This window comes from Melospiza melodia, chromosome W, assembly GCF_035770615.1.
Source record: "Melospiza melodia melodia isolate bMelMel2 chromosome W, bMelMel2.pri, whole genome shotgun sequence".
Classification (NCBI taxonomy): domain Eukaryota; kingdom Metazoa; phylum Chordata; class Aves; order Passeriformes; family Passerellidae; genus Melospiza; species Melospiza melodia.
This window is the reverse complement of record NC_086225.1, coordinates 57,818,405-58,106,762: the sequence shown is the minus strand read 5'-3', so window position 1 is coordinate 58,106,762 and position 288,358 is coordinate 57,818,405. Positions and strand designations below refer to the sequence as shown.

The window sequence follows — 288,358 nt, the reverse complement described above, 5'->3', positions numbered from 1 at the left end:
TGACACAAAACTCGGATAAGTTTTGTGGGTGCTTTATTAAGGGCCCAGGGAACTGGGGGACTCACGTCCCTGAAGTCCGAGCCCCCAAATTCACGTATGGGTGCTTCCCTCTTATACATGAGATTCACAACAAAGTCTCCAAGAAACAGTTCCCCGTTCCCCTTGCCCGGTCACAGACCCCTTGTGATACATTCCTTGGTTCACAAACAAGATCATTAATCCTCTGCTTATCTTATTCTAAGAGCATTGTATGCTGCCTCCAGACAGGTTAGCATTCTTACTTTCCGGCACTAGTTTAATTATTTATTAAATCCCTAAGACTACCTGCTAGGTAACACACAAAACCCAACAGACACTTTCAACGGCTACAAAACTACTTTTTAACAAACCAGTTCACACACAACTCACTATAATTAAATATTTTGCTAAATTTCATTTCTTTTCCAACAGGAGAACCTAAAGATTTTCAAAAAGGATGTATGGGAGAAGGTAGTTTTTCTCAGTGTGTGTATACTTGGAGGATTGCTCTTTTTACTATGCTTGTTTATCTGTTTTAGTAAAATAGTACTGGCCGTGCAGACCAACCTGAAGAAACCAAGGAAAGTAACAAGGTTAAGTAACCATGATTACCAAAGTGCACAAGAAATTTATAGTCGATTCAAAACAAAAAATTCTAAGTTGATGTGAGCTTAAAATTTAAGCTCGATCAAAGAAAAAGAGGGGGGACTGTTATGAACAAAAATTCAGTTGATTTTTTTCTGTGAGAAAAAAGTTACCACTACTGCTGGGCTGCTGCCTGTATTATGGTAATTACGGGTCGCTGTCGTTAATGGTTGTTTTTATATTAGTAAAAGCCCTGGCTGGGGCGAGGTAATGGCCCTTCTCCGAGACAGTAACGGGTGGGGACCTTCCCAAACAGTGAGGAGAAGAGACCTGGAGGGTGGGGTTATGCAAAGTGACTCCAGGACCAGCATGCTGTGGGGGACTACGGTTCCAAACGTGCAGGAAGAACCCCAAAAATGAGCCAAATAAGATTTGAGAGACTGGAGTGATGTCTGGACGTGAGGAGCCGAGTGCTGAGCCTGCAGAGATGCGGAACACCTTCAGAGTTCCTCTCACCCTGAGCACGGGAGTCGTCCCCAGCGCCGAGACTGAGGGAGACGGCGCTGGGAAAAGTAACATCGGATGGGATCACCACGCGCTAAAGGCTCCCAAGAGGATCTGATCCCCAGCTCTGCCCCTGGTGGACAGAGCTGTGCTTATCCTCCTCCTCTGAGTCGCCCTGGGAGAGACGACGGGAGACTGCAGCCCCGCCGAGCTGCCCAATCCTGAGCTGATCACTTTTAATCAAGGCATTAAAAAGGAGAAGAAGTCTCCTGGCCCTGTTTATTTCACAAGTGATTGGCGTTTTTCACAATTTGGTAGCAGAGGATGGTTACTAACTCCTCGCTGCCGGTGCTTTGGGAGAGTCAGAGTGGGGAAGGCGCTCCCTGACCTCTTTGGCAGCCTCGCTCTGCTTCCCCTGAAGTGACCGACAGACGCAGGTTACGATCTGTGGACAAAAGGAGACAATAAAACAAAGAGAAGGGGAAAAGGCTGCCTACAACCGGGGTAATTGCCCCCTAAGACTAGTAGTGTGCATGAAGAACCCAGGAAGGAAAAAGGATTGGTAAGTACTTCTGGGGGGGCAGGTACGGGGGGATGAATGTGTGTGAATGAGAGGCGGGCTGGTGGTCCCAGACCTGTCAAGTGACTGCTGGAGTCTCCCATGCTGCGTTTCCGACTTTCCACAAGGAAACTGGCCAGTAAAGAGACGAAGTGAGTGATAAGAGAGTGAAAGAATCCCCTGGGGTAACTGGGACTGGGTCTCAGGGAGGGGTTGGACCCCTCGAAGGTAGGGAGCAAGGTTTCCTAGCACAATCCACTAGGAAATGGGACAAGAGGGGTCCCTAAAACCTGCTGGGTTGAGGGATTTATATTCCAAGAGCATCCAAGAGCAGGGTTGAGCAGAATTCTGTCGGACTGAGGATATGCCCAAGAGCACTCAGGGTGGGACAACACAGCTAGATTGAGGGATGAAAATTTTGCCCAACAGCATCCAGGGTTGGACAACACAGCTAGACTGAGGGATGAAAATTTTGCCTAACAGGATCCAGGGTTGAACAACACAGCAGGATTGAGGGATGAAAAATGCCCAAGAACATTCAGGGTTGGACAACACAGCAAAACAAATTAAATGCCCAAGAGCATCTGTAGTTGTACCACACCGCTGGGTTGAGGGACAGAAAATGCCCAAGAGAATCTGGGGTTGAACAACACGGCAGGACTGAGGGAAAAATTGCCCAAGAGCATTTGGAGTTGAATAACACAGCTGGGTTGAGGGATATCCAATAGCACTGGGACTGGCCAGTAACACCTAAACTTGTAATAGGTGATGTGAAAGTAAAAGGTACCTTACTGTTGTTTTGTGGTGTGTGAGAGTGAGACCCACACAAAGTCAGCCTCAACTTCCCGGGCAGGTGGGAAGGGGGAGGCAATGGAAAGAGGAGTGAGTGACCTGCACACCAGGCTGTAGTTCCCGGGTAGGTGGGGACTTTTGGGCCAAAGAGGAGTGAGTAACCTGCAAACCAAGCTAGTGCTCCCCGGGCATGTGAGGGGGCCGTAGCTGAAGAGTGTAAAAGACACGCAGACAGCCTCACAGGCGAGCGGGCATAGGAGGCAGCCAGAGTCAGGGCCCTTCTAGGGGGCCTGGTGACACTGAGACCTGGAGGTCAACCCCAAGGTGACGGGGGGCCACAAGGACCTGTGATTTTCTAACAATAAGGATCCACTTTGTGTCTTGAGGGTGTGAAGGAATGTGTGAAAGAGAATGAGAAATAAAGGTTTGTGAATGCAGACGAATGAAAGTATAAGTATTGTGGATTGTGCATTTTAAGCCTTACCATATATACTTGGAGGGAGTTGGATTGTATTGAAAAGCAACTTGAGAAAAAGGGGTTTTTTTGGGTGTAAGTAGTTGAAAGAAAAGTGGTATTTAAGTTGTTAGCAAAAATTGAAAACCAAAGCAGGGGACGAATAGATAGAATATTGAAAAATGAGACAGAAATTCAGTAAGGTAGACACAGGAAAGAAAAGAAAAGTGGGAAAAATTACCAACAGAAATACCCCCAAGATAGCCCTTTGGGAGTTATGTTAGCTAACAGAAATACAACTCCTTGCAAAATATAGGGTATGAAGAAGTTGATGAGAAAAAACATGCAAACTTGTGAATTACATACTTTAAAAAGAGCATTGGAATATTTAACACAAAAGAAAGGAGTTATACATTGATTTAAGGTATGCCTTTAGAGTAGCACATACCTTAAGAAAAATTTAAAAAGGGAGATTAGTTAATCCAAGAGGAAAAGGATTAGTACATGAGAAACTTATTTTCAAGGTTTTAGAGGCATTACAATTACCTAAGAGAGATAGCTATAGTGCATATTAAGGGATACCAAAAGGTAAAGACCCCAGAAATAAGAGGAAATAATTTGGCAGATCAGGAAGCTAAAGATGCAGCAGAAAATGGAGCTGAAAGAGTTAATATTAACTCCAAATGAGAAAAAATTGGAAATTCCAAAGTTTAGGGAAGCAGAGAAAAAAGGAATTAAACAAGATAGGTGGTGAACAAGATAAATCAGGGAAATAGAAACATCTTGATGGAAGACAATTAGATAATAAAATGCTTACTAGGGAATAGCAGAGGACATGTATCAAAAAGCCCAGTGGGATACTCAGGCTTTGTGTGATCATTTTTTAAAGGAAATATAGGTGCATTGGGATTTTTGGAGTAGAAAAACAAGTAACTGAAAGATGTATGATTTGCCAAACGATAAATAAAAGGGTGATGAGAAAAACAACATGAGAAGGTCGTGAGTTATCTCCTTGACCATTTCAAAGTATCCAAGCAGAAGTTTAGATTTGTTAAGCTCTAGATTTATTTGTAAAAAAAAAAAAAGCTTAATCCAGAAGAAAAATAATATACCATATCGGGGGGGGGGAGATTGTAAGAAAACAACATCTTAAAATATCAAAAATCCCTATGAAAAAGCAATAAAAGAAAAATGGTGAAAGAAAAAAAGCTAGGAACAAAAGATTACCTCCTCCATTCCATTTGTTCCCCCACCCATTCGCGGCTGCACCCCCCAGCCCCTGTGCTGGCTCTGGCACAGTCTGTCTGCCCCAGTCCCGGCTGCCTGGCCCGCGGCCGCTCCGCTGGTCGTGCTGGCGGGGATGGGGGTCTGTCCTGCTGTGTGGACCGTGGTCACCGCGCCGACCGCACTGAGAGGGGATCTCGTCTGCCCAATTCCCGGCTGCCCTGACTCTGGTCCGCTACTGTTACACATGATCAAATCGATAGCCAAATTATTTAAAATTTAACAATGATTTATTAGGTCAATTACAAAAAAAAAGAATTTCGAGCAACTGTTATGAACAAAAATTCAGTTGATTTTTTTCTGTGAGAAAAAAGTTACCACTACTGCTGGGCTGCTGCCTGTATTATGGTAATTACGGGTCGCTGTCGTTAATGGTTGTTTTTGTATTAGTAAAAGCCCTGGCTGGGGCGAGGTAATGGCCCTTCTCCGAGACAGTAACGGGTGGGGACCTTCCCAAACAGTGAGGAGAAGAGACCTGGAGGGGGGGGTTATGCAAAGTGACTCCAGGACCAGCATGCTGTGGGGGACTACGGCTCCAAACGCACGGAGAAAACCCCAAAAACAACGAGCCACCTAAGAGTTGAGAGACTGGAGTGATGTCTGGACGTGAGGAGCTGAGTGCTGAGCCTGCAGAGATGCGGAACACCTTCAGAGTTCCTCTCGCCCTGAGCACGCGAGTCGTCCTGAAACCAGGAGTGGGCAGGAAGGAACAGAGATAAACGGACATCGGACGGGATCACCACGCCCTAAAGGCTCCCACGAGGACTGGATTTCCCCCAGCTCTGCCCCTAGTGGACAGAGCTGTGCATATCCTCCTCCTCTGAGTCGCCTTGGGAGAGACGACGGACGCTGCAGACCGTCGAGCTGCCCAATCCTGAGCTGATCACTTTTAATAAAGGCATTAAAAAGGAGAAGAAGTCTCCTGGCCCTGTTTATTTCACAACCACCACAATCAAGACAGTGTCATTCCCGGGTAAGGGCACTGGGTGAGACCAGAGGTTCGTCCGACAGAGTGACGGTGTCCTCTCTAAGGTTCACCGTGAGTGTTTCCAGCGTCCAGCTTATATACAGTTTATTCTGCCTGAGGCAAAGATGACCACATCTTTCCATTCACTTCTTCAAATGTAAATCCATTTCCATACATATGTTGAAGTAGACAAAGATGGGTCCCAGTTTGCAGACAGAAGTCTAGGTACACAGGGGGAGTTTGCTTTCACATGTAATAAGTTGGTATCAGTCTCTGAGTAACCAGATACAATCAGGACAGGTCTGAATCTTGTGAGATTCCTGGGACACAGCAAGTAATCATGGGCCAGGGAGGCTCCTGATGTTATCTCCCAGATGCAGGAGACAAGGAAATCATCACTGATGGTCCAGGAAGGCTCCATTCAGATGTTAAACAGGTCTGGATGCTATCTTGACATTGCCAGGAATTAGTTATAATTTGAATAGAGCTTTATTCCTGGCTCGGAGGTTAAAACATTATTTCTACTATATTTTATACCTACATGTATCTGTTTATACAGCATGAATTAACTACATTACATATAACAGCTACCACCACTGCAGCCGGGGTCTGTGGCCTGTTTTGTCTTTGCCGGATCAGCTGCCATTAGCCATGTGGGGGCTATCCACGCTCCAGTTCGGTCTGCACCGGAAGATCCCCCTCAGGCGATTCTGCCTGCAGACCCCACCTTCAGGAGGACTGAGACTCAGTCATGCCGAGTCCCACCCTCCTGCCCCGAGCTCCATTCCCTTGGTAACCACAGCTCCGGCTGGTCAGGGGAACTCTGTGAAGGAATCACCTTATCGAAACACTGAAAGTTCAGGTAAAAGAGACCCCTCTCCTGATTCTTCCTAAAAACACAGGACAAAGGCTATAGAAGATAAAAATCCTAAAAGAATGGGATAAAGGGGTTGGTCTATTTCCATTAAGAGAGGTTCCCATAGGAGGGAGCGGACGGGGGTTTGTAAATGCTCCTTTGACTTTGTCTGAGGTCAGAAATTTAAAGAAATAAATAAATGGTATATTTGGAGAATCCCATAGGCATAGCTGAACAATTAGACCAATTTTTAGGTCCAAACATTTATACTTGAGAAGAGATATGGTCTATAATGAAAATAATATTTTTCTCAGGAAGAAAGGCAATTAATCAGAGCAGCTGGAATATAAGCTTGGGAAAAAAAGATAATTCGCAGGGACCCCCAGAGAAGACAAAATACTAACTTTACCTCCAGAATGGGGTCAAAATAATGAGGGGAGGAAACACATGAATAATTGTCGTAATTACATAATCAAGGAAATAAATGGGACAGCATGTCAAAGGTGAAATGCAAAAAAAAAAAAAAAAAAAGGTTTTTAAGGGACAGCTTTTTAGAGGGAAAAGAAGAAACTCCAACTAAATAGATAAACTTAAGAGAAATAGGAAAATGGTCCTAAGCAAGTGGAAGATCTGAAAATCTTCGAAGAGATGGGCACAGAGGAGGAATAGGGAGGTCATAGGCATTATTTTTTAATGGACAAATACCATCTGGAGCCTGTGATAACATTAAAAGTGGGTCCCCAAGAAGAAGAATTGGAATTTGTAGTAGACACAGGGGCAGAGAGAACCTGCCTGTTAAATATTCCAAAAGGCTATAGTGTGAGTAAACATACAGTGAAAGTAACAGGGGCAAAAGGAGAAAGTTTTACAGTTCTGGTCATTAAACATGTGGTAACTGAGGAGGAAACTAAAATTTGGATGGAGGATGTCTAATTGGTCCTAGGGGCAGGTAGCAACTTATCAGGGAGAGACTTACAAGTGCAATTAGGAATAGGAGTTCTACCAGAAGATGAGAAAATGACAGCTTGAGTTTTAATATTCGGCTAAGAGGATGAAGAAAAAAATCAACAAGGAAATTTGGGCTGAGGAAGGAAATAGGGGAGGAATAAATATTGACCCCATAAGGGTTACAACTGAGAGAGAAGATTGTCCCATACGTGTACGTCAGTATTCTATATCTTTAGAAGGAAGGGAAGGTTTGAAGCCAGTAATGGAAGGACTAATAAAGGATGGGACTATTTGAACCTTGTATGCCTCCTCATAATATCCCTGTTCTCCCAGTAAAGTCTGATGGGAGTTATAGACTAGTACAACATTTAAGGGGGGTTAATAACAGAACTCAGACTTGATACCCAGTGGTACCAAATCCTTATACTCTTCTAAGTCTCACCCCAGCATGAGTGGTTTAATGCGGTGGATCTTAAAGCTGCTTTTTGGTCTTGCCCACTAGCCAAGGAGAGCCGAGATATTTTTGCCTTCGAATGGGAGGATCCAAAAACTGGGAGAAAGCAGCAATTAAGATGGACAAAGTTACCACAGGGGTTTACGTAATCCCCAAACTTATTTGGGCAAGCTTTAGAAATAATACTACAAGATTTCCCTACTCCTCCTGGAATACAAATTATCCAATATGTGGATGATCTTTTACTATCTAGGGAAGCGGAAGTTGAAGTGAGAGAGGCTACTATACAACTTTTATATTTTCTAGGGGGAAAAGGATTAAGGGTATCAAAAGGGAAACTGTAATTTGTAGAACCAGAGGTAAAATATCTTAGGCACTTAATAAATAAAGGTAACTGGAAACCCAACCATGAGAGAATTGCAGGAATTTTATCCCTTCTCCCTCCCTCTTCAAAGAGGGAGATCAGAAAATTACCTAGATTATTGAAATATTATAGATTATGGATTGAGGGGTACACACAGGCAGTAAAATTTGTGCATGAAAAATTGACAGAGGGAGATTATATAAAACGGACCAAGGAAGATATTGTTAAATTAAAAGAGTTGAAGTGAAAACTAGCCTAAGTACCAGATTTAAGCTTACCTTTGTTAGAAAAGTCCTTTATAATTTATACATAAATACAGAAAATGGAGTAGCTCATAAAATTTTAATTCAGGAGTGAGGAAGAGTAAAAAGATATCTAGTGGCTTATATATCAAAGATATTAGACCCAGTAAGCCACAGCTAGCCAGTATGTAAGTTATAACAGCTACTGCAATCCTAGTAAAAGGAAGTTGTAAGCTTACTTTTGGAAGTAATTTAGTTGGGTATACCTTGTCCCTTCTGAGGTGTGTTGAATCAAAGAAAAAAAAAAGAGTAAGAAGAGAAGAAAGAGAGAAGTTGAAGTAGGAGGGTGGTTAGCAGACTCTAGGATGTTGGAATGTGGAGTGATGACATCTTGGTGCTAGAAGAGAGCAGAAGTGTGAATGCAGGTTTTTTTTTTTTTTTTTTTTTGCATGAAAGACAGGGAAGTGTCTTAACATATGGTTGTTAAGAGCCGAACTGGGGTCCGGAAAAGGTTTAGCAGAACGGGCCCTGCTTGAAGGGAAAAGAGGATAAGTTGACTAGAGAAAGAAAAAGAACGTCAGGAGCACCTGAGAACGCCAATTTTGGGGTTGTCAAAGTTGGGAGGTGTCTGACTGCTCCCGTACGAGCAGCGAGTTCTCGGGGCCTGCAGCAGGGACCAATTCATGGAGGTGACCTGGCGGCGGTGCTGGGAGCAGATTACACAGGTTTGCTGGCCAGGAGCGGGCTGGCTCCGTGGCAGAAGTGCCAGGATCAAATACACCTGCTGTGGTTTGCAACCTCACAGGCATGGGAGGTGGGAGTATAAGCCATACTGGACCTCTGTTATTCCTGTTTCTGGCACTCACTTGTTGTCTTTTCCCTTTTGGGATAACAGCAAGATGGTGTCACAAATGCTACGGAAAGCATCACATAGAAAGAAACCAAAGTTCATTTTTATTACACACACCTATGTCAACAGCCACTGTTATAACCCATCCAAATAAAGTACCTGTAGGCAAAATGGAGTAAGTTATTGGATTACAAGAAACTTAGGAAAAAGTGGTAATAGATTTGGAATTGAATGTCCAAAAGGAGAGAGATGGATTTGTTTTGCATTTAATCTTAAAGATACAGTTCAAGATTTGGTAAAAAAACAAATAGTAAATGAAAAGTCAAAACTAGCACAGCAATTTAACTCTGTATTGACCCCAAATTATCTGTTTAGTTATATTACAAGAGTCCAAGCAGTTATAGAAATGATAACAAATAAAGCTGCTCAGACATTAGAGTTAATATCAAGTCAGCTAAGCCAAACAAAAACTGTCGTGTATCGGAATAGGTTGGCTTTAGACTATTTATTGGCCAAAGAAGGGGGTGTTTATGTAAAGTTTAATTTATCAGATTGTTGAAAATTGATGACCACAGAAAAGTCATTCTAGAAAAGGCAAAAGAAATCAAAGAAAGAAAATATATACATATAATAACCCAGATATCAGTCCAAAAATTAGAAAACAATGCTAAAACCTAGCTGGTGGGGTAATGTATTAGGAGAAATTAAGATTTTTCCTTTTATGTGTTACAGCTGTTGTGATAGTTCTTCCTTGTGTAATCCCCTGTTTTATTTTGCCAGCATAGTCCAGAAGATGCAAGTAGATAAGAAATATTGCTCAAACCAAATAATTTACAAAGAATAAGAGTGGGGATTGTGAAAAATGCGTATTTTATGATTGGCTTTTCACAAATATTAAAATGAATATTATATGTGTTAGAAAGTAATGCTGTATTAATTCTTTTATGTAGTGTGTTAAATATAGTTTTAGGTCATAAGAAATGTTAAAATAGAAACTATGCTATGTAGGATACATTTTTTAAAGAAAGGATTTGCACCGAGATAGCAGCCACAGGACACCTAAATCTTTCCGAGAAAAAGAATTGATTGCCCTCTTATCAGAAGAAACTAACTTCTTCCTGCCTTGCTCAGCCCTGAAGATGCCATTAGGATTAAGAGAAAGAAGTTGACACTGACCAGACAGAATCCTTTATTTGAATGGAAGTTATGCATCATGTATGAGAATATGTATGAATATGCAACAGGCTATTGCTTTTAAAGCTTAATGCTCTATTAATGTTTTCGGGCTAGTAATATATGTTATGAAGTAATTCATGCTATAGAGAGACAGTATTTTATAAAAATTGTGAAATCCAAATGAGTCTCTGACCACAAGCAGCCCAAAGACAGACACCTACTTGAATTCCAAGATTCCTGGAGCCGGCAGGAGAACAATTCGCAGTTCACCTATGAATAGATGTGCCCAGCACGGTAATCGCTGCTATCCTGAGTCATCGGAAGATGCCTAAGAACGATCATCGCCCTCTTGATAACATCAATCAAGATAGCAAGAGTTGCCAGAAAGATACATGTGAATATACGACTTCCCTGGACGCAATTAACACCGGCTATAGACTAGGAAACAGCGATTGTCCAGCTCTGCACAGTGAAAAGAATAGTCTTGAATATGCAGAGTCACAAAAGAAATTGGGAATCCTCTGCCTCAGGCATAATAAACTGTATAAAACAACCCCGCAAGAAGTGGCTCTCGTGAACGGGGAAGGGTCCGATGCGACAGAGGTCGGATCCAGGTTCACCCTGCGCTGATCCCGGGCTCGATGCTGTCTCTTTGACTGTGGTGGTTTTGAGGACCGTATTTTGGTCACGGAAAAAGATAAATAAAATCTTTTTGCATTTTTGATAATTTGGCTTCTGGATTGATCATTTATAACAATTCTGGTGACCCCGACGTGATTTGAATTTGGGATTTTGGGACCCCTCTCTGGTCAGGAGGCGCCCCACTGATTTCAGCAGCCTTACAGGATTGGGAGTCAGCGAAAGCAATCAAACACCTAACCAAAGCCAGAACCACAGCCAAAGAGGGATAAAACAGGCCCAGAGCTCTTGGAAAACTTGGAGCGATCCGAAAGGGGATCTCCGAGGACGTGGTGCTTTTTTTTCACTCGGAAAATCGACATACACGAAGAATTCACGCAGGAAAAGGAACTGTAACATGTGGTTGAGTGGGATGTGATCGAGCGTGTGTGTGAGACGTGATTCTATCACGAAGCGAGAGTGGGCCCCAAGATCGCAGTTCTACTCTTCCACAAGGGAAGTGGTTGGTCAAGGGGGAAGCGAGCGCTTTTTCTTATCACATGTGGGACCTGGGACTCGCAGGGAGTTCAGGGGGTCGATCACAGTTGGGGTCAGGAGGGGAAAGAATGTTCCCAAAAGGTTTTGGGAACTGGTCAACCTTCTGATCCGGAGAAGCAGGTAAGAGAGTTCGGTACCAGTTGAAAAACCCATGAAACGGTTCTCTGTGCGGCCGAGTAGACTGGTGGCTTTTCACAGACTCAGGAAATCAGTACCGGACAAGACTTGGGACTCATGTTGAGAATCCCAGCCTAAGGACTTGAGGTGAGAAAAATAGTGAGCGGGGTTTTTTGGAAAATGGGACTGAAAAAGAGCAAGTGCCAGAAAAAGCCCCAGGGAAACCCTCCCCAGGATCCCGAAAATGTTTTGCCTGAAATCCCGAGGGGAAGCATGTTTAGATGGATGTTGCAACATTGGGATGGCAGCCCCAGGAGGGTGGGGAAATCCAAGGAAAAGATCAAATATTTTTGTATGGAAAAATGGATGGGAAAAGACATTGCAAAATATGTTGTCTGCCGGTTTTTTGGCCCCTTTGAAGTGTGGACGTGCGAGACCCTATACGACCATGTAGTCAATCACCACCTGCAGGATTTTGAGGAAATTGAGTATACTGACATATGGAAATACGCTTGTTTGGGGTTATACCCGATCAGAACTCTCAGACGCTCAGCAAAGCGGAGCAAGGAATGGGAACCACTGGAAAACCTTCCACCTCCCTACCTTGTCCCTCCGCCCCAGCCCATGCAAGCCCAGGTACCTCAGGGGCCTGCGCTGCCTCCAGTGGCATTGCTCCCGCTGGGACAGGCTTTGGCGCCACCGCTCGATGTGAGCAGCCCCAGTCCCGACACTTCCCAAAACTGAGGAGAAACAGATATTTCCCTCAAAGAAAGCTGGCTCTCCTCCCGCCCATCGAACAAGGCGGAGAACGAGAAAGGCAACCACTCATGATAGTGAGGACAAGGAGAAGTCCAGTCTTTTCCCTTTACGGGAGGTACCAACGGCTCCGGGAGTTATTGGCTTTGTAGATGTGCCGATCAACACCAGAGACGTGAGAGCTTTCAAGAAGGAGATGGGGATATTGATGGACGATCCATTGGGGGTGGCAGAAAGATTAGATGAATTCCTAAGAACCAGCACCTACACCTATGAGGATCTCAATGCGATCCTGAGGTCGCTGTTCAACAACGAGGAGAGGGAAATGATCAGACAAGCCGCTATCAGGGATTGGGAACACAGGAATCCACAGGGGGAGTGGGAAGATCAGAGGTGGCCAGACCAGAAGCTGTCTTGGAATGCCCAGATGGAGAAAGTGAGACAGAAAATGATAAATCTGAGAAATATGATAATACAAGGTAGCCGGAAGGGACAAAATATGAGCATGGTACTCAGGGAATGTCAGGGAAAAGACGAGTCACCCATGGAATGGCTGGAAAGTCTCCGGAAAAGCCTAAGAATGTATTTTGGGACGGACTCCGAATCCCCGATTGGGGCGGTCTTGTTGAAGACCCAATTTGTGGCGAAATCATGGGAAGATATAAGGAAGAAATTGGAAAAGATAGATGGATGGCGGGACAGGGAACTGCAGGAATTGCTCTGAGAAGCCCAGAAGATCTACATGAGAGGAGACAAAGAAAAGCAGAAAATTCAGGCGAAAGTGCTAGTGGTTGCAGTAAGGGAGGCACAGAAACAGGAGCAGGTCAGACACTCAGCAAAAACTGCGTTGGCGAAGAAACAGAACCCTTCCCAAGGGAGGGGCTCAAACAACCGTATAATAAAGCCTCTTATCTTGACCTTATTATCATGCAGAGCAAGACAGCTCGAGAACTCAGTCCCCAGGGGGACCCGGTGCCCGATGCTAGCTCAGGCCAATGCCACAGGGCTACCCTCCAGCAAGCATGGTGATATTCAGTTCTTATAGTGATTGCAAGCTCTTAGGATTTCAGCTGTGCTTGCTAGGTAGGGGTGCCCAGGGGTGAGGCTGCAGCAGACAGAGAGAGAGGAGAAGAAGAGGCACTGGCTGTTTCTGATAGTGGAACCCTGGAAAAAGTTAAAGATAGAATCTAAAATGTTAGGCTTTGTGCTTTCCCAGATCAACTGCACCTGCGTAAGCAGTATGATAAATTATATAATTGTTAGATGTGATGATTGTTTAGTAATTAAATGTAATTATTATATAACCATAAGAAGAATAATGAGAAACTATGTTGGAAATTCAGAGAGGGGCTAAATTTATGTATACAATAGAACAATATAAGTTTAATAATTAACATGAAAGTTATGTAACGATAGAGTATAAAACATGATCATTTCGGATGTATGGTCGGAGTCAGATTTGGGTTGAATATACCCCTGGCACCCAGAGCTCTTAATAAAAAGCACCACATATAGTGCCTGTGATTATGTGTTTTTGAACGCTAACATTTCCACAGAGATGGCTTTATTGGGGATGTCTGTGAAGGGTCCCAGCGACAGCTCTTCTTCTCCTTATGGGTTACAGTATGCTTCTTTTATAGGGTTGGCTGGGATGCAAACTTAACCAATGGTAAGGGTTTAGGGATATCCATGATTGACCAATAGTAAGGGTTAAAGTAACATTGCCTTATAGCGTTACAGAGATAGGTTATGGGGCAGAGGTAAGGAAGACAGGATCTCTTTGCTGCCTCAGCATTCCTATTCTTCAATTCTCCAAGGGGCCTTGCCTAGGCCCATGGGGTTTACTACACAACCAGAAGAAGGATTTCAAGTGCTACTACTGCAAGCAAAAGGGGCATATTCAGAGGAATTGTCCCAACAAGATCAAAGATGAAACAATGTTTCAGGAAGATTATAAGCATCAGGGCCTTTCAGTCTGGGGTCTGAAACACCGAAGGAGCCCTTGATAAAATTGAGAGTGGGACCCCACAGGCAGGAGATATGCTTTTTAGTAGATTCTGGGGCATAATGGACCACTGTGCAGCAGTTACCATGAGGATGCTCTCTGAGCGATGATGCAATGATGGTAATAAGAGTGAAGGGGGAACCGTTTAAGGTTCCGATCATAAAGAATGTCGAAATTGAGAAAGAAACTAAAAAGTGTGTAGGAAACGTTATTAATAAGAGGCAGATTTCAATGTGCTGGGAAGGGATTTGATGGTGGCATTCAAAATTGGTTTAGCAGTGCAAGATTCCCAGCTCAAGGTGAGATTGTATCAACTCACCACTCAGGAAGAGGAGAAAATTGACCCAAAGGTTTGGTATGTCCAAGGGGAGGCCGGGAGATTGGACACAGAGCCAATTCACATTGAAATTGAAAGGTCAGAGGACCCCATTTGGGTCAAACAATACCCCATCCCCATGGAAAGGAGGTGGGGGTTGAAACCCATGATGGACAAACTAATGAAGAAAGGAACATTGGAGCCGTGCATGTCCTGGCACAACACCCTGATTTTGGCAGTGCAGAAAACGGACGGTGGCTACAGGCTAGTGCAAGACTTAAGGGCTGTGACTCAGAGGACTAAGACACTGTTCCCCATGGTCTTGAATCCTTACACCCTGCTGAACAACATCTCTCCCGAGGACACGTGGTACGGTGTGATTGACTTGAGGGATGCTTTCTGGACCTGTCCTTTAGCGAAGGACAGCAGAGATTACTTTGCGTCTCAATGGGAAGACCCAGAAACAAACAGAAAGCAACAACTAAGATGGACATCGTTGCTTCAGGGCTTCGTAGATTCTCCAAACCTGTTCAGGCAAGCACTCGAAGAAGTCCTGAGTCACTTTGTACCAACGGAGGGAACGAAATTGCTACATTACTTAGACGATTTGTTGATTGCAGGTCCGAGAGAGGAGGATGTAAGGATGAGTACCATTGAGCTTTTAAACTTTCTTGGGGAAAAAGGACTAAAAGTGGCTAAGTCAAAGCTGCAGTTCACAGAGCCCGAGGTCAGATATTTGGGACATTGGTTAACCAAAGGGAAAAAGAAGTTAGATCCAGAAAGGGTGGCAGGAATTATTGCCCTGCCACCCCCACGGACAAAAAGAGAAGTAAGGCAGTTGCTGGGGTTGTTGGGATATTGCCAGCAATGGATCGAAGGGTACAGTGAGAAGGTGAAGTTTTTGTATGGAAAACTCACCATGAACATGATCAAATGGACAGAAAAGGATGAGGATGAATATAGGGGAGTCAAGGAAGCACTCATGGCAGCACCAGTGCTGAGCCTCCCCGATGTGAAACAACCATTTCAACTGTTTGTGGATGTGAGCAGTCACACAGCCCATGGCATGCTGACACAGGACTGGGTTGGGGTCAGGAAACCGGTCGGTTACTTGTCTAGGCTTTTGGACCCTGTAAGCAGGGGTTGGCCCACGTGCTTGCAAGCTATCAGAGCTGCGGCATTGTTGGTGGAAGAAGCAAAGAAAGTAACTTTTGGAACACCATTGGTAGTATTTGCACCGCATAACAGGTGGGGTATACTGCAACAAAAGGCAGATAAATGGCTCACGGATGCTAGGTTGTTAAAATATGAAGCCATTTTGATTCACTCGCTGGATTTGGAATTGCGGACAACAACTGCGCAAAACCCAGCTCAGTTTTTGTTCTGGGAAGCCTCGGAAAAGCTCGTCCATGACTGTGTGGAAGCGGTCGAATTGCAGACCAAGATAAGACCAGATTTGGAAGAAGAGGAATTGGATGAAGGGGAGAAATGGTTTGTAGATGCCTCAAGCAGGGTAATCGAAGGGAAAAAGAAATCAGGATACGCAGTTGTGGACAGGAGAACAAGAGAAGTAATAGAAGCAGGTCCTTTGAATGCAGGATGGTCAGCACAGGCTTGCTAATTGTATGCAGTTCTGAGAGCCTTGAAAGGACTGAAGGGAAGAAAGGAAATGATTTTCACAGATTCCAGGTATGCCTTCAGGGTAGTTCACACATTTGGGAAAATTTGGGAAGAAAGGGGGTCAATCAACACACAAGGACGGGGACTGATGCACGGGGAATTGATCCGGCAAATTCTGGAAGCAATAAAGGAGCCAGAAGAAATTTTGATTGTCCATGTGAAAGGGCATCAGGCAGGGATGCAGTTTTGAACACAAGGAAACAATTTGGCAGACCAGGAGGCCAAAAGCGCAGCATTGATGACGGTAAGTACCCGTTAGTACCCCGGAGATCAAAGGAATCGAGATCCAAGACCACCTTCCTCAATCCTCCCTAAAGGAGATTGAAAGTTATGAGAAAATAGGGGGAAAATTGGAGGAAGGAAAGTGGAAATTACCGGACGGGAGAGAACTAGTCTCTAAAAGCTTTACCAGGAGAATTTTGAGGAGACTGAACCAGCGAACACATTGGGGGTCTTATGCCCTAGCAGAAAAATTTCTGAAATTTTTCGGGTGCAGAGGAATCTATGAATTGGCCAAACAGGAGGTACAGGGATGCCTGATCTGCCAGAAAATTAATAAGACTAAAGCAAGACAGACAATCCTGGGAAGTCATCCCATTGCGTACCGACCTTTTGAAAGAACCCAAGTTGATTTTACTGAATTGCCCAAGGTGGGAAGATTCAAATTTGTGCTTGTGATAGTGGACAAATTGACTCACTGGGTGGAAGCTTTTCCGAGCCCAAGGGCAACGGCTCAGTGTCCAGAAAATTCTTAGAAGAGATTGTGCCCCGATATGGGGTGGTAAATTACATAGATTCAGACCAGGGGACTCATTTTCAGATTATTAAGCAGTTGGCAGAGGCATAGGCATTCGATGGGAATACCACACCCCGTGGCATCCTCAGAGCTCAGGACAAGTTGAAAGGATGTATCATAGCTTGAAAGCGCAGTTATCTAAATTAATATTGGAAAACCGGATGTCCTGGCTGAAGTGCCTCCCTCTTGCCTTGCTTAATATCAGGACTCAGAAACTGGGCTCTCACCTTTTGAGATTCTGTATGGAATGCCATATAAGGACGGGATGCCAGTGGGACACCCTGGATTGGAGGATAGCCAAATTCAACTGTATTTAGTAGCGATAAATAAAAACCTACAGGAACTGAGAAAGCAGGGGATAGTATCTCAGAGCGCCCCTCTGGGATGCACTATCCACAAAATTCAACCAGGTGACAGAGTGCTTGTGAAAGTATGGAAAGATGTACCCCTCTCCCCTCACTGGGAAGGCCCCTTTCTTGTCCTTCTGACAACAGACATGGCCACTCGGACAGCGGAAAAAGGTTGGGCACACACATCCAGAATGAAAAAGATTGAGCATCAGGAGGAGGCTTCTGAGTGCAGGATCACCTTTTCTCCAGGCGACCTAAAGATCAAGCTTCGTCGTCCTCATAAATGACTGACGATGATCGGATAGGTTGTATACTGTCAGATAGTGTATGCTATCTGTTTGTACACTTCAAGTGTGAATATTGTCAAGGAGTTTTTGTTGTGCATTGTAGAAGGGGGCAAAGACTAAAGGGCTTGTGCACCCAGTGTTTGGAAGAGGAGCTTGAACTGACTGACCGTATTCTGAATCTAGCCACAAGTTTAGGTACTATTGAATTGGATTCGCAGGAGTGGTTCCACATTTTCCAGAACGGGGCACGTGGAAAACTCAAATCAAAGGCAGAGATATTGGATGTTGTGTGCCAAAAATCAATCAAGGTACCATGTAGCTCAGATGCTGTCAAGATATTGAGGTGGGGCACCTTTAAAAGGAGGTATGTGGCATGGTCTGAGAATGTATTCCCTGAAAATACTCCTGCTGCCATGAAGATGGTCTTCCTCTCCGCTGGTGGCACCCCAGGGGGCAGAGGCAAAAGCAGAGAAGTATGCCCAGAGGGAATCCTGATTGGCCTGAGCCTAGCCATGTGTGGGACGCTGAGTCTGCACATTGAGACCCCAATCCATGATGGAAATCAGAGCTTTGTGGATGAGTGCAGTGAGTGCAGTCAGATGCTCCCAATTGAACAAAGGGACAGGGGGATCTCAGCATACCAAGCCCCAGAGAAATGCATCAGGCAGCCTGGCAGGTACTGTTTGATAAACTGCACTCAGGTAAAATTGTGCAGATTGGGCAAAGAGGTGTTGTGTTTAGATCCAAAGGCTAGGACACAGAATGGGCGGTCAGACAAGCTCAACCACCAAATATTGAAAAGGAATGCGGAACCAGTGTCAATCCCTGTTTGTAGTCAATGTAATCAGACCATGTGGGTCGGGGGAAAGACGGAATCAATTTTTGTAGCATATCATCAAGTGAATCCATTGTGTTACGATAATTCAAAGTTGGGAATGTGTGTGATGAATGGCAAAACATACTGGGTGGGAAGGAATGGGAAGCTTGATAGTAGGTTCACCTTAAATGGAGAGCCTATCATGTTGGATTTAGTACAGGCAAATGATGATAGAGCTTGCCTGCAATATGATAGGGCTGTCTGTTTTGCAAAGAACAAAGATGGGATAGATCCTGAGGGGAAAATGAAACAGATTACTCAGGAACTGAAGAAAAGGGAGTCAGTGTTAAGAAAGAAAAGGGTGGAGCAAGAAAGGATGAAAACGCTGAGTGAACAGTACGAGCAGGTCGAGAAACAATATGCTGATGGGGGATTTCCTTCCCCAGACCGAAATCTATTAATTGACTTGGTTCAGGAAATTGCAACTGAATTGGGACTGTCAAACTGTTGGATTTGTAGGGGGCTGAAATCAGCAGAGAAATGGCCCTGGAAGAGTGAGAGTTTGGTTCCAGAACAACTTTTGAAGTGGGACAATCCAAGGGTCTCGAAGTTAGCACAGAGACCTGAGGGGTGGGTGTTGGATTAGTGAGTGATTGGAATGATTTGCATCAGTTGAGAGGGCAAGGAATATACCGAAATAGTGGGATATACTCCATGTATATCCACCCTGACCGTAAATTCAAATAGTAGGAGCAAAATCTGGCAACCAGAACCTCCTACTGGATACCGGAGTCAGAAAAACGAGAAAAATTGTGAATGGGATGGTCAGATGGGACTTTGCTGGGTCAAGAGTCCCGGAGCTAATCCTTACCAATCCTAGGGAGGGCTGAAAGAATATTGGGGAGACCCAGGGAAAACTAATATCAGATGGAAAGCCCCAGATGGAATTTATTGTATTTGTGGGAAGAAGGCGTACAGCCAGTTACCTCCCAGATGGAAGGGATCATGCACTTTGGGCATGATCCGACCTGTATTCACTCTTCCCCGGACAAAGAGTAACCTACTAGGGGCCCCATTATATGAGACCCTGAACAGGGAGAGGAGAAGCTTGAAGAAAATGATACCTGTAATAAGCGGCAGGCAAACTTGGGAGGAGGAAGAATGGCCAGCGGCAAGGATAATTTATTATGAGCCGGCCACATGGGCTCAAGATGGAAGCTATGGATATAGGACCCCAATCTATCTGCTGAACTGATTGATCAGGCTGCAGGCAGTGGTGGAAATTGCGTTGAACCACACCTCGGAGGCCCTGGACTTGTTATGCCAGCAGCACACTCAGGTGTGGGCTTTTGTGTACCAAAATCGAATAGCTTTAGACTATTTGCTTGCTGAGGAAGGGGGAGTGTGTGGGAAATTCAACGAATCGGAATGCTGCATTGAAATTGATGATTATGGGGAGACCATAACGGGTTTAGCAGCTGAAATAAAAAAGATGGCCCATGTCCCAGTTTAGAAGTGGAATTCTATTTTGCAGTCGTCTTGGTGGGACAGATTATTTGACGGGGTATGGTGGAACAAAATAATGTTTTTTGTACTGTGTTCAGTAACTGGGGTCATATTCCTCCCGTGTCTAATACCTTGCTTTATTAGACTGATACACTCCGTTGTACAGGATACACACATAGCAGTAGTACCCGTGGACCTGGAGCTGGCTTCCAGAAACAGCGTGTCCAAAATCATGAGCTTGGGAGAAGAAAAGTGTACGAGCAGTGCTGCCAAAGTCCTGGCAAAATTTGAGAAACAGGTCAAACACAATGAGAAAAATTATAATGGCTATCAAGGAATCCCACAAGGAGAACAGGGGCATGATGAGAATTTAAATAAAGTCTTCCCTTTGTAGGAAATCCTTAGAGGTGGAGGGTAGATGTAGAAATTAAATAGATGATAGTTATTTGGGTTGTAATGGGAGCATGAATTAATGTGTTTATATTGAAGGGGAGTGATTGTAATATGTGTTGGGAAATAATTCATGCTATAAAAGAATGTATTTTATAAAAATTGTGAAATCCAAATGAGTCTCTGACCACAAGCAGCCCGAGAGGCAGACTTCTATTTGAATTCCGAAAGAAGGAGTATCTTTACTGGACACAAACCCACAAAATACAGAGAATTAGTCCCATTTCCTCATATTCCAGAAGTCATCTCAAATAATAATACAAAAGATCCTTCAAGAGACTCATCAAATTCTACCAAGTGGGCAGAGATTAAAAGAAAAGCATTAAAGGAAGGAGATTTCGACATGACATCAACACAATTAATGGCCATGCTAATTAAATATGACAGACAAAATGCAAATCCCAAATGGATACCACTGGCACACAACATAATTTAAGGCTTTAGAAGGGAATTAAAAGAGAGTGGTTTAGAGTCTCCTTACTTCAAGCAATTATTAAAAGGCACCTTCTGTAATTAGGCTCTGGTTCCTTATGACTGCAAATACATTGCCACCAAAATTTTAACAGATTCACAATGCATGCTATGGGAAGTCAAATGGAGAAGAGCTCTCACTGCATTAATAGAGTCTTAGGCTGGAAGCCCAAATAGAAACCTCACAATAGCCCAATTGGCAGGAGACTCTCCTCATAATAAACCTTAGGACCAAGGTGCAGACCTGCTTAGAGATGTGATTGCAGATATCAAGGGAGCAGATCAGAAAGTCATTCTGCAAATCCAATCTACGGGGATCCCAGAGGGAATTTATACAGAAGTAAAGCAAGGAATATCTGAGCTGTTCACCTCCTTCATAGATCGCCTTACTCAAGCAGTGGAAAGGCAATGCAGTGATGAAGTGGTACATGGCACATCCTCATCTACTTTGAAGCTCAGCTTTCGCGAATGCCAATTGTCCTAAATTGCAAGGTAATGTATGTATTCTATTTGCCATCTGTTAGAGGTGTGGCAGTTATCTTTGGTTAATTGGGCAGTTTTCTTTATCTCTTCCACAAACCAATTCTCCCTCCAGAAGATATCCTCTGCTAATGGGCCATTGAGTGTCACTGCATGACTGATAAAAATTACAGCATCCCATTGTGAGATGCTCCACCCAGAGGGAGGAGCCAAGCATTCATAACTGGATATGATCTGAGATTTTGGGACACCGGGACAGTCTTTCCACTGGATTCCCAGAGGAGGAGCTGCCTTTTCCACTGGATTCCCAAAGGAAGACCAGGCCCATCCACACCATTAGTGGATCTGCAGAGGTAGATTACAGCAACACCCAACAGGGTGTCTGTTGAAAGCGAAGGGAGACGACCCATCTTTGTTGATCAGCATCGAACTCCCAATTTATTGATCCAAAAGGCATGTTTTTATAACCGTGTTAATTAAGATCATACATATTGCAAAATTCGAGCTCACAATAGGCTACAGAGCAAACACTAACCCCTCCCTTTGTTTTCAATACCTGTGGTTTGTTATTGAATCCAAGATTTATTTTCTCACCCTGTTATGAAAGCTCTCAAGGCCTCCATGTTTGTCAACTTTTGCTTTCCCAAAACTTATCCAAGGACAAGATATTTACTTGTTATTAAAAACAACCTGAGAACCTCTGCTGTTTACATAAACGTGCCTGAGAACTTTTGTTGTTTACAGAAACAGGCTGTGAGAATTTGCTCCTCACAGTTGCCTTTTACTTTTCCATCAGCTGTATATTATTATGGCATGTCTGAACAAAACTCTATAAGCCATTTTTGAGCAAAATTCTCCAACAGGTGTCAGGTGGTATTCTGATTCTGTCAGTGTTGTTTTGTATTACTGCATTGTTTATTTAATTTTTATTTTCTTCCCTAATAAAGAACTGTTATTCCTGGTCCCATATCTTTGCCTGAGAGGCCCCTTTAATTTCAAAATTATAACAATTCGGAGAGATGGGGTTTACATTTTCCAGTTCAGGGGAGGCTCCTGCCTTCCTTAGCAGACATGTCTTTTCAAACCAAGACAGATTTGTGGCATTCACATTCTCTGAAAAAATTCCTTTGCACAGGGTTTTTCTCCTGGGAAGCTGAAAGGCAGCGAGAAAGGCCTCAGAGAAAAGGAAAACAATTCTTATCTCCTTTGCTTCTACTGTGTTGTGCTGAGGCAGAGTGGAAATTTTCCAGAGTAGAAATCCATTTTGATTTAGGTGAAATGTACATCTTTGATTTAAGTCTGTAGCTTGCTGTTTAGTCTGACTGCCTGCCTGTTCTCTCAAAGGGCCTGTGCTTGGAAGGACTGCTTCAGCTGAAGGACAACAGATGGAGGGGGGGGGGGAAGGGCAGACAGAGCAGGGCAACCTGACCCAGGAGTTCTTTCTGATAAAGAAGAATTAGCAGCAAGTGTCACCCAAAATCAGTGGAATGCATATGTATGAACCTATTGTGAAATTGCATGCATATGTATTTGAGAGGGAGATAAAAGGGGATCTGGAGTTCCCAGAGGTACGCATGTCATTTTAGGGGAATGATTCCCACATGTGTCCAGAGCTGTAATAAACATACCTGTCTCAGTCCCTCTGTGAGCCTCTCAGGAACCCCGGCCAGTCCCAAGTCAGCAAACACCCGGGGGGGCAACCCCGACATGGCCGACTACGGGGAGACACTCTCCTGTGCCCCGAGGGTACTGAGGGCACCTAGGCTCGTCGCCTTTGCAGCAGAGGAGACACCAGAGACATTGGTAGAAGATAAAAGGGCCGACTTAGCAGGGGTTAATCCAAGGTTTTATTCTAGGAGCTCTGGGGAGCCCCTACACCTCAGGGGCCTCCTGCCGAGAGCACCGGGAGATGAGCCGAGGTTACATTTAAAGTGAGGTGGAAACCAAAAGTAGATAACATTTTACCAACCAATAAGTGACCCTAAGAGAAATATACTGGGGGATAGACATATAGGACAGCGTATGGGGCAAGGCTTGGGGGGCTGATCCCTGGCCTCTGGCTAATCACTCGACGACCTGGACCGAAACTTCTAGATGGAGGGATGGGATGCTGAGTGATTGACAGAGAGCCAGGGTGGGGGTTTGGGGATGATCTCATCCTGGGAGAGGGATAACACAGGTAAAGGGAGGGAGGTACGGTTTGGGATCAACCATTTGGGAAAAATATGGGGATACAAAACAAAACTACTTCAAACCATTACAAATTATAAAAACGCACTACAACACATACCGGCTTTACAACTTTCACCAAAGTTGTGGAGTTTGTTTGCTTCCGCAAATCAGTGCTCATGTGGAATGTGTTTGGAGATTGTTTACTCACAGGTGATTGCTTGATTGGACTGTGGTGTGAGTTGTTTTGACTCATTGGCTAATTAGGGCCTAGCTGTGTCGGGACTCTGGAAAGAGTCACAAGTTTTCATTATTATCTTTTTAGCATTTAGTAATTATCTTTTTTGTATAGTATAGTATTCTTTGATATAATATAGTATAATAAAGTAATAAATTCGCCTTCTGATAAGATGGAGTCAGATGCATCATTCTCTCCCCTTGTCGGGGCTGCCTGCATTTACAATAAAGGTTTTGGTGCCCAACGTGAGGCATGAGGGCATAGAAACAAACAGGGAATAACAGTTCCTTAGTAATCTAATTTTTGTGTGCTGATATAGAAACCTCATTAAATGACACCATGTGGTCTAGCTTACCCTGGTTTGGGCGGCACGTGATCGTGGCTGTATTTCTCCCATTTGCAGGCCCTTGTCTAAACATGGGTCCTATAACTAAAGCTACTGTGTCTGTTATCCGGTTTGTTTTATGGGTGAATAAGGTGAGGAATTTCTGGATCTTTAACTTCCTCTGGAAAGCAGGCACATAGATTCAGAACTATCAAAAACTAACTGTATGTTTTTGGGGTTACTTAAATAATGGCACCTACTGTGAGGAGATGACACGAGGGGAAATTTTCTCCCAACCCTTTAACCATCTCTTTGGGTCTGCCCCACCAATTCTTGAAGGGTTCAGATCCACTCTAAATACTAATGATATCATACAGTGGCTGATTGTTCCGGAAAATACTGCAATAGCCAAGGCCATCACTCTACCATCCAATGCAATAGAGCAATGAGTCATGCCAACAGTGAATCAGCAAGCATCCTCTGAAAGTGAAGGCATTGAAACTTATGTCTTCTGGATAAAACAAATAGGCCATGATCAACCACAAATAGCCTGCAACTAGACACATAATAGCAAAACAGTCACAATCACAGGCATGTTGGATACTGGTACAGATGTCACGGTCATAATGAGACAGAGTAAAAATCCATTCTGAATTAGGTGAAGTGTCTAAGAGAGGTGAAAAGTCTGTGAGGCCAAAGCTGAAAGAAAAACTCGCATACCGAGACAGCAAAGAGACAGAGAAAAAAAACCAGAAAAGACCACAAAGTCGATTTGCTCCCAACTTAGAAATTCCTTTGATAAAGAAGAACTAGTGCTAAATGTCACACAGAATGAATATGTATGAACTTATTGTGAAACTGTATGCATATGCATTTAGAAAGAAGATAAAAGAAGACCCGAGGTCTTCAGAGGTACGTATGCCTTGTTGAGAGACTTGCGTCCAGCGCGCGTCGTAATAAAAGCATACCGAGCTTTACAACTTCTACAAAGTTGTGAAGTTTCTTCTTTTCTCCGCAAAACATTATGGCGAGCCAGCCAGGGGTCGAACCTAGAATCTTCTGATTCTAGGGGCTCACTGAGAGAAGGCTGCCAGTATGAGCAGCTCAGAAAATAAAAAGATTTATAATACTTCATTGCTGTTAGTACTGTTTTAAAATAAGAAGATAAATGAGATAGAGTTTTTGTATGCTGAAATGTCTTTGTGTTTTAAGAAATCACCCAAAATAGCAAAGAGACTGTGAGATCAGACCGCCCTCTAGTCTTAGCCCTTGAAAAAGGAAAACAAGGCAAAGAGAAAGCAAATCAAACATGTTGTTCAGCATGCAGCATAAGATAGCAACGTATGAAATCGGGCAAGGATTGTCATGCTGAAATGCAAAGCAATCACAGTTCACAAAATGAGTACATATGATTTGCTAAAGGCTCCTCCCAAAGTAAGAGAGGAAGAGTAAAGATGACCTCCCCAAAAAGGAAGAATTTTTGTCGACACAAAGGTCATATATTCAGTTTTAATAAAGCTTTAGTACCTGTAGAGAATGTTTATGTTGCAGTGTAGGGAATGAACAACTGGCCATTCTGAGAAGGCATACTTGTGCAAACCTTTAAAGTAACATGTGTACTATGTGTACCTAAAAGCTTTTGTACAATTCACTCAATTTGCTAAACATTCTCAAATGAGAAAAGTTACTCTGGAGGCAAATGATATAAAGATGTTAAGCTTAATATTAACAGACACTGAAATTAAGAAAGACATTAGTAAAGAAATATTAGAATAAGTAAATAAGTGTTTTCAAGAGTATGGGCCTCTGCTGTACCAGAGAGACTGAAAGATGCTCCCCCATGAGCATCAAGCTTAAAGAAAAACCACAACTAGTGAGAACTGAGTAGTACCCTCAAAAAGAAGATAAAGAAAGAATCAGCCCAATAATTGATAGTACTGGATTAAGGGCTGTAAATAAGATAACACAGAATTTATACCCTGTAGTAGCAGATCCATATACCTTACTAACTTGTTTAACACCTGAGCTAACCTAATTCACTGTTTTAAGCCTAAGAGATGCCTTCTTTTGCCTCCCTATCCATGAAGCCAGCCAGAAAATTTTTGCATTCAAACTCAAGCTCACATAGTCCGTGTGCCTGAAGGGTTCAAAATTCCTTACTCCGATTAAAGAACAGCTTGCAAAGACCCAGAGTCCCAAGAAGCTCCACAAGAAGAAAGGAGGCTGTTGCAGTACGTGGATGATCTTCTAGTAGCCACTCAGATGAAAGAAGCCTAGACAGTAAGCCTTTTGAATTTCCTAAGACTCCAAAGACGCAGAGTCTCAAAGAAAAAGGCACAAGTAGTGAAACAGAAGGTAATCTACCTGGGATAAGAAGTGAGTGCTGAGCAGCAGACTTTAAAGCAAAGAAGCCGTATGCCAAACCCTGAAACCCCAGACAACGAAAGAACTCCGAACCTTCTTAGGCATGGCAGGGTAGTGCCAGCTGTGGGTTTATAATTATGGACTGCTCGCCAGACACCTCTATGCTCTTATTGCCAATAGAAACAGAGATCTCCAGTGGACACAAGACACCACATGGGCCTTTCGCCAGCTAGAAAGAGTGCCCTCATGTCAGCTCCAGCTTTGAGACTTCCAGATGTAAGTAAACCATTCTTTCTATTTTTCCCACGCAAGGAATTGCCCAGGGAATACTGGCTCAGGACTTGGACCCTTACTGAAGGGCAGTTGCTTACTTCTCTAAGCAACTAGATGCAACAGCCAAAGGATGGCCAGGTTGCCTCAGAGCTGTAGCAGCAGTTGTGCTGAATATTCAAGAGGCATGCAAGTTTACCCTGGGACAAAAATGACTGTGCTAGTGTCCCACACAGTGTCCGCAGCACTGGAAGTAAAGGGTGGCCACTGGCTCTCACCACAGAGGTTTCTGAAATGCCAGGCCATCATGGTAGAGCAAGATGATGTAGAGATAGTGGTGACTAATATTGTCAACCCAGCTTCTTTTCTCAGTAGAATCAAAGAGAAGCAGTACACCATAGTTGCCTAGAGACCACCGAAGCTACCTACTCCAGCCGCCCAGACTTAAGGGACACTCCTCCGGACGATGCAGAGACCTGGTTCACTGACAAGAAAGCGACATTGCAAAGTTCACAGTGACTACCTGCAGAGAAGTAATCGAGTCTGGACCCTTACCAACAAGTACCTCTGCCCAAAGGCTGAGATAATTGCCCTGACCCGTGCCCTGGAAAGGGCAAAAGGGAGGAGAATAACCATCTACACAGACCCAAGGAATGCATTTGGAGTCATACATGCACATGGAGCCATCTGGAAGGAGAGGGGACTGCTGACCTCACAGGGAAAGAAGAGACAATCCAGCTGCTGGAAGCAGTTCAGCTACCTGAAAAGGCATATTAAGGCACACCAGAGAGTGAGCTTAAAATTAGAAAGAAGAAATGAGCTGGCAGATAGAGAGGCAAAGAAAGCAGCAAAGAGTGAGGTACAGATTTTCCTCGAAAGTAAGCCATAATACAATAATACTAACCAAAAGAGACGTACAACTGCAAGGGGTGAGCTACTATTGAAAGAGAGCTAGTAATCCCTTCCCATTTTCGTGGTTACTAGTGAAGGAAGGGCACTAGAAAACACACTAGGGCCTAACTACTTAGAAGCCTTTTATAGAGTGTGGCTCCTTTCTCAAATTGACCAAAGCTGCGAGTGATGCAGAGTGCATTGAAATGAAGTGTTGACTTTGAAGCAGTAATTTCCACAGGCTTTCTAGAACACACATCTGATTGAAACAATCGTTGTATCGTTGTCAGGAATTTATATGCCACTATCACTCAGGTAAGCCGACAATGTGATCCTTGCCTCCAGACTAACCCCAAAATACCCCCCGGCCAAAACTCGGTCAGACTGGGAGAGGCCATGGGCCTGTACAGCAGTGGCAAATTAACTTTTCAGAACTCCCAAGGAAAGGGGGGTATCAGTATTTACTGGTATTGATAGATACATTTTCAGAGTGGCCAGAAGCATTCCCCACCAGAACTGTCAAAGCTCAAGAGGTGACCAGATTATTTTTACAAGAAATAATACCACGCTTAAGAGTTCCAGCCACGATATCCTCAGATAAAGAATCACATTTCATTTCCAAAATAGTGCAACAGATTAGTAGCCATCTGGGCATAGATTAAGAACTTCACACCCCATACCACCCCCAATCAAGCGGCCAAGTAGAGAGAATGAATAAGACTGGGGCAAGAAGTTAATCTACCCTAGCCCAAGCTCTTCCACTAGCACTATTGCAAATTCAAACTAAACCTTGAGCTAAAGGAATGCTGAGTCCTTTTGGAATGCCTTATAGAAGACCATATAGAATACAAAGGGAATGTCCAGAATGTCCACCTACATGGTGGCATTAAGCAAACAGCTCAGAGTAATTGAGAAACATGTGGCTAGAACTCAGAGCAGAGAGTTAGATTGCGTAGAGATGATGTATATGTTAAGTCTCTTACAGAGAAGACTTCAGAACCACAGTGGGACAGACCACTGCGAGTACTTCTCACCACCTTCACTGCAACCAAAATCAAAGAGCAAGACGCCTGAGTTCATCACTCTTGAGTAAAGAAGGCCCAGAAACCCCTTAAGGAGTGACGCCAGAAGACAATGAACTGAGACTAAAACTTACTCAAGCAAAATGAGTACATTTTGGTGGAGAGTAGCTCATATTTTAGTTTGTAGAATTGTTTTGTGTGTAATCATAACTGAAGTTTCAGAACTTGAGAGTACCTCTATTCAAAGTAATGCTAAATAGCTTTAGTCCCTGGCATTTAATCAGTATTCTAGATCCATAAGAAAACCTTCTGAGATAAAAGATTTAAACATATCTACTGTAGTAATCCACGAGAATCAGGTATATGAAGAGCAAGAATGGCAAAAACAAGAACTGTGGACTCTTCAAAGAATCAAAGCAAAGAAATCAAAGTAAGGTGCCAAGTCATCAATAGAGTAGCTTATGAGGGACCAGATATAATTAGTGTAAAGTGATTTTCTTTATTTATAGCTATCCCTTTCCCTACTGAGATCTAGATCAGTGATTGTCCCAGTCTGAAGCAGTTAGATTCTGCTTAAAAGAGGTAGAGAGAGAGATCCCCCCCTCAGATCTCAGCAGCAGGCTGTAAGATTTTGAGCATCACTTTTGTGCTGAGTGTTTCAAGTAGCAGAAACCTGATCCCAGTTTCTTCTGAGGTACTGCAATGAATTTAGGCTCTTCTCTTAGACTTCCCCTTCATTATTTACTTGAGGCTTAGACCTGAAGCTAGAAGCAAAGTGGGTGAAGTTTTGTAGCCCAAAAGAGACATTCCTGCTTGCCACACATCTGAGAAATCAGGTGCTTTAGAGGGAGAAGGAGATTCCCTGAGGTCTCTACATTTCAGAACAAACATCTGCCTCAAATATGACCTAAACCTCTGTCAGATACACTTGTGAAGTGTGTCTGAATTTGCAGTGTGAGCCCAGCACATCCCTCTGGCAGGGAGGGATGGTCATAGACAGAAAGCAGTTCCTGTTCCCCATAACAAACATCTAACTAGCATATTAGAGACAAGATTAAGAGTTTTAAATAAAATTGATTCAGAAATACTAGTGAATAAACTGGCCACTGCAGCAGGTAGCCTAACAAAATTGAAGCAGCCTTTATAGTAATCTCTATTGGCATTAAGAACTAGCCAGTGACAGATTTCAAAAGTACTGCCAAAGAAAAGAAGTATGAAAAGGCCAGAGATCAAGACCACAAGTTGATAGTAGAAGCACTTAGTATAGTACAAGATAATGTGTCTTTAGCTTTCAGTTGTATACAAGCACAGTTATGGATACAAGCAACAGCAGCTCTGATCATATAAGAAAGAGGTGAAGGTAATTTTCCAGCTGAAATTCAAGAGATTGTGTGAGATAATGCAATTGATATTGAAAAGAAGTTTCAATCCTGGAAAACTATAGTGAATTTCATCTATGATCCTGTTTCTAATGTGGCAACTGCCTTTGTGCTTCCATACATAATGCCACTGTTTATGTTATCCATCCCATCGTTGCCCTAGGATCAAACCATGAAAAAACAATACTCTATCCTTCAGAACATGGAGTGTGGGCATGAAAGATGAATGGAAAGTGGCAGACAGTAAACTTGGAATCCTGCATTACTAGAGAACAGATGGGATTCATTTGTGAAAGCAATACTATTAATGCTCAGGATGTGTGTTTGGACACTGAACAGAGTATTTGCCACTTTGAAATTCATCCAGTCACTGACCAGAAAACTGTGCTCGTATATACTAGAAAAGAGTGTATGCTTGAGAACTGCTTGTGCTGCTGTACAAATTGATAGCAATGATGTTATTCTGTCTAGTAGAAACCATCTCTGTATTTGTAATTTTTTTAAGATTATTAAGTGTAGTTTTTCGTATTTGGTACCAGTAACATCCCACCAGCTGATTTAAACCAATTACACACTGTATCACAGACTACCTCCTACCCCTAGTGAGATGAACCTTACATTAGTAAAACAATTAATTAAGCACCAAGACCTATTAGAAGGCTTGAAAAGAATCCAAAGAAGCAGAAAGAAAACCTTGATTACTGTCCAACATGATACAAAAGAGATAACCAGAGTTCTACAAAGAATAAAACAAAATATAGATCATCACTGGTAAAATGTGATCTTTGAGTAGTCACCAACTGCAAATAGAATCTTTAATAAGTTGTGCCACCCCATTGTAGTTTTATTAATATTAGTTGAGATAAGCTTAAGATTATCTATTATATTGTTAATTTAGAACTGGAGAATGCTACAATGAATAGCTGTACTAACATCTTTGTCAAGCGTACATAGTGAAGCACTAAAAGACACTTAGTGTTGTGAAAGTTTTCATTAAGTAAAAGAATTTACTTATTTCCTAGGAAAGGGGGGAATGAGACAGAGTAAAAATCCATTCTGAATTAGGTGAAGTGTCTAAGAGAGGTGAAAAGTCTGTGAGGCCAAAGCTGAAAGAAAAACTCGCATACCGAGACAGCAAAGAGACAGAGAAAAAAAACCAGAAAAGACCACAAAGTCGATTTGCCCCCAACTTAGAAATTCCTTTGATAAAGAAGAACTGGTGCTAAATGTCACACAGAATGAATATGTATGAACTTATTGTGAAACTGTATGCATATGCATTTAGAAAGAAGATAAAAGAAGACCCGAGGTCTTCAGAGGTACTTATGCCTTGTTGAGAGACTTGCGTCCAGCGCGCGTCGTAATAAAAGCATACCGAGCTTTACAACTTTTACAAAGTTGTGAAGTTTCTTCTTTTCTCCGCAAAACATTTACTATTGAAGTGAAGGGGAGACGACCATCCTTTAATGCATCGAACTCCGCTTTATTGATCGATCAGCCACTTTAAATAATAGTGTTAATGAACTTCATGCATATTCCAAAATCCAAGTTCACGATAGGCTAACAGTGTCGTGGTTTGACCGGAAATGGGACATCTGGGATATGTTGTTTTTGCTGTGGTTACCAATGGGTGTTCGGATTTTAAGATGAGCACCTGGTTTGACCAGTGGGGCATTGGCTCCGCCTCTTGAGACTACAAACCCAAGGAGTTAAAAGCAGGGCTCTTGTCCTTCAGAGCCCTCTTGGGATTTCCGGCGTGAAGGGTTGGGCCTCCCTCCCCCGGCCCAGTTGCTGCTGGGCTTCGGGAGGGGAAAGCCACGTGGCCCATCTACGGTAGGCCCGGATTCGGTGGAAGGGTGGGGGAGCATTGAGCGACCTGTTTATTCCCCCCCCCCCTCTTTTTTTGGAGACGAAGAGAATGCAGCCTGTGCTAGAACTTTTACTTTGAAACTTGATATCATGTGCTGGCAGCATGGCTGGGAGGAGAAGGGGGGGGGCTGTGAGCAGCCCAGCCGCCTGGGAGAGCCTTTAATTCTTGTGGATAGTGAGAACTTCACGGAACATTACCTTTCCTAGGAAAGGGATAAGGGTGGAAGATGAAGGAAGAAACAGGCCAGTAAGGGGGTCTGGCAAAGAGAAAGAGAGATGTTGAAGAAATGGGGGAAGATGGAGTGGCAACTTTGCTGGACTCTTTTGTTGTATATCCATGGACTGTTTCCTGGTGATACAGAGGCTGCATTGCAGGGGGAAGCAGAGGCTTGGAGCCAGGAGAGTTTGATGTTGAGACCCCTCGGCCCCAGGGGGTATAGAAGAAATGGGGGGGACAAAGGTCCCAGAGATGAGAGTGTGCTCTGCTTGGAACGAGACGAGGCATCCTTAAAATGGTCCACCCTGAAAGCAGGCCTCTGCCTCATCCCATGCCTGGTGGTGAGAGCACCTTGGCATGGAAAGGAGATGTCACGAGATAGCAGGACTCCCGGCGGTGTGCTAATTGTGACAAGAAGTCCGTGGTACAAGGAAGGACTCTGTCTACTCTTCATGAGCTGAAGATTTGATTTTCTAAAGGGTGGTGCCAGACCGAGTGTGGATAATTTTGGGAGTGTGGATAATTTTGGGAGATGAATTGTACTGGGATCTGGAGGAGGAGGGGGAAGTGTTTCTGTGTAGTTTTCATTCTCCTTGTGATTTCTTTTTTTTTTTTTTGTGTGTGTGTAGTTTAGTAATTGTGTGTAGTTTAGTTAATAAACTTTTCTTTATGTTTAAGCTGGAGCCTGCTTTGCTTATTCCTGCTCACATCTCACAGCAGATATCAGGTAGAGGGTATACTCATGGGGGCTCTGGCTTTGCCAGGCCCAAACCATAACACAGAGAAAACTCTAACCACTCCTTTTGTTTTACAATACCTATAATTGTTTATTAAAAACAGAACCAGTGTTCCCACTGTGATATGAAAGGTTCCCAAAACTTCCATATCTATTCCCAGGGTGCCATCTTTTCCCAGAGAGGGTGTTTTGCTTGTTATGGGAAGACTGTCTGAGAACCTTATTGTTTATAAAGTGATGCATGAGAGAGCCTAATTGTTTATAGAAATCAAGCCTGGGAACTGCTTTTGGAACTGCTTTGCAACTACCTTTTACTTTCTCTCAACTGTATGCCTTCATGGCCTTTTTCTTTAAGCCATGCTTGAACTAAACTCTCCACATCTCCCCCGTCTTTTTCTTTTTGAGAAAGAAGGTTAGTTTGCCAAGTTTTCTCTATCATCCTACTAACCATTTTTTGGATACAACTACAGAAACAAGGTAATATAAGTAAAAGCAATAAGAGTACACCTAATATCCCTATAGCATATATTACAAGGTTTCTTAGCCATGGTCCCAATCCTAAACTTTTAAGCCACTCATCAATTCCCAATCCTTCTTCTTCCTTAAGGCTGTTAAGCCCTAGCCGTAGCTCTTTTATCTTAGCATGAATAGATACAGAATGATCAGATAAATTCATGCAACACATCCCTTCAAACTCTTCAAATCCATGGCCTTGTGCTAGCAGTAAAAAATCTATGGCAGCTCTATTATGTAAAACAGCGTGATTAACACTGTACATCTGCAGTTAACATATCTAATATCTGTGATGTCTTATTCAATTCACCCTTAGCCCAACACCCTATTTGCTTTGCTAAAGTCAATGCTTTGCTTGCAGCACCCCATGGTAGGAGAGCTGCAACCATCACTTGTTTAAATTTACTCCAGAACCATGGATCTCCTATTTGACTACAGTCTAAGTTATGTAAGCTGCGCCTTTTCCTGCTTGTCTTATGACTTAGTTGCATTAACACAGATATATTAGGGTGGAATAGTGATAACTTGCCTAAATAACAAGGTCCACCCTGCGGCTGGGCTGGTATACCATTCCAGGCTCTATCTCCGCAAATTAGAAATATCCCTGTAGGTAATTTCTTAGGTGTCATGATGCTAGAGCCTTTACATTGGTTATAAAGCTGTTTGGACGCTATGTCTGGGCTTAGAGATGAATCCAGAGTAGCCCATGTCTGTTTATGCTGATTCATCTTTTGAAGATTAGAGTAATCAAAGCTGAACCACCCACCATTGGAAGTGCTGGTCATGCTAGCATTTGCACTTCCGAAAAGCTCTAACTCCTCAGGTGGGGAATGCAAAGGAGTATTAAGTGATTGAATTAGCAGGCATTGGCGGTAGCCGTCACTCTGACTGGCAGTATACCCTTTTTGTGCAGGCAATTTAATATTTACCATATTGCGCATACATAAGGCACGGTTATTAATAAGACTGCAGAATTCTTGAGGAGACCATATTGGAAGCCCTACCAAACACGTCCGAAATGGATTAGTAACTCCTCCAAGGCTGAGAAAAAACGATGACTGATTAATCTGCCTAGCAAGTGTTATCCATACATTATCTCTAGGTTGACTAAAATGTGTTACCCTTAATTCTTCAGCTACCACTACACCAAGCAATATAACAAAAGTAAACCTCATTTTTCTGTTTTTACTTGGACCTTCTTTTTCTTATCAGTTTTTAACCTTGCTGTTCCCGATACCTGAAGACCACACCTTTGTAACCTTCTAATGCAGTTATCTAATGCCTGATTGGGATCTCCTCTTATAGGCCCTACAACAGAATGTTGTGTTAAAGGCACCAGTTTTCTACATCTTACAGAGGTTATATATGATGCACTTTGAGCTTTAACCCTTTTCAAAATATACTGTATCTCCCACTGATAATAGGCCAAGATTTTCTGCTCATGAGATTATAAAAGGTCTAAAGCTGAGGCAGTATTTAGCCCTGTTTCATTCCGTAGTGCCCACTCCCAGTTATGTTCCCAGGTATGTCTATAATTAGAGGTATTACACCATAAATGAAAAAGTGACAACTGATCCACCCAAAAGGTCCTGTCACAACCCCCACAACACAGTGCAACCCAAGCAGCACAATTTGGGCTGTGACATTCAACGCAGTTCTCTTTTGCCGGTCCTTTTATATGGAAAGATGATAATGATTCAATAATGTCAATCAGTTCCCTGGTCGTCCGGCAACGGCGTGTTATGACCCTGTCGATTGCTTTTGAGTGTCCCTTCAGTTGTAGCAGTAGTGGTCGCAGGATCAGGAGCAGCTTCTTCTCCAGACGGTCCTTGTCCTCTTCCGTGAGTTGTTCCACCAATCGCTGCATCAAGAACAGGTTTAGTCCACTTGGCAGGTACCCACAATGCTCCTGTAGGGGTGGAAATACAAAGATATCCCCTTCCCCAGAACAGGACCTTAGCAGGATCCTTCCATAGCCCTGTCTTGGGGTCTCGGTATTTTACCCATACTTCTTTTTTCTGTTCACCAATCTCCTGTGGCTTATAGTGTAGTTCTGCTGGGGGTTGCCCTACATCTCCAAATACACACAAATGATTAATCACAAATAAACTTTTCAATAATCTTGCCTGGGGGTCAGTTACTTCCTCATGCTTGGCTAAATACTTCTTGAAGGTACCATGTGCCCTTTCGATGATGGCCTGCCCTGTTGGGGAATTTGGGATACCTGTAACATGTTCAATTCCCCAATTCCTTAAGAATTTCTCTATCCTTTGACTGATATAGGCAGAACCATTATCTGTTTTAATTCTTTTTGGTGTACCCATCACTGCAAAGCAACTGTACAGATGTCTTTCCACATGTGTAGCTCTTTCTCCTGTCTGAGCTGTTGCCCATATATATTTGCTATAAGTATCAACGGACACATGTACATAATTTAGGTTGCCAAAACTAGGGACGTGTGTAACATCCATTTGCCATAATCCGTTTGTTTGCAGGCCTCGTGGGTTTACTCCTAGGCCTAAACTACTTCCCCCATTATGGTGACTACAAATCGGGCAAGCCCTCACAATAGCCTTTGCTTCTGAGAGTGTTATCTTAAATTCTCTGCTTAAGCCTTTTGCATTTTGGTGAAACATTGAGTGGGCCTCTCGAGCCAATTGGTGACTTGACAGAGGTGTGCTTTGGGTAATGGTGACTAATCTATCTGCCCTATCATTTCCTTCACCTAAACCAACATCCCATTTGTGACTTCTAATATGAATTACAGCATAAGCATGTTCCCTGGATCTTGTAGCTCTCTTTAACTGCAATAATAGTTCATATAGTCTTTGATTTTGCACCTCTTTTATGGAAGCGTCTTCAATTCTTGCTACAACTCCTGCTACATACAGAGAGTCTGTAACAACATTCAAAGGTTCCTTAAATTGTGCCATTGCCCATACCACTGCTAACAGTTCCATGGTTTGTAAGCTGTCCACTGCTTCTGCTTGCAGAATATGATGCTTCCATACTCCCTTTTCTTGCCAGGTTATTGCAGCAGTTCTTGATTTCCTGCCAGCATCTGTAAATACAGTAATGGCACCTGAGATAGGAGAATTCTCTCGCTTTGGACGAGTTATCCAGTCCCAGTCCCCTATCCATTGAATGAACACTGGTCGAAGCTGGTGTGTTTCAATAGGGCAACATGCACCCAAGAGAGCTTCCTGCATTTCCTCTGAATTAGTCAAATACCAGTCCAAGGTATCCTTTTTCATTGGTATCTTGATGGCAGCTGGTTCTGCCCCAGCCACCTGCAACATCCTTTCTCTGCTCTTCTTTATCAGATCCACTAACATTTCAATTTTTTGAAAAAGAGTCTTACTTTGCTGCAGTGGGGGGGAGATCCATTCTAATATCCGTGTTTCCCCCGTTTCTTGCTTGCATTGCGTAAGTGCTCCCAAAAGATATTGTGGGCCCTTCCAAATGGTCAGATCTATGGGTAAGTCTGGATCCCTTCGATGAACATGTCCATGCATAACACAGTCCATAATTTGCTGAATGACCCGCTGTTGTTTGTCAGTAATGCACACCGGATGAGTTGGGTCAGTCCCTTTCAATAGGGGACGCAACTCATCAAGCAGTTCATTGGGTATTCCCACCATTGGTTTTAACCACTGTAAATCACCCAAGAATTTTTGAGCGTCATTTAAGGTGGTTATTTTTGTTTTTAGTTGCAGCTTTTGAGGTTTGATAATTTGTTCTGTCATAGACCATCCCAGGTATTTCCAGGGAGCAGTTGTTTGGATCTTCTCAGGAGCTACTACTAGAGAATATTGTGCCAGTGTGGTTCTTATTTCCTGGACTTGTTGTGTGAAAGGCATCGGCTGAGCAAACAATACATCATCCATGTAATGATATATCACTGTATTTAGGCCATTGCTTTCTAAGAGGTTGCAAAGCTGCACTGACATAAAGCTGACACAAGGTTGGACTGTTGCGCATGCCCTGCGGTAAAACCGTCCATTCAAACCTCTGATCAGGTGCTTCTTTATTAATCACAGGTAATGTGAAGGCAAACCGTCGCATATCCTGCGGGTGGAGGGCGATAGTAAAAAAGCAATCCTTTAGGTCAATAATCAGCAAAGGCCAATCCATCGGGATCATGGCTGGGTTAGGTAATCCAGGTTGTAATGAGCCCATAGGTTCCATTTGTTCGTTAACAGCACGCAAATCATGGAACAGCCTGTATTTCCCTGACTTCTTTTTAATTACAAAAATTGGAGTATTCCAGGGGCTGGTAGATAAACGCAAGTGTCCCTGTTGAAGCTGTTCTGAGACGAGCTGATGTGCGTATTGAAGACTTTCCCCTTTCAAAGGCCATTGCTTAACCCATACCGGGGTGTCAGCAATCCAGGTGATGGGAATTGGGAAAGTCCAAGCAATGGCTTTTACTCCAAAGGGTGTTCATTTGTCAAAACCACCCCTAGCCGAGCCATAATGTCCCGACCTATAAGGCATTGAACAGTAGGTGGTAACTGTACCACTGAAAAGATTGCTGTAAGCTGTTTCCCATCGATGTAAACTTGGAGGGGGGGTGAGTGGCTAGCCAGGGTAAATCCTCCAACCCCGGATACTGCAGTGGCTGCCGGCTGTAAGGGCCAATTATGAGGCCAGCAATTAGGACTAATAATGCTGGAATCTGCTCCAGTATCCAGCAGACCTGAAAATGACCTTTTTTGTCCTTTGAATTCTACTTCTACCTTTTTCTTGGGTCTCTCGGCAAGATTTAAAGTTAACAAAGTAAGTCCTCCTGTGGAACCAAAAGCACTTTCTTTCCTCTCTTGACTTTTTATGGGTTGTATTCCTTTAGTCATTTGCTCAAGCGGTACCAGCTGAGCAATCCTTTGTCCCTTATTTATTTGAAGAGGAGGAAAAGGGGTGTAAGCCATTACCATAATCTCTCCCGTGTAATCCGGGTCAATAACGCCAGGCAAAACAAACAGTCCCAACATAGATGCAGAAGATCTTCCAAATAGCAGAGCACCCACTGCTTTGTTCTGTATAATAATAGGTCCTTGGACCTCTGTTGGGATTTTTTGCGGGTGCGGAGTCATCAATGTCACGTCTACTGCTGCTGCCAGGTCCATGCCGAGGCTCCCTGCTGTGGCGGGTTGGAGGCTCCCGGCTGCGGCGGGCTGAAGGCTCCCTGCTGTGGAGTGTTGAAGGCACGGGGGGGTGTTGTTGTGGCAGCGGCGATTTGTGTCTGGGCGCGGCCGCTGCGGGAATACGCGCTCCTGGGGAAGTTTCCTGACCGTCGTTTACAAGCGCCCATATTATGATTGTCCATATGGCATTTCTGGCACCAAATTCCGACAGCCTGGCATTCCCGGCGTACGTGGCCCGTGCCTCCGCATCGGTAGCATTTCAGGCCGCCCCCTTTATTTGATGCTGTGAATGCGGCTGATGCTTGAAGAGGTGCAAGAGCGGCTAACACCTGACTCTGAGAGGACTTTGCCTGTTCTTGCAAGCCTATTCCTAACTGTTTGATCGCGTCAACCACCAAAGCCTGCTGCCCGGTCGGTACGAGAGCCATCCTTTCTAATGCCTCCTCTATAGTCCAATTCGCACCTAAGGTATTAAGTATGTTCCTAGTAGCAGAATTACAATTTTGAAGTGCACACTGTTTGAGGAGGGCCCCGCACATATATTCTGCTACTCCAGCTCTCTCAATTGCAGCAGCAGCTCTATCAATAAAAGCGCCAAATGATTCCTCTCTGCCTTGCTTAATTCCCATATATATTGGTGTCCCTCCTGGTTCCTTTACCCTTTCTATTGCAAGTCTGACTAACCTCATTGCCTCCCGGCACTTATCCTGACCCATTAAGGCTTGTGTCTCAGTACAAAGGAAAGGTCCCAGACCCATGAGTTCATTAACAGTGACGCCATGGAGGGGGTCACCCTGCTGTCTTTGTACTGTCACGCACTCGTTAACGAGTGCTTGCCAATGAGCATTAAACAGCAATTGTTGACGTTGGGTAAAGATTAATTTAACTATGCCGCGACAATCATTAACGAGAAGGATGCTGGTGTCAAAAATATAGTCGAGCATTTTTTTGGCTGGTTCACTTTTAAAACCAAACTGACTAACAGTAGCTCGCAATTGAGATAACATCTTCCAGTCAAGAGCAGTGATTGTTGCCTGTATGCCCCCCCCGGCCTGAGGAGTGAAAACAACCGGACAAGCCAGCTCGCTATCCGTGCTTATCAGCTCTTGATCTCCCTTTTCCATGGCATCTTTGGCCAGGGCAGCCCACGCATCTCATCTATCCCTCGCAATCGTCGCTGCTAGGTCGTTTTCCGCCCCAGGGATCGACTGATTGCTTTTCGGGAACGGAGTATGCGTTTGTGGCCCCGGCTGCTGCGATACAGCAGATACGGGAGACTCAGAGGTGCTCCGTGTAGCCTGCGGCAAAGCGGGCAGTAAAGCACCCTGCAGAGCTTGGCTCGTTAAGGGGGGCTGGCTTGTTAAAGGAGGCGGCGAAGCGGGTAATACCGCGCTCTGCGGAGCCTGGCTTGTAGCCTGGCTTGTAGCCTGGCTTGCAGTTTGGCTCGCAGTCTGGCTCGCAGCCTGGCTCGCTGAGGGAGGTGGTGAGGCTGGTAATAAAACCGTCCTCGTTGCGGGGCCAAGCGGAGTTCCCGACCCTTTATCAAACTCCCTGTCTTGATCGTATTCTTTGTTATGATCATGAGCAGCAGTAGCCTGGTGGGCAGCCTTTTTTTCAGCCTGAAACTGCAACAGTTCGGTATTAACAACCCGCCATAATTTACCCCACTTCCTAGCAGTTTTATCATCGTCTAACGTAGCCTGCCAAAATATATCACCAAATTTACGCCATTCCGACAATTCGTGAACCGTGTGGGGATTTACAAAGATACCCCTTTCCAAACCATAAGCCAAAAGACCCGGTAATTCTTTCTGTAAGTCTATTCCCTTAATTTGCCTTTTTTGCAAGAAAGTAATAAAAAGTTCATATGCGGCTTGCCTTTCCATACCTATATAAGTGCGCACTTTGCAGCTCCTCAAGGCGTCCGCCGCACGTATCAGCCAGGCCCATCTATACGGTCGCCAGGGCACAGAGTGTATCGGCGGGTTTTCCTCCGCTTTTTTCTTCGCGCTTATTTGCCGTTCCGGCTGCTTCGGAACCTGAACCAGTCCTCACCTCCCGTGGTGTTCGCGATCCTTGTGGTGTTCGCTATCACGTCCGGGTGTCACCATTTATTGAAGTGAAGGAGAGACGACCATCCTTTAATGCATCAAACTCCGATTTATTGATCGATCAGTCACTTTAAATAACAGTGCTAATTAACTTCATGCATATTCCAAAATCCAGGTTCACGATAGGCTAACAGAGAAAACTCTAACCACTCCCTTTGTTTTACAATGCCTATAATTGTTTATTAAAAACAAAACCAGTGTTCCCACTGTGATATGAAAGGTTCCCAAAACTTCCATATCTGTTCCCAGGGTGCCATCTTTTCCCAGAGAGGGTGTTTCGCTTGTTATGGGAAGACTGTCTGAGAACCTTATTGTTTATAAAGTGATGCATGAGAGAGCCTCATTGTTTATAGAAATCAGCCTGGGAACTGCTTTTGGAACTGCTTCGCAACTACCTTTTACTGTTCTCTCAACTGTATGCCTTCATGGCCTTTTTCATTAAGCCATGCTTGAACTAAACTCTCCACAATTGTAGTTCACAAAATCGATGCTCTTCTTGCAAAAAGTGCCGAGTACTAAATCTATCCCCCTATGCAGATAGAACTCAAAACAAATGAAATAATAACTTTGCTTTGTGGATGGAAATTATTAATGCCTGTTGAATGGGAGATACCTGAGGAATGGTTGGGAAACTACAGTTAAGTGTCAAAAACTATTTGCCTGGAAATTAGCAAAAAGGAAGTTACAGGGGAAAAAGAGGGCAAGACCGGATTGGCCACTGTCCTCGCCACCAAGAAGATCAAATACACCTGCTGTGGGTTGCAACCTTACAGGCATGGGAGGTGGGAGTATAAGCCATACTGGACCTCTGTTATTCCTGTTTCTGTCACTCATTTGTTGTCTTTTCCCTTTTGGGATAATGGCATGATGTTGTCACAAATGCTACCGAAAGTTTTCCTTGGAAAGAAACCTAAGTTCCTCTTTTATTACATACACTCATGTCAACAGTCACTGTTATAATCAATCCAAATTAAGTACCTGTAGGCAAAATGGGGGAAAAATAATGTATTGCAAGAAACTTAGGAACAAGTGGTAATAGTTGGGGAAGTAAATGTCCAAAAGGAGAGAGATGGATCTGTTTTACATTTGCCTTTAGAGGTATAGTCCAAGATTTGGTAAAAGAACAATTAACAAAAAAAAGATAAAACCAGCACAGCAATCTAACTCTGTATTGGCCCCAAATTATATGCTGAATCATATTTTAAGACTCCAAGCAGTTACAGAGATAATAACAAACAAAACTGCACAGGCATTGGAATTAATATCAAGTCAACAAACCCAAACAAAAACCATAGTGTATCAGGATAGGTTGGCTTTAGACTATTGGCTAAAGAAGGGGTTGTTTGTGGAAAGTTTAATATATCAGATTCTTGAAAATAGATGACAATGGGGATGTCATCTTGGAAATAACAAAAGATATCAGACAAATGACACAGGTACCTGTCCAAAAATGGGAATCAGTATTTAAAAACCAGCTGTATTGGTGTCCTGGGTTGACTATATGATGCTTTTATCCCAAATTTGCCCTGAACCAGGACAATTGGGAATAGGATGATAGAAAAAGCTAAGCATCTTCCTGGTTTGATATTTCTTCCTTGATAACCTGTTTTATTCAGCTAATCACCAGCATAGACCAAAGCGTACAAGTGAACAAGAAATATTGCTCAAGCCAAATGATTTATAAAGAATAAGAGGGGGGATTGTTATAGATACATATTATAATATTGGCTTTTTGCAAATATTAAAATGGATGTCATATGCATAATGTTAGAGTAACTTTGCTATATATTTTTTCTTTCTGTTGTTAACTAAAACTTAGAAATAGCTGATATGGTATGCTTGTGTTAAAATGCCTGCTTGGATGGGATAACATCCAATGAACATACGATGAGGACACCTGCTACAGATATGCCAACTAGCAACACTCATGGTATGAAGAAAGTATGGACCAAAGCCCAAAACTGGAGGTGATGATAAGAATGGACTAAAACCACAGCCAAGAAATACGCAGGCTCTAAAAAGGTTGATCTGAGGAGGAAATATGCTAAACAATTATTGGAACATGTAAACTGTCATAGACATCTTTTATGAAAAATCCTTTCCTTAGGATTTTTTCCTCCTGAGAAGCTGAGAGACCTCAAGAACAAAATGTAAACATCTATAATCTGCTGCTGTGGAATGCAACAGGTAGATCTTTGATTGGTCCATGTTAGATGTTTCTAATTAATGACCAATCACAGCCCAGCTGGCTCGGACAGAGAGTCCGAGACAGAGCTTTTGTTATCATTCCTTCTTATTCTATTCTTAGCTAGCTTTTTGATGAAATCTTTTCTTCGATTCTTTTAGTATAGTTTTAATGTAATATATATAATAAAATAATAAATCAAGCCTTCTGAAACATGGAGTCAAATACTCGTCTCTTCCCTCAACCCGAGACCCCTGTGCACACCTTCACAGTAAACTAGTTTGGGGAAAAGTTTAATATGCATAATTGCTTATGAATATGTAACAGGCCGATACAATAGAAATGGTATATAAAGGGTGTTTCCAAAATAGCAGGTGTGCTCTTGGCTAAGTGCCAAGAAGCACCTGGCTGTATATCTTTGCTTTATTGTCTTTGTCTCCTATTGTCCTTTACTAAATGTTTAAATTTTTACAGGAGAGTGAACCTTGTTTTTCACACAGATTCTGCACCAACACAACCCTCAATATAGCCAAGATTCCTACAGGCACTCAGACATGGGTTGAACGCAGTACTACTTCAGAATTAGGATTCCTGCAGTCAAAATTACAGGCAATTCCAGTCCCCTTTGTTTCCTTAATCCCTGTTTTAACCCCAAGGTAGCTAATCCTTCTGCATTCTGGGTTATCACTCAGTCTACATCATTCGCGTGTAGTCACCAGCCCGGCCCCTCGCAGGGAGATGGAAATGCAGTTAGAAAGACTCCGCAATCGCTTCGCAGATTGGGGACTGTCCCATCCATGTCTCACACACAGGTACACACACTCCCGGATTTTTCACAATCCCCTTTTGTTTGCGATATACTCACCCGTCTAGGTTCTTTGTGCACTGGTTTAGGAGTTCCCACGATTTCTTAGGGAGTTTTACTTCACTTTCTCTTTTTGTCCTTTTTATCCTTCTGGCTGAGGATTAACCAGCAGTTTCTTGTAGCAGCAGGGAAAGCCCGGGTGGGTTGCTGTAATTTAAGTGGGACACCTCCCCCCGGAGACCCCTGGAGCCACAGAGACTGGAGGTATATCTCAGTGGGACCTCCAAATTGTGAAAAACAGACTTCACTCTTGAATTTCTTAAAAGTTTAATAAAAGGATAAAAGAAGGACAATATTTCCAATGCTGGAGTGCTTTTGGCAAACAGTCAAAGAACACAAAAATAGCTTAAAATCCTGTTCTCTATATACGGTTACATTGCTGGGGTTACATGCATATTCATTAGCTTATACGTTATTCAAACATTCCTGAGAGCTTTTGGTGTTCCAGGGACTCCTTGTGTTTAGGTTTCCCATCCTGACTTATTTGTATGACCTCCTGAGATCAAGTGAATAAATTTTATTTCCTCCCATGGTTTCATCCCTGTTTCTGATAAGAGGAGTTAACGAGTTCTTCCCCAGTCTCCTCCAGTACTCTGTCATGTGTCACTGTTATCACTTGGAGAGGTCAGTCCGCAGATGGCTTTACACTGTTTTCTTAGTTACACAGAAGCCTTTTCACATCTTATGTTTTGCTAAGGTCTATAATACTTTCATCGTGCCACTATTTCTATAAGCTATACATAAAGATTATATTAATTACACTACTATTTCTATAAACGATACAGTACATACTTGAATTGATAGATTGTTATATGAACAAGCAACTAAAAGGAGTTATAATTTGTACCATATCTAAACACTTATGATCAATAACAACATGCAAAAGCTAATACATAAATTTGAAAGCCAATATTATATGGTCATTTTTAACATTCCCTTGGTGGTGGCTGGCACTGGGCGATTGATTAGTTCTTGAGACTGTCCAGGAGACAGATGAGTGGCGGACCAGGAGGAGTCCACAAGGAAGGACCCCTGAAAATCTCACTGGTGAGTACAATGGCATCTTTGGGGAGTAAACCCGGGAGGGCACCCATGGAGGGTAGCACAGGTGAAAAAAGGCACCCATGGAGGGTTGAAAACATAAAGCCAGGAAGGGGCTTGGTTTACACATTTCCCAGAAGTAATTAAGGGAGAGTCAAGAAGGGGTCTGACAATCCATGCCCAGGGGGAGCAATAAGGGAAAGTTGAGAAAGGGTCTTGACAATCCATACAGGGGGGGATGGGGGGGGGGGCATTAAGGGGAGCCAAGAGGGGGTCTCGACAAGAGGGGATGGACGGATAGTATTGGTGTGGATTAACAGAATTGGTTGAGTGGGACTGTGGAGAGAGATGGTTGAGGCAAGGAGCTGCAGGACTGGGTGCAGAAGTGTGGGAGCGGGAGCACAGCCTGTGGGGCCTATGGGGGCTGTGAGGCAGCCAGGACTCAGCGCCAGGTGGTGTCTGACCCCCTCCACACCCGGGCAGGGGCAGCAGTGGTCTCTCGTCCCCATGAGGCTGCGGGACGCCCAGTGGGCCGCCAGTGATGCTGCCAGTTGTGCCCACCGGGACACCCGGAGGAGGTGGGTGGGAGCTGTGTTTGGACACTGTGGCAAGACAGAGACTGGCTCTGGTTTATGGTGTGTGATAAAGAGAGAGCACAAGGAGGAGGAGGAAGTCCAGAGGCTAATGGAGATGGATTGTTAGGGCTGTCAGGAGCTCCCATTATACCAGGGACCCACCACAATGGTACCCTTCTTAATTTTTAAGCTGAATCCAGATTGAGAGGTAGTGTTTTTCCTTGGAGACACAGGGGCCTCTCGAGCCACCTTCAATTTTATCCCTAAGGGAGGAAAATTGTCAAAAAAGATCTCTGATTATTCAAGGGGTTGTGGAACTTGTTGTGGTAGATAGGGAAAAGGCGCTGCAGAAGATCACGCAATGTCACGGAAAGGCAGGATCCTTTGTTCCTCTAAGATAAGAGATTACCCTAGGAATGTGGCCCCACTAACAGTAGGAATGTTGCCCCACTAACAGTAATGCCAGTAACTTTCCATTCCTTACCCAGTACTTTTCCATTCCCTACTAACCATAGATAAGAAGGACAAACCCCCTTTTGACGTAGAGACCCCTTAGACTATAAGACCCCATGAGAAGAAGTAATAAACGCCTTTAGACCGTCCACCATATTGGTGTCTGCGTGTGTCATTGGCCCGAGCGGCCCTGGAGAGTGGGCCGCCGTGCTGATCCTCAGAACCAGGTCGCCTGCCTTGATCCAGAAGGCAACATTTTGGTGCCGGGAACCCGGGAAGTGATCTGTGCCCGGGGAACGGGGATTCTCCTGGACAGAGGACAGCGGCTGTGGCAGCAGGTCTGACCACAGCGGGAGGGATGCCTCCGGACCAGCGTGGACCATGGAATCCACAGCAAAGGTCGTAAGTCAGGCTCATGAGCAATGGGGAATTAAAGGTGAGCTCAGGAACTCTAATCTTGCTATTGCAAGGCTCCTAGAGCTGGGGACGATCGAACGTCCGGTAAATATATTATATTGGGAAGCGCGGGAGAAGTGCACTGCCGCCTCAGCAGAGGACTCTAAGTCCTCAGGCAGTGGTAAAAACCTCAAAGCGTGGGGGAAAGTAGAAGAGGCCCTACGCAAGACGTTAGAAGAACAGGAGACGCGGGAAGCCGCGCGTATACGTTTATTAGCTACACCAAAGCCGGGGGTGGGGGCCGCGACGCAGACCGCCTCTGAGAGCGATCGGATTGAAGGCGGGAACATGCGGGGGCCGGGCGCGTTCCACCCCTTCCCGAGCCTGAGCCCAGACCCCCCGGAGCCCCCAGGAGACCCCCCGGAACCCCCAGGGGACCCCCCGACCTTCCCGCGGAGCCCGCCGGGTCCTAGATCCCCCGCGGAACCATCCGAAAAAACCGCGGTTTCTCTATCCGTCTCTTCCCCGCCGGCCGCCGGTCCGGCGCAAGAAGCAGAGCAGCGCGCGCGATGCTTCTGGCAGGGACTCGTGGAGGAGGCGCGGAACGAGACCGGATTGTCGGACCCCGCCGGGATCGGTAAAAACTCGCCCCCGCCATGTGCGTTTAAAAATGGCGCCGAACCACATGGCGAGGGCGGAAGGGAGGAGGCGGGGGGCGGAAACGGAGTCAGCCTGCTTAACAACGCATGCGCGGGCGAGCGGGGGGACGGGGCGGCCCCCGCGGAGGAGCGTAAGAACAACCAGAGCGCTCTATTCAAATTAGGTCCTTATAGGGTAAGGACCTCCCCCGGCAGGAGGCGGGGGGAGCCCAGGGGGAGGGAACGACACCACCCCCAAAGGGAGGAGCGAGGTCGAAGCCGAACAAAACGGCACGGAGCGCCGGAAGTGTACCGGCAGTCAGCTTCCGCCTCAGAGTCAAGTAACAGCTGCTCAGACAGCTCGGGAGAGCCGACCGAGCCCGGCTGGGACTCGGAAACCGAGAGAGCAGAATTAATGCGGTTTCGAGCGAAACCGAATAAAGCTTTAAACAATATCGGGAAACAATCGCAACACAAACTCAGCGATTGGGGAAAAATAAAAGCAGCCTGTGGGGACCGGGCACCGGCAGCCTCCATGCACGCTTTCCCGGGGGGGGTTGCCGGAGCGCGGGGGAACCAACAAAGGGCATATACCCCGGTTAACCCAAAAGAAGTCAAAGCGATTTCAGAAATAGGGATCAACTCAGCTGTAGTACCCACTCTTGAGGACGACCTTTCTAGCAATAACGATCTGCTCACTTTTGGTATTACGCAAATAAGCCGCATGCTTTTTGATGGGTCGGGGCGGACTGTATTTAAGCAGGAATGGCAGGACGACCGCGTTAGCCCAGGCTTCCGGGGAAGGGCAGCAACTCAGCGAGCTGTCCCCAGCCGGCACAGCTTTCCCTGGCAGCACCCTCACTCCAAGCATCCCGGCCCCGGGGAAACGGGACGTCCTTTCCATGCTCGGATTTCGGATTACAAATTTATCATGACCACCACTGCCGTACACCCTCCGCTGCCAATCAAATTGACTTGGAAATCATCAGACCCTGTATGGGTTGAGCAGTGGCCCCTGACAGCCTCGAATGGCAGCCTTGCTGGAACTGGTCGACCGCGAACTGCAAAAGTGTCACATAGAACCCTCCACCAGCCCATGGAACACCCCTGTATTTGTGATCCCCAAAAGGTCCAGAGAAGGCTATCGCCTCGTCCACGACCTGAGAGAAGTGAACAAGATGATCCGACCCATGGGTCCAGTCCAGACACTGCTACCCGCGAACTCAGCCATCCCCGCAGGGCAGCCGTGCGCAGTACTGGACATCAAGGACTGCTTCTTTTCAATACCCCTGCACCCTGAGGACAGAGAACGATTCACCTTTTCCGTGGCATTTCAAAACGGCGAGCGGCCCAACCTTCGCTTCCAATGGAGAGTGCTTCCACAAGGCCTTGTCGACAGCCCGACCATATGCAAAATCACTGTGGACAAAGCACTGATGCCAGTCCAACACTCCAATTCCACCGCAACCATCATCCAGTACATGGACGACATCCTGGTCACAGCACCATCGACAAGCCAAGTGGATCACCTGGTGTCCACAATCACGGAGACCCTTCAGGCCAACGGCTTCGAGATCGCGAGCGCAAAGATCAAGAGAGGACCCTGCATGACCTTCCTGGGAGTAGGAATTACAAGCTCCTACGTGACACCCCCCGAGACGAAGATCAACTGAGACGTCAAGACGCTCCACGACGTGCAACGCCTGGTGGGATCGCTGCAGTGGCTTCGCAACATTGTCCTGATTCCTCCCGAGGTCATGGACCCTCTATATGACCTCCTGAAAGGAAAGAACCCCTGGGAACCCAAGGAGCTGACACCGCAAGCAACGAGCTCCCTCGACTTCATCGAAAACCAGATGTCCACTGGCACACTTGCCAGGTGGAACCCAGCCGTGCCACTGGACCTGTACGTCCACTTTACACCGAAGGGGGGAGTGGGAGCACTGGCCCAAGGACCTTCTGAAAAGGCCCGGCCGATCCAATGGGTGGTCCTCGGAAGACCCGCTCGGGCATTTTCCCCAGGAATCGAATGCATCGCCACCCTCATCATGAAAGGCAGGAGACTTGCCTTGAAACACCTAGGGACAGAGCCAACAAGAATCCACCTTCCGTTTCGCAAGCAGCCGACCTCGGAGTCAGCCACAATATCAGAGTACCTGGCCCTTGCTCTCTCCGGCTTCGGAGGAGAAATCTATAACTCTTCCAGACCACCCTGGACTCAGCTGCTGACCGTAGTCGACATGGACATGCCACCGAAGGTCAAGGACAGACCGCAGCCAGGACCAACGGTCTTCACAGACGCTTCCTCCACGACTTCAACCGCAGCAGCAGTGTGGCAGACAGGAGAGCAATGGCACTGCGTCAAAGCGTGTGACCCCACACTGTCAGTGCAACAACTGGAGGCAGCAGCACTGGTTTTGGCGTGCGGACTCTTCCAAGACGAACACCTCAACATCGTAACGGACTCTATATTCGTGGCAAGGCTCTGCCTAGCCATGGCAGGACCAGGAGTGTCAACATCAGCAGCAGCCCTAATGCTGGAAGAAGCGCTCTCCTCGCGACAGGGCACCGTGTCAGTCATCCACATCAACAGCCATGACCCAGTCAAAGGTTACTTCCAGATCGGCAACGACAAAGTGGACGCTGCAGCAAAAGGCGTTTGGACCTTGCAAAGAGCTCGTCAACTGCACGAGTCGCTCCACATCGGAGTCAAAGCACTGGCGAAGAGATGCGAAATCTCGACGGCGGACGCGAAACATGTGGTAGCCACCTGCCCTCATTGCCAGAAGTCACCCCTTTGGACCTGCGGGGTCAACCCGAGAGGTCTCAAGCCCTCAGAGATCTGGCAGTCGGACTTCACCTTATGTCAACTGCTGAAGCCCCGAGCATGGCTTGCAGTGACAGTGGACACTTATAGCGGAACGATCATAGCCACACAGCACCCCAAAACTAACTCCAAAGCCACAATTCAGCACTGGCTGACAGCCATGGCTTGGCTTGGTATCCCCAAGCAGATCAAAACGGACAATGGCTCCAATTTCATCTCTAAACAAGTACAGGAATTCGCCTTGAAATGGGGCATCACGTTAGTGCAAGGCATCCCATATAACAGTACCGGGCAGGCCATAGTTGAGAGAGCAAACCAGACCCTGAAAACCAAGCTAGAAGTGTTGGCAAAAGCAGAGAGCTTTGCCAATGCCATTCCCCCAGGAGATCAGGCACGTATGCTGGCAACTGCTTTGCTGGCACTGAATCAATTCCCTAGGGGAGGTGAAACAAACAGTCCCGTCCAAAAACACTGGGCCACTCGAACGCTAGAAGAGGGCCCACAGGTGGTAATCAGAAACGAGCTAGGCAAGTGGGAATGGGGTTGGAGGCTGATGCTCACGGAGCGAGAGTACGCAGCTGTCAAAAAGGACGGCAAAATCAGGTGGTGTCCACTTAAGTCGATTAAACCGGACCCTCATAGCGGGCAGAATGAGACTGACGAGAATTGCGAGTCTTTGTTTACAGGACCTGCTCGTTGGACGTCCTCGTGACGCGTACATCCCAGTTCCAGACGAAAGTGACAAACCACCAAGCCGTCAGGCAGCACCCGAGAGACCCGCACGGGTGAGACCCAAGCATCAACGGTGTTTCTGTGTGATTTTGCTGTTGGGGCTTGTCGCCAGAGGGAAAGCCAGCCCAGACCACTACCCCCATCGGCCCTTCAGGTGGGTCATGCGACACCTTGGTAGTGGCGAAGTACTCAGAGAAATCACCACACCGAACACCCCATCCTTCGTGCTCCGCATCACAGACCTGTTTCCAGGACAGCCAAGGGTAAACCCCTATTCCCTACACGCCAAACACTCGTACCTATCCTACTGGTGCCCAGCTTCAAACCCTGGGAAAAGCTACTGCAATCACCCAGGGTGGGGATATTGTGGGCACTGGGGCTGCGAAACCATAGTCACAGATGCCAGACCGTCGGGGCCTGGGTGGGATCCACAAGAGCCAGACAAATTCTTACAGTTCACCTGGGCACCCAGCGGCTGCAAAACACCCTTCTTCTCTCACGGAAACTTCCATCGAAACCAACATAAAATCCCTAGATTTCAGGCATGCACTGATTACAACATGACGGTCTTGCAGCCAGATCACCCTAGCTGGGCCACAGGCAGAACGTGGACAGTGGTCCTTCAAGGGTCAAAAGAGAGGGTGAACGTGCAAATTATCAGGCTCCAGCCGTCAGCACCCCGAGCGGTCGGACCCAACAAAGCGATTAAAAGCGTGCCGAAAGAGAGAAACATAACCTACCCCAAAACCTTACCCACAGGGGTCAGCAATGTCCCGACCGGTCAAGCGGAAACCTTTCAGATGAGTCGCTTAACCAAGTCAGACTCAGACCCAATCCTTAGCATGTTAGAAGCTACCTTTGTATCCCTGAACGAATCCAACCCTAACCTAACCGAATCCTGCTGGCTTTGTTAAGATGTCAAACCCCCCTTTTTCGAAGGAGTCGTTCTAAACACTCCCTTCAGTTATTCCACAGCCGACGCCCCTCACCAGTGCAGATGGGATACCCCCCGCAAAGGAATCACCCTGAGTCAAGTCACAGGCCGAGGCAGATGCTTTGGCAATTCAACCCTAGCTAGGCGGAAAGGCAACGTCTGCACCAAAATTGTCAAGCCTAACAGGAAAAACAGTAAGTGGGCAGTCCCATCCGCATCGGGGATGTGGGTTTGCCAGTGATCCGGAGTGAGTCCTTGTGTGTTCCTTCCCAAATTCAATGACTCTAACGACTTCTGTGTCCAAGTTCTGATTGTTCCTAGGGTCCTGTACCACTCAGACGAAGAAGTGTACCATCTTCTTGAGGGACCCAGCCGGATCCACAAAAGAGAAATAATGACAGGTATAACTATCGCAATGCTGCTCGGCCTGGGAGCAGCTGGAACGGCCACGGGTGTCTCAGCCCTTGCGACCCAGCACCAAGGACTGTCACAACTGCAGGCAACGATTGACGAGGACCTGCAGAGGATCGAGAAATCCATCTCCTATCTAGAGAAGTCGGTCTCCTCACTCTCAGAAGTAGTCCTGCAGAACAGGCGAGGCCTGGACCTCCTGTTCATGCAGCAAGGGGGCCTGTGCGCCACCTTGAAAGAGGAGTGTGGTTTCTATGCAGACCACACGGGAGTAGTGAGAGACTCCATGGCAGAACTCCGGAACCGACTGGCTCAGAGACAGAAAGACAGGGAAGCCCGACAGAGCTGGTACGAGTCCTGGTTCAATCAATCACCATGGCTAACCACTCTGGTTTCTGCCCTGATAGGTCCATTGGCGATGCTGCTTCTAACAGTTACCTTCGGACCATGCCTGCTGAACAAGCTGGTCTCGTTCGTTCAGAGCCGCCTGGAACGGACCAACATCCAGTTCTTAGGCCGACGACAATTGCTGAGAATTCAACCAGGGAACACTGCCAGTCACAAGATTTTCCCAACTTGTCTAGCAAAAGCTTACTCAGGTTTTCCAAAAACCCCTTTCCCTTGTCAAGTTACAACCTTATACCTCATTTTAGTACCTATGCATATGACTAGCTCATTCATTTGTGAAAAAGGGGGGGGAGATGTGGTAGATAGGGAAAAGGCGCTGCGGAAGATCACGCAATGTCACGGAAAGGCAGGACCATTTGTTCCTCTAAGATAAGAGATTACCCTAGGAATGTGGCCCCACTAACAGTAGGAATGTTGCCCCACTAACAGTAATGCCAGTAACTTTCCATTCCTTACCCAGTACTTTTCCATTCCCTACTAACCATAGATAAGAAGGACAAACCCCCTTTTGACGTAGAGACCCCTTAGACTATAAGACCCCACGAGAAGAAGTAATAAACGCCTTTAGACCGTCCACCATATTGGTGTCTGCGTGTGTCATTGGCCCGAGTGGCCCTGGAGAGTGGGCCGCCGTGCTGATCCTCAGAACCAGGTCGCCTGCCTTGATCCAGAAGGCAACAACTTGTGATTTCTTCTGTAGGCTTAGAAGTTTGAACACATCCTTCTCTGAAAAGAATTGTGGAAATTGTGATAAATACATTTGGGAAATTAATTCCCTTGTCTACGTGGAGTTTTGTGTGGAGCCGAAAGGCTCCTGTTTTGAAGGGACCCACGCCACTCTACTTTTTGTGTGTTTTGTTGTATAAAGACAGAGTTCGCAGGTTTCAGTCCTGAAGCCAATTCTGCAACTCCTATCTTGTGAGGAACCACCCCACCAGTCTATAGTTTGTTGTGGAGAAGTAGAATTGTCAGATTCTAATCCTGAAGCCAATTCTGCCACTGCTGCCTTGTCGGGATGGTGGTGTCCTTATGCAGGCCTAGGTGTTTATGATGCAGCTTCCTCTGTGGGTGCTATAGGAAAAATTTAGGGGAAAATATTTTGTTATCTTTCCTTGATTAATTTGTTAGTCATCTCCCTACCCCTAGAGCGGAATTGATACAAAAAATTGTGATAAAGAGCAATTGGTTACTAAAAAACAAAAAGGTTAAATATCTGGGACATATTTTGACTGGAGGGTTATGGTGTATTGATCCAGAAAGAATACAAGAAATTTTGCCAGCGCCATTATTCCAGGAAAAAAAAAAAGGAGCTATGGCAGTTTTTAGGGTTGGTGGGGTACTGCAGAGCATGGATTGAAGATTTTTCTATTGTGGCCAGACCTTTATATGACTTTTTAACACAGAACAGTCCTTATATCGTGGTATGGACACCAGAAGGAGAGCAAAGCTTTAGAAAATGAAAAGACATTGGTTCATGCCCCAGTCTTAGCTCTTCCAGACTCAGAAAAGAAATTTGAGTTATAGGTGGCTGTTAAACAGGGCCGTGCTAAAGGAATTTTGGTACAGGAGCATGGGGGAACACGACTGCCTGCTGCTTATTTTTCTAAGCTGTTAGACCCAGTGGCCAGAAGCTGGCCTCATTGTCTGCAGAACTGTGCAGCCACAGCCTTGATGGTGAGGCCTGAAAACTGATAATGGGAGGAGTAAGAGCCTGAATGAGAGATGCGGCACTCCAGATGGCTCTTCAAAATGCAGTTTATTACATCCAAGACATTACAGCAGTCCAGGGTCATGGGTGACAGAGCCTATGCCTACAGCTGTCAGCTCCAGATGCAGGCAGGCCTGGAGACCCCTTAGTTTTGGTTACAATGCATTATATACTTTGCTGAGCATCTTAATAGAGAAGAACTATTCTATACTTTAACTTTTACCCATAGCCTGTCATGACTACTATAATTACCATATTTGTTGTATTGCACTAAATAGTTTATTTACTTGTTTTTTTTTGCACTGGGTGATGGGAAATTTGTACTGAGTATGTTATGTCACATAGATTGTTATTTCCCCTCTCCCATCACGTGGTCTTTCCCTCATGCACCCCTCTGCTATATCCCCTGGTGGTCTGACCCCTGGTTACCCCTCCCCTCGCCCCTCCTCAATGGTATCCCATTGGCCACGGTCCTCTTTCCCCGCCCCAATTCCCTCAGGTATAAAAGTCCATTGCAAGGATGTCACCTGGAAGGTTTCACTTGGAAGTGTCTCCTCCCAAGCCAATAAACAGGACACTCGTCCCCACATGGAAAAGAGCTCTCCTCATCTTTTACTTTGTCCATGTAAGACCGTGTGGGCCAGAGTCCAGAGCTAGCTGGGTTGGACTCATATAACAGCCTGAGATACATGGAATTCTTGGAGGTGGCGCCCCAAGTGGTCGTCTCCCACGACGGTCACGAAGGAGCTGGTAATTCCCACGAGTGGATCATGTTAGCTTTTGGGACTTTCAACTTCCTCTGACTTCTTCATCGTGTTTTTGTCATCAAGAAGGCTAGAGGGTGGGATCGGGAACCTGCCGCGCCTACAGCAGACTGTTTTCGGACGAGGACTTCTTTACATCTCTCCCAGCTAGCCAAAGTCCCCAAGAAGGGTGAGTATTCCCCGCAAGTGGTAGTGGGACCCCGGGAGGGCCCCCAGAGGGCGGGGGTGAGCTCCCGGTTCAGGGAAAGGTCCGGTCCCAAAGAGGGTTTGTGTTGAACGCAGGCAGAGCGGCTCCAGTTCTGCGCCAGTGCCTGTGCGTGGTTCCGGAGGCTGCATGGTTCCATCGGTCGGGTCCCGGCGGCACACAGCTCCAAGGAGCGGCCGCACCATTGCGCACGGAGTGATTCAGCTGTCTGGGCAGGTTCTGCGATAATCTCTGTGCCACAGCCAGCGCGGGCAGTGGCACAGTGGCTGCGGCTCATGTTTTTGCCATGAGCGGTCACACCTGGGCAGTGGCGGACGCCAGCGGACCAGTGGCTCTGAGCACCCGCGTGGTGGTCACGTGGCGCGGGGGAGCCAGCAGCTGCCGCTCGCCATTTTAAAAGCCATGCAGTTTGTACGGAAGCAGTTCCGTCTCTCCCCCGGAGAGAAGGAACGGGGAGGCTGCCCAGATTGTTTCTCGGATTGGCTGTGGACTCAGTGCTTTCCGTTTTTTGTTTGTGCTGGCTGTAAAGAAGGTAGATTGAGTGCTGCAGAGAGCAAATAACATCAGAATGGGTGCAAAGTTTTCTGCAACACAGAGAAACATTTATACCCTAGATTTAGATACCCTAAGTAGTGGAAATGTTAATTCTGTCTCTGCCTGTGACAAAATTGGAACCTTGTTACCTGCGAAAGCAGAACAGGGAGATGGGACAGTGTCTCAATTTTTTCCTGTGTTCCTGGTGATTTGGAAAGAAGTGCTAAAGAGGGATTTGAAGGGACTGCCAGAGCAAATTTCCCCTCCCGCGGCTTCTCCCACCCCTCCTCCCAAACCCTCTGCCCCTGAACTGAGAGAGATGAGTGAGGCTCCCCGGCAATCACAGGGTACCTGGCACTGCCACTGTTTCCCTGGCCTCCCACCTCCCTCTCAGTACCCTGGCTCTGGCAGTTGTGTGCAGACTGACAGAGCACCTTCCCTGCACCCCTCTAACCTAGTTCCTGTTACCCCGATTTTGCATTCTGATCCCCCCTATTCCAAAAATGGCTACGACCACATGGTTGGCATTTAAGATACTGCTGACCACATGGTCGGAGCCCAAAATGGCGGCATCCACGTGTTTGAGCCCTCAAATTACTTCTCTTCTCCCCACAATCCCTTTCGCCCCGCTGTGTCCTCCCCCAGCCCCTTCCAGTCTCACGACCCCTTCCTTCCCTTGGACCCTCCTCCCCCTCCCTTTATGTCCCCGCCCTCCATGACATCATCCTGCAACCCAGTCCCTGGTTCCCACTGTTGCCCCGCCCCCCTGCCTGTTCCTGTTTCCCACACCCCCTTGCCCGGGTCCCAAGAGGGTGGAGCCAAGGGCTGGGGGGGTGAGCCCCTGCCTGATTCCACCAAGGGTGGGGCAGGGGGAGAGGATGTCCCCCCTCCCAGATACCAAGGCGTCGGGGTGGGGCGGTCAGAGGCAGGGGTAGTGCCCCCTCCGAGTCCTCAAGCGGGTGGGGTGAGCGGTGTTTCCCTGCCTGCTTCCCAAGGGAGTGTGGCTGGGGTGGGGGTTATTCCCTTGTCTAGTTCATATGAGGGTGGGACTGGGGGAGGGGGTGGTCCCCCTGCCGGGTCCCACGGGGGTGGGGCTGAAAGGGAAAACCCTGGGGTTCAAAACTGGGAGGAAGAAGTAATTCCCTTGGTAGCCCCTGTTCAATACACAGGTAGTAGAAGCGGCCCTAGAACCTACCAGCCCTTCTCATATCAGACAAACTGCGAGTTATGTAAAAGTCAGTTAGAATTTGCAAGAAAGCAAAATTTTTAGAAGCATGATGAGAGATACGTTAACATCCCTTGAATTGGTTCCTACTGACCTCCTAGATCTTTTCTGGTGCCTGCTTACCCAGTCAGAGTTTGATCTATGGGAAAGCTCCTGGAAGAGATCTCTCAGGGATCTCTTGGAGGAACTTAAGCAAATCCCTCAGGGTGCCAAAGATTTAGAAAATAATAACATTACTTAAGAACATCTGTGCGGCAAGGGGGAGTGAGCTAAGCCTGAGGACCAAGCTTGGGTGTTATCAAAATACATTCTAGATAAGATTTCAAAGGCTGCAGATAAGGCTTTAAACCAGCTACCAACTGTGGAACCTAGTGGTAGTTTCCTTGACATTAATCAGTCTCCTTCAGAAAGTTTCTTGCGCTTTGTCAACCGGCTCCATGCACAGAATGAGAGACAAGTATGAGACCGCAAGACACAAGTGGAGATAGTGAAAGAGATGGCACAGAGGAATGACAATGAAGTCTGCAGCTGGGTGCTCCTGGGACTGCCTCTCAACCCCCTACCTACACTGGCAGAGATGATCGAAGCGTGTGCTAGGAAGGCGGAACTGTTTGCTGCATGGGAGGCATAGTCAAGGCCGACAAACCCAGAGACTGTGGCAGCTGTATCTCCAGGAGTGAGGAGGCAACAGATGTAATCAGAGCACCTTCAACATGTCATTTGCTTCAGATGCAAAAAACCAGGACATTTTGCCCATGACTGCCCCCAAAGCCAGCAACAAAAGATACCCTTCACACCAAAAAACTAGAACACGAGCGCACGCCCACCCCACGCCATGACATGCAGCGGGCTTCCCTCAGGGGAAAACCTCCCTCCAAACAGAAAAGGGAGAAGAAGGCAAGCAGGGTGCGGGAAAGCAAAATAACTGTATACAGGATAAAATCTGGCGGCCTCACAAACGCTTCAAGCTTGTGACCACCAAAGCTTTTGTTTTCAGGTCTACCCAGTGGACAGTCATTGGAGTGGACCTACCAGAGGACTCGCAGAACTTGACAAAAGATTGCACAAGATTGGACAGTGAGTACTTTGTTATTGGGGACACTGCACACACCCCCACTGAGATTGAGGTGGCTCCCATGACCATCAAAGGGGACATACCTAACCTCATTCTCCTGGCGCGCTGTCCACAGCCACCCTTCTATTTGGCCAAGAGGCAAATCATCCCCCAGGCCATCCCCGTTCCTGCAGAAATTTCAGTAGATGACAAGGCACCAGGTGCATACTGGGCAGAAGTGGTTGGCAAGGACAAACCCATTATGGGATGCAACCGAATGCGTGGAGCAGAACATCTTCACGTGGAAGGGTTGCTTGACACAGGGGCAGATGTGACAATCATACCTGAAAGGTTGTGGCCGTCACATTGGGATTTGCAGCCCGTGGCTGGTAAAATCCAAGGTGTAGGAGGAGTCACATTGGCAAAGATATCAAAAAGCATGGTGCAAATTGAGGGACCAAACAGAAAATTGGCCAGTGTCTGCCCATTTGTCACTGATTACAAAGCTCCCTTGTGGGGTGGAGACACCATGTCGCAGTGGGGGGTCAAATTGTTCATCCCTAAGACACCCCAGGATTTTAGAAGTGGCTACTGTGGACTGCCCCGCCCACAAGTTAACATGGCTAGATAATGATCCAGTCTGGGTACAACAGTGGCCACTCAGTAAGGAAAAGATAAAGGCGCTTGAGGAGCTTGTGGAAGAACAATTGGCTAAAGGACACATTGAAGAGACAACTAGCTGCTGGAATTCCCTGGTTTTCATAATAAAAAAAGCCAGGGAAGGATAAGTGGCGGCTCCTCCGTGATTTAAGAGAAATTAACAAGGTAATTGTGGACATGGGGTCTCTCCAACCAGGGATGCCCTTCCCAATGATGCTCCCCCAAAATTGGCAATTGGCTGTCCTAGACATCAAGGACTGTTTCTTCCATATTCCCCTACACCCGGAAGATGCACAACGGTTTGCGTTCTCAGTTCCAACCACCAATCGAAAAGCCCCAATGAAGCGCTACCACTGAAAAGTATTGCCTCAAGGGATGAAATGCAGTCCATCCATCTGCCCGGGGTACGTGGCTTCATTGCTGTCCCCAGTGCGCACCCAGAAAAAAGATGCAATCATCCTGCACTACATGGATGATGTGCTTGTGTGTGTCCCCGATGACATAATACTCCAAGACACACTTGACCTAGTGGTTAAAGTTTTAACCTCTGCTGAATTCCAACTGCAGGAAGACAAGGTTCAGAGGATGCTACCTTGGAAGTACCTGGGCTTGGAAATCACTCTGTTGAACATTGTTCTGCAGAAATTGGAAATTAAGAGTGATCCCAAAACCCTAGCAGATCTCCATTCCTTGTGTGGGTCTTTGAACTGGGTCAGGCCTTGGTTGGGCCTCACCAACAGGGACCTAGCTCCCCTTCTCAATTTACTGAAGGGAGAGAGAGAGCTAGCCTCTCCCAGTGAACTGACCCCAGAGGCAAAAACCGCCCTCCAAAAAGTGCAGAAGACTTTGGCTGAGAGGCAGGCTCATCATTATAAGCCCAAGCTGCCTTTCAAATTCATTGTTTTGGGCAAGTTACCACACATAAATGGGTTGATATTCCAGTGGTTTGAAGGGCTGAAGGATCCACTTCTAATCATAGAGTGGGTTTTCCTCTCCCATCAGCGATCCAAAACCATCACACAGCCACAGGAGCTGATAGCTCAGCTGATCTTGAAGGCCAGGTTAAGATTGCTTGAGCTGGCTGGTTGTGACTTTCAGTGTATTCACCTTCCAGTCCACCTTTCTAAGGAGGGAAAGAAAGAACTCTCCTGAGAGTTTGACCAAAAAAGGGTTTGCGGACATGCCCCAGAGCAATGCCAGTCTCCAGCTATCCCTGGACAGCTACAGTGGACAGGTATCAGTCCAGGCCCCGTCACACAAGCTGTTCAACGAGGAATTCCACCTCATTGCTCCTGAAAAAAGGAATTGTAGGCCACTCAAGGTGCTTACAGTGTTCACTGATGTGTCTGGGGCATCCCACAAGTTGGTGATGACTTGGAGAAATCCCCAGACCCAGCATTGGGAAGCTGATGTTGAGTTTGTGGAGGGGTCGCCCCAGACCGCTGAACTGGCCACAGTTGTGAGAGCCTTTGAGAAGTTCTCAGAGCCAATTAATTTGGTTACCGATTTAGCCTATGTGGCGGGAGTAGTGTCCAGGGTGGAGGAGGCAGTTCTCAAAGACATCAAGAACGAACATCTCTTCAGGTTGCTCTCAAAACTCATTTATTTAGTTTCCAGCGGGAGCACCTGTTCTATGTGATGCACGTGAGGTCGCACACCAATTTGTCAGGTGAGGTGGCAGAAGGTAATCGCAAAGCAGATTCCCTTGCCGCTCCAGCAGAAATGGCCCGCCTTCCAGACATCTTTCAACAGGTAAAGCTAAGTCACCAGCAATACCATCAAAATGTTCCAGGTCTAATCCGTCGGTTCCAGCTAACACGAAGTCATGCTCGAGCCATTGTGGCCACCTGTCCCAATTGCCAGCTTCAGGCAGTGCCATCACTGGGTGTTGGGGTTAATCCCCGAGGCCTTGGGAGCTGCGAAGTGTGGCAGACAGACATCACACACATTCCCAGTTTTGGCCGCATTAAATATGTGCATGTCAGCATAGACACATACTCAGGTGCGGTTTATGCCTCTGTCCATGCAGGGGAAAGGGCTGTGCATGCCAAACAACACTTGGTGCAAGCCTTTTCAGTATTGGGGATCCCTAGGGAGATAAGGACTGACAATGGCCCAACGTATGCCTCCAAGGAGTTCCAAGAGTTTGTCCAGCATTGGGGAGTGGAGCATAAGACAGGCTTTCCCCACTCCCCCACAGGTCAAGCTGTGATTGAGCATGCCCACCATACACTCAAAGAAGTCCTGGCTAGGCAGGGCAATTCTGCAGCGTGGATGACTCCACAACAAAAGCTCTACAAAGCCCTGTTTACCATCAATTTTTTTAATTGTTCATTTAAAAACATGAATCCTCCAGTAATACGTCATTTCAATAATAACAACCGGTTTAAGTTGTCACAGCGTCCACCAGTTCTCATTAAGGACCCAGAAACTTGGGAAACCATGGGTCCTTATGAGCTCGTCACCTGGCGGCGTGGTTTTGCGTGTGTATCCACCCCCTCAGGCCCTCGATGGATACCCCAAAAGTGGGTAAAACCTTTCATCTCCAAAAATCCAGCTCCAGCAGACGAGGATAAGAAGCAAGCAGCTGTCACCTCAAAGAGAAGACGCCGCCGGAAAAAGACGGAAGAATCTTCCTAAAAGAGTTATCTGCATTCCGGCAGACCCATGAACTTGAATGTGGTTTTTTTTTAATTGTTTGTTTTCCTTTGTAGAAAAGGAAATCTACCTCTCACATAACCTCACAATGACCCCTGTCCGAGTTGTCATCCTGTTCACACTGAGCAGTCTGACAGCTGCGTGGATCGTTCCTCAGCCACGCCAAAACATCTGGGTGATCCTGGCATAGGCACTCCAACAGGAAAATATATGCCTGTCCACAGCAGCAGCAAAAGACCCAATGTCTACCTGCCTGGTAGGGATTCCATTGCAAGCTGGAGAGTTTACAGACAAGTTAGATATGCCTGTACCTCATCCAAGTCCCAAACTAAATCACACACAACCACACAATATCCGTCACCAGCAAGCTGTAATGATTAAAAACCCCATAGAAGAGTGGCTGCCAAAGTTACCCAAAGCTGCTCAGGAGCCTCAAGAGCTAGAGCTGTTGGGTTCCTCCCCTGCACCATACTGCATACACTTCTTTATCGCATGTTCCAACACCAAACCTTTCAACAACATTAAACAGTACTGAGAAGAATTCACTGTCAAAAGGTGGTATAAGGTTTTAAGCCATGTTGCAGCAGACAATCTGTACCATTCACATCCCAAAAGCCTCCCTAAAGGTTTGTTTTTAATTTGGATCAGACATGGGCAGGAATCCCTGCTCAGCTTTTAGGAGGGCCATGTACCATTGGGCGGTTGTCCCTGTTGACACCCAACCAAACCATGATTGGCGAGTGGACTCATAAGAACAATTCGGTCAGCAAAATTCAAAAGAGAAGCGTTGACAATTTGGACCCAAATTGTGTTGCAGTAATCTTCCATTGGGCCAAGTCAAAAAGAGTTGCTGTATCCCTGTTCCTTCCATGGGTTGCAGCAGCCAAAGCTCTAGGTGAATTGGGCCACCTAGAGTGCTGGGTAGTCAAACAGGCAAACTTGACATCCATCAGCTCCCTCCTAGAGAACAAGGAGATTACCAGGCAGGCCACACTCCAAAATCATGAGGGCATAGATTTCCTCCTGCTGCTGCATGGACACAAGTGCCAGGAATTTGAGGGACTGTGTTGCTTGAACCTAGCATCAAAAGCACCCAATGTTCACGCAGCTCTCTGAGAAGTGAAAAGCCTGATCGGACGAGTCAAGCAGGAATCTGAGGACTGGTTCAGCAGACTGTTCAAGGACTGGGGACTCTCGAGGTGGTGGACTTCTATAATTAGGACAATTTTGTTGGTTTTTGTTGTTCTTCTCCTAGTCATGTTAGCATTTGGGATTCTACGTCGCATACTTTTAAAGGCTATCAACAGTTTGGTCTCCACTACCTCAGAAGTCAACCACACAGAGTTTGTGGAACTAAAGCAAATTGACAGGCCCGCGAATCATGAGTAGTGGACAAATTCATAATCTGCAGCAGAAATAGTCCAATGCATTTCCTTTTAATTTTAGTTAACAGAAAAGGGGGAGGTGTTGTATTGCACTAAATAGTTTATTTAGTTGTTGTTTGCACTGAGTGATGGGAAATTTGTACTGAGTATGTTATGTCACATAGATTGTTATTTCCCCTTGTTAGCGTTCAAAAACACATAATCATGGGGGATTATATGCGGTGCTTTTTATTAGGAGCTCTGGGAATCGGGTTATATTCAACCCAAATCTGATTCCAACCATACATCCGAAATGATCATGTTTTATACTGGTGGTGGTTTGACCAGGAAGAAGTGGGAATTCTGGGATGTTGTGGTCAAACCAATGGGTGCTCAGATTTTGATATTGGCACCTGGTGTGGCCAGTGGGGTTTGGACACACCTCCGAGAACACACAGGGGTTAAAAACCAGAGCTTCGGCCCTGGGAGGCTCTCTTGGGACTTCGAGGGTGTCCTGGTTTAGGGCAAATTTGTTAAAGAATCTGCAAAGGGGGGCCCCTCCAGAAAGCAAAACCCACACGGCCCCTCCCCCCAACCGGTTCGGGAAAAAATTCCTTGGAAAGAGGTGGAAAGAACCTGTTTATTTGACTGGCCCAGCACCCCCCAGCACACAAAATGAACAATACCCAATGACACCGCTCTGAGAAAGATGACAAAATCAGAAAGTCTCTTTCGGGGGTGGTTGCTCTGTTCTCAGTCCCTCCGGCGCTGGGACAGCTGCTGCAGCCGAACCTTCGGTGTTCCCAGGTCCCGGTCCGGAGCAGGTTCGAGATGGTCACAGGAACAGGAGAGGAGAGGAGAGGAGAAACAGTCCGGGAAGGAATTTGGACTGTTTAGCTAGAACTAGCTAATAAGCAGATGCAAAAGCGGGAGGAGAAGCAAGATCAGAAGAGCAAGCAAGCAAATCAGCAAGGTGAAAGCAAGAAGTGAAAAACAGCCCTATGTACTGCTGTCTCTGTGTCCCTGATAAGAGAAACCCAAACAAAACTTCCACTCTTCAGAGTCGGTCTTAAATGCACAGAACAGATGAATGGGGATACAAGCATCACCCCAGGACAGAGGGAAAGAGGTCGGATCGCCCTCCCTCGTCCAGCTGCTGCTGCTGGGCAGGGGAGGGGCAGCCATGTGGTAGGCCTGGGCCTGGACAGAGATGGGGGGTGAGGAGGCCCTTGAGGATGGAAGGGTGGAGGAGCCCCAGGAGGCATCAGGCAGCCACCCCCCCCTCCCCAGCCCTCCCAGGAGAGAGAGAGAGGGAGAGCCAGCGATGACGGAATGTGATAGCAGCCGGACAAGGAGGAGAAGAGGGGGGGAGTGCAGCAAGAAGGTGCCTGGACAGAGCAGCAGCGAGTGTGGGAGTGCCGGAGCTCTGGGACAGGCAGAGACTGAAATTTTTAACCTCTTTCTTTCATGACTGGGACCTTGCAAAAATGCTGATCCTCCTCGGAGCTGAATAAGAAGAGAGATAAGAGATGAGATAACAAGGACTAGGCCCGAGGGAAGTGGAGAAGACTGGCTGAGTGGGGGGAGAGATGATTGGAGTGGCCTTTTGGCTAGACTTTTCTTGTTGGCCATAGACTGAACCAGTTTTATTCCTGTGACACAGAGACTGCATTTAGGGGGAGGCAGTGCCTCAGAACCAGGACGGTTCATTGTGGAGACCCCTCGGCCCCAGGGGGTGGGAAAAAATGGGGGGGACAGATGTCCCAAAGGAGAGACTGTGCCTTTTTTGGAGTGAGACAAGGCATCCTTAAAAGACAACCCTAAAAGCAGCTCTGGTCCATGCACAGTGGTGAGAGCACCGGGCATGGAAGGAAGATGTCACAAATGGCAAAAGGACTTTCCGGGCGGTGCTGAGTGACATGGAAGCACACGAGGTTTCAGCGTGTTTCCAGGGGAAGCCTATGGTGCAAGAAGGACTCCTCACCTCTTCATGGACTGAAGTTTGAGTATTCTAAAGGGTGGTGCCAGACTGGGCAGTTGGTGATTTGGGGGGAATGTATCGGATTGGGAAATTTTGGTGGGGAGGAGGAGGAAAGTGCTTTTTGTAAGGTTTTCAATTTTTTCCCTTATAGTTTTTTTTCCTTCTTTTCTTGTAGTTTAGTTAATAAAGTTTTCTTTATTTCTAAGCTGGAGCCTGCTTTGCTTATTCCTGGTCACATCTCACAGCAGACACCAGGGAGAGGGTATTCTCATGGGGGCACTGGCTCTGTGCCAGGCCCAAACCATGACAATACTCTATCATTACATAACTTTCACGTTAATTATTAAACTTATATTGTTCTATTGTATACATAAATTTAGCCCCTCTCTGAATTTCCAACATAGTTTCTCATTATTCTTCTTATGGCTATATAATAATTACATTTAATTACTAAACAATCATCACATCTAACAATTATATAATTTATCATACTGCTTACGCAGGTGCAGTTGATCTGGGAAAGCACAAAGCCTAACATTTTAGATTCTATCTTTAACTTTTTCCAGGGCTCCACTATCACCCTCTCCCATCGCATGGTCTTTCCCTCATGCACCCCACTGCTATATCCCCTGGTGGTCTGACCCCTGGTTACCCCTCCCCTCGCTCCTCCTCAATGGTATCCCATTGGCCGCGGTCCTCTTTCCCCGCCCCCATCCCCTCAGGTAAAAAAGTCCACTGCAAGGATGTCATGCCCTTTTTACACCTGGAAGGTTTCACCTGGAAGTGTCTCCTCCCAAGCCAATAAACAGGACACTCGTCCTCACGTGGAGAAGAGCTCTTCTCATCTTTTACTTTGTTCATGTAAGACCATGTGGGCCAGAGTCCAGAGCTAGCTGGGTTGGACTCATACAGCAGTCTGAGATACACAGAATTCTTGCACATATTCATGTAACTATTCTCCAATCACTAAAAGTTAGTACATTACAGTTTAAGCTAGAAGTTGTTTTTCAGTTTTCTTGCAGTGGAAAATTCTGAGACATTTTCTACTTGCAACATCGGCATTCTTGTTTGCCTGTGATATCTTTCTGCTTGGTAAAAACATCTTCCTGTTGAAGGTGGGTTTATCCTTTGCTCTAAGTCATAAAAACCCCTTTTAACTAACATACCATTTGCCTTCTTAGTTATCCAGTAAGACTGGCTCAGAAATTCTTTTCTTCTATATCAAAACTTGCTTTCATTTCCATTCCTTCTTCAGATTCTGCATTCAAAAATCTTTCTGGCAAGCATACATATCTGTGAGACTTTGTTGTTAAGCTTTCATCCTTCCCAACAGGGAGGATATCTGATTGTTAAAGTTTCCGATCAGGGTAAAGCTTTGTTAACTGAAAGAGCCTCTAAGTGGATGACCAGCACTTGGTTTTTACAGTATTGTGAGAAACAAGGCTCACTCTTTAAAATTTTGAAAGTTTAATAAGGGATAAAAGGAACAGCATCCAGCACTGGGGTGCCTGGCAAAGTGCCAGAAGCACACCAGTTAGTTGTAACAACTTTCATTATATACTTTTTCATTGCACTGATCAGATGCATATTCATGAAGATTTTACATATTCAAACATTCCTTTGAGTTCTTTCACATATTCCAGGAATTCTCTAGCTTTGTTCGACCCTTGACCTGCCATGCAATAATGTAGATTTGATTTTTGGGAGTAGTGTATGCTGTTTCCTCACAACAACGAACGGGGAATTATTGATAGCCCCATGGTCAGTGGTAGAAGTCTTTTTTGCATCCTTTCTTTCCATGTTATCTGTGTGATTCCTTCAATGTTATCTAATCATACACTTTTGGCTATATCCACAAACTTATCTAAGTCACTATTGTCAATTAGGTACAAAAATAAAAGCATCCTGCAAAAGTTAACCTAGTCTCTATTTTAATATTTTGCAAAAGCCTAAACTGCAATATATGTTTATCACACTAATGCCTAGATAAAATACACATGGCCAGAGCACTGGCCACAAAAGCTGGCAAATTATACTATATCAAAACCAGTTAAAAACTGATTACAAACTGTACTGCATCATAATTGTTGGGATTAATAATAATTTGCAAAAGCCAACACATAACAGTGAAAGCCAACAGCTACATAGTTATTTATGACAGAATGAATCTTGTTTAATGGAACAGGAGGATTTAGAATTGAAAAGTGTGGAAGGGTTTAACTCAGCCTCTGTGAATGGCCCTGAAGAGGAGGGCCAAGAAGAAACCTATAATTGCATTCAAGTGATAGATCTCCAGACTCGGGATAGGGAAGATTAATGAGACACTCTCTGGCCTGAGGGAGAAAATGTGTTTATTGATGGGTCTTCAAGAGTGGTAGAAGGGAAGTGATTTGTGGGATATGCTATTGCTAATGGAAGGGTATTAAAGGAAGGGGGGAAGTTGTTGTGGTGGGGGGAGACGGAGATACGAGCAGCAGAGAGAATTTTAATGGCAGGCATACCTCTTATATAGGTCATTCATGAGACTACGTGTTTGAACCTGAGTGGCTATGATTGGTTACCACCCACCTCACTGACCAATAGCTGCCTGCTTATGCTTTCATCAGGGATTGGCTCTCTGTAGCCAAATCCCCCTTCTCCTCTTATGAAGCATGCAGTCCAGCTGTATGCCATCATAGGAGGTTGCCACTCACATGATCAGCTCAGACAGTGGAGCTGTATGTGCTTGTGAGACCCTCTAAATTATATCAGGACAAGATAGTGGATATTTTTACTGATTCTAAACATACATATGGGGTGATACATGCATTTGGAAAATTATAGGAAGAAAGAGGTTTATTAACCTGCAGGGGAAAAATGTTAGCTCATGAGAGCCTAATTTCTCACCTATTGGAGGTGGTGAATTTACCAAAAAGGGCGGCAATAATACACATTAGGGGACACCAGGCAGGGTACTCAAAGGAGGCATTGGGTAACCAACTGGCTGATGAAGAAGCTTGGAAAGTTGCACTGTTGCCAGAAATCTTTAAGATCCTCCCCTTGCTCCCAGTAACCCTACTGTTGCCAGAAAAACTGTTTTCCACCAGAGGAGGTTGAGATATTTAAAAAGAGTGGGACAAAGGAAAGAGGAGATAATTGGTTTACAAGAAATAATAAACAATGGATACCAAAAGCTCTGTCTTTACAGATATTAAAACAACTTCATGAAAGGAGTCATTGGGGGTCTCCAGAACTGGCACAAGCCTTCCTCAAAATATATGTTACTGTGAGTCTTTTTACTTTGGCAAAGTGAGCTATTGAGGGTTGTTTTATGTTAAAACCAATAACAGGGCTACGAAGAAAACTGCCAGGGGAGGGAGGCCTTGGGCTGTATGCCCCTTCCAAAGATACCAGGCTGATTTTACCAAAATACCCCGAGTGGCAAAGTTTAAATATCTTCTGGTAATAGTATGTCAACTAACAGGGTGACCAGAAGCATTTCTAGCTGTTTCAGCAACTACAGTATCAGTTATTAAAGTATTTTTAGAACAAATAATTCCAAGATATGGGATTGTAGAAGCAATAGACTCAGAATAGGGAAACTCATTTTACAGGAAAAATCCTTCAAGGGGTTATGACTGCTTTAGGAATACAATGGAATCTCCATACCCTGTGGAACCCCCAGAGCTTGGGCTGGGTTGAAAGAATGAATGGAGAAATAAAGAAATACCTTCTGGAGCTGGTGATAGAAATTCAGATGCTGTGAGTACAGCTTTTGCCACTGGCTTTAGCAACAATAAGGGCCAGACCCAGGGGAGATATTCAATTATCTCCCTTTGAATTGATGTTTGGAATTGCTTACCCTTGTAATTCTCAACCTAGTGTGGGGGGGTAGAAATAAGTGATGTATATTTAAAAAATATGTGTCCAGAATACTCTCTTGTGAAATCTCTTCAACAGGAAGCTCAGCTGGCACGGACCCTGCATTTGGTATTTGCTGTTCGTAACATCCAACCAGGAAATTGGGTCCTAGTTAAGGAGTAGAAAGAAGCACCCCTGGTGGTGAAGTGGCGTGGACCTTTCCAAGTGTTACTGACCACAGAAACGGCCGTAAAGACAGCTGAACACGGGTATACCCATCACACTCGGGTCAAGGTCTCAGAAGCCCCAGAGACTTGGAAATCTCAGCTGGAGGAGAAGGATGGGAAACCATGACTGACACTCCACAGGAGTGGACTGGAGCAGCAGTCAGTGTGTCAACATCGGGGGTAGCCTCACGTGCCTACCCACAGACTGTGCTGAAATAGTCTGTATGGGCATCCCTCCTTTCAGATCTCCAGTCATTGGGGGCTAATCCTCAACTGTCATTGTTTTCTTTATGCTGAGCTGTTTCTGTGCTTTCCCTCATCACAGGTGGTGCAGAAGACAATGTGAAAATTGTATTAAGAAATTAGATTACACCATTGGAATGTTTTTCTTAATAATTTTACCTTTATATTGTCAGTTAGGCTTGGGCCAGAGGTGGAAGAATAATTTTTTTAGTCTGAGACAGAGTAGAAATTTTCCAGAGTAGAAATCCATTTTGATTTAGGTGAAATGTACATCTTTGAGTTAAGTCTGTAGTTTGAAAACATAGCTGTTTAGTCTGACTGCCTGTTCTTGTAAAAAGCGTAGGGTCAGAGAAACTGCTTCAGTGAAGGACAGAGATAAGGGGGAGAGACAGAGAGACAGAGAAACTGCTATGAGAGCAGGCCAACCTGACCTAGGAATTCTTTCTGATAAAGAAGAACTAGCGGCAAATGTCACGCAAAATTTGTAAAAAATGAATATGTATGAACCTATTGTGAAAATGTATGCATATGTATTTGAGAGAGGGATAAAAAAGGATCTGGAGTTCCCAGAGGTACACATGTCTTAAAGAGAGTAACCTCCACATGCGTCCAGCGCTGTAATAAACATACCGGCTTTACAACTTTCACAAAAGTTGTAGAATTTTGTTTATCTCCACGAAACATTTTGGCAAAGCCAGGCAGGAGAGACCATCTCTGTCCTCGCAGACGCAGAGGAATAGACGGACCTCCGAGGCACACCCCGGGTTTTTTTCACGGAGGAGCTCCACTTGTCTTGGCTTGCCTCCTGTGGAGACAGACGAGGACCTGCTGGTGTGTGGAGGATATGGTATGTATTGAGGGGCCCCCGGGGGGAAAAAAAAGATAGAACGGCTGAAGAAGTCACTCAGAGACGTCTGAATGCTCAGCCTCATTCCTGTGCCTGCAGGCAGCCCGGTCAATAGAGCCGCTGGACTAGAGACGGAGGTTCACTTTACGATAGAGTGGCCGCTAGTGACTCTGGGGGTGAGTCGAGTGAACTCGTGTGTGTGTGTGTGGTGTCTGGACACTGTATCATTGCATAGTTAATGCATTGTGTGGTTAATGTTAATGTGTTTGTAATCATGCGAGTGAGTGGTGTACAAAAGAGAGCGAGCGAGTATACCTACAGTGTGTGTGTGGCGGGGGGTTTCTACCCGCATCTGAAGGGGCCAAGTGAGGCCTGAGGCACCGGCTGGGGCGGGCTGTGGGGGCAGGGAGCAAGTGGAAAAGCATGGGTGAAGACATTCATTGTGTAAAGGTGGTGATTTGTGGTGTAGATTGTGCACACTTTTGCTGTGGCTAGACAAACTCAAAGAGTTATTCTGCCCCTATGGTTTGGACTCGACCCCTGAGAGTTTGTGAATCCTGTGAATTATTAGATAGATAGAGAAGACGACCAAGTTCATTAAGAGGGGCTTTATCGGACTTCAGCTGGTACTATAGTAAGTCTGGACTGGGAACAACCTGCTGTGGAAGATTTAGAGTTCCCTGTGATAAACAGAATAGCCTGCCTCTGTGGGCAATTCCTGAGAGCTTTTGGTGCATCAAGAGGCTGGCATGCTGCTTGGGTACTATTGCAGTGCAGAGTTTGTGAGAGACGCTGGTATTGCTATTCTAATAAGTGTCAAGGCATATGCGCTGAGTGCAAATTGAAGTTTCCTGATCAAGCTGATTCAGAACCTAAGATCTTAAAGCTTGTGTGTGAGAGATCGCATCTGATACCTGCCACCTGGAGTTGTGTGCGGGAGGAAAATGGGGAAATGAATGTGAAGCTCTGTGAAGAGAGGTTTGGGTGGAAGCAAGATAGGTCAAGGAGAAGGAGATAATGAGAACTAACCAGAGCAAAGAAGGTTCTTGAGCTAGCCCCTTAGAGTGCATCTTGGCCCACTGGAAGGAAGTCACTAGCAGGGGGGGCTCTGAGAATAGAAAAGGATCTTATCCAATATTGCATGCACTGGTGGCCATTATGCAGCTTAGAGGACAGAGCGAAGTGGCCACCACCTGGAACTTCAGAATATAATACCTTATTGCAGTTAATGTTGTTTTTAAGATGGAAAGATAAATAAGATGAAGTTTCGTATGCTGATATGTTTTATGTTTTAAAAAATCACCAAGAATGGGAAAGAGACTGTGAGATCAGACCAGCCTCGGATCCGCTGGTGTTAGCCCTTGAAAATGAAAACAAGGCAAAGAGGGGGCAAATCAAATGTTGTTGTTCAGCATGCAGTATAGGACAACAGTGTATGAGGTCAGACAAGGTTTATCATTCTGAAGGGCAAGAATGAAATACATTTGATTTGATAAAAGCTCCTCCTAGGAGAAGGGAGGTTGAAGATGAAGATGAAGAGGAAGAGAACTTCCCCAAAAAGGAGGAGGACTCAGGCTGGGAAGACACATCCACTAGAACCCTGTTTTGCGGAGATAAACAAAACTCCACAACTTTTGTGAAAGTTGTAAAGTCGGTATGTTTATTACAGTGCTGGACGCATGTGGGAATCCTTCCTCTAAAATGACATGCATACCTCTGGGAACTCCAGATCCCCTTTTATCTCCCTGTCAATATGCATGCAATTTCACAATAGGTTCATACATATTCATTCCACTGATTTCGAGTGACACTTGCCACTAATTCTTCAGAAAGAACTCCTGGGTCAGGTTGCCCTGCTCTGTCTGCCCCCCTCCTCCCCCCTCTCTCTTGTCCTTTGGCCCTTCAAGAGAACAGGCAGTCAGACTTAACAGCAAGCTACAGACTTAACTCAAAGATGTACGTTCCACCTAAATCAAAATGGATTTCTACCCTGGAAAATTTCCACTCTGCCTCAACTCCCCCCCCCCCTCCCCTTCTCCCCCCACCCTGACAGTCCAGTTGCATCTAGAACTAGGAGGCAAGCAGCATTACAGGCCCCTCTGCAAGAGGCAGTGAGACCAGAAGGAGGGAGATTAATGATTAAAGTGCCATTTACCACTCTTGATTTAGAGGCATAGGAAAAGATTGCAAAGAATTATCGTATCGATCCGATACTTACTGCCAAACATCTACAATATTTTATCAAGCAACACAATTCAGATTAGGCTGACATCCAGTTACTACTGGATGCTTTAACTGGAAAAGAAAAACAGCTGATCTTAAAGACAGCAGAGACTTTGGAAGAAGATTGCTGCAAGACCGAGCAGCTAGATGTAAAATAATATTTCCCCCTCCAAGACCCAGAATAGGACCCTAATGTATCAGCAGATGTAAAGAAATTAGCAGATTATCAAGAGTGGATAGCAACAAGGGTGGAAAGAGCTATTCCAAAAACCATAAATTAGTCTGCTTTATATTCCCTAAAGCAGGAGCCTTCCGAGACTCCATCCGAGTTTCTAGAGTGTTTAAGGAATGCTATGCATGGTCATACATCATTGGATCTGGGGTCTGAGATAGGGATGAATCAGCTAGTTAATTCATTTTTGGGGCAGTCTGCAAGAGATATTAGACGTAAACTTCAGAAGACTGGGGGGCCGGAAGGGAGAAATCTCGAAGTCTTGCTAGAAGAGGCATAAAGAGTATTTAGTAACCAAGAAGAAGGATATAAACAAGGAATGAAAAAGTTGGTAGCAGTGGTACAAGAGGCAAGGCAAAGAAAACGCAACCAGGGACCACCCAGACAAGGACCACCTTGTCTGGGCAGGAACCAATGTGCGATCTGCAAAAGAACTGGTCACTAGATAGATCAATGCCCAGAACAGAGATGAGGTGACCAACAAGTGGCTGCACACATACAAAAAACTGCAGAAGACCGTGAAGCTCTTCCCCAGCGGATCCACTGGTTATAACAACGAAGCTAGGGGAAGAAGGGAAAAAGGGTAGAATTTTTGGTTGATACAGGGGCCACATATTCAATTTTAAATAAAGCTTTAGTACCTGTAGAAAATTAATATGTTGTAGTGCAGGGAGCAACTGGCCAGTCTGAAAGGGCATATTTTTGCAAACCTTTGAAGTATAAATTAAGAAAACAATGGAGTATTCATGAGTTTTTGTATATGCCCAATTCACCAAAGGCATTTTCAGGGAGAGAGTTATTGGAGCAGTTACAAGCAACGATTACATTCAAAAATTGAGAGGTTACTCTGGAGGAGATTGATCAAAAGTACATAGAGGTATTAAGTTTAAGCTTAAAAGCTACTGAAATTCAGGAGGAAATCGATGAAGAGATACTAACTCAAGAATTTCCTGGGGTATGGGCCTCTGATATACCAAGGAGAGCGAAAAATGCCTCCCCCATAGTAATGAAGCTTAAGGAAGGGACACAACCAGTGAGAATTAAGCAGTACCCCCTAAAGAAAGAAGACAGAGAAGGAATCAGCCCAATCATTGAAAATTTTCTGTGATTAGGATTATTGAAAGAATGCCAATGTGATTTCAATACTTCCATTTTACCCATTCAGAAATCTCATAAGTTATACCAGATAGTACAGGATTTGAGGGCTGTCAATAAAGTAACAGAAGATTTGTATCCTGTGGTAGCAAATCCATATACTTTATTAACTTGTCTACCACCTGAGCTAGCCTAGTTTACTGTTTTAGACCTCAGAGATGCCTTCTTTTGCCTCCCTATCCACGAAGCCAGCCAGAAAATTTTTGCATTCAAATGAGAAAGCCCTAAAAGTGAGTGCAAAACACAGCTAACATGGTCCATGCTTCCTCAAAGCTTAAAAAATTCCCCGACTCTGTTTGGAGAACAACTTGCAAAAGATCTAGAGTCCTGGGAAGCTCCACAAAAAGAAGGAAGGCTGTTGCAGTACATGGATGATCTTCTAGTAGCCTCGTGGAGGAGGGAAGAATGTGTGGCCTGGACAGTAAGCCTTTTGAATTTCGTAGGACTTCAAGGATACAGAGTATCAAAGAAAAAGGCACAAATAGTAAAACAGAAAGTAATCTACCTGAGGTACGAGGTGAGAGCTGAGGAATAGACATTACAGCAGGCTTGCAAAGAAGCCATATGCCAAACCCCGAAACCCCAGACAACGAAAGAACTCTGAAGCTTCTTAGGCATAGCAGGGTAGTGCTGGCTGTGAGTTTATAATTATGGACTCCTTGTCAGACCTCTCTATGCTCTTATTGCCGATGGAAACAGAGATCTCCAGTAGACAAAGGAAGCCACATGGGCCTTTCACCAGCTAAAGAGTACCCTCATGTCAACTCCAGCTTTGGGACTTCCAGATGTAAGTAAACCATTCTTTCTATCTTCCCATGAAAGACAGGGAATTGCCCTAAGAATATTAGCTCAGGACTTGAGTCCATACTGGAGGGCAGTTGCTTACTTCTCCAAGCAACTAGATGCAACAGCCAAAGGATGGCCCGGTTGCCTCAGAGCTGTAGCAGCAGTCATGCTGAATATTCAAGTAGCATGCAAGTGTACCCTAGGACAAAAAATGACTGTGCTAGTGTCCCACACAGTGTCCGCAGTACTGTCAGAAAAGGACAGCCACTGGCTTTCACCACAGAGGTTTCTGAAATACAGGCCATCATGGTAGAGCAAGATTATATAGAGATAGTTGTGACTAATATTATCAACCCAGAATCTTTTCTCAGTAGAAATCAAAGAGAAGCAGTACACCATGATTGCCTGGAGACCACTGAAGCTACCTACTCCAGCCACCCAGACTTAAAGGACACTCTTTTAGACGATGCAGAGACCTAGTTCACTGACGAGAGTAGCTACGTTGCCAGTGGAAAGCAGCATGTTAGAAACGCAGTGACTACATGCAGTGAAGTAATAGAATTCGGACCCTTATTAACAGGCACCTCTGTGCAGATGGCCAAGATAATTGCCCTGACTCGTGCCTTGGAAATAGTAAAAAGAAAGAAAATAAACATCTATACAGGCTCAAGGTATGCATTCAGAGTCATGCATGCACATGAAGCCATCTAGAAAGAGAGAGAACTGCTGACCTCACAGAGAAATAACATCAAACATGCACAAGAGATAATCCAGCTGATAGAAGCAGTTCAGCTGCCTGAAAAGGTAGCAATTATGCATATTCAGGCACACCAAAGAGTGAGCTCAGAATTAGAAGAAGGAAATGAACTAGCAGATAGAGAGGCAAAATAAGCAGCAAAAGGTGAAGTAACTGTTGAAGGAGCCCTAATTCCAGATAGACAAATTTCCCTTGAAATTAAGCCAGAATATAATAAGAAAGATAGAAAACTAATTGAAGATCAAAAAAGGACATCTAACCAAGAAAAGTGAGTTACCATTGAAGAGAAGCTAGTAATCTCTTCTCATTTATTGTAGTCACTAGTAAGAGAATAACACCAGAAAGCACACTGTAGAATAGATGCCCTATACACCTACTTGATTAAAAGTATCGTTGCTAAGAATTTATATGGCACTATTACTCAAGTAACCTGACAGTGTGGTCTTTGCCTCCAGACTAACCCCAAAAATACCCCCAGGCTGAAACTCAGCCAGATTAGGAGAAGCCATGGGCCTGGACAGCAGTGGCAAATTGACTTTTCAGAACTCCCAAGGAAAGGGGGGTATCGATATTTGCTGGTATTGACAGATACATTTTCAGGGTGGCCAGAAGCGTTCCCCACCAGAACTGTCAAAGGTCGAGCGGTGACCAGGGTATTATTACAAAAAATAATACCACGCTTCAGAGTTCCAGCCACAATATCCTCACATAGAAGATCACATTTCATTTCCAAAATAGTGCAACAGATTAGTAGCCACCTAGGCATAAATTGAGAGCTTCACACTCCATATCGCCCCCAATCAAGCGGCCAAGTAGAGAAAATGAATCAAGCTCTTCCACTGGCACTACTGCGAATTCGAACTAAAACTCAAGCTAAAGAAAAGCTGAGTCCCTTTGAAATGCTTTATAGAAGACCATATAGGATACAAAATAAAATGTCCACCCACATTGGGGAGGTAACATTGGCCACCTACATAGTGTCTTTAAGCAAACAGCTCAGAGAAATTGAGAAACACGTGGCTAGAACTCGGAGCAGAGAGTTCGATAAGCCAGTACATAACATACAGCCTGGGGATGATGTATATGTTAAGCCTCTTGCAGAAAAGACTCTAGAACCACTGTAGGCGACAAGGGTCATGCACGGTAGGGATGGATGGAGACGAGATCTCTTTGAAGCCAAGTCATGAAACTATTGGTTTATTACAAAGGGCATGGGTGAAGGGCCCTGTTGCGAGCTGCCAGCCGCAGCTCGGAGCAGGGCTGAGAGAAAAGAGGCTTAAAGTGTAAGAGAGTTAAAGACAAAAATTTAAGAGCAGAGAGCATGTAAAAGGAGGGGGTGAAGGAGTGCAGAGGGAAGACAAAGAAAGAAAAGGGTGCGAAGAGGAGCACTAGAGCGGGCAAAGAGATAAGGGAGAAGAGAGATAAAAGAGCGCGAAAAGTGAGCAAAAGGAGGGCAAAAAGAGAGCAAAAAGAGAGTGAAGCTCCCGTTACAACACAATAAATTGTCTTCAGTGTTGAATATGCAGATTTTCATTAACCAATCTACTACAGCATGCATATCTTATAACATTTCTACACAACCTATAAGAATCACTACATTACCATACTATGTTTACGTGTTAAACCCTAAATCTTATTCTTTGGGCCTTATCTGCCAAGCTGCAAGGCCTGCTCTGAATCTTAGGTCTGCCTGCTTGCAGAGGGAATTGTTCCCTCCAGGGGGGATTACATTCAACTGGTCACAACTAAGGTATCTCAAAGATTGCTTTCATTTCAATCTCGCATATAGTTTCTATATTCTCAAAATCTTTTGCTAGGCAGTCATATTTAAAAGGCTTTCTTGTTTCATCCTGCCCAACAAACCACAGTGAAAGAAACTCTTCCAGGTGCTTCTCACCACCTTCACTGCAATCAAGATCAAAGAAAAGAATGGCTAGATCCATCACTCTCGAGTGAAGAAGGCCCCAGAAGCCCCTTAAAGAGTGACACCAGGAGACAATGAACTGAGACTAAAACTTAGGCAAAATGAGTATATTGCGCCTGAGGGTAGTTCATACTTTCACTTACAGAATTTCTTTGTATACAATTATAACTAGAGTCTTAGAATTAGGGAGTATATCTATCCAAAGCAATGCTAAATAGCCCTAGTCCCAGGCTTTAATCAGTATACTGGATCCATAAGATAACCTTTGGAGATAAAATATTTAAACCTATCCACTGTAGTAATTCACGGAAATCAAGTATGTGAAGAGCAAGAGTGGCAGGAACGGGAACTGTAGACACTTCATGAGATCAGAAGAAAAGAAATCAAAATAGAGTGCCGAATAGTCAATAAGACAGCTTATAAGAGACCAGATGAAATTAGTGTCTCAACCTCTCCTGTATACAAACACCAAGAAGTTTGTGACAGCTGAAGTGAATCAGACTGTTCGTGTAAATTCACTCTAATACAGCCTGTAGACGTGACTTGTCTTTGAGCTCGTGATGCTACCGAGCTCTCATTTATATTTTAAATTGATACTACACTTTTTACAACAGCAAGACCTTATACAACTCACACTAGTACTCAAATGTAGGAGTGATGGGGGTTACGCACGGTCGGGATGGACGGAGACGAGAGATCTCTGCAGCCAAGTCATGGAACTATCGGTTTATTGCAAAGGGCGTGGGTGCAGGGCCCTGCTGGGAGCTGCCAGCCGCAGCTCGGAGCAGGCCCGAGAGAAGAGAGGGGTAGAGAGGATGAGAAGTAAGAATGTAAAAGCATAGGAGGGTAAATGGAAAGTAAGTAGGTGAGTGAGTGAGAAAGTAAGAAGAAGAAGAAGAAGAAGAAGAAGAAGAAGAAGAAGAAGTGAAGAGAGCGAAGTTCCCGTTACAATACAATAAATCATCTTCTGTGTTGAATATTCTAATTCTCACTAACCAATCTAGTACAACATACAAATCCTATAGCATTTCCATACAGTCTATAAGAATCACTACATTACCATACTGTGTTACATTTTAAACCCTAAAAACTCCTCTTTGGGCCCCTTCTGCCAAGCTGTAGGGTCTGCTCTGACCCTTGGACCTGCCTGCTTGCAGAGGGTATTGTTTCATCAAGAGGGGATTACTTTCAGCTGGCCACACCATTGTTTTCCAGTTGTTCAGTAACTAAGGGATCTCAAAACTTGCTTTCATTTCAATCTCGCTTATAGTTTCTATATTCTCAAAATCTTTTGCCAGGCAATCATATTTATAAGGCTTTCCTGTTCCATCCTCCCCAACAGTCAAATAGTTCAGATCCAACCCAAACTTGAACCTTAAGTGTATGAAACAGGCCCATGTGATGCCGAATTTTGCCCCAAAAGGCGAGAATAACTGCTTAAGAGACTCAGCTTAAGTCAGATAAACAGGAGGTATTTTATTGCGACACGTCGGAGAAATCACAAAGTGGATTTCTGAGTTTCCCGTAACAAAACAAGCTTTTTATACAGTTTTGAATATAGGATTACATCAGATCATATACATCATCATTTCTTTGCATGCATATTCATAGGGGGTGTGGTGTAGGCGGAGCGTGGGCGGGGACACTTCTTTTGAGGATCATTTTGGTGGTCGTTCCGGTTGCCTTCATCATGGGCTAGGGTCTCCTGATGAGTCTTCCTCTTTAAACTTTTGAACTCCTCGCTTAATTTGGTCAATTCCCGGTGTACTTGGCTTGGTCTCTATGGCTTGGCAAAGTTCTTAGGGTCAGTTTGACATTGTTGGCTCTGAACATGCTTAGCCCATCGCTTCTCCTCTCGCTATCTCTTTCCTGTCATTGTGTTCCATGCTTTAGCTGATTAATTGCTCTATGTGTTTCCTAATGCTATGCTTTCTTCAAATGCCTCACATTCTATGTTTTAACTCATTATTTCTTGAAGGCTATCTGTTTTGGGGCTTCATTCCCCCCTTTTTCTTATAAATTACGAATTCTTTCGTCAAATTTTAACCTTATAGGCGTTGACATGCTCGTACCATAGCCCAAGTTTTAAACTCTTTAGCCATTCATCGATTCTTAGCTCTTCTTCTTTCTTTAACTAGTGGACTCCTTCTCGAATTTCCCTAATCTTGCTGTGAATCAATACAGAATGATCAGAGAGTCCCATGCAACACATTTTTCAAACTCCTCACAATTATGGCCCGGCACTAAAACGAAAGTCTGTGGCTGCTCTATTCTGTAATACGGCACGATTAACACTTTGCACACCTGTAATTAATAAGCCTAAAACTTCTGTCGTTTTATTTGGCCCATCTTTGGCCCAACATCCCAATTGTTCAGCTCACTAGCAATAATACAACTGCAGCAATGAAATGCATCTCGTGTAGCTTTCACTTCTTTTCTCCCTTCTTTCTTTTGAGTTTTGCTGTTCTCCACTTTCCTACCTTTAATCTCTGAAGTTTATCGATGCACTGATCCAATGCTTGGTCAGGATCCCCCTCAAAGGGCCCTACCACAGATGTTTGGGTCAGTGGGACTTGTTGTCTACACCGGGCAGCTACAATGTAAGAATTTCTCTTTATTTCTAGTCCCTTTAGTTCGTGATTCAAACGCCACCTTACAAAAGCAGTAATTATTTGCTCTGCACTCTCATACAAATTAAGTCCCTCTGTTCCTGGCAAACCTGTAAATTTATTTAACGCTCTAACCCAGTTACGTTCTCTTACCCATTGGCTACGACACCTCCAACACCAAATTTGCCCCACAAGTGCCTGATCATACCAGTAAGTATACCCGCACCCAGCACACTTTAGAGCAACCCAAGCACAGCAAAACATATTACTACAAGCACAACAGGTTGTACTACTCAGTGGTTTGGATTCATCAAATTGCGTGGTAAGAACCCAGTTTATCCAATCCTGTGGTGGGTTCATTAGGGCTCTGGCAGCTGGTTCACTATATTGCGCGAGACGTTGGAGGTCCTGCTGTACATTAGAGAAAAGCTTTCTCAGTAGTCGCCGTCCTTCATCTCCTGCTGTTATTCTACCCCACCACTCGTCATCCCCGATACGTAAGGCTTCACCCATTTGGCAGGTATCCAGAGAGTCCCTCGAGAACTCAATGATCAGAGTTGTAAAGGTTTGAGGTGGAGTCTGAATTATGATGTCCGCTTCTCTTGTTTGTTCTCCGGAGCTTTCTTGACCCGTGAGAGTGGATCCACGTGGGTCGCCCCTTGATCTGAACTGCAATGAAGGTTGTCAGCAGCGCTTGGAAAGGTTCCTCCCACTTTTCTTGTAGGGGTCTTCCTAAAAGATTCTTAACATACCCAATCACCGGGATTAAAGGGATGCAATTTACAGTCAGGTTGTTTAGGTTGGTGCTCTATCATCACAGTAGCATTTTTATCAAACTGTTTTCCCACCGTAATTACATAATCATAAATGTGTTGATTACCGATCTGGTCTATGGCGTCCCCATTTACAACTTGCATAGCATAAGGTCTACCATACAAAATTTCGAATAGGCTTAATCTTTCTTTTGATCCTGGTTTCACTCTCAGCCTCAGCAGAGCAATAGGCAAAGCTTGATACCACTGCAAATTAGTCTCCTGGCATATTTTGGCAATTTGCTGTTTGATAAGATGATTCATCTTTTCCACCTGCCCACTAGCCTGTGGACGGTAAGGCGTGTGTAATTGCCATTTGATTTGTAATGCTTCACTTATTGCTCTCACTATTTTTGCACAGAAATGTGTACCCCTATCCGAAGAGATGCTCTTCGGTACCCCAAACCGTGGAATAATTTCTTTCAACAGTATTTTAGTTACCTCTCTTTTTCCTTATTTGTCCTACAAGGGAATGCTTCAGGCCACCCAGAAAATGTATCAGTTAACACCAACAAATACCGAAACCCCCCTTTTCTTGGGAGTTCAGAAAAATCAATTTGCCATACTTCACCTGGGAATTTATCTCAGTTTATGGCTCCTTGGTGTACCTTGGTTCCCGTATTCGGGTTGTTCTTCAGACACCGCTCACACTGGGACGTAACGTGTTTTATAGTAGTAAATAATTTCGGTCCTGCTATCCTGGTCCGCAAATATTGGTAAAGCGGATCTAGACCCCAATGGGCCTTCTTATGTTCTGCTTTTACACACTGCCACATCACGTTTCCTGGTATTACTAACTGTCCTGTTTCCAATTGACCCCAACCATTTTCTAACATTTTGCCCTTATTTCTTTGAATCCATCTATGATCCGATTCCTGGTAATCTGGTCAGATATTGGTATCCAGCTCTCCTGGTATTAGGGCCATCATTTCCACTTCCTTAGTTCTTGTGGCGGCCAATTTAGCTTCTGTATCTGCCTTCCTGTTCCCTACCTCTGGAATAGTGTTACTTTTCAGATGTCCTTTACAATGCATTATGGCCACTTGTGCTGGGAGTTGGACCGCCTCTAGCAGTCGCAGAACCTCCTCTGCACGTTTGATTGTTTTTCCTTGTGTAGTCAACAGTCCTCTTTCTTTCCAGATGGCCCCATGAGCATGTACAACGGAGAAGGCATATTTAGAGTCTGTCCATATATTAATTTGTATGTTTTCTGCCAATTCCAGGGCTGAGTCAGAGCTATCAGCTCTGCCTTTTGGGCTGAAGTCCCTGCAGGCAAGGGGTTCAACTCAATTACCCTTTCTGTAATAGTGACTGCATAGCCAGCCATTCTTACTCCTCGCTTCACGAAGCTGCTGCCAGTTGTCCGCATCTTCGAGCGGCTCTTCTTTGAAATCTGGGCGACTGGAGTAGACGGCTTCAATTGTTTCCAGGCAGTCGTGTTCGATGGGTTCTGCCGGGGCTCTCCCTTCTAGAAATGAAGCTGGGTTCACAATGCTAGTTACCTGAATGGTTACGTCATCTGATTCAGCCAGGATGGCCTGGTATTTTAGGAATCTGGAAGGCGACAACCAATGGTTGCCTTTCTGTTCCAGCACCGCCGACACAGCGTGAGATACTAACACAGTCACCTTTTGGCCCAACGTGAGCTTCCTGGCCTCCTCTATGTTGATTATCACTGCGGCCACTGCCCTCAGACAGCCTGGCCATCCTTTACTTACTTCATCCAATCGCTTGGAGAAGTAGGCCACAGCTCTCTTGTGTGGTCCCAGCTGCTGTGCTAGGACTCCTAGGGCCATCCCTTGTCGTTCATGGGAGAACAGCCAGAATGGTTTTGATACATCTGGGAGACCTAAGGCCGGTGCTCTCATTAGCTCCAGCTTCAACTTCCTGAAGGTCCCTTCTGCCTCGGGAGTCCAAACTAGAACGTCCTTAGTTTCCTTCAACAAATCATACAGTGGTTTAGCGAGTATCCCGTACTGGTAGATCCATAGCCAACACCAACCTGTCATCCCCAGAAAGGCACGCAAATCTCTCACTGTCTCTGGTTTAGGCATCTGACAGATGGCCTCTTTCCTAGCTGCTCCCAGGGATCGCTGTCCTCTGGAGACTTCGTATCCCAGGTACACCACTTCCTTTTGCACCAGCTGTGCTTTCTGTTGAGAGACTCGATATCCACTTAGACCCAGGAAATTTAACAAGGAAATAGTCCATTCAATGCATTCTTCTTCTGTCACTGTTGCTATTAGGAGGTCGTCTACGTACTGCAGAAGGGTGCCATCTCTCAGCGGCCTTTCTCACTGTTCTATAGTAAAAATCTTTTGACTCTCGGGAGCTAAAGGAAGGCAGAAGAATGCGTCTTTTAAATTTAATACGGTGAACCAGGCCAAGTTGTCCTTCAGTCTGGTTAAAAGCGTGTATGGATTAGCAACTACCGATGCCTGAACTAGTCTATAAGCTCTATTAGGTTTCTTTACCAGCAGGATTGGTGCATTAAAATCCGAGTCTCATTCTATCAATAACCCCTGTTCCAAAAACCTTTTGGTTATGGACTCAATCTTCTTTCTTCCTTCTTTCCTCAGTGGGTATTGTTTTCTTACCACCGGTCTTGCCTCAATCGGTGCTACTTGTTTTGATTTCAGGGGGAATTGTGGAAGGGGCTAGCAGCGGGCCTGTTAGCTAAAGGAGCGAGAAGTAAGAAGAAGCTGATAAGGAGCTTTCTCCAAGGCATTGGCAGCTCTCCCAGAAGCCTTGGCAGCTTTTCTGGAGGTTTTGGCAGCTTTCCTAGAAGTTCTGGTAGCAGGCCAGGTAACTCCCATGGCATCTGAACTTTCTTCACTAAGTTCCCCATCAGAGCCCCCTTCTACCTTGGCCCCCTTCTACCTCAGCCCCGACTCTTCGTCTGCATCTTGCCTCGTTTCTCTCTCTATTCTCCATTCTTCAAAGAGCGAGTTCCAGGTTACTGCTAAATCAACAGCTATTTTATCTCCCACTCGAGCAGTTGCCCAGGCTCATGGGTGAGTCTCGTTTAGGATTCACTCGAAATTGTGATTCTCAGGTTAAGGTTCCACACAACTGATTGTTAGGCTTAGAGCTGTAATCAGTTGTTCTTCGTTTAAGTTCTCCAATAGGTCTCTTCTCAATAAGGGCTTTGATGAATTTGGTAAATATAAGAACTGATGAATTCCCATCTGTTTCCTAATACTGTATTTAATGGGTTTCAGAAAGTAAGGCTTTTCTGGTTGGCCTGTTGCTCCCACAAATTGTATAAATTCATCACTTTTAGGTACCAATTCCTGATTTAAAACTGAAAAAGTTGCTCCCGTATTAATCAAAAGTACTGTTTGAACAGTGCTTTAACCCACTGAGTTAATTGATCTACTATAATTAACAAATATTTCCACCGACCTACTTTAAACAAATCTACAAAATCAACCTGGATCTTTTGAAATAGCCGCTAGGCTGTTTTGCATTCTCCAGAGGGAGGGCTTTTAAGCACTTTCTTATTTACCTTTTAACAGGTGAGACACCCCTGGGTAATCCAAAAAAAAATTTTAAAAAGTGATCACAAAAGGCTCTTGCTTCCCAGTATGTCCGTCTATACAAGTTATCTAAGATCTAATGTGCCACTGGTTTTGGCATCATAATTCTATCATCAGGAAAAACTGACTTCTCCTCCTTAAATGTTGCTCCTAATTTCCTTATAGCTGCCAATTCTACTAGCGGAAGGGAAAGAGTCTCCTGCTGAATTTCTATTTTTTTGTGAGGTCATGATTTCAGTATCTCTCTTTCTTAAGGTTGCTCTTTTGCTTCTTTATCAGCCAAATTATTTCTCTGACTTTAATATCCCTCCCCCTCTGGTGTTCCTTTATATGAACTATCCCCCCCATATATTAACCCCTTCCTTTGAGTGTTTATAAGTCCCCTTTCCTTCCAAATTTCTCTAAAAGTATGTACTATACTAAAAGCATATTTGGAGTCTATATAAATAGTCCCTTCTTGCCCTTTTAAAATCCACAAGCTTGCGCTGACCAGGAGGGACTAAAGGGACTAGACTCCTTCACTCTAAACTTTTCCACTTCACCTGAATGCCAACCCATGTCATTAATTTCTAGATCATCTTCTTTAGGTAAAGAATAAATTTCAAGTTTTCCTTCACAGGGTTTTATCTGTAAATTTAGAGCTATTATTAGATCTCTGCCTAACATATTCTCCTCGGCCTCTGGTATCAACAATAAATCATTTACTCCAAATTTGTCATTTGTTTCAATTTTCACCCCTTTTATTATAGGAACAGGGAAAGCTTCTCCTGTAATTCCGATTACTGAAACTTGCTCACAACTTACTTCACATCCCTGGGGTAATTTTGTCACTGTTGACCGAGAAACTCCTGTATTTACTAAAAATACAAATTCTTCACTCTGAGGATCTACTCTTAGCTTTATTATCAAGGGCTCTTCTAGGTGTAATTCGATCCTCTTTGTTAGACAAAACTCTTGCCCTCTCTGACTCTCCTGAGAAGTTTTCTCATCTTGCTGTTTCTTTTTGCAATTTTTTGCAGGTGCCCCTTTTTATGACAATAAAAACAGGTAGGTACCGCACCCTTCTTTTTCTTATTTCCACTACATGCATCACAGCAACGTTCCTTGGGCTTTGGACCCTTCTTATCCCTTTCCAGGGCTAGTACTAGGGGATCCTGAGGGACTACATTAATTTCGCATTCTTTTTGCCACTCAGGTTTATTCCTTAGGGTGAAAAACATGTCTGCGTACATTATCTCATCCCATTTATTGAGCCGGCGGAGGAAGAGCATTAGTTGTAAAATGGTGTTATAATTAGTTGTTCCCTCCGGCGGCCATCTCTCATTGTCATCTAACTTGTACAGTGGCCACCACTGTGTACAATATTTAAGGAGTGTCTTTTTACTTATGTTTCCCCCTGGAATCCTTCCCAAGTCCTTCCAGTGCTTTAAGATACATCCTAAGGGGGTTTTCATATTTACGTCCTTACTCTGTTGGCCTCCCATTGCTATTCCCTGTGTCTGTTTAACTAGGTCAGTCTCCCTCTCGCTTCGCAGCGATACTACCTGCGTCTCATTCACTCTCAGCCATACCCACACACCTTTATGAAATAATTCCTACCTTATGGTCTATATCAGAACAGACTGTTTTATCAGGTTTGGTCACGAGAGGTCGCTTACAGACCGTGAGATACCGGTTTGCCAGATTCATGCAATCGCAACCGTAGACAGTATAACAATTTCAGGGGGTGACAATTTTCTTCCAGATGTTTATCAACTTATTCTCTTCTAAAAAAGTACAGAGAGAGCAGCAAGGTGTTTCCTGTAAAATTTTGCAACAGACACATAGAACAGACACAAAAAGATCACCGGCTGACAGACCTCTCAGAGAGCAATCTTAGTTCTTAACCCTTAATCCACAGTATTATAACATTAAATACAATATTGAAAACAGTTTCCCACACAGTAAAAACAGACCAAAGATACCAAGATAAACAAATACTCCTTCCAGCAGGACTTTAACCTGCGTTTCTATTTCTGGGACTCTAACCCAGTAGGGATTCTTTACCGGGGCGTCCCCCAGCTTTCCCTTCGGGCAGTCACGTCTGACCCCCGTTCCCAACAAAGCGCTTTATTCCAAAACCAATAAACAATTGAAATACCTCTTAATTGGAGCAGGAGATGCAGGGTACTCTTCGTCCACCAGGAGCACTGGTCCGGGGGGGAGTGTCTTCTGACAAAAATTCGTCAGGGCGCCCAGAGAGTCCTGACCCTGGACTCGGCCCGGGAGGACTTCTCAAGCCCCGGATCTCCTGTCTGGTCCCACCTGGGTCGCCAGAAATGATGCCGAATTTTGCCCCAAAAGGCGAGAATAACTGCTTATGAGACTCAGCTTAAGTCAGATAAGCAGGAGGTATTTTATTGCGACGCGTCGGAGAAATCACAAAGTGGATTTCTGAGTTTCCCGTAACAAAACAAGCTTTTTATACAGTTTTGAATATAGGATTACATCAGATCATATACATCATCATTTCTTTGCATGCATATTCATAGGGGGTGTGGTGTAGGCGGAGCGTGGGCGGGGACACTTCTTTTGAGGATCATTTTGGTGGTCGTTCCGGTTGCCTTCATCATGGGCTAGGGTCTCCTGATGAGTCTTCCTCTTTAAACTTTTGAACTCCTCGCTTAATTTGGTCAATTCCCGGTGTACTTGGCTTGGTCTCTATGGCTTGGCAAAGTTCTTAGGGTCAGTTTGACATTGTTGGCTCTGAACATGCTTAGCCCATCGCTTCTCCTCTCGCTATCTCTTTCCTGTCATTGTGTTCCATGCTTTAGCTGATTAATTGCTCTATGTGTTTCCTAATACTATACCTTCTTCAAATGCCTCACATTCTATGTTTTAACTCATTATTTCTTGAAGGCTATCTGTTTTGGGGCTTCACATGCATAGTGAAGAATGTGAGTGAACAACAACTGTTGTTCAGTCCAGAATAGTGTCTCAAACATGTTGAGTTGTGAATGCAAATTAAAATCTCAAAATTTCAACCAGCCTGCTCCTCTTGCCTAAGAACATCCTTTGAGGGCTAGACAACATGGTTACAAAGAGAGATATACCTCAAGAGCAGAATAAAAGAGATCTAACTGAGATATTAGAGACATTATTAGGAGTTTTAATTAAAATTGATTCAGAAATACTGATGAATAAGCTAGCCACTGCAGCAGGTGGCTTAGCAAAATTGAAGCAGCCTTTACAGTCATCTCTATTGGCATTAAGAACTAGCCAGTAGCAGTTTTCAAAAGTACTGCCAAAGTAAGAAAAGGCCAGAGACCAAGACCACAAACTAATAGTGGAAGCGTGTTGAAAGCGAAGGGAGACGACCATCCTTTGATCAGCATCGAACTCCGATTTATTGATCCAAAAGGCATGTTTTTATAACCGTGTTAATTAAGTTCATACATATTGCAAACCCGAGCTCATCATAGGCTACAGATCAAACACTAACCCCTCCCTTTGTTTTCAATACCTGTGGTTTGTTTATTGAAACCAAGATTTGTGTTCTCACCCTGATATGAAGGGTTCTCAAAACCTCCATGTCTGTTCCCAAAACAGCCAAGGACAGAATGTTTACCTGTTATGAGAAGACTGCCTGAGAACCCTGCTGTTTATAAAAATGTGCCTGAGAACCTAGTTATTTACAGAAACAGGCTGTGAGAATTTGCTCCTCACAGCTGCCTTTTACTTTTCCATCAGCTGTATATGATTATGGCATGTCTGAACAAAACTCTATAAGTCATTTCTGAGCAAAATTCTCCAACAGAAGCGCTTAGTACAGTTCAAGATAATGTGTCTTTAGCTTTCAGTTGTATACAAGCACAGTTATAGATGCAAGCAACAGTAGCTCTGATCATACGGGAAGGGGGTGAAGGTAATTTTCCATCTGCAATTCAAAAAGTTGCCTGAGATAATGCAATTGATTTTGAAAAGAAGTTTCAATCCTAGTAGACTGTAGTAAATTTCACCTATGATCCTGCTTCTTATGTGGCCACTGCCTTTGTGCTTACCATACGTAATGCCACTGTTTATGCTATCCACCCCATCTTTGCACTAGGATTAAATAATGAAAAAACAGTGCTCTACCCTTCAGAACATAGAGTGTAGGCACAAAAGATGAATGAAAACTAGCAGACAGTAAACTTAGAATCCTGCATTACTAGAGAACAGATGAGATTCATTTGTAAAAGCAATACTATTATTGCCCAAGATGTGTGTCTAGACACTGAACAGAGTATTTGCCTCTTTGAGATTCATCAGAAAACTGTGCTCGTGTATACTGGTAAAAGTTGTGTGTGCTTGAGAACTGCTTGTGCTGCTTGTGCTGCTGTAAACATTGATAACAACTGTCACAGACATCTTTAGGATTTTTCCCCTTCTGAGAAGCTGTGGCCTCAGCAACAAAATGTAAACAATGGTTATCTGCTGCTGTGGAATGCAACAGGTGGATCCGTGATTGGTCTCGGGTGTTTGTTTGGATCTACTGACCACTCACGGCAGAGCTGGGTCTCACTCTCTGCTGAGACACAGCCCTTTGTTATTTTTCCTTTTCTATTCTTAGCTTAGCTAGCCTTCTGAGAACTTTTCTTTCTATTCTTTTAGTATAGTCATAATGTAATATATATCATAAAATAATAAATCAAGCCTTCTGAACATGAGGTCAACATTCTCGTCTCTCTCTCTCACCCTGAAAACCCTTGTGACCACTGTGACAAAAAACAAAGTTATTTTGTCTAGAAGAAATCATTCTAATTTTTGTATTTGTAATTTTGTTAAGAGTATCGGGTATGATTTTTCGTACTTAGCCCCAGTGACATCCCACCAGTTGATTAAAACCAATTACACAATGTATCACAGACTATCAACTACTCCTATTAAGATAGACCTTATATTAGTGAAACAATTAATTAAGCACCATGACCTACTGGAGATCTTGAAAGAAATCCAAGAAAGTAAAGAGAAAACCTTAATTACTTTCCAACATGATACAAAAGAAATACCCAGAATTCTGCAAAGAATAAAACAAAATGCAGATTATCAGTAGTAAGATGTGATATTTAAGTGATCACCAATTGCAAATAGAATCTTTAATAAGTTGTGACATCCCATTGTAGTTTTGTTAATATTAGTTAGAATAAGTTTACAGTTATCCATTATATTGGTAATTTAGAATTGGAGAGTACTACAGCAAGTAGCTGTGTTAACCTCCTTATCAAACGTACATGGTAAAGCATTGAGACACTTATTGTCGTAGAGATTTCCATTAAGTAAAAGAATTTACTTATTTTCTAGGAAAGGGGGGAAATTTTCCAGAGTAGAAATCCATTTTGATTTAGGCGAAATGTACATCTTTGAGTTAAGTCTGTAGTTTGAAAACATAGCTGTTGAGTCTGACTGCCTGTTCTCATAAAAAACCTGTGCTCGGAGAAACTGCTTCAGCCGAAAGACAGAGATAAGGGGGGAGCAGACAGAAAGACTGCTATAAGAGCAGGCCAACCTGACCTAGGAATTCTTTCTGATAAAGAAGAACTAGCGGCAAATGTCACGCAAAATTTGTAAAAATGAATATGTATGAACCTATTGTGAAATTGCATGCATATGTATTTGAGAGAGGGATAAAAAAGGATCTGGAGTTCCCAGAGGTACGCATGTCTTTTAAAGAGAGTAGCCTCCACATGTGTCCAGCGCTGTAATAAACATACCAGCTTTACAACTTTCACAAAGTTGGAGAGTTTCATTTATCTCCACAAAACAAGTCCTAGGAGAAGAAGTAGCAAAAACTTTTACCCTGGGCAATTGTTGGGTCTGTGGAGGGCCAGGAAAATCTGACAACTGGCCATGGGTGGCAAACATTCCTATCTCAAGTTACCTCCAAACTGGTCAGGGATATGTTATGTAGGGTATATTAGACCACTGTTCTTTTTGCTAGCACAACTTCAGGGAAATCCGGTAGGAATCAAGGTATATGATGATCCAATTTGAGAAAAGTGGTCAATTAATGCATCCCTGGTGTCTTGGTTTGAAAGACAGGTGTCTGCTAGGGAAGGCAGGAGCCTCCCTTGGAACAGAGAATGTAAACCTCCTCCATCCAAATTAGTATAATTTTGAAATTAAGGGGGGTCTCAGGCAAAGATATGAGGATAAGAATAACAGTTCTTTACTAGTAAGTATAACAAGGTGTGGAAAATGCATATTATATGATTATATTATATGATTGACTCTTCAGAAATATTAAAATGATTACTATATGCGTTATGTTGGAAAGTTATGCTGCATTAATCTCTTTTAAGTAGTGTGGTAAATATAGTTTTTAGGCTATAAGATAATATTAGAATAGAAACTATGTGATGTAAGATACTTTTTGTAACTAGCTCAAGGAATGAAAAAGATAATCAAGAAATTCTTTGGATTATCCTATCTGGATAGAGATAACAGCAACAAGACAACAAGACCCCAAGAGAAGATTGATTGCTTCCTTATTGGGAAGGCCCAGAATCCGAGGAACCAAGAAAACTGATTTACAAGATGAGGGCAGAAGTTGACATTAAGCAGAAAACATCCTTAGCTTGAAAGGAATGCTTGAATCATGTATGACACACATGAATATGAAATTTGCTATTGCTTTTAAGGGTTAATCCTTTGTTAGCAAAATGTGCTTTGTGGCAGAGCAAAGCACCCGGACGTCCATAATTCCTTGCTTTTTATTGTCTTTTATTGTCCTAACTTTGTCCAAATTCTTACTGTCCTAATTTTTATTACTATTTTCATTACTATTTTTATTACTATTAAACTTCTAAAATTTTAACACAAGTGCATGGCGTTTTTCACACAAGGCAAACAAAACAATAACTATGGCATTAACAACAAACAGAACCAGGAACCCAGTAACAGTCTTCTCGACTGCAGGCACTTTCCTCTTTGGTGAAGTTACCGTCACAGCCGACAGGAATGAGCAAAAATCCCGGGCTGGTGAGTGAAATGTTTCAGAAGTTCCGCAGCGGTATCTGCAAGTGTGGGGGTGTGCTGGAAAGGCAGCAGGGTGTGAGCTACAGCATGGAGAAATCCAGAGCAGTACCGAAGAACAGCAGGGGCGGGGCAGCAGCGGCCCAGCTCCAAGCAGGGCAGGGAGAGGCGAAGTTCAGGACTCCCGGGGCACACGAGCAGATGGTGATAGGTCCCTCAGGGCTGAGCTCCAGCGGTGCTGGTGAATTCTCCCTGCATGAAGCGACAGCCTTCAATGCCAAAGAGCGAGAGAGGGCAGCTGCCCCCAACCCCGTCTTTTTACCTGCCCCCCATTCTTGTGTTATCTCTGTCTCCCCCAGAGAAACTCCCAAAAACCAGACGAGTTCCCCCTCCTGGCTATCTCAAGCACCCAGTCATCAGTGCTTCTTAGCAACTCAATGGGAAAAAAATTCCACAAGTAACAAGGAAAGGAAAGAAAAGGAAAGAAAAACCCAACCCCAACACCTGGCTGGAGGGAGCACCCAAAATTGGGAAAAGATGAATGAATGGCCACCTGGGCGAATCATACAACACTATGGACCAGCCACATAGAATCCTAATGAATCAATATCAGGTGCCAGAGAACCTATTTATAATTTAAATCAGATAATTAGGTTACAAGCTGTCTTTGAAATAATAACCAAACAGACAGCTACAGCTCTTGACCTTCTTGCTGACCAATCCGATCAGATGAAAAATGCAATATTTCAACATTGGATGGTATTAGATTATCTATTAGGAGAAGAAGGGGGAGTGTGTGGAAAATTAAATTACTCAAACTGCTGTTTGCAAATAGATGACAATGGAAAAGTGGTGAAACAAATAACAAACGGAATAAGAAAGTTAGGTCATGTACCAGTCAAACATGGAAAGGATAAGAATGGAACGTTTTTGTGGTTACCTGGTGGACTATGGGTTAAACAAATGCTTTTTTTCCTCTTATGCGCTGTAGCAACTCTCATCTTTTTACCATATACGATCCCTTGCTTAGTGCAACTTATTCAACATGTGATCAAGGAGACACAGGTAGCAGCCAGGACTGCTAATCCAGAAATTACTACAAAAAGACAAAATAATGTCACTGCAAATAGTTGCAAAACCAAAAAGAACCCAAGAACACAAAGTCAATGATAACTAAGGTTTGTAAAGACAATTATTGAGAAAATAAGAAGAGGAGGGATTGAAAGGAATGAGAAGGTGTCTTTACAAACAAACTGTGGGCCTTATGGTAGATAAGGCCAGATAGAGCGAGGCCAAAGAAGCAATGGGGGAAGCCATACATTTCATAGGAATTCCACTAATTGACACAAACTGCTACTCACTCAGAATTGTGCTAAATCCCTAGATTTAGAGAAAAAGAACAGAAAGAACAGAGACACAAAGAAAAATAAAAATGGCGGGGGGGGTTGAGTATACATTAGAAGGGGTCTTAGGTATTAGGCATTTGGGGAAGTCTGTACCTCTCAAGTACCTCAGACAATGGGGAAAGAGAGGGACATGTGGCTGGGAAATTAGGATAAAAAGGAGGCTGCTTCCTCCAAAAATTTGAGAGACCCCAGTGGAAATGCCTCATGGCCTCTCCCTTTATTTGAATAAAGTAACGGGACTCCTCTGTACTCAGGAGTTATGCTGTTAATCACAGCCTTGAGATATGTGAAAAGTCTCTGTTTCGGCTCGCGTATCCGAAGAATGAGTCAGAGCTCTTCAGTTTTCAGAAATTTTTCTCCTGCCCAGCTGAGGTCCGCTCAGCAGGGCAGTCAGCAGCACTCTGACCACACTCAGTGGCGGTGTTGTCTCTTTTTACTGCAAACTACGTATAACATGTTTACAATTACTTTCCAATACCTATCACCTATGTTAGACAGTGAACTTCTATTCTAAACCAATCCCAAAGTGCCAGCATCACAGCAGAAGATGGAAATAAAGAAGAACAAGAAGAAAGACTAGACACACCCAAGTCCCTCCATCTTGTCCCCAAAACCCCCATTCCAAAAAAACCCCAAAATCCACCCCTTCACCCAGTGATAATTTTATTATTACACAATTTAAACTTCTGTGACTTTCAGGTCCTCATACAAAGCTGGCAATTTGCTCCACGGGTCATAATCAAACCCACAGGTGTTCTGGGTTGCGTGCCAGGGTCTCTGAGCCCCCCGGCAGGGGCCCCGGCAGCTCTGGACACCCAGAGGGAAGTACTAAGTTCTGACATCTCCCTCTTCTGTTTGCACCAAAAACACCTCTTTGGCAACTCGATTCATGGCCCGTCGCACACACAAAAAGATGCATGGCAAGATGAACAGAAGAACCACAAGCCCTACTAAAATATAACAACCTATCTTTAAAAGTCCCTTCCACAACGGTGAAAGATCAAAAAATCCAACAACATCATCCATCCAGGATCCAGTGACCTCTGCAAGCTTATTAATACTTTCTTGTAACTTTTTTATGTTCTCATGAATCGACTTTGAATGATCTGACATGTTCATGCAGCACATTCCCTCAAATTCCTCGCATCCATGTCCAGGTGCCAGCAGCAAATAATCAATTGCTGCTCTGTTTTGAAGAGTTGCTTGTCTCACACTGTCAGTGTCTGTTAACATGTCACTCAGTGTAAGAGAAACGGCTCACGCATGTTTGCTCAGCCAGCAACCCATATGATCCAATTGAGTAAAGGCCACCCGTGATGCTGCCTGAGGTGAGAAAATTGCAACAGCAATTCTCCAAGCCTTGTCCCATGTTTGCACCTCATCATCACAATTTGGACTATACTGTTCCACTGATCTTTTCCCTTTATGTTTTTGCTCTTTCAAGAATATCAAACCAGGTGATAACAATTAAATTCTTTCAATGCTGCATGGACCGCCTTTGACATTTGCAGGGATGCCATGTCAAATTCTGTCCCCACAAATGAAAAAGATCACTCGTGGCAACTGTGCTGGAGCCTGGAGTGATGCTTTGGTTGTTGTCTTGGTGTATCTGCACCAAGCATATGCATTTCTATAAAAAGGATGATTTGGAGTGACATCAGTTGTCTTATTTTCTGTTTGTGTCACATCTGGAAGTTCAAATTTCATGCAAAATTCCACTGTTGTGGACTCAAAAATTTCCAATTCCTGAGGTTCAGAAGAAGCCACAGGAAGCAGTTGTTTCCAAGAACGTCACTCATTCACAGGATCCATAATGACCTGTGAGACTTTACAAGTGTGTTTTGGTATTGGCCATTCGTCCACTGGCAAACCCACCATACATGTTGAGAATGGTTTCCGTGGCCTTGAGTGTGTCAAAGAAATGCTGTCTAAACCTGCTGCTTGAGCCAAAGCTTCCCAAACATTTTGTTTTGGTTGGATGATGGGCAAATCCGCCCTATCGTCTAAGGCAATAGGTGGAAGAATGAGGCACATGAGCAATACCAAGCTCATGGCTTCACTCCTGGTGAGAAGCTTTGCCATGTTTTGACATCCAAGCCCCAAAAAAATCCCCAAGTCCTTGGACTTTTTATGTTTTCTCCAAGTAGATGTACACAGTCTGGTCCTCTCCTTCTGTCTGCGTGTTCGCTTCTCTGTTTCCGAGACCTGTATCTTCTTGCATTCGAATCTGATAGGGATTCACGTGTCGTGCTGATACCCACTTCAGACCTCGCCCTGTGGAGACACAAGCGAAACCCTTGCCCCATGTAATTAGTTTGAAAGGGCCTTCTATCTGTCCTGTCTCTGGGTTTCTGATCAAAACTAAAGGATTCTCCCTTAGTTTTGCCTGAGTGCTATTCAAAAAATGCCTGAGAATTGGTGGATTGGTTTCTGAAAAGGAGCTGTTGAGAAAATTCAACACATACAATGCTTTATTTAATCTCATGTGAGGTGATGTCTCTGGCTCCCCCCTTTTTTGTTTATCCAAAAGGGATTTCAGGGTGTGGTGTGTTCTTTCAATGATTGCTTGACCTGTGGAGTAGTTTGGAATACCAAATGTGTGTCTGACACCCCACTTTTTCAGAAACTTGTCAAGCACCTTCCCTGTATATGTTGGCCCATTGTCTGTTTTTATCTCTTGAGGCACACCCAATGATGCAAATGCTTGCAGAAAATGTCGACAGGCATGTTGTGCAGTTTCTCCCGCATGTAATGATGCAAAAATTGCTCCTGAAAACGTGTCAACTGAAGCATGAATATTTTTGAGTTTTCCGAAAGCCTGATATTTCGTGACATCAGCTTGCCACAGTTGAAGACTTTGCAGTCCTTGCAGATTGACTGCTCCTGTGGATGCAGGTGGCTGCACAAGCTGACAGTCTGGACAAGCACTAATGATTTCCCTCTCTTGGCTTTTTGAAATGCGAAAGGATTCCATCAGTGCCTGTGCATTCTGATGAAAAAATGCATGGCTCAATGTTGCCGGGCTTGCAAGGGTTCCTCAGGGGTGAAGAGATAGACGAGAATCTTGACTCCATGATCAGAAGGCTGGATTTATTATTTTAAGATATATAATACATTAAGACTATACTAAAAGGAATAGAGAGAAAGGTTCAGAAGCTTGCTATGCTAAGAATAGAAAAGGAATGAATCAACAAAGGAGCTCTCTCTGATGATGTCCCAGAGAGAGCTTGGTCTTTGATTGGCCCTTAATTGTAAACATGCAACATGGGCCAATCACAGGTGCACCTGTTGCATTCCACAGCAGCAGATAACCATTGTTTACATTCTTTCTCTGGGGCCTCAGCTTCCCAGAAGAGGGAAAAATTCTAAAGAAAGGATTTTTCACAAAAGATGTCTGTGACAGCTCAACCTTGCCGACTCAAAAATGTCCGGTAGGGTTTGTGAAATGGGCATTGTCAACTTGTCTGCCTGGGCATTTCCTTCCACCAAAAATCCTGTAAGTGATGCGTGTGCTCTGATGTGAGTGATGAAATATTTATGTTCTCTGCTTTCCAATAGTGTTTTCATGCACGACAAGTATGAGTATAAAATGTCATTGCTTGTCTCTTTTAAAAGTGAACCTTCCAACCGTTTGACCACATGTGCAACATATGCTGAATCTGTGATCAGACTGAGAGGTTGTTTGAACAATTGAAATGCCCTGACCACCGCTGCCAATTCCACAATTTGTGGTGAGCCTTGGACTATTTTTATGTCTGAGTGCCATTCCCCTGTAACTGAATTTAGCCAAGTGATTACTGATTTGTGTGTTTTTCCTGAACCATCAGTGAATACTGTGATCCCATCCAATGGTTCTTCATTTATTCTTGGTCTTTCCCTGTAACATATTTTTGATTGAACCACTCTGTGATGTGGGAAATGAATCGTGCAAATGCCTGGATACCCTAACAATGCGATTAACACTTCTCTTGATTTTTGCATCGCCAAATCAAAATAATCTTTTTTCAATGGTAGATAAACTCTTGAAAAGTCCCTGCCTGACATTGTCAGAATCGTTGTTCTTGCTTTTATGATAATTTGTGCTGCCATCTCCAGATCTATGAGAATAGTCTTTGGAGACCTGTAAGATAAAAAGATCCACTCTGTGATCAAGAAAGAGTCTCTTTGAGATGAATCCCACTGGAAGATCAGACCACGAAACTGTACTTTTTCTCCCAACACTGCCAATTGGAAGGGCAGTGATTCTACGAATCGATGTGCTTGTTTCTTCTGAATGGCCTCTGTAACTTTCTCAAGTTCTTTTCGTGCTTCGGGTGTGAGTGTCCTGGGAGATCTGATGTCTGTGTCGCCTCTCAGAAGGTCGAGCAATGATGGAATAGCATCATTTCTGATTCCCAAAATTGGTCTCATCCAGTTGATCTCTCCTAGGAGTTGTTGTAAATCATGTAAATTGGTGACTTTGGAACTGACTTGCATCTTCTGTGGTCTTATTGTTTGCTCTGAGATCTTCCACCCTAGGCATTTCTACGGTGCAATCTCTTGGATCTTTGAAACACTGATTTCCAGTCCTGCCTTCTGCACTTCTACAATCACACAGTTGCAAGTTTCTTGCAGTTCCTGTTGTGTTGGCGCTGCAATGAGCAAAGCATCCATGTAATGAATGATTTTTGCCTTTGGATATTTCTTCCGCGCTGGTGACAAAGCTCGCGCCATGTACCATTGGCAGATATTCAGTGAGTTTTTCAGTCCTTGTGGAAGAACAACCCAATGATACCTCTGCAGAGGCGTCTCCTTGTTGATACTTGGAACAGAGAAGGCAAGTCAAGGAGCATCATCTGGATGAAGCGGAATGCTAAAGAAGCAGTCCTTAAGGGCAATGACCACAAGCGGCCAATCTCTGGGAATCATTGAGAGTGAGGGAAGTCCCAGTTGAAGCGGTCCCATGTCTTCGAGGACTTCATTGATCTTCCTGCGGTCATGCAACAGTCTCCATGAGCCTGAAACTTTTTTTCAAATGACGAACACTGGAGAATTCCATGGGCTGTCTGTTGGTTTGATGTGTCCTTTTTGCAGTTGTTCTTGAACCAGGTTCTTCAGTGCACTCAACTTCTTTCGCTCAAAGGGCCACTGATCCACCCAAACTGGATTATCTGTCTTCCAGGTTAACTTCAGTGTGGCGAGTGCTGCAGTGACCCCTACTAAAAATCCAACTCCAATTTAGTGCCCCATTGTGCTAAAAGGTCTCTTCCCCATACTGTGATGGGCTTTTGCACAACAAAGGGACAAATGATTGCTGTTTTGTCTCCTGGTCCTGTAACAACAATTGCGTTCTCACTCTGCAGAAACAGGGAACTTCCCCCTATGCCTGTGAGGGAACCCAAGCAAGCAATCAAATTCCATTCTCGAGGCCAAAAGATGTATGATAGAACTGTGACGTCGGCCTCTGTGTCAAGCATCCCTCTGACGGCGATTGTTCTTTCTCCACAAGTCAACTGACAAGTGACAGTGAGTCGATCTCGGCCTATATGTTTTATGCCGGAAGCATGGACTTCCACGTGTTCCCCAGAAGGAAATCTCTATTCATCAAACGCTGGCATGACTTGTTCCATTGCATGTGGTGGCAAAGCAATAGCTTTGTCTACCGCGGTGTTTTCTGGAACAATCAGTGGTGGTTGAAGAGCCTTGGCTAAAACTGTCAACTCTTCCTTCCTATTTGCTGAAACAATTGAAGGATAAATGACGAGTTGGAGGATACTACTTCTGTCTTTTCCAATTATCAAAAAATCTTGTCTTTTGTGCAAAGTTCCGGTGACACCCATGGGTCTCACTGCGTGGCTTCCATCCATGAAGCACATCAATTTTGAAGCTGCCAAGATGCACTGTGCCTTTGGTGGGAGGAGTTCTGGGTCACTGGGGATTCTGCTGATGGCTTTGCTGAGGGAGTCTGACGTTCTCTGATGATTGTCTTGTTTGCTCTTGTGTCATCGCCATCACTTGTGTGGACGTGCTGGCAGTGCTGTGTGGTCTTTTTTGAGTTTCCCGGATACGGTAGAGGTTTTCCATCTACATCCGTCTGAGAACAACATTCGTTCGCAAGATGTTTTCCTCTCCTGCATCTTGGACAAAGTGGCTTTTCCGTCTTTGGCACTTGTGTTTGTGGGCAATTCTTGATGTGTCCAAATGCCCCACATTTGTAGCATTGTACTCCAGATGAATTGTTTTTCTTTTCAATGTTTGCTAAAACTTAGTCAATCCTGTAGATCTTTTCATTCTGCATTTGAAGCATTCTCTCCATTCGTTCTCCCAATCGTCCTTCCAATCGTCCTTCCAGGTGTTCTTCAAGTTCTCCTCACAATTCTTGTCTCACAATGGATGCAACATGCTGAGGTGTTCCCACTTTGCTGCATGCCTCTACTATTGCTGCCAAAGAAGGCTGACCGGACATTGCACTGATGACCCGTTGGCAATCTGGATTGGCATTGGCATAGGCAAGACTTTTGATGAGGTGTGGTTTTGCCCCTTCATCAGGGACTTGTTGATCCACTGCTTGTGTGAGTCGATCTGTGAATGAAGAAAAGGGTTCAGTGGAACCTTGTCTAATATTTGTGTAGAGAGTATCTTGCACTCCTGCTGGTGCAATCTTCAGAATTGTTCTTTGTGCTGCTTCCTTGATATCATTCAGCACCTCTCGTGGAAGCCTCACTGCTTGTTGTGTTGGATTGTCCTCTGGAGGATCACCTGCTAACTGTGGCACAGTGAGGTTTGCGTTTGGTCCGCCTTGGTATCTGAGCCTCAGTTCAGTGAGAGCTCTTCTCCATCTTGCGTCCTACACGAGATTCCGTGTGTCTGTAAGAATCATTGACACAAGACATCTGATATCATAAGGTGTTAAGTCATACATGTTGAAAGTGCCCTTCAGAAGTTGCTTGAAATATTGTGAACCCAGTCTATTGTCTCTGATAGTCTTAGCTAATTCTTTGACTACATCGTGATCCAGTCTGTCCCATCTCGGATTCTGACCCTGTGCATCATATGTCACTGGCATTTTGATGTCTCCCGACCCTTGCAATAGATCCTTTTCTTTTTCTAATTCTTTTCTGATATTTGTCCAATCTCTTGTTGGAATTGTTTTCTCTTTGGGTACCTGCATGTACAATGGAGTCGTTTGCGGAGGCTGTGACCATGCTGCAGCCTCTTCCATCTTAGAAGTCATTGGTGTCGCTGGAATCTGCATTCCTCGTTTGGTTGAAGCCTTGGCCTTTGATCCTAAATGTGGAACAGGAATTTAAAAATCTTGTGCTGATATTCCCATAGCCATGCTTAAATACTGTAAAAGATATTTGGCTGCACTCCTTGGTACAGTAATTGTCGGTCTCTGGCCAGATGAACCGGCAGCTGCTGCTGCTGAAAGCATCCAGGCTGGAACACCCTCTGAGACAGTAATGCGTACTGTATCATCCTGTTGCTATGCCTCATCAGAAGTGTCCTGAGCCTCATGAGATTCAGGAGCTGATGGAAGCTCCATTTGCTGTGCAGGAGTTGTTTTCTTTGACCTAGATTTCTTTTTATATGAAGCTGGGAAAAAATGTTGCAATGTTACAGTGCCGCCGCTAGATGGGGGATTGGCTTCACCAACCAGATCTGGCATGGTCTCCTGCAATGTGGTGATCCCACCACAAGGTAGCGCTTTCGCCCGCCTAGGTGACTCTGGCTCTGCAATTGATTGTAACGCTTGCGATTTAGATTGAGGCTGAGGCGGTACAGTTTTTATCTGGGTTGACTCTTGAGATTGGATACGTGCCTGTCGCCTTGGTACCGGAGAGGTCAGGACCGGAGAGGGGGTGGAACCCCGGGACACAACCGAGCCCTGATCACGCCCCTTCTCTTCCTGTGTCGTCATGGGGGAGCGGGCAGCCCGTCCCCAACCGCGCTTAGCCCGTGCCCTTTGCGCACGCGCAATCTTGGGAACGCCCCCTTCCTCCCCGAGAGTGACATCTCCGCTGTCCCAGTCCTGTTCCGTCTCCGATGTTTCCTCCCTAGCTTGATCCCTTTCGGAATCCTCCTCCTCTGACACTGTATCCGCCCCCACAACCGACGCGCGCAATTCCAGCTCGGCCCGTGCCCGTGACGCTTCAGGGATCCGAGCAGACCTGCTCGTTCCAACTTCCGGGTGTGGCGTCATCACCGTGCGTCTGCAGCCTCTCCCCGCAGTTGTGTTCGCCTGGGACTCTGCAGCTGTCCCGGCTGACTCATTCCCGCCCGACGCAGCTGCTGCTGTCTGAGAGTTCTCCCCGGGTGGCTGCATCTCGCACACCACGACTGTCTCGCAAGTTCTGCCCCTCGCTCGCGTCTTTCGCACTGTGCCGCCCGAAACTGCCGCCGCCGTCGGCACGCAAACCGCGTCAGCTTCCGAGCCTCCCACCGCCTCCGTCGCCCCCCGCCGGCTGGTCCCGCCACCACCCCAGGCTGCCGCTGGCCGCCTGGTGCTGCCGTGGAGTGACCACGCCTCCCGCAAGAGGGCTCTTTCCTCTCCCCCTCTGGTCCCGATTCGGCCCCCCTTCCCGCTGACTCCGCTGCTTTGCCTGTCCTATTACTGCTTTTTGGCTTCTGTGAATCAGGAGGACATGCCCCAAGAAGGGCACAGTCCGACTCTTCCAATTCGCTTGGGGAAATTTCCACCCTGAGCTCTCCCGGGAGTGACAGAGATGTGTCGGAATCGGAGTCTGATGGCCCCGAAGTGTCTTGGGATCTGGGACACTGGGGATCCCGTGGACCTTTGGGGTGATGAGGGAATCGGAGCTGATGACGTTCTCTCCTGCTCCCCTTCGATGGGAGCTGCTTCTTTCTCCCCTGGGGTAATTGGAACAAGAGCAGCCCTCCGCTGCTGGCTTTGTTCCCCTCCCTCAACCCCTGTGGGAGTTTCAACAACCTGCTGCTGTCTGGCAACCTTCCCAGTATTCGTTGTGGTTGCTTCCAGCATTACCCGTGCAGATGGTAACAATTTCAAGGCTGTCTTATCTTTTCTTGTGGCTGAATGATAAAGGTGTCTGATGATCTCCTGCCAAAAGCCTACTTTGAACAACAGACGTGTTTCTGAGTGCGGGTAATTACAGTGCACCCATACCAAGAGATCTCTAAGTTCTTTTTCTGAAATTTCCACCGGGTGTGTGGCTGCCACGCCCTGTAGGGCTGACAAAATCCTTAACTGTTCCTGGGAGCATGTACCCCCCATGTTCTTAAATGTGACCTTTTTACCAAATCTGAGTCGTCAGGTCGGTCTGGAGGTCATCCTGGTCCCTGGCCAGCAGTTCACAGGAGAGAGGTCCCAGGCTCGCTCCTGGTTCCCCTTTGGATCGATCTGGATACGAGTCTCTTCAGCAGAAGCTCTCTGGATTTTCTTGAGAGTGCCTGCTGCTTTCCGGGCTGTTCTGGCTACTTTCCAAGAGGCTTATCAGTGCCCTCTTGGAGCCCACCCAGGGACGCCAAAAATCTCGGGAATTTTGCTGTTAATCGCAGACTCGAGATATGTGAAAAGTCTCTGTTTCGGCTCGCGCATCCGAAGAATGAGTCAGGGCTCTTCAGTTTTCAGTCTCAGCGTTGTTTTTTAAATCTTATCTATAAAATTTTTCTCCTGCCCAGCTGAGGTCCACTCAGCAGGGCAGCCAGCAGCACTCTGACCACACTCAGTGGCGGTGTTGTTTCTTTTTACTACAAACTACGTATAACATGTTTACAATTACTTTCCAATACCTATCACCTATGTTAGACAGTGAACTTCTATTCTAAACCAATCCCAAAGTGCCAGCATCACAGCAGAAGATGGAAATAAAGAAGAACAAGAAGAAAGACTAGACACACCCAAGTCCCTCCATCTTGTCCCCAAAACCCCCATTCCAAAAAAACCCCAAAATCCACCCCTTCACCCAGTGATAATTTTATTATTACACAATTTAAACTTCTGTGACTTTCAGGTCCTCATACAAAGCTGGCAATTTGCTCCACGGGTCATAATCAAACCCACAGGTGTTCTGGGTTGCGTGCCAGGGTCTCTGAGCCCCCCAGCAGGGGCCCCGGCAGCTCTGGACACCCAGAGGGATGTACTGAGTTCCGACACTCTGTCTCCTTTTTGGACATAAACCTCTGGTGTTTATGGATTAATTTTCCTGTCAACTCCATCCTGACTCAGACTGGCAATGGGGATCATACCAGCAGTGGGGCTATCAGGGGAGAGGGGCAAACAGGTGGTGCGTGTAGAGCCACAGGGAGAGGATGATGTTGTAAGTATCCATGACATTCTTGCATGCTTGACTGCCAGCCGGCAAAGTTGGCTTTGCCTGCCCCAAGGCAAATAAATCCCTTCTGGCTCCCTGAACAAACCCATCATACGCTCACATGATGGCCATCCTGCCTTTCTCTAGCCACACCTAAAGGTACACACTCACCCTGGCTTGCTGCTTCCAATGCTTGGCACTCAGCAAGCCACTGGACCCTAAGCCCTGGGGACACAGCAGGTTGAGGGCTGTCATCTGCTTGGCATTTTGCTTGCTGAGGGTGGGATGCAGGAGCTGTCTGGTGATGTCCTGGCCATGACTGGCCTGTTTCAGCAATAGGCATCCAGAGTAAATGGTCTCTGCAGCCCTCAAGTTACAGTGATAGATGGGGGGGACACAGTCGCATTGAATTTCTTTGGTGCCCCTGAAGATGACTTCTCAGAAGTAGGTTTTGCACTGCTGGGCAGGGAGAAGGCACCATCACTGTGCCTCGCTGTGATGAAGAGAGAACTAGGAACCCACAGCCAGCAGGCAGGTCTACTCTCTGGGTGACTTTGCGGTGGTCAGACCTTTTCTTCTGGGTAATAGGTGCCAGCACCTGGAGAGGAGGACACAGGGATCCCCACACATATGAAGGGGAAAGCCAAGAAGGTATAAATTGGTTAACAATACTTTTTCTGACTGGAGCATCATTTCTACGCTACTTTTCTTCCTCGCTGTTTTGCCTTGCTGGTGTACAAACCTGGGTGTGAGCAAGTAATTTCTGGGACCCCAGGGGCTCTTCACTCTTGCTACTTGGCAGTGGTGGGGTTCTTGTGGGGGGAACATGATGGTAACAGAGCAGCTGGATGTCAGGCACCTTGCTGCAAGTAGAGATGATACTGGAGCTGATAGCAGAAATGTCAGTCTGGTGGCTTAGTGAGCCTGGTGTGCCTCACCATCCCACAAAGTGATGAGAAACGAATTAGAAGGAAAATTACAGCTCAGCAAGTGATTCTACTGAATTATCCCCCTGTGCATGGTGGATGGGGAGGGCTGAGCACCCCTGGGTAGCAACAAAGGATGGCAACTTTCCACACTGCATTGATGCCTGTTTGCCTGCAGCTGAAGCCATTTCAGAGCTGTCCTGTGAGTTGCAGAATAAGGACTTAACAATTAAAAATTGGACAGCAGGTATATTTTATTCTAGCTGGGATGCATGGGGGATATTTCCACCAAAAACATGTATACCTGGTGAGACAGGTTCCAGGTTTAAGTACACATTGATGCCACAAGCTCACACCTCCCTTCCCGCCCATTCCCTGCCCAGAGTCTTTGGTGGTGCCATGCCTGCTGCTGGTCATGGGTGAGGGTCTTTGATGAAGCAACATCATCTTCCTTGGTGTTCGTTGCTTGACCTTTTCTTCTGGGCAGGTGCAGTGGAGTTTTGGCTTTCTCCCAGGCCAGTTTGTCCTGGCCAAAACCATGAGCCTGGTCCTGTCTGTTTGGGGTTCTGCTTTATGGGTTTTAACAATACCTTAAGTTCTGCTTTACTGAGCTCACACATTATACATGTATCTTTACGGCTTTGCCTAGCAACTAAATTTCTATGTTCTATTACAATCTGTTTCTACCTAGCAAATTATATTCCTCTGTGTCCTTGGTACAAGCTGTATCTGCTTCTACAAACTTGCTAAACATTTTCTGTTTTCCCCACCAACTGCCTAAGTACATTATATGCCTCTAAAATTCTGAATTTTCATAACCATGCATGTTTCCCATCTCACCATGAAGTGCAGGTTGGAGCCAGCTACAGATGCCAGGGTGACAAGGAGGTGCCTTATCAGTGTGCTGGAGGACCCAAAGGAGAAAGCTGAAGACAAGAGCATTGCTTGGTGACAGCATTCTCAGCACAAGCCGGCACCTTCCTCTCCTCCATCCCCCTGCCACCCTTTGTTGACTCCTGGCTGGGTACACAGAAGCTTCCAACACCTTTAGACAGCTGTGATGTTTAAAGTAAAACTAGAGCCTTTAAAAATGACAGCTTGGACTATGAATGTATTCATAAAGTTTTGGTAAGTGGGTTTCTGTTTCTTGCCCTTGCGCCCTCTTCACTGAAAGGAATGCTGGACTTATCTTTACAAACAGTGAGTCTGCTGGTTGATAAAACTAGCATTGAGAGATAAAAGAAACAATAGGAAGGATTCCACTGATTGATGAATAGAATGAGAGAGACTTGTCTTTACAAACAAACCGTAGGTCTGCTGATAAATGAAATGGAATACTTTGAGATGAAGGAAACAATGAGAAGAACCACAAATTCCATTAGGAATTCCACTGAGTGACACAAGGAAAAGACAAAGGGGTCAATATGGCGTTTGATAAAGAAGGATGCAGGACATGTTAAATGGTGCAAAAAGAAGGGATTGATCCTGGTTTATTTTGTGTGTCCCTTTTTATATGGTTTTTTAAAAACATCCCTGTCTACCCCCAATCAGTCAGTAACAAGCTGTGACCCTGTCTTGATTAGTCACTCAAAACCCTGGTGTGTATGTGCAGCAAAAGTTGTTTGTGAAAAACCGTTTTCATTTTTCTATCTAACCGTGCAAAACCAGTTTATACAGGTGGCTAATGTTTATCACAGTCCTAAAGTTCTTTCTCAGGAAAAGCAGGTTGTTTTCCACAGTCTTAGAGCTCTTTCTGAGGAAAAACAAGTTGTTTTTCACTGCTGCAGAACTCTGTTCTCATGAAGAGCTGACAGCTTTCTCATGACTTCTGTCAGCTCAACTCAGGATTCAGTTTGCAGGCCTTTGGCCTGCTGTTTCACTACCACACAAAGAGGGGAAGTATACATTAGAAGGGGGTCTTAGGTATTAGGCAATTCGGGAAGTCTGTACCTCTCAAGTACCTCAGCCAATGGGGAAAGAGAGAGGGACATGCGGTGGGGAAATTAGGATAAAAAGGAGGCTGCTTCCTCAAAAAATTTAAAAGACTCCAGGGAAAATGTCCCATTGCTTCTCTCTTTATTTGAATAAAGTAAAGGGACTCCTCTGTCTCCTTTTTGGACATAAACCTCTGGTGTCTGTGGATTAATTTTTCTGACAATTGCCAAGGAGCAACAATCAATGGACTAAGGTGCTGGCCAGTGCCCATCTCCAGTGTGTGGCATCCTGCGGTGGCCTTGCAACCCAAGATGAAAAAAATATCTCTGGTGCTGCTGCCCGCATGTATTTGTTCCCTTACACGACTGCCAAGCATAGTGATTATGTCAAATGATTGCTTTTAACTGGCATACTCGTCCAGAGGCTGCATAGGCTGATGTCACGTTGTCGAGTTTTATCTTCTTTTTCTGCCTTGGTCAGGGTCAGGATTAAATGCGCAGAGATGGTATTTCATGTTCGGACTCAGATGTTTATTAATTCTTATCTATATTACAGTCTTACGAGCCGTGAGTTCTACAGCATTTCACTAACAAGCTACAAAATGGCCCCATATCTATCTATGCAAGGTCTTTTAAGGAAAAACTATCCAATTAAGAAATGACACCTAAATTATTTTTACTTTTAACCCAAATAACTAATCATTCGTGTCCCGCAATGCGGACTTTTCTGTCCAATTACAAAATACCACCCAAACCCATGAAGAAGGTGGTGAAGAAGAAGGACTAGTCACTGCCCTAAAACTTCCATCTTAGCTTTATGTATATTACTATAGTCTAAAACCTTAAACTCTAAGTTTTCCACCATGTGATATTATACATTTCTATTCAAACTACACACCCATAATCCCAGTGCTATCAATCAATTTTGGAAGCCTTCTCCATGGCCTCAGGTCAAATATAGTATTCTCCTGAGGGTCTGTGCCTTTCAACACAGAAAGTCTAAAATTCTCAGCATCCAGGGTTCCAACATCACATTGTCTCTGAAACAATGGGGAAAACAAAAACTATCTAACAACATTTTTTGTGTTAGAGAATTAAGGCGTTATTTTATTTTGGCCAGGATGTGCAACAGAAATAATTTCATCCACATTGCCCAGGTTGTGCAGAGAAAATAATTCCATCACACATTACTCTTTACTAGATTTTCACATACTTATACAGTCAAAACCCAGAGCAATTCATGGGTTCAATGTTCATTGGTCCCAAGTTACACAGTTTTTAGTATTTGGTTTCCTATTGGTTATTGATCCCTTCACCTTCAGTGTTAATTAGGTTCTCGTTCTTTGTTCTCTTATCTATATTTTCCCAGGCCAGGTGTCTCTGACCATGCCAGGAGTGATGCTTGGAGTTGATGGTCATTATTTGTCATTATCTTTTGTCTATCTTCTGTGCTACTCCCAGTCTGCTGATATGTTAAGCTCATCAGGCCTCAGAGTACTTTGAAAAGAAACTTCAATTCCTTTCCCCCAAGGCAAAGGTGAAAAAAAAAACCTGACTAAAGTTATATAAAAAAAAAATTAAACTTTGTGTCATTTCCAGCAATGTGTGGTGCCAAAAGAAAGACTTAAGTTTTTATTTAATTACTGTGATTACAAGAGGAGAATGAAGGCTAGGCTGTCCTGGTAGGGGTGGCCCTGACTGGGGAATGCTTGTGGTTTTCTCTACAGCTGGGTGGCCACAGCTTATCCTCAGGCATCCTGTTTGAGAGGGTGAACGCAGAAATTCTGCCTGCCTGAAATCCACTCTGCAACACCTTCCCCGCTGCTCCCAAAGAGGTTAAATGGGAAGGCAGGAGTGGATGATTGAGCAGAAGGGGAGAGAGGAGCTTGTGAGAAATGATACTCACCTTCAAAAAATTTAAAATGTTTATTAAAACCTTATCAAAAATACAACAGAAGACTGAATAAAAAAAAGAATACAGCACCAGCAGCAAAGGATTAAGTCACCATGTGCTCATCTACAAAATGGATGTTCCGCCTTTTATACTTCTAGCCCCTCCCAAAGTCTTGTCAATTGACTCCTTCTTCGCTGTCCAGTGGTGGAGATCACTTTCCTACATCTTGATTGGAGGTCAGGTGTTGCCATAGTAACAACCTGACCCTCCCAAATGCCCCAACTACTAAGTCCATCCCGTGATAACAATGCAAGGGGGAGGGGAAACATAACTATATATCTACAAAATTTCTCTTAACATATACATAATATTGGCCCCTTAATTGTGAGAGTCAACCATCGCATTACTCATCTATAACAAGTTGTAGTGGCAGGACAGCACAGCTGATCCACCGGTGGGAGGGATGGAAGGACACTTGTGGGACAGTCTTGTTTTACCACTATACATGTGAGTGTTGACTCCGGAGCATGTTTTAGCCCACCAGGTCACCCGCTGGTGTCTGGTCCTCAACCAGCATGGTAAAACTGCAGAATGAGGCTGCGTTTCAGAAGAGAATTTGCCCCTTCCCTGAGTCCAGGCACACAAAGGACTCCCTGGCCATGAGAGCATCCCCCAGTGGGCATTCCCACCCCAGTCAGACCCCTAAATGGTGTCTTGGTTTAAGACAATTTAAAGTGATGGGCACATTAAAATTAGTAACCTCCTCTTAATTCCAACCAATTATTTTTGTCAGAGACTGAAATGTTATGGTTTATGGCTTAAACATTTTTATGAAGGACTTTTGTCTGTTATAGCAAAAGTGTATAACAAAAGCTGCACAGAAGACCACCGAAGCCCACCCTGAACGGGCGTCGGGGCTGAAACCCTAACTGTGACTTAAACCACCAAGGCATATAGATAAGAAAAGCGACACTATTCCTCAAAGCATCTGGAAGAGCATCCACAGCAGGGCCCAGCCCAGCAGCTTTGAGGTGGAGACTATTAGCACCAGGCTTATCTGCTGCCAGGCTTGCACACACTCCCCCAATCCAGGGGGGAGAAAGAAGATTTTGGATGTATGGTGGAGAAAAGGCTCTGCTCAGAGGCAGTGAATGCCCATCCTCTGCTGTGCAGACTAGCCCACATGAGGGGCCCCCCTCACCCCGGAAAAGCCATTTCTATAGGATATTCACATGGGGTGCAGATGAGGGGGTGTCATGGCGCATCAAAAGATCCCCCAAAGGTGTCCCCAGACCCTCCACCAGAGCACTGCACATGATGCAAAATGATGCAACAGATCCACAGTCTTGCAAGGGACTATGTCAAACCTAGCACCCTGCAAGGGAGGTACCTGGGCGTTCCCACATGCTTAATCATCTATTAATCCATTGGATTCTATACTTTTTGGCGAGGCATCCTCACCACCAAGAAGACAGGATGAAGGGGAACAAGAAGACACCGTTGGGACCCACTGGGGAGTGATATTGTCAGAACAATTAATCCACAAACACCAGAGGCTTATGTCCAAAAAGGAGACAGAGGAGTCCCTTTACTTTATTCAAATAAAGGGACATTTCCCCTGGTGTCTCTCAAATTTTTGGAGGATGCAGCCTCCTATTTATCCTAATTTCCCAGCCACATGTCCCTCTCTCTTTCCTCATTGGCTGAGGTACTTAAGAGGTACAGACTTCCTGAATTGCCTAATACCCCCTTCTAATGTATACTTCCCCCCCTTTGTCTTTTCCTTGTGTCACTCAGTGGAATTCCTTATGGAATTTATGGTTTTTCCCATTGTTTCTTTCTTCTCTCAGTATCCAATGTTATTTATCATCAGACCTACAGTTTGTAAAGACAGGTCTCATTCCATTCATCAATCAGTGGAATCCTTCCCACTGTTTCTTTTATCTCTCAGTGCTAGTTTTTTCTACCAGCAGACCCACAGTCTGTTTGTAAAGACAAGTCTCTTATTTCTTTCTGTCACTCCCCCTGTCCCTCCCACACCTACCTTCCTTCCTTCCTTCCTTCCTTCCTTCCTTCCTTCCTTCCTTCCTTCCTTCCTTCCTTCCTTCCTTCCTTCCTTCCTTCCTTCCTTCCTTCCTTCCTTCCTTCCTTCCTTCCTTCCTTCCTTCCTTCCTTCCTTCCTTCCTTCCTTCCTTCCTTCCTTCCTTCCTTCCTTCCTTCCTCTTTTACTATTAAATAAAATATACCATTTTTTTGGAAGCAACATCTAACTTTATTTGGTTTTTATCTGATTTGGGGAATATTCAAACCTTCTGGGTTCATTCCGTTCTATTCACAGAGAGTTAGTTATCTTTGCTCTTCTGTGATTTGAGTGGATCACAACACCTTTCCACCAATAAGGAACAAAATAGGAGTAGATATAAATGAAAAAATAAGTTTACTAACAAACAGAATGTCAACAGTGCAGCGGTGTGGCAGTGGTGTTAGTGTCAATCGCCCAGGCTAGCCGGCCAGCAACCGCTAGCAGTACAGGGGGGCACTTGTCCCGATAGCTTGGCTTCCGGAGAGCGCCTCAAGCAGTCACCCAGTGCTATGGCTGTAGGTGCTGCCAGGTGTGGACGAGATCCAGAATCGCTGCGATGAACAGGAATAAAGAGCGCTCTCTGTTTTGGGGCAAAGTCTGGCTTTAATGGTGTCCAGGGGAGCCAACAAAACAAAGAGGATTTGACAGTTGATACATGTGGTTATAAAGGGAGTGGGTGGTAGGGGTGGAACCAATACAGAGACCAATGGGAATCCAGGGGGGAAGGGGGTACAAGGGATTGACATACACAGGAGACCAATGGGTACAGCAAAAAGGGGGGGCCCCAGTCCCTGACCCAATCACTTCAAACCCTGGAGAGAAGCTTCTGGAGAAAAGGGAGTGAGCAGGGAGTGACTGGCAGGGCCCTGGGGAGGAGTAGGGGAAAGGATACATTGAGTTGTCAGGGTAACCGGGGAGGAGTAGAACTGGATACATTTGGTGCCATGGGGACCAGAAAGATTGACATTTAACTGGGAGAGGAGGGAGAACCTGGGCAGAACCGTTACAACATGGGGGGGAACAGAGCATTCCAACTTCAAGCAAAGGGATAACAAATCAAGCAAAGGGAGAGTAAAACAAACACACCACAACAAATAGGCCAAAAATAACAGCAAATAACAGCTAAATACAAAATTGCCATGTGGGGACCCTGGGGGGCATCCCCTAGGTTAGGGAGATACAAGAAGTTTCCTTCAAAAAGCTGTTAAGACCCCATTGGGTCCTTCCCCTGTTCCTATGCCCCTGAGCCACTCCCTCCCTATTCCCCCATTGGCCCTTGTCTTTGTACTGCCCGGATGCCACTGTCTAGCCCTGACCTCTGGGTAGAGAGAAACCTGGACTCCCCATGAGTGTGCCTGGGACCCTGAACATATTACATCTTATCATACCGTGTGGCTGAATAAAACATCTGTGGATACCATGCAAAGGCCCTTTTTGCTTCCTTACTCTGGACTTTACTAGCAGCTATTCAGGCTGCAACATTGCCAAATTTCACAAACCCCACGGGAACAGAGAGATACAAAATGCCAGAAATACCCTTTCCAAGATGGTGTGCAGCAGGGGCAGCCTCATGGCTTGAAGGAAAAAAGGAAAATGATGCCATGATGATTTTTTACCTTTTCTTTTATATACCTTTTAATGTATCCTCAGTGCTCTTAGCATACATACTTGTAATTCCTTAAGTCTGATAACTTAGCATAGTCCTGGTATTCTGTTAGGCCAGAAGACCAAACATTTACTATCAGAACAAGGCGACCCCTGTGGCAGGGAGAAATGACAAGGAGGACTCCATCTTATCAGAAGGTTAATTAATTACTTTATTATACTATATTATTCTATACTTTATTACACTACATCTAAACTGAATCTGCCAAGCACTCAACTGCACAGAATCTCGTGACTGTCGGCTGACAGTCCCCACACCCACACACACACACACACACACACATGGATTCAATTGGTCAGTGAATCAAAACATTCACACCAGAATCCAACTACCAAACCCCTTCAGGTAAACAATCTTCCACAATGCATTCCACTTTTAAACAACACAGGTGCAGCAAATGAGATAAGAATTGTTTTGCTCATTCTTTTCTCTGCTTCTCTCACTGCTTCTCTCAGGTTCAGAGAATGTGAATCTCACAAACCACATGCTAGAGACCTTGCAGTTGGAGGCTGGAAAGCCCTACGCTATCTTGAGAAATCAAGGTCCTCTCTAGAATACATCCTGTAAACTAGGATTAGGCCCATCTGGGGGGAGGGATTCTTCGGGATAAGGAGATATCACGTTATTCAGTCAAGCCTCTCATTGGGGCATCTATGCTAATTTGCAAGGTCTGTAAAACTGTATACGTGCTCTATCATATGTGCATTTTGGCATATTCCACTGTGGCAAAGTGGTGCACCATAAGGATTCTTATTAAATACCGAGGTAAAAATCCTTTATCCCTTAACTGCACCTGGCTCTTAATTTTAGGACCAAGGAAAAGGCATCAACAAGATGGTGTCAGATTCCTCCTGGGAAGGCAGGAGCTTACTGAGAAGTTCCAGAGGCAGATGAAGAGCCGTGGTCAGCACCCTCCTCACACAAGGCACAGCAGAGCAGGCATGGCAACAGGAAGCAGCTGGGCTGGGGCCACTCAGCGTTTTCTCTCTTTGGCCGAGCACTGCTGCTGAGCCCCCAGCGACTCGGACTGAAGTGCGGCTGCTCTGCTACTGTCAGTGTGATGCTCCCAGCTACAGACAGGCAGCTGCAAAATTCAACCTAAGGCAGCTCAAAACTGCTAGCTGCAGTCTCTTTAAAACAAAAAAAAAAAAAAAAAAAAAAAAAGAAAAAAAAAAAGAGAACCCAGAAAGGGAAAAGTCTCTGCCTAAGCAAAGACCAAGCAGCCAGCAAAGCAAAAACCATGCGGCTGAAGGGAACGAGCAGCCTGCTTCAGCAGACTTTTAAAAGTGCCCATGATAGCAGCCCCCCCACAAGGTTCCTGGCTGCAGGGTCTTAAGGAGACAGTAACAATTTTTGGGCACAGATAGATATGGAATACAATAACATTATGGATTACCCCAGGACAAATGGTCAAGACCAAAAATCTCGAGGAGGGCAACAGTGTTCTGCTGGGGTGAGACATACTTTTGTAGGTGCCATGGCATTGTGGATGCACAGGGTGGTCTTGGTGGTGCCATTAGATTGGGCTGTGCAGAGTTGGAGCCAGTTGCTGCAATCCCCAGGGGAAAAAAATTGAAGGTTTGTGACCTCTGTGTCTCTTCAGCTGCAGTGCAATGGAGTTGTCTTCAGTGCTGCCTCAGAGGGACTAAATCCTGGCCCTGGGGAGCCCCTGTACCACACTTGAGATTGCTGCAGGGTGGGGAGATTCTAGGATGACCTTTGGCAGGGGTATAGGCAGGTTACCTCTCAGACATCCTCCCCTATTGCTCACCCTGGGGTCTCCTGAAGCCACCAGGCCCACAGGGAGGGCAGATGGGAAGGCAGAGGTGGGCAGAGGGTAGAACATGCCCTAGCACCTATGTGGGCTGGGTGGTGATGACAGCTCTGTGTACAGGAGCTGGTGGGCTCCTGCTGGGAAGTTGGTACAGAAACGTGTTGGCATTCAGGAGCTGTTGAGGGAGATATTGTTAGATGCTCTTTATGGCCCCAGGTGATGCCTTAGGATTTTAGCTTTTATTGATTAATATATATCTATTTGTAATCCTGTAATTCTTTAGTGTATAGCTCTAAACTCCATATACAGTGCTAGCTACTGTCTTCACATTTTGGTCAGACAAAACAATTCCTCTCTAGGCCTGGGAATCAAGGACACCTTACTGTCTCAGGCCCCAAGAGATGTAAACAAAAGTGAGTTGGGGGGGAGCAAACTTGAGGTAAATGACTTCATTACCTGAAGCTGTAATTGGAAGAATAATCTCCAATATGCAAATGAACCGCGATGGCGGCGGCGGTTCCACGTAAAAGACGCGCACGAAGGGGACAACCCGCGCGAGTGCGATGGCTGGCAATTAGCAGCCACCCGGGGAAAGCACACGGGTCGCGACAGCTGCGCCAGGTGGGATTAAGCCAGCCGGGACTGCTGCAGGGTCCCGGACTGCGACCGCTATGGAGCGCGGCAGGCACCCGATGATGACGCAAAAACCGGGAAGTCAGAGCGGGGAGGATTTTTCCCCCATTTCGCAGACGCGGCACAGGCACCGGCCGAGCGGGGGCCGTGCACGCCGGTTGCGGGCGTTGGCACGGAGCCAGAACGGGATCTGAGCAGTGCCGATGTCGATCTGGGAGAGGACATTCCCGAGACTGCGCCTGCGCCGAGACGACCGCGGGGGAGGCGCAGTCGGGGCGGGAGCGCCCGCACTCCCGTGACAACACAGGCAGAGACGGGGCGTGGTCAGGGTGCAGAGGGTGCCCGAGGTACCAGCCCTTCTCCGGTCCCATGGCAACAGCCAGCACACTGGCAGCCGCGGCAGCCAGCACACAGTTTCAGCCTCCATCAAAATCTCAAGTTGGAGATTTTTCGCGGGTGCAGCACATGTTGTGTGAGGCAGTTCACCGAGCTCCTCAACAGGCCGGTCCCACAGAAGTGATGGAAACAGCATTTGGCAGATGATCAGGCTTCAGATGAAAAAGATGGACATGTGAAAAAACGGTCCAAAATCAGAGTAAAGTGAGAAAGCACCAGGCTTTTGCCCAAGATACAGAAAAAAGGGGAAATCAATTCAAATCAATGTTATTCCAAATACGATGTGGATGGAAATCTTCTATTGTGAAAAATGCCTCTCAGGGAGGGAAACTACCATATAAAGATAAAAGTATTAGTAATGATTTAATTACCTGAAATGTCTCTGAAGACAGAGCATTTGAGAAACATCAGTCAGATCCTATCTGACGGGGTCATCAGCTGATTCTCCAGTGGTCCAGAGTTTTAGGGATTGTTGGTATTGAGTTTGTAACCTTTGTTATTTTTGGATTTTAAAGGTAATACTGATAAATAGTGATTGTTGTTAATGCTATATGAATACTTTAAAAAGGTTATCTTAACCCCTTCAAACATTTCCTGTTGATAAGTTGATTATATAATGAGAATTCTCAGAATTTGTGATAAGAATTATTATCAAGATATTGTAGTATTTACAGCCACCTTTCATGTGTTTCAAGATCTCTTTGTGTGATTATCTACAAGACACATGTCTCTTCAGGATCCTGTCTTTTTATTTCTTAACTACTCATATGTTTTTGGATTTCTTTTAAATCCAGATTGCCAGTTTTCTGGTTTTCTTCGGGTAATATCTCTTCAGTTATTATAGAGGTACTCCAGCAGAGAATTCAAGAGGTTTGCTGTGTTTGAAGAATTTCTATCCTGACAGAAGTTTCGGAGGGATTCAATTATTTCATGGTTTGATTGATCTTTAATCCTTAGGTTTCCTATTCATAATTGCTGTTTTTAAGAGTCTGGTTTCAAGAATGTGTTAAGTGATATCCATCAATTAGAGTTCGCACTCCGACCAAGCTCTAGCTCTACTTGAATGGAATGATTGACAATCAGCCCAGATGTTTTCTGCATCAAAAAGTATTCAAGTCCTTTTGGCTTGGCAATTTGACCATATATGATAGCTGAGCCTGTTTTCAAAGGGAGTTTGGAGAAACATGAATCCGGACATGAATTCTCCAGTTCTCTGTTGTTTTAAGGTTCATCAGCTGTCACAGACTCTGGAATGAGAGTTCAGTGTTGCAGTGCTTGATAATTGTATGATTTCAGATGGCTTTTTGATCATGTGTATTATCTGATCGATTCTTAATTGCTGTTATCTTGCATTTCCCTATGCAAAATTGCATAGAGACTGAAACAAAACTGTTCAATGTTGTATTTTCACATCAGGACCCATTCTTCACCTCTGGGATTTTGAGAAAATCCTCCAGTCCCTACAGGGACATGGATTTGTTTGTGTTTTAGCAGGTGCAAAAGTCCAGGTGGATTTCAGTGAAGAATGTGAAACTCCATCAAGTGCAAGAGAATGCTGACAAGAAGGGCGGGCAAGAAAACGCTGACCATTCCACAAGCAGAAAAGAAGACATACAGATGTGGACTGCACAGAGATTCCAACCCTTGTGCTTCGCCCACAGAAGATTGTGGACTTTGAGTTGCTTCATGGATGAGAGCCACACAGTGATACCCACTGGTGTCACTGGAACTTCGCCCCAGAGACAGGATGTTTTAATAATTGGTAAGGACAGAAGCAGCATCCTTGGACTTGTCATTTACCCTTCGATCATCTCGCAAATCAGAATGAACAGCTGACAGTTTTAGCCAAAGCTCTTCGACCACCACTGACTGTTCCAGAGAAGACCCCAGTAGCCAAAGCTATCGCTTTGCAACCACATGCAGTGGAACAAGTCATGCTGGTGTTTGATCAGCTGGACTTTACCTCTGGAGACCATGTGGAAGTAAACACTTCCTGGATAAAACACATAGGTTGCGATCGACCCACTGTCACTTGTCAATTGACTTGTGGCAAAAGGTCAATCACCATCAGAGGGATGCTTGACACAGAGGCCGACATCACAGCTATATCATACATATTTTGGCCCCGGGAATGGAAGTTGGTTGTTCCCTTGGATTCTCTCACGGGCATAGGGGGGAGTTCCCTGTGTCTGCAGGGTGAGAACGCTAATTGTTGTCACAGGACCAGGAGACAAAACAGCCATCATATATCCTTTTGTTGTGCAAAAGCCCATCACTGTATAGGGAAGGGACCTTTTAGCACAATGGGGCACGAGATTGGAAGTGGAGTTTTAGTAGGGGTCACTGCGGCACTCACAACTGTAATTAACTTGGAAAACAGACAATCCTGTCTGGGTGGATCAGTGGCCCCTTGAACGAAAGAAATTGAGCGCTCTGAAAGGCATGGTCAAAGAACAACTGCAAAAGGGGCACATCAAACCAACGAACAGCCCATGGAATTCTCCAGTGTTCGTCATTCAGAAGAAAACTTCAGGCTCATGGAGAGTGCTGCATGACCTCAGGAAGATCAACTAAGTCATTGAGGACATGGGACCACTTCAACAGGGACTTCCTTCGCTCTCAATGATTCCCAGAGATTGGCCACTTGTGGCATTGATCTCAAGGACTGTTTCTTCAGCATCCCACTCCATCCAGATGATGCTCCTCCACTTGCATTCTCCGTCCCAAGCATCAACAGGGAGGAGCCTCTGCAAAGATACCAACACAACAGGAGCTGCAAGAAGCTCATGACTGTGTGATTGCAGAGGTGCAAAAAGCAGGACTGGAAATCAGTATTTCAAAAATTCAGGAAATTGCACCATGGAAATACCTAGGGTGGAAGATCTCAAAGCGAACAATAAGACCACAGAAAATGGAAGTCAGCTCCAAAGTCAGCAATTTGCATGACCTGCATCAGCTTCTCAGAGAAATCAACTGCATGAGACCAATCTTGGGGACCACAAATGATGACATCCCATCATTGCTCGATCTTTTGTGAGGGGACAATGACATCAAATCTTCCAGAACTCTTACACCTGAAGCGTAGAAAGAACTCGAGAAAGTTACAGAGGTCTACAAAGACGATCCTCATGGACCTGGAGATGGCATACGAAATTATCATAAAATCAAGGACAAGGTTGCTGACAATGTCAGGCAGGGATTTTTCTACAATTCATTTACCATTGAAAAAAGCTTATTTTGACTGGGCAATGCAGAAATCAAAAGACTTGTTAATTGCATTGTTAGGCTACCCAGGCATTTGCGTGATTCATTTTCTAGGTCACAGATTGCTGAAATCAAAAATATGTTACAGGGAAAAACCAAGAATAAGTGAGGAACCATTGGACGGGATAACAGTATTTACTGATGGTTCAGGGAAGACCCACAAATCAGTAATCACGTGGCAGAATTCGGTCACAGGGGAATGGGACTCGGACATAAAAATAGTCCAAGGCTCACCACAAATTGTGGAATTGGCAGCAGTGGTCAGAGTCTTTCAATTGTTCCAGCAACCTCTCAATCTAATCACAGATTCAGCATATGTTGCAAATATGGTCAAACGATTGGAAGGTTCACTTTTGAAAGAAACAAGAACTGACATCTTATATTCATACTTATCATGTATGAAAACACTGCTGGAAAACAGGGAACATAAATATTTCCTTACTCACATTAGGGCACACTCATCCCTCCCAGGATTCTTAGCAGAAGGGAATGCCCAGGCAGAAAAGTTAACCATGCCCATTTCTCAGACATTACCGAATATTAAGCAGGCAAGGTTGAGCCATGCATTTTTTCATCAAAATGCACAGGCACTGATGGAAACCTTTTGCATCTCAAAAAGCCAAGCAAGGGAAATCATTACTGCTTGCCCAGACTGTCAGATTGTGCAGCCACCTGCATCCACAGGAGCAGTCAATCCGCCGAGAGGATTGCAAAGCCTCCAGTTGTGGCAAGCTGAAGTCACGAAATATCCATCTTTGGGAAGCTCAGAAATATCCATGTCTCAATTGATACGTTCTCAACAGCTCCTTTTTCAGAACCCAATCCACCAATTCTCAGGCATTTTTTCTAACATTATCCAGGCAAAACTAAGGTAGAATCCTTTAGTTTTGTTCATAAATCCAGAAACAGGACAGATTGAAGGCCCTTTCAAACTAATCACATGGGGCAAGGGTTTAACTTGTGTTTCCACAGGGTGAGGTCTGAAGAGGGTGTTGGCGAGACACGTGAAGCCCTACCGGACTTGGACGCAGGAAGACACGGATTCCAGAACCCAAGAGGTGAGCACGCAAACAGAGGCAGAAGACAAGACCGTGGACATCTCCTTGAACAACTCATAAAGGGTTCAAGGACTTGGGGTTTCTCTCAGGGGCTTGGGTGTCATGACATGGCAAAGCTTCTCACAAGGAGTGAAGCCATGAGCTTGAGATTCGATCAGGCACTGCTCATGTGCCTCATTCTTCCGTCTATTGCCTTAGGTAATGGGGCAGATTTGCCCATGGTCCAGCCCAAACAAAAAGTTTGGGAAGCTTTGGCCAATGCAGCAGGTTTAGACAGCATCTGCTTGATACATTCAAGGCCAGGGAAACTATTTTCAACATGCTTGGTGGGCTTGCCAGTGAATGAATGGCCAATTCCAAAAAATACTCCTATAAAGATTTCACAGGTCATTTCAAATCCTGTGAATGAATGGTGTCTTTGGACACAGTTCCTCCCTGTGGCTCCTTTTGAACCTCAGGAACTGGAAATTCTTGGGTCAGCAAAAATGAATTTTTGTATAAAATTCGAACTTCTGGAATTGACACAAACAGAAAATAAGACAATTGATGTCGCTCCAAATCATCCTTTTTATAGAAATGCATCTGCTTGGTGCAAATACACCAAAGTGACAGCCAAAGCATCACTCCAGGTTTCAGCACAATTGCCACAGGGAATCTTTTTTCATTTGTGGGGACAGAATTTGGCCTGCTATCCCTGCAAATGTCAAAGGTGGTCCATGCAGCATTGGAAGAATTTCATTGCTAACACCCGATTTGAGAATTTTTGAAAGAGCAAACACATAAAGGGAAAAGATCAGTGGAACAATACAGTCCAAATTGTGATGATAATGTACACACATGGGACAAGGCTCAGAAAATTGCTGTTGCCATTTTCTCCCCACAGGCAGAATCATGGGTGGTCTTGACTCAATTGGATCATATGGGTTGCTGGCTGAGCAAACATGCTCGAGCTGTTTCTCTTACACTGAGTGACATGTTAACAGACACTGATAGTGTAAGACGAGCAACTCTCCAAAATGGGGCAGCAATTGACTATCTGCTGTTGGCACATGGACACAGGTGTGAAGAATTTGAAGGGATGTGCTGCATGAACATGTCAGATCATTCAAAATTGATTTATGAAAACATGAAAAAGTTACAAGAAAGTGTTAACAAACTTGGGGAGGTCACTGGATCCTGGATGGATGATATGGTTGGATTTTTTAACCTTTCACCATTGTCGAAGGAACTTTTCAGGATAGGTTGTTACATTTTGATAGGGCTTGTGGTTCTGCTCATTTTACCATGCATCTTTGTGTGCATGTGGTGGGCCATGGACAAAGTTGCAAAGGTGGTTTTGGTGCAAACAGAAGAGGGGGATGTAGGAACCCAGGACATCCCTGTGGCTGTCCAGGATGGCCAGGACCCCTGCCAGGGGGCTCAGAAGCCCTGGCACAGAACCCAAAACACCTGTGGTTTTGATTATGACCCCTGGAGCAAGTTACCAACCTTATATGAAGATCAGCAAGCCACAACAGTTTAAGTAGAATAATAGTGAAGTTATCACAGAGTGAAAAAGTAAATTTTGGGGTTTCTAGAATGGGGGTTCAGGAGGCAAGATGGAGAGATCTGGGTGTGTCCAGCCTTTCTCCTTCTTCTTCTTGGCCTCCATCTTCAGCTGTGATGTTGGCACTTACAGATTGATTTAGAGTAGAAGCTCACTGTCTAACATAGATGATAGGTATTGGAAAGTAATTGTAAACATTGTATACGTAGTTTTTAGTATAAAGGCTTAATACCGCCCCAGGGGCAGGCAGTGTGCCTGGAACTGTCCTGCTGGAGGGACCTCGGCAGGGCAGGAGAAAATTTTTTATAGATAAGACGCAATAAACAACCTTGAGACCGAGAACTGAAGATCTCTGACTCATTCTTCAAGCGCTCGGGCTGGGTAAAGAGACTTTTAACATATCTCGGGGTCACGGTGACCAGCAAAAGATCCTGAGAAAGCAGCTCTCCTTTGCACCTGCCTGGGGACTCTGTGTCGCTTTGGATCCTCACCCACAATTGATGCCCGAATGCGGAAGATCGACCTACAGTGAAGGGCAGACTGTGACTGAGAACGAAGCTCTGCAGACCCAAGGAACTGCCCCAGGCAGCAGATATCGGACGCAGACCCAGGCAGCACATCCTGATAGTGGACTCAGGCGGCAGACCCAGACACTCTGAGAGACTTTCACCTTCACCTTACAAAATCGAAGCGCACGCATTCATCACTTTAAGGTGAGCAATGGGGTAGATCATGGGAGCAAAGCTGTCAGTTGAGCAAAAGCAGACCCTAGAGAATTTACAGCAGCTTTTACAAGGGCACAACAGAGACATTCCCGATACAAAATTTCTTGCTTTGCTGGATTGTATTTCCACGCATGTAAAAGACTTCCCCTCAGCCAGAATTTTTCATCTAGACTCCTGGCAGGTAGTAGGACACAAACTTTTTGAAATTGTGAGTGCTGGTGATGTCGATGTGTCTAGGCACCTCACAATTTGGGGAATTATTATAGCAACTCTTAAACTCACACAGACTCGTGTTCTCAGCTTCCTTCAGAGGCTGCCTCCCTGTCATGGTTTGATGCTGGCACAATGCCAGTGCCCCCATGAGAATACCCTCTCCCTGGTGTCTGCTGTGAGATGTGACCAGGAATAAGCAAAGCAGGCTCCTACTTAGAAATAAAGAAAACTATTAACTAAACTACAAGAAAAGAAAGAAAAAAACACAAGGAGAATGAAAACCTTACAAAAGCATTTCACCAACTCTCAGTCCGGCACCACCCTTTAGAATACTCAATCTTCAGTTCATCAAGAGGAGAGGAGTCCTTTCTGCACCATAGGCTTCCCCTGGAAACACGTTGAAACCTTGTGTGCTTCCATGTCACTCAGCACCACCCGGAAATCCTTTGCCATCATGACATCTTCCCTCCATGCCCAGTGCTCTCACCACTGTGCATGGACCAGAGCTGCTTCTAGGGCTGTCTTTTAAGGATGCCTTGTCTCATTCCAAAAAAAGGCACAGTCTCTCCTTTGGGACATCTGTCCCCCCCATTTTTTCCCACCCCCTGGGGTCGAGGGGTACCCACACTGAACCCTCCTGGTTCTGAGGCACTGCCTCCCCCTAAATGCAGTCTCTGTGTCGCAGGAAAAAAAAATGGTTCAGTCTATGACCACACAAGAAAAGTCCAGCCAAAAGTCCACTCCGTCATCTCTCCCCCCACTCAAGAGACTTCTGCACTTCCCTCGTGGCCCATTCCCTCTTATCTCATCTCTTATCTCTCTTCTCATTCAGCTCCAGGAAGATCAGCATTTGCAAGGTTTCTATCATGCAAGAAAAGGGTTAAAAATTTCAGTCTTTGCCTGTCCGGAGCTCCGGAACTCCCACGCTGCCCTGCCAGGCACCTTCTCGCCACACCCCCCCCCTTCTCCTCCTGGGTCGGCCCCTATCAAATTCAGATGCCAGCTCTCCCTCTCTCTCTCCCCTGGGGATGGGGGGGGGGGGGGGCTGCCTGATGTCTCTTGGTGCTCCTCCACCCTTCCATCCTCAAGGGCCTCTTCACCTCCCATCTCTGTCCAGGCCCAGGCCTACCGCATGGCTGCCCCTCCCCTGCCCAGCAGCAGCAGCTGAATGGGGGAGGGAGATCTGACCTCTTTTCCGCCAAAGTCCCAAAGAGCCTCCCAGAGGAGCAGCTTTACTTTTTAACCGCTGTGTGTTCTCAGAGGCGTGTCCGAACTTCAGTGGCTAAACCAGGTGCCAATATTAAAATCTGAACACCTGTTGGTGACCACAGCATATCCCAAAAAAAAAACAAATTACTTCCTGTCAATGTAAAACCACGACACTCCCTCAGACTGCTGTCTCTGCTGGCACTGGCTTCCCACAGTGCGGCCCCTTTGCATTATGCCTCCCCCACATCAGAGGCTCTGCAGGGTTCTGCGGCTCCTCCACTGCCCGCCCCTTCCCCCCCACTGCTGCTTCTTCGCTGCCTGCTCCTCCCACAGTAACTCCTTCACCGCCTGCCCCCCCCGGCACAACATCCCCCCTGGCTACTTTGCTAGCGGTAGCCACCTCGGCTGGTATTGGTCCCCCAGGCATGGATGGACCCTGGCTCTTTGTAACCCTCTGCCCTTGCTTGGCTCCCAGAATGCTGCAGTTCCCCCAGTCCCTCTGGGGCCCCCAGCTGAAACAGCCCCCCTGCCTAAGACTTGCTAAAAGCTGCTGGCTGGCTCCGTGGGCATGCCACCCCCTGAGGAGATGATTACCTTGGATAACTATCCTGAATCAGCCTATCCTTCAGACCCGGTACACATAAATAATGCCCAAGCGATAGTTATACTCTACATGAAAACAGGACTGAGACCCCTCAGTTATTACTGAGTGCCTGGTTATCTATAAAGAAGGTCAACCAGCAGCTTACAGGCGTAGACTACACTATTGTGAGAGAATTGCAGAGACTGGTGCAGGAAAGTGGTGTGTCTTCTGAACATGTTATAGCTTGCTTAGAGACTGTAAGTGCTGCCTAAGTTTTCGCACCTTCTGATTGGAAAAACATAATGAAAATGGTCTTAACTATGACACAATATATGATTTGGTTTTCAGATTACCGTGAGTCCTGCATGGCTCAGGCATCTTTTGGGTGGATATTAAGGGAACAGCGATTAACTTTCAAGCCTGGTGTCAGCACAATGCATGATTCATAGCAGTTACTGGGAGCAATTAGCTGGGTCATAAATTAGGCATTCCTTTTCTCACTTGAAGGCAAACCCTGAGCCTTATCTGCAGCAGCTATTCGAGAATTAGATATAGTTAGAGCACAAAACTCCAGTGTAAAATCAGACAGAATTGTGCTAGCTTTGCCTGTTTGCTGGCCTTTATATCCCATAGCTTTAATAAGGTAACTTTATTGTGAATCTTTTTGAAGCAGTGCACTTCAACAAGTCCCTGAAAGTGACCTGCACTTTCAGGGCCTGGAGCACGTTTGCAAAAAGGAGCTAACAATGAAAGGTAAAGGACAGGTCTTTGTTTGGAGATCTGAAGGCTGTTCATTGCTTCAAAGAGGGTCCAGGGACAAAGACCCAGCAGGGTGGAGGGTGCAGGGTTAAATATGGGACAAAAGGAGTGGATCTGAGGGTCAAGGACCAATGGGAACAGGGAAAAGTGGTGCAGGGGAGAGGCAGCAAGCTAGGGGAACCAATGGGCTAACAGGGGTGGAACACTGCAGCAAACTGGGGCAAATAGGGATGGAGAAAGGGGAGAACATTCTAGGGGATATACATATATGGTGAATGGGGGCTGAACAGGGGTGGAACATCTGGGAGAACCAATGAAACTTGAAACATAAACATGTGCCTGCAGAGGCCCATGGGAGGGAGGCTTTTCTCACCCTAACCTTAGAGGGATGTTTCTCCTAGCTTGTTTCTGCCCCTCCAGAGTTGAAGTGCTATAGCCTGAGTGTTAGGCCTTGGAGCCTCCACAACTCCCCCTGTTTTGTTTACTAAAAAGGCCTCCACTATAGACCTCTGCAAGCACTTAACAAAATGCAACAACACAATCAACACAATAACAATGACAAACAAGGTCCATAAAATAGTTTTAACTAAAGATGAAAGCCATCCCTTGAGCCGCCAGTCTTTGAATAACTTGGAGAGCCAGTCATTGTTGCCTTCTGAATTTTGTTTACTTGGTCTTTTAAGAATTAGATGCTTTGGTGTATCGACTCACTGTGATCTCACGGGTTGAAGCAACACATGCCTTCAAACGCCTGACAGCCATGTCTGTGGGCAAGCAGCAGGTAATCAATGGCTGCTCTGTTTTGCAAGGTAGCACGTCAAATTGTTTCTTTGTCCTCAAGCAAATTGGTTAAAGTGATGGATATAGCATTGGACTGCTTGCTAATCCAGCACTCTAAATGGGTTAATTCTCTGAGAGCCTTTTCTGCAGCCACCCAGAGTAGAAAAATGGAGGCTACGACTCTCTTTCCATAACTCAAATTCTTAATTTAGTCATCACAATTTTAGCTGAATTTATCGAGTGATCTCTTTTGGTGGCCTGATTTATCTTTCCAGTAATGAATTATGGTAATATTGGGACTGAGAATAGCAAGCCATTCAATGCTACAGGGACCCCCTTTTAGGAATGTTGGGATCCCATTCCATGCTCGATCCCCACATATAAGGGATATACCCTTCAACAACTTCTTGGGATGTGTGCCAGACACTGATACAATGAGCAAGGTGTATTTGAACCAATTTTCTGGGTTTTTATAGATGGCACAGTGGGGGGTGACATCCTTCCTAGGGATAGCTTTTTCTTTTCCTGGACTTAAAATTCCCCACTCTCCCACCTTAGGCTTAAAATACAATCTCATGCAATAATTCATTTCTGAAGTCCCCAATAGATCTAATTCTTGGGGCTCTTCAAATGCATATTCCAGCCTTAAAGTCCAGTGGTCCCAGTTGTCTGCCGGGTTGTATTCCTTATAGATGTTCAGGGGGAGCTACCTTGCTTTCCATTCATGGCATCCACAGTTATCAGCCACTCATTGATGGGCATCCCCACTAAATATGTAGAGAGTGGGTCATCGGGGCTTCCCACAGACAGGCACATGTTGTCTTGCTTCAAGGTTCTGGCTAGAGTGACCCAAATGTTGTGGGCAGGTTGAGGGATCACCCATCACAAGGCATGTGGCATAGCAAGGAGCATCCAAATGTGATGACAATTGACAGTCCTTTGGCCATGGTTGGCTTTGGCCGTTGTGGGGCTTAGGTGGCCTGAAAGTAAATAAATAATACATTATGAAAATTAATAAATAATAAATGAAAGAATAAAACTTGTTTAACAGTCTCAAAACATTAAATATAGTTTATGAGGGTGGTGATGCTGGCATGATACTCATAAGTCCAAAATCGGGTCCTGACTGGTATTGTCGAGATTGTCTGGGTGGTCTCCTTCAGGCTTCTTTTTCCATTTTTCCAAGCTTCTGCCATTCTTTCTGTTGGTCTGTTCTGATCTTTTTCTGGTCATTCCAATGTTGGTTTTGCTGCTTCTAAGAATGACTTTATGTTCTTTGCTGGGATCCACCTTGGGCCGGCCACTGTGGAAACACAAGCATACCCTCTCCCCCAGGTTATTAATGAAAAGGGGCCCATAATTTGTTTGGTCTCTGGGCCTTTGATGAACACAGGTGGTTTTTCTTTTAGCTGTGGGTTGGTCGAATTGGTGAAATGCCTGATGATCGGGGGAGTAGGCTCCCTAAATGAATTGTTCAAAAAAGGGAAAACATAAAGAGCCTTTGCCAGCCTTTCAATAGGAGAAAAGGTCTGGAGTCCCCCTCTCTGTTGGTCAAGGACCCTCTTGATGGAACGGTGGGCCCTTTCAACAATGGACTGCCCTGTAGGGTTGTGTGGTATGCCTGTGTAATGTCGTACACCCCACTGATTTAAAAACTGATGGAACTGGAGTGAGGTGTAAGCAGGGTCGTTATCTGTTTTTATCTTCTGTGGAATGCCCAAGGTGGAAAATGCTAGTAAATAATGTTTGATGACATCTTTTGTCTTTTCCCCAGTGTGTGCAGAAGCAAAGACGGCACCAGAGAAAGTGTCAATGGACACGTGGATATATTCCAACCGCCCAAAGGGGGCGCAATGTGTCACTTCTGTCTGCCAGAGCTGGAGACTCTGCAATTCTCTTGGATTGACTCCTGCTCCAACACAGGGAAGGGCAGATTGACAATCAGGGCATGTTACTATAATAGATCTTGCTTGGTCCCTAGTGATTTTAAACATCCCAACCAAAGCAGGGACATTTTGATGGAAAAATTGATGGCTAATCTTAGCCTGTTTGAAAATACTGGGAAGGGTGTTTTGGACTACCATGGCTAGAGCATCTGCTCTCCTATTTCCCTCTGTGATAAAACCAAGAAGGGTGGTATGGGACCTTGTGTGCATAATTTAGTAGGGATGTTCTCTGTGGGATAGAATACAAATCAAACAAGAGAGTAAATCAGATAACTGGGGGTTAGGGATATCTTTTAGTATTGAATTTTCAACTCACTGCACTATGCCATAGACATAGGCCGAATCTGCAATTAAATTAATTGGTTCCTTGAATTTAGAAAAAGCTCTGACTACTGCAGCCAATTCAGCAATCTGCGGGGACCCATGGACGATGTCAATGTCTGACTCCCATTGCCGGGTAGTTGGGTTTTTCCAAGTAACAACTGATTTATGGGAACTCCCAGATCCGTCTGTAAAGACGTTCAGAGCTTTCAATGGAATTGGACTTTTTAAGGGTTTGGGGGCCAAATTGAATAATTTATGCTTTGGGAAATAGATAGAAATTTGTCCGGGGTAACTGTCTAAGGTGTACTGCAGTGACTCAGATGTTTGTAACAGCCAATTAAAGTTGTTTGGTAGTAAGGGGCAAATATATATTGGCAAGGTTTATTCCTGTGAGGGAATACAGATGCACTCTAGCCTTCATGATTAGGTGAACCAATATTTCCTGTGGTGTAGTGATTGTCTTGTTGGGCTGGTGGGTTCTAAAAACCCATTGAATGATTATCAAGGGATCTGAAGATTTTTGATCCCACTGAAAAAGCAATGCATGATACCTTGGACTTGTACCCAGGATGGTTAAAGAAGAAGGTATGCTGGGGTGGTACCTGTGTGCCTATTTTTCTTGTATTGCTTGAGCTACCTTTTGTATTGCCAATCTGGCCTCCGGTGTTAATGATCACAGAGTGTCGAGTTCCTTGTTGTCCTTCAGAAGGTGGAACAATGGCACGAGGTCCTCGGTGGTAATCCCCAGCAGTGAACAAATCCAGTTGATGCTCCCACAGAGTTGATGTAATTCCCGCAGGGTCCTGGGGTCATCCTTTATCTGCAGAGGCTGGGTTGTGATGGTCCTTTCCACGATTTTGAGGCCAAGGTACTTCCAAGGAGCAGTCTGATGGATCTTCTCCTCTGCGATTTCGAATCCTTGGCTTTGTACAGCATCAATAACATCTCAAACTGCACAGTCTAAACCAATTTGGGTTTCCGCACAAATAAGAATGTCATCCACGTAGTGAAAAATGATGGCATTTTGGTGTCTCTGTCAGATTGGTGAGAGAATTTGGGCCGTGAACCATTGGCAGATGGTGGGTGAGTTCTTCATGACCTGAGGTATAACTGTCCAATGGTATCTCTGTAGAGGTGCCTGTTGGTTTAGGGATGACACTGAGAAAGAAACAGGGAGCATCTTCCGGATGTAGTGGAATATTAAAAAGCAGTCTTTAAGGTCGACAATGACCATCTGCCAGTCTCGAGGCAGCATTGAAGCTAAGGGTAAGCCAGGCTGGAGGGGACCCATGTCTTCAATGACCTCATTGATCTTTCTGAGGTCTTGCAAGAGCTGCCACCTCTCTTTGCCTTGTTTTTGAATGACAAAGACAGGTGTGTTCCAAGGGCTAGTGGATAGTACTATATGACCCTTGGATGGCTGGTCTTGCACGGGGGACTGCAGCGCCTTTAATTTCTTCTCTGGAAGGGATGACTGATCCACCCATATGGGGTTATCAGTCTTCCAAGTCAGCTGGAGGGTGGCACGCTGCTCAGTGGCTCCGACTAGAAATCTTGTGGTGTTAGGATTTCTAGTCTCGTCCCCATTGAGACAAAAGCTCCCTGCCCCAGAGTGTCACTTGTGCCTGAGTTATAAAAGGTCTTGCCATGGCAATTCTGCCTTCACATCCCTCAAAGCATATGTATTTTTGGCTTCTGAAACTGGTTGTGGCTCCCCCGATGCCTGAGATGACCCCAGCTGCTGAGATAAGGGGCCAATCTCTTGGCTACTCAGAGCGGGAAATGATGGTGACATCCGCTCCAGTGTCGAAGAGTCCTGAAAGGTGGATCTTTTTTCCTTTCTGGGACAGCACACACTCTATCACAGGTCTGTTGCAGCCTAGAATTTGGGCCCACATTACTAGTGGGTCATCAGGTGTTGTGGTAAAGTTTGGTAATAAATAAGCTTGGGCAATAACTGTCCCTTTAGGGATGAAAAGGGGGGGGTTTAAGCACAGTACTTGGACCAGGATTTCTTGTAGGCATGTTACTGTTAAAACTTCAGGTAGGACAATGAGTCCTTCCATCCCCTCTCTGGTGTCCCAAATTACTAAAACATCCCTAGGTCAATCCTCAGGCCCATATTTGCCTGTTGGAAGGTGGTGTACAAAAGTGTCTTCAGTTTGAATGGAAAGAGCACTTACCAGTGGCCTCTGGGTTCTTGTCGCATGTTGAGCTCCTCTGCGGTGATGGAGCTGTTGTGATAGACTGGAGAAGCTCAGCACACTGATTCTCCACGATGGTTGGGAGAGTGGAATGAAGCAGCCGTGCATTTGGTGTCATCGCATGAGGCCGCCCCGTGCTCTGCAAGGAGTTTCCTAAGGGCTGGTGATTTTGTGGGTGGTGGTAAGCACTTCGACATTAGCAACATTGAGGACACTGACACTTAGGGCACCCCTAGGATCAGGATTGATTATTACCTTTATTGTAACAGTTACCTTCATAGTGTCCCATTTCCCCACAGTTAAAGCATGGTCCCTTTTTCCTGTTGTTATTGGGTCTGTGGGGGATTATTTGTGCAGCAACGAGTGCTTCTATGGTTCCCTCACAGGCAGCTTTGACTAAGGTGACATCTTGGTCTGCCTTTGCTCTGATGGTACAAGCCTCGACCATCTGAGAGATGGTTGGCTTGGGGTTGAAGGGAAGAGAACGTAGAATATCTCTGCACTTGGTGTTTACATTGGCTTCAGCTAGTGTAGAAGTAGCTCTTGCCGAGCTTTTGGACGCTCTATTTGTTTGTTTATTGCCTGTGTAAGACGGTCAACAAATTATATGAAAGTCTCATCCAGTCCCTGACGAATGTCAGTAAAGTCAATGTTTGCTGTTGTCTTGTCCAGTGTTTGTAAGAATGCTGTTTTTGCGGCGCCTTTTATGTCTTCTAACACGGCTCGGGGGAGGTCTATTGACTGATCTCCTGGCTTTGTGAAATCTCCCTCCCCGGCTAAATGGTATAATGTTAAATGTGCCCACCCATCTTCTTGAGCATAGTCTTTTAATAGTTGCTGTAGTTGTTTCTTCCATACTCCCCCCGACAAGATGAATTCAGTGGGGGAGAGTAGGATGTGCATAAAGTGTCTTAAGTCATGGGGCACCATAACATGGGCCGCAAACACAGCATTTAGTAGGTTGTTAAAATAGGACGAGTTCCTCCTATGGTCTTTTGCAGCCTTACAAAGGTCCTTCATTTCTCCATGGGAGATGGATTCCCATCGCGGGTTAGCTCGCCTGCGATACCGCACTGGTGCCACTTGGATTTTTGATACCAGCTCCCAATCCCCCTCCTTGACTGCTGCCTTCTGTATCTTCTGCCAGGGGTCTTCAGGCTCATCCTCAAACTCAGATGAACCCTAACTCTCTTCCTCGGAAGAAGTTTGCCTCTTGGCAGAAGAGCCAGTTTTTCAGCTGACCAGCACGGCCTGTTGTTTTGGGCTTTTGGTAGCCAAGATGGCTACCTTCCAGTCAGCATCCCAGCAACCCCGCCTGCAGCTTTTACTACCCCTCTTTCTTTCGTGTCCCGCCAGCCACGGGTCTCCCACCTCCCTTTTTCTTCGTGTCCTACCCACAGTTTCTCTGCCCCTTTTACTTGCATCCCACCATTTTGCTGTCCTCCTGCTTTCTGGGGTGTTGACCTGCAACCACCAATGGTCCCAGGAGAAGTCAATTGAGCCGCCAAACTTTCAGCTGGGTGCGCTTTTCTTTTGAAATCTCCTAGGGCCACGGAGACAAGGTGTTTATCCTGGATGAGTCCCCATTTGTGAGAAATGACACTCACTTTTAAAATTCCAAAGGTTTATTAAACCTTAACAGAAGTAAAACAAAAGACTGAATAAGAACAAATTGCAGTGCTGGGAGCATGGAACCAAATTGCCATGTGCTCATCTACAAAATACCTTTTATATCCCTGGGGTTGCATCAGCCAACCCTGGCCCCTCCCAAAGTCTGTCAACTCTTCCTCACCGTCCATTGGTGGAGACTACTTTAGTGCAACTTGATTGGAGGTGAGGTGTTGCCATGCCACGCCCCCAGCAACAAGCTTTTCCCATCTGTCCTGGGTTGACTATATGATGCTTTTATCCCCAATTATCTCGTTTTGTTTATGCTGAATAATAAGTTTTGCACCTTTGTTTTGCGGAGAAAAGAAGAAACCTCACAACTTTATAAAAGTTGTAAAGCTCGGTATGTTTATTATGGCGCCGGACACATGCGGAGAATGCTCTCCTTAAAAGGCATGCGTACCTCTGAGAACTTCAGATCTCCTTTTATCCCCCTCTCAAATACATATCCATACAGTTTCACAATAAGTTCATACATATTCATTTTTATGGGTTTCGTGTGACTTTTACCACTAGTTCCTTTCTTATGAGAAAGAATTCCGAGGTCAGGCTGACTTGCCCTTACAGTAGTCCCTGTCTCTCTCTATCGTCTTCTGTCTCCTCCCCTTTCTCTTTGTCCTTCGCTGAAGTAACTTCACTGAGCTTAGGCCTTGCAGTCTGTCTAAATAACTACAATTTCTAACCACAGACTCAACTCAAAAATGTACATTTCAATTAAATTAAAATGGATTTCTATCCTGGAAAATTTTCACTTTGCTTCACCTTTAAGACTTGTTGCAGAGAAAGGAGAGGGGAGAGAAGAAGCACACAGCTTTTTTTCAGACACTGTTCTCACTCCTACACTTTCCTGCTCCTGGACTGTGTTGTCTGTGGATGGACAGACAGCGGGACAGAGCTCTTTTTTGGTTTTAGTTAGTTTAGCTAGCTGAGGCAAAGAAGTTCCTGGACTGTGGTTTTTCCCCTTTTCTTTGGACCTCTTGAAACCTGCTCTGGACAAAACACCCAGGAGAGCACTGGCAGCTGCACCTGTGGCCCACCGGGCCGGGCCTGGCCTGCGACATTTCCAGCACTGGAGGGACTGATCAGAGACTGAGTGAGCTGAGCCGCAACCCAGGGACGGGGTTTTCTCAGTTTGTTATGTCTTTTGGAGCGGCAAGGGGTTTTATTGTTTAATATTGTTTAGGTTTTATTGTTTAATAAACAGTATTTTTTCACTTTTCTCCAAGGAGGTATTTTCTCCCAGACTGATTGGGGGGAGAGGTCGATTGAATTTGCTTTCCTACCGGAGCCCCTTTGGTGATTCTTCCCCAAATTTGCTCTAAACCAGGACAAATACATCTATTGGCGCCCAACGCGTGGCTCGAGAAGGTAGAAAACAGCTCTATTGATTGTGTGTTGGCTGTGCTCGCTCTCGAGTGAGTTAAAGCAGTCAGCAGCCATGCTGCTTGAATTCGTAATGTCTCTTGGGGTGGAGGCCTTCATGTGGTTCTGGTCTCTAGACCTTTTTGAGGTTTCAATACCTTTCTGGTCACTAGGATTATTGTCCATAACACGTAATTTTTACGGTAGAGTGGCACGGATTGGAATAGCTGTTGTGCTGGCCTTGGTGATAATGATTTATACGGCGTTTACAAAGATACTGGCATCTGTTTAGGATATTTATGGTTTATGGTTTCTTCGTCCTACCCTGCATCCCAGTTCCAGTAGTATGTTTTGGGAATTTATTAGTAATTGCACCCAGTTTGTTAGAGGCGGAGCTGGGAATAAGGCTTTCCCTCCTTTCCTTTCCTTCTTCTCCTTTGAATCTGTTATGTCACTTTTTGAGAACATTCAGTTTCCCCTGAATGTTAAAGAGACCATCTTTCTGGTATTTAATCTGAAAAGTTTCCTCTATATGGTCTGCAGCTTCTCTAGAATGAGGCTGAGATATCCAGAGGAGTAGGTGAGACCCCTGACCCAGAAGCAGATGCAGGTGTGAAAAATCCTGAGTGGTGTGGAGAATGGGAAAACATAGGCCAAACCCTGAAGGAATTTTCTGATCCTGTAGACTGGGATTTTCCATGGGAACAAATTCAGAACCCAGCTAAGGTGAGGAAATACCTAAAAGAGAAGTGCCATGATGATTCTAAAGAGAAAAGGCTCATTGCAATAAGCTGGGCCCTGGCCTATGCTTATCGCACTCTGTTAGATACTGTAGGGCAGCAGACAGAGGCAGGGGGGCAGGGAGATAAAGCAGCAGCGATCCCAGTCACTCAAGCTGTAGCCAACACCCCAGGCTCAAAGCCAGCAGCCAAACCAGATAATGAGCCTAAGCCACTGGCAGTTGCTGCAGGAAAAAAGCACACGAGCAAAACCAATCGGCCAGTGACTGACGATGATGATCCAGGGGAAGGACCCTCAACACCAACTGATACAAAAGCCAAAGTTAACGCAACCGACACAGCATCAGAAGCCAATATTGAGTCTTATTCCCTGAAGGACCTTCGTGGCCTAAGGAAGGAATACACTCGAAGACCTGATGAATCCATAATTAGTTGGCTAGTCTGTCTCTGGGATGCTGCAGGCGAGGCTACAATTCTGGATAGCACTGAAGCCAGGCATTTGGGATCCCTGTCACAGGATCCTGTCATTGACCATGGAATGATGAGGGGAGCTAACCCTCACAGCCTCTGGGAACGGGTCCTAAGAAGTGTAGCAGAAAGATACCTGTGCGCAGACGATCTCTATATGCAGCAAACCCAGTGGAAAAATGTAGAACAAGGGATTCAACGCTTGAGGGAAATGGCAGTGGCAGAGATTGTCTTCTCAGATGATGGAAACACTGTAAATCCAGACTTGGTACCATGCACATCTGTGATGTGGAGAAAACTTGTACGACTTGGGCCACGAGAATATGCTTCTGCTTTAGCAATAATGAAGTGGGATGATGGTGAGGAGACTGTGGTGGATATGGCAAAGAAGCTCCAAGCATATGCAGATGCTGTACATGGCCCAACACATGCCAGAATTGCAGCGGTGGAAACATGTCTGCAGAAATTAGAAGACAAGATGGAGGAGAGTCATAAGAAACTGAGGGAGGAGATTAAAGAGGGCTTTCTCCAAATCTCGGCAGTACAGATCAGAGGATCTGGTATCCAAGGCAGACGTTCCCCAGATGGTGAGAGAAGGTACACCCCACTAGGTGAGCTGTGGTTCTACCTGCGTGATTGTGGAGAAGACATGGGGAGATGGCATAGAAACCTACCACTGCTCTGGCACAATGGGTGCGTGAACTGAAGACTCAGAGAGGAAGTTCCAAAAGGGAAGCAGCTCCAGTGGCCAGTAACCCAACTGTCACATATAATGATAATGACAATATTTTTGATCCCCTTGAAGGACCCTCCAAGGCATATGCCCAGGGAAAGAAGGATAACCAGGCTTAGAGGGGCCCTGCCTCTAGCCAGGTAGAGGCTAGGGAAAATCGTGTTTTTTGGACTGTGTGGATTCGTTGGCCTGGCACATCTGAACCACAAGAATACGAAGCTTTAGTTGACACTGGTGCGCAATGCACATTAATCCCATTAAGACGTGGGGACACAGTCTGTTTCTATTGCTGGTGTGAGAGGGGGATCCCAGGATTTGACTTTGGTGGAAGCTGAGGTGAGCCTGACTGGAAATGAGTGGAAGAAACACCCTATTGTGATGTGGCCCAGAGGTCTCCTGCATTTTAGGCATAGACTTCCTCTGAAGTGGGTATTTCAAAGACCCAAAGGGACTCAGATGGACATTTGGAATAGCTGCTGTAGAGACAGAGGGTGTCAAGCAGTTGAACAGTTTTCCTGGACTGTCAGAAAGCCCATCTGCAGTAGGACTCCTGAAGGTAGAAGAGCAACGAGTGCCAATTGCCACCTCAACGGTGCACCGCCGACAGTACCGAACAAATCGAGATGCTGTGATCCCCATCCACAAAATGATCCGTGAGCTGGAGAGCCAAGGGGTGGTCAGCAAGACCCACTCACCCTTCAACAGCCCCATTTGGCCTGTGCGAAAATCTGAAGGAGAATGGAGATTGACAGTGGACTATCGTGCCTTGAATGAAATGACTACACCACTGAGCGCTGCTGTGCCGGACATGCTGGAACTCCAGTACGAGCTGGAGTCCAAGGCAGCAAGGTGGTACGCCACTATAGACATTGCCAATGCATTTTTCTCCATTCCTCTGGCAGCAGAATGCAGGCCTCTGTAGGGGCCTGAGTTAACTTATGTATTGTAAATATATGTATGGCAGTGAAAGATCTTTGTATTGTATTAGTGACCCTGCCCTGATTCTAGTTATTGTAAATGGGCTGCAGCTGTGATGTCCTTGATTGGGCAGCAGCTGTAGCCCATGGAGGTAGCTGAGATAAAAGGGGGCGGGGTGGTCAGGGAGAGTTGGGGAGAGGAGCCCTGACCGAGAAGCAACGACACCACTGCTGTGAAGATCTGCCATGAGAAAACCACCAGGAAGCTATGAGACTCAGGAAATATAATTATACAACAACATGAATACAACATCTGGTGACCCCGACGTGATAAAGATCTGCAGCCACAACAAACATCGAATGAAGGTATGGAATCCCCTGGACAGCCGAGAGCTGTGGCAGCCTGAGAGCTGGGACTCTAGAAGAAAAGACAGCTGAGAGCTGTGGCAGCCACAGAGCTGGGACAGAAGATAGGACAGCTGAGAGCTGTGGCAGCCTGAGAGCTGGGACTAGACAGCTGAGAGCTGTGGCAGCCTGAGAGCTGGGACTCTAGAATATAGTAAGGCCTTTAAATCAAGGAGCTGTAACAGCAGAAAGCTATAAGATTATGGCTTTTCAGAGAGCTGTAAGACTATGGCCTTTGAGGAGAAGAGCCTGGGAACATCTAGGGATTTGTGTGTGTGTTTAAAGACAGCCGAGAGCTGTGGCAGCCTGAGAGCTGGGACTCTAGAAGAAAAGACAGCTGAGAGCTGTGGCAGCCACAGAGCTGGGACAGAAGATAGGACAGCCGAGAGCTGTGGCAGCCAGAGAGCTGGGACTAGACAGCTGAGAGCTGTGGCAGCCTGAGAGCTGGGACTCTAGAAGAAAAGACAGCTGAGAGCTGTGGCAGCCTGAGAGCTGGGACAGATATGTATATTGTAATTGTAAAGATGCTAAAAGAAAAGGGGGAAATGTAGGGGCCTGAGTTAACTTATGTATTGTAAATATATGTATGGCAGTGAAAGATCTTTGTATTGTATTAGTGACCCTGCCCTGATTCTAGTTATTGTAAATGGGCTGCAGCTGTGATGTCCTTGATTGGGCAGCAGCTGTAGCCCATGGAGGTAGCTGAGATAAAAGGGGGCGGGGTGGTCAGGGAGAGCTGGGGAGAGGAGCCCTGACCGAGAAGCAACAACAACATTGCTGTGAAGATCTGCCATGAGAAAACCACAAAGAAGCTATGAGACTCAGGAAATATAATTATACAACAATATGAATACAACAGGCCTCAGTTTGCCTTCACCTGGAGAGGCGTGCAGTACACCTGGGACCGACTGCCCCAGGGGTGGAAGCACAGCCCCACCATCTGCCATGGACTGATCCAGGCTGCACTGGAAAAGGGTGAGGCTCCAGAACATCTGCAATATATTGATGACATCAATGTGTGGGGGAAGACAGCAGCAGAAGTGTTTGAGAAAGGGGAGAAAATAATCCAGATTCTCCTAAAAGCTGGCTTCACCATCAAGAAGAGCAAAGTCAAGGGACCTGCTCAAGAGATCCAGTTTCTGGGAGTGAAGTGGCAAGACGGATGGCGTCAGATTCCCACCGATGTCATCAACAAGATCATAGCAATGTCTCCACCATCCAGCAAGAAAGAAACACAAGCTTTCCTAGGCGCCATAGGTTTTTGGAGGATGCACATTCCTGAGTACAGTCAGATCGTGAGCCTCTCTACCTGGTCACCTGTAAGAAGAACACTTTCCACTGGGGCCCTGAGCAGCAACAAGCCTTTGCACAGGAGATTGCTCATGCAGTAGCCCTTGGTCCAGTCAGGACGGGACCAGATGTGAAGAACATGCTCTACTCTGCAGCCGGGAACCGTGGCTTGTCCTGGAGCCTTTGGCAGAAGGTGCCTTGGGAGACTCGAGGCCGACCACTAGGATTTTGGAGTCATAGCTACAGAGGGTCTGAAGCCAACTACACTCCAACAGAGAAAGAAATCTTGGCTGCCTACGAAGGAGTCCAGGCTGCCTCAGAGGTAATAGGCACTGAAGCACAACTCCTCCTGGCACCCCAACGACCAGTACTGGGGTGGATGTTCAAAGCAAAAGTTCCCTCTATGTGCCATGCCACCAGTGCTGCATGGAGCAAATGGATTGCAGTTATCACACAGCACGCCTGTATTGGAAATCTGAATCGCCCTGGGATTCTGGAAATAATTACAAACTGGCCAGAAGGTGAAAACTTTGGTCTCGCTGATGAAGGGGAACAAGAAGTGACACGGGCTGAAGAAGCTCCACCGTACAACCAACTGCCAGCAGAAGATACACGATACGCTCATTTTACTGATGGTTTTGGCCGCATTGTGGGAATGAACCGGAAGTGGAAAGCAGCCGTATGGAGCCCCACACGACAGGTCGCAGAGGCCACTTGAAGAAGGTAGATCAAGCCAACTTGCTGAACTGAAAGGCATTCAACTGGCCCTGGACATTGCTGAGAGAGAGAAGTGGCCAAAGCTCTACCTTTATACTGATTCATGGATGGTAGCCAATGCTCTGTGGGGATGGCTGTAGAAGTGGAAACAGGCTAACTGGCATCGTAGAAGAAAACCAATTTGGGCTGCTGATGAGTGGAAAGACATTGCTACCAGGGTAGGGAAGCTGCCTGTGAAGGTCTGCCATGTGGATGCTCATGTTCCCAAGAGTAGAGCTAATGAGGAGCACCAAAACAAGGAGCAGGTAGATCAGGCTGCAAAGATAGAGGTGTCAAAGATAGACTTAGATTGGCAACATAAAGGAGAGTTATTCCTAGCTCGATGGGCCCATGATGCCTCAGGCCATCAGGGCAGGGATGCCACCTATAAGTGGGCACGAGACCGAGGGGTGGATTTAACCAGGGACAGTATTTCTCAGGTTATCCATGACTGTGAGACGTGTGCTGCGAGTGAAGCCCCTCTGGTACGGTGGGCAGTGGTCCAAGTACAAGTATGGGGAGGCCTGGCAGATTGATTACATCACACTGCCCCAGACATGCCAGGGCAAGCGCTACGTGCTGACCACAGTGGAAGCTACCACTGGATGGTTGGAAACCTACCCTGTGTCTCATGCCACTGCCCGTAATACCATCCTGGGCCTTGAAAATCAAGTTCTGTGGAGACATGGTACCCCTGAGAGGATCGAGTCAGACAACGGGACTCATTTCAAGAACAGCCTTATCAACACCTGGGCTAGGGAACATGGCATTGAGTGGGTGTACCATATCCCCTACCATGCGCCAGCTGCAGGAAAAGTAGAGAGGTACAACGGACTGTTAAAAACCACATTGAAAGCATTAGGTGGGGGATCTTTCAAAAACTGTGAGCAACATCTGGCAAAAGCCACCTGGTTAGTTAACACCCGAGGCTCCACTAACCAAGTGGGCCCTGCCCAATCTGAGCCTTTGCATAGAGTAGATGGAGACAAAGTCCCAGTGGTACATGTCAGAGGTTTCTTAGGGAAGACAGTTTGGATTAATCCTGCCTCAAATACAAACACATTCGTGGGGTTGTTTTTGCTCAGGGACCAGGTTGCAAATGGTGGATAATGCAAAAAGATGGAAGAACACAATGTGTATCTCAGGGAGATCTGATTGTTGGGTGAGACCTATGTGTAATGATCATTGTTTGCTGAATGCTATTACCATTGTCTGTGTATAGCTGCATAATGGAGGTATAGTGTATGTGTTTGTAGAATTAGAATTTATATTAGTTTTAGTAGTAAGCAGACGATATGGGGTGGAATGTCCTGGGTTGACTATATGATGCTTTTACCCTGATCATCTCGTTTTGTCTATGCTGAATAATAAGTTTTGCACCTTTAAGTCTTGTTGCAGAGAGTGCAGGGGGGAGAGAAGAAGCACACAGCTTTTTTTCAGACACTGTTCTCACTCCTACACTTTCCTGCTCCTGGACTGTGTTGTCTGTGGATGGACAGACAGCGGGACAGAGCTCTTTTTTGGTTTTAGTTAGTTTAGCTAGCTGAGGCAAAGTAGTTCCCTGGACTGTGGTTTTTTCCTTTTTCTTTGGACCTGTTGAAACCTGCTCTGGACAAAACACCCAGGAGAGCACCGGCAGCTGCACCTGTGGCCCACCGGGCCGGGCCTGGCCTGCAACATTTCTAGCACCAGAGGGACTGATCAGAGACTGAGTGAGCTGAGCCGCAACCCGGGGACGGGGTTTTCTCAGTTTGTTATGTCTTTTGGAGCGGCAAGGGGTTTTATTGTTTAATATTGTTTAATAAACAGTTTTTTTCCACTTTTCTCCAAGGAGGTATTTTCTCCCAGACTGATTGGGGGGAGAGGCCAATTGAATTTGCTTTCCTACCGGAGCCCCTTTGGGGATTCTCTCCCAAATTTGCTCTAAACCAGGACACCATCTCATGCAAGAGGCACATGTACACGCCCTCCCTTCACAAGTCTTTCACAACCAAGGCTGTCTGGTGGCAATGATACCGAGGGGGAAAGGGGACTATGGGGAGAACAGAGGATGTCTAAACAACAAGACTATGATAACATATCTACATATCAATAAAACTTCTTTTAACATATATACAATTTTCATCCTTTATTTGCGAGAGCCAATCCATCACATTACCTAGCTATAACAATGATTCTAAGTAAAAAACAGAGTGGTTTAGGTTTTTGACTGTGTCATGCAAACTGCTGTGAGCTTGATAATACTAATAGTGTATTCTAGTGGTAAAAACTATTTGCCTGGGTTTTAATAAGATTCGGGCTGATACTTTATTTATACTGCTGTTCTTTTCCTCCAAATTTAAACCCATTCAAGAGTCTGCTGTTCACATATCTGACAGTTTGGTGTATCAATGTCTTTTTTCATGTGTCTTAGATTATATTTCATTTGCCTACCTATGTCACCACCCTTATTCACATAAATTCCAAGGATTCATCTAGGAATTCAAAAATCGTATTTAAAGTGCACTAACCATTGGAATAAATAGTTTGTTATGGAAATATCATAAAGCATTTGTAAAATATTTGTATATTCTTTTTTCATCTTCTCATTTCCTGACTAGTGTTCATTAATGATTTTTCATGGGGGAGAACAGAAGAACAAACTACAGGACACCAGAAGCATAAAGAGATGGTCCTTTTAGTTTGGGTCAGTAGCCTATTTTAATGCTGCAGAAAGAAGAATACTCCCTGCACTATGAATGTGTAAAGGTGGTAAACCTGAAATTTGATCCTGATACTTCAGGCAAATTCCAGAGACTTTTTGACCTGTAGCTCTGCTAGAATCAATGTTCCTGGATAGTTCTTTGTGACTGCTGTGTTTAATCAGTGTGGTTACCCAAAGCTGCAATTAGGAATTGAATACTGTACTAGTAGAGAAAAGCAGGGGACACAACACTGTACCTTCACTGAAAGCAGATGTGCTTGCATGTATGCAGGTTGACTCTAGAAATTCAAACTACTGTTTGAGCTTCTCTGACATAGAATGCTGAGTTTGTTGTAGCCAGAGGCAGTAATTTTATTCTCATGTCATAGTCACATTTCCCTAATGACACAGATTGCACATAGACAATGAGGCATGATAAACCAAGACTTCAGAAAAACTTTTTCAAACATCTCCCACAGAAACTGCAGTGTTATCATGTCTCTATACAATATATAGGGAATAATTTATCCCTGTATTAACTATAAACTGTTGAGCCTTTTAACTCTGTTTTACATGATCAGTAGTGTTCCAGAAATTATAACTATTGTTTTGTGGGTATACATATAAAATAAATTTACAGGTCCTGTTCTGTTCCTACTGCATGTTCTATTCACTTGGTTTTTACAATTCATAGAATATCCTGAGTTGGAAGGGACCCATGAGGATCAGAGTCCAGCTTCCGGCCTTGCACAAAACACCCCGGAATCACACCATGTGCCTGAGAGCACTTGTAAGTAGACAATCTGCCCTGCATGTTTATCCTGACTTTCAAAAGAAAAATCCCTATATTGTTCAAAACTATACAGATCAAACATTCAGAAAAAGAAATCTTTTTTTATTCTATGACACTGGGTTAATACAATAAGTATACAAAGCTTCTGAACTACTCAGGCATGCAACAGAAGGACAGAAGTGCATTTGTAGAGAACTATGACATTCATCAGGATGGCAGAGCATTATTAGTAATTTACAAAATATACAAACATCCCCCAGATAAATAAAATCAACTCCTAAATTACAAATCAATGACTACAGACACTCCAGTGTTTAAACTTCATGCTGTGAACTCAATTTGCTACAATACTACAAAATGACAACTTAAGTAGGCACCATACTCTGATTAATTAATAAGTGTAAAATCTAGTTTTAGTTAGGTACAAAATATTCTAACAAATATCAACCTTCTGTTGTCAAAGGTAAACTCAAACACCACCTCCCTCCCTTTAGGGCTGCAAAACATCAGAGATTTCTGGTTTGAATAATTCACATGTAATTGAACCTTGAATTTCACTTAGGAGGTTAAAATCTGTACATTTAACCCATGACATTGCAAATCAACAATCCATACATATATATATATATAAACATTAAATATGTTTTCTCAATGAACAGTTAAACTTTGAGGGGGAGGGGGGAATCTAACTGTCAAATTCAGGTTTTATTCCTAATGTTTCTTTCATAATATATTTTGGTAATGTATGCTATTATGCAATCTTAGAACTTAAATTAAATTGCAAGGATGATGTCCCTGGGATTCATATCCAAAAGATATCCAAGAGAACTTCTTAAATTCAACTCAAAAGTAACCATAGTAGAGTTCCTAGATACAACCCTCAAGTTAAATAAAAAAGATTATGAAAAGAACGATTTTGAGATACAGCTGCTAGAGGTGTGATGCCTGATCTCAACAGAAAATTGTGACTTCTGTCTGGAAAGTGTTTAATAACATTCCACCCAAATTTAAGTTTAGTGTTAGCATAGAATTGTAGAGCCCCTATTACACAGAATATTTAAATTAATTTTAACTTCATGATGCAGAGAATATTTAGAAATAAGTATATTCAGTAATATAAACTTCAGCATAGGTGAAACTACTGCATTAGTCCAAATTCAAGATGGATTGAATGAAACTGGTAAAAGAAAGGATACTAGTAGGAACTTCATGCTAACAGTACAGCCCTGATCAGGGGATTAAGCGACAGATTGTTTTTTTTTTTGTAATACTATTATGCTATTATAAATACACTGCAGTGAAAAAAAAATCTATCAAAGTCTGTTCACATTCAGAACATGGAGGGGCCGCAGAATTTTTACCTTTTACTAAAGGTAATACACCTTAAGAGCTGAATTAATTTCATCTACAGTGCGTACTTATACAGGTTATGGGATAGGGTCCCTTCCTGTTTTAATTTTCTAAAACAGAGTTTAAAAAAAGCCCAAGTATTGTGCATAAGACTCATGAGGCAATCCAAGAATATCAAATAGCCATCAAAGGAGAGAAATGGCCCTTAATAGAAAGGTCTGATTCAATTCTAGAATATTTTGATAGTATGCACCATTATTGACTGTTCAGTTCCACAGCACCAATTTAACCTCTTAGGCCTCCAGTTCAATGAGCTAAAATTAGCTTTGTGAAAGATGAAGATTTCTCACTTTTCTAATTCAAAAGTTTAAAAGCTGTTTTTCCTTCCATCTTAAATGAAATCACAGAAATAGCGGAGTTAAAATGAAAGCGTGTATCTGTTAAATGCCATTGCTTAAAAAACATGATTTTAGGAAATTAAATACTGTATATTTAGATTTTTGGACAAGCAGTAAACATTGTGACTGATAAGGTGGGAGATTTACTACCACTGTTAAATACAAATCTACACATCCCAAACACAACAAAAATACCACTGCATGTAAGAGGGAAGTGTGGCATGAAACTAGTGTTCTAGAGGTCAATATTTGTTTCTTTTCCAACAAAATGACTGCCCCAAGACATGAATACTGAAATTAAAAATAGAAAATATATAATAATTTAGATCTGTGATTGAAACCATCAGTTAACTTCCTTAAACTATATAGTGCATTGTACATTCTATTACAGAGAATGTTTCTGCATCATAGTAATTTCTCACAGGTAGAGAACACTCCATGAAAATAGATAGAAACAAATGATATAACTTTGTGCAGGCAAATTCTGGACCAAAACACTATTTAAACAAGTACAGATGACAGTATTCATGCAAAATTACAGGTTTCTATCAAAAGACTTATCCTAAAAACAACCCAAGAAAATAATTTATATCTAGTCTAATTGTATTTGTCCTCCAGCAGCTGCTGAAATTGCAAAAGCATAGCCAAACCTAACTTTTTACATCTCTCGGTCTACCCCATTTATAGCAGAAATAGGGAAAACAGTTTTTACAAAGAAAAACAATTTAGCCAAAGTTCTTTCCTGAAGTTAAGAAAACCCACCAAGATGAACCACTAAAAAACTCTCCAAATTCTTAATATAATATATTTGATCATTGTATACAACAATTCATTCTCATTCAGTTGTTGAAATCACTTATCCTCCCTAAATAAGGAAAGTTTATTATTCCAAAATGCAACATTTCAAATAAGCACAGAGAATGGTTATCTTTTAAAAATGAACAAATTATAAAATAAACAAACATTTCCCATTTTACCTATGCACTGCTGCAGAAGAAACAAATATGCTGTGTGTATCCTGATATATGTTTTTAGGGAATATAATAAGTGACTGGAAAATAAAGTACAATGGAAGAGAACTGTCATGATTTTTTATATTTCTCTACATTCAGTTACCCTTGAACACATTCTGAGCTGCACTGGTTGCTGCTGTTGATGCAGCGTTGGCTGCAGCAGTTTGTACAGTTTTGTTGGACATCACTCCTGTTGCAAACTCCTGCTGCGCTTTCTCAAAACTAGCGCCAGTAATGTGGTAGAGACCATGCACCTAGGGAGGTGGAAAAGTAGTAAAAAAGCATGCTGAAGCTTCAATTTCTTGGTAGAGTAATAGCAAAGTCTCAAACATGAAGTAGAGCCGTGTGGTAGAAAAATCTGGTTTGTTCATATGTTTGGGATAATCGGAAAATGAATAAACAGAATTTTTCCCCCCCACAAATTCTACAACTTCTGATTGCCCTGCTGTGCGTGCAGTTTGACCGTAGGATGCCTGTACCTTTTCCAAGTTTACATGTGTGCTATCTACTGCCTGAAACAACACATTTAAATACACAAATAGACTGTATCCTTTGCATAACATATGCTAAGGGTGCTTGTTAAAAGTAACAGCAAGAAACAAAAAGAAAAAAATATTTTTGAATCTACTGTGTCAATAACATTTCAGTGAACTTTTTTACATAATACAATCTTAATTTTACTGGTTGACATGGTTGCAAGTGCCTATTAAGTTATGACTGAACATTTGTCCTGGTTTCTGCTGGGAGAGTTAGTTTTCTTCTCAGTAGCTGCTACAGTGTTGTGTTTAGGATTCAGTATGAGAATAATGTAGATAATACACTAGTGTTTTGGTTGTCACTGAGCAGTGCTTGCCCTGAGTCAAGCACTTTTCAATGTCTTCAATGTCTCATGCTCTGCCAGGGAGGAGATGCACAAGAAGCTCGGAGGGAGCATAGCCAGGACAGGTGACCTGAACTGGTCAAAGGGATATTCCATACCATGGAACATACACCCAGTATAAAAATTGTGGGGATATAAGGCCCAAAAAACCTTGCTCAACGAGACTTTTAAAAGGGCTTGTGGTCATTCATGTACTCTGAGTTAGAGGCATGGGAGAAATACTAACAAGATGTTCTCAAGAGGTCAAAAAAAAAAAAAAAACCAACCTACTGGCAACTGTAGAAAATCAAAGAACTTTGGCAAAAGGTTTAGAGCAGCATTCAATCAATATGAAACACTTCCCAAAGCATTACCTTTGCCCATTCAACTTAGCAAACTCCAAGCCCATTTGATTTTAAGTTACTCAAAAATTCTGAGAAGGAATTAGAAGAGAGACAGAAAAGATATAGAAAAGAACAAACATAGCTACCAACACCTGGGTTCCAGCAGTGTTCAGATAGAAATTCCAAGAGGAGGTAGGGTCAAGACATGCTAGTGGCATGTTCGGTCCCGCTGCAACTTGAGGACCAGGGAAATGAAAATGTGAATGAAGGTTCTTCCAGGTTGAAGGGTTCACCTAAGGCAGAGTAGCCTACCCCCTGCATCACAACCACCTCAGTTAAGAAATAAAGGGTAGTTGTCATTGGTGAATCCCTTCTGAGAAGAACAGAGGGATGGATATGCCAACTGGACCCAACCCATAGGTAAGGGGCATGACTAAGAAATTTCCCAACTTGGTATGGCCCACTATTGGCTTTCCAGGTGGTCAGCAATGAAGTCCAACAAGAAGTCTGTGGACAATCAAGGGGGACCTGAGGGCCTTGAGATGACTGGTTGAGAGATCTGGAGCACAAGTTGTGTTCTCTTCTGTCCTGCCAGTTGCAGGGAACGATGAGGCAAGAAACAGGAAGATCATGCAGATGAATATCTGGCTTTGAGACTGGTGTTACCAGCAGAATTTTGTGGGTTTTGATCATGGGTTGGTTTACGTTACCCTGAGCCTGCTGAGAACAGATGGGGCCTACCTGTGTCAAAGGGGAAAAAGAATCTTGTCTCAGCAGTGAGCAGGGCTACTTGAGAGCTTTAAACTAGATTTGAAGAAGGACAGGGATAAAGCCAGACTGGAGAGAGATAAGCCTGGGGGTGACACACCACTGCTTGAGGGGACAGTGAGCTAGCAAGGTCCTTCAGTCTGCCATATCAGTGGAGGCAGGGGATGAAGATCCATATGGCAGCAAGTATGCAGGGATTATTGATGTTAGAAATCCCAGAAGCACCTGTGAATAGTCATGCAGGAATTAGGGCACCTCCATACAAAAAAGGCATCAGGGTGATTAGCACAACTGAAGTGCATCTACACCAATGCATACAGAACAGGCAACAAACAGGAGGAACTAGAAGCCATTGTGCAGCAGAAAAACTATAATATAGTTGCCATCACAGACACAATGGGATGACTCTCACAGCTGGAGTGTTGCAATGAATGGCTATAGACACTTCAGAAGCAACAGGCAAGGAAGGTGTGGTAGCCCTGTATATTAAGGAGTGTTTTGATTGTCTAGAATTTAATGGTAGTGATGATAGGGTTGAGTGTTTATGGACAAGAATTAGGGGGAAGGACAACAAGGCAGATATCCTGGTGGGAGTTTGTTATAGACCACCCAACCAGAATGAAGATGCAGATGAAATATTCTACAAGCAGCTGGGAGAAGTTTCACAATCATTAGCCCTTGTTCTCATGGGGGACTTAAACTTACCACATGTCTGCTGGAAATACAATGCAGTAAAGAGGAAACAGTCCAGGAGGTTCCTGAAGTGTGTGGAAGAGAACCTCCTGACACAGCTGGTAAGGGAGCCAAAAAGGGAAGAAGCCCTGCTGGATGTGCTGTTTTTGAACAGAGAAAGACGTGTTGGTGATGTGATGGTTGGAGACCATCTTGGGCACAGCAATCACAAAATGACAGAATTTTCAGTTCTCAGAGAAGTAAGGATGGGGGGGGGGGCAGGAAAACTGCCACCTTGGACTTCCAGAGGGCAGACTTTGGCCTGTTTGGGAGACTGGTTGAGAGAGTCCCTTGGGAGGCAGTCCGGAAAGGCAAAGAAGTCCAGGAAGATTTAATGTGCTTTAGGGAGGAAAAATTAAAGGTGCAGGAACAGGTTGTCCCCATGTGCCAAAAGATAAGCTGTCAGGGAAGAAGACTGGCCAGTCTGAACAAAGAGCTTTGGCTGGAAATCAGGACAAAAAGAGAGCTTACCATCTCTGGAAAAAGGGGCAGGCAGCTTGGGAGGCCTATAAAGATGTTGTGAAAATTAGAAGGTCCAAAGCCCAGCTAGAACTTAATATGGCTGCTGCTGTAAAAGACAATTGTTGCAACCATACTGTTGTTATATTATTTCTCAAGCCCATACCTTCTAGCTGGTTTTCTACCATGCAGCTCTTCTTAGCAGCACAGTTCCTTGTGACTTCCCCAAGACTTTTTTTCCCCCCACAGGGTCCTCAACCCCCCCCCACCCTTTTATCCTAGTTGCCTTCATTGGCCACAGCTGCCACTCAATTAAGGGTATCACAGCTGTAGCCTATTTAGAATAACTAGGACTGGGGCAAGGCCACTTATACAGTACATAGATTTTACAGGGACTCCTACTATACTACTATAGGCAACAAAAAGTGTTTCTACAAATACAATACACCAGCAACAAAAGAAGGGCTAAGGAGAATCTCCATCCTTTGTTGGATATGATGAGAAACAGTAACAAAGGATGAGGAAAGGTTTGAGGTATGTAATGTCTTCTTTGCCTCGGTCTCCAACAACAAGACCAGTTGTCCTCAGGGTATCTAGCCCCCTGAGCTGAAAAACAGACAGGGTGCAAAATGAAACCCCCGTTAACCAGGAGGGAATGGTCAGTAACCTGCTATGCCACTTAGACCTGCACAAGCCAATAGGACCTGATGGGATCCACCCAAAGGTACTGAGAAAGCTGGTGGAAGAACTCACTAAGTCCTTTTCAATAATTTACCAGCATTCCTGATCAACTGTGGAGATCACAGATGACTGGAAGTGAGCAAATGTGATGCCCATCTAAAAGAAGGGTCAGAAGGAGGACCCAGTGAGTTACAGGCCTGTCAGCCTGACCTTGATGCCAGGGAAGGTCATGGAGCAGATCATCCTGAGTGTCATCATGCAACAAGTGCAAGACAGCCAGGGGATCAGGCCCAGCCAGCATGGGTTTAGGAAAGGCGGGTCCTGCTTTCAGAACCTGACCTCCTTCTACGACAAGGTGACCCACTTAGTGAATGACGGAAAGCCTGTGAATGTCATCTACCTAGACTTCAGTAAAGCCTTTGACACTGTTTCTCACAGCAGTCTCCTGGAGAAACTGATTTCCCAAAGTGCGGATGGGATGCACTCTTCACTGAGTAAAAAACTGGCTGGATGGCCAGGCCCAGAGTGGTGGTATATAGTAGGAGTCTTAGTAAAATATCTGTATTGTATATTGAATATCTGTATATAGGCCTTGCCCTGATAAGCCCTGGTTGTTTTGATGGGCTGCAGCTGCAATGTCCTTAATTGGACTGCAGCTGTAGCTAGTGAAGATAACTAGGATAAAAGGGGCTGGGCTTGGCCAGTTGAGCTGAGCTGATAACAAGCAGGAGAAGAAGTCAGAGCTGTGAAGAACTGCCCCCAAGAAGTATCACCAAGAAGGTATGAGACTTTAGAAATATGATTATGACAATATGGGACTTTAGAAATACAACAACAAGACTACAACAGTGGTAAATGGAGTTACATTCAGCTGGTGGCTGGTCATGAGTGGTGTTCCCTGGGGCTCAGTATTGGGACCAGTCCTGTTTAATATCTTTATTGATGATCTGGATGAGGCGATCGAGTGCACCTGAAGCAAGTTTGCAGAAAACACAAAGTTGGGTGGGAGTGTTGATCTGCTGGAGGATAGGAAGGGTCTACAGAGGGATCTGGATAGGCTGGATTGACAGGCTGAGGCCAAATATATGAGATTCAACAAGGCCAGGCATTAGAACCTGTACTTGGGTCCACAACAACCCCTCGCAGCACTACAGGCTTGGGGAAGAGTGGCTGGAAAGCTGCCCAGCAGAAAAGGCCCTGGGGCTGCTGATTGGTAGCCAGCTGAATGTGAGCTAGTGTGTGCCCAGGTGGCCAAGAAGGCCAATGGCATCCTGGCTTGTATCAGAAATAGTGCGGGAAGCAGGACCAGGGAAGCAATCATCCCCCTATACTCGGCACTGGTGAGGCCATACCTTGAATCCTGTGTTCAGGTTTGGGCCCCTCACTACAAAAAAGACATTGAGGTGCTGGAGTGTGTCCGCAGAAGAGTAATGTAGCTGGAGAAGGGGCTGGATCACAAGTCTTATGAGGAGCAGATGAGGGGGCTGGGGGTGTTTGGCCTGGAGAAAAGGAGGCTATGGGGAGATCTTATTGCTTTCTACAGCTACCTGAAAGGAGGCTGTAGCAGGGTGGGAGTTGATCTCTTCTCTCAAGTAACAAGGGATAGGACAAGAGGAAATGACATCAAGTTGTGCCAGGAGAGGTTTAGATTAGATATTAGGAAAAATTTCTTAATGGAAATGCCTGCCCAGGCAAGTGGTAGAGTCACTATCCCTGAAAGTGTTCAAAAAACATGTGGATACTTGAAGACATGGTTTAGTGGTGAACATGGTGGTGGTGCTGGGTTGATGGTTGGACTTGATGATCTTAGAGGTCTTTTCCAACTTTAACAATTCTATGATTCTATAAGCATAGCAGGAAAATTCATGTAACTTTTTTTTTGTTATAAATGTCACCAGATCATATATGAGTATACATGTTTTTTGAAAAGAATTCAGATTCATGTGGTAGAAAGAGTGTAAAAAATGCTCACCATACATATTTTTCATTTGTTTCTTTCTCCTATGCCTGAGTATTTATGCAAAAAAACAAATAAGGAGAAAGGAAGTTTCTACCTTACTATAAATAGGCCAGTAGAGTTTGGGTACATGAAGACCTTTAAGTGGAACTGTAACTGCAGTTGAATTATTAGAATTACCAGCATATCAGCAGCAGAATTATCAGTTACATTTAATTGAAATTACATAAAAGGCTTACTAGCACATTATTATCTAAACTTAGGCTTTCCAGATGGAAATTCACAAAAAGAAACCAAGGGAGAACAGCATCTTTGAGGTTTTATGCTATGCAATCATTAATTGACAGCAAAATGTTAAAATAATCCAAGCAGAGAAATAAAAATAATTTTCCAAGGTGCTATGCATCTCACACTTCTATTGATTTTAATGAGGAATAATTTTTATAAGAGCTGAAACTTAGTAATCATTTGAATCATACTTCACTCAGCCTGATGAATCACCACAGATTTGGAAATTGCAACCTTGCATCTACAAGTCCTACCTTAGTGTCCAGTGCATTCACCTACCCTTTAATTGTGGGCTCACCTCCCAGCTTCTCTTATTCAAAGCTATCCTTCCCCATTTAATTTGCAGAAATAAGTGCACTGTAACAACAGCATTTCATAACTCCATGACAGTATAAGCAAAAAAAATATGACTGAAGCACAGTTGTTAAAAGGTAAGGCACAAGCACATGTGCAGGAATATAATTTAATCCCCATTACTTTGAGAGAGATTGCCTCTCAAGCAGGAAAGCAAACTCCAGAACATAGAAAACAGAAGAGGGGAATAATAAGTAACTTACCTTTTTAAACATAATTAATGAAATAACAGCAGATGCTGTGAAAAGTGCAGCTATGATTGTCATCATAATGCCAACAGGGATACTTTTATTAAGGCTAGTAAGAGATGAAATCCACCCACTGAAGGAAAAAGAAAATACAAACTTGACTAGCACAGCACATGAACCATTCAACCACAGTTATCCACATCAAGGGAAGCTTTATAACACCCTGGTTCTGATCAACTGAATATTTTTGAAGAAAACCTCATGAAAATTATATATGAGCATATTTCTGTTCTATAAGCTTTTACAGCTTAGTTGCCATTTTTCCCAATTCATGCAGTGAAACTATAAGAAAAATTTTAGCAAAGATGATTATCCTTCAGGAGAGCTGTGAGGAAATTGAGACATTAGAGTTGCTCATCACTTTTTGGGTTTTTTTTTGTCATACTGTAATTTGAGAATAATTTAAGACTACATGATTTTGTGGAAGAGAAAACATCCCTAAAAAGATAACTTCTAACTTTTTACAAAAGAAAACCAAAAATATGGCGCACACACACAGAGCTTTTATGTGGGAAAATTAATTTTACTGTAACCACACAGTGATGCCTTCTCAACTGTGATTAATATATTTTTTTAAGTAGGTAGTGTCAGATTAATTAAGAGAGCAGATTGCTGCATCAATATTACTTCAAATATTTCCCCTTTCTTCAAATTTGAAACATCAACATAAACTTGAAGTCACAAAAGAGCAGGTTGCCCTTATAAAAATAACACATTAAGATAGAAAAGATTCTTTCACCAAAAAGAGCAAAACATTTATGTAAACTGAAACAACCTTAAAACTTTCTTCTACTTGTTTTAAATTGCTATGATGTCCCCTATGTTCAATTAGACTCTAGCACAGAACTCCAAAATCAAAATTGCAATTAGCGTTTGATGATGATCTGGCTATTTTTCATGCCACTTCCCCAGGTATCCTTAAAAGTACACATGCCATACTTGGAGAGTTGGTTTTCTAAAATCACTTTTTCACTTTGTTCATGTCAATCAAGTTATCTAGGAAAAAGCCAAATAGTGGCTTTGAGAGTGAAAATAATAAACCAGGATTTTTCCTTTTACTCCAGTTCTAAAGCAGTGATGTTTATTTTTGCCTTATGTACATTTGGAGGTTAACAGAAAACTGCTGATACACAGAAATGTCATTACCCAGCTACATTATTGCCAGTTATAGCTGGCTACTACAACCATGCTTTTTGTTAATTCAAGTTTGTCCTTTTGTTTTGTTTTTTTTTTTTTTCCCCAAGAAGGGTGATTCCCAATAGCTTTTCCTTGTAAAATCCTGATATTAGACCTTGTAGCTTCAAATAAAGCTATATCTATATAAACAAAGCTATATCTACATAAAAGTTCAAGTAAAAGCTTATATATTTATAAGCATCAAAATGAAAATCAACTATTACTGAATAAAAAGCTGACTTGGACAAAGCAGCTTTTCAAATAATATCAAAGATATAGCACTATATTCACTGAAATACATTGTTGATTAATTCTTCCAATTCTAGCAATAAATTTTATTAGTAAGTATATTAATATCATTAGAAATAACAAATTATACAAAATAATATTCAAACAGTAAATTATTATAGCCTAAATTATTTACATTTTTTTAAGTTTTGCTTATTTCTTTATCCTAAATATAGAGCAAATAAGTTCTCCACACACCACTAAAAGAGGAGAGCTAATAAATAAAAGAGCAATATGAAGTGGCTGAGCTGGTTTTGGCTGGGGTAGAATTAATTTTCTTCCCAGTGGCTGGTATGGGACTGTGTTTTGGATTTGTGCTGAACACAGTGTTGATAATATAGGGATGTTTTTCTTATTGCTGAGCAAGGCTTGCACAGAGGCAAGGACTTTGCTGCTTTTCATACTGCCAAGCTGTTGAGGAGGCTGGGGGTGCGTGGGAGGAGACACAGCTGGAGCAGATGACTCCAACTGACCAAAGGGATAGTCCAGACCATGTGATATCATGCTCAGTATATGAAGTGGGAGGAATAAGGAGGAAGGGGGAGGAAGTTTGCAGTGATGGCATTTGTCTTCCCAAGTAACCATTATGTGTGATGGGGCCCTGCTCTCCGGGAGATGGCTGGATACCTGCTGGTGTATGAGAGGCAGTACATTAATTCCTTGGTTTGCTTTGCTTGTGTGTGTGGCTTTTGTTTTGCCTGTTAAACTGTCTTTATCTAAACCCAGGAGTTTTATAGCTTTTACCCTTCTGATTCTCTTCCTGATCCCACTGGTGGGGGAGTGAGCAAGCAGCTGTGGGGGCCTTGAGGGCTGGTTGGGGTTAAACCACGACTGTGGCTTACACTGAAAGACAGAATTTTGACCAGTCTAATAACAGAAGTATCTCATACTCTTGGGATATGTTTCACATACTTTTTCTAGCTAAGAGCACTCCAAAAATGCTTTTTTGACTGCTAAATGTAAGAATTCCAGTGAACACAAGATTATTATTTCTTTTAAAACCATGGACTGGTTTGCAGCTGCTATATCAAATATGAGTTTGTCTTACAGACAATACAATGCTACAGAAAACAGAATACTCACCAGTTTCCCCATCTTTGAAATCCTGCAGCTTGAAGTACATGTACAGCAAACTGACAGATATATACAAAGAAGAACACAAAGAACCTGAATGAACTGTCACTCCTGAAAGGGGGGGGGGGGGGGGGGGGGAAATTAAAGCAGCCAGGAAATGTATTACTTTTCACAAATATTGTAGTACCAATCTACATTTGTTTTCTGCATTAACTAAAGAAAAAGTGCTTTTATATTTTATTGATGGTGACTTGAAGTTCCAGTAATTCTGTGGTTTTGTAGAGTGTTTATATATGAGCTGTTGCTACTTCTTTAATATAGTACTTTTGCCATTTGCACTTCTCACAGAGGTGAGAATAACAGCAAGATACTATTCTTTAGTGTTCTGTTCAGCACACAGCAGGGCCTCAGACTAAACATACAACTTCTGCTACAATGCATAAAGAACAGAAGTCCACTTTTAAACTGAAGTTCACAGTGCTGGCATGATGGGAAGAAAATATTTTACTTGTAAGAAGCAATAAAAACTAATATGGAATCGCTGAAACACAATGTGGATCAGAATACTGAAGCAGTTGTTGTTTAAAAACAAAATATACAAGATATGTTTTCTGTTTAAATTACTAAAATGTTAGCCTGACAAATAGCTTGTAAAAAATCCCCAAATATAAACATGCAGGCAGAATCTCAAAGACCTCAATGTATTACTATGAAAACTAATACCTACATTACATGCTTTCTACCAAATTTCTAAAGGAACTAAAGATCACTTAAGTCACTGAACAAGAATTTGCCAGTAATAGGTCATTCTGCAGAAGGGAATTTGTTATTTTCTATTTATTCAACAAGTTCACCCTATTTCAGCTGAACAGATGATTGAAAATTAAATATGCAAGTAGTAGTTTTCCTTTTCCAAACAATAAATAGTCACTAAGAAATGCTAAGGATTTACTAAATCTAAAACCCTGAAAAATAACATGACACTGAATTCCACCACATCAGGAATAATAATTTCATATAAAAGAACACTACTAAGAGAGAACATGCAATATTTATGATGAAAATGAAATAGTATAATTTTAAAATACTGGCAACTCTCTGTATTTTTAATTTATCTCAATTTCTACCCACATTGTAACCAGTCATCAACAAAAGTTAGACCAAAATTAAAAATACTCTTCTCATTTTTAGCCTTAAGAATGTAAGAATTTAGTGTACAAATAAATGCAAGTTAGACTATACGATTCCTCAAAGATGTGTAGGTACAGCAATATCTTCTTGGCTAGCAAAAAGAAACATCTCATTTAGTCTAAAAGTTATGCTCAATGCTCAACTGCAATTTATGGCTATCAGTCTATCTCTAAAAAAAAATTAGTGCATTTCAACTGAGAACATCCAGATTCTTTTCAATCTGAAAAGGAAATAAAAAAAATACTCTGAGAGTATGGGAATTTAGAATCCCTACATGCTGATTTTCACCAAAAAAAAGAGTTCAATTTTGCAGTCAAACCAACCATTCAATTTTTCAAGACTAAGATACCACCTGTCAAGCTTGTCAAGGTTTTCAAAATTCTGACTGCTAAAAACTAGGAAAATATTAGAATTTAATCAATACATACCTGATCTACTAATTTTTAAGACTATCAGCCTCCTTCAATTACAGACACTACAGGTCACTTAGCAACATAAGATTTTTTAAGTCTATGGTTTTATGAAGTTCATTCAGGAAGCCAAATATTAAAGACATCATTAACTATTAACCTGCCCATGAAGGGATACAGATTTAATGAAAATTTTCCTTAAAACTGTTATCAGCTCAATACAAAATTAAATATTTCCTACAAATACTATGTCAATGGTAAAAGCTATAAATAGAATCAAACAGGATATTTTCAGTTGGAAGCGACCTACAATGATCATTCAGTCCAACTGCTTGACCACTTCAGGGCTGACCAAAAGTTAAAGCATGTTATTAAGGGCATTGTCCAAATGCCTCTTGAACACTGACAGGCTTGGGGCATCGACCACCTCTCTAGGAAGCCTGTTCCAGTGTCTGACCACCCTCCCAGTAAAGAAATGCTTCCTACTGTCAGCTCTGAACCTCCCCTGCCTCAGCTTTGAACCACTCCCATGCGTCCTGTCACTGGATCTTAGGGAGAAGAGCTCAGCACCTCCCTCTCCACTTCCCCTCCCCAGGAAGCTGTAGAGAGCCATGAGGTCACCCCTCAGCTTCTTTTTCTCCAAACTAGGCAAACCCAGTGTCCTCAGCTGCTCCACACAGGACATTTCTTCCAGCCCTTTCACCAGCTTGGTTGCCCTTCTCTGAATACATTCAAGGACTTTCACATCCTTCTTAAGTTGTGGGGCCCACAACTGCACACAGTACTCAAGGTGAGGCCACATCAGCAGTGAATACAGCAGGATCATTGCCTCTTTTGACCAACTGGTTCTACTGTGTTTGATGACCCCAGGATGGAGTTTGCTCTCTTGGCTGCCAGGGTTCACTGCTGACTTATACTGAGCCTGCTGCTGACCAGAGCCCCCAGATCCCTTCCTGCAGGGCTGCTTTTCACACACTCCTCTCCCAATCTATACTTGTGCCCAGCATTACTCTATCCCAGGTACAGGATCTGGCACTTGGACTTGTTAAATTTCACGCCACTGATGGTTGCCCGATGCTCCAACCTATCTAGATCCCTCTTCAAGGCCTATTGTCCCTCAAGAGAGCCAACAGCCCCTCTCATTTTGGTATCATCAGCAAACTTGATAATGGTGCATTCAACTCCTGCATCCAGATCATTGATAAAAATATTGAACAGGACTGACTGGCTTTAAAATTGAACCCTGAGGGATACCACTAGTGAATAGTCACCAGGCAGATGTAGCTCCATTCACTACAAACCTTTGAGCGCGGCCCTTACATCAGTTCTTCACCCAGCACACCATGAACCTGCTCATCCCACAGTTGGACAACTTGTCCAGAAGGATGCTGTGAGGGACAGTATCAATGGCCTTCCTAAAATTGAGAAAAAAATACATCCACTGCCTTCTTTTCATCCACTAGGCAAGTTGTGGATGCCATGGGACAGAGAGAGAGAAACGGCAAGTGTTTCTCACAGCGGCTTGTGAGAATTTTCAGGGAGTTGTAAGAATGTGATAACTTGTTAGTATAAACAATCTGCAGGTGGTGTTTTTCTACTTCGTCTTTCTGTTCTTCTCAAGGATGGTGTATGAGGATGGTGTTAACTAGCCAGTCAAATAGAATGTATTGTATCACTCTATATAAACTGTGCAGTTCTCTTGAATAAAACCTTCTTTTGCTCTTTCTACAATACTGCCTCTCACCTGTTCCTGTGTCATTCTCGGCGCAAGAGTGACAGCAAGTGACATTTATCATAGAAAGATATCAAATTAGTTAAATAGGATTTTTTCTTTGTGAACCCACATTGTGCCTGATGATTGCATTGTTTTCTAAATGCTTTTCAATAGCACCCAGTGTAATCTCCATAATTTTTCCAGGTACTGAGACTAGACTAACAACACATCTGTAGTTCCCTGGGTCTTCTCTCATGCCTTTTCTGTAAATTGGAATAGCATTGCCCCAGACTCCAAAGATCTTTGATAGATTATTGAGAGGGATCCTGCCATAACATCTGCTAGCTCCTTCAATACCCTGTATCAGAGCCCCACAGACCCTCTAAGGCCCCACAGACTTGTGAACATTCAACTGATACAGCTGGTCCCTCACAATTTCAGTGTCCACAAATGGAAAGTGACTGTTACCACACTCACAGTCCTCTGACTCAGTCTTATTAAAGAATAAGACAATAAAAACATTTTATGCCTCTGCTTTTACTTTATCCCTATTATTCAAGTGACCATCATCATCAAGTAGCAGTCCAATATTTTCTTTAGCCCTCCTCTTGCTATTGGCGTACTTTGAAAAGCCCTTCTTGTCTGATAAAACACTTCCCAGTGTAAATTCTTGCTCAGCTTTGGCATTTCATGTCCTCTTGCTGCATATGAGAACCATGGCTGGGTAATTTTGCTGCTAAGCCTAACCTTTCTTCCAGAGATCATACAATTTCTTTTTCCTCTTGAGTTCCACAAGGAGCTCATGTTCTTCTGCCTCACTTGCTTGGCTTTTGATGCAGTGGAATTGCCTGCTCCTGCACTTTTAAAAGGTGTTTCTCAAAAACTGACCAACACTCGTGGACTCATAAGCCTTCAAAATCAGGGTACTCTGCTAGGTAGCTCCCTGAATAGCTTAGAACTCTGCTGACATGGTTTCTTGCTACATTGAAAATTTTAAACTCAACCATTTCACGGTCAATGTTGCCAAGACAATCACCAATCATCACATCTCCCATGAGTCCTTCTGTATTCACAAACAAGTCTAGGAGGGCATCTTTCCTAGAGGGCTCCCTGAGGCCTTGTGTTAAAAAGTTCTTTCAAGAACTTCAGGAATTTCCCATGGTTGCTTGTCACAGCAATATGGTATTCCCAGTTGATATCTGGGAAGTTGAAATCTCCTCATAAGGACAAGGGCTACCAATCCAGAGATTTCTCCTAATTGCCTATAGAATAAGTCATCACGGCTTACATCCTGGCTGGGTGATCAGTAATAGATACCCAATACATCTGTTTTTCATCCTCCTCATTCTCACCCAGAGGCTCTCAACCACATCATCCCTAACACTAAGGTCTGTACAATCAAACCTCTTCCTTACATACAATGCAACTCCTTCATCTGGCCTGCTCTGCTTATTCCTCCTGAACAGCCTGTAGCTCTCAATTTCGGCAATCCAGTCTGCAGACTCATTCCACCAAGTCCCACTAATACCAGTGATATCATAGCTCTGGGAGCTGATGCTTCCAGTTAACCTTGCTTGTTTCTCAAACTATGTGAATTGATGTACAAACATTTCAGTTGCATTCCTGGGCCTTCTGTGCTTTTAGGAGCTAATGGTTTTTAAATATTTTAAAATATATTCTATAATATTCCTAACTATTGCCATCAGCATTTCAGATACAGCAACTGAATTAATGGTAATTGTTCTACTTGTTTCTAATGAAATTACATTGAAGGATTATCTTAATGATAAACAAATTCTGGAATGTTAATGCATTTCAACAAGTGAAGTATTTCTTTTAAAGATCTTAATTCAAGCTGAAGTTCTTACCTGAAAGCTCCATAAAGTGGTCTGTACCAGCAGACAAAAGAACAAGGGGTAAAAAGCAAGAACCAGAGGATGCTCAATACAAAATCAACCCCTCGTGTAGCATCAATGTAAAACCAGGCCAAACATCCAAAGATATTAAGAAACAGTGTCACTGTATGGACTGTAGAAGCATAAGCAAAGAAAAATCTTAGTTAAATTATGTTCATAAAATAAATTATTACAATTGTTAAAGTAATACTTAAACTGTGCATTTTTAAACAAAACATAAGCAGGCTGACAATAAATCAATATCCTCTCTCAGCATTATGCTGATTTTTATAGTTTTTTAAGCTTAAGGCTAAATATTCACAGCTAAAAGTAGTGAACAATAAAATTCAAGTAATATCAGGCATGTAGCAAGGAAAAAAATCAGTCATCAAATATTTTCAAACCTAAAATGATGAAAAAAGAGGCTTCTACAGTTGCAATAACTGCTACTTCTACAGTAATTACTGGATATTTGTACTTTTTTAACATGCTAATTATTTTTTTTCTCTTACAATCAGGCAACTAAATGAGTGCAGGACTGTCAGCCTTAATATTAAATACAAAAGGAAAATTTTCCAACCCTCCCCCCCTTTTAATGAGAAACTCTTTGTTTTACATGTAATAGAGAAAAAAAAAAGTCAGCTAAGGAAAAATGCTTCTCAGTAAAACAAGATCTGCAAGAACCTATTCTAGATCCCTTAATACATGTTGAATACTCAAATATTTCTTATAATATTGGTCCTAAACATCTGCTTTTTTTGGTTCTCAGCTCTTAATACCGACATTTTTGCATTGGCAGATCTAGTTACAGGTTAACTACTGAATTTCTACTAAAGAAAATGCATTGGTATTAAAACCTCACAGGTTATTTCAAATATATTTACCTCTTGGAACAAAAAAGATACAACAGTAGTAAGCAACATTACAGATACTGCTTTCATGCTATCTGGCACTGTCAGGAACTGAAATGGTTCATGCCTTAAACATTGTTATGAAGTGTTGCTCACTATAGCAAAAACTGTATAAAGAGGCTACAACCACAGAAGCCTCCCTGAGGAAGGAACTCTGGACTGTGAATTAAGCTGCCTAGATAAGATAAAGAGCACACACTATTGTTTAATCACCTCAGGTCTAGGGAAAAGCAAAAAAGCCTGAGGGAGAAGAATGCATCCACATGAAAGCCAAACATAGCAGAAATTCTTCCCTGGCTGAGTTTGGGGTGGGAGAGACCACAGCCCCCAGAAGCCAGGTTTACACAGACTCCACCCTGAAATGAGGTGGCGGGGAGGAGGTTTCGGGTGCAACCTCTGGTCAGAGGCAGTGAGCACCTGTCCTCCCTTACACAAACCGGCTGAGCTGTGGAACCCCCAACCCCACAGATCTATTAAAGATCCCCCCCGAAGTGCCCCCTAGAGTAATTCCTGAAGCCTTGCACCACAGTACTGCACATGATGCAACAAACCCAGAGTCCATAGTAAGAGACAATGGCAAATTCCCCCCCCCCCCTCCCCCCGAGGTGCCTGGGTTTTCCTACCTAGTCTGAGCATATATTAACCCATGGGATTCTATGCTTTTTGGGGGGACCTTCACCACCTTCACCACTAAGAAGACCAGCTGGAGAGGATCAATGGAACATTGTTAGGATTTACAGGAGGTGATATTTTCCTTATTCTGTCTCTGTCACTCTCCTTCTGTCTCTCCACCTATTTTCTGTTGGAATGCTGGGAGACACAAGACAGATGATGGACTTTGGACCTGGTTAACATAAGAGATGCGATAACAGGATGCCTTGGCAAAAGCAAATGCAACTTTGAAAATTAGATCTAGATTGCAAGAAGATTAAATCCGACAGGTTTACTGGAAAAAGAAAATCTCATTAAACTCTGCAAGCAAGAGATGTTGTAATATGCATAAGTTTGTGTATGTGATTTTAACCTAATCATTGTAGTACACATTACTAGTCTCCCTGAAATAGTATATAAGCTTTTGTATCCCACAATAAAATCGGATTCTGATCACTGAATCAGTCTTCCCCGTCTCTCTCCATAACCAACAAGTCACCAGAAACAGAAAACTGCATATTTTTAAACAAAGAACATTTAATGTATCTACAACTTGGCACTGCTCCAAGAGGTTAGGAAAGCAACTAATTTCAGAATTTGTATGTGCCTGCTGCATAAAGCCCAAGAATGGATATAAATCCAAATTCCTACCTTCTTTTGATGAATATGAAAAAAATTTACAAAGGGGTATTCTCACTTTTTCTAGTCAATACTGGAAAATAGGGAGATGCCCAAGATTAATAGAAAAGTCCCCATTCTGAAGGAGTTTGACCTTTCCAAAATTATTACTTTTTTTTTGTAACTGCAGTTACAAAAACAGGACAAGTTTTAAAAGAATACCATCACTGCAGAAGAGGGTTGAAGAAACATCTCACCCACTACTGATACTAGCACAATAACCCTGGCAACATAGGGGTCTACTTCACTACTGTCACAGAGAATCTCAGTCATAAAAATTGAGTATTAGCAAGCTACAGGCTAAGACAGGAATTCACTGACAAGTCTCCCTTCACTCTATTCACTCTTCTCTATACCTGCTGCAAGCCAATGCCATCAAGTCACCTAGATAAGCTTTGTGGTTGTATGAATACACACGTGTTTTCATGTTCAGGGTAATGGTTTAAATACCTTCCATCTACTTCTCTCTTCAAATTTAACAGTGATACAAGTTATTAGAGATAATGACCACCTGAGAGCTGAAATGGCCTAAGGCTTTAGCAGAAGTCTGCATCATGCAATGTCTACATGACAATAATTTCACAGCTATACCAATACAGCACTCACTGAAATGATCTAAGAAAGCCTGATTCTAATTCAGCTGTGGAAGCAGGTGAGGTCAATAAAAAAAGTCACTCATGAGTTGCTCTAGAGGGACCTGGACAAGCTCAACAAGTGGCCCATGGGGATCTCATGAGGTTCAACAAGATCAAGTACAAGGTGCTGCACCCTGGTCAGGGCAACCCCCAGTATCAATACAGGCTGAGAAATGAACAGGTTGAGAGCAGCCCTGCTGAGAAGGACTTGGAGGTGAATGCTGGTAGATGAGAGGCTGGACATGAGCTCGCAATGTGCACTTGCAACTCAGAAAGCCAATCGTATCCTGGGCTGCATCCAGAGCAGTGGGATCAGAGAGGCGATTCTGCCTGTCTACTCCACTCTTGTGAGGCCCCACCTGGAGTACTGTGTCCAGCTCTGAGCCCCCCTGTTGGAACTCAGGGCATGGGGAATATTTCCCTGGTTGTCCTGACAGGTCCTGATTCCCAGGAAAACACTGCTTTTAACCTTCGTCCATGGAGAGGGCTTCCAAGACTTTGGGATGAATCAGAATCTAAGAGAGTGTGAAATAGGCTCCTTCATGAAGAAGTGTTGGTAGCACAGAGTGATTGGTTAGAAAGAGCTACAATGCAGGTGCTATGTAGCAGACAAATAATTAGATATTGGTAGAAAAGTAGAAATAAAGTACATTTTAGGAGTTAATTGGATGAAACAGCTTTAAAAGACCTTGAAACTATGCATCTTGTGACCTTTTTGGCTGTCTCCTCTGTGTGTGTTAAGTCTGGTGCAGACAGAGCGCAGAACTTCTGATAAGAGAAAAATAAACAGCAACCTGAAGACTGAAAAAGTCTAGTTCATCTCTCAGTCCTGGCATAGAACATTTATTAAGGGGTCTCTCACGCAGGGGGCCCCAGAGGGGTCTCCCACACCCACCAAAACAGGAAGGACATTTGCCTGGTGGAGCAAGTCCAGAGGAGGGCCACCAAGATAATGAGAGGGATGGAGCACCTCTATTGAAGAAAGGCTGAGAGAATTGGGATTGTTCAGCCTGGAAAAGAGAAGGCTTTAAGGAGACCTTAGAGCAGCCTTCCAGTACCTACAGGGGACTTAGAAGGAGGCTGGAGAGGGACTTTTCACAAAGGCATGTAATGACAGGACAAGGGTGAATGGCTTTAAACTGAAGGAGGGTAGGTTTAAATTAGATATTAGAAAGAAATTGTTTGCTGTGAGGGTGGTGAGACACTGGAACAGTTTGCCCAGAGAGATTGTAGACTTTCCCATCCCTAGAGGTGGATGGAGGTCTGGACAACCTGGTCTAATAGGTGTCCCTGCCCATGGCAGGGGAGTTAGAACTAGATTATCTTTAAGCTCCCATTCAATTCAAATCATTCTAGGATTCCATGATTCTATGAACATTTTTCTTAGTGTAAGCTTCCTTGTATAGAAGAACTCTACTTACATATACATTTCCTGTCTTAATTAATTACACTTTATAATCCATTAACATTTGAAAGTTAATTGTAGATAAAGATCACAAGTTGCACTTATGCTATTAGGCATCTACATTATTAAGATGATTATTTTGTAGTCTCATTTGGGACTGTATGAAAATAGATTTTTGTAATAAGTTTCATTTCAGTAATGTTTTATTGATGATATTCCTGGGAAACCAAAGTCCTCACTGGGTACACAACAAAAGAATGCTTCTTTCCAGGAACCAGCTGGACTATCACCCTGTAATGGACTGCTTCAAGGGGAATGGGATACCTGCAAAATGGAGGGCTTTGAAGACACATGGAAACTGGCAAGTGAGGATAAAGCTAGCGAAATCTGATTGCACACAGCCTTGAAGCACATCAGAGTGGTTTCAAATGTAGTTTAACCTTTTATTCCTTGTCTGTTCTGATCTTTGTGGAGAGGGAAAGACATTTGCAAACACACCTTACAAGTGACACAAGTATTTCTCATCAGAAAAAAATATATTCTGAAACAAGCTTAGATCAGCACAGAACACAAGAACATACTACCAAAAATGTGGAAGTATTTTTTTTAACTCTACATGGTACATTAGGACTTCAGCTAAAATATTTGACATAGCCCACATTCTCCAGTTCTTGATGATACACGTAAAAAATCCTATAATAATATGGAGTAGACCAAGTGTCAAATCTGTAAGAGAGCAACAAAAAACAGATCTCTAGAAAACATGATGTACAAAGAAAGGCTGAGAGAACTATGCTAATTTTGACAAAAGATGATGGCAAATGGGCATAAATCTATCTCTATAACAACAGTGGACAGAACAGGAAATATAAACCATAGGAAGGGAAAAATTAAATTATATAATGGAAACACTTTCTAAGGATAAAGATGACAACATACTAGAACAGGCTTGGGGGGAGTTTATGAAGTGTCCATCCTTTTGGAGGTTCTCAGGAACAGGCAAAACAAATATCAACAGACTGTTATATGTACTACTGATTGTATCCTTAGACAGAAAATAGCTGGAAAACAGGCTTTTCAGCCAAAAAATATTTGGTGTCAGATAGCAGTCAAGAGACATTTCTGTAGTAACAGCAAAAAAAGATCAAAAAAGTAGTGCTTGATGTACAGAGCCAGGCAAACTGCTGTTCTATCTGCAAGTAACTAGAACAGCAATAGTTGCAAAAACAAGATAGTATAGAAAAGCTCCACTGGCAGCTGACAGAAGCCATTGTTAATTGTTTGCTGTAGTTCATAAAAACATGGGAGCAGTCAGTCAGTTAAAAAAAGAAAAGCTCTCCCCTGGGAAAAAAATAATTGTGTAAAGACAAAACCACATCAAGGAATCTGAAAACTCTGATTTCAGATACAAATAGAGAAAAGATGGATGAATTCACAGAATAGGGATAGAAGCAGAGATAAAGAGCATTTACATCTGAAGCAGGCAAGTTTCCTCAGATGCATACAGACCAAGACTAAAGATATAACAATTACTACCAACAAAAGCAACACCCAGAAAATGAAAATTCAATAAAAAGGTGTGTTCTTAGGGCTGCTAAAAAAGGAAGAGGAAAACTAACCTACTTTACAAAGTGTTGATCAGGCAGATTTATCCAAACGTGATTATGTTCACTGACCCCTAGACCTTACAAAATCTAGGAAGTTCTGGAAGAGGAAATAAAATGTGGGGTAGAGCAACAAGGAGAAGCAGGTTGGTTTGCTATGGTAATGAGTGCCTCCAGTGAGGAAGCAAAGCCACTCTAATGATATATGATCCAAATCCCATAGAAATAAAAATCATAAAGATTGAGTCAACATCCAGCCCTAAGGCACAAAGTTCTATACTCAGTCTTTTTATTTTTTTTATCCTGAAATGGATTTTGTCTTTCTTTTTCTTTATTATGCCCTTTTCCATCTTTCCTTCCTGAGAAATCCCTAAGTCAGCGAGCACAAAAGGTAAAGAAGGAAAAGAACAAGAGGACTCAGTTAAAAATCTCAGTCTACCTGGAAGAAAATCTGTCATCTTAGTATAAGAGCACACCTCGTATACATTTTGAAATACTATATCACTGCTTCCTTTATTGATTGGCATAAGTAGCAAAAAGAAAAACAGTATTAATATTCCAATTCTCGCTGCCCAATTTCACCTCGTGTTTGAAACATATGGCACTTTTTAGAATTCAGTCAGACAAATGGCCAGAATTAGTAACTATCCTAGAATTTTGGAGTACTTGATCTTAGATTTCATATAAAACTTAAATATCTGTGAGATTTATGAGTGATTAGTCCCACCTTCTACAGTGAATCCAGTTGTTTAAAGATTAATAATCCAACAATGACTATAAAAAGCTGGTGATTACTATGAAGTGGAATTCACTTGTTTCAATGCTGACTGCTCATTTTATGTTTTTCAATGACATGGTTCAGTCACAGTAATAAGACTACCAGATTACCAGGCAAAAGTATGCAGATTTGAAAAAAAATACAGAAGAGTTCTAAAATTTACATCCCCTTAATTATCATAAAAATATGTTAATGTCATCAAAGCACCTAAATCTTTGGAATTTCATCAGTCTCAGAGTATTTATTAGGTGCTCATCACACTGGACAAGGCAGAAGAGACAAATGTCATGGCATTTGTACATTTGGTTTATTCAGCATTTCTCCAGTCAAAACATAGCACCTGCATGAGAGCATAATGAACCCTACAAAGACTGTAGAGCATTTTTGGTGTACAAAGGACAGTTGTAATATGGACTGATTTTTCAGCTAATTTAATTTACACTATTTTTTAAAACAGACTAAAATTATATTGTCTCCACTATAAACTAAAAAGATTTTAAACCATATAAAACTGTTATTATAAAGCAAATGGATATTACACTTCTTAAACTCAGTCTATTAACACTGATTGTGAATTATACTTTTTAATATATAAGCTGATTTTGAAAACAATAAAATTATTTCTAGATTAATAAATGGTCAAAGCTCATTTTACAAAAACAGGGATAATAAAAACAAAAAACTGCACTATACCATAGCTAATCTGCATTGGGTAATCCTCTTCCTTTTTTCCTGTGGAAATTTCTATGAAATAATCCAATACATTTAAAACTGAAGCTAACAAAAAGATTTCATTTCAACATTTGACTTCTTAATTTTAAAAAAAAATCTCATTACAGATATTGCAAAAGCAAGAGTAGCAAGTGTATATCATCAAGTTCAAATATGCACTTTGCCTTTTCTTTAAATGGAAATACTTACACATCCACAAATAGTACATAACCTTTACTGTCTTCTGGAATTCTACGGGAATGTCTACAGAAAAGTCCTGGTAGAAACACGGACCTACTGGAAAATTATCAGGAAGAGGTGGCCAGTTATTTTTTCTACCTGCAAATCAGAAAGAAAAAAAAGGTGATTTATAATACAGTTTAATCTCTGTATGCCAGAAAGAGATGCATTTGGACTTGTTCAAATTGTTTTATACATAAATTTCACAAGTGTATAGATAACTTGGGCTACCAAAACCGCAAAGTTTTATTAGCAATCCTAACACAATACTAAAAATAAACTTCAGAAATAAAATACAACGAAGTACAAGACAGATCAAGGAAAGTGAGACAGAGTAAAGATCCATTCTGAATTAGGTGACGTGTCTAAGAAAGGTGAAAAGTCTGTGAGGCCAAAGCTGAAGGAAAAGCTCGCATGCCGAGACAGCAAGGAGACAGAGAAAGAAAAACAGAAAAGACCACAAGGTTGATTTGCCCCCGACTTAGACATTCCTTTGATAAAGAAGAACTGGTGCTAAATGTCACACGGAATGAATATGTATGAACTTATTGTGAAACTGTATGCATATGAATTTGGAAGGGGGATAAAAGAAGACCCGAGGTCTTCAGAGGGATGCATGCCTTGTTGGGGGACTTGCGTCCGGCGCGCGTCGTAATAAAGGCATACCGGGCTTTACAACTTTTACAAAGTTCTGAGGTTTCTTCTTTTCTCCGCAAAACATTATGGCGAGCCAGGCAGGAGTTCTCTGTCCCCGCAGGGGCAGGGGGGATAGACGGACCTCCAAGGCGCACCCTAAGATTTTTTCCTGGTGGGGCTCCGCTCGTCTCAACTTGCCACCTGCGAGGACAGACAAGGACCTGCTGGCCTGCGGAGGAAGATACGGTATGTACTGAGGGGCCCCCGGGGGAGAGAAAACAGAGCAAGGGAGTAAACCACCCAGAGACGTCTGGGTTCAGCTGATAGAGCAGCTGTATCAGAGACGGGGTTCATCGTTCTGATAGAGCAGACCGCAAGCGGTTCTGGGGGTGAGCCGGGTGAACCCGTGTATGTGTGTGTTGGGAGTTCATTGTTCTGATGGAGCAGAACCGCTGAGCCTGTGTGTTTTGTTTGTGTGTGTGTGATGTCTGGACACTCTGTTGCTGTATGGTTAATGTGCGCATTGTGTGGTCAGTGCACTGTGTTTCTAATCGTGCAAGTGTATAAGTGTATGGTGTATAAAAGAGTGTCGGTTTCTCGGCTGTTTAGGTGACCTGGAAAGGCCCGGGGTGGCCTTGGACAGCCCGTGCTTCAAAGGACAAGAAGAGGCTTCAGATCTTTTCTCGGTCTCAGTGTTTATTAATTGTTTATCTAAAAGATTTTCTCTTGGCCCGACAGAGGTCTGCACAGCAGCCAGCCATGAGCACACTGCGAGCCCCCGGGGCGGTCACCTATCTTTATACTCGAAATTACGTATACAATATTTATCATTTTTCCCCAATACCTTTTACCCTTATTAACCAGTGCACTTTTAGTAATAACCAATCCCAAAGTGCCAACATCACCACAGAAGATGGAGGCCAAGAAGAAGAAGAAGAAGGAGAACAGGACACGTCCCAATTCCTCCATCTTACTTCTTTAGACCCCCCTGTACAGAAATCTTAAACCCTGTGTTTCACACTAATTAACTTATCCCTTCACCATTCACCCCAGTGAAATCCTCCCATCCTCATACAGGTGTCGTCTCCTGTGTAGGATCAAATTCCAGCCACCAGACACTTCTGGCAACATTCCAGGACTCCTGAGCCCCCCAAGGGTGGTCTCGGTCACTCTGCACATCATCCTGAGGTGCTGAGATCCCACATCTCCCCCTTCTGTTTGCACCAAGAAGACCTCTTTTGCTATCTGATTCATGGCACGTTTTAAACATGCAAATATGCATGGGACGACAAGTATGAGGACTAGGAGAACTATTAAAACATAGAACTCTACCCTTAAAATTCCTCTCCAAATGGGAGAGATGTCAAAGAATTCTACCAGCTGATCGATCCATGATCCTGTGATCTCGCCAAGCTTTTTTATGCTGTCCTTTATATTTTTTAATACTTTCATTAATTGACCTTGAATGATCTGAGAGATTCATGCAGCACATCCCTTCAAACTCTTCACACCCATGTCCATAAGCGAGCAATAGATAATCGATCGCCGCTCTGTTTTGAAGAGTCGCCTGTCTTACACCACTGATGTCTTTTAACATGTCACTCAATGCGACAGACACAGACCGCGCATGTTTGCTCAACCAACAACCCATGCGGTCGACTTGAGTCAAGGCTACCCCTGATGCTGTTTGAGGTGAGAAGATTGCTGTAGCAATTCTCGCTGCCTTGTCCCAAGAAAATATTTCGTCATTGCAATCTGCCGCATAATGTTGTATTGATCTTTTTTCTTTGCGTTTTCTCTCCCTTAACATGTTCAAATCAGGCGATAACATTGAAATTTCCCCAATGCTGCATGGACCCCCCGTGGCATTAGCAGGAATGCCGTGCCAAATTCTGTCCCCGCAAATTAAGAACAAACCCCGTGGCAATTGCACTGGGACTTGGACCGCTCCTCTGGCCGTTTTCTCTGTATATTTACACCATGCTGATGCATTCTTATAGAATTCATGATTGGGAGTCAAGTCGATAGTTTTTGCCTTTGTGACCTTTGGAGTTTCAAACTGCATGCAGAGTTCCATTGTCATGGACCCAAAAATCTCCAATTCCTGAGGTTCTGTAGAAGCCACAGGAAGTAGACGTGTCCAAGCACACCACTCTTTCACAGGATCTTTAATGACCTGCGAAATGTTAACTGCGGAGTGCCCTGGAACTGGCCATTCGTCCACTGGCAATCCAACCATGCATGCCGAAAATGGTTTCCCTGGCCTCAAATGTGTCAGGCAAATACTATCTAAATTCGCTGCCTGAGCTAAAGTCTCCCATACATTTTGCTTTGGTTGACTAACAGGTAAATTTCCTCCATTGCTTACTGCAATGAATGAAAGAATGATGCACATAAGCATCATGAAACTCATTACTTCGCTTTTGTGTGAAATCATTGTTTTGCTTTTCATTCAAGACCCTAAAGAAAATTTCCCAAAGTCCTTAGTTTCTTTTTATTTTTCTTCTGAATCGCTCTTAGCAGTCTGAGTCTCGACTTCGGTCTGAGTACTCGTCTCTTTGTTTCTCGGATCAGCGTTCTCGTGTTCTCGCGTTCGAAATGGCTTCACGTGCCGCGCCAACACCCACTTCAGACCTCGATCTGTGGAAACACAAGCGAAACCCTTGTCCCCCCACTAGGTGGCGCTGTCACCGGCCTCCCCAGCTCGGATGACGGAATGAGCTCGACTGCTCTTCCTCTTCTGGTCAACTGCTGTGTCTTCTGCCTGGCTTTTAATTCAGCTGAAAATGGAGCTCGAACACCAGAACGTCTCCCTTGAAGGGATGAGCCTTGGACCCCGAGGGTTTCAACTAAAGGTACCAAGTCTGAAGAAGGTGTGGAGCCCCGGGACATAGAATCCCGAGCACGGCCCCTCCTCGCCCGAGACGTCACAGGGGACCTGGCCCGCCCCTGCCCGCGTTCTGCTCTCCGCGCATGCGTGCTCTCCGAGCCGCTCCCTGTCTCTCCCGAGCTGACGTCACTCTCTCCCCCTTGTTCCACCTCCGAAGTCTCCTCCCCTCAGTCTGTCCCTGACTCTGTCTCCTCCTCCTCTGACGCTGTGTCCACTCCTCCCACTGGTGTGCGCAGCCCGCCTCCCGCCGGCCCCCGGGTCCGCTCTGTGATTCGGGCCGACCTCCGCACCGGGTCTGACGTCACAACCGCGCGCCTCCTGTGTCTCTCTACGGTGGCCCTTTGGGGCTGCGCAGCTTCCCCCAATTCGCCGCCTGTGTTTAACGCTCCTGCGCTGGTTTGTGACTCCCCTCCCCGGGTTTTTGCGAGTTTTGCCCTCCGCGCGCGTCTCTGCTACCCTGCCGGCCGGGGCGGCCACCATGCCTGGCGCTGCGCTGACAAAAGCCGCACCGGAACTCGTGTCTCCCGTTATCTCTTCACTCGCGCCCCCTGCCTGCACCGCCGCAGCCTGGCCGCCCTGCTCTGCCGCCGCGCTGCCGCGAGTAAGCGCCCCCCCGATCCCTTCTCTCCCCCCTGCATCCCCCCTTCCGATCCTGACTCCCCTGTACTCTCCGGGGTTTCAGGACGCTTTAGGAGTTTCCTGGGGTTTCTGGGTTTTGGGACCGGAGGTTTTAATATTATTTCCTGCTCTCTTTCCTCGAGAGCCCTTTCCCCCTGGCTTCTTGAGGCCAGAACTAATTTTTTCTCAGAGCTTTGCTCCCCCCCTCCTTCTGAGGGTGCCGCAACTTTTCGTTGCTTTTCCAGTCTTTTCGACTGCACCGAAATGCCTTCTAGCATTGTTCTTGCTGGCAAGAGCAGCTTTAACGCTGTCTCATCTTTTTTCGTTGCTAAGAGATATAAATGTCTATTAATTTCTTGCCAAAACCCCACTTCGAATAGCAGGCATGTTTCTGCAAGTGGATAATTGAGCCTCGCCCACAACAATAACTGTTTTAATTCCTTCTTTGGGATCCCTTCCATGTATGATTCAGCCACGCCTTGTAAGGTGGACAAAATTTCCCGCTGTTCCTGGGAGAGTGTGCCCCCCATGTTCTTATTTTTGACCTTCTCACCGAATCTGTCGTCAGAGTAGTCCGAAGGCTCCCGGTCTCCGTCCAGCAGGTCACGAGAGAAGGATCCAGAGGCGCCTTTCTGGTTCCGGTCCGGGCTGCTCTGCTACGAACTTTCTTCGGCAGAAGCTGAGAGATGTAATTCTCAGTGACTGCTGTTTTTTGCAGACTCTCCTGGCCGTTTTTTTTTTTTTTCTTCTTCTTTCTTCAGGCTTCTCTCCTCAGGAGTTATCAGTGCTCTCCTGGGAACTTGTCCCAGATCGGAGCTGCCCTCTTGGCTCTTCAGCTCTTCAGGGCTGATCCCCCCCTGAAAGGTTGGTGGGGGGGTAGCCCACGCAGCGAACGCCACTTGTCGGTTTCTCGGCTGTTTAGGTGACCTGGAAAGGCCCGGGGTGGCCTTGGACAGCCCATGCTTCAAAGGACAAGAAGAGGCTTCAGATCTTTTCTCGGTCTCAGTGTTTATTAATTGTTTATCTAAAAGATTTTCTCTTGGCCCGACAGAGGTCTGCACAGCAGCCAGCCATGAGCACACTGCGAGCCCCCGGGGCGGTCACCTATCTTTATACTCGAAATTACGTATACAATATTTATCATTTTTCCCCAATACCTTTTACCCTTATTAACCAGTGCACTTTTAGTAATAACCAATCCCAAAGTGCCAACATCACCACAGAAGATGGAGGCCAAGAAGAAGAAGAAGAAGGAGAACAGGACACGTCCCAATTCCTCCATCTTACTTCTTTAGACCCCCCTGTACAGAAATCTTAAACCCTGTGTTTCACACTAATTAACTTATCCCTTCACCATTCACCCCAGTGAAATCCTCCCATCCTCGTAGAGGTGTCGTCTTCTGTGTAGGATCAAATTCCAGCCACCAGACACTTCTGGCAACATTCCAGGACTCCTGAGCCCCCCAAGGGTGGTCTCGGTCACTCTGCACATCAGTCCTGAGGTGCTGAGATCCCACAAAAGAGAATAAATCTACAGTGCCCTACAGTGCGGGGGGAGGTGAGAACTACCTGTGTTTGAAGCAGCCGAGTGAAGCCTGAGGCGCCGGCTGCAGCAGGCTGTGAGAGCAGCGAGAGAAGTGCCCCGCGGAGAAGCGAGTGGAAGAATGTCAGTGATAGTATTTATCGTGTTTAAATGTAGTGATTTGTGTAGATTTGGTACATTTTAACCGTGAGTATGAGCTCAGAGAGTTCCTTTGCCTTAAATGTTTAGATTTGATCTCTAAGCTGTATGCTGTTATTCTGATTGTGTCCAAGAAAAATCGATGTGAGTAAATGCCGAATTATGGTATGCTGTGTTGTGTTGAGAAAAGTGAGCACTTTGAGAAATATGCCCTTTCCCAGTGATTTTGTGTGGTGATTTTCTTCCGCTGCATTGTGGTAATTTGATTCTCAGATTGTATAGTAGTGTTTCTGAAGATTTCAAGATTTTGTTGCAACAAGAGTATCATTTTACATAAGAGAACTATAGTACAGTGATTTATGCTTAACTACGATAAAGCGAGTTAAAGGAATTCCAAGAATTCTCCCCCTCACAGCAATTCAAGCCTTAGCTCTAGTAAATTTGAGATAAAGGGGGGCAGTGGGTGCGAGTGTTTGTGTCTGTGGGCATATCAGAGTTTCGGCTGTGACTAGCAACAGCCTTTTTACAAAGCAGTAAAAGAAGTGTAAGTAGACACAGGGCTTAATTAGATTGTGCAAGAAGAGAACTAGAAAAGACTGATATTTTGTTTGATCAGAATATAGTGTCTATGTCACGTTTTTGATTAGCATGCTGTACGAGGTGACAGTGGCTGTCCCCTGAGCACAGGGACAGCTCTGGCTGCCCCGTCTCCCCAGAGAACACGAGAATGGCCTGTGAGCAAAAGCTGGATGTGCAGTTATTATTGCAGTGCGGTGTTTATGAGAAACACTAGTATTGCTGTTTTGCTGTCAGGGCACATGCCCCGAGTGTAAATTAGAAGTTTCTAGTCAAGCAAATTCAGAACCTAAAGTCTTAGAGCTTGTGTGTGAGAACCACATCTGATACCTGCCACCTAGAGCTGTGTGTATAAGAAGAAAGTTGAGAAACTACTGTGAAGGTCTGTAAAAATATTTGAGTAGAAGCGAGATAGGGCAAAGAGAAATAAATAATGAGAACTGACCAGAGCAAAGAAGTTCCTAAATTAGCCCCTTTTAGAAAGAGCTCACTGAGAGAAAGCTGCCAGTAAGAGCAGCTCAGAAAATAAAAAGATTTATAATACTTCATTGCTGTTAGTACTGTTTTAAAATAAGAAGATAAATGAGATAGAGTTTTTGTATGCTAAAATGTGTTTTTGTTTTAAGAAATCACCCAGAATGGCAAAGAGACTGTAAGATCAGACCGCCCTCTGGTCTTGGCCCTTGAAACAAGAAAACAAGGCAAAGAGAAAGCAAATCAAACATGTTGTTCAGCATGCAGCATAAGATAGCAACGTATGAAATCAGGCAAAGATTATCATGCTGAAATGCAAAGCAATCACAGTTCACAAAATGAGTACAGATGATTTACTAAAAGCTCCTCCCAAGGTAAAGGAAGAAAAGTAAAGATGACCACCCCAAAAGAGAAGAATTTTTGTCAACACAAGAGTCATATATTCAGTTTTAATAAAGCTTTAGTACCTGTAGAGAATGTTTATGTTGTAGTGTAGGGAATGAACAACTGGCCAATCTGAGAAAGCATACTTGTGCAAACCTTTAAAGTAACATGTGTACTATGTGTACCTAAAAGCTTTTGTACAATTCGCTCAATTTACTAAACATTCTCAAATGAGAAAAGTTACTCTAGAGGCAAATGATATAAAGATGTTAGGCTTAACATTAACAGACACTGAAATTAAGAAAGACATTAGTAAAGAGATATTAGAATAAGTAAATAAATGTTTTCAAGAGTATGGGCCTCTGCTGTACCAAAGAGACTGAAAGATGCTCCGCCATGAGCATCAAGCTTAAAGAAAGAACACAACCAGTAAGAACTGAGTAGTACCCTCAAAAAGAAGATAAAGAAAGAATCAGCCCAATAATTGATAGTACTAGATTAAAGGCTGTAAATAAGATAACACAGAATTTATACCCTGTAGTAGCAAATCCATATACCTTACTAACTTGTTTAACACCTGAGCTAACCTAGTTCACTGTTTTAAGCCTAAGAGATGCCTTCTTTTGCCTCCCTAACCACGAAGCCAGCCAGAAAATTTTTGCATTCAAACTCAAGCTCACATACTCCATGTGCCTGAAGGCTTCAAGATTCCCCACTCCGATTGAAGAACAGCTTGCAAAGACCCAGAGTCCTGGGAAGCTCCACAAGAGGAAAGGAGGCTGTTGCAGTACGTAGACGATCTTCTAGTAGCCACTCAGACGAGAGAAGCAAGAAAAGCCTAGACAGTAAGCCTTTCGAATTTCCTAAAACTCCAAAGACGCAGAGTCTCAAAGAAAAAGGCACAAGTAGTGAAACAGAAAGTAATCTACCTGAGGTAAGAAGTGAGTGCTGAGCAGCAGACTTTAAAGCAGAGAAGCCGTATGCCAAACCCTGAAACCCCAGACAACGAAAGAACTCCGAACCTTCTTAGGCATGGCAGAGTAGTGCCAACTGTGAGTTTATAATTATAGACTGCTCGTCAGACCCCTCTATGCTCTTATTGCCAATAGAAACTGAGATCTCCAGTAGACAAAAGACACCACACGAGCCTTTCGCCAGCTAGAGAGAGTGCCCTCATGTCAGCTCCAGCTTTGAAACTTCCAGATGTAAGTAAACCATTCTTTCTATTTTTCCCACGCAAGGAATTGCCCAGGGAATACTGGCTCAGGACTTGGACCCTTACTGAAGGGCAGTTGCTTACTTCTCTAAGCAACTAGATGCAACAGCCAAAGGATAGCCAAGTTGCCTCAGAGCTGTAGCAGCAGTCGTGCTGAATATTCAAGAAGCATGCAAGTTTACCCTGAGACAAAAATGACTGTGCTAGTGTCCCACACAGTGTCCGCAGCACTAGAAGTAAAGGGTGGCCACTAGCTCTCACCACAGAAGTTTCTGAAATGCCAAGCCATCATGGTAGAGCAAGACGATGAAGAGATAGTAGTGACTAATATTCTCAACCCAGCTTCTTTTCTCAGTAGAATCAAAGAGAAGCAGTACACCATAGTTGCCTAGAGACCACTGAAGCTACCTACTCCAGCCGCCCAGACTTAAGAGACACTCCTCCAGACGATGCAGAGACCTAGTTCACTGACAAGAAAGCGACATTGCAAAGTTCACAGTGACTACCTGCAGAGAAGTAATAGTCTCGACCCTTACCAACAAGTACCTCTGTGCAGAAGGCTGAGGTAATTGCCCTGACCCGTGCCCTAGAAAAGGCAAAAGAGAAGAGAATAACCATCTACACAGACTCAAAGTATGCATTTAGAGTCATACATGCACATAGAGCCATCTGGAAGGAGAGGGGACTGCTAATCTCACAGAGAAAAAAGAGACAATCCAGCTGTTAGAAGCAGTTCAGCTACCTGAAAAAGCATATTAAGGCACACCAGAGAGTGAGCTTAAAAATAGAGAGAAGAAATGAGCTGGCAGATAGAGAGGCAAAGAAAGCAGCAACGAGTAAAGTACAGATTTTCCTCAAAAGTAAGCCATAATACAATAATACTAATCAAAAGAGACGTACAACTACAAAGAGTGAGCTACCATTGAAAGAGAGGTAGTAATCCCTTCCCATTTTCGTAGTCACTAGTAAAAGAAGAGCACTAGAAAACACAGTAGAGCCTAACTACTTAAAAGCCTTTTATAGAGTGTAGCTCCTTTCTCAAATTGACCAAAGCTGCGAGTGATACAGAGTGCATTGAAATGAAGTGTTGACTTTGAAGCAGTAATTTCCACAGGCTTTCTAGAACACACATCTAATTGAAACAATCGTTGTATCATTGTCAAGAATTTATATGCCACTATCACTCAATTAAGCCGACAATGTGATCCTTGCCTCCAGACTAACCCCAAAATACCCCCCAGCCAAAACTCAGTCAGACTGAGAGAGGCCATAGGCCTGTACAGCAGTGGCAAATTAACTTTTCAGAACTCCCAAGGAAAGGGGGGTATCAGTATTTACTGGTATTAATAGATACATTTTCAGAGTAGCCAGAAACATTCCCCACCAGAACTGTCAAAACTCAAGAAGTGACCAGATTATTTTTACAAAAAATAATTCCACGCTTCAGAGTTCCAGCCACGATATCCTCAGATAAAGAATCACATTTCATTTCCAAAATAGTGCAACAGATTAGTAGCCATCTAAGCATAGATTAAGAACACTTCACACCCCATACCACCCCCAATCAAGCGGCCAAGTAGAGAGAATGAATAAGACTGAAGCAAGAAGTTAATCTACCCTAGCCCAAGCTCTTCCACTAGCACTATTGCAAATTCAAACTAAACCTTGAGCTAAAAGAATGCTGAGTCCTTTTAGAATGCCTTATAAATGACCATATAGAATACAAAGAGAATGTCCAGAATGTCCACCTACATAGTGGCATTAAGCAAACAGCTCAGAGTAATTGAGAAACATGTGGCTAGAACTCAGAGCAGAGAGTTAGATAGCCTGAAGATGATGTATATGTTAAGTCTCTTACAGAGAAGACTTCAGAACCACAGTGAGAGAGACCACTGCAAGTACTTCTCACCACCTTCACTGCAATCAAAATCAAAGAGCAAGACACCTGAGTTCATCACTCTCGAGTGAAGAAGGCCCAAAAACCCCTTAAAGAGTGACGCCAAGAGACAATGAACTGAGATTAAAACTTACTCAAGCAAAATGAGTACATTACGGTCAAGAGTAGCTCATATTTTAGTTTGTAGAATTGTTTTGTGTGTAATCATAACTGAAGTTTCAGAACTTGAGAGTACCTCTATTCAAAGTAATGCTAAATAGCCTTAGTCCCTGGCATTTAATCAGTATACTGGATCCATAAGAAAACCTTCTGAGATAAAAGATTTAAACATATCTACTGTAGTAATCCACGAGAATCAAGTATATGAAGAGCAAGAATGGCAAGAACAAGAACTGTGAACTCTTGAAAGAATCAGAAGAGAAGAAATCAGAGTGCCAAGTCATCAATAGAGTAGCTTATGAGAGACCAGATGTAATTAGTGTCTGAACCTCCCCTAGTGTATATGAACACCAAGAAGTCTGTGATAACCTAAGTGAATCAGACTGTTAGTGTAATTTCACCTTGATACAGCCTGTAGAAGTGACCTGCCTTTGAGCTCGAATTACTATCAGACTTTCATTTGAATTCAAAGTAGACACTACACTTTTTACCACAGCAAAGCCTTATACACCCCATACTAGTTCAGACTCTACCCAAACTCCAAACTTGAACCTAACATAGTATTATTCAATCCAGAATAGTCTCTCAAATGTGTAGAGTTGATAATGCAAATTAACATCTCAGAAATCCAACCAGCCTGCTCCTCCTTCCTAAAAACTTCCTTTGAGAGCTAGACAACATAGTTACAAAACAAGCATATCTCAAGAGCAGAACAAGAAAAGAAAGAACCAACTCTCCTAGTGCCTAAAACCAAGAACACCAAGAAATCAATTTCCTTAAGTCATTTCCCAAGCTAGTTAACTGAACACTCAGGCAATAGCTAGTAAAAAGTGCTGAACTGCAAGTAGTAAATTAACCCAAGCAAAGAAAGTGATTTTCTTTATTTATAGCTATCCCTTTTCCTACTGAGATCTAAATCAGTGATTGTCCCAGTTTGAAGCAGTTAGATTCTGCTTAAAAGAAGTAGAGAGAGAGAGAGACCCTCCCCTCAGAGCTCAGCAGCAGGCTGTATCACTTTTGTGCTGAGTGTTTCAGGTAGCAGAAACCTGATCCCAGCTTCTTCTGAAACACTGCAATGAATTTAAGCTCTTCTCTCAGACTTCCCCTTCATTCTTAGACCTGAAGCTAGAAGCAAAGTGAGTGAAGTTTTGTAGACCAAAAGAAACATTCCTGCTTGCCACACATCTGAGAAATCAAGTGCTTTAGAAGAAAAAAAGATTCCCTGAAGTCTCTACATTTCAGAACAAACATCTGCCTCAAATATGACCTAAACCTCTATCAGATACACTTGTAAAGTGTGTCTAAATTTGCAGTGTGAGCCCAGCACATCCCTCTAGCAGAGATAGTCATAGACAAAAAGCAGTTCCTGTTCCCCATAACAAACATTTAACTAGCATATTAAAGACAAGATTAAGAGTTTTAAATAGAATTGATTCAAAAATACTAGTGAATAAACTGGCCACTGCAGCAAGTAGCCTAATAAAATTGAAGCAGCCTTTATAGTAATCTCTATTAGCATTAAAAACTAGCCAGTGACAAATTTCAAAAGTACTGCCAAAGTAAAGAAGTATGAAAAGGCCGAGAACCAAAACCACAAGTTGATAGTAGAAGCACTTAGTATAGTTCAAGATAATGTGTCTTTAGCTTTCAGTTGTATACAAGCACAGTTATAAATACAAGCAACAACAGCTCTGATCATATAAAAAAGGAGTGAAAGTAATTTTCCAGCTGAAATTCAAGAAATTGTGTGGGATAATGCAATTGATATTAAAAAGAAGTTTCAATCCTGGCAAACTAGTGAATTTCACCTATAATCCTGTTTCTAATGTAGCAGCTGCCTTTGTGCTTACCATACATAATGCCACTGTTTATGTTATCCATCCCATCGTTGCTCTAAGATTAAACCATGAAAAAACAATACTCTATCCTTCAGAACATAGAGTGTAAGCACGAAAGCTGAATAAAAAGTAGCAGACAGTAAACTTAGAATCCTGCATTACTAGAGAACAGATAAGATTCATTTGTGAAAGCAATACTATTAATGCTCAAAATGTGTGTTTGAACACTGAACAGAGTATTTGTCACTTTGAAATTCATCCAGTCACTGACCAGAGAACTGTGCTCGTATATACTAGAAAAAAGCGTATGCTTAAGAACTGCTTGTGCTACTGTACAAATTAATAGCAATGATGTTATTCTGTCTAGTAGAAACCATTCTAATCTCTGTATTTTTAATTTTGTTAAGATTATTAAGTGTAGTTTTTCATATTTAGTACCAGTAACATCCCACCAGCTAATTTAAGCCAATTACACACTGTATCACAAACTACCACCTACCCCTAGTGAGATAAACCTTACATTAGTAAAACAATTAATTAAACACCAAGACCTATTAGAAAGCTTGAAAAGAATCCAAAGAAGCAGAAAAAAACCCCTTAATTACTGTCCAACATGATACAAAAGAAATAACCAGTCCTACAAAAAATAAAACAAAATATACATCATCACTAGTAAGATGCGATCTTAAAGTAGTCACCAACTGCAAATAAAATCTTTAATAAGTTGTGCCACCCCATTGTAGTTTTACTAATATTAGTTAAGATAAGCTTAAGATTATCTATTATATTGTTAATTTAGAACTAGAAAATGCTACAACGAGTAGCTGTACTAACATCTTTATCAAACGTACACAGAGAAGCACTAAAAGACACTGTTGTGAAAGTTTTCATTAAGTAAAAGAATTTACTTATTTCCTAGAAAAAAGAAGAATGAGACAGAGTAAAGATCCATTCTTAATTAAGTAAAGTGTCTAAAAAAAGTGAAAAGTTTGTGAAGCCAACACTGAAAAAAAGCTTGCATGCCGAAACAGCAGACAGAGAAAGAAAAACATAAAAGACCACAAAGTCAATTTGCCCCCGACTTAGACATTCCTTTGATAAAGAAGAACTAGTGCTAAATGTCACACAAAATGAATATGTATGAACTTATTGTGAAACTGTATGCATATGCATTTAGAAGAGAGATAAAAGAAGACCCGAAGTCTTCAGAAAGACACATGCCTTGTTGAGAGACTTGTGTCCCGCGCACGTCGTAATGAAAGCATACCGAGCTTTACAACTTTTACAAAGTTGTGAAGTTTCTTCTTTTCTCTGCAAAACAAAAGTACAATATTTTATCTATGTAAAAGACTAATCAGGCATCTGACAGTTCCTATAAAGTCATGAGAAAAGAGAATTCTTCACAAAACAATTTCTCAGGTTCCTTGAGTTTTAAATGTGCATTTCTCTAAGTCCCACCATACTCTCATACTTTGTAGAACACAAAAACTGAAAAACATTCTTCATTCTGATATTTGTAATACCTGGATATCTCTAACACTTTGAACCAGTTTCTAATACACTTTACAGTCAAAGCTTTACCTAAAAGCCCATAAGCCTGAAGAAAAGCAGCTATTTAAATGGTGTAAACTACTTCGTTTTGTTACAAGAAGATTCCCTACAGTATCAATATATTTTGATATAGTTGTGTGACAGAGTGAGGATACCACAAAGGTCAACACAGTATCAGACACTTGGATTTCCTGTATGCTAATCTGCTCACAGATAAGAGTATACATTCTGCAGAACACAAGTAAATGCAAGCATAGACTCAGAGATTCAACTGAGATAACTACAAAAAACCTTTACCATAGCATTTCAAATTCTATATGCAAGAGATACATTAATTACCATATTAAAAAAGTGGAGCTGAATTAGGGACTAACCTAAAGAAAACTTTATTTGAAATTCTGACAAGGTTTTGCTTGCAATTGCTATCTTCAACCATGCCTTTACTAACAGTTTATCTGTATTGGGTGGGGCTGAGCTGGAGTTCATTTTCCCATAGCAGTCCTCCCAGTGCTGTGCTTTGCATTGGGAACTGGAAATGTGTTGAGAACACACTTGTGTTTTGGCTACTACTGGCACAGCATCAGCGCTGTCTCTCCAATATTCTTCCCCCCAGTCAGTAGGCTGGGCGATGGGCAAGATCCTGGGCAGGGAAACAACCAGGCCAGCTGATCCAAAATAACCAAAGGGATATTCCATACCATATGACATCAGCTCAGATATAAAACCTAAGGAAAGGGAGAAGAAGATGGGGTATTTGTTGTTTGCAGTGTTTGCCTTCTGGATCAACTGCTATGCATGCTGAAGTCCTGCTTCCTGGGAAGTGGCTGAACATTGTTCACTGATGGGAAGTAGAGAATTAACCTCTTTTTTTTTCACTTTGCTTGTGCACATGTAAACTTGTGCTTTTGCTTTAGTAAAAATACTTATTTCAACGTACAAGTTGTTTTCCATCTTATTTTCTCTCCTCTATCCAGTTGGGAAGGGGAGTGGTAGAGCAGCTTGGTGGGCACCTGGCAGCCAGCCAAGGTCAACCCACCACATAAGAACAGAAAACTTGCAAAAATTACACACTTGCATTATTTCTTTTGCCATTCAGAAAAGATGAAGCTGGTAGTTCTGTCCAAACAGGTACAAGGCACTAATTATCTGTTAAATTTTCTGCCACTTCCACTGACAATTTGTGGTGGCTCTATATGGCTTGTTTTTTGGTGAGGAGGGAGGAAGCCAGCCACAGAAGCGATTTTCTTTGAGAAGCTGCTGTGGACTTCCTCCATGTCTGACAGAACTAGTCGCTGGCTGGCTCTGAGTGAAATGGAGGTTCTTGGAGTTCTCTTGAGTTAGCAATATGAATTAAGCATTTAAATTTTAGGTTGTAGAATTATGTGTTGAATTTTATCCTTTTACTTAAGAAACCTCTGCCATAGTACAAAGGGCATAGAAAAATGAAACATTTCTGAAGCTTCTTGCATAAAGAACAAAACCGGGTGAAGACCAAGGAATGCAAGAAACCCAGATAAAGAGGCTCCTCTGTCTCCAAGCTCATCAAGACCGACAGACGTACTCAGATAAGCACCAAGGGACCACAACGCACGCACAATGGGAGAAAAGTTCGAAAGTTCAATCATGAGGAAGACCACAATCTTCGGCCTCAGAGACCGCCAAAGACCCCCATGTGACCACCACAGCAAGCAAGCATGCCCACAATGGTGTGGATCTTATTACCATGCGAGGAAAGGACAGGCAGGGCCAGGGGTTGAATATGTATGAAAAGGTTGTGTAATGTAATGCATATGGAACATCTTAATGAATAAAGATGTGGGTCAGACCAGGACTCGGGGCACAAGCTTTCATGAGAGCTATCTCGCTTGTACCGGGCGCTGACATACATACCTACTTCATAACTACATCAGGTTGTGGAGTCTATTTATTCCGCATATTGCTTCATGAGAATAGGCATGCTGCTAACCCAATTAGAGAAGCTGGTAACACCTCTATGATAACATATTTAAGAAAGACAAAACCACAGGAAGCTCTCTTTATCCCTCGCCTCCAAGGAGTGGTGAGGGGGCCAGCCGGGCCCCTTCCCTGTGGAGCCAGCTGGTCTCTTTCTTGGCGGCACCGCTAGGCCATGCCGCCAGGGACCATCCTGGCACCGTGAACAGCCATGCGGCCCAAACCAGCACCAGGAGCGACCACATGGCTGGGGCCATGTGGCCGGGAATGCGTTGCCAAGATCGGGACAGCCAGGGCAGCACCACGCAGCCGCGGCTACCTCGGCATGGCTCACAATGAACTTTGTTTGCTTTTATTTTTTCAGTGCCCCACATGAGGAAAAGTGTGGAGTGGAGCCAGCAGCCTGCACAGCTAGTACGATGCTGGTGAGGACCACGTGATGAGCAATGAGAGACATGACAAGCAATTCCCCAATGCAGAGCCTGGACAGAATCAACTTTTCAGTGATGCAGAACTCTATAAAAACTTTTCAATTGATAGAACTTGAGACCAGACAAAGACCAATTCTCTCCCAAATCAGAGAAAAGAAAAAAATGAAGACATATGAGAAAAACAACATGGTGACACTAAGATCAGTGCAATAGAGGGAGGGGGAGAAGGAAGTGCTCCGAGCATCAGAGCTGAGATTTTTCTGCAAGCCATAGTGAGGACTATAATACAACAGTTTCCCTGTAATTCATGAAGTGCATGGAGGGATGCAGAATTCACCTGCAGCCCACGAGAAAAAGGTTTTCATGCTGGAGCGTGTGGATGCTGAGAAGCTGTGATCTGGAGAGAGGCTTGTACAGAGAGAGAACCCTTGCTTCCAGAGACAGAAGACGAAGACCCTTGCTTTTATACTAGAATAGCTCATCCTTAAAAACAAAACCCCATTAACTAAATGGCCCATGGAAAAAAAGCAGTTGTGGGAAGACTGCTTTGTCCGTGGGAGGGATTTCACATTGCAGCAGATTTGGACGGGACTGATACTTGTGCAAATTAGAACCACAGTAGAAAAGTTCACAGAGAACTGTCTCCCATGGGAAGTACCCCATGGCATATCAGAAGAGACTCTTCTCTTCAAGTGAATTGAAGAAAGATTTTTAGAAGTGACAAAAGGACTAAAAAGACCACGTTTTTGTCTCCCTGCGCTGTCGATGGGAAAGAAAGTAGGACTGGGGGTGGGCGAAGATGTTCTAAAGGTTTATTTTAGTTCTCATTATCCTCTTTATAATTCTGTTAATAAATTTTTCTTCATATCTTTTCAAGTTTTGAGCCTATTTTGCCCTTAAAGTGTTTGCTCCTAATTGTTATCTCACCCCATGAGCTTTTTTTTAAATTGTTCTTTCCCCCTCTTTTGCTTAACTATAGCAGAGGAGAATAAGTGAATGATTTTTTGTGAATGCACTGGCATTTGGCCAGCATCACCCCCCCGACACCATTTTTATTAAGCCTTTTAGAGCAGGGTATTTACAGAGGGAGCATACAGAAGGTAACCAAGCAATATTCCCATCCATATTAAAATCTTCTTGGGGATTTCTTAGATGAAACATATCTGATAATAATTCAGATCTTCATTCTGCAGTATATGGTTACTTCTTTCAGGACTGACAGTTTCAAGACAGTCACATAAAAATCAGACATCTTATAATGGTTCAATTTCTTAATGAAGAATGCTATCTGATGTGTCTTCACATCCCTGTGGCACAAGTTTCAAAATTTTCAACTAAGATAGAAAGATAGATTGATGAGTTGGTTTAAGATCAAAAACCAAGTGGCCTTTTTCTAAATACACGTTGGATACTCATATTCCAAGACTGTATCTTGATAAGCAAAAACCTAGCTGAGTTTTTTCATTCCACACAAGTTACCATCTCAAGGCCTATTAACATAACATTATTGGCACGCCTACACTATGAATGCAGTTACCCACAAACTAGCTTCATGCAACCCCAGGAAGGGATTTTCAGGCATGCCAAAATGAACTAGCTGAAAAAGGAAGCAGCACACATTAATAAGATGTTACAATCTGTTTAATGGCAGAGGAGCAGAGAGAGCTCTCTGTGAACTGCAGAAAGAGCTTCAGGTTTGAATATTCCCTGAAATGAGATAAAAACTCAAACAAAGTTAAATGTTGATACAAAAAAAAAAAGATATTTTCACTTTATTAACTGTAAAAGAGGCAAAGAGAAAAAAAGGGAAAAAGTAGAGAAAAGTTGGGAAAAGCTAAGATTATTTTAAAAGCATAGGATAGTTTACCACAACACTGCTACTTTTCTGCTGAGGTGGGAGGGGGGCAAGCACTTTTTGCCTTTTTTTCCCCTGCCACTTGAAGTAGTTTATCTGCATTTGGAGTTGACAGCTTAGCTGGAATGCCTTCTGAAATGCAAATGCAATGCATGGTCCCTACAGCTCATGTGTGGCTCCGATCCACTTGTGCAGGATGGGGGGGGGGGGGGGCGGGAGGAGGAAAGGATGTTCCCCAGGCTGGCAGTGTCTCAGCTCTGGGAGGCTTCAGGTTGTTTTCACAGCTGTAAAAAGGCTTTAGCAGGCAGCAGGGTGAGGAGGCAAAGGGCAGAGTTTTTGTTCCTCTCTGTGGTATTTTCAGGGTCCCCTGTGGCAGGAAGGAAATGATGAATCTGACTCCATGTTCTTAGAAGGCTAATTTATTATTATATTATATTATATTATATTATATTATATTATATTATATTATATTATATTATATTATATTATGCTATACTAAACTATACTAAAGAATAGAGAAAGGATACTTACAGAAGGCTTAAGAAGATACTAATAAAAAACTTGTGACTCACCAGACCCTCGACACAGCTGGACCATGATTGGTCATTAAGTCAAAACAATTCATATGAAACCAATCAAACAATGACCAGTTGGTAAACAATGTCCAAACCACATTCCAAAGCAGCAAAACACAGAAGAAGATCAGATAATTATTGTTTTCATTTTTCTCTGGGGTTTCTCAGCTTCCCAGGAAGGGATTTTTCAGAAAATATAATGGCGATACCTCTCTCTCTCGCCTCCTGATTTAGCCCAGTTTTTGCCCTTCTTTTTCTGGACCTCAAGGCAGCTCACAGTCCATCCCACACATAGTCTTCAGGTGTTAAAAGAGATTATGATAAGTAGACAAAATGACTAAGCAATTTTTGAGGCATTTTTCTTATTATCAGGTCCTTACATAAACTCAAGTGCAATACTGTGTAGAAACTGAAAAGAGAAAACTGAGGACATCATAGAATGGTTTGGGTTGGAAGAGACCTTCAAGATCATTTAGCTCCAGCCCCCTGAAATGAGCAGTGATGCCTTCCACTAGACCAGGTTGCTCAAAGCCCCTTCCAATCTGGCCTTGAATGTCTCCAGGGATGGGGTATTGTATTGGGTCTGACTGAGATAAAGTTCACAGCCCTCACAGTGCTGTGCTTTGCATTAGTAGCTGACAGGTGTTAACAGACCAGTGTTTTGGCTACTGCTGGGTAGGGCTGTCCCTCTGACATTCCTTCCCCCATCAAAGGGATGAGTGGGCAAAATCCTGGGAGGGGACACAACCATATAACGTCAGCTCAGATATATAAAGCTAAGGGAGGAGGAAGGAGGGGTATTCGTGAGTTTTCAATGTTTGCCTTCCTGGAGGAACAATCACAAGTGCTGAAGCCCTGCTTCCCAGGAAGTGTCCGATCATCGCTGCTGATGGGAAGTAGAGATGGACTTTTCCCTTCGCTTATGTGCACACAGACTCACTTCTTTCTTTCTTTCATGGTAATAAAACTCCCTTATCTCACCCACTGTTTGTTCTCCATCTTATTGTCTCCCCTGTTCCACTGGGAAAGGGAGTGATACAGTGGGTTAGTGGGCACCGGGCACCTGGCCAAGGTCAACCCACTACACTCATCTACAACTTCTCTGGGCAACTGTCCCAGTGCCTGACCCCCCTTTTGGTAAAAAATTTCTTTTTACTATCTAATCTAAACCTACCCTGCTTCAGTTTAAAGCCATTTCCCCTTGTCCGCTTACAACATACCCTTGTGAAAAGTCCCTCTCCAGCTCTCTTGTTGGCCCCCTTTAGGTACTGGAAAGCTGCTAAAAGGTCTTCATGGACCCTTCTCTTCTCCAGGCTAAACAGCCCCAACTCTCAGCCTGTCTCCATAGCAGAGGTGCTTCAGCCCTCTGAGCATCTTCGTGGCCTCCTCTAGACTTGCTCCAACAGCACCAGGTCCCCATCCTTCTTATGTTGGGGGCCCCAGGGCTGGGTGCAGTACTCCAAGTGGGGTCTTACAAGAGCAGAGTAGAGGGGGAGAATCACCTCCCTAGACCTATTGCTGAGCAGACCTACCAGCTTGAAGATCTTTTCATTTTTGTCAGTTGCATATGACAAGTGTCCTAAATGTGCAGCCAGAATCTTGAATGCAAATAGCTAGAGTACTATTGCAAAAGACTTTGTTGTCCAATCAAAGTATCTCTAAAATGTTTCCAAAGGAGTTTGCATGAGTGTGACAAGAAAAAAATCAGAAGGAAAGGAATATTGTTCTCCTCATTCATAACATACAATTTCTCATGTGCAGTACCTTTTATGCAGTCATTTGGCAAAACCCCAATATTCTCTTTCAAGCTTTCAGAGCTCTCTCTTCCCTATTCAACCTTCCCAAAGAATCCTTTAGATTCTTCATGGACTCTCCAAGCACTTGGATGTGAACAACTTGTCATGGTTTAGGAATTATATTCCCCAGTTCAGTGCTCCCACTGTAACCATGACAGCACTCGCTTCCCTTCCCCCTCTAGTAAGCACAAAAGGCAAAGATGACAGGTTGAGAAAAACAATTTACTGGAAACAGCAATGAGATAAGAAAATGAACAGTAACAGCAACAATGGTAATAAAAAAGGTATAAGACAAAGAAACTATTTACACAGAAAGTCTGTGGCAATACCAACCATTTTACCAGCCATGCTTTTTCCCCGTGGAAGGAGCACCCTTCTTCTCAGAAGCAAGAGAGAAGGTCCTTTTCCCCCACCCCTGGCAAATGACATAAGGTAGTATGGAATAACCTCCTAGACACTCCCACAGCCACATTACTGCAGAAAAGAAAAATTAACTCTGTTCTGGCCAAAACTAGGAGACAACTGCAACATAATTGTCGCAGACATTTTTCCACAGAAATCCTTTCTTTCAGATTTCTGTGTCTTCTGGAAGGCAGAGGCCTCAGAAGGGAAGGTAAACAATTGTTATCAGCTGCTGTGGAATGCAATAGGATTCACCTTGATTGGCTCATTTTCTATGTTTATAATTAAGGGCCAATCACCAGTGCAAGCTAGGGGACTGAGTCCCTGGACACAACTTTGTTTGGGATTCTTTCTATCTATTCTTAGCTTAGCTAGCAGCTCTGCAAACCTCTCTCTATATTCTATTTAGTATAGTCATAATGTATTATATATAATATCTTAATAAATCAAGCCTTCTGATTCAAGAAACAAGATTCACCGTCTCTCTATCACCAGCAGTGACCCACACAGGCACGGTAATACATAATAAAACACTAAATATCCATTTTAGAAATATCATGAAACATGCATGCAGTATCAGAGTTGTTTCCTATGATATAGATGAACAAGACTGTCCCTGAAGCCTGAAAGAGACAAGTGATCAATTCAGATCATCAATATAAGTCAGTGAAATTAGATGAAGAGCAATATATGGAGAAGAATAATAAAAAGCAAGCAAGCAAAAAATTATCTGGGAGAAGAGGTACAGAGATGTAATAGAGACATTGAAAAGAATAAATACTGAGAAAATAAAAATTGTTTAATGTAGGGACAATATCATCATGATTCTTTTCCTTAGAAGAATAGCTATTCCTTATTCCCAGATCCTAGCAGATGAGTGGCATAAAGTTTCTAAGAATTTGAATTACTAAGTGGTCTTGCAATCTGGAATTGTGCTGCTGTATATTCCAATAACCACAGCAGCAAAAACATCTCAGCACATTTGGAAATACAACAGTCAGATTTCTAGATACAAGTGAAAAGAACATGCAAAGTCAACCTTGCATGGTGTTTTGGTTTGTTTGAGGTTTTTTAATTTCAGTCTAAAATTTTTCCAGTAGATCTAATTCTAGCAAAGTATCTTCAGTTAAGAGGATGTAAATTCCATATGTGAAATTGCAGTATAAAAACTGAAGGTTACTTAAATGTTGTGGCAAAATGAGATACAGATCTTAACTATGGGTTACAAAGCAACATATGAAAAATTAATAGAATATTAATAATAAAATAAATCTTTCTGCAATTAGCATATAATAATGTCTGAAACATAGCCAAAAGATAAAAAAATGTTTCAAAAGAGCAAAATTCTCCTACAGCTATAAATACTGACAGAAGAGAAATCAGAGATGTTACTTATGAAGTTACTTCTCAAACTGCTCCATTTCTATTCAACAGTATTACTTGGATATTAACCTAGAATAAAAATAGCTGATAGCAGAGAGTAACATGTAACATAGGCCTCATCTAAAATTTTTGCTGTGAAAATCTGCACAGGCCAGTTTTTATTCACTGCATTGTTCCAAAGGAAATAAATTTTCTTTTCCTGAGGAGGTTATAAAATCCCCTTTGATCTGTTTCACTACAGTAACACTGTAAAACTAAAACAGTTTCTAAGAAAAAGTGAAATTTCTGTAATTAAAAAAAAAAACATTTTTATGCATACCCCCCTGCTGATTTACACTCTGCATTTCCCTGTCTTTGCAATCTAATTCAGCTGCTTTTCTTTCCACTTCTTCTTGACGCTTTAGCAGTTCTGCCTGGGCCAAGGCATGCTCCTGAACAAAATAAGCATTATTAGCAATTAAAAACATACAAACACAAAATTAATATTCCAAGTCTATTTTCCAAAATTTAACATCTCCAGTTATGAAGATCAACCTAATATTACACAAATTCATGCAGTAACTGATTACTTAAAGGCGGTATTCATTTTAATAAATTATTAGGAAAACAATGTTTATTTATAACATACACAACTTCAGAAGTGTATTTATATTACTATAATTGAAAGGAACCTAGTGCCTGAAAGTTATAAACAAACCTTTGAAATTTGTGTGTAAGCAGGTGATTCTTCTGTTGGCTTCATTATTGCTGGCTGGGTACTGGGTACATGAGTCATTCTCACATTTCCTGGAGGAGGCTAAGAAAACAAGATACAATTATAGGGAAACAATCTCCTATTCTAATAAGCATCTTTTCATTAACTCTGAAAGAATGAATCCAGTTGTTTTAAAGGAACTTTTACTGATTGTGATGGTGCATTCCCCCTTAACTCCTTTCCAGGAACTGAAAATCTGATATGCTCTGTGCAATACTTATAATTTTTAGGTTATAACATATACTCTGTGATGCAGTGTTTCACTTGTTTGTTTTTACATTGCACTATTTTCCATAAACACAACATGGAATTTTATAGATTAACAGAAAGTAAAAAGAATTTTAATTTTGTTCAGACATGAATACCAATTAGGACAGTTATTATTTAAAAGAATAGCAGCATTTAACAGTGATCTGCTCCTATTCTAAAACATGATACAATTTATTAATAATGTCTTCCAGAGCTATCTACTTCACAAAGGTTAACCAGAGAAGCAATGTGCCCGTATTCAAAAAGGGCAAGAAAGAGGACCCAGGGAACTATAGACCACTCAGCTTCACCTGAATCCCTGGAAAAGGGATGGAGCACCTCACTCTGGAGGCCATGTCTATCCCCATGGATGACAAGAAGGTGATCAATAGTCAGCATGGATTCACTGAAGAGAAATTATGCTTAACCAAGCTTATTGCCTTCTATGACAAGACAACTACCTGGATAGATGAGGGGACAGCAGTGTATACTGTCAACCTGGACTTCCGCAAGGCTTTTGGCATTTTCTCACAGCATCCTCATAGGCAAACTCAGGAAGTGTGGGTTGGATGAGTGGACAGAGAGGTAGATTGAGAACTATCTGAAAGGCAGCATTCCCTGCTGCTCCTCCTCTAACAAATTGAATGCATAACCATAGCCAGGAACCATTCATACCCGGAGCAGACCCCAGCATGTTTATAAACTTACAAATCATTGCCACCAAGCCCAGCAGGATAGCTATTCTGGTCACTGCCCCTCTGCTATAAAAACTATGTATTAAGGACAATACTAGAACTATTTCTGGATAAGAAAATAAACCTTCGGACCACAGAGGTATTAAGATCTCAAAAAACCCTAGGGACCAGAAATACATGCAAGCCTTCACCCCAACAGACATTATGAATTCAGAAAGCATGGCTATTAACTGCTTTAAACAAACAGAGTAATGGCAACCAAAATGCACTCAAAACAGGGTTTTTCCACTCTCTCTCTCACCCCACGTTGGGTGTCAAGATTTTGTCCTGGTTTAGGGCAAATTTGGTAGAGAATATCCAAAGGAGGGCCCCTCCAGAAAGCAAACCCACAGGGCCCCTCACTCAACCGGTTTGGGAAGAATTCCTCAGAGAGAAGTGGAAAGAACCTGTTTATTTAACAGGCACAGCACTCCCCAGTACACAAAATGAACAATACTGGATGACACCACTCTGGAAAAAGATGACAAATTCAGAAAGTCTCTCCTGGGGGTGGTCACTCTGTTCTCAGTCCCTCCGGCGCTGGGGCAGCTGCTGCAGGCTACAAGGTGCAAACTCTTGGTTTTCCCAGGTCCCAGTCCAGAGCAGGTTCGAAATGGTCGAAAAAAAAGAAAGGAGAAACAGTCCAGGAAGAAATTTGGAGTGTTTAGCTAAACTAGCTAATGAGCAAAAGCAAAAGCAAGCAGAAGCAGAGCAAGCAAAAGCGAGAGAGAGAGCAAAGCGAAAAGCAAAAGCAGAAAAAGCAAAAGCTGCAGTCTCTGTGTCCCGCCAGGCTGATAAGAAACCCAAAACAAAACTTTCACTGTTCAGAGCCAGTCTTAAAAGTACAGAACATAATATCTAACATTAACAGAACACATGAATGGGAATGCAAGCATCATAACGCCACCCTAGGACAAGAGTGTTGTGATCAGTTGCAGTCTAGTTGGAGGCCTGTCACTAGTGGTGCGCCCCAAGATTCAATGCTGGGCTCAGTATTGTTTAACTTGTTCATCAAAGACTTGGATGAAGGGGTAGATGCCTCCTCAGCAAGTCCACTGATGATACAAAGCTGGGAGGAGTGGCCAATATCCCAGAGTGCTGTGCTGACATTTAGAAAGATCTCAACAGGTTGGAGAGATGGACAGAAAAAGCTTCTCAAAGTCTACAAAGGAAAATGCAGGGTCTTGCACCTGGGTAGGAATAACCCCAGGCACCAGTACAAGCGAGGGGTGACCTACTGGAAAGTAGCACTGCAGAAAAGGACCTGGGGGCACTGGTGTACAACAAACTGTCCATGAGTCAGCAATAAGCCCTTGTGGCTGTATTGGGTTTGCAGGGCCTGATTTTTGGTAGCAGGGGGGCTACAGGGGTCACTTCTGTGAGAAGCTACTAGAAGCTTCCTTCATGTCTGGCAGAGCCAATACCAGGTGGCTCCAAAGATGGATGTGCAGCTGGTCAAGGCTGGGCCAATTAGCAATGGTAGGAAAGCCTCTGTGATAACATCATAAAGAAGAAAGAAAAGTTGTTGCGCAGTTGTAATTGCAGCCAGAGAAGACCAGGGTGAGAACATCTGATAAGAACAGCTCTGCAGATACCAAGATCAGTGATAAAAGAGGAGGGGGAGGTGCTCCAGGCCCCAGAGCTGAGATTCCTCTGCAGCTCACGGTGAAGAAGATGCACCCTGGCAGCCCATGGAGATCCACAGGGATGCAGAGATCCACCTACAGCCTGTGGAGGAGCTCCATGCCAGAGCAGGCGGATGCCCTGGCTTACAGGGCACCTGGCACCCAGCCAAGGTCAAAACACTACTGTCCACCACAGGGTCACAGGTCCTGTTAGGAGCCTGCTCCAGCATGGGCTTCCCACAGGGTCACAACCTCTTCTGGGCACATCCACTTGCTCTGGTACGGGGTCCTCCACAGGCTGCTCCACCATTAATTTCCATGGGGTACATGGAGAAAACTTGCCCCACAATGGTCTTCATCACAGGCTGTAAGGGAATCTGCTCTAGTGCCTGGAGCACCTCCTCCCCTTCCTTCTCCACTGACCTTGGTGTCAGCAGTTGTTTCTCTCACATATTCGCACTCCTCTCACAGCTGCTCTTGTGCAGCAATCCCTCCCCCCCCCAAGATGCTATCCCAGAGGCACTACCATCTGTAGAAGCTTGGAAGATAAGGGGGCTACTGTGCATGTCGCAAACATTAATAGCCAGGACTGGTGATGTGATGTTCCCTCCCTGTAGGAGGACACAGTATGGGTAATATAGAATGTAGTCTTAGCTCCCAACAAGTTGCAGCTGGACCCTATTACTAAACATTAGGAGCAGGCCAGATGATAACAGGCAACACCTGTAGCAAATAAGAACTAGTGGTATAAAAGAGTGGACTGATGGGAAGGGGAGTTGGAGGAGTTAGCTGCTGCAAGGATTAGGAACAGGCAGTGCTCAGAGGAGCTGCCTATGAGAAACATTGAGGAGGTATGAAAATCTGAGGCTATGAAATCTGTGCACTATATTGATAATAGAACTTGTACTATATAAGATTCCTTCCTTCCTTCCTTCCTTCCTTCCTTCCTTCCTTCCTTCCTTCCTTCCTTCCTTCCTTCCTTCCTTCCTTCCTTCCTTCCTTCCTTCCTTCCTTCCTTCCTTCCTTCCTTCCTTCCTTCCTTCCTTCCTTCCTTCCTTCCTTCCTTCCTTCCTTCCTTCCTTCCTTCCCCCTTTATCCAAAACCCACTGCCATGTGTTTACATAGTAGGTTAGGGACTAACATACCTATTCCATGCTAAGTATGTAATTAACTAATAAAATGATGTGTTGAAAGCGAAGGGAGCCAACCCATCTTGTTGTTGATCAGCATCAACTCCGATTTATTGATTAAATCAGCCACTTTATATAACAGTGTTAATTAACTTCATGCATATTGCAAAATTCGAGCTCACAATAGGTTACAGAGAAAACTCTAACCCCTCCTTTTGTTTTACAATACCTGTGGTTTGCTTATTGAAAACAGGACCAGCATTCTCACTGTGATATGAAAAGTTCTCAAAACCTTCATATCTGTTCCCAGAGCAGCTATCTGTTCCCAGAGAGCCCAAGGACAGAATGTTTTGCCTGTTATGGGAAGACTGTCTGAGAATCTTATTGTTTATAAAGTGGTGCTTGAGAGAGCCTAATTATTTATAGATTCAAGCCTGGAAAATGCTGCTTTATCTCTACCTTTTACTTTTCCCTCAGCTGTATGCCTTCATGGCCTCTTTCTTTAAGCCATGCTTGAACCAGGCTCTCCACAATGATGCAAGCTTTTGCAGACCCTCTGGCTTTCATCATTCCTTTCAACTGCGAGCATCTATGAATCTTGGGTGTTCCCTTCCCCTTAAGAGTGGGAAGTCACACCACCATTGCTGATTGGCCTGGCCTTGGCCAGTGGTGGGTCTGTCTTGAAGTCGTCTGGTATTGGCTCTGACTTCTGGCAGCTTTTCACAGAAGCCACCCTGGTACTCCCCAGATACCAAAACCTTGTAGTGGAAAACCAATACACCAACCATCTTTTGGAATGCACAGAGGAGAAAGCATCATGCCTGAGCAAACTCCACCTCTGTGCAAGAAATGATACTCACTTTCAAAAATTTAAAAGGTTTATTAAAACCTTAGCAAAAATATAATATATGACTGAATAGAGAAAATATTACTGGGCTGGGAGCAAAGGATTTTTTCCCACCACATGCTCATCCACACAATGGCGATTTGGCCTTTTAACCCTTTAGCCCCTCCCAAAGTTCTGTCCATCGACTCCTTCTTTGCTGTCCAGTGGTGGGGTGTATGTCCTTAAATCTTGATTGGAGGTCAGATGTTGTCATAGTAATGAAATGGAGGTTTTGGTGGTTCACTTAAGTTAGCAATATGATTTACGCATTTAAATTATAGCTTGTAGACTTGTGTGTTGAATTTTAGCCTTTTACTTAAGAAATCTCTGCCATAGTACAAAGGGCATAGAAAAATGAAACATTTCTGAAGCTTCTTGCATAAAGAACAAAACCATGAGAAGACCAAGGAATGCAAGAAACATAGAGAAAGAGGCTCCTCTGTCTCCAAGCTCATCAAGACCAACAGACGTACTCAGATAAGCACCAAGGGACCAAAGCGCGTGCACAAAGGAGAAAAGTTCAAAAGTTCAATCACGAAGACCACAGCCTTTGGCCTCAGAGACCACCAAAGACCCCCGTGCGAACACCACAGCAAACAATGCATGCTCAGAAGGGCGTGGATCTAATTACCATGCAAGGCTAGGACAGGCGGGGCCAGGGGCTGAACATGCATTGAAAGGTTGGGCAAAGTAATGCATATGGAACATCTTTGTGAATAAAGATGAGGGTCAGACCAGGACTCGGGGCACAAGTTTTCATGAGAGCTATCTCACTTGTGCCAAGTGCTGACATAACTACTTCCTAACTACACCAGGTTGTGGAGTCTATTAATTCCACGTTTCGCTTCAGTAATGTTATAAATGATCAATCAAAAGCCAAATTATCAAAAATGTGAGAATATTTATTTATCTTTTTCTGTGACCAAAATATGGTCCTCAAAACCCCCACAGCCAAAGAGACAGCATCGAGCCTGAGATCAGCGCTGGGTGAACCTAGATCTGACCTCTATTGCATTGAATCCCCTCTCATTCATGAGAGTCGCTTCTAGCTGAGATGTTTTATACAGTTTATTGTGCCCGAGGTGAAGGAGTCCCAGTTTCTTTTGTAACTCTTCGCATTCATAGTTGGTTCTTTCACTGTGCAGAGCTGGACAAAGACTGTCTCCTGGTTGATAGCCAGCGTTGATGGAATCCCCGGAAGTCGCGTATTCACATGTATCTTCCTGGCATCGGCTATCTTGATCGATGTTATCCACAGGGCAATGATTGCTCTTAGGCATCTTCGGATGACTCAGGATAACGGTGATCATCGCAGTGATCATCGCGCTGGGTACGTCTATTCTTGGGCTAAATGCCAATCATTATCTAGCCCTGACTCCAGGAATTTTGGAGTCTGAATAGACATCCGCCTCTCAGGCTGCTTGTGGTCAGAGACTCATTTGGATTTCACAGTCTTTATAAAATACATTCTTTTATAGCATGAATTATTTCTAACATATATTACAAGTAACAAGCTGGCCCTCCCACATGTCCCAAACCCAGTCCACCCCCTGATAACAATGCGGGGGGGGGGGGGGCAAAACATAACTATAAGTCTATAAAACTTCTCTTAACATATGTACATGATATTTGCCTTTTAATTGTGAGAGTCAACCATCACATTATTCATCTATCACATCTGTGTATAATAGTGCAACATTTCAAAATCATCTTTCCATCTTTCATATCAACTCCTAACAGAATACTGAAATATCAGAGAAGTCTCATTCCTCAAAAATATTTCGTGATTTAAGCTTTTCATCATAAAAAAGGATTACTCATTATTCCAGGATGAAGACTGTTAGGCTTTAGGAATTTTTCCTTTTGATTCTTTCTCTCAGTGAATTTTCTCCCATTTTGTTGCTAAGGAACAATAACAACTAGGTATTTAAGAGAGACAAAAGAAGTTGCCACAGCTCAGGTGACAGGGGACGGGTGCAGCTGGCTGCTCTCTCTACCTGGGGGTTTCTCTGGGAAGAGCAGAGATATTGCAAGATTTGGCCTGGGGGAAGGGATTGGGTGCATCTCCAAGCTTTCTCCTGCTCTCTAGGTTTCAGGGGAGATAGCGGAGTTGCTGCTAATTGGGAGGGGAATTCGCTGCTGTTGCCAGATCGTAGCCCTGTCCTGCTTCTTCTGCCGTGGGTGAGCCTTTGCTTGTGAGAGCAGCCACTGAACTTGGACCTTATTAACACCCTACCTCAGTAAAAAAGGGACTTTCACCATCTGCTCAGGTTACTCAGGGGAAACCCCAGGATCCTGAACCCTTTCCCCCTCCCAGGGAGCCTCTCTCTGTCGTGTTTGGCAGCTGGGCTGCTGCTGCACTGCCCCTGCTATTCCTCTGCCACTGCTCTGGGTTTGGGTTTTTTTTTTTTGCTACACTGTAGGCCCCACACCCCCTGCCTGCCAGGACACCCTATGGTTCCAGCTACAGCTGCCCAGTTTCTGATACATCTCGCCTACCACTCTGAGGTTTTGCTCGTCCCTGCCATTCCAGCTTGCTGTTTCTGAGGTTCCTACTACAGCTCCTTTCACTACCCAGAGGGGGAACCGGGATTGATTGCCCCTGGAAGTTTGTAAAGGAAACCCCTTTTCCATCCGTTTCACTGGCACGTCCGCCATTACCACGTGAGATAACTGAATTCATGCCACAGCGCCCCATACAGCCGCGAGGGAATCATTGCACCTACCCTGCCCGGCTGGGAGCCACCAGCGCCCCTGCCAGCTGTAACCATCCCTACACCAAAGCAGAAAGTGCTTGACAGCTGAGAGAAGGCTGTTACTGGGTTTCTGGTTCTGTTTGTTGTTGTTGCCATTGTTGTTGTTTATTTGCCTTGTTATACATACACACACTAGTAAAGAACTGTTATTCCTTTTCCCATATCTTTGCCTGAAAACCCCATAATTTCAAAGTTATAATAATTCAGAGGGAAAGGGGTCATATTTTCCATTCCTAAGGAGAGTCCTGCTTTCCTTAGCAGAGACCTGTCTTTCAAACCCAGACAAAGACACACAAAGTCGGTTAAAGGCTGTCAGTATTGCTATTCCTTATGTTGGAGCGTTCTGTGATGAGGACAAAGGTCTCTTGTATGACAACTCCTATAAAAACTAGACAACCATCAAGAGTCTTATCATCTGATTTAAACATGAAATACAAACCCTGTACCAAAGTAATAGCTACTGAACAAAAATGCATTATGCATTGTAGGCTAGAACAATGCTGCAAAAGCCCCCCTGTAGCTCTATGGCTAAGGTAACAGTAACTTTGAATGCATAATTGCTAAGAAGCTGCTGTGAGAGACTGGAAGGATTGCTGGCTCAAAACAATTTGGGCATGTGTGTGGGGGAATGTGCAGGTAGGGCCTTGCCCTGGGGAGGCAATGCCCTGCCTTGCATACACCACCCCCGCAGTGGCTGCCAATCACTGGCACACAGGAGACTGCTCTACACCCTGCCTCTGGAGCCCCTAACCCACCTTCTGAGTGACCAGATGACCAGAATTCTCACCTGGGGGAAGGGCCAGGAAAGTCAAAGGGTACTTAATCAAGAACAGGAGGCAAGAATGTCTTGATCCTACCTTTCCTTGGATTTTATATCAGCTGAGACACCACTGGAAACTAGGAGTGGTAGGTATATTTGTTCTTTTTGACATCGTTTCTCTCTTTCTCCTTCTTCTAATTCCCTCTTTGTGGAGTTCTGAGTAACATAAAATTGGATAGGCTTGGAGTTTGCTAAGTTGAATGGGCTTAGTTAATGCTTTGTGAAATGTTTTGTGTTGATTGAATGCTGCTCTAAACTTTTGCCAAAGTTCTCTGATTTTCTGAAGTTGCCACTAACGTTTTTTTTTGTCTTGATCTCTTGAGACTATCTTGTTGGTATTTCTTCTGCGTGTCTAACTCAGGGTACATCAAAAACCATAAACCTTTGTGGAAGGGGCTAACAGCAGGCCTGTTAGCTAAAGGAGCGAGAAGAAGCCGAGAAGTAAGAAGAAGCTGATAAGGAGCTTTCTCCAAGGCTGTAACCAAGGAGATGGAGAGAAGAAAGATAAGAGCACTTTGCAGCTGGACGAAGCATTTTTAGAAAGTTAGGTGGAGTCACTATAACTTTTCACCAATAGCATGGTATTGACTTATTGTGGCCAATAGTTAAGGTAGAAGAAGGGTAAACAACTGGAAAGTGTATAAAAGATCAGCCATGTTCATTAATAAAGTGTTGCCAACTGAGACTGCTTTGTGGTCTCTGCTTTGTGTCGTGACCGCCTCGACTGTGACAACCTTTTTATTGAGTGAGTTTTGGGGTCTTACAGCTGCCTGCTAGACTAATAAACAATATTGCCCACTGTGAAAAACACCAATCACTTGTTTTAAAATTTTAAAAGTTTATAGTAATGAAATGGTTATAAAAATAGTAATATAATTAGAGTAACAAAAATTTGGACAATTAGGATTTAGGACAATACGAGACAATAAAAAGAAAGAGTTACGGACAGTCTGGGTACCTTTTTCTGGACAAAATAAGCCCGAAAAAGGACACACGTTAACAGAGGATTAACCCTTAAAAACAATAGCCTGTTGCATATTCATACACCTCATATATGGTGCATAAATTCCATTCAAACACAGGATTCTGTCTGGTCAGTGTCAACTTCTTCCTCTTAATCCTGACAGCATCTTCAGGGCTGAGCAAGGTGGGAAGAAGTTAGTTTCTTCTGATAGGAGAGCAATAAATTCTTTTTCTCTGAAAGATTTAGGTGTCCTGTGGCTGCTATCTCGGTGGGAGTCCTCTCTTTAAAAAAACTATCTTGAATAGCATAGTTTCTAGTTTAACATTATGTTATAACCTAAAACTATATTTAACACACTACTTAAGAAAATTAATACAGCATAACTTTCTAACAAAACACATAAAATATCCATTTTAATATTTGCAAAAAGCCAATCATATAATACACATTTTTCACACCCACAGTCTCCAGTAAAGACTCCAGTAGCCCTTCACAGACACCTGTAATAGTATTTAAAGGTGGATTGGCAGGCTAGAAAATATTTGAACAATGTATTAAGATATACCTATCCTTGAAAGACACTTTGTCCAAATAGCCTACAGTGCTGCTAATGAGTGGAACATGCATGTATGCTTAAGAATAAAGGAACCCATCAGAAATCTCATTAGAGATACATAATGAAACATGCTAGCCAACAGCATATATGATAGATGAGATTAATATAACTAACGCATTATGTACAAGATTATCAGGATTCACAATTCTGCTGAAATTCCACTATATGCTAGCTGGCAACCTATATGCTGATAGAATTGCTGTCCATGATACACATGCCTAGGTAAGAGCCTGTTGTCATGGTTTAAGCCCATCTGGCAACTAAGTATCACACCCCCACTCACTCAATCTAACCTCCCCCAACACTCCTCTGGGTGGAGAGGAGAATCAGACAAAAACCTAAACCTCATGGGCAGAGATAAGAGCAGTTTATTAATTTAAATAAAATATTATAATAATTATAATAATGATAATACGAGTAACGGCGAGGAAAAGAGAAATAAAACCCAAGGAAAACAAGTGATGCAAAACTGTTGCTCACCACCTACTGATCAATGCCCATCCTGTCTCTGAGTAATGATTCATGGCTTCTGGCTGTTATAGGTTAGTTGTGGTGGGGAATGAATCACCGACTAATAAGTCCAAATAAAATGAAATTTATTAATTGATAGAGCAAGCGATAATAGGCAAAGTCAGCATCCTGGGCGCGCTGGGCGACAGGAGAGTCTCCGCTCTAGCACTGCCGCGCTCTTCTGATTTTCCGTGGAGTTCTTATACAGTCCTTCTTCCAGGCTGATGTGTAGTACTCTGTGTATTCTTCTTTTGTGTTTAGGTGGTCATAGTCCATCTCCCGGGGTCTGAAGATGAAGGTTGGTAATTTTCCTTTGTCTGATTCCTGGAATTTTTAGGCTCAATCTGCTGAGTTCCTGGAATCCTAGGTTTACTGAGCAGATAAGCTGATACTGTGTTATCAATCATAGCAAACCCTCCACCCATATTAACATTTTACTAATCAGATAAACAAATGTTTGTGAAACCTATTGTCTTTTGGTTTCATCTTCCTTATCCTTTAAAGTCTGGAAATTTACTTAAACAAACTAGAGGTGGTGCAACAGTCTTACTGGAATAACTTTGTCAGTTTTGATGAACAAACTTAAAGTTTTAACCCATTACACTGGCCAGTTCCACCCAGTTTATATACTGAGTATGACATTCTATAGAAGAGAATATCCATTTGTCCAGTTCAGGTCAGCTGTCCTGGCCATGTTCCCTCAAAGTTTCTTGTGCACCTGCCCACTGGCAGAGCATGAGACACTGAAAAATTTAGGGTAAGCACTACTTATCAACAATCAAAATGTCAGTGTGATTATTCTCATACTAAATCCAAACCATAGCTGTACCAGTGTTGGGGGTTAGGATTTTTTCCTTTTTTTTCTTTACCTCAGGGAATTTTCTCACATTTGTTGCCTAAGAGATGATAATGATGATACTTAAGAGAGAAAAAAGATGTGGCTGAGAGGAGAAAGAGGGAGAAGAGCACAGCTGGCTGGAGTCTTAGCTCTGAGGCTTTCTCTAGCAAAGTGCAGAGATACTGAGAAATTTTGGCTGGGGGGTGAGGGGCTAGGCTCATCTCTTTGCGCACATGCAGGCTTGCTCTCTCTCTCAGGTAGGAGGGGAGACGGTCGGTTGCAGTTACTGTGGGAAGAATTCGCTGCCACCATGGAGTTCTGTCTTATACTGCTTCTCCTACCGTGAGTGAGGCTTTGCTTGTAAGAGCGGCCATTGCACTGGGACTTTATCAACACCCGATCTCACTGGGAAGGACCCTCACTGTGAGAAATGATTGCTCACTTTAAACATTTCAAAGGTTTATTAAACCTTAAAATACAACAGAGGACTTAATAAGGAAATAGAAGAGCAGCGCTAGTAGCGTGAAACTAAACCCCATGTGCTCATGCACAAAATGGCTGCTCCACCTTTTATACCCCTGGGGTTGTATTAGGTAACCCTGGCCCCTCATAATGTCTGCCAGTCAACTCTTCCTTGCCATCCATTGGTGGACACTACTTTCTTGCAACTTGGAGGTCAGATGTCATCATGCCACAACTTCTAGTAACAAGCCTTCCCTCCTCCCAAATGCCCCATGCAAGGGGCACAGGTACACGCCCTCCCACCACATGTCCCGACTACCAAGTCTTTTCCTTGGCAACCATACAGGGGGGAGAAAGGGGACTATGGGAAGAACAGAGGACTTCCAAACAACAAATCACAATAACATAACTATACATCAAAAAAACCTCTTAACATACACGTAATATTCATCCCTTAATTGTGAGTGCCAACCACTGCATTACCCATCTATAACACTCACCATCTACTCAGGGGAAAACCTGGGTCTCCGACCCCCTCCCCACTCTGAGTGCACATCTCCCAGATGTTTGCAGGAGCCTGGCTCCAGGAGCCCGGCTTCCACTGCCCAGCCCCTCTGTTTTTCTGCCGCTGCTTTTGGTTCCTCACTACACTTTAACCCAACACTCCCTGCCTGCCCGACCCCCGCAGCTCCTGCTGTGGCTGCAGAGTTTCTGCTACATTTTGTCTGCCATCCCAGTTGTGCCTGCCTCTGCTGTTCCAGCCTGCTGGTCTGAGGTGCCTGCTGCTCCGAGGTTCCTACTACAGCCTATTCTGCCATCCGGAGGGGCACTGGGATTGATTGCCCCTGAGAGTTTGTAAGGGAAGCCCCTTTTCTATCTCTTCGGCTGACTGAGCCTCCCTTACCCACGTGCAGAGAGACGGCTGAGTTTGTGCCACAGCGCCCTCTGCAGCCATGAGGGAATCATCGCACCTGCCCTGCCCAGCTGGAAGCCACCAGAGCCCCTGACAGCTGTGGCCATAACTATACCAGAGGGGAAAGTGCTTGGCAGCTGAGAGACGGTTGTTATTTGGTCTCTGGGTTTCTTTTCTGTTTGTTGTTGCTACTGTTGTTATTGTTTATTTGCCTTGTTATACATATATATGTAAAGAACTGTTATTTCTTTTCCCATATATTTGCCTGAAAGCCCTGTAATTTCAAAGTGATAATAATTTGGAGGGAAGGGGGTTCAGTCATAGCTTAATAGATTCTTGCAACCATGTCAGTGAAATTAAGATGTTTCTAAAAATTTAATGTAGAAAAAATTCACAAGAATGTTATTGATACAGTAGATGAAAAAAATATTTTTTTTGTTTCCTGCTGTTACTTTTAACATGCACCCTTAGCATGTGTTATGCTAAGTATACAGCCTATTTTTGTATTTTGATGTTTTGTTTCAGACAGCAAGTTCACTGATGATACAAAACTAGGAGGAGTGGTCAGTACCCCAGTGTGCTGTGCAGCCCTTCAGAAGGACTTTGACAGTTTGGAGAGATGGGCAGAAAAGAACTGTCTGAAATTCAACAAAAGCAAGTGCAGGGTCCTGCACATGGGGAGGAACAAGCCTGGGTACCAGTACAGGGTGGGGGCCGACCTGCTGGAAAGCAGTTCTGTGGGGAAGGACCTGGGGGTCCTAGTGGACAGCAAACTGTCCATGACCCATGACAGTGTGGCCAAGAAGGCCAACAGAATCCTGGGGTGCATTAGGAAGAGCATTGCCAACAGGTCAAGGGAGGTGATCTTGCCCCTCTACTCAGCCCTGGTGAGGCCTAATCTGGAGTGCTGTGTCCATTTCTAGTCCCGTCAGTACAAAAGAGACATGGAGGTCCTCTCTTATGACGAAAGACTGAGGGAGCTGGGCCTGTTTAGCCTCAAGAAGGAATGACTGAGAGGGGACCTCATCAATGTCTATAAGTATCTGAAGGGAGGATGTCAAGAGGATGGAGCCAGGCTCTTCTTGGAGGTGCCAACAAATAGGACAAGAGGCAATGAGCAGAAACTGGAACAAAGGAAGATCCACCTGAACATAAGAAAAACTTCTTTACTGTGCAGGTGACTGAGCACAGGGATAGATTGCCCAGAGAGGTTCTAGTCTCCCTCACCGGAGATATTCAAGAGCCATCTGGACGCAATCCTGTGCCACGTACTCTAGGATGACCATGCTTGAGGAGGGAGGTCAGACCAGATGGCCCACTGGTCCCTTCCAACCTGACCCATTCTGTGATTCTGTGCTTGGGATTGCCATGACCCAGGTGTAGGAACTTGAACTTTGCTTTGTTGTACTTCATGAGGTTTCCACAGACCCACCTCTCAAGCTTGTCCAGGTCCCTCTGGATGGCATGCCTTCCCTGCAGTGTGTTGATTGCACCACACAGCCTGGTGTAATTAGTGAACTTGTTGAGAGTGCACTCAATCCCACTGTCCATGGCCCTGACAAAGATGTTGAACAGTATCAGCCCCAGCATTGACCCCTGAGGGACACCACTCATCACTGGTGTCCATGTGGACAATGAGCCATTGACCAGAACTCTTAGCATGTGGCCATCCAGACAGTTCTTTATCCACTGAGTGGTCCATCCATCAAATCCATGTCTCTCCAATTTAGAGACAAGGATGTCATGCAGGACAGCATCAAATACTTTGCACAAGTTCAGGTAGATGATGTCAGTTGCTTTGCCTATCCATCAATGCTGTAGCCCCATCATAGGCGGCCACCAAATTTGTTAGGCATAATTTGCCCTTAGTGAAGCCATGTTGGTTGCCACCAATTACCTCTTTGTTTTCCATGTGCCTTAGCACAGTCTTCAGGAGATTGTGCTCCATGATCTTACCTGGCACAGAGGTGACACTGACTGGTCTGTAGTTCCCCAGGTCTTCCATTTCCCCCTTTTTAAAAATGGGGGTTATATTTCCCATTTTCCAGTCATTGGGAACTTCACCTGACAGTCATGACTTCTCAAGTATGATGAATAGTGGTTTATCAACTTCATCTGCCAGTTCCCTCAGGACCTGTGGATGAATCTCATCAGGTTCCATGGACTTGTGTACATTCAGGTTCCCTAGATGGTCTTGAACCTGATTCTCCAGTTGGCTTATGGTCTTCCTTCTCCCAGTCCCTGCATTTGCCTTTCATGACTTGGGCAGCATGACTGGAGCATTTGCCACTGAAGATAGGCACAGAAGTCATTGAGAACCTCAGCCTGCTCTTTATCCAAGGCAGCCAGGCCTCCCATTTCCTTCTGGAGAGGGCCCACATTACCCCAATTTTTTTTTTTTTTTGTTTGCATCATACCTCTAAAAGCTCTTCCTGTTATCCTTGAGATCCCTGGCCAGATTTAACTCTAACTGGGCCTTGTTTCCCTGACTTTATCCCTAGCTTCCCATACAATTTCCCTGTATTCCTCCCAGGCTACCTGTCCTCATTTCTACCTTCTGAAATCTTTTTTTGCTCTGAGTTTGCTCACAGTAGTTCCTTATTCATCCATGGAGGACTCCTGGCCTTTTTGCCTGATTTGCTCCTTGTTAGAATATGTCACTCCTGAGCCTGGAGGAAGTGATCCTCAAATATCAGCCAGAATTCTTTGGCCCCTCTGCCCTCCAGGGCTCTATCCCATGGGACTCTACTGAGTAGGTCCTCAAAGAAGCCAAAGTCTGCTTTCCTGAAGTCCAAGGCAGTGAGTTTGCTGCGTGCCTCTCCTAGGGTGACGTTATGATGCTTGTATCCCCATTTGTGTGTTCTGTTTATGCTGGATATTATGTTCTGTGCTTTCACGACTGGCTCTGAAGAGCGAAAGTTTTGTTTTGGTTTTGTTATCAGCCTGCTCCCCCACGGTTGGCGGGACACAGAGATGGGGCAGTACATAGTGCAGCTTTTGCTTTTTGCTTGGCTTTTTGCTTTGCTCTTGTGCTTGCTTCTGCTTTGCTCCTGCTTTGCTCTTTCTTTTTGCTTCTGTTCAATAATTAGTTTAGCTAAGCAGTCCAAATTTTTCCCTGGACTGTTTTTCTTTCCCTTTTTTGGATCTCCTCGAACCTGCTCCAGACTGGGACCTGGGAAACACCAAGAGTTTGCACCTTGTGGCTGCAGCAGCTACCTCCAGTGCTGGAGGGACTGATAACAGAGCAACCACTCCCAATAGAGACTTTCTGAATTTGTCATCTTTTTCAGAGCAGCGCAAGAGTGTTGTCATCTGGTATTGTTCATTTTGTGTGCTGGGGGGTGTTTTGCCTGGTAAATAAACAGGTTTTTTCCACTTCTCTCCGAGGAATCTTTCCCAAACCGGTTGGGGGGAGGGGCCGTGTGGGTTTGCTTTTTGGAGGGGCCCCCTTTTGGAGGTTTTCTCCCAAGTTTGCCCTAAACCAGGACAGCGCCCTCCTCACTGCCCTGAGGATCTCAAATTCCACCATCTCATGACCACTGCAGACAAGCCTGCCTTGGATCACTATATAGCATGTTGTGATTTGGCACTGGCTGGACACCAGGCACCTATGAAAGCTGCTCACTCACCCTCCTCTGCAACTGCACAGAAAAAAGAAAATTTAATGAAGGGTTCATGAGTTAAGGACTGGGAGTAAACACTCATCAATTACCATCAAGGGCAAAACAGGCTCTTAAGAGATATTAAGTGAATTTATTACTAACAGAATCAGAGGAGGATAATGAGAAGTAAAATAAGGCCTTAAAAATACATCTTTTTCCCCCAACCCCTCCCTCCTTCCCACCCACAGCAACGGGAGACAGGGCTTTGGTCAGTTCGTCACCTAAGGTTTCCTTCTACTGCTCAGGGAGAGGAGTCATTCCCCTGCTGCACTGTGGGAGGGGGTCCCTCCCATGGGAGACAGTTCTCCACTAACCTTTCTGACATGGCACCAATCTCACACAGGCAGCTGTCCTCCCAAAACTGCTGTGGTGTGGGTCACTCTTCCACAGGGTGCAGTCCTCTAAGGACAGGCTGCCCCAGCCTGGGAGCAGGGCCCCCTCTCTCCACAGGTCTCCCACTGGTCCACAGCCTCCTCCAGGCATCCACCCACTCCAGCGTGGGTACCTCCCCCATGAGCTGAGTGGATCTCTGCATCCCCTGTGGATCCCATTGGCTGCAGGGGGTCAACCTGCTTCACCATGGTCATCACCATGGCCTGCAGAGGAATCTCAGCTCCAACGCCTGGAGCACCTCCTCCCCTTCCTTCTCCACAGACCTTGGTGTCTCCATGTTGTTTCCCTCACATGTTCTCACCTCCTCCTCTTTTCTAGCTGTTCTATCTGGAATTAAAACTGCTCCCCAAAGTTTGTTTTGATTTCTTCTTAAATATGTGTCGCAGGTTGACAAGGAAGTGAGTTTTCTCGGGAAGTTATAGCCAAACCAATCAGTGGTCAAATTTGAATATTGACACCTGGTGTAACCACTGAAGACATGGATACGCCTCTGAAAACACAGGGGGTTAAAAGCAGAGAACTCCCAGAGGAACTTTCTCTTTTTGTTCCAGTGAAGAGTTCAGACCTAACCCGCCCAGCCACAGGCTGGGTGGGGGAGGGGAAGCCATGTGGCCTAGGCCAGAAGCCCCGGACAGAAAAGGGGGGTGAAGGGAATGGAACTGGGCTGGCCGCTGCAGGATGGAGGGGTGGAGAAACACTGGGATGTCCCAGGCAGCCCCCCCCCCCCCCCCCCTAGGGAGAGAGAGCCTGTGCCACCTTGAAATTTGAAATCGTGTGCTGGCAGCACACAGGCAGAGGAGAAAGAGAAGGGGAGGGAAGGTGCCCAGCCGTGGGAGTCCTGGGTGGGAGTCCCAGGCAGCAGAGCCTGAGATTTTAACCCTTTCTTAGACAAAGAAAACTTTGCAAAACACTAATCCTCCTTGATCTGAAAGAGAAGAGAGACAGCCTGGGACCTGAGATGTCAGAAAAAGATGGGAAAGAATCCTAGGTGGGAAGAGAGGATGGAGTGGCCTTTGGCTGGACTTTTTCTTGAATAGCCATAGACTGAACCAATTTTCCTGTAATACAGAGACTGCATTTAGGGGGATGCAGTGGTTTGAGCCAAGAGACTACTGCTGTAGTGATTGCCCATGCAGGAGAGAGAGTGACATGCTGCAGTGACGCCATGTGCAGGAGTGAACAGAGAAAGATGAGGAGGGTGTGCTGGTGCCCTCTGTCTTCAGGGAAGATCTCTGTTCTCAAGACCCTCGGCCCCAGGGGAGGTGAAAATGAGGGGGACTGTTGTCCCAAAATGAGCAACTGTTGTTTTTGGTACTTGGCAAAGCATCCTTAAAAGGAGCCCTATGAGCACTTTTGGTCCATGGACGGTGGTGAGAGCACTGTACATGGAAGGAGGATGTCACGATGGCAGATTTTCTCCAGGTGGTGCCATGTGTGACACGGAAACATAAGAGGTTTCAATTGTGTTTCCTGTGGAAGACTATGGCACAAGAGAGACTCCTCTCTCCCTGGATGAACTGAGAATTGATTATCTGAGAGGTGGTAACTTCACTGAGAAGCCAAGGTTTTATCTCACTGTGCTTTGGTGGAAATTGGGTGGGGGGAGGAGGAATGTTTTGGAAGGCTTTCATTCCGAATTTTGTGTGTTCCTGTTATTTATAGTGTAGGTTAATAAAGTTTTTTTCTTTATTTCTAAGCTTGAGCCTGCTCTGCTCTGTTTCTGGTCTCATCTCACAGCAGCCATTTGAGAAAAACATATTTTCGTGGGTGCACTGGCACTGTGCCAGTGCTAACCCATGACAATATGTTATCACAGAGGCATTACCTGTTGCAGTAAGGTAGAAAAATTATAAAAGAAAGGACTCATAAAATCAGGCCTGCTCTGTTAGATAGATGGCTGGCCTTGTCAAGCTAGCACTTTGTAAGTTCCTGTTGGAGAATTTTGTTCAGACATGGCTTATAGAGTTTTGTTCAGACATGCCATAATCACATATAGCTGGTTAAAAAGTAAAAGGCAGCTGTAAGCAGCAAGTTCTCAGGCTCGTTCCTGTAAACAGCAAAGTTCTCAGGCTTGTTTTTTAATAACAAGTAAATACCTTGTCCTTGGATAGTGATGGGAAAGTAGAGTGACAAACATGGAGGCCTTGAGAACAGTCAATAACAGGATGAGAAAAACAAGTTTTGGTCTCAATAAGAAACCACAGGTATTGAAAACAAGAGGAGGGGTTGGTGTGTAATCTGTAGCCAATAATGAGCTCGGGTTTTGCAATATCTATGAACTTAATTAACACTGTTATAAAAGTGTGCATACTGGATCAATAAATCGGAGTTCGATGCTGATCAATTAAGATGGGTCGGCTCCCTTCGCTTACTCAAGTTCCCATGTGAAAGCAATCCTGTTGTGAGCAGTTTATTAACATAACAATCTATTCCTGGGTGAAAAACAACTAGCACCTGAATAAACATTAAATCTATCCTAGAGAACCAGTGAAGAAAATATGTAAACAATTGAAGAGTAGAGAGATTTGATAGACAAGTCACATACCTTTTACTAACCAAAAAAGTATTTGTCAAGAAAGCTACTTATCAATTGAAGTCACATACGAGGTCTGTAAAACTGTATAAAAACAAGTTACATGAATAAAGAATGGGCTTTTTCCACTATGAAGAAAATGGAGTCTCATGTGATTTATTCCAATAATTACCACCATCTCTAATTGCCCCAGTCTTGACCGGTGGCATGTCCATTCTGAGACCCATCAGGGATTGGCTCTGCTGGACATGATGGAAGCTTCCAGCAGCTTCTCACAGAAGCCACCTCTGTGGCCCCCTGCTACCAAGAACCAGGCTGTGCAAAACTGACACACCCACCAGTTCCTCCCTGTTGGTGAGCACAAGGTCCAGCATGGCACTTCTCCTTGTTGGCTCTTCTATCACTTGGAGGAAGAAGTTGTCATCAACACATTTGAGGAACTTCCTGGATTGCTTGTGCCCTGCCATGTTGTCCCTCCAACAGACATCGGAGTAGTTGGAATCCCCCATGAGGACTAGGGCTTGCAAGCACGAGGCTGCTCCAATCTGTCTATATAGGGCTTCATCCACTCTAACCTCCTGATTGTGTGGCCTGTAGCAGACCCCCACTATAACATCCCCTGTCCCTGTCCTCCCTTTAATTTTGACCCACAAGCTCCCAGTCAGCTCCTCATCCATCCCCAGGCAGCGTTCCTATATATTCCAACTGGTCATTGACATAGAGGGCTGTGTTAGACTGTTTTTCTGTTGTAATCTTAAGGTGTTCCTTATTGTGAGTTTATAGTGGTTTGTTCCATATACCCTGTTCAGTTTCCCCAATGGTTTTGCCCTGAAGCTGTTTACTGCTATTTTCCCACCTAATCTTATGTCAGTCCCCATGTCAATCTCCCTTGCACTTCCCTGATTTCCCGACCCTTCCCTGCCAATCCTGGAAGTACTGCCCTCTTCCTTTATTCATCAAATGTAACCCCATCCCACCCCTTTCTCTAGAACCTTCCTTGTCTATCACCCTTCCCTCAAAGTTCCATTGGTCTGCCAGGCCTGATCCCCTCCCATGTTATCCCCTATTGGTTACCTAGAATCTGATCCCCTCCCTATGTTCCTCCCCTGCTGTTCTACTATTGGTTAGGATTTGTATCCTCCCCTAGTACCCTCCCCTGTTCCTAAGTTGCTGTTACCCTGTTGGAGCTGTCACTTGTCCCTGGACCCTCTAGAAGATTAAACTTTCTTGGGAACTTATACAAGTGGTTCCTCTCGTCTCCTTTGTTCTGGCTTCCTTGACTCGGGATTCCTATCAGCAGCTGCACAGAGCAGCTTTGCTGCCTCTGGGAGTTAGGCAGCTCTGCTCTACTGCCACCCAGACTGACCCGAGGGGCAGATAGGGAGCAGCCACTCTTGGCACGGGCCAGGAGGTGGGGGCTAGCCGGAGGACATCACCAAGCCTGTGCCAGCTGGCTACACTCCCTCCTCATCTCCCTAGTGTGTAATTCCAAAAAAGCCTATAACCTTCCATTCCAAGGCTCCAGTCATAGGAGCTATCCCACCATGTCCGTGATGCTATTAATATCATATTCATGCAGGTATGTGCATGTCTCTAAATCCTCATTTCTTCCCCATACTATGTGCACTTGTGTATAGGCTTCTGAGCGAGGCTCCGGATAAAGCTGACTGAATTTGCAAAGGTATTCCAGCCAGCAAGTAAGTAAATCAGGAATTTAGCTAACTCCATTATTAAGAACTAAGATAATTTTATAAAAAACTCCAAAACAATCATAAAAATAAATCCTTACTGGCATGTAAGTTAGCATATAGTAGGTTCTTTACAATCTGAAATGGAAAAGTATTTGCAAGCTGCTGTATTGAAAAATTGTGTGAAATTACATAAGTGCTGTTCTACAAGATGCAAGAAGTCTAAAATTTGAGGTATTTTAAAACCATTATCGAAAGCAATAGCTTAGATTTGTTTTAAAGAGGTTGGCAAGGGAAATAAATTTAAAACAGACAAAAATTCTATATAGTAAGTATAAATGTTATTGAGGAAAGACTATTACCAAGTGGTCAGATTACAGCTAATTATAGGACCTATTTGCTATTTACAAACTGTTTTGCGGAGAAAAGAAGAAACTTCACAACTTCGTAAAAGTTGTAAAGCTTGGTATGATTTATTGCGGTGCGCGCCGGACGCAAGCCTCTCTAATAGGCAAGCGTACCTCTGAAGACTTCGGGTCTTCTTTTATTTCTCTTCTAAATGCATATGCATACAGTTTCACAATAAGTTCATACATATTCATTTCGCGTGACATTTAGCACTAGTTCTTCTTTATCAGAGGAATTCTTAGGTCTGGGGCAGATCGACTTTGCGGTAATTTCTGTTTTTCTTTCTCTGTCTCTTTGCTGTCTCTGGAATGCGGCTTTTCTTTCAGCTTTGGCTCTATAGACTTCTCACTTTTTTTAGGCGCTTCACTTAATTCAAAATGGGTCTCTACTTTGTCTCATTCTTCCTTTTCTTAGGAAATAAGTAAATTCTTTTACTTAAGGAAAACTCTTGCGACAATAAGTGTCTTTTAACGCTTCACTATGTACGTTTGACAAAGAGGTTAGTACAGCTATTCGCTGTAGCATTCTACAGTTCTAAATTAACAATGTAATAGATAATCTTAAACTTAACTAATATTAGTAAAACTACAATGGGGTGACACAACTTATTAAAGATTTTATTCGCAGTTGGTGACTACTTAAAGATCACATCTCACTAGTGATGATCCATATTCTGTTTTATTCTTTGTAGAACTCTGGTTATCTCTTTTGTATCGTGTTGGACAGTAATTAAGGTTTTCTTTCTACTTTCTTGGATTGTTTTCAGGATTTTCAATAAGTCTTGGTGCTCAATTAATCGTTTCACTAATGTAAGGTTCATCTCAATAGGGGTAGGTGGTAGTCTGTGATACATCGTGTAATTAGCTTTAATCAGCTGGTGGGATGTCACTGGGGCTAAGTATGAAAAATCACACTCGATAATCTTAACAAAATTACAAATACAGAAGTTAGAATGATTTCTACTAGACAGAATAACATCATTGCTATTAATATTTACTGCAGCACAGGCAGTCTTCAGACACACACACTCTTCTTTAGTATATACGAGCACAGTTTTCTGGTTAGTGACTGGATGGACTTCGAAGTGACAAATACTCTGTTTAGTGTCTAAACACATATCTTGAGCATTAATAGTATTGCTTTCGCAAATGAATCTTATCTGTTCTCTAGTAATGCAGGATTCTAAGTTTACTGTCTGCTACTTTCTATTAATCTTTCGTGCCTACACTCTATGTTCTGAAGGATAGAATATTGTTTTTTCATGGTTTAATCTTAGGGCGATGATGGGATGGATAACATAAATAGTGGCATTACGTATGGTAAGCACAAAGGCAGTTGCCACATTAGAAACAGGATCATAGGTGAAATTCACTATAGTCTACTAGGACTGAAACTTCTTTTCAAAATCAATTGCATTATCTCACACAACTTTCTGAATTTCAGCTGGAAGATTATTTTTACCCCTTTCCCGTATGATTAGAGCTGCTGTTGCTTGCATCTATAACTGTGCTTGTATACAACTGAAAGCTAAAGATACATTATCTTGAACTGTACTAAGTGCTTCTACTATCAGCTTGTGGTCTTGGTCTTCGGCTGTTTCTTATTTTGACAGAACTTTTGAAATCTGCTACTGGCTAGTTCTTAATGCCAATAGAGATGACTGCAAGGGTTGCTTTAATTTTGTTAGGCTACTTTCTGCAGTGGCCAATCTATTCATCAGTATTTCTGAATCAATTCTATTTAAAACTCTTAATTTTGTCTCTAATATGCTAGTTAGATCTTTTCTTGTTCTGCTTCTGAGGTATGCTTGTTTTTGTAACTATGTTGTCTAGCTCTCAAATGAAGTTTTTAGGAAGGAGGAGCAGGCTGGTTGGATTTTTGAGATGTTAATTTGCATTATCAACTCTACATGTTTGAGAGACTATTCTGGATTGAATAATAGTTGTTGCTCACTCACATTCTTTACTACATAGGGGCCTACTCTATACACTTCAGGTTCAAGTTTGGGTTGAGTCTGAACTATTTGAGTCTTGGTGTGGGCTGTATAGGGTTCTGTTGTGGTAAAAGGTGTAGTATCTATTTTGAATTTAAATGAAAGCTCGATATCTTCTTGTGCCCAAAGGCAAGTTATTTCTACAGGCTGTATTAAGGTGAATTGCACCAGCAGTCAGATTTATTTGGGCTATCACAGATTTCTTGGCGTTCATGTTCACTAGGAGAGGTTGAGACACTAATTTCATTTGGTCTCTCATAAGTTGTCTTATTTATCATCTGGCACTTTACTTTGATTTCTTCTCTTCTGATCTCTTGAAGTGTCTACAGCTTCTGTTCTTGCCATTCCTGCTCTCCATATACTTGATCTCTATGAATTACTACAGTGGATAGGTTTAAATCTTTTATCTCAGAAGGTTTTCTCATGGATCTAGTATACTGATTAAATGCTTGGGACTAAGGCTATTCAGCATTGCTCTGAATAAAGGTACTTTCAAGTTCTAAAACTTCAGTTATGATTACACACAAAACAATTCTACAAACTAAAATATGAGCTACTCTCGACTGCAATATACTCATTTTGCCCGAGTAAGTTTTAGTCTCAGTTCATTGTCTCTTGGCGTCACTCTTCAAGGGGTTTCTGGGCCTTCTTCACTTGAGAGTGATGAATCCAGGCGTTCTGCTCTTTGATTTTGATTGCAGTGAGGGTGGTGAGAAGCACTTGGAATGGTCTTTCTCACTGTGGTTCTAAGGTCTTTTCTGTAAGAGACTTAACATATACATAATTTTCAGGTTGTATGTTATGTACTGGCCTATCTAACTCTCTGCTCCGAGTTTCAGCCACATGTTTCTCAATTTCTTTGAGCTGTTTGTTTAAGGCCACCATGTAGGTGGCTAGTGTTACTTCTCTAATATGGGTGGACACTCTCTTTTGTATTCTATATGGTCTTCCATAGAGTATTTCAAAAGGGCTTAACTTTTCTTTAGCTCGAGGTTTCGTTCGAATTCGCAATAGTGCTATTGGAAGAGCCTTAATATGCATAATTGCTACTTTTTCAGGCAGCTGAACTGCTTCCAGCAGCTGGATTATCTCTTGTGCATGTTTGATGTTCTTTCTTTGTGAGGTAAGCAGTCTTTTCTCCTTCTAGATGGCTCCATGTGCATGTACAACTCTGAATGCGTACTTCGAGTCTGTGTAGATGTTTATTCTCTTCTCTTTTGCCCTTTCTAAGGCACGGGTCAGGGCAATTATCTCAGTTTTCTGCGCGGAGGTACTTGTTGGTAAGGGTCTAGACTCGATTACTTCTTTGCAGGTGGTCACTGCATACTTAGCATGTCACTTCTCATTGGTAACATAGCTGCTCTCGTCAGTGAACCAGGTCTCTGCATCATCTAGAGGGGTGTTCTTTAAGTCTGGGAGGCCGGAGTAGGTAGCTTCGATGCTCTCCAGGCAATCATGGTGTACTGCTTCTCTTTGGTTTCTACTGAGAAAGGAAGCTGGGTTGACAATATTAGTCACTACGATCTCTACATCATCTTGCTCTACTATGATGGCTTGGTATTTCAGAAATCTCTGTGGCGAAAGCTAGTGGCCACCCTTTACTTCTAGTACTGCAGATACAGTGTGGGACACTAGCACAGTCAATTATTGTCTCAGGGTAAACTTGCGTGCCTCTTGAATGTTCAGCACAACTGCTGCTACAGCTCTGAGGCAACTTGGCCAGCTCTTGGCTGTTGCATCTAGTTGTTTAGAGAGGTAAGCAACTGCCTTCTGGTATGGACCCAGGTCTTGAGCCAGTATTCTCAGGGAAATTCTCTGTTTCTCATGGGAAAATAGGAAGAATGGTTTACTCACATCTGGAAGTCTCAAAGCTGGATCTGACATGAGGGCATTCTTTAGCTGGTGAAAGGCTCGTGTTGCTTCTTTTGTCTACTGGAGATCTCTGCTTCCATCGGCAATCAGGGCATAGAGGGGTCTGACAAGCAGTTTATAGTTATAAACTCACAGCCGGCACCATCTGGCCATGCCTAAGAAGGTTCGGAGCTCTTTTATGGTCTGGGGTTTTGGGGTTGGCATATGGCTTCCTTGCGAGCTTGCTCTAAAGTCTGTTGCCTAGCACTCACTTCGTAGATAACTTTCTGTTTCACTACCTGCGCCTTTTTCTTTGATACTCTGTATCTTTGGAGTCTTAGGAAATTTAAAAGGCTTACCGTCCAGGCCACACATGCTTCTTTCATCTGAGTGGCCACTAGAAAGTCATCTACATACTGCAAAAGCTTTCTTTCTTCTTGTGGAGCTTCTCAGGACTCTAGATCCTTTGCAAGTTGCTCTCCGAACAAAGTGGGGGAATTTTTCTAGCCTTGGGGTAGTCTGGTCCATGTGAGCTGGGTTTTGCGCTCACTCTTAGGGCTTTCTCATTCAAATGCAAAAATTTTTTGGCTGGATTCATGGATGGGGAGGCAAAAGAAGGCATCTTTTAAATCTAAAATAGTAAACTAGGTTAGCTCAGGTGTTAGGCAAGTTAATAAAGTGTATGGATTAGCTACCACTACCACTGGATACAGATCTTCTGTTATTTTATTGATGGCCCTCAAATCTTGTACTATCTGGTATGACTCATCAGATTTCCGAACAGGTAAGATGGGAGTATTGAAATCAGATTGGCATTCTTTTAGTAATCTTAACCGCAGAAAATTTTCGATTATTGGGCTGATTCTTTCTTTATCTTCTTTCTTTAGGGGGTACTGCTTGATTTTCACTGGTTGTGCCCCCTCCTTGAGTTTGATTACTATGGGAGAGGCATTTTTCACCCTCCCTGGCACATCAGAGGCCCACACTCCAGGAAATACCTGACTTAGTATTTCTTCATCAATTTCTTCTTTAATGCCAATAGCTGTCAGAGTTAAACTTAATAACTCTATGTACTTTTGATCATTTACCTCTAGAGTAATTTCCCCATTTTTGAATGTAATGGTTGCTTGTAATTGTTCTAATAAATCTTTCTCTAAGAGTGCTCTTGGTGAGTTAGGCATGTACAAGAATTTATGAATACTCCATTGTTTTCTCAATTTATACCTCAAAGGTTTACAAAAATATGCCCTTTCAGACTGGCCAGTTGCCTCTTGCACTACAACATAATCATTTTCTACAGGTACTAAAGCCTTATTTAAAACTGAATATGTAGCTCCCGTGTCAACTAAAAATTCTACTCTTTTCTCTTCTTCTCCCAGCCTCATTGTTATAACTAGTGGATCTGCTGGGGTAGAATCCCCTGGTCCTCCTCAGTTGTCTTGTACGCGTGCAGCCATCTGCTGGTCACTCCTTCTTCGTTCTGGGCATTGGCCTTTCTAGTGACCAATTCTTTTGCAGATTGCACACTGGTTCTTGCCTAGCCGAGGTGGTCTCTGTCTCGGCGGTCCTTGGTTGCATTTCCTCTGCCTTTCTTCTTGTACCACTGCCACTAACCTTTTCATTTCTTGTTTATATCTTTCTTCTCGGTTACTAAATACTCTCCAGGCTTCCTCTAACAAGGCTTCGAGATTCCTCCCATCTGGTCTCCGAATTTTCTGAAGTTTACGCCTGATATCTCTAGCAGACTGCCCCAAAAACGAATTAACTAGTTGATTTATCCTTATCTCAGACTCTGGATCTAATGATGTATGACGACGCATAGCATCCCTCAAACGCTCTAGGAATTCAGATGGAGTCTCAGAAGACCCCTGCTTAAGGGAATATAAGGCAGACTAGTTTATGGTTTTTGGAATAGCTCTTTCTACCCCTGTTGCTATTCACTCTTGATACTCTGTTAATTTCTTTACCTCTGCCGACACATTAGGATTCCATTCTGGGTCTTGGAGGGGGAAATGTTCTTTTACATCTAGCTGTGTGGCCTTACAGTAATCTGCCAAATTCCCTGCTGTCTTTAAGATCAGCTGTTTCTCAGTTTCAGTGAAAGCATCTAGTAGTAGCTGGATGTCAGCTCAGTCTGGATTGTGTTGTTTGATAACATATCGTAGGCGTTTGGCAGTGAGTATCGGGTCAACACGATAATTCTTCGCAATCTTTTCTCATGCTTCTAAATCAAGGGTGGTAAATGGCACTTTGATCATTAATTTGGCCCCTTCTGGTCTCACTGCCTGTCGCAGAGGGGCCTGTAGCACTACTTGCCTCTTAGTTCTAGATGCAACTGGACTCTCACGGGTAGGGTGGGTTTTAGTAGATGTGCCCTCTTTACCTGAGCCTTCCTCCTTTTTGGGGAAGTTCCCTTCCTCCTCATCCTCAGTTTCAGCTTCAACTTCTTCAGTCTCCCCCCCGCCGGGGAGGAGCTGGAGGAGCTTTCACTCACTCAAATGTGTCTCGTTCTTGCTCCTCAGAACGATAGACTTTATCCGATCTCATACACCGTTGTCTTATACTGCATGCTGAACAACAGCGTTTGATTTGCCCTCTCTTTGCCTTGTTATCTTTTTCAAGGGCCAAGACTAGTGGGTCTGAGGGTGGTTTAATCTCACAGTCCTTTTGCTACTCTTGGTGATTCTTTAAAACAAAAAACATATCAGCATATGAGACCTCATCCTATTTACCTTCCCGTCTTAAAAACAACATTAACTGCAGCAAAGTATTATAGTCTAGGGTTCTAGTGGGTGGCGGGTGGCCACCTTGCTCTGTCCCCTAACCTGTACAAGGGCCACCAGCGTGTGCAATACTGGATTAGATCTTTTTTATTCTCAGAGCCCCCCCGGCTAGTGACTTCTTTCCAGTGGGCCAAGATGCACTCTAAGGGGCTGGCTCGTGGAACTTCCTTGCTCTGGTTAGTTCCCATTATTTCCTTCTTGCCCTCTCTCGCTTCTACCTAAACCTCTTTTCACAGGACTTCACAGTAGCTTCCCAGTCCTCCTCCCACACACTCCAAGTGGCAGGTACCAGATGCGATCTCTTACACAAAAGCTTTAAGATCTTAGACTCTGAATCAGTTTGATGAGAAACTTCTAACTTACACTTGGGGCAAGTGCCCCGCCGCCTGCTGGAACAGCAATACCAGCGTTTCTCACAAACTATGCACTGTAATAATACCTATGCAGCGTGCCAGCCCCTTGATGCACCAAAGGCTACTGGAAATTTCCCGCAAAGGCAAGCTATTCCATTTATTACAGGGAGCTCTAAATCTTCTACGGCAAGCTGTTCCCAGTCCAGACTTACAAGAGTGCCAGCTGAAGTCCGGTAGAGCCCCTCTAAATGAACTCGTTCGTCTCCCTTATCTATCTAATAATTCACCGGATTCACAAACTCCCAGGGGTCGAGTCCAAACCACTGAGGCAGAGGAACTCCTCGGGTTCGTCTAGCCACGGTGAGAGCGTGCACAACCTACACTACAATTTACCACCTTTATTCAACAAACGTCCTCACTCACACTTTTCTACAGTTTACTCTGTTTTCTCTGTCGGGCGCTCCCCACCCCCACAGCCTGCTTCGGCCAGCGTTTACTCAGCCTCTTCAGCGGCGGGTAGGGCTTCCCCCCCCCGCACAGCCTGCTTCGGCCGGCACTTACTCTGCCTCTCTAGCGGCGGGTAGGGCTCCCCCCCCCTGCGCAGTAGAGCACTATAGATCTACTCTCTTTTATACAACATACACTTCATACACTTGCACAATTGCAAATACAGCACGCTGATCACTCAATGCAACATACAGCCACACAGTGTCCGGACACCACTCACACACACAGGCAAAGAAAACATACGCGGGTCCAGCTCTGCCCTATCAGAACAATGAACCCCAATACACAGAATCACAGAATCACAGAATCACAGAATTTTCAAGACTGGAAGAGACCTATAAGATCATCTAGTCCAGCCGATGTTCTAACTGTTCAACTAGATCATGGCAGCAAGTGCCACATCCAGTCTTTTTTTAAATTCTTCAAGGGATGATGCCTCCACCACCTCACTGGGTAAATGATTCCAGTTTCTGACCACTCTTTCTGTGAAGTATTTTCTTCTTACTTCTAACTTACATCTACCTTGACGCAACTTGAGACTGTGTCCTCTTGTTCTATCCGTTGTCGCCCGGAGAAAGAGACCGACCCCCAGCTCACTACAGCCACCCTTCAGGAAGTTGTAGAGAGTGATGAGGTCACCCCTTAGTCTCCTTTTCTCCAGGCTGAACAACCCCAGCTCCCTCAGTCGCTCTTCATATGGCTTGTGTTCCAAGCCCTTTATTAGTTTCGTTGCTCTCCTCTGGACACGCTCAAGTAACTCGACGTCCCTCCTGAAGTGAGGGGCCCAGAACTGGATGCAATACTCTAAGTGAGGCCTCACCAGTGCCGAGTACAGGGGAAGAATGACCTCTCTGTTCCTGCTGGCCACTCCATTTCTGATACTGGCCAGGATGGCATTGGCCCTCTTGGCTACCTGGGCACACTGCTGGCTCATATTCAATCGACTGTCAACCAGCACCCCCAGGTCCCTTTCCACCTGAGCACTGTCCAGCCACTCCATCCCCAGCTTGTATCGGTACAGGGGATTATTATGGCCGAAGTGCAATACTCGGCACTTGGACTTATTGAAGCTCATCCCATTTGATTCTGTCCATATGTCCAGCCTTTCCAAGTCACGCATACACGGGTTCACCCAGCCCACCCCCAGAGCTGCTGGCGGTTCCGCTCTATCAGAATGATGAACCCCATCTCTAATACAGCTTTCAGCTGCTCTATCAGCTGAACCCAGACGTCTCTGCGTGATTTACTCTCTTGCTCTCCTTCCTCCCCCCGGGGGCCCCTCAGTACATACCGTATCTTCCTCCGCAGGTCAGCAGGTCCTTGTCTGTCCCAGCAGGAGGCAAGCCGAGACGAGCGGAGCCCCACCAGGAAAATCCTGGGGCGCGCCTAGGAGTCCGTCGGTCCCCCCCTGCCCCTGCGGAGACAGAGATGGAGACGGAAAGTATCTCCTTCTCCTGGCTGGCTCGCCAAGAATGTTTTGCGGAGAAAAGAAGAAACCTCACAACTTCGTAAAAGTTGTAAAGCCCGGTATGCTTTATTGCGGCACGCGCCGGACGCAAGCCTCCCCAATAGGCAAGCGTACCTCTGAAGACCTCGGGTCTTCTTTTATCTCCCTTCCAAATGCATATTCATACAGTTTCACAATAAGTTCATACATATTCATTCCGCGTGACATTTAGCACTAGTTCTTCTTTATCAGAGGAATTCTTAGGTCTGGGGCAGATTGACCTTGCGGTAATTTCTGTTTTTCTTTCTCTGTCTCCTTGCTGTCTCTGGAATGTGGCTTTTCCTTCAGCTTTGGCCCTATAGACTTCTCACCTCTTCTAGGCACTTCACTTAATTCAAAATGGGTCTCTACTCCGTCTCACAAACAAAAGTAAACATCCACTTTCTAAGGTCACGTCAAATATTTTACCAGCATAAAAGATGCAAGTGAAATAGAGACACTTGGTCAATAACTATTAAGATCCTGGAAGTATCAAATTAGGTAACTACAGGAACTAGTTTTGAGATGTAATGGACATTTCATAAAGACACAGATACATAACTATTAAATATTTTGAACAGAAATTCACATTGTTTGGTATACTTTTGTGTCTCTGTTGTTTATTTACATAGGTGTGGAGAAATGGCTACATGACAGAGGACCAGGAGCTGAGAAAGTACCGAAGACAGCTAGTTTGAGTTTTTGCACCTGCAAGATAGCGTGTCCTTGGGCTTAGCTGGGTATGATAACAAGTGGGCAGAGAGACGTGGGAAATAGAGAATGTAGGCCCAAAGGAATGAGGAAGAGTTGATGGTATAGTTTGACCAATAGATCGCTTGGCTTACAGAATATTCATAAGCTTATTATTTGCTGTATAACTGTCTGATGCTCTCTTCAATAAACGGAACTTGCTTATCACTCATATTGAGTGTCCGAGTCTCTCCTCACCGACAAATGGCTCATCCCCGACAAAGGCCTCATTCTGCAACACATAGGATTTCTAGAAAGTAAAAATCCTGACACAGTTCTGAAATAAAACAGTGACTGACATTTGTCAGGTAACTCCTTTATCTTGATGAATTTCTTATGCAGTTTATACCACAGCATCCCAAAAACTACCGCGCCTTCTTCAGTCTCAGAAGTAGATGGGTAGACATAAGCTTCTAAGGTGTCTTTAGGGCAGCAGAAGTCAAGACTCTTCTTTCTCCCGTCAAATTTAACAATTCAATCCATTCTTCTGGAACATAGAAGACTTGGCCCCACACAGAGTAGCTTGAAAGCTCCCAGTAGAAAAGGACCTGGGTGTGTGTGACAAGACCTTTCACCCCTGACACAGCAAAAGCTTATTCGTTTTACCCCCATGGCTCAGTCAAGTTGGGATAGTTTGCCTTGTGGTGAATTATCATGGCTAGTAAGAGCAGGACTCCAGGCAGCTCTTCAAAATGCTGTTTATTGTATAGTAGATTTTATAGCAGTCTTGAGTCGTGGGTGACAGAGCCACGCCTACAGCAGTCAGCTGCAGCTATAGACGAGCCTGAAGATGCTTTAGTTTTGGTTACATTGCATTATATAATTTCTTTGCCGAGCATCTTAATACATAACAACCAATCAACACCTTTACTATTACCTATAGCCTATCATAACTACTATCATTACCATATTATGGTCAATACTATCCAATCACATGAGTTAGTATGTTACGGTTTAAGCTTAAAGTTGTTTTTCAGTTTTCTTGCAGTGGAAAATTCTTAGACATTTTTTACTTCCACAGTGGCATGCTTGTTTGCCTATGTCGCAGACATTTCTCTACAGAAATCCTTTCTTTCGGATTTCTGTGTCTTCGGGAGGCCAGAGGCCTCCGAAGACAAGGTAAACAATTATTATCAGATGCTGTGGAATGCAACAGGAACACCTTGATTGGCTCATTTTCTATGTTTATAATTAAGGGCCAATCACCAGTGCAAGCCAGGGGACTGAGTCCTTGGCCACAACTTTGTTGTAGATTCTTTCTATCTAAGCTTAGCTAGCAGCTCTGCAAACCTCTCTCTATATTCTATTTAGTATAGTCATAATGTATTATATATAATATCTTAATAAATCAAGCCTTCTGATCAAGATACAAGATTCACCGTCTCTCTATCACCAGCTGCGACCCACTCAGGCGCGGTAATATGCCTATGGTATCTTTCTGCTTTTCCTAAGACCTATTTCTGCTTGGTAAAAGCATCTTTTTGATTGTGGTCAACATATCCTTTGTTCTAGTCATAAAGCCTCCTTCCAACTCGACTTAACCTTTGCTTTCTTAGTTGTCCAGTAATGACTGGCTCAGCAATTGTCAATTTATATATCTATTGTTCTTCTATATCAAAACTTGCTTCCATTTCTATTCTGTTCTCAGATTCTACATTCAGAGATCTTTCTGTCAAGCATATATATCTGTGAAACTTTCTTGTCAAACTTTCAGCTTTCCCAACAATGGCTGAAAAACATCCTTAGCCAGCAATAAACATCCTGTCCTGAATGCATGGGAAAGGATAAGCAAAAATCAGTGAGTGACAGATACAGCGCTTTTGCAAACTATAAAAGACCACTATAATTTTCATAAAATCAGAAATCTCTTACACACAGAGTGTGTGGGGGGTTCTCCTCGAAGTGGAGTATAGAATTTGCAGGACGACCCCTGACGAGGGGGAGAATGATGAGGAGGACTCCATCTTATCAGAAGGCTAATTACTTTATTATACTATATTATCCTATACTATATTACATTACACTATATTACATTACATCTAAACTGAATCTGCCAAGCACTCAACTCTGCACACAACTGCACAGAACTTCATGACTGTCAGCCGACAGTCCTTACACACACACACACACTTGGCCCTGATAGGCCAAGGAAACAAAACACCATCACCTTGGGTAAACAATCTCCATATTGCATTCTACTTTGACACAAACACAGGCACAGCAAATGATAAGAATTGTTTTTCCTTTCTCTGAGGTTCAGAGAATGTGAAACCCAGAAATATTCTTGGGAAGAATTGTGCCTTGCTCCTCTCTGTGAGGAGAAATGTGGCAACAGTGGAGATGTTGGTATTGAGTTACTCTTCTGGAAGTTGAGTGAAAGGAGACTTCTGCACAACACTATCATTTATTGGTAAGTGACATTGGCTCCTAATCTATACTATTTCTTTGCTAGCTGTAACATAAGTACCTTTATTATTGTGCACCATCTTATAAACCTACTAGTAGTGTTTCTTTTGTTTATCCTTTGTAGTAAGGTAAGCCTGTTAAAGTCTTATGTCTGTTTTACCTTGTGTCCATTCAATAAATAATCCATTTTGTAATAGACCTAATTGGCCATTATTAAGAACTTGCAAACAAGAGACATTTGGGGTTCAGGCTGCCCCAAACAGAGCTACTGTCAGAAATCTGAGTCAAAGGCAGGACTTGTCTAAGCTCTCATCTCCATTTGTAACAGCATGCTGGTTGACAGCTGGCTGAACATGAGCCAGCATGTGCCCAGGTGGCTAAGAAGGCCAGTGGCATCCTGGCTTGTATGAGGAATAGTGTGGCCAGCAGGACCAGGGAAGTAATGGTCCCTCAATATTCAGCACTGGTGAGGCTGCACTTCAAATCCTGTGTCCAGTTTTTGGCCCCTCATGACAAGAAAGACATTGAGCTGCTGGAGAGTATTCAAGAGAAGGGCAAGGAAGCTGGTGAAGGGTCTAGAGAGTAAGCCATATGAGGAGCAGCTGAGGGAGCTGCAGTTGTTTAATCTGGAGAAAAAGAGGCTCAGGGAAGACTTTATTGCCTTCTACAACAACTTGAAACGACACTGTGGCAAGGTGGGGGTTGGCTTCTTCTCCCAGGCAATCAGCAATAGCACAAGAGGAAATGGCCTCAAGTTACATCAGGGGAGATTCAGGTTGGATATTAGGAATAATTTCTTCACTTAAAGAGTGGTTAAACATTGGAACAGGCTCCCCAGGAAAGTGGTGGAGTCACCATCCCTGGAAGTGTTCAAAAAAACATATGGCTGTGGCACTTTGCCATATGGTTTAGTGGGCATTGGTGGTATTAGGTTGAAAGTTGGATTGATGATCTTGGAGACATTTTCCAACCTTAATGATTCCATGATCAGGCATAATTAAATTTTTAAAACAAGACTTGATCAATGTTTTTTACCCAAGAAAAATGTCACAGTCACCCTGTAAGAATTCTTTCATTTTCTAACCTCATACTTACTGAAGCACAGTCTGTCTTATCCACATATCAGGGTAATGCTGTAGAATTCTACCCTAATTATACATAATTTACCTTGTATAAGAAATAAAACAGGTACATTTTGAGTCCCTTATTGATCAGTATACATATGGGATTGGTGGGACACGATGCTGCTGTTTTTCTTACACAGCATGATTCTTGTTGGAATACAGCAAGCTAATTAGATATTAGGAGGAAAAAAAATCACTGCAATGGCCAAACACAAACAGGTAGCCCAATGAGGTCACAGGATGTCTATCCCTGGGTATATTCAAAATTCACTAGGACAAGATGCTGAGCAATGTGACTTAGTGACCAACTCTGAATAGGGAAGGACTGAAAAAGACAACCTGCAGAGATCCCTTGCAACCTATTACTTGGCACTCATTTTGTCATACCTGTCTGTCCATGGGGTGTTGGTTGGCTGTCCAAGTGCTATTGGTGACTTAGGGAATTGGGGTATTGTCTTAGGTTGGAAATGGGGGTGTGTATTCTATTCCTATCTGTTAGAGGTGGGGCAGTTATCTTCTGTTAATTAGACAGTTTTCTTTATCTCTTTCACAAACCAATCCTCCCTCCAGGGAGATATCTTCTGTTAATAAGCCATGGAATCTCACTGCATGACTGATAAAATTACATCATCCCATTGTGAGATGCTCCACCCAGGGGGAGGAGCCAAGCATCCCTACCTGGATATAATCTGATATTTAGAACACTACGTCAGCCTTTCCCCACTAGATTCCCAGAGGAGCAGCTGTTTTCTCCACTAGATTCCCAGAGGAAGACCAAGCCCATCTACACCACCACTGGATCTTCAGAAGGAAACTACACCCTTTTACAAGATCACTGCTTCAACAGAGCCACATCTGTCACTCCAGGAGGACTGCAGCCACCATTTAATTGCATTGTTACCAACACCCTGACCAACAGGGTGGCAGGTCATATTCTGACTCTGCCAGTGGTTTGTTTTCTTTTTTTGGTTTTTTTTGTACTATTGCATTTGTATTTTCAATTTTCCTAGTAATGAACTGTTATTCCTATTCTCATATCTTTACCTAAGAGCCCCTTAATTTAAAAATGATAATAATTTTGAATGAGGGGGTTTACATTTTCCATTTCTAGGAAGGTTCCTGCCTTCCTTAAAAGACACCTGTCTTTTCAAACCAAGACACAGAAAAGCACAGAATTTGTTTTCAGAAACTGCACTTGTTCCCCTGCATTTTTCTCTTCACACAGACTGTGTTGTCTGCAGCACGGACAGTGGGAGAGAGCTTTCCTTTGCTTTTTAGTTAGTTTTTAGCTAGCTGAGGCAGAGAAGTTCTCTAGATGGTGGCTTTTCTTCTTCTTGGAATATTGGAATAGGAATCCCAATATTACCAGTTAGATTGTGCCTGGGCCAGTCTGACCCTCGCTGCTAGGCCAAAGGCAGCAACTGTGATGTGTCACCCCAGAGATACCTTGGCTTGCTGGAGATTGCAGCTGGGCACTGAACAAGTCCAGGCTTGTTAGGAACTCAGTTTACCTCAGAAGGAGAGCTTCAGGCGATGGTGAAGAGAAAAAGAGATGGATTCTGCTGGAGGGTTATATCCAGAGGTTTATTCCATGGTTACAGAGGTCTGAATGTGAGCAACTGCTCCAACAGAATCCCGGCCACATGGTCTGATTCACCTTTTTAAGCTCAGGGACAGGGGGAGGGGAGGTACAGGTGAGCCACCAACCAGGTGAGAGGGGCAGGGTCTCAGGGGAAGATGACACCCAGACAGGCCAATGACCCCTAGGCCTGAGGGGCATCCTTTGAACTTGACCAACCACACGACGCCTTGCTGGAATGTTAAGCCTGACTGACAGGACTCACTCAGCATGGGGGCAAGGGGGAAGGGAGAGAGGTATAGGCACACCTGGGGAAGTGACCTGGAAGTCTAAAATGGGACATTACTGCACACCACAACATTGGAACTGTTCAAATCTGCTCTGGACTGAAAACTCAGAAAAACACCAGTAGCTCACACCTGTGGGCCACTGGGGCCTGGAACGCGGCATTTTCCAGCACAAGAAGAACTGATAAGAGACTGAGCGAGCCGAGCTACACCCCACGACATGAACTTTCTGAGTTTGTCATCTCTTCAGAAGTGCAAGAGGTTTTAAAATCTCCAATTAACAAACCAAAATCACTACACAAAATTAGTATTTCCACCCAGTTTAAAACTAAAACCATCACACCATATAACTCATTGTTTTGGCCAGTCCAAAAACCTGACATGACCTGGCAATTAACAGTTGATCACCATCATTTAAATACCAACACAACCTCACTAACAGCTGCAGTACCCAATAACGCAAACCTAATAGCCACAATACAAGCAGCTGCACACTAATGGATGGCAACACTAGATCTAAAAGATGAGTTCTTTATAATTCCTTTACAGGAAACGGATAGAAAGAAATTTGCTTTTACTTGGAAAGGTGTACAGTACACCTTTAACAGACTCCCTCAGAAGGAGTCCATTCACCCATGATTGCTCATGTTTGCACTTGCAAAACTTTTACAGGCAGTCTCACTTCCTCCAGACGTAAAATTATATCAATATCAAAATATAGATGACATTCTATTTGGAGGAGACACCCCTGAAAAAGTAGGGAAAGCTGCAACAGCAGTACAGCAAGCACTTCAAGAAATAGGAGTTGAGTTACCCCTGAGAAATATCAAGGGCCAAGTAAAGTAGTATAAAGTCTTTGGGTGGATAGCAGGAAGTGCGGTGATTCCTCCAGACACAAAAATTAGAACAGCTACAGATGCCCCGATCTAGGAAGAAATTACAACAGTTAGTGGGAACATTAGGATACTGGAGAAAGCACTGTTGTGGGTTGATGCTACCTGGATTCCAGGCACCCAAACAGTTACTCGCTCACTCCTCTCTGCAGCTGGATGGAGGAGAGAAAATTTAATGAAGAGTTCATTGGTTGAGATAAGGACTGGGAGAGATCGCTCATTGAATAGCATTACGGTCAAAACAGGCTCTAATTAGAGATATGAAGTGAATTTATTACTAACAAAATCAGAGTAGGATAATGAGAACTAAAATAAGCCCTTAAAAATACCTCCTCCTCTCCCTCGCTTCTCTCTTGCCCCCATCCCCAGGCTCTGCAGTCACCCATCCACCCACAGTGTCCCCCGAACAGAAGCCCCAAGGGTCCCCACGGTGGCACCCACTTCCCCACATGCTCCAGTCCTGTGCATGATGTGCCACTTGTGGTGCTGCCATTCCAGCTCCACTGCTGCCTCCCTCTAGCCAAGCCCCGCCATGTGCTTCTTCAAATTCCCACCAGTCCCATACACCCCTGCAAAATCTCGCTCCAACATGCCATAAAAAGCATACAGCACTGCCTGGTCACTCCCAGTCCTCCTCTAAGGACAGCAGTGACAGTGACTCTGATTCTGATACAGAGGACATTGATCCATGGACTCTAATAAAAATGGAAGCAACTCAGGCAGGGGATTGGGAAATGGCTCAGAAAATTTCAGCCTTCCCAGTAACTTATATAAAGGGAAAAAGAGGTGGGGCCACTACTAGAAAGACATGGGAACCTAACACAAATAAAGAACTTATACAACTATGAAATATAGCCAAAGAACACGGTGGAAGTTCACATATTTTTAGAAATTTCCTAGAAACTATGTTCTCATCACATGTTTTAGTATCCCACGATATTAAAAATATTGCCCACAGCCTTCTTTCCCCAGCAGAATATACGTTATGGGAAAGGCATTGGAAAAGACAATTAGAAACATTATCAGACACCTATGCTACAGAGGCCAGATTTTACAGTCGAACAGCTGGCTGGGAAAGGGGATTTACAGAAACACCCTGACCAAGCGAACACCTTACCTAAGGCAGCACTACAAGAGTTGGCTATTGCAGCAAAAACCTCCTTACTTCTTACCCCAAATGACTCTATTCCTGCCCAACACATTTCTAATATTAAACAAGGAGTAGATGAAAGATTTATCAAATTTGCGGACAGAATTAAGCATGCTCTGGAAAAACAGGTAGAGAGCACAGAGGGAAAAAAGAACTGTTGTGCAAACTTGCCATGAGTAACGCGAACGAACAATGTAAAACAATTCTGAGGGCCCTACCCTAGGATACAGAACCTACCATAGAGAAAATGCTGGAAAGTTGCACATGTCATTTGTCCACTGAAAATACAGTGGCCCAAGCAGTTGCTAAGGGTATTGCTGAAGGAGTTTCTGGTGCATATGCAGTAGTGGCTTTTAAAGACGAGATCCGCTGCTATCACTGTGTACACTTTGGACATTTTATAAAGGACTGTCTAGACAGGTCACCTACCCAAAACCCCCGTAACACCTATCAAAGACCCCAGAATCAGCAGCGCTACCAGCAGCGTTCAGGAAACTTCCAGTGGAGCACGGTGAGGCCCCGCGCAAAGACAACAAATCAAAAGCCGTCCCGATCCAACTACACATCATCCCAGGAGATTCCGGACCACATGAAGAGGATCCAAGACACAGAGCGATACAGATGGGAACCCAGTACCAGCTGGTAACTGCTCTGTCCATTGACTTTATAATGAGAATGTTTTTCGTGTTCCCACAGGCAAATATGGGCCAAAAGGTGGTCCTTCTGACATCTTAATTATAGGTGACACTCTCCATAGCCCAAAGGAAATCTTCGTTGTTCCAGAAGTACAAACAGTGCACTCGGGACAAGAAATCTCTCTCCAGATGTACTGCACGGACTTACCATTTTTCCTTTCAAGGGGAACTCCAATCGCACCAGCCTTTCTACTCCCAAAGAATCACAGGGAACAGATTCCTCTCAACCCTACAGCAATGTGGGCACAAGTTGTGGGACCAAGCAAGCCTACCATCAAGTGTGGTCTTACCTGCAGAGGAGAGAAGATCCACCTACCGGGGATGCTGGACACGGGTGCTGACGTGACCCATCATCGCCTGCTCAGAATGGCCAGCACACTGGGAACTACAACCTGTAGCAGGCATGATTTCAGGGATTGGTGGAGATACAGTATCCATGCAAAGCAAGAACATCCTCGTCGAAGGGCCTGAAGGAAAGTTGGCAACCATCTGCCCATTCCTGGTAAGAGCCCCCATCAGCCTTTGGGGCAGGGACATTCTATCCCAATGCAGAGCTTCCCTACGTATTCCCAGTTGGGATTTCTAATCGGGGCCACTGAGGAGCGCGCACTGCCAGATCACCCTCAGCTCACCTGGAAATACCATGACCTGATCTGGATCGAACAGTGGCCTCTCTCTAAAGTCAAACTGCAGGTACTACAAGCCCTTGTGGAAGAACAGTTTGCCAAAGGCCACATCGTCAAGACCACCAGCCCTTGGAACTCTCCAGTCTTCGTACTGCAAAAACCTGGAACGAACAGGTGAAGGCTCCTCTATGACCTTCGCAAAATCAATGAGGTCATCGAGGACATGGGGCCCCTCCAGCCTGGCCTATCTGCACCATCGATGCTGCCTAGAGACTGGACACTTGCTATCATAGATATTAAGGACTGCTTCTTCAGCATTCCACTGCACCCCCAGGACGCTCCACAGTTTGCTTTCTCTGTTCCCACTCTAAGCAGAGAGGCTCCACTCAAAAGATATCATTGGCATTTTCTTCCCCAAGGACTAAAGAACAGTCCCACTATAGGCCAGTGTTACGTTGCTCACATCCTGTCTCCTGTTCGGAACCTATTCCCAGATGCAATCATCCACCACTATATGGATGATATTCTGTTTGTGCATCAGAAAAAGCTTACTTAGACAAAGCGCTTAAAAAGACCATCGAAACCATAAAAAAGGCAGGATTCAAGATCCGTGAGGACAAAATACAGTACACCAACCCATGGACTTACCTTGGAGTCCAGATCCGGGAAAGGACCATTGTACCCCAGCAGCTCGCCATCCGAGATGACCCAAAAACGCTGAGAGACTTACAAAGTCTGTGCGGATCCATCAACGGGCTACGTCCACTGCTAGGAATTACAACAGAGGACCTTGCTCCCCTGTTCAACCTTCTCCATGGCAACGAAGAACTGGACTCTCCATGCACTCTCACAGCAGAAGCCCGAGATGCCATCACCAAGGTCCAAGAAGCCCTGTCTTCACGCAAAGCCCATCGCTTTGAGCCCAGCCTGCCTTTCCAGTTCGTCATTCTGGGAAAAGCACCTCGATCCTATGGACTGATTTTCCAATGGGACACTCAACTTTGAGACCCTTTACTAATACTGGAATGGATCTTTACAAACAACCAACCTTCAAAGACAATTACCACCTTCCAGGAAATCATGGCACATCTAATAAAAAAGGCTAGAATTTGCCTCCGCTCTCTTGCAGGGTGAGTTCACATGCATATACTTGCCACTGACCACTAGGGACCTGGAGCATTTGCTCCAGACCAATGAAAATCTCCAGTTTGCCCTAGATAGCTATACAGGCCAAATTTCAGTTCATATCCCACAACACAAACTTTTTAATCCTGATGTAACCTTTCATCTGTCCCCAAAAGTAGTCCAAAGTAAAACAGCTCTCAAAGCTCTAACCATCTTTACAGATGGCTCAGGGTCTTCCCACAAGTCTGTAATGACATGGAAAGACCCTAAGACCCAAAAATGGGAATCTGACATCCAAATAGTGGAGAGATCGCCACAGATTGCAGAGTTAGCAGCTGTTGTCAGAGCCTTTGGGAAATTCAAAGAAGAACCCTTTAATCTGGTCACAGATTCAGCTTATGTTGCTGGTATAGCTATGAGAGCAGAACACGCTCTTTTCAAAGAGGTTTCCAATCCAAATTTATACCAATTGATTTCTAAATTAATACACCTAATCTCCCAAAGAAAGCAACCTTACCATATAATGCATATGAGGTCACACACTAACCTCCCAGGTATCATCACAGAAGGGAACAGGAAAGCGGATGCATTAGCCATGGCAGTAGAAACTGCTAATGTTCCTAACATCTTTGCCCAGGCAAAGTTGTCACAGACATTTTTTCATCAAAATGTGCCTGCCCTTATCAGAATGTTCAAGCTCTCGAAAGATCAAGCAAAAGCTATTGTCACCACATGTCCAACCTGTCAAAACTACCAGATGCCATCTATGGGGATGGGAGTCAATCCCCGAGATCTAAACAGCTGCCAGCCGTGGCAGACAGATGTGACTCACTTCCCACCTTTTGGGAGGTCAAAATATGTGCACGTATCAGTCAACACATTTTCAGGAGCAGTATTTGCATCATCACATCCAAGAGAAACTACACAGCACACCATTAAACACTTCCTCCTTGCCTTTACTACCCTAGGAGTACCAAAGGAGATCAAAACAGATAATGGACCTGCCTATACCTCCCGTAAGTTAAAAGAGTTCCTCAGTGAGTGGGGAATAGAACACAAGACAGGCATACCTGCAAATCCTACAGGACAATCCATCGTAGAAAGGACACATCAAACCCTCAAAAGAGTCCTCAATCAGCAGCGCAGAGCAACAAGAACCATATCTCCAGTTGTAAGACTTTGCAAGGCTCTCTATGTCATCAACTTCCTTAATTGTACAACATCAGAGCCTGACCCCCCAGTACTTCGCCGCTTCGCAAATACAACCCAAGCAAAGCTCACTGAGAAACCACCTGGGCTAGTAAAGGACCCAGAAACACACCAAATTTCTGGGCCTTTCCAATTGATTACTTGGGGAAGAGGGTATGCGTGTGTTCTACTACCATCTGGTCCAAGATGGTACCCAGAAGAAAACATAAAACCATACCCAGGCACTGCAAACACTACTCCTATAAACACTGACAAAAATTCCCCTGAGTCAAACACAAGACCTCCTCAAAACCAAACCAATTCTGCCTGGAGACAAAGAGGTCGCCGAATGTCCACATGCAGAAAAGACCATCCCATCACATGACAGCAGACAAAATAGAAAGCTGAACAACATACTGCTGCATCAAGCCATAAGCCAGACACAGCCGGAACACAAAACTGTTTTCTGAATTATATCTTATTACCCCTTTTTTACCCTAAAAAACCGTATTATTCCCCTTTCTCAACTCTTACCAAAAACCCATAACCTTATACCCACTCCCCCATCCTCAGCTTAGAAAATAAAAAAGGGGAGGAGTGTCGTAACCCAGGACATGCCTCTGGCTGTCCTGGATGGCTCAAGACCCTGCCAGGGGGCTCAGAGACCTTGGCACAGAGCCCAAGACACCGGTGACTTTTACTTTGACCCATGGAGCAAATCACCAGTTTTATATGAAGAATTACAAGTCAAGAGAATTTAAGTAGAGTAATGGTTAGTTTATCACGGGGTGAAAAATAGATTTTTGGGGTTTTTAGAATCGGGGGTCGGAGTCCCAAGATGGAGGAATTTGGGCGTGCCCTGTCCTTCTTCTTTCTTCTTCCTAGCCTCCATGTTCCGGGTGATGCTGGCCCTTTTGGATTGGTTTAAGAAGGTCGAAACTCACTGTCTAACATAGGTGATAGGTATTGGGAAGTTACGGTAAATAATGTACACGTAGTTTTTAGTATAAAATGATAACATCGCCCTGAGGGCAGCCAGTGTGCCTCAACCCGACCTGCCAGACAGACCTGCAGCGAGTCAGAGAAAGAATGCTATAGATAAGAAATAATAAACAAACTTGGGAACGAGAACAGAAAAATCCTGACTGCTTCTTCGACTGCCGGGCTGGGAAAAAGAGGCTTGTATGTATCTCAGAGTCACTCAGACCAGCAGAGATTGGGGGCGGGGGGGGGGGGGGGGGAAGGAACGGAGGAAAGGAACAGGGCAGAAAACCCTAACCCTCCTCTCCCATCATAAAGATAACAAGTTTTGCTTATATTCCCTATCAGAAGCCCCATTCCTGTCCAAAGATGAAAAATATCTCTGTTGGTGCTGTCCTCACTGCTACCTGGATGTTCTTCACCGTACCGCATGCCTTCGGCTGGATTAGCCCACAGCCTAGCCATAATGTTTGAGTAACCTTAGCAAAGACATTAAAGTAGGATAACATGTGCGTGTCCATGGGAAGCACTGATAACCCACTTTCCACATGTCTAGTAGGAATTCCCTTCGTATCAGATGACTGGCCTGTCTATAACTCAGAGCTCCTTCACACCACAGGTAAGAGACCCAACCGGGTAGATACTTGGGACAAGTGGACAAAAATGTTGCCCAATGCTCTAGAGGAACCCCAAGAATTGGACCTGTTGGGGTCCTCCAAGGCTACAGACTGCGTCAAATTTTACTTTAGACATTCGAGAAATAATTGGCCAGAAATTGACCAGACAAAAAATACATACCAAAAAGACATATCGCCCATTAACAAAGCCTATAACTATCCCGATTGATGTAATTACACGGCTTGTGTGATCTCTGTGTCCCCAAAATATTACCCAAGGGAACGTTTCTCATCTGTGGTGACAGAGTATGGGCTAGGATCCCCCCACAGCTCCAGGGAGGTCCCTGTACCCTTTGAAAACTTTCAACCCTCACTCCAAATATCACCCTGTTACATAACTGGAAAAAAGAACGTGAATTAAAACGCCACAAACAACCTGCACTGAATTTGATGAAAATTGTGATCCCAAATTATACGATTGGAACAAACCAATAAAGATTGCTGTCTCCCTGTTCTAACCACGGGTAGCTGCAGTTAAAGCCCTTGGTGAAATAAATCACCTCGGGTGCTGGCTCAGTAAGCAAGCTAACGCTACATCGGCTGCCCTGAGCGATCTCTTAAAGGAAGAAGAAACCACAAGACACGCATCAGTTCAAAATCAAGCACCAACTGACTTCCTGCTGCTTGCCCATGGACACAGCTGCCAAGACTTTGAAGGGATGTGCTGCTTCGATCTCTCTTCACACTTGGAATCCATCCACGCAAACACCAGAAATTGAAGGAACTTGTGAAGGACTTAAAAGTAGAAAACAACCCAAACTGGATTGTTGTGGTGTGTTGTAATGTCCTGTTTTAGACTTCCAGGTCACCTCCCAGGTGTGCCTATACCTCTCTCCCTTCCCCCTTGCCCCCTTGCTGAGTGAGTACTGTCAATCAGGCTTAACATTCCAGCAAGGCATCGTGTGGTTGGTCAAGTTCAAAGGATGCCCCTATGCCCAGAGGTCATTGGCCTGTCTGGGTGTCATCTTCCCCTGAGACCCTGCCCCTCTCACCTGGTTGGTGGCTCACCTGTACCTCCCCTCCCCCTGTCCCTGAGCTTAAAAAGGTGATCAGAGCATGCGGCCGGGTTTCTGTTGGAGCAGTTGCTCACGTTCAGACCTCTGTAACCATGGAATAAACCTCTGGACATTAAACCCTCCAGCAGAATCCTCTCCTTTTTCTCTTCACCATCGCCTAAAGCTCTTTCTCCTGAGGTGAACGGGGTTCCTAACAAGCCTGGACTTGTTCAGTGCCCAGCTGCAACCACCAGCAAGCCAAGGTATCTCTGGGGTGATACACCGCAGTTGCTGCCTTTGGCCCAGCAGCGAGGGTCAGACTGGCCCAGGCACAATCTAACTGGTAATATTGGGAGCCTTTTCCAATACTGGATCAATGACCTTTTCAGTCAATGGGGATTAACAGGATGGGTTGAATGTTTGGTTAAGGGAATGCTGTGGATTCTCCTTGTAGTTGTTATTGTATTAGCTATGTTCTCATGCCTTGTTCATTGTTTCAAAAGAACTACAGGGAACGCCTTTTTTCTAAATACAGAAAGTGGAGTTGTAGCAGGCACAGGGCCTGCAAGGCCCCCCTGGTGATCAGCAGCCTAAGATAGGAAATGCCTAGTCATGATGATTGGACCTAAGAAGCCACTTTTCTGCCTTCAGACCCTTGCTACTCTCTCTGTAAGACTATAGGTCACTTTCCTTTTGACCCTTACTATTGGACAATTTCTAAAACTCCTATACCCTATATAAAGAGCTACTTTTGCCTAGTTCAGCAGAAGACTGTCCCTGAGACCTTCGCAGAGGCTGCCAATAAAGACATTCTTGTGGAACCACATGCAGCGGTTCTCCTCTATCTCCCTGTGTCTGCCTAAGGCACTTAGCAAGCTAAAGAACTGAAATCACAAAATGAGCTGATAATCACGAAAGAACTGATATCACCTAAGCTTGCTAAGGTAGCCTGCGGCTGGGAACTGCCTGGGAGCCCAGGCAAGCTGTGCTGAACAAGGCTGCGCTATCCGGAGCAGCAACGGCCAGATGAGGATACCCCAAAACCCAGTGAAGGCCGCATTAAGCCCTGTTCTGGCTAGGGCTCTGCAGCCTCCCACCCCTTCCTGCCGGAAGCTGCTGAGAGCCCGGCCCGGCCCGAACGGGGGCCGACGGGGGGAGGGGGGGGGGCGGGGGGCAGCGGGCAGCCCAGGGAAAGGGGCCTGGCCCAGGGCAGGGCTGCCCAGCCTGGCCTGGCTGAGATGGGTGGGGCTAGGGCCTGGGCCTGTTACCTCTTTGCTGACTGGAAAAGAAAGAGAGAAGTTCCCAGGTTTTTCCTCTTTAACATGTGTCTTTCACAGAAGCATGTTCAGCTTCTTAGTGGTTTAACAGATTGTCAGTTACACAAAAAGTTTTTGCTTTACTTCCCTGAATTCCTCCCATGTCAAACTGTGACAACAGGGAATGGGGGTTATGGTCAGTTCATCAACCATGGTTTCTCCTGCTGCTCAGGGAGAGGAGTCGTTCCCCTGTTGTACCATGGGGTCCCTCCCACAGGAGACAGTTCTCCACGCACTTCTCGGATGAGGCTCCATCTCAAGAGCAGCAGCTCTCTGTGACCTGCTGCAATGTGAGTTCATCCCACAGGCAGCAGTTCTCTCCAAACTGCTGTGGCATGGGTCACTCTTCCACGGGGTGCAGTCCTTCAAGGACAGGCTGCCCCAGAATGGGAGTAGGAACCCTCTCTCCATGGGTCTCCCATGGGCTCACAGCCTCCTCCAGGCATTCACTTGCTTCGGCATGAGGCTCCTTCACAAGCTGCATCCCAGTGGATCTCTGCATTCCTGTGGCCCTCCTTGGGCTGCAGGGAGACAGCTGCTTCACCATGGTCCCCACCACAGCCTGCAAAGAAATCAACTCTGGTGCCTGGAGCACCTCCTCCCCCTCCTTCTTCACTGACCTTGGTGCCTGCAGAGTTGCTCTTCTCACATGTTCTCACTCCGCTGTTCTCTGGCCGTAATTAAAACTGCACCCCAACTTTTTGTTTGGATTTCTTCTTAAATTCGTTATCACAGAGGCATTACCACCACTTCTAATTGGCCCAGCCTTGGCCAGCAGCCTGTCCATCTTTGGAGCCACCAGGGGTTGTCTCTGCTGGACACTGAGGAAGCTTCTAGCAGTTCCTCACAAGAGCCACCCCTGCAGCCCCCCTGCTACCTAAAACCAGGCCATGCAAACCCAATACAAGAATGTACCTGGATTTTTTATCATTGTGCCCCCCCATTCACTTTTACAAAAGGGAAAACCGTAGATGTGGAATACAGAACATGAGGAGGCGGTTAAAACCCTAATACAGGAATTAAGAATCTATCTGTTGCTGTGACCAGTACATCTCCGGGACCCCATTATAGAAGACTGGGATTTTGTTGAGCACTGTACCTACTGTAACCTGTTTTAAAGCGGCCCAGATAGACCCAAGAGACCTTTAATGTTCAGTTTGACTACTTTTAAAGAAACAGAACAGAGATATTCCAAGTGGGAAAAGGGGCTTTTATCTTTAGTCTGAGCAGTAATACAAGCTGAAAAAAATTCATCAGGAACAACCTGTGCAAACCAGAGGACCCTTTAACTTGCTGGAAGTAATCCTAAAGGGTAGTCCTCCCCTAGAAGGAATTGCACAAAAATCTACATGCAGGAAATAGTATGCCTACTTGACAGGGATTGCAGAGGGAATAGAATTAACTGAAGGACAAGCTAAAACAACCACGTTTCAAATGCTTATAAATGCAGACCCATTAGCATTACACCAACCTTTCAAATCCTCACCAATTTTAAATGCACCTCCCTTTAACAAACACTGGCAAGAGATATCTAGATATCTGTTTCACTGGTGCCTCAGCAAGTAGGATAAATGGTAAATGCCAATACAAGGCTACTGCATTAAACATTAACACAGGCAAACAAGTAACAGAAGAAGGTGAAGGTAGTGCACATGTAGAGAAATAGCTACATGACAGAAGTCACGTAGACATTCTCTTGTTAGCCGACCAGGAGCTGAGAAAGTACCGAACACAACTAGTTTGAGTTTTTGCACCTGCAAGATAGCATATCCTTAAGCCTAGCTGAGTATAATAATGAGTAGACAGAGAGATGTGAGAAATAGAGTATGTAAGCCCAAAAGAATGAAGAAGAGTTGATAGTATAGTTAACCAATAAATCGCTTAGCTTACAGAATATTCATAAGCTTATTATTTGCTGTATAAGTGTTTAATGCTCTCTTCAATAAAAAGAACTTGCTTATCACTCATATTGAGTGTCCGAGTCTCCCCTCACCAACAAATAGCTCATCCCCGACAAACAGATCATTTTCTGCAACATGCACAAGTAGGAGAAATAGAAATAGTTGTTCTTGCAGCTGAGAACGTAGAAAAACTGATGTATGTAGACTCCTATGCTGTTTGGGCTGGCACCACACAGTGACTGTCAATGGGAATCACTGAACTGGGATGTAAACAGATTTCTGGTTTGAAGAACTCAAGATTGGAAATTAGTGCTATATATAGGCAGAAAAACACCATTCAAGATGGGATAGGTGAAAGTTTATGCCAAGAATGATAAACCAGTCACACATTGGAATCAAAAGGTGGATGAACTGACTAATATCAGTGAGATAAAAAGAGGACCACTTAAATTCTGAGTGGTATCAATTGGGAGAATGACTGCATCAGAAATTAGGTCACGCTTGGTAGAGAAGCAATTTACTTTGCTGAACAGAGTAAAGGTGGTCTACCTGGCAAATTGATTCTATCTGGCCATTCAAACCATCTGCAGGATATCAATACATCCTCACAGGAGTGAAAGTGGTCTCCAGCCTACATATGGCAACTAAGAGCCATAAGGCCAAAAAAAAGGCATTTGGATGAAATGCAGTATGGAGGCTGTTGGCTTTCAAGCTTGACTACCCCAGATACCATCCAAAGTGATAATGGTGCACATTTCTCCTGTAAGGAAGTGAAAGAATGGGCTAAAAAGGAAGAAATTCCATGGATATTCCACACTCCATATTAGCCCAAATCAAATGAAATAGTGAAAAGGGCGAATGCCTTATTGAAAGGAAGCCTTAAACCATATGAGGCCTAGTGGGCTGCTCAACTTTTCAAAATACTTCATCAATTAAATAACAGATGGGCCAATTGGGAGTCTTGTGAGATGCACGTTCTTAGCAAAAGTGGAACTTCATGTTCCACCAGCCAACAATAGAAAACCCCCAATACCACTACAACAAGGACAATCACTTATGGTGAGTTTACCAGATTGGAACTGTGCCTATGACTAACTAAACCTTGTGGACTGTGGAGACCTTTGAGCCTCTTAGGGAAACTTCTAGGATGTTGCCTTGGAAGAATTTACCAGAGGCTTTGAGAATATCTCACTCCTCAGGGAGAGTCAAAAGGGGCTTCTCCCATGATGCCCTGCAGCATTATGTTAATCTGCCCTTCCCTCATATGTCACTGCCCTTTGCCATGGCCCTTGTACTACCCCTGTGCTCCTAAATAATTGGCTCCAGTCCCCATACTTAACCCAGGGCCCTGCACTGTTTGCTCATTTTTGTCCCTGGATTCCTTCAGTGTAATTCTCCAATAAACCTTGCTGGAACTCTATACAGAGACCCTTTCCATCTTTCTTCGCTGACCTAGCTGTGGTGAGAGTGTGGATTGAGTGACTGTCTGTACTTATCCGAGCAGCTTTCTCAGAAGACACTTTCGGGAAAGGTAGCAGTAAAACATCATCCATATTACCATGCTTTTACAGTGCACCACTTGTTTGGGAAGCTACTGACAGCAGTTGTGTACTGCACAGAATTAGTGCACAGAGGATTTTCCCATCTTTTTAATGGGGTAATCCATCCAGACAAACCCGGCCAAGACATGTATGGTTTTACCTTTCAGGAACAATACCCGGAATGATGCCAGCATGCATCCACTGAAGATTAAGTCAACCACTGAAGGACTGCTTATCATTTATGCAAGAGTAATCAGCACCAACATGAAACCAATTTGGCATACACATCAAAAAGCTCAACCAAACAGATGGGAGACCCTCACTTCTTTTATCTGCAAAGAAATCACTATGGTAATGGTCATAACCACACTTAAGACCAAATGCATTTCAGTGATACTTGCTTTTGAAACAAGCTATAATTGCACAAATTTAGGAGCCCCACCTAATGACATGAATTTAGCAGAAGGAAATACAACCATAATTGTGACGGTGTTCACAGGGGTCTTAGGATGAGGGAAGAGACGTAGATCTCACTCCATGTTTCAGAAGGCTTGATTTATTATTTTATTATATTTATTACATTAAAACTATACTAAAAGAATAGAAGAAAGGGTTTCATCAGAAGGCTAGGCTAAGAATAGAAAAGAATGATAACAAAGGCAGCTGTCTCAGACTCTTTCTCCAAGCCAGCTGGGCTGTGATGGGCCATTAATTATAAGCATCCAAGATGGGCCGATCAAAGATCCACCTGTTGCATTCCACAGCAGCAGATAACCATTGCTTACATTTTGTTCCTGAGGCCTCTCAGCTTCTCAGGAGGAAAAATCCTAAGGAAAGGATTTTTCATGAAAAGATGTCTGTGACACATATTATGCGAAACACAATCTCCAACTGTCCTGGGTTGACTATATGATGCTTTTATCCCCAATCGTCTTATTCTGTTTATGTTGAATAATAAGTTTTGTACCTTTAAGAGTGTTCCAGAGAGTGAAGGGGGGGAGAGAAGAAGCGCGCAGTTTTGTTTTCAGACACTGCACTCCTCCTCCACATTCCTGCTCCTGGACTGTGTTGTCTGTGGATGAACAGACAGCGGGACAGAGCTCTCCTTTGCTTTTAGTTAATTTAGCTAGCTGAGGCAGAGAAGTTACCTGGACTGTTTTTTTTCTTTTTCTTTGGACCTCTTGAAACTGCTCTGGACTAAACAACCAGGAGAGCACTGGCAGCTGCACCTGTGGCCCACCGGGCCAGGCCTGGCTTGTGACAATTCCAGCACCAGAGGGACTGATCAGAGACTGAGTGAGCTGAGCTTCAACCCGGGTTTTTTCTCAGTTTGTCATCTCTTTTAGAGTGGCAAGGGGTCTCATTGTTTGATATTGTTTTGGTTTTATTGTTTAATAAACAGGTTTTTTCCACCTTTCTCCAAGGAGGTATTTTTTCCTCCTGGACCAGTTGGGGGGAGGGGACAATTTGATCTGCTTTTCCCACCGCAGCTCCTTTGGGGGATTCTTCCCCAAATTTGCTCTAAACCTGGACACCAACCAACAATGGGAAAATATACTTACTCAGTTTTCAATATATCTGTCTCATTCTGCTATAAAAGAGGGGATCAGGGAGGATTTCTTTTCATAGGTTTCTCTGACAAAAATAAAGCGCAAATGTGGCAATATTATATCTGAGAACTGTTTATTGATAAAAAAGAGTAAGTGTTCCTACAAAGGGGGATAGGAAAAGGAGCAGAAAGGGAAAAAAGAGAGAGGGAGAAAGAAACAGAAGACAGGGACAGCACTACCACAAGAACCCTGGCCCTCTGTCAGTGTTGACTTGGCAGACAGAGCGTGTGTGCTGTGAACCGCGGTATGTCTGCATAGCTCCCATGGCGAGCTGGATGCTATTTCCGAACAGCAGCAGGCTGTGTGTTCCTTCCATCAGGGAGAACAGGCTGCTGTGGCCATGGGTGCACTCCTGGAGCAGCAGTGTGTTCTCAGGGTCGAGGCACTGCGGCTGCAGGCACAGCTGAGTGCAAGCAGCAGTGACAAATTGGTTGCTATGGGTTACTGCTACAGCAGGTTGGTGCGGCAGGCAGCTCAGGAAACACAGTGGCAGTGGCTATGCACGGGAAACGCAGCAGAGGTGGCTGGCTGCAGTGGCACCCACTCTGTTGGGGAGACAGAGGAGCGTGAGGTCGTTGCGATGACAAGCTGGTTTGCAGGAAGAGTGAAGCAGGGCAAAGCAGGTACAGGCAGGAAAGCAGGACCACAGGGAGGAAAAAGCAAGGGGGGGCAAGCAGACCCTACAGGTGAGCCCCTGCTCCCTCCAAGGTACCCAAAGACAAATGGCTCCTGTTGTGTTGCAGCTAGCTGCTTCTATGTGCTAAGGCTCCTCCCATAGCCCAACTTCTCGAGCATTTTTTGTGGGCACTTTTTGCATGCATTCTTCGTGGGCATCCGGGCATTTTCCCTGTCAGCAAGTAAGGGGGTCACTCGCAGTCCAATCCTGGAGGCTTTCTCTGCCCTGATTGGCTGCCAGGCAAAGTCTCCCTGGGTACAGGACTGCCAGTACATGCACAGTCCCTATAGGAATCTCCCACTTCATGTGTAACATATGTTGAGGCATAAACAAAAATCAGATTGGTCCCTCTCAATACCTCCTTCAAAAAATGGAATAGGTGTTACAAGGCCAGTAACTGTTCAATAAGTGTTATATTAAAACAGAATATAGAAAAGGAAGTAGTACACATGTGGCGATATAGCCACAACTGTAGTTGGGATAATGTATATCAGCACAACAAAAACTAACTTAGCCTCCACAATGCATTTTGCTACCTCTGAGACCCCCAATAAGACTACCGAAACCTTATCCCCACAGATTTCTAAAACTGGACCCTATGCCATCAAATATACAGGCCAGCAATAAGTGCTATTTAATCCTTCATGGTCCCTCAAATGAGTAGAAATGTCAATACAGATCAATATCTCTGCAATTAAACCTGCCTGCTCACCACTCCTCTCTACATCCTATGCAGGGTGGTCAGCATGGCTGCATGGATGGACCCTCACCTCTCCAAAACGATGCAGGAGAGATGTGACCAGTATCCTGAGGACAGGATTAGGAGTAATAGCATGGATGCTGAAGTCCTAGCAAACAAAATAAACTCAGTAACAAGTGATTTGTACCAATTGGAACATCTATTACGATCTTCCTTACTAGCATTAGGAACTACCCAATGGCTCTTATCAGATATATTACCTCAACAGGAGAGGACTGACAAAAAGGATCACCAGCTAAGTGAATGCTAGCTCTTAGTTGAATCCAAGCTCAACTGTGGATGCAATCTATGGTACCATCAATTATAAGAAAAGGTAAAGCAAGCACCTTACTCACTGAAATTTGAAAGAAAATCTGAGATAATGCAGCTGAATTTGAAAGGGAATTCTAATTCTGGTAGTATTAGTAAATTTCACTTATGACCCCATCAACAATAAGGCCACAGCATTTGTCTTAACCATACACAATGTTTTAGCATATACCATATACCTGATCATTGTGCTAGTATTAAATCACCATGAAGCTGTTCTAGCCAGTAGAACAAAGAGCATGGGCCTAACAAAACAGAAATAAATGGCAAACTAATGATGTTAATGCATGCATTATATGAAGACAACAAGGATTTATTTGTGAGAGTAACACCAAAGCCCAAGACATTTGTCTTGAAACTGAACAAAATGTTTGTCATTTTGAAATACATCCTGATGAAACCCTTGAAACTGTACTCATATATGTTGGATAAGGATGTGTTTGTATGAAAACCCTTTGTGATTACATTTTTGTAGATAACATTATTGTAGATGTAAACAATCACTCAAATGATTCACGTTTGTAATTTTAGTTAAGTTATTGGATGTGACTCATCTCCTGTTAGTTCTTATCAATTGTTACAATCTAATTTATTGCCAACTCCCATCAGAATGAATCTTACATTGGTGAAGAAACTACTACAGCATGACAGCATGATGACCCATGTCAACTGCTAGAACATGTCCAAAACGATGGACACAAAACTCTAATCATGGTTTATCGTGATATGGAAGGGATATACCACGCTTTAGAAAGAGTGAAGAAGGATGAAAAACACCTTGTTGGGAAACTCTTCTTGGATGGTCACCAACAGCAACAGGAGTGTTTAATCTTATACTTCACTCAGTTGTGATTTTGCTGACTCCAACTCTGATATGTATATTGCTTATAATTATATTGCATATAAAGCTTTAGTACATGATAAAACAAATAACACAACTTCAACCACCCAAAACATACAAATCAATGAATAAAAAATAACAGTGCTTCACTATCTACTTACCATGGATCTATCACTACACAAACCATCTGTCGTCGCATGGCATCCCCGAACGGGTAATAATTAGCATTGACTCCACAATTCACAGAAGGCCGATCAAACCATCTTGATTAAGAAACCCATTGCTTTTATAGACAGTTGCAATACAGGTGGAATTGATTGGTCCTTCAATCAAAACCCATCACCATTGGCTAATTAAGAAACCACTCTTTGGTAAACAAATCTCCATAACACATTCTACATGTTCACAATATCAGGTGCAGCAAGTTAAGATAAGAATTGTTTCTCATTCTTTTCTCTGATCTTCTCACAGCCTTTCCCAGGACAATGCCTGGGAAAGTTGTGTGTTGCTCTCTGTGACCAGAGAGCTGCTGCCACAACCATCAATTATACAATTTATGGCACAGAGGCAAGACCATTCTGTGAAGGCAAGATGAATTGACTATAGTCATGGGTTGGAGTATGACTGTTGGGAGGAAAGGGTTAAAAGTGGAAGAATGGCCAGAAGGATGGTAGAGGACAGTAGATTCAATCAAGTGACCTTGCAGCTGGGAATGCTAAACCCTGGAGAATAATAGCTAGGAAACACCATATATTATGCCTACTGCTGTTTATCCTATATCTGCTATGAGAAGTAGAATCTCTGTGTAGGGATAACATAGGTGTTTGGAGAGACTTGGAAGCTCTCTCATGGACATGCCTGAGCTCTGTCTTGGGAGAGAGATCAAAGCACAGATCACAGCATGGTGGTAAAACTACATGTGCGTGGGCCCCTGATAAATGGGTGCAAACAGCAGCCCCGCCACCCACTAGCATGGAATGAGTCTAACAGTTGCCTGCATTCCTGCTTGTGTCTCCTCCAGCTAGCGAGGTAATGAAATAAAATTACTCTTTGCATATGAGCTGTGGTTTTGTGGTTGTTCCAGCTGCCTGTCTGCATTAACTCACACAGTGACAGTGTGCTTTCATATAAGTCCATCATCTTAATAAATAGTGGACAGCCCATGGCCCATTGAGCTATCCTGCATGGCAGCGGGCTGCACACCTGGATCTCCCCTTAAGTAGGGACACCTTTCAAGGTTACTCCTTGAGGTTGAAAGATTCCTTACTATTGTAGCAGTGAGCCCCTGAATTGAGAATAATGAGCATTGACTCCATGATTACAGAAAGCTGATAAATTGCTTTATTCTACTATACTATTAAAAAAACCATCACCCTTGCAGATAGTCCGATACAGACTTCTACCAGATTGGTCAATCAAATCCAAATACCATCACCAGTGTCCAATTAAGAAATCACCCTTTGGTAAACAAATCTCAATAACACATTCCACATGTGCACAACAACAGGTGCAGCAAGTGAAGATGTTGCCCGATTGATAAATGACACAAAACTCGGATAAGTTTTGTGGGTGCTTTATTAAGGGCCCGGGGAACTGGGGGACTCACGTCCCTAAAGTCCGAGCCCCCAAATTCACGTATGGGTGCTTCCCTCTTATACATGCGATTCACAACAAAGTCTCCAAGGAACAGTTTCCCCGTTCCCCTTGCCTGGTCACAGACCCCTTGTGATACATTCCTTGGTTCACAAACAAGATCATTAATCCTCTGCTTATCTTATTCTAAGAGCATTGTATGCTGCCTCTAGACAGGTTAGCATTCTTACTTTCTTGCACTAGTTTAATTATTTATTAAATCCCTAAGACTACCTGCTAGGTTACACACAAAACTCAACACACTTTTCAACGGCTACAAAACTGCTTTTTAACAAACCAGTTCACACACAACTCACTATAATTAAATATTTTGCTAAATTTCATTTCTTTTCCAACATTTCCCCCCTTTTGAGCATCCTTCAGTCCTGCTGCAAGGATGCTCAATCAACAGTATTGACAGTAACATCTTCATAACGAGGTGGGGAGTGTTCTTCATTCTGCCGCCCGCGGGTCATCGCCTTCAGCAACCGGAGAGATCGCCTCTTTTCCTTTTCGATCACACCTAAGAGGCATCTATATACAATCCATATAGTCACTAAAAATACTAAAAACATTAGTACGTATTGTATAGCAGACGTAATCCAGCCAGACAGGTGAAGCCCCAAATAATCAAATACTGCTCCTATCCAATTATGCTGTGCTTCCCTTTCAATTTCCTTGGTTTTTGTTTCCACTTCTGCCAGTTGAGAAATATCTTTCTCAACTTCAAGTGTAACATTTGGAATGTGTACACAGCAATGATCTATTCTCCTACTCAGGTAAGCACAAACTCCATGTTCCTTTAACAGTAGCAAATCCAATGCCATTCTGTTTTGTAGGGTCATTCTTGATGTAGCTTGCAATTGCAAATTTAGATCTTTAAATCCCTTCTTAGTAGCTGCTGCCAACCTTTCTGTCTGTCCTAACAAATTGTTGAGCATTTCCCTGTTTCGATATGTCGCTACCGGAGGGAATAATGACTCCAATATCCATCCAAATTGCACTCCTGAGCCAGGTTCATGCCACTGCTCCTCTAGGGATTCTTCCCTCTTTCTGAGTCCTTTCCTTTGGATCAATCTATTCTGTTTCCAGTATGGACACAATGTGGGAACCCCTAGGGTGATTTGTGTTACTGATCCATCTAGAGGTAAATGTGTGGTCCACTGTCCGTGTCCCAACACCCAGACTAGATTTCCAGGGCTATGCACAGTAGTATATCTGCAATCTATAGGTCCATCCATGGACTCTCTGCTAACCGTGTGATCATACCCCCTACACTCGCATCCCCACTTTAATGCCATTTTCACCGGTACCAATCCAATTCGGTCTTCTGGTGTATCACATGTAAAAACCTCAGTACAATTCCAATCCTCTTTCTGCGGTCTGAACTCTCGGGAAGATGTAGACGTGATAAGGGCCCTATAATGTGACTGATTCTTTACTCCTGACCATTGGATGCACCATTGTACTTCCCCAAGGTAATTATAGTGTTCCAAAACACTAGGTCCCCATAATGTCTTCCAACTATTCCAGGTGTCAAAATTCTGTGTGACATTCTGACAACTCATCTCATTTCTTTGGGATTTCGTTCTTATTCGTACTGTATTGCATGGCTCATCTATTGGGGTTGCAATTAAACACCTCCTGGTATTTTGAATCCAACCATAATGATTGGATTTCTTTTCACATTCCTCTCTAGTCATAGCCCGAGTGGTCATACACAAATCCCTCCATACATCTACTGGTTTGGGAACTGACTGGCAGGACCATGAAACATTCTTGAATGTTTCAGGCATTTTGGTTACTGGTATTATTCCCCAGGGAATTGGTTCACCTGCAGCCTGTGGCAATGGCAGGCAAGCTGTTATTTTAGTCACATTCTGCATGATCCCAAAATCTCTGATTAATCCTACCACTAAATTTTCCTGCTCAGTATTTCGTTCTATTGTATCATTAACCTCCCGCCTACTCCTACCGTGTCTCTGTAAGGATAACATCATTCTGTCATGCCTCCACCATGCATTTCCTATTCTAGGATTAGTGACACTCGACCACCCACAACCTTTGCCTTCCTTCTCCCACCAACTGGTCCCGTCCTCTATTCTGTCCCAGGTCAGTTCCCTATTTTGCTTCCACCATTTGACCCAAAGGTTCCTTTGATATCTTGATCTTACTAGGAAGGAACAATTTATTCTGAGAGGTGGCCCATCCCACATGTCCACTGCCATTGATACTGGATTAACCTTTATGTTTTCAGCACGATCCCCTGTCCATGGCAAAACCCTCATACTCACTCTTTTGTAATCAAAACTATCCCGTATTTTGACCAAACATGTATATTCTCCCGTATCGTTTGTGGTTACCTTGGTAAGATTCAGTACCATGTTTCCTTGTTGTTTATCCTGATCCCAACCGACTCCTATCTTGCCTCGGCTTCTTTCAGCCCCCCGTTGCCATATTGCAATAACTTCACCGGCCTCAACTTTCTGGCTGTCAAAGATAACACAAGTTAATTGAACATCCATCCCTTCCATGACTGTAACCTTTGTTTCTTCAACCTGTACAAGAGTAGACCCTTGAACGGGTACTAGTCTCATGATCACTAGCAGTAATATAATTAAGAAGGCGGCTTTGCGCGGAAGATCATCTGGGTTGGAGACACTATCTGGGTTTCCCGCTGGAACGGTGCCTTCTTTACCCTGGTGTAATGGATCCAAGCATCCATCCCCTGGACCTTCACCGCCGTGTAGGTCGTCATCATCACCTGGTGGGGTCCGCTCCATGATTCCCGTAGCGGATCCGTGATCCACTTCTTGACGTACACCTGGTCCCCAGGCTGGATGTCGTGGACAGAATTCTCCAGCGTGAGCGGTCTATTCCACTGTAACGTATTTCTTAAAGAATTCAAGATCTTATTAAGTGACATAACATACTCTGCAATCGCCTGGTCCCCACTCACATGTACCTCCCCTTTTAATACAGTTGCATGATACGGTTTGCCATATAATATCTCATATGGACTTACGCCTACCTTTTCCCTTGGTTTAATTCGAATCCTGAGTAGGGCCAAAGGCAAAGCTTGAGGCCAGTGCAGTTTAGCTTCCTGGCAAATCTTTTTGATTTGTCCTTTCAGGGTTTGATTCATCCTTTCCACCTGCCCACTAGACTGAGGTCTCCAGGGGGTATGCAAATTCCAGGTTATATCTAACATTCGTGCTAATTCCTGCACTACCCCGGCTATAAAATGCGGACCCCTATCTGATGACAATCCTAAAGGTACTCCAAATCTTGGTATTATTTCTTTTAACAAGGTTTTTACCACCTCCTTAGCCTGATTAGTTCTACATGGAAAAGCTTCCGGCCACCCTGAGAATGTACATACGTACACTAACAAGTATCTGTATCCCTGTGCCCTAGGCAATTCAGAAAAATCAACTTGCCAGTAATCTCCTGGTTGTGGCCCGACTTGCAACTTTCCCATTTGTATTTGTCTCCTAACTACTGGATTATTTTTCAAACATACCGGGCACATTGCATTAACTCTTTTTGCCATTGTTAACATCTGATTAGAGATTATCTCATTCTTCAAATATTTTACCAATACTTCTGCCCCCCAATGACATTTATTATGTTCTGATTCCAAAATAAATTTCATTATGCGGGTAGGTACCACTATTTGTCCCATTGGTGTAACGTACCACCCAAGTTGATTCTTCTGTGCCTCTAGCAAGTTTATTAGTTTTCCATCTTCTATTGAATATTTGGGCTCCTGATTCAGGTATGGGGTAGCCGGATTTGTTCTTACCGGTACCAATGCCATTTGAGTCCATACTTCCCGTGCCACTTGCCGAGCTGTAACATCAGCAAATCGATTTCCTCTGTAAACGTCTCCTTCCGCAGTCTGATGTCCTCTAACATGCATTACTGCAACTGCTTTGGGACTGTGTACCGCATCCAGTAGCTGTAGCACTTCTTCCCGGTGCTTGATGTTGGTTCCCTGTGAATTCAAAAGCCCCCTTTCCTTCCACAACGCCCCATGTACATGAACCACACCAAAGGCATATTTAGAATCTGTCCAGATATTAACCCTTTTGTCCTTGCTCAAATACAGGGCTCTGGTGAGTCCAATCACCTCTGCCTTCTGGGCCGAAGTCCCAGGTAACAAAGCCTTTGCCTCTATTACCTGATCCAATGTTACCACTGCATACCCGGCATAGCGAGTCCCATTCTCGACAAAACTGGATCCATCAGTGTATAGTTCCCATTCAGGTTCTTCCAATGGTTCATCCTTTAGGTTGGGTCTGCTGGCATATACTTGTTCAATTACCTCTACGCAATCATGCACCAGACCCCCAGCTTCCTGGTCACTGCGTAAAAACTCTGCTGGATTAACATGATTAGTAGTCCTTATTTCAATATCATCCTGTTCTCTCAGGATGGCCTGGTATTGCAACATTCGACTGGATGATAGCCAGTGACCCCCCTTTTGCTCCAAAACGGCCATGACCATATGGGGAACAAACACTTTCATTTTTGCCCCCAAAGTCAATTTCCGGGCCTCTTGAATAAGAATTATTGTTGCCGCCACGGCTCGTAAACACGAGGGCCACCCGGAACTTACCGAATCCAGTTGTTTAGAGAAGTATCCCACTGGCCTCTTCCAGGATCCCACCTTCTGGGTGAGGACCCCCAATGCCAGTTTTTGCCTCTCATTCACGTACAACTGGAATTCCTTGGTCACGTCAGGGAGTCCTAGGGCTGGGGCCTCCTTTAGTGCCTGCTTCAATTCCTGGAAGGCCTTCTTTTGCTGTGTCGTCCACTCCAACCGATGCTGCTTCAAGGCCTCATATAGTGGCTTGGCTAGGAGACCGAAATTCATGATCCACAGTCGACACCATCCCACCATTCCTCGAAAAGATCTCAATTCCTGATGGTTACGAGGCAAAGGAATAGCACATATTGCCTCTATTCGGTTTACTCCCAAACGTCTCTGCCCTTGTGTGATCTCACAACCGAGGTAAATAACGCTATTTTTGACCAATTGAGCTTTTTCCTTAGAAACCCGATACCCTGCTTGGCCAAGCATGTTGAGTAATTTAATTGTTAATTCCACGCACATTTCCCTTTCCTTAGTAGCCAGAAAAATGTCGTCCACGTACTGCAGGACTACATACAAGGATGGGGATATTGTTACCTGGGTTATCTTCCATTCCTCCAACTCCTTGGCCAGTTGGTTTCCAAAAATAGTAGGGGAGCATTTAAATCCCTGTGGGAGTCTCGTCCACATAAGCTGCTTCTTTCTCCCAAAATCAGGACTCTCCCACTCGAAGGCAAAATATTTCCTACTCTCTACTGCCAGTGGGATGCAGAAGAAGGTATCTTTAAGGTCAATCACTGAGAACCATTTAAACTCCTCCGATACAGATGTTAACAAGGTATAAGAATTAGCAACAACTGGATGTATGTCTTTCACTATTTCATTAATAGCCCTTAAGTCCTGTACCAAACGGTACTTACCATTAGGTTTCTTTACTGGAAAAATTGGAGTATTATACTCCGATTCACATTCCTGTAATATTCCTTGAGCCAAAAATTGTTTAATTAATGGGGCTACTCCCCTCCTTGCCTCAAGCTTCAAGGGGTATTGCTTTATCCTCACTGGTCGGGCCCCTTCCTTTAGTTCCACCTTTACTGGCTGCGCAGCTTTAGATTTTCCGGGAACCCCTGACTCCCATACCCAGGGTACTACAGCCTGCTCAATTTCTTCTGGAATAGGAGAGGCATCCACTTCCTTGATTACAAAAATGCCTGCTATTTGTTCCTCAGGTATTTCCAATTTCACCCTTCCCCCTTCAAATATTATTTTCACATTAAGTCGGGACAACAGATCTCTGCCAAGAAGGGGTGTGGGGCAGTTTGGCATATACAAAAATTGGTGATCTAATTCCTTCCCCCCAAACCTAAGATTTAAAGGTTGTAAAAATGGTTGTTCCTCTAGTTTCCCTGTTGCCCCCACCACCTGTACCGTTGTGTCACTCAAAGGTCCCAATCGTCTATTGAGTACAGAATAAGTAGCTCCAGTGTCTACCATAAATTCTTGATCCTTTCCATCTATTTCTAAAACTACCCTTAAATCCTTTTCTAGTCAGCTTTGATTCTGATAGTTTCCCAAAACTAGTGCTTGAGCGACTTCTGCTGGTCCTCCCGTGAATCCTCCCACAGGGGCATTTCCCATTGGGGCTGTCCTTAATCCCATGTTTCCCATGCCCATACCTCCTCTAACCGGGCATTCATTTTTCCAGTGTCCCAGTTGTCGGCAAAACGCACACTGGTTTGGATCCAACCTCCCCATGTTAGGTGCAAACCCAAATCCTCCCCGACCTCTTGGCAACCCCCTCTGTCCGTGATTAGCTCCTCCCCGACCTCGACCCCTAATGGGTCTTCCTCCTGCCCCTGCCTGTTGCATTACAGCCAGAATACTAGCTTGTTGTCTTTTTGCAGTTTCTTTTTCCCTGTTGTTGTATACCTTCCACGCTACCTCCAGCATTTTATCCAAACTTCTAGTATCCTCTCCTTCCAGCTTTTGTAACTTTTTCCTAATATCCTCTTGTGATTGCCCCATAAACAACAATGCCAACTGAAGTTTTCCTGATTGATCCTCTACATCTAAATTAGTAAACTTCCGAGCCATGTCTTTTAATCGTTCTAAAAAGGCAGACGGAGACTCATTCTTGTCCTGCTTGACCGAATACAACTTAGAGCAGTTCATAGTCTTAGGTATTCCTGTCCTAATTCCTTCCACCAACAATTCCTGATATCGTTTTACAGCCCTTATTCCTCCCGTAGAGTTTGGGTCCCACTTAGGTTCCTCAGTTGGTACCAATTCATCAACTGTCTCATTTAGTTGTCTCAACCGAATTTCCTCACGAGCCTTTTCTCTAGTGGCTCTAATAACCATTTCCTTTTCCGTGGAATCCATTATAGTATCTAATAATACCTGTAAATCATTCCAGTCCGGATTCTGAGTCTTTATTACCATTTTAACCACCCTTGCCACCCTTTCAGGATCCTCCCGATAACTCCCCGCTGATTGCTTCCATATTACTAAATCCCCGGGGGAGAAAGGCACCTTTATAAGTATTCTTTCTCCCTGTGGTCCCACAGCTTCCCTCAACGGCGCAATTAAATGTGGCCCCTTCTGCCCCTTCCTTCCCTTGCGAGTCCGCCCTGCTAACGGAGTTCTTTTAACACTCTCATTCTTTTCACCATCACCACCATCACTATCACTCTCACTAGATCCTGTTTTTATAGCTATATCCGCAGGGGGAGCAGGGGGCACGTTAGGAGCAACCGGAACCCTCGGAGGTGCTATACAATAAGACAAATCTTCCTCGACTGAAGGATACAAATTACGCTCCTTTCTTTCTTTACATCCCACACACTCCCTTTCATCATTCACTTCTAAAACCAAAATACCACATTCCTTTTGCCATTCCTCTTTCCGATATAAAACGAAAAACAAATCCAAATATGGTATTTCATCCCATTTCTCATTCCTCCTTAAAAATTGCATCAAAGATTCCATTATCCCCAATTCCAGTGTACCATTCACCGGCCATCCCGCTTCCCCAATCTCATATTCAGGCCACCAATGATTACAATAATCTATCATTTTACTTTTATCCAATTCTTGATAATACCCTTCACTTTTCCACCGTTTCAATATACAACCTAATGGTGTATTTCCAGGTATTTTACCATTGGCTTGCACTAAGGTTTTAAAAGTTTTAAAAGACATCATATTACAACGTTTAATTCCACTATTAATCCCAATAAACCAATATACCTTAAACCAATATACCTTCTCGCCATCCTTCCCTAAAACAAACAGGAGGCGAGTTCCGGTCCTGCGTCCTTAGACGTCTTATGGCCGGAGCCTAGGCTTTTTTACCAACCACCAAATCCAAATCCAATTATCACCTTTTTTCCAATATAAAGCACCTTCGGGCTTACCTTAATGCAGTTTGTCCGACAGGCGCGGGGGGTCGGGCACGACCGATGACTCCCCGAGAAGTGCTCGGTGCCGGCTTGGAGTGGATCGGGACGCGAACCGCCCCAGCAGCCCTCGGAGTCCTGCCGCGGTCGCCAGAAAACTGTTGCCCGATTGATAGATGACACAAAACTCGGATAAGTTTTGTGGGTGCTTTATTAAGGGCCCGGGGAACTGGGGGACTCACGTCCCTGAAGTCCGAGCCCCCAAATTCACGTATGGGTGCTTCCCTCTTATACATGCGATTCACAACAAAGTCTCCAAGGAACAGTTTCCCCGTTCCCCTTGCCTGGTCACAGACCCCTTGTGATACATTCCTTGGTTCACAAACAAGATCATTAATCCTCTGCTTATCTTATTCTAAGAGCATTGTATGCTGCCTCTAGACAGGTTAGCATTCTTACTTTCTTGCACTAGTTTAATTATTTATTAAATCCCTAAGACTACCTGCTAGGTTACACACAAAACTCAACACACTTTTCAACGGCTACAAAACTGCTTTTTAACAAACCAGTTCACACACAACTCACTATAATTAAATATTTTGCTAAATTTCATTTCTTTTCCAACAAAGATAAGAATTGTTTCTCATTCTTTTCTCTGATCTTCTCACAGCTTCCCAGGAAAACCCTGGGAGAGAGCTATGTCTCTCTCTGTTTAGAGGATATGTGATTTCCACACCTTACCACAATAGATGCTTGGTGATTAATAGCATGCTAAACTTTGAAATCTTAGCTAAGTGATACAAAAGACTGATTCTGCACATATAATCCTTTAGACATAAACTGTTGATCAAGTCTGAGACTAGGATTGGATTCCACTGAACCTAGACTCCTCTCTGAGGAGTTCAGAAAGCAAAGGAGTCCTTTCTGAACCTCATGACTCAATGGAAGGGTCTTCTCAACCACTTTATCTGTGTCCTCTATGCAGTAAATAATCAAGTGTACCTTGCCATCAAATCTTGTCAAACCAGTCACATTTACCATTAAATCTCGTTAACTCAGTGTTTTATATCAATAAATAAAATTATTGTTGCTTCTCTAAGTGAAGTGCATCATTTCATTCACAACAAGACAAAACTCAATTCTGTTTTGGGCCCCTTTCAGCAAGTCACCTTTCCTGTAAGGGTCAAAGATCATTTAAATCAACCTATCCAAGAATCCTCCAAATACTTGAAGGGACTATCTATCCTTACACATTTTCCATTACCTCGAGGTAGCTCTTAACATAGACTATCTCAAATTGGAAGGGATCCATAAGGATCATTAAGTCCAACTCTCTGCTCCTCACAGGACTACCTAAAACCAAACCATATGACTTGAGGGCATTGTCCAGATGCTCCTTGAACTCTGGCAGGCTTGGTGCTGTGACCACTTCCCTGGGGAGCCTGTTCCAGGGATCAACCAGCCCCTCAGTGAAGAACCTTTTCCTAAGGCCCAATCTGAACTTCCTGTCATACAGATGCATTCCATTTCCAGGCATCCTATCACTGGTCACCAGAGATGAGATCACCTCTTCCTTGCTACCTGACCTTGAGGAAGTTGTAGACTGCAACAAGGTCATCTGCCTTCTGTTCTCCAAGCTGAACAAACCAAGTGACCTCAGCTGTTCCTCATAAGTCTTGCCCTCAAGACCTCTTACCATCTTGGTGCCCTTTTCTGGATGCAGTCTAATAGTTTGATGTCCTTCTTAATATTGAAGTGCCCCAAAATGCACACAGTACTCAAGGTGAAGCTGCACCAGTGCAGTGTAAAGGGGGACAATCATCTCCCTCAACCAGACAGAAATGCAGTGCTTGATACACCTCAGGACACGCTTGTCCCTTTTGGTTGCCAGGGCACATGATTGACTCATAATCAACTTGCCATCAATCCAAACTTACAGATCTCTTTCCACAGGGCCTCTCTTCCCCCAGTTTGGATGCTTTACATCAGTCCCAAACACTTAAAACAATATCCTACAAATCTTACCTAAAAAGATAAATGGTATTATTAATAAATAAATGTGCTTACTGTACTTGAATCAGAGAAAGGATTGTACTCATCTAGTCCTGGTGGAACATTTCTTGTCACTTGTGTAACAGAAGGATCCTAGAAGGGAAAACAGTTCTGTAAATGTATGCATATGTATACAAGCAACAAGTCAACAGATATCATCATATCGTATAAAACTCTAAAAAAGTTTATTTTCACAAAAAAAAAAAATCCATCTCTGTCTCCAAAACTACATCATCCTGAGCTTGTTAAATACCTTTATCCATAATCTGAATGAGGGGATTGAGCTTACCCTAAGTTTGCAGACATCACCAAGTTGGATACTGATCTGCTTGAGGGTAGGAAGGCTCTGGCAGAAGGATTTAGACAGGTTGGATCAATGAGCCCAGACCAATTGTATGAAGTTCAACAAGGCCAAGTTCTGGGTTCTGCACTTGGGTCACAACAACCCCCTGCAGTGCTACAGGCTTGGGGAAGAGTGGCTGGAAAGCTGCCCAGTGAAGGACCTGGGTGTGCTGGTCAACAGCCAGCAGAACGTGAGCCAGCATGTGCCCAGGTGGCCAATAAGGCCAATGGCATCCTGGCTTGTATCAGAAATAGTGTGACCAGCAGGGCTAGGGAAGTGATTGCTCCCCTGTCCTCAATATAGGTAAGGCCACACCTTGAACACTGTGTCCAGTTCTGGGCCCCTCACTCTACAGGGCATTGAGGTGCTGGAGCATGTCCAAAGAAGGGCAACAAAGCTGATGAAGGGTCTGGAACGTAAGTACTAGAAGGAGCAGCTGAGGTAGCTGGGGTTGTTTAACCTGGAGAAAAGGAGGTTCAGGGGAAACCTAATCACTCAACAACTACCTGAAACGAGGCTGTGGCACAGTGGAGGTCGGCCTCTTCTCCCAGGCAACTAGCAACGGGAAAAGGGAAAATGACCTAAAGTTGTGCCAGGGGAGGTTCAGGCTGGATATTAGGAATAATTTCTTCACTAAAAGAATGTTAAAGCATTGAAACAGGCTCCCCAGGGAAGTGGTAGAGTCACCACCTGTTAAGGAATAGTTGGAACCCTAGGTTCTGAGGCAGTCAGTTTATTACAGCTCGAGCTGGGTGCCTTCAGAGAGGGACCCTAAACTGATATCCAAAGATTTTTAGGTTTTTAATATTTATTATATATTTGTAGCTTTGTAGATTGCTAATGCATGGTTGTAGCTCCTAGTACTTTTCCTACACTTTTTCCTTACATTTTGGAACAATAAGCTAACCTTCTAACACATTCCTAAAATACTGTTTTGTCTTATTTTGAAGAAGAGAACCAAGTGCAAAGGCATTCTATTTTCCAACCAGAATCTGGGAAGACATAACAAAGTGGAGTAAAGAAGCCCCTGAACCAATTTCATTGGGGTAGTACCCAGGGAAATATTACCAAACATACTAAACTTCTAATTGGACAATATATGATAGGTTTACTAATCAACTAACCTTATAAAAGTTGTAGAAATACTGTATCTCATGTGGGTTTTGCCATATTGTCTACTTGAAGGCTTTTAAGCAAAGGTTTGCTTTTATATTATCATTCTAACATTGTTTGGGAAGGTTTGTTCTATTTCTGGGCAACAGAACAAAGAAATCCCTGGGCCTTGATGCCCTTAAAGTCCGTGCACCTTATCTTCACACGCTCTGCATGCATCTCTTGGTCCGATAGCGATTTCAGGTCTCGGGTCTTCTAACACCTCACTGGATTCTTTCTCCATGTCCGTGTGGGCAGACCATTAACTGCTCTTATCTTCCAGCTTGGGCCAGCCTTGAGGCCCTTCAGGGTCTCAACCCTTATTTGAAGGTATCCAGTCTTTCTCTGTTTCCTCCCCTGCTTAGCCATTCATGCTGACAGAGTTTATTTAGAGTTCACCTATGCTAACTTCTGAGTAGGGCATGCTCATGCTAAGCTGTAAGCAAGTCACAATTCATCTTAAACCTACACAAATAATTTCTAATATTCTATAAGTAAACTTATTTTAATCCCCAACACCATCCCTGGAAGTGTTCAAAAAAGGAATAGACATGGCACTTCACTTCATGGTTTAGTGGGTATGGTGGTATTTGGTCAAAGGTTGGACAAAATTATTTTCCAATTTTAATGACTCTATGATTCTTATAAAACTAGATTAACACAGTCTAAAAGAAACACCATGTCATACATTTGATTTTTAAGGGGAAAATGCTCTCAACAAATAAGGGAAGACAACTGTCTTTCTGTGTTGACCATTGGACTCCACAATTGTACATCCAAAGAACACAGCAAAAAAAAAGTTTTCTGTAAACTCTTGGTTTCCCTACCCAGAAGTACCTCCAACACCTTCAGCAATAGGAAAAGGATTTCAGAAAAATGAAGCTGAGGAAACAGTGTCCCATAATATCAAAAGCACCTCTGCTTCAGCTTCTACCTGAACTGGTAATATTAACAAAAAGATGTAATTTTTTCCTCCAATGAACTCTACAGTAAAATAAAAAAAAATGCTTAAGGTTTAGCTTGAGAAAACAACTTCAAGAATTAAATATTTTTCTGTGCTAGAGAGAGGCTGGCTTGATTCTGCAGAAGAGCCAAAGTACCCACTATCATAGACCACACTAACTTCCTAAGAAGAAAAATTGTACTTATTTCACGTGATGCCTGGTTTCACTACATTGCTTCTGTGGCTTAACTTAAGGTGTTTGCATCTTCAGAACATAAGAATGGATAGACTACCTGGATGTCCAGGTGTAGGCTGCTGGACTTGGAATTGTTCTGAACACATCAGCGAACAACTGATGCCAACAGGAACTGCACTTCATAATTCAAAACTACTTAAAATATTTCTAAAAAATTAGACCTGATATCCCAAGGAATACACAGAATTACTGTGAACCATTCACCTTACACTCGTTGCATCTCACTTTAAAAATGGAGCCAATGCAAACTCATCTAAATGCAGCAAGAATAACTACAAAGCACTCCTACTTATTGCTGCAGAATAATAAAACACTGAATTTATAAGTTAATCAGGATGTGAGTAATGTACACGTAGAACAAATGCTGTGCAGGACCACATGCTCAAAGAAAAAGTGGCATTTAAATGAATGCTATCAAATTTGTATGTCATGGCATGTATCCTAGTGGTTAAAAAAGTGATAACTATGATATTCTATTGGAATAAGTAAGTCTACATTGGCATAACTTATTTTTCCATATTTGATATTTCACCTAGATAATAAAGTTAAAATTCATTCTATTTTTAGGGCTTTTTTGAATATAAAGAAAGAGAAAAATGCCACAAATACAAGTTCCAATAGGTGATAATATACAGACACCAACACAAAGCTGCAGCATTGCTGGAACCACCAAATATCCAGAGACCTCAACCTGCTGCATGACTTAAGTGATTAAAAATTCAGCTACCCTCTGAAAATACAGAAAATAGGGAATTTCTGAGAAAGATTTTAAATATCTGATGTCAGCTGCTGAATGCAACAACTGTAAAATGCCTTGTCCAATCTCAGACTGAGAATGCTATGTCCTAGTGGACCAGTACTTCTACCCGAAATGGACCTGCCCTTGCACTAACTCCTTGCCACAACCTGGTTGTCTTCAGCCACCTAGCCATTTCCAGTCCCTGCTCCTTAAGAGTGTTGATCCCACTAATTATCATCTTGCTCACTCAACTTCTTGTTCACTCCTTCCAGTTCACAAGTCCTTCTCCAGCCTTATCTCTCCTAAGCTTCTGCCAATTCAGCACCTTGAGTTTCTGGTCTTTTAATTTAATTATTAGTCCTACCAATCAGAGCATAATTTAAGTATAGGCCATTTTTCATAACCAGATATTGCAGCTATTGGTGCACTGAAGTCACATACAGTCATTTCAGATGACATTTTAAGGATCTGAATTAGTTCAGGAGACCGGAATTTTAACAAATCAGCACAACCTAATTATTTTCCATCTAATCTTTAATTTTATTTGCTCCTTGCAGTCCCTTCCCCATAATATCAATCTCAAAAGCAAAGATTAGTATCACACTTGGTATAATGAGGAGTCGGGTACAAGCAGCACCCCAGTGTTTACATAAAAAAAAAAAAGTCAGAAAAAAACCCCAAAACCAAACAAAAGAAAACCAGAAAACCACAGCACATATATCTCAAACATATAGAACTATTAAAAATGTCTCCTATGCTAGTGCATACGGACCCGCTGCTGTCCAAGGCTAACCCAATCAGTAATGGTGGTAGTGCCTCTGGGATAACATATTTAAGAAGGGGGCCTGGGAGGCAAACTGCTGTGCAAGGGCAGCCATAAGTGAGAACATGTGAGAAACTCTGCAGACACCAAGGTCAGTGAAAAAGGAAAGGGAGGAGGTGTTCCAGGCGCCGGAGCTGAGATTCCCCTGCAGCCTGTGGTGAAAAGTATCACATCTGAATAATAATAATTGTTAAAAAAGAGATAAATTAAATAGCCACTGACTCAAACCCAACAATATTTTATGATCAATCCAAGCCAGCAAATACTTGAAAAAAGAAATTCTGTTTTATCAACTAATTTTTTTTACTTTCAGGAGATACCAAAACTGAAAAATAATTTCCTTTTAGACTTCCAAAAGAATTAACTACCCAAAATACTGAGCAAACTAGAGGTTTCTGCTTAAGCTTTATCTTCCCAGAGAACATATTTTTTGATTCAACATCTAGTAAGAATATCTGCTGTAATCTTTTTATTAAAAGGCATGAGAATAGACACGGGAAATCTCACAAAGTAGATCACAAAAAATAAGTAAAACTAAAATATTAAACAAAAAAACTGCATCTATCTTTAGACCTTGGCAATAACTCTTCCACATGATGCTCCCCTCTCCTATCCCTGCCATACTAATGACAGGAATAAGATGAATCTGTCTTTACAAACGTATTGTGTCAATCTGCTGGGAGATTGTGGACACTAACCTCTAGCGACGTGAATTTTTTGCACACCATCTGTGATTTTACACAAGCACACGAAGCAGCTTCAAAGGTAAAGAAAAGAAATAATCTCATTATATAAAACTGTTCCCCCCTCCCGAGGCCAGCACTACCCCACAGCGCTGCGCCTTCCCGACCCACCGCGGCTGAGAGCGACCTCCCAGCACACAGCAGAGCCGAAAACACTCCCCTCTAGGACACCCGTAGCTTCACGCAGCTTGTTCTGCTCCCGCCGCGGCACTGAGGAAGGCTCACATCATCCCTGTCCCCCGCTGCTTCACCTTGAAAGGATTATTGAGGTCCGGGTCTGCAAAAGGATTGTTGTCGAAGTCCGACATGGCAGGTGCAAGCGGGTCGCTACAATCACTGGGGAGCCGCTATCACCAACTGCTGCGACCGAAGTCCAACCCCAACAAGCCAAAGAACAAAATGGCTGCACCGGAAGCGAGATTGCGGAGCGGAAGCGCCCTGGAAGAGAAAAAAGCTCCCACTCCCAGGGCGAGCAAGATAGAGTAGAGGTTGGAAGAGTTTTAGCTCATATACGTAGCTCTAGTGACTGAAGTAATCCGGTGACTTCAGTGGGAGCAATTCAGGTGCCCACCTCCCGAGGAGGAGTTTCACAATTAGAAAAGATACATGATTAGCCCAGGCTGTCTCCTCTCAACAAGTTCTTTCTACACCTTGCTTTCCAAAGAGTAGAATTTCTCTTTTTGGGCTAGGTAAGAACTTCCTACTTGCAATTAACCATTTCTAATTTTTGTACAAGATATAGCTCATAAATACATCCATTTGATTTTAAATACGCTAATAAGTTCATTGAAAAATAAGTTCCCCTATTGAATGGGTGAGTTTAAATAAAAAATACCCAGCCTCACAGAATTGGCTTCATTCAGTGATTTTCAATAATTCGGAAATAATTGCCTTCTTAGCAAACAAAATTGTCTTAATCTGAATTGGGCATTTTCTCAGAAAGAAGAGTTTAAACTTCAACAAACAGTAGATTTCAAGTGCTTGTGCAAGTGCTGTATTTGTATGCTTGTGTATAAAAAATCTTGTGTGAGGAAACTTAAGCCAAATCCTGGTTCTCTCAATTTTCTATCACTTGTGGAATTTACAATGTTTATGCCAACCTCAGGTGGTGGTAAGGAGTGTTCAGATCAACTGAGAGGAAATGGACTCAATGATCTTGAAGGTCTCTTCCAACCTAGTGATTCTGTGATTCTGTGAAAATCCATCAGGTTTTTCTCAATCCAAAATGCTTGAATGCTGAGTAGGCAACTAAGTGATGTCTTGAACATATCTCTGTCCCAATCAAGTAAATCACAGTTTTACAGAGGATGTACCTTCAAAAAATAAAACCAAGCTGTAACAAATAACTTCTGAAAAAATGTTTCCTTTCATTAAAATGGAGAAGTCTATGCAGTATCAAATGCAAGCATACTTGTTAGAATAAAGAGGGATGGAGAATGTCAATGTGCAATGTTGCTATGTGAGCACTTATCTAAGGCTCTGTTACAGAAGTGACGCAAAATGAATGGCATGGAAGACTGACCAATTGCTAGAAAGTCATGTAGAAGAAAGAAGCACGAAAACTCCATGGTAGTGTAAGTGCAAGGTACAACTTCAAATTAGATTATATGCAGATACTGGATTTAAAGTCTTGCTGAAAGTTTAGGGAGAAGGCACTTAGTCTGTTAGGTAAAACTACCTGAAGAGTTATTTGACAACAGCTCTTGGAAGAATTTAAAATAGTTAGAACATTTTTTCTAGGTTCTACAGCAGACAGATTTACTTGAAAAATGTTGAAAATATTTTAACTTAGGAGAGAAAAAAGAGAAGTGTGATAATCAGGCATTTCCATATAATACTTAAAAGTCGTGAACCACAATATTCCCCAATATCTTTTTTTTTGCTTTAATTTAAAAGAAAAAAAGCGTGGAGAAGATAGGAGAAATGGCAGAAATAACAGCAGCATTCAGAACTCTCAAAATCTGCTATGTGCAGGCTCCTATTTAATCTTTCTTTCTCTTTCTTACAATCAATGAAGCTCTGGTTTTGCAAGATAATAAATCCAGTTTCAGTGTGCTGATTGCTGAATCTCAATCTCTTGTTTCCATCATTATTGTGCTTTAACTCCATCTGGCAACTAAGTACGATGCAGATGCTCCCTCCCTCCACCCCAGTGGGGAGGAGAATCAGAAAAAAATTAAAACTTGTGGGTTGAGATAAGAACAGTTTAATAATTGAAACAAAGTAATCTACAATAATAATACTAATAATGCCAATTATAATAACAACAATAATAATTGCAATGAAAAGGAGAGAGGAATAAAACCCAAGACAAACAAGTGATGCACAATACAGTTGCTCACCACCCACTAGACCAATGCCCAGCCCATCCTTGAGCAGTGACTGGCGACTCCCTATCAACTCCCCCCAGTTTATCTACTGAACACGACATTCTATGGTATGGAATATCTGTTGGGCCAGTTCGGGTCGGCTGTCCTGGCCATGTTGCCTTCCAGCTTTTTGGAAACCTCCTCACTGGCAGAGCATGAGTCACTGAAAAGTCCTTGACTTAAGTTGAGCACTACTTAGCAACAAGTAAAACATCAGTGTGTTATCAACATTATTCTCATACTGAATTCCAAAACACAGCACCGTAGCAGCTACTGAGAAGAAAATTACCTCTATCCCAGACAAAACCAGGACAATCATACAAAGTGTTGAGCCAATATAAACTTGTTTAAAGTAGTCTGAAGAGGTAGCTTTAGTATTATCCTAGGAGTAAGGCAGCTTTATCAGTTCTGATGTTTTGCTCTTGCACCCTTTTCTGAAGGGTGAACCAGCGTAGTCAGCTCACAGACAGAGATGCGTAACCAAGCCAAAACTCTGGGGTTGCCTAACGGGTGCAACAGTGAATGCTCACAGGCTGGTGAGTGTCTTGCCATTTTTATGTGAACCCTGACCACTTTCTGAAGCTGAACACTTAGATTTTCCTATTTTGTTCCAGAACTGTAGTGGGATATTTTGAATTCTTCCCTGTGGACAGTTTACCTTTTCAGAGGTAGGAGAAAGATTCCCAGAGCCATTTCAGCAAAGACTCCAAGATGAACTGCACGAACAGAGGTGCTTTAGAGCCAAGGATCACGCTGAGGGAGCGAGGAGAGCTTTCCTACTCTACAATACCTTGATACCAGAGCAGAGAAAGGCCCCCCAGCCCCTGTCCCGAGGGGAAAGCGGTGGAGCCGTGACTCAGAAGTGACTGTGACTCAGTGTGGGCAGTGTCAGCAGGGACAGTGCTCACCCCCACCCGTACAAAACCCTCCCCCAGGGATCATGAGCGGCTTGGAATGTGGGGAATGTAGCAGGCCAACAAAGGCATGGTAGGGTGCTGCATCTCAAGTAGTTAGCTCAGCTGGTAGTCATCACCCTTGCTGAGGAAGCTCAGATATGGTGTCCACTTGGATAAAAGTTGCTTCCTCTGTGCACACCAGAAAGGACATGGTGACCCACCCACAAAAGCATGCAGAGGTCCAGGTCTCAGTCTGCAGGGAGTGCCAGAGCCTGGTGCTGCTCTCAGAGGACAGCAAGGAGAACAGCAGTGTGAGGTGTGATCAGGTGGACGATCTGGTCAGCCTGGTGGCAGAGATGAGAGATGAAGTAGAAAGACTAAAGTATCAGGAACTCTGAGGAGGTGATTGACTGGTGGAGCTGCACTCTACCATGCCTTAGAAAAAGGGACCTGCTGTCCACTTCACAGGAAGCAATGGATCCCCCTACCCTCTCACCACCAGGTGGAAGGAGGGGACCTTAGAGCTGAAGGGGAATGGAAACAGGTTTCTGCTTGGGGTGGCAGGCAAATCTACTCCCAATCTACCTCACTTTCCCAGATACCCTTATATGATAGGTATGAAGCCCTGGAATCTGAGGACCAGGGAAACATGGATGAAGGTTCTTCTGGGATATAAGTGTCACCCAGTGTGAAAAATGCATATTATATGATTGGCTCTTTGCAAATATTAAAATCAATACTATATGTGTTATGTTGGAAAGTTATGTTGTATTAATTTCTTTTAAGTAGTATAGTAAATATAGTTTTTAGGCTATTGAAATAAACAAGGGCCAGGAGATTTCTTCTCCTTTTTAATGCCTTTATTAAAAGTGATCAGCTCAGGATTGGGTGGCTCGACGGGTCTGCAGCATCCGTCATCTCTCTCCCAAGGCGGCTCAGAGGAGGAGGATATGCACAGCTCTGTCCACCAGGGGCAGAGTTGGGGATCAGATCCTCTTGGGAGCCTTTAGGGCTTCCTGATCCCTGTCAGATGGTACCTCAGTCCGGGTCTCGCTCCTCTCCCAGACCTGGCCCGGGGGATCTCGAGGACAGGGTGAGGAACGATGAAGGTTTCCCACATCTCTGCAGGCCTAGCGCTCTGCTCCTCACATCCAGACATCACTCCAGTCTCTCAACTCTTATTTGGCTCGTTGTTTTGGGGTCTTCTCAGTACAGTGGAGGACCATGCTGCATTGGTCTTGGAGTCACTTTGCATAACCCCCCCCACCTTCTCAGGTGTCTTCACTATGAGAAAGGTACAACTTAGCCTCGGGCAAGGCTCTGCTAATACAAAAGGAACAATTAGTCTCAACGACCCGTGATTACAATAACAAAACACACAGAACTTGGGCAGGGCCAGTGGTCTGGCTGCCTTTTTAAAACTTTTTCTCATAAAAAAAATATTAACCGAATTTCTGTTCATAACAGTCCCCCCTCTTTTTCTTTGATCGAGCTTAAATTCTAAGCTCGCATCAACTCCCATTTTTTTTTTTTTTTTGAATCTACTATAAATCCCTCTAGCACTTTGGTAATCATGGTTACTTAACCTTGTTACTTTCCTTGGTTTCTTCTGGTTGGTCTGCACGGCCAGTACTATTTTACTAAAACAGATAAACAAGCATAGTAAAAAGAGCAATCCTCCAAGTACACAGTACTTTTTCCCATACATCCTTTTTGAAAATCTCCAGGTTCCCCCACCCACTGGGATCAAGTGTAGGAGTTTGTTCCTCATTATTTACACATGCTAACCTTTTTATTTCGTTTGAAATGTTCCTAATAATTGAATTCTTAATTTTTAATACTGCCTGGAGCCGGATAACTTTGTTTAACATAGATATTGGAATCTGAATTTGGCTTTTACAATTTTGGATTTTCTCAATTTCTATTTCACTGTGCCTGTTCTGTTTAATTTCTCCCAAATCATTATATATAGGAACTCCCAAACTTGATCCAGTTTCTTTGGGTAATAAGAAAATTGGTTTTATCACTCCAGCGGTGCAGCTGCCAGACGAGATCAAATCTAGGGGTTTAAGGCTCCCCTGAAATGTGTTCTCAAAGGGGTTTATCTCTTTTCCAGTACACTCATATAAATACTTGTAACAAACAATTTTTCTTACCATTTTCACCATTTCTTTGCTTTTTACCAGATCTGCTGAGCTTGTTTCAGCAGCATCCCATTCAAAGCACAACCAGGCTTCCCCTATAGGGCACTCTCCTAGGAGTGGCTGCCTAAAAGTGGCAGTATTGTATACTATCCAATACACTCTCTTATTTTTTTGATAAAGGACCAATTGGGAGAGGTTAACACAATCAGGGTTAGAACTGATGTGGACTCTCGACAAGGAGCTCACTTCCTCCTCACAGAGGGGTTGGTAGCATTCATTGCACGGCTCAGCTGGGCTCCCCTGAGCACCACCAGCAATCAGAGCCATCAGTACTACCCTTCCCAAGAGTCCGGTATGGGTCATCTTGCACAGCCTGCCCACCCGGCCTTGCCTCTTGGGGAATTTTACTGAGGAAAAGCTTCCAAGCTCTTTAGAGTCCCTTCTACCTGCTTCTCTGGTTAAACCTCTCTTGGTCTGTTCCCTACCAATTTTGGTTTCCCCTCCCAGGGGAGTGTTCTGTAGAGGATTAACCTGGAGTCTTTAGAAATAAATTGGGGAACTTAACCAGAATTACTTATTTACAGTCTTAAACTTTTTACCAACATAGTTTACACAGAACAGTCTTAAAACATTTTAAGCAATATTAGAACTCTTAACAAACAATTTTTTTCCCACACAGTTCAGTCTTTTTGACTCTTCCTTCTGAGAGTCAACTTTAAATCCTTTGGTCCTTTTACCACAGTGTACTCAGGTGATTTAGCTTGTGAAGCAGATGAATCTCGTCCAGCGCCGGGGGGTGAGAGTGGTGTAGACTGGTCCAATGCCAGAGGGGGAAGCTGATGTTGGATCCAGTCCTGTACCTGGGGGTGAGACTGGCCGTTTTATTCTTGTGATATGAGTCCAACCTTTTTCTTTGGTCCACACAGCTGAATTTGTGATCAGGAGCACCTGGAAGGGGCCTTCAAATTTAGGCATTAATGTTCCCGTAGTCCATGATTTTATCAAAACCCAATCTCCTGGACTAATGTTGTGAACTTTTGTGTCGAGAGGGGAAGTTTGAGGAAGGTATCCTTTCTTTCTAAGTCCCTCCAGAGTTCTTCCAATTATTTCTAAATACTTTCTGGTAGCTTCTTCCCCTTCCAGATAGTCTCCTGTGCTATAAGGTGTTAACAAGAATGGCAGCCCAAACATCATTTCATAAGGTGAAATTCTTATGTCAGCCCGAGGTCTTGTTCTGATGCGCAATAGCGCTAGGGGCAAACACTTCAGCCAATTCATCTTTGTTTCCTCAATCAATTTAGTTAATACATTTTTGAGAGTTTTGTTCATTCGCTCCACCCTCCCAGAACTCTGGGGGTGCCACGGAGTATGCAACCTCCATTTCATTCCTAAAGCCCCAATTATATTTTGTAATGTTTGGGACACAAAATGTGGACCTCGGTCTGAGTCTATGGTATTCACAATACCATATCTGGGGATAATATTCTCTAGGATTGCTTTTGCCACGACTTGAGCTGTTTCCCTCCTGGTCGGGAAGGCTTCTACCCAGTGTGTGAGATGATCAACTATAACCAGTAAATATCTGTATCTATCTGTATGCTTTGGAAGGGTCTCAAGGCTAATTCCCTTCCTCCAGGTGCTACTTTTCTCATAACTTTCTGGTTCACTTTTTGACAAATGATACACCCTCTGGTAACAGCTTTAGCCAGGCTATATACCCCGATGCATAGGTTATTTCTTAGGAAATGATCACATAGTCCTTGGACTCCCCAGTGAGTTAATTTATGTAGTTCTGTTAGCACTGTCCGAGCCAGTGCTTTATTCAAAAACACCTGTCCATCTGAGGTTAACCACTCCTCCTGTTGTCCTTGATGTAACTTTAAATCTTTTATTGCTTCTAATTCTTCTTCACTAAATATAGGTTCCTCCCCTTTTTCAGGTGTCATTTTTGTCTTCAAAATTTTTACTGGATCCCCTGGTTCTAGAGCTGCTTCTTTGGCTATCTGATCAGCCAGTCGGTTTCCTTTAACTTCTAAACTGTCTCCTCTTTGGTGTCCCATTATATGGACCACTGCTATTTCTGTAGGTTTTTGTAGGGCCTCTAGTACTGATTGGACTAGGTTCTCATGGGCTAAGCTCTTTCCCTTTGAACTTAAATACCCACGTTCCTCCCATATTTTCCCAAATGTATGAACTGTCCCATATGCATATTGGGAGTCCGTATAAATGGTTCCCCAGTCCCCCTCCAGTAAGTCCAGTCCCCTTTTCAGGGCATATATTTCACAACTTTGGGCTGACCAGCTTGGGGATAGTTTCCCTTTTTCTGCAATTTGTAATGTTTCTCCATCTATAATGGCATAACCTGAAGCTCTTTTTCCATTTACTACCCTCGAAGAGCCATCTATGAATAAGCTTCTTCCAGTTGCTAGAGGCTGATCTTCCAAATCTTCTCTTACTTTTGTTTGGAGATAAACCAATTCTAGACAATCATGTTCTAAATTCTCTATAGGCTCTCCCATTAGGAACTGTGCTGGATTGAGGGCATTTGATGTGATAAATTCTAAGTCCTCTGTATTCATTAGTATTATCTCATATTTTAATATTCTAGCACCGGTTAACCACTGCGGAGCTCTCTGTCTCAGTACTGCCTTAAGATCATGAGGAGTATGCACTTTAATTTTTCCCTGTAAGGTCAATTTTTGAGTCTCCTCTATCAGGATTGCAGTTGCTGCTACTGCCTGTATACAAACTGGCCAGCCTCTAGCCACTGGATCTAACAATTTGGAGATGTATGCCACGGGTTTCCTGCACCCTCCATACCCTTGAGTTAATACTCCATAGGCTATACCTCCTTCTGCACTCACAAACAGGTCAAAGCCCTTCCTGAGGTCTGGTAAGCTTAGGACCGGGGCAGAAGACAATTTGTTTTTTAAGTTTTCCAATTGTTGATCATCTTCAGCTGTCCAAATTAGGGGTTCTGGATCTACTAGTTTATTATACAGAAATTTCACACTCTGTGTGTATTGATCCAAACATAACTTACAATACCCAAACAAGCCCAGGAGTTTTCTCACATCTCTTTTCGTTTTTGGGGCCGGGAGAGCTAAAATACCTGAAATTCTGTCAGGGCTTAGTTTCTTATACCCTCCCCCTATTATGTGCCCCAAGTATGTTACTTCTGAATGCACAAATTGTAGTTTCCCTTGGGAAACTTTTAGTCCTTTCTCCCCCAGAAAATTCAAAAGTTTTATACTAGTTTGCCTGACCTGATCTTTTTCCTTTCCTGATACCATCAGGTCATCAACATACTGCAAGATCTGCACTTCTTGTTCAGGGACAAATTGTTCCAACAAACTCTCTAAAGCTTGTCCAAAGAGATTGGGGGATTCAGTGAACCCCTGTGGTAATCGGGTCCACCGTAGCTGTTGTCTCCTTTTCGTACTCGGGTCCTCCCATTCAAAGGCAAACCAATCCCTACATTCTGTTGCCAGAGGACACGCCCAGAAAGCATCCTTCAAATCTATGACAGTGAACCAAGCATGTTCTCTTGGAATTCTGCTTAGGAGACTATATGGGTTGGGCACAACTGGATGTCTGGCAATGGTTCTTTTGTTGACTTCCCTCAAATCTTGTACCAGCCTATATTTCCCTTCAGCCTTTTTAACTGCCAGTATAGGGGTATTATGTGGTGACATGCAGGGTTCTAAAATTCCCTCCTGCAACAGTTGCTCGATAACTATAGCAAGCCCCTTCTTTCCTTCTAGGGAAATCGGATACTGTTTAACCCGTATGGGTGAGGTATCATCCTGCATTTTTATTGTTATCGGTGGAATGTCTAATAAGCCTCTCTTTCCCCCCTCAGCCCATACCTCAGGATTTATTTCTGCAACATCTCCTTGAGACAGCTTCATCACTTGTACTACCATCCTCCCTTCCCTTGGAACAATCCCAACCCCCAAATGGACTTGCAGATCCCTTCCTAACAAACTTTTTTCTAAGTTAGGCAGATAAAGAAAATTAGCTTTACATTGCCTTGAGTTTCCAATTATTTTCACTTCTTCAATCACCGATGCTCTAAATGGTCTCCCCTCTGCACCCAATACTTCACAAAATTGTCTCCCAATTTCCATACCTTGTGGTATTTTGTTGAGACAGGACTTATCTGCCCCTGTATCAACCAAAAATTCAAATTCCTCATTTAGGGGTCCCACTTCAAAATTTACCAAGGGCTCTTCTAGATGTTTCATCGGGTCCCCTATAGTAAAAAGCCCTTGACACCCCTAGTCCTCCCCCTTAAGAATCCTTCCTAAATTGTCCTGTTCCTTGGCTATTGCCTCATCGAGACTGAGCTTTTTACAAAACCTCCTGATGTGTCCTGCCTCCCCACAGTAATAACACTGTCGTCCTCTCAAAGGGACTTCTTGAGGTCTCTCCACCCTTCGTGCACCGGTCAGTACTGGCCTACCTCTGCCTCCCCCTGATGGTGGACCCGCCCACCCTGCACTTTCTCTAGCTACTGCAACAATGATCTTAGCCTTGGCCTTTACTTTTTCTTCCTCCCTCCTTAAATACACCTTCAATGCCTCCTTTAATAACTCATTAATGTCCTTCTCTTGCCAATCTTCCATCTTTTCCAGTTTTCTCCGTATATCAGGCCAAGATTTGGTAACAAATTGGACTTTTAGTAGCATTTGACCTTCCGGGTTGTCTGGGTCTATTCTAGAGTACAACTGGAAATTCCGCCTTAGGCGATTAAGCCAGGCAGCAGGAGCTTCATCCTTCTCCTGTGTACCCTCAAATGCCAATTGGGTATTAGTTCCTTTGGGAACTGACTCTTTGATCCCCCGTATTATCAAAGACCTATATTCCCTCATGGCCTTCCTCCCCTCCTCCTGGTTAGGGTTCCAGCTGGGATCCGTTAGTGGCAATTTCTGTTCACCTGATGGCACCTGGGGTCCTGGACTGTTATCTTTCTGAAGCCCTAAAGCAGATAGCCTTCCAGAAATAATGGGTTAAAACATGGAATGAGAGGCATGTAAAGAAGGGCCTAGCACTAGAACACACGGAGAAAGCACAGCACTAGGAAAACAGAGCAACAAATTAGATAAGAGGTAGAGCATCATGACAGGGGAAGAGATAGGTATAGGAGAAACTAATGGACTAAGCAGGTTTAGAGCCAGCAATGTTGAAATGACCCTAAGGGTTTTGCCAAGCCACGGGATCTAAGCCAAGTACACCGGGAATTGACCAAATTAGGAAAGGAGTTCAAAAGTTTAAAGAGGAAGACTCACCGGAAAGACCCCGTCTATGATGAAGGCAACAGGAACGACCACCTGAGAATCCCCCAAAAGAGATGTCTCCACCTACGCTCCGCCCACGCTCCGCCTACATCACGCCCCATATGAATATGCATGATTATGTATCTGATCTGATGTAATCCTATACCCAAAAAATGTATATAAGGCCTGCTTTTGCTATGTGAACTCAGAAATCCATTTTGTGATTTCTCCGACGCGTCGTTAATAAAAATACCTCCTGCTTAATTGACTTAAGCTGAGTCTGATTAGGCAGTCACTCTGCCTGTTTGGGGCAAAATTCGGCAACATTTCTGGCGAGCCAGCCAGGAGGTATGGCACCAGACAGGAGATCCAAGCCTTAAGGGTCCTCTCCCGAGCCGGGTCCGGGGCCGGGGTCTTCTGGGCGCCCCTGACGGCTTTTCGTCGGGAGAAGCTCCTTCCCTGGACCAGTGCTCTCGGATGGACGCTGGCTGCATCTCCTGCTCAATTAAAGAGGTATTTTAATTGCCTATTGGCTTTAAGAGGTATTTAAATTGTTTGTTGCTTTTGGGATAAAACGCTTTGTTTGGAAAACGAGGGTCAGACGTGACCGCTCGCAGGGTAAGCCGGAGGGACGCCTCGGTAAAAATCCCTGATTATACGGGTTAAAGTCCCGTAAACGCGGGTTAAAGTCCCGCTACTGGGTTAGAGTCCCAGCTACTGGGTTAGAGTCCCAGCATTCTGATTATACGGGTTAAAGTCCCGTAAATACGGGTTAAAGTCCCGTAGATGCAGGTTAAAGTCCTGCTACTGGGTTAGAGTCCCAGAAATAGAGATGCAGGTTAAAGTCCTGCTACTGGGTTAGAGTCCCAGCTACTGGGTTAGAGTCCCAGAAATAGAGATGCAGGTTAAAGTCCTGCTACTGGGTTAGAGTCCCAGCTACTGGGTTAGAGTCCCAGCATTTGGTTTTGTGAACGTAAAAAAAAAAAAAAAAAGAAAAAAAAAAAAAAAAAAAAGAAAAAAGAAAAAAAAAAAAAAAAAAAAAAAGAAAAAAAAAAGAAAAGAAAAAAAATAAAGCAAGGAAAAGAGAAAACGCAGGTTAAAGTCCTGCTGGAAGGAGTATTTGTTTATCTTGGTATCTTTGGTCTGTTTTTATTGTGTGGGCAACTGTTTTCAATATTGTATTTAATGTTATAATACTGTGGATTAAGGGTTGAAAACTAAGATTGCTTTCTGAGAGGTCTGTCAGCCGGTGATCCTTTTGCGTCTGTTCTATGTGTCCGTTGTAAAATCTTATAGGGGACGCTTTTATTACTTTCTATGTGAACAGATTGGAAATGTATGTGCATGAACTTGGGAACCCGGTATTTCACAGTCTATCGGCGACCTCTTGTGACCAAACCCGGTAAAACAGCCTGTTCTGACATAAGACCATAAGGTAGGAACCTCTCACTGTACGGGTGTGTGTGTGGAGTGAGTGAGACGCAGCATCGCTGCGAAACGAGAGCGGAGTCCCGATCCGCATTTCCTGGACGAAGCGAATGGAAATTGTGTGAATGAAGTGTTAAGGTATATTGGCATATAGTACTTGTGGAAAAGAGCACGAATACAGAGAATAGCCATGGGAAGCCAACAGAGTAAAGATATAAATATGAAAACCCCTTTAGGATGTATCCTAAGACACTGGAAGGACCTAGGAGGGATTCCAGGGGGAAACATAAGTAAAAAGACACTTTTTAAGTATTGTACACAATGGTAGCCCCTGTACCGTCTTGATGACGGAGAAAAATGGCCACCAGAGGGAACAACTAATTATAACACTATTTTGCAACTAATACTCCTCCTCCGCCGGCTCAATAAATGGGATGAAATAATGTACGCAGACATGTTCTTCACCCTAAGGAATAAACCTGAGTGGCAAAAAGAATGTGAAATTAACGTAGCCCCTCAGGATCCCCTAGTACTAGCCCTGGAAAGGGATAAGAAGGGTCCAAAGCCCAAGGAACGTTGCTGTGATGCATGTAGTGGAAATGAGAAAAAGAAGGGTGTGGGACCTACCTGTTTTTATTGTCATAAAAAGGGGCACCTGCAAAGAAATTGCAAAAAGAAACAGCAAGATGAGAAAACTTCTCAGGAGAGTCAGAAAGGGCAAGGGTTTTGTCTAACGAAAAAGATCGAATTACACCTAGAAGAGCCCTTGATAATAAAGCTAAGAGTAGGTCCTCAGAGTGAAGAATTTGTATTTTTAGTAAATACAGGAGTTTCTCGGTCAACAGTGACCAAAATTACCCCAGGGATGTGAAGTGAGCTGTGAGCAAGTTTCAGTAGTCGGAATTACAGGAGAAGCTTTCCCTGTTCCTATAATAAAAGGGGTGAAGATTGAAACAAATAACAAATTTGGAGTAAATGATTTATTGTTGGTACCAGAGGCCGAGGAGAATATGCTAGGCAGAGATCTAATAGTAGCCCTAAATTTACAGATAAAACCCTGTGAAGGAAAACTTGAAATTTATTCTTTACCTAAAGAAGATGATCTAGAAATTGATGACATGGGTTGGCTTTCAAGTGAAGTAGAAAAGTTTAGAGTGAAGGAGTCTAGTCCCTTTAGTCCCTCCTGGTCAGCGCAAGCTTGTGGATTTTAAAAGGGGACTAATCATACAGACTCCAAACATGCTTTTAGTGTAGCACATACTTTTAGAGAAATTTAGAAGGAAAGGAGACTTATAAACACTCAAAGGAAAAGGTTAATATATGGGGGGATAGTTCATATAAAGGAACACCAGAGGGGGAGGGATATTAAAGTCAGAGAAATAATTTGGCTAGTAAAGAAACAAAAAGCAACCTTAAGAAAGAGAGATATTGAAATCATGACCTCACAAAAAATAGAAATTCAGCAAGAGACTCTTTCCCTTCCGCTAGTAGAATTGGCAGCTATAAGGAAATTAGGAGCAACATTTAAGGAGGAGAAGTGAGTTTTTTTTTCCTGATGATAGAATTATGATGCCAAAACCAGTGGCACATTAAATCTTAGATAACTTGTATAGACGGACATATTGGGAAGCAAGAGCCTTTGTGATCATTTTTTAATTTTTTGGATGTATGAAGATATTTGAAATTTAAAAAAAAAAAAAAAAAAAAAAAAAAAGCAAATTACCCAGGGGTGTCTCACCTGTTAAAAGGTAAATAAGAAAGTGCTTAAGAGCCCTCCCTCTGGAGAATGCAAAACAGCCTAGCGGCTATTTCAAAAGATCCAGGTTGATTTTGTTGATTTGTTTAAAGTATGGAAATATTTGTTATTTATAGTAGATTAATTAACTCAGTGGGATAAAGCACAGTTTAAACAGTACTTTTGATTAATACGGGAGCAACTGTTTCAGTTTTAAATCAGAAATTGGTACCTAAAAGTGATGGATTTATACAATTTGTGGGAGCAACAGGCCAACCAGAAAAGCCTTACTTTCTGAAACCCATTAAATACAGTATTAGGAAACAGATGAAATTCATCAGTTCTTATATTTACCAAATTTACCAAAGCCCTTATTGAGAAGAAACCTATTGGAGAACTTAAGAGCCATAATAAAATTCAATAAGGACAAATTGGAATTTCAAGTAAACGAGGAACAACTGATTACAGCTCTAAGCCTAACAATCAGTTGTGTGGAACCTTTACCTGAGAATCACAATTATTACAATTTCAAGCAAATCCCGAGCGAGACTTACCCATTAGTCTGAGCTAAAACAGCTGTTAATTTAGCAGTAACCTAGAACTCGCTCTTTGGAGTTTTAAAGGAATAGAGAATAGAGAGAGAAACGGAGCAAAATGCAGACAAAAAGTCAAGGCTGATACCTAACGGGGGCTGAAGTAGAAGGGGGCTGAAGTAGAAGGGGGCTCTGATAGGGAACTCAGTGAAGAAAGTTTGGATGCCATGGGAGTCACCTGGCGTGCTGCCAAGGCTTCTGGGAAAGCTGCCAAGGCCTTGGGGAAAGCTCCTTATCAGTCTCTTCTTCTTACTTCTCACTCCTTTAGCTAACAGGCCCACCGCTAGCCCCTTTCACAATCCCCCCCTGAAATCAAATAAGCAGCACCGATTGTTGTTGAACTTAAAATTGGAGCAGAATCAGTGGTAAGAAGACAATACCCTCTGAAGATAGGAGAAAGGAGGGGATTGAGCCCATAATCAAAAGGTTTTTAGAACTGGGGTTATTGATAGAATGCGAATTGGATTTTAATACACCAATCCTGCCAGTAAAGAAACCCAATGGAACGTATAGGCTCGTTCAGGATCTGAGGGCAGTAAACGAAATAACCAAGACATTACACCCGGTGGTTGCTAATCCATATACGCTTTTAACTAGGCTAAAAGATAGCCTGGCCTGGTTCACCATATTAGATTTGAAATACGCATTCTTCTGCCTTCCCTTAGCCCCCGAGAGTCAAAAGATTTTTGCCTTTGAGTGGGAATCAGTAGATAGGGGGAGAAAGACCCAACTTACCTGGACGCGGTTGCCCCAAGGCTGGTCTAACTCGCCCACGATCTTTGGGAATCAGTTAGCCAAAGAATTAGAACAATAGGAGGGGCCACCGGGAAATGGCGCCCTCCTGCAGTACGTAGACGACCTCCTAATAGCGACAGTGACGGAGGAAGAATGCATTGAATGGACTATTTCCTTGTTGAATTTCCTGGGTTTAAGTGGATATCGAGTCTCTCAACAGAAAGCACAACTGGTACAAAAGGAAGTGGTGTACCTGGGATACGAAATCTCCAGAGGACAGCGATCCCTGGGAGCAGCTAGAAAAGAGGCCATCTACCAGATGCCCAAACCAGAGACGGTGAGAGACCTGCGCGCCTTTCTGGGGATGACAGGTTGGTGTCGGCTATGGATCTACCAGTATGGGATACTCGCTAAACCACTGTATGATTTGCTAAAGGAAACCAAGAATGTCCTAGTTTAGACTCCCGAGGCGGAAGGGGCCTTTAAGAGGCTGAAGCGGGAGCTGATGAGAGCACCAGCCTTAGGTCTCCCAGATGTGTCAAAACCATTCTGGCTATTTTCCCATGAGCGGCAAGGGATGGCCCTAGGAGTACTAGCACAGCAGTTGGGACCACACAAGAGAGCTGTGGCCTACTTCTCCAAGCGATTGGATGAAGTAAGTAAAGGATGGCCAAGCTGTCTGAGGGCAGTGGCCGCAGTGATAATTAACATAGAAGAGGCCAGGAAGCTCACGCTGGGCCAAAAGGTGACTGTGTTAGTATCCCACACTGTGTCAGCCGTGCTGGAACAGAAAGGCAACCATTGGTTGTCGCCTTCCAGATTCTTAAAATACCAGGCCATCCTGGCTGAATCAGATGATATAACCATTCAGGTAATTAATATTGTGAACCCAGCTTCATTCTTAGAAGGAAGAGCCCCAGCAGAACCCATCGAACATGACTGCCTGGAAACAATTGAAGCCGTCTACTCCAGTCGCCCAGATCTCAAAGAAGAGCCGTTCGAAGACGCGGACAACTGGTTCTCAGATGGCAGCAGCTTCGTGAAGCAAGGAGTAAGAATGGCTGGCTATGCAGTCACCACTACAGAGAGGGTAATTGAGTCAAACCCCCTGCCTGCAGGGACTTCAGCTCAAAAGGCAGAGCTGATAGCTCTGACCCGAGCCTTGGAATTAGCAGAGAACATGCAAATTAATATATGGACAGACTCTAAATATGCCTTTTCTGTTGTACATGCTCATGGAGCCATCTGGAAAGAAAGAGGACTGTTGACTACACAAGGAAAAGCAGTCAAACATACAGAGGAGGTTCTGCGACTGCTGGAAGCGGTCCAACTCCCAACACAGGTGGCCATAATGCATTGCAAGGGGCATTTGAAAGGCAATACTATTCCAGAAATAGGGAACAGGAAGGCAGATACAGAAGCTAAATTGGCGGCCGCAAGAAATAGGGAAGCGGAAATAGCGGCCCTAATACCAGGGGAGCTGGATATCAATATCCAGCCAGATTACCAAGAATCAGATCATAGATGGATTCAAAGGAATAAGGGCAAAATACTAGAAAATGGTTGGGGTCAATTAGAAACAGGACAGTTAGTGATACCAAGAAACGTGATGTGGCAGTTTGTGAAGGCAGAACATGAGAAGGCCCATTGGGGCCTAGATTCGCTTTACCAATATTTGCAGACCAGAATAGCAGGACCAAAATTATTTACTACTATAAAACACGTTACGTCCCAGTGTGAACGGTGTCTGAAGAACAACCCGAATACGGGAACCAAAGTACACCAAGGAGCCATAAACCGAGGTAAATTCCCAGGTGAGGTATGGCAAATTGATTTTTCTGAACTCCCAAGAAAAGGGGGGTTTCGGTACTTGTTGGTATTAACTGACACATTTTCTGGGTGGCCTGAAGCATTCCCCTGTAGGACAAATAAAGAAAGAGAGGTAACTAGAGTACTGTTGAATGAAATTATTCCACGGTTTGGGGTACCGAAGAGCATTTCTTCGGATAGAGGTACACATTTCTGCGCAAAAGTAGTGAGAGCAATAAGCAAAGCATTACAAATCAAATGGCAATTGCACACGCCCTACCGTCCACAGGCCAGTGGGCAAGTGGAAAAGATGAATCATCTTATCAAACAACAAATTGCTAAAATATGCCAAGAGACTAATTTGCAGTGGTATCAAGCTTTGCCTATTGCTCTGCTGAGACTGAGAGTCAAGCCAAGATCGAAGGAAAAATTAAGTCCTTTTGAAATTCTGTATGGTAGACCTTATGCTATGCAAGCTGTAAATGGGGATGTCATAGACCAGATCGGTAATCAATACATTTACGATTATGTAATTGCGGTGGGGAAACAGTTTGATAAGAATGCTACTGTGATGATCGAGCACCAACCTAAGCAACCTGATTGTAAATTGCATCCGTTTAACCCCGGTGATTGGGTGTATGTTAAGAATCTTTTAGGAAAACCCCTACAAGAAAAGTGGGAGGGACCTTTCCAAGTGCTGCTGACTACCTTCACCGCGGTTCGGATCAAGGAACGACCTACGTGGATCCACTATTCACGGGTCAAGAGAGCTCCGGAAAACAAACAAGAAGAGCTTAAACCTGCCCTAGATGTACAGACTTCTGAGTCAGCTGACTCCGCAGGATCACGTGAGAATCCAACATAAACTAACATTGACTTTGCCAAAACCTTTATCTCTCATAGCAGAATTTAATGCCGAAGCTAGAGCTGCATTGCGTAGCACGCCAATACAGTGGATAGGGTGGGTTGAAACATACAGTCAACAAGGACCTGACCCACAGGACCCTATTCACGATCAGCCGTGTTTTGGGTGTGGGGAAAGAAATTGTGTGGGACTAATTGGATTTCTTTGTGGAGGTTGTGATAGAAAATTTTGGAACGTACAAAGTTGTTTACTGGACCTCCAATGTTATGAGTGTAGCTGCAAAGAAGCAAGGGAAAATGACGACTATTTGGCCTTAGAGAAATTCGCCAACAGACCCATTTTAGAGGCTAGGGAATTGTTTGAAGCTCCCGAACAAATTGTATTAGGGTGGTGCCATTGGAAAGTACACCGCTGGTTACTATATTGTTTGAAACTTAGTCGTTCTAAGGTTTTATCGACCCGCTGCTATTCTTCTCTCCCACGACATCCACTAACAAGTGACCAAATTGGACCCTTTAAAAAACAAAGAGATTTAGACACTGAACTAGAAAAGGTTATTTTACGGGTAGAACAAATTCACATCAAGCAACGAGAGCGCCAAAAGAAACAAAATTGACAGCCAGACATCATGACCCCGACTCCACCTCAAACCTTTACAACTTTGATCATTGGACTCTCGATAAGTATAGCTCTTCCCCAAGACCCTTCCCCAATAGACCCATGGTCTCAGGCACACCAGTGTATCCATCCAGAATTGGGAATGAGGAAACTCTATTTCGAGGTTTATGCCTTACGTAACAACCAGCCATTTCCAAGTGAAACATGGGAGCGGCTCTCCATGGTAGCGAACAAGGGAGACCAGATTCAGGTTGGGTGTCGGGAGCTTGACCCGGTAGAAGGACCGGTAGAAGGAAAAACGAGGCAACTAGTATTAACCATTCAACCCTCGAACCCAGACTCTGAAAATGACGTAATCACCTATAGTCCAGTGAAGATGGGCAAGCCCACTATTTGGACTCAGCATAAGGGCCCAATTTCATGTCAGTGGGCCGATTTCAGGGGAGATCCACCCGGGTCCCAACCCCGGACCTCGGTAATTTATAGAGAGGATTCGCTTGGGGAACTACGTCCCCAGAACATAACCTATAACCCTCACCCCCTTCTCCATCTTCCGGGAGAAATTGTAGCATCTAGTGGCCCGAAGGAAGGGAAAGCACAGTGTGAGATGGCATTCAGATTAGATCAGGCAATGATGTTCACGTGTGAAAGAGAATCGAAGACACTGAAACAGGGTTCTTTCTTCCCTAAGCGTAATGGTGCATATGAGGTGGGCGTGATCCCATCAGATCCGGATGTAAACTCGACCCAAGAAACCATCCTACCAGTGGAATGTAAAGCAGTACATAACCTAACCTTTATAGGGCCTCAGGTGATAAGAAAATCTAACGAACTAAAATTGTTGTTAGACCCCACTTATTCCCTGAAAAAGGTGCAAATGAACATTCACACCGATATTACTTATTTGCAAAAGGATTGCCGACCATTTATACAGCAAAGCCTTAAGGGATGGAATGCATGGTTAGCGACAAGGTCTCATCACAGAAGAACAAAAAGAGATCTAAGTGGGTGGATTGGCACTGGATTTGGCATAGTAAACACAATAGATCAGGAGGTATTAGTAAACAAATTAAGTACCGTCACATCAAGCTTAGGAAAGCTTAAGATGCCCCTCAGTTCATCCATGCTTACATTAGCTGAAACACAATCACTAGTGGTGAAATTACTAACCATGGTAGCAAACCATACTGCAGAGGATTTTGTAAAGCTCGCTGACTACACAGGGGAACTTAGCAGAGACATTGCACTCGCTATCCAATGCTCTCAGACGCAACAATGGGTGCAATCAGTAGCGGCAGGAATAATGAGAGAAGGAACGTCAGGTATATTACCTCAAGAAATAAGGGAAACGATATTAAAGGACAATCATACTACACAATTTGAGAGGGACCATCAGGCTTGGTGGCAATTAGTGAACTTTACTTATGAGCCTCAACAGGAACACATTGAAGCTTATGTCCTCACCATTAGTGCGGCAGAGGAAAGAGCTATCTTTCCCATCCTCACTCTAGGGACAATACACCAAGATGCCATTGTCAGGCCAATAAACCATAACGTCTGGGCCAGTTATGATTACACCAAAAATAGGTGGCAATCAGTTAGCACAGAAGCATGTATCCCTAGAGGACAATTAGGCTATGTTTGCGAAAATGCTGTGGTAGAAGCCGAAGATTTATGCTTAGATGCTGAAAATAGTGTATGTACCTTAGAAATGCTTCCGCATGATAGAACACAATCACAAGTTTACTATATAGGAAATGGGTGTGCTTGCGTAAGGACGGCTTGTGACAACGTCACTATAGATAATTGCCAAGAAGAGACTAACAATACTAACTTTTGTGTATGCAACTTTGCCAAGATCGTAGGTTGTGATTTTCATTACACTGTCCCAATAACTACCCAACAGCTAATTAACGCAAATTTCAACCTATATCAAGAAATACCGAAATTACAAATAGGGATGGACGTCAAGATTCTCAAAGCAATGCTTGCACACCCTGAAGTGAAGAAATTGGTGCAAAAGGTGAATCAAACAACTAAACGAATGGTATGGCAGATAGAACACAATTCAGAAAGAATAAAGAATGTCCTGACTGAAGTAGAACAAGTAGGCCAGCATCACTGGTGGGACATCTTTACAGGATATTCCCCAACAGCTACACAGGTCTTCCATTACCTGGTGCACCCAATGCTAATAGTAATTGTAGCTTTGTTATTACTAACTCTTACAAACATTTGTTTGTGGTGGAGACTAAGGAGCATAATGAAAAGGACCCAAATGATTTGGGCAATGGTACGAGCCTATCAGCGTCCTGTGGGGCCAGAACTTGACGAAAGAATTCGTAAGTTACAAGAAAAAGGGGGGAAATGAAGCCCTAAAGCAGATAGCCTTCCAGAAATAATGGGTTAAAACATGGAATGAGAGGCATGTAAAGAAGGGCCTAGCACTAGAACACACGGAGAAAGCACAGCACTAGGAAAACAGAGCAACAAATTAGATAAGAGGTAGAGCATCATGACAGGGGAAGAGATAGGTATAGGAGAAACTAATGGACTAAGCAGGTTTAGAGCCAGCAATGTTGAAATGACCCTAAGGGTTTTGCCAAGCCACGGGATCTAAGCCAAGTACACCGGGAATTGACCAAATTAGGAAAGGAGTTCAAAAGTTTAAAGAGGAAGACTCACCGGAAAGACCCCGTCTATGATGAAGGCAACAGGAACGACCACCTGAGAATCCCCCAAAAGAGATGTCTCCACCTACGCTCCGCCCACGCTCCGCCTACATCACGCCCCATATGAATATGCATGATTATGTATCTGATCTGATGTAATCCTATACCCAAAAAATGTATATAAGGCTTGCTTTTGCTATGTGAACTCAGAAATCCATTTTGTGATTTCTCCGACGCGTCGTTAATAAAAATACCTCCTGCTTAATTGACTTAAGCTGAGTCTGATTAGGCAGTCACTCTGCCTGTTTGGGGCAAAATTCGGCAACATTTCTCCCAAATTTTTATGCCAGCCGCCCTTATCATCTGGACCTCTTCTGGGGAAAATAATATACTCAGGATGGAATTCATCTCCCCCCAAGTGTAGATATTTGGACCTAGAAATTGATCCACTTGGTTGGCTATGCCCACTGGGTCCTCAACTAAATGCCCCAACTCTTTCTTGAATCCTCTCACCTCAGAAGCAGTTAGGGGAGCATTCACAAAGCCAACACCTCCCGCTACTCCTCCTATAGGAACCTCTCTGAGGGGAAAGAGTCTCTCTGCCTTGGAGGTCTTGGATCTGGTGCTACAGTATGACCCATCTTCAGATGCCAAACTACTTTGAGGGTTCTCTGGGTTACCCTGAATGTTCTGCCCATCAGCAGGTGTATTTGCTGATAGCTGTTTACTGGGCGAGGAGGCATTTGTGTTCCAACTAGGAGGAGGTAAAGGGACAGCAATAGGAGGGGGAGAAGAGCCTGAGTAGATATTAAGCGGAGCTGGAGAAGGGGTGGAGAATGCAGCAGGTGGAGTATGCACTCGTGGTGGTGCAGAAGGGACTGGAGGAGATACTGGGTTTATCCTAGCAGAAGCTGAAGAGGTAGAAGGAGGAATTTGAGCAGGTGGTAATGAGATGGCAGCCGGGGGAGGAACCGGACCTGCCATTTGAGGTGCTTGAAGAAGAGGATTATAAGGTGGAGGGGCAGAAGGAGGCAAATAATCCAGGGGGTCCCATCTTTTACTAGTTCTATCATCCCCTCCTTCATTTCCCTCTTTCTTCCTCTGTACCTTACAAATTCGCACCCCTTCATCCCCAACAGCGCTCTTTAACCAGCAAGCCACATACAATAATTGCTCAGGATCAGTATCTCTTCGAGCTGTCAGATAATTATTTAATTGTTGGCACATCCACTTATCCTTTGTCCCACACCAAGGCCATCCTCCTTGCAACTCTAATTCTGGCCATGCTTCCATACAATAATGGATCATTTTCACTTTATCTAATCCCTCCGTGGCCTCTATAGAATCCCATTTTACTAACAGTTCTCCTAAGGGACTACTAGGAGGTATATCTCTCAGTCTCTTGCCAGTCTTTTTACTATTACAACCTCCCATTTTTCAAGTCTCAATAAAAAATCCCGAAGGTGCCTCTACTGACCGGGAATTTCAAAAAAAAACCTTCTTTGAGGAGCTCCAGCCTCCTCCACTGACCTTCAAATTTCTGCCTGATGCTCAGGACTTTATACTGAAACAACTGCCCAATCTCTTTATTGCCCAACTGTTGTGGTGTGCTGTGATGTCCCATTTTGGCCTTCCAGGTCACTTTCCCAGGTGAGCCTATACGTCTATCCCTTCCCCCTTGCCCCCATGCTGAGTGAGTCCTGTCAATCAGGCTAAACGTTCCAGCAAGGCATCGTGTGGTTGGTCAAGTTTAAAAGATGCCCCTATGCCCAGAGGTCATTGGCCTTTCTGGGTGTCATCTTCCCCTGAGACCCTGCCCCTCTCACCTGGTTGGTGGCTCACCTGTACCTCCCCTCCCCCTGTCCCTGAGCTTAAAAAGGTGATCAGAGCATGCGGTCCTCATTCTGTTGGAGCAGTTGCTCACGTTCAGACCTCTGTAACCATGGAATAAACCTCTGGACATTAAACCCTCCAGCAGAAACCATCTCCTTTTTCTCTTCACCATCGCCTGAAGCTATTTCTCCTGAGGTGAACGGGGTTCCTAACAAGCCTGGACTTGTTCAGTGCCCAGCTGCAACCACCAGCAAGCCAAGGTATCTCTGGGGTGATACACCGCAGTTGCTGCCTTTGGCCCGGCAGCGAGGGTCAGACTGGCCCAGGCACAATCTAACTGATAATATTGGGAGCCTTTTTTCCACTATTTGGCGTCCCTGGGTGGGCAAAGCGACTTTGCAGCCCGAGACAGATCTGCAGTACCTTGGAGAACCTTCTGGCAGCCGTGCATCCAGCTGAAAGGGGCTTTGGTTGCAACGCCCTCGGCTAGAGACTTTGGGAATATTCCCAGAAGAAGTTTCGTGGACTGTTCGGCGCCTCTGGAAAGCCCAGCTCCTTTCTGGTGAGCAGATTTTCCAGAGGGAGGACAGGGGAGCCTCTCTCGCCCACAGAGAGGTCCTGTTCCGGTTAAGAGACCTGCCTGTACCCAGCTAGCTACAGCTTCCATTTCGGGTGAGTATTTCTGCTCTCGGTAGGGCAGGAGCTCAAAAACAGACTCTGCCGCGAGTTCTGTTCCTTTTTGCATTTGCATTTTTGGCTGCACAGCCCCACAGACGGGAATTCATTGATTTCTAGCTATTAGCTTTCTGCCGCGTGTTTTGCTGTCTTTTGGAATTCGCGCGGGAGCTCTCTGCCCTTCCCGCCGGCTCTGCAGGCTCGGCTCTCTCCACGTGGTCAGGAGATCTTTCTCTCTCCCTCTGTGCGGGGGAGGGGGGGTTCTCGGCTCTCTTGCCGCGGGGGACTCTCTTTCTCTCTCTCTGTGCGGGGGAGGCGGGTTCTCTGCACACGCGGCGTGGGGGGCCCCGGTTTCGGCTTGCCACGTGGCGTGGCTGCTCTCTCTGCTCCACGGGGGGGTGCATTCCACGGTGGGGGAGGCTTTGTTTCTGCCTCATCTCGGCAGGGCCTGCCCTGCTGCTGCCCGGGAATTTTAAAAGCAGTATATACAGCTGCATTGTGAAGCTTTTGTCGGCTCGTTATCGCTTTCCTATCTGTGTTTTTTTTTTAGAAATCGGTAGCTGATTTTAGCTTTGTTTTTGGTCAGGCGGGATTTAGTACTTTGCTTTTTACATCCAACATGGGTTTGAAACTCAGCATTGTACAAAAAGCAGTGTTTTATAATATTGTTAGCATTTTAGACAGTGGAAATGTGCAGTTCTCAAAAGGAAAATTGAAACAGTTTGTAAGATGGCTTTTCCTCCACTTCCCACAAATCTCCCCTGAAGAAATCCACAATATTCAATTCTGGGATAAAGTTGGGAATGAATTGATAACCTTAGGACAATCTGGCAATGCCCCCTCAGCTAAATTTGTGTTTTGGAGTTTACAAATTCGTACAGCATTGCTCAAACAAAAGGAAATGGAGAAAAAGCCAAATGTAAAGCCATGTACCTCTGCTCTCCCTGTTTCTCCCTCTCCTAGCTCTAAAATCCCTAAACCTCTTTCCCCAAAACTTGGTATTTTAAACAGATCAAACTCATTGGGAAGTCGACGCCCAAAGTCTGTTGAAATGCCTGAGTTGCCCTGTCCACAAGGCCCTGGCCAGGCTGCGTGGAACCTTTCCCAATCCCCTGTGTCCTCTCCTCTGAAACCCACAGCAAGTGTTAGCTTTCCTGAGAGCAGTGAGGCCCAAAATGGCCCCCAGTCCCTAGGGGGTCCACAAGATGGTGGATGCCACGTGGCATCTTCCCAAACCTGGTCTTCTTCTTCCCAAAATCCCCTTAAGCATCCTGAAACTCCAGCCCCATCCCCCTCTCCTCCTGTTCCTCGTGACACCTTCCCCCCTCCCCCTCCCTTTCCTGCAATACCCTCAGCTCCGCCCCTCTACTCCTCCCAGGGGGCGTCTGCTGACGTGATGTCACCAGGTGTCCCCGCCCCCTGCTTGCCCCCTGACCCCGCCTCCTGTTCCCAGTTTCCCCGCCCCTTGCCGGCCCCCTGTCCCCACCCCCTGTACCCGTTGCGTCCCTGCCCCCTCCCCGGGTTCCCACGGTGGAGACACACCCACTGCCATTCCCCAAACCTGTAGCTGTGATCCCAATGCTTCCAATTCAAGGGATACAGAGCAGGGAACAGCAGATTCAATGCATAGTCCCATGTTGTCACTGGCTCCTGTTACCTTTCAGCCTGCAGCTCAGGGGGGAGCAGCTCCAACTGCTAATTGGAGTTCTTTTGGACGACAATTGATTAAAGAGATCTGTAAGTCTCATAAAGAATATGGTCCACACAGTCCATATTTCCGTGGCCTTTTAAATTCTGAATTGAGTAGGACTGTGGTGATTCCACATGATTTAAAACAGCTTTTTTCCTGTCTCATGACCTCCACGGAATTCAAATTATGGGAAATAGCATGGAAACAAATGCTGAATGATGCTCTCCCAGGCTTGCATGCTGATCCAAACACAGCCAAAGACAACAGTGGTAACCCTATCACCATTGAGCACCTCTGTGGTGAGGGCCAATGGTCTTCTCCCTCAATCCAAGCTACTGCAATTCCTGCAGAAACACTCGAGAAAGTAAAAGAAGCAGCTGAAAAAGCATTCTTTTCCCTACAACCTGAGGGGCCTTTTGAGCCCTATAGTAAAAGTAAACAGCTACCATCAGAGCCTTTTTTGAAATTTGTAGAAAGGTTAACTAGAGCTATTGAAATACAAGTTAAAAAAGAGAATGCTAGGGAAGCAATTTTAGAGGAAATGGCATTTACAAATGCAAATAAACAGTGTCAAGCGGCAATCCTTAGCCTTCCTCTTCAACCGCCTCCAACTTTAAAGGATATGCTCGTAGTCTGTAACAGGAAAGTGCCTCTGATGAGTGTGGCTGAAGACACCAGACCAAGGCTGCTGCCAAGACCACCTCAGCGTGTCGTCCTTGCCAGCCCTGCGCCTTTCCCCTCAGCACAGCAGTACCCTGGGCAGCAGCGGAGACCAGCAATGGTTGAGCCCACAAAACCATGCCTGCTTTGTAACAACCTAGGGCACTGGAGTAACCAGTGCCCCCTGAAAAGAGAATTTGATGAATTTAGAAATGGCAGGGGAGGAGAACTACAAGCCCTCCCTGGGGGTCAACAACAACAAAAAAACTGAAAAGCGCCCGCCTGCCAGGCGCGCAGACACAAAAAGAGCAGGCCAAGGGAATAAGGGTAGCAAAACAAATCAAGCGCGCGATAATATTAATGTTTGTGTAAGTGAAGCAGGTGCTTCAAAAACTGTGTATGATTTAAGTGATCCTGTGTTAACCACATCTTCTGTCAATGAGCCTTACAGGTTGCAGCTGACTGAGTCACTCCATCTGGAGGACACTGATTGGCATTTTGTGTCTGTAAATCCTGAACAGAAAGGTACTTGGAACCGGATTCGTTGTAAGTACATCGTCACTGGGGACACCAAACACACACCACAAGAGATCGAAATTACTCCAGGAATGACAACATCAGATCCTGAGCAATTCGTTCTCGGCCTGCATTGTTTCCACCCACCCCTGTTTCTTCCCAAGGGACAAATTGTTGCACAAGCTATCCCTGTGCCATCTTTACCTGAAAATATCAAAAAACAAGGGCCCACAGTCGCCCGAGTACAAGTTATTGGGAAAGACAAACCCAAATTATGGTGTAATGTCAGTGGGGGTGGGGAGTCTAAACGCATTGAGATGCTTGTAGACACAGGTGCAGACTGCACAGTGATTCCAGTACAAGACTGGCCAGCACATTGGCCTTTGCAAAATGTTGCCGGTCACCTTCAAGGTGTAGGAGGTCTGCAATTGGCAAGACAATCCAAAAGCATTATTCAATTTGAGGGACCAAACGGACAATTGGCAAATATCCGTCCATTTGTGTTAGATTATTCGGAACCTTTGTTAGGGAGAGATTTAATGGCCCAGTGGGGTGTCACAATTGATATTCCAGACTCTCCACAGCATATTTGTACAGCAGTCATTGAACAACAGCGCCCCACCCAAAAACTGAAGTGGAAAACAGACAAACCAGTTCAGGTAAAACAGTGGCCACCAAGTAAACAAAAAATAAAGGTGCTTCAGGAACTAGTGGAAGAGCAACTAAAAAAGGGCCACATTGTGGAGACCATGTCCCCATGGAACTCTCCAGTGTTTGTCATCCAAAAAGCTGACAAAAAGAGATGGCGGCTCCTCTGCGACCTCCGACAAATTAATAATGTAATTGAAGATATGGGTTCTCCCCAACCTGGTATGCCATCCCCAACAATGCTTCCCCAAGATTGGAAATTAGCTGTTATTGATATTAAGGATTGTTTTTTCCAAATCCCCTTGCACCCTGACGATGCACCGCGTTTTGCATTCTCAGTTCCTTCTATTAATATGGAATCCCCTATGAAAAGGTACCATTGGACCGTTCTTCCTCAGGGATTAAAGGTCTCGCCAGCTATCTGCCAGTGGTATGTGTCTTCCCTGCTTTCCCCAGTACGTGCAGCCGTAGAGAAGGCCATCATATATCATTATATGGATGATATCCTTGTGTGTGTCCCCAATGATGATTTACTCACGCATGTCCTTGACCTAACGATCGATGCATTGATTGTTGCAGGGTTCGAGCTCCAGGAAAAGAAAATTCAAAAGATGCCACCTTGGAAGTATTTGGGCTTAGAAATTGGAAATAGGACCATTTTTCCTCAAACACTAGAAATCAATCCAAAGATCAAGACCCTTGCGGATGTCCACAAGTTGTGTGGGTCTTTGCATTGGGTAAGACCATGGCTCGGTCTGACTAATGAAGACCTTGCCCCTCTTTTCAATTTATTGAAAGGGGGAGAGGACCCAGGTGCTCCTAGGTCTGTTACCCCAGAGGCACGGAAAGCTCTAGAAAAGGTTCAGATTGCAATGTCCACAAGACAGGCCAATTGATGCCGGCCTGACCTGCCATTCAAATTTATCATCCTAGGTAAGTTGCCACACCTCCATGGAATTATTTTCCAGTGGGAGGAAAAACAAACACCTAAGGCAAAGAACACACCAAAAAAGGACCGGGACCAGAGGGACCCTCTTTTGATCATAGAATGGGTTTTCCTCAGTCACAAAAGGTCCAAGAGACTGACAAAGCCTCAGGAGCTGGTAGCAGAACTGATCCGAAAAGCAAGGACCCGGATCAGGGAGTTAGCAGGATGTGATTTTAAGTGCATTCACATTCCAGTTGAGTTAAAATCAGGTCAAAATACTATGAAAATACTGGAACAATTGTTTCAAGAAAATGAAGTGTTGCAGTTTGCTCTGGATTCCTACTCAGGACAAATTTCAGTAGCGCGGCCCGCTCACAAATTGTTCGAACAAGATGTTCAATTTACCTTAAAAGTGAGAAGTGCTCTAAGTAGGAGACCTTTTAAAAAGGGCTCTAACTGTCTTCACAGATGCATCTGGGAGGTCCCACAAGTCCGTTATGACTTGGAAGGATCCTCAAACCCAGCAGTGGGAGACAGACATTGCTGAGGTGGAAGGTTCACCTCAGGTTGCTGAATTGGCTGCAGTTGTTAGGGCCTTTGAAAGGTTCTCAGAACCATTTAATCTGATTACAGACTCTGCATACGTGGCAGGAGTAGTATCCAGGGCAGATCAAGCAATACTGCAAGATGTGTCTAACATCGCACTTTTCGAATTGCTCTCAAAACTGGTAAAGTCAGTCACTCACCGAGAGCAACCATTTTATGTGATGCATGTCAGGTCACACACTGACTTGCCAGGGTTTATCGCTGAAGGCAACAGAAGGGCAGATGCTCTTGCTGCACCTGCAGTGATGGCCACTCTCCCAAATGTTTTTGAACAGGCAAAAATCAGCCACCAGCTTTTCCACCAAAATGCACCTGGCCTGGTTCGTCAGTTTAACATCACTCGAGAACAGGCCAAAGAGATTGTGGCCACATGCCCAAATTGCCAACAACATGCACTCCCTACAGTGAGTATGGGAGCAAACCCAAGGGGACTGAACAGTTGTGAACTGTGGCAAACAGATGTATCACACATACAGTCTTTTGGACGGCAGAAATATGTTCATGTTAGTGTAGATACCTTTTCTGGAGCGGTCTATGCTTCTGCCCACACAGGAGAATCATCTATTGATGCTATTAATCACCTCTTACAGGCTTTTTCTTTCATGGGCATCCCCAAGGAGCTGAAAACTGATAATGGGCCTGCTTACAAATCCAAGGAATTCGGGAGCTTCCTGCAGCAATGGGGAGTAGAGCACAAAACTGGCATCCCCTACTCCCCTACAGGTCAAGCCATTGTAGAAAGAACTCACCGTGATATTAAAAGGGTCCTGGACCAGCAACAACAGGTTCTGAAGGTAGAACCTCCCCACATCCGGTTATCCAGGGCACTATTCACAATCAATTTTCTGAATTGTTCTTTTGACAGCCTGAACCCACCCATCCTACGTCACTTTTGGGGGAGCAATCATAAGTTAATGAAAGAAAAACCTCCAGTTTTAGTAAAGGACCCTGAGACTTGGAAAATGGTGGGACCCTACAAATTGGTTACTTGGGGACGTGGATATGCCTGTGTATCCACCCCCTCTGGTTTAAGGTGGGTTCCTTCCAAATGGGTAAAGCCCTATGTTCCCAAGGTCTCAGAGAAATCTACAGAAGCACCCCAGGTTGCTCATGCTGCCTGGAGAAGAAAACGCCGCACGTGTTCTCTGGAGGAAATTCCATTTAAGCCTCCTATCTGGAATAGTTTATAATATATGTTTGTTTCAAGTTTTTGTACCAGTTTAGATCCCACTGTTCGTGTGTAGCCTCGAGATGCCGTGAGACCGAGCCTGCTTCTCCTCCTACTCGTGATCATCCCACCTGTGACCTCCTGCATAGTCCCTCAGCCCAAACCACATATGGACTACCTTGACAATGGCTCTCAGACATCAACAGAGAAACTGACAACTGGCTGAATGGACTGTTCAAAGGCTGGGGACACTTGGGCTGGTTGGGATCTATTCTGAAAACTGTGTTTTTAGTGCTGTTTATTTTAGTTATAGTTATTGTAGTTTTTAGCGCTGTTTTTGGACTAATCAAATGCATGGTGCTCAAGTTAATTTCAAGCTCATCTCCCCCTCCTGAAGTCTACCATTTGGAAGCCCTCAGTGCTCCAATGGATGACCTGGAAGCCTCAGTGGAAAACACTGACCCTCCTGTAGAGGAAGAACTGATTTACCAACCATGGTTTGGCAATCATTCTGCACCACAAACACAGTCCTCTTCTTTTTAAACAAAACTAGGGGGAGATGTTGTGGTGTGCTGTGATGTCCCATTTTGGCCTTCCAGGTCACTTTCCCAGGTGAGCCT

At 44.0% G+C, this 288,358-nt stretch overlaps 1 protein-coding gene across 2 annotated transcripts; it reads right to left on the bottom strand.

Annotated features, from left to right (window-relative positions):
• Window positions 1-142,578: 142,578 nt before the first annotated feature.
• LOC134431440 (secretory carrier-associated membrane protein 1-like) lies at window positions 142,579-258,179 on the bottom strand. 2 transcript variants are annotated; one of them, XM_063179447.1, is made up of 9 exons: window positions 258,123-258,179; window positions 252,888-252,965; window positions 187,547-187,645; window positions 187,169-187,280; window positions 164,505-164,633; window positions 156,895-157,054; window positions 151,721-151,822; window positions 149,129-149,246; window positions 142,579-142,737 (listed from the first exon to the last, which is right to left on the bottom strand). In XM_063179447.1, the coding sequence occupies exons 1-9, from the start codon at window positions 258,177-258,179 to the stop codon at window positions 142,579-142,581; spliced, it is 1,014 nt and encodes a 337-aa protein (XP_063035517.1). The 2 variants fall into 2 exon arrangements, with proteins under 2 accessions (XP_063035517.1, XP_063035518.1); XM_063179448.1 differs by lacking the exon at window positions 252,888-252,965.
• Between the last annotated feature and the right edge of the window lie 30,179 nt (window positions 258,180-288,358).

Coding starts and splice junctions, on each gene's coding strand:
- LOC134431440 (XM_063179447.1), bottom strand. CDS start 258,179: ATGTCGGACTTCGACAACAATCCTTTTGCAGACCCGGACCTCAATAAT. Junction 187,281..187,546: donor CTTACACACAAATTTCAAAG/GTTTGTTTATAA, acceptor TATTTTGTTCAG/GAGCATGCCTTGGCCCAGGC. Junction 149,247..151,720: donor TTTCAAAGATGGGGAAACTG/GTGAGTATTCTG, acceptor TTTTTCCTTCAG/TGGGTGGATTTCATCTCTTA.